The sequence below is a fragment of the Saccopteryx leptura genome, chromosome 1 (genome assembly GCF_036850995.1).
Source record: "Saccopteryx leptura isolate mSacLep1 chromosome 1, mSacLep1_pri_phased_curated, whole genome shotgun sequence".
Taxonomy (NCBI): Eukaryota; Metazoa; Chordata; class Mammalia; order Chiroptera; family Emballonuridae; genus Saccopteryx; species Saccopteryx leptura.
In genome coordinates, this window is record NC_089503.1 from 268,269,133 (window position 1) to 268,549,014 (window position 279,882).

Genomic DNA, 279,882 nt, shown 5'->3' on the forward strand with positions numbered 1-279,882 from the left:
CAGCATAGGTAGAAGCCTATCCCACCCGGACTCAAAAGGCCAGAGAAGTAACAAGGCACTGCTCAGAGAAGTCATTCCAAGGTTTGGACTGCTATTTCAGATAGGCTCTGACATTGGCCCTGCTTTTGTGGCTAAGGTGGCACAAGAAACAGCACAAGCCTTAGGCATCACCTAGAAGCTTCATGTGGCACACAGACCACAGAGTTCAGGAAAGGTGGAACGCATGCATAGGACTCTAAAGTTAGGGCTTAGCAAGTTATGTCAGGAGACCAGTCTTAAATGGGTGCAAGCTTTACCTTTAATACTGTTTAAAATTCGGTGTACCCCATCCAAGAACATTAGGTACTCACCTGATGAGATATTATATGAGAGGCCTCCTCCAACATTATGCTGTTTGGCAGGTACCCCTCGAAATCTAGGAGAAACAGAACTACACACACAACTAGAGACTTTAAGTAAGGTAGTCTGTACCATATCCAAGTGGGTGTTGGATAGGGCTCCAATCCGTCTGTTTGCTCCTGTTCATTCTTTTTCCTCAGGTAACGAGGTGTGGGTCAAAGATCGGAATCCAGCACCTCTCCATCACAAATGGAGAGGACACTACACTGTGACCACTCCAACAGCTGCTAAAGTAGACGGAATACCTGCCTGGGTTCGTCACAGTTGACTAAAGCCAGAAGCTCCCGCAGAGACCCCTTGTGGATGGTGCAGATGGATCCCACCAAACCCTGTAAGTTGACCCTAAGAAAGACAACATGCCCTACTCCAGCCACAAACCAGAAGCTGGCTGGTTCACTCACGACTGAAGCCTGAGGAAACTCACCATGGAGCTCCTTATAATTGGACTCTGGGGCAAGAGGGGAGCTAGGGCAGAGGACTGTCAACTATACTGCTCACAAAAATTAGGGATATTTCAAAATGAATCTGAAGTGATAAAAAAAGAAGTATTTAATTTTTTTATTAAACAATAACATTAGAAAAGCAAATGACAAGTCAAAGAAAGTTGTTTGACTATGCAAATGAGATGCAAAACCAACTTTTATTTCATTGGTGAAAATGCACTATACAAAAGGCTGAAAGTACTGGAGTATCTGCACATTCCCTGATCCTCTGATTTTTGTGACCAGTATATGTATCCATATCACCAAGGAAGGTCAAAAAGTCTCGACCACCTTGCTTTTCTATAGTTTCTATGAATGCCAGGGAACCCAGAAAGGAACTTGTACCTATAATCAGACTCAATATTCAATATATGACCCAGGAAATGATCAACCTTATATCTGTTATAACCCCACAGACCCTCCCACTAAAGTAGTGTTCAAGGTAAAAGTAGCAAAAGGAGGAGGAGTTTGGGGATGAAAGGATGGGCCAACCATGGCACAAACTAGGGTCAAAGGAAGCTCAGAACAAGTCAGCTTAAGGATTGATGCATGTGCCACCTTAAGTCATGTGGAAAGGGGGTGTAGATCCTTTGGCTGGAAGAAAAGCTACAGGGTAAATGAAAAGTATATATGTGCTCATAGCTACCCCTGTGGAATAACCTGTGAATATTGGTCACGTGCCCAATGGGCTACTTGTAAAAGGACACCTCTAAAAAGAAAGAAGTATATTTTGAAAAAGGGGCAGCTCTGTCAAACTGTACCACCCATGGTTACAATCCCTTAGAGCTGATCATAACCAACCCCCTAAACCCCCATTGGAAGGCTGGGGAAGTGCTAACACTTGGCATTGACGGGAAAAGGCTAGATTCCATTGTTCCAATCCTTATCAGAAGTCAGGTACTAGACCACCCTGCTCAAGCCTTCCAAGTATATTAATCCTTTTATGAGGAATGAACTGAACTCCTACCCCCAACACCACAGTCAACTAAGAACTTATTCCTCAGGATGGCTGAAGGAATAGCTCATTCCCTGAATGTCACCTCCTGCTATGTATGTGGGGGAACTCTAAAATGTGATAGATGGCCATGAGAAGCCAAAGAATTGGTTCCCACCGGGGCTATGTCAAATATAATAGCTCCCCACACTTCTGATGACAGCCAATGGATTTTAAAATATACTATTATAGGACAATACTGCTTGGCCAGAGGTGGAGGAAATTTCATTGAATCAGTTGGGGATTTAACTTTCCTTGGCCAATGGTATTATAATACTACCTCCAAACAAAGTGTGTGGTGGGGAAATCAGGAAGAGAAATCCATTGACCAGGTTCCCAGAGTTAGCTGGAGCCCGGCAGGACCCAGGCAGGGCCAGAGACTGGATAGCACCATGTGGACTTTACTGGATCTGTGGAAACAGCGCCTATATCCACCTTCCCAGGAATTGGGAAGGGAGCTGTATAATTGGTATGATAAAGCCATCTTTCTTCCTCTTGCCTCTGAAAACAGGGGAACTGCTTGGCTACCCGGCCCCACAGTCCTTACAAAGGGGGAAAAGAGAACTCCAGATATGAGATTGGAAAGATGATGAGTGGCCCCCAGAATGGATAATCCCATAGTATGGACCTGCCACCTGGGCAGAAAATGGCTCGTGGGGATACCGTACCTCCATTTACATGTTAAACCAGATTATCTGACTGTAGGCAGTCTTAGAAATAATTACCAATGAGACTGGGAGAGCCCTAACCATCCTTGCATATCAACAGACTCAGGTAAGAAATGCCATCTATCAAGACAGGTTGGCGCTAGCAGAAGTATGTGAAAAATTCAATCTCGGCCCTGGCCGGTTGGCTCAGTGGTGGAGCGTCGGCCTGGTGTGCAGAAGTCCCGGGTTTGATTCCCGGCCAAGGCACACAGGGGAGGCACCCATCTGCTTCTCCACCCCTCCCCCTCTCCTTCCTCTCTGTCTCTCTCTTCCCCTCCCGCAGCGAGGCTCCATTGGAACAGGGATGGCCCGGGCGCTGGGGATGGCTCCTTGGCCTCTGCCCCAGGCGCTAGAGTGGCTCTGGTCGCAGCGGAGCGACGCCCCGGAGGGGCAGAGCATCACCCCCTGGTGGGCAGAGCGTCGCCCCCTGGTGGGCGTGCCGGGTGGATCCCGGTCGGGCGCATGCGGGAGTCTGTCTGACTGTCTCTCCCCCTTTCCAGCTTCAGAAAAATACAAAAAAAAAAAAAATTCAATCTCACCAATTGTTGCCTGCAGATAGATGACCAGGGCCAGGCAGTTGAAGACTTTGTCAAAAAAATGACAAGACTGACACATGTGCCCATGCAAATTTGGCACAGCTGGAACCCTGATAGCCTTTTGAGGGAATGGTTCTCAGCCTTCAGTGGGTTTAAAACTTTAATAGGAGCAGTTTTAGCACTCCTAGGAGTCTTCCTGTTAGGACCATGTTTGCTGCCTCTGTGAATGAACAACTTAAAGAGCATGGAGAAGCCACCATACAGCAATAAACTACGGCCCAGGTGTACTTTATGCACCACTATCGGAAATCCCCCGGAGTTAGACGAAGAATGTGAGACTCCAGCATTAAAAAAAAAAAAAGGAATTTCTAGAGTCTCAAAGGAAGGAATGAGAGAGGAGAAACCAGAAGAATGCAGGTGAAGGGACCTGCAGGAATGACTGGCTCAGCCAGTTAAAGATTATCCACATCTTTAACTCTAACAGATCTCTAACCGATCTCCTGGAGACTCTTACAATACTTACAAGAGAAACAGGATCTGTAAATAGATAGGGCCAGGTCTGGAAACCCCTACCCCTTGCTGCCCCGCCAAAACTCCTCCACTCCACCTTCAGCCACAAGGTGCATGTAGGACCTCAGACAAAGGGATCACACCCCCCTTGCATGGACACTGTAAAAGGTAAATAAGATGTAAGGAATCTAATCCAGGGAGCTCATGCTTTGGTGCTACTAGCCCCACGTTCTCTGCCAGCTACTAATAAATTCTTCTTCCTCCATTAAGTTGTCTGGGTGCCTATTATCCTCCATTTGCATGCCATTTCTTGCTACACTGCCTCACATAGAGCAGCTGCCGGTGGAGCCACTGCACCATATCACCTATAAGCACCATCTCAACCATCACACCCTTGCCAACGTATCTGCCTCATCATTCCCAGGATAGGCTAGAGGGGCATGCCCCGTGACATGATATACTGTCACCTGCTTATGGTGTCCTATTTCCCATAAATCCTGCCACATGGCCTGACCCCATAGTGATCAGTGCATTACCATCCACTGGTTAATGTGCCAAGTAGCAATCCAAAGGGTCAGTCCATAATAGACAGCCCAGCTGTCAGAGCAAATCACCAGAGGTTAAGGTTTATTATGGGCAACTAGCCAAGCAGCTCTTAGTTCTGCCAATTGGCTGCTTTGGCCTGTACCCGTGTCCATCCAAATAGTCTCAGTGGCCAGATGGAAGGCTATAGCCATCCATTTGGCAGGTTGGCCCCTGCTGGAACCATCAGTATACCAGGCATGCTCGGGGATGGGTGTCCGCCCCTCCTGGTAGGGACTGACTTCGGGTTCTGCCTCCTGAGCCCCAGCTGCACCTGACTCTAAGGTCGCATAGGTGACTGAACCCAAGACTTCCTGCAGTTCTGCTCTCAACAGGCTGGTGCTAAGAGCACAGCGTTGTTGCAGGTAGGCACCCCACGTGGCCAGGGTAGACATTTGGGCCATACCACTATGTCGTTTGGTCTACCAATCTCCCACCCATCTTGCAATAGGGTATGTTGTCTTGACTATACCTGGAGTTGTGGTTGTAATACTCTCAGTGGCCAGGAGGGCAGCATACACAACTGCCAACTGCTTCTCCACTAACGAGTAACAGACTTCAGCGCCTTGCAACAATTGGGACCAAAACCCAATAGGTTGCCGTAAGTGCTCTGTCTGTTGCCACAAACCCCATCCAAACCCCTCTGAGGTTACATGGACATCAAGCTCACAGGGCCTGGCAGGATCAAACACATTCAAGGCCTGTGCCACCTTGACAGCTCTCTTAGCTGCTGCAAATGAACCTTGCGCCTGCTCAGTCCAATCCCAATGAACTCCCTTCCGAATAAGGTTGTACAAGGGGCATAGCAACTGAGCAAAATGGGGTATAAATGCTCGCCAATACCCCAACAAACCTAAGAATTCCTGTAACTGTTTTACCATAGTGGGCACGAGGTATGCTTGGATCTTATCTATAACTGCGTCAGGGATAACTTTTGTCTTACCCGACCAGACAACTTCAAGAACTTAACCGGTAATCCAGGTCCTTGTAATAAACCCTCGTTGGCTGCCCAGCCACACACTTTCAAATGGGATAGCAGGGTAGGGACTGCTTGCTCCAATTCTGGAAGAGAGTCACTGGTTAGCATATCATCAATATAATGGTACATGTGAACTGCCTCTGGCTGTTTCCATTTAGCCAGGTCAGCAGCCACCAGCCCATGGCACAAGGTGGGGATATGTAAATAGCGCTGGGGTAACACTGTAAAGGTCCATTGTCTCCCTTCCCAACTGAAGGCAAATTGGTCTTGACTCTCTGCAGCTATATCAATAGAGAAAAACGCACTGGTCAAGTCTGCCACAAAGTGGTATGTCCCCAACTCATGGCTTAGCCAATCCATCATGTTAGCTATCGAGGGAACAGCAGTGTGCAAAGGGGGAACAACTTAATTAAGTTCTCTGTAATCTACTGTCATTCTCCAGGTTCCATCTGGTTTGCGCACAGCCCATACCGGGGAGTTGTAAGGACTGTGTGCTGACTGGATGATTCCCACCTTTTCTTGTTCGAGGATTGTCCCTGTGACTTCTTCATAACCACCTGGCAGGCGGTACTGCTTGGTGTTAGTCACATGCTGAGGGATGGGTAATTGCAAAGGGGAATGTGATGCGTGTCCTGCAACACTGCCTTCACGACCCAGATCTGCAGCCAGAACTCCCCAGCTATAGTTTCCAACCACAGTCCTTCTAAGACATCTACCCCCAAAATATATTCAGGAATAGGAGATACATACACCTTATATAGCTTAGGAGGCAGTCTTCCTATCCCCAATGAAATAGTTATTGGCTTCACTCAAACAGTTTGGCCCCCATAACCATCAATGGCCACTGGGGTCCCAGCAAACTGCTCTGGGTTCCAATAGAGGGAACATTCTGCACCTTATCCACCAAGGCCAACACCCTTTGTATCTTGGGAGGGGAGCAGTGGATAGCCAGTTCCATGTGTGTCCTTCGGTCCCTGCCCATCCCTATCAGACGGGTCCCTCAGCCTTTTTCCTATTTGAACTGGTATAATGGGTCTTGGGGGTCCTCCTCTTCCTCAACTGTCTCCATCATATAATCTTGTAACCGAGCTGCCAGCGCACCAAACATTTTATTGGTAGCTGCCGGGGCCTTTTGTCTCAGCAGCTGGAACCTCTGTTCTGGTTTAAGCTGTCCCCAAAGCTCCAAAAGAACTTTATAGTACTTACCATCTAATTTCTCCCCATCTGATCCAGCCGCAATCAAATCTACCCACATCTGTTTGTACACACATCTTTATAGGTCCGTTTCCCTTGTTAGTTGGGAGGGCAGCACAAGCAGCAGCCCTCACTTCTTTATGATCCCAAGCAGCCTCCTGCTCTCCCAAATCTGCCACCATCTGCATAACCATGTTGATGGGCTGGCCCACACAGGGGCCCAATATAGCCACTAGTGACCCAAAACGGTCTGATGGGGTGCTACCAAGGATAAAGTCCCCCATTTTTGCTGTAAACACTTCTTCATCAGGCCCATGGGACCAAGAGTTTAAAGTAGCATTATTCATACCTAGTTCCCAAAGGACCTTCACTAGCGCTTATAGTGCTGCCATCAACTCACTGCCCCCGGCAATTCTCTAGCATTCCGCCAGACCGTACAAATGGCAGCCATCACCCATTCTAATAAGGCAGTGATTCTCAAACTTTTTGAAGTCAGGGTGCATTTAAAATCCTACAAATAATTGTAGGCACACTATATACAAATTTATGAGAAATATGTTATAATAATTAAGTCAAATATTAAAGAAAAAAATACAAAGTCCAAGTGTGCTTTTATGGTAATTAAAAAAATAAATATGATAAAATTAAATTTATTCTGACATTAAAAAACATTTTTATGTTACATTTTTTTGTTATGCTTTTTAGAATTTGTAAAAAAGAGGTTAAAATTTTTAAAAATGACAAAAAAGTTATCTTTTATATATATAGATACATTCTTTTTTTTATCTTAAAGATTTTTTATTTATTCATTATAGAGAGGGGAGACAGAGAGAGAGAGAAGGGGGGAGGAGCAGGAAGCATCAACTCCCATATGTGCCTTGACCAGGCAAACCCAGGGTTTTGAACCGGCAATCTCAGAGTTTCCAGGTTGACACTTTATCCACTGCGCCACCACAGGCCAGGCTATAGATACATTCTTAGTAAGATTTAGTAAATTTGGCAGGTCCCAGCATGAATGTGTTAAGTTTTTTCATTCTTGTGTTTATGAGAAACATGAGCCTGATGTGTCTTAGCGATTTCTTCAATGTTTTGGCATATATTTGAAAGGCAAACTCTCATTTCCTCGTCAATACATTGAAGAATTCCTCTCTTTTTACTCTTAATTGTGTCGAGTGCAGAAAACCCCCACCATACATCTCATCTTAACTTTACACCAAACAAAGGATAGAAGAAACTTGCCTCTAGTCTTTCCGGGGAACATGGGGGGTAGTGTAAACAATCCAGCACCACAGCTTAACAGCCTTTTGCAACCTAATCAGGCAAGTGAGGTGGGGGGTTGAGCAGACTGTCATCTTACAGCCAATTCCCCACACCTCTGTCCCCCAAAAATCTAAACTCCAAAAACCCTGTTGGTTTTTTGGTCCCCAACAGGCACATATTTCTCTGGAATACCATAGGGCACACCTGGAAATCTTCTAGGGTGCACCAGTACGCCTCAGTGCACACTTTGAAAACCACTGTAATAAGGTATGGTTTCCTGGTTTGTCATAGCAGTTCTGAAGACGCTGCCTCAAGGAGGAGTGTATGGTAATGGCGGCCAACTTCTCCATCTCTGTTTCGGAGAGCAGAAAAGTATAGAAGATATATAGAAATAATTAGGACATAATATTAAAAGCAATTAAGGAAAGTAAAGAAGGCTATGCCATCTGGATAGGAATGAATCTAGTGTGCACAGATATGATAGGCAGACTCTGCCTTTCATGCAGGGCCCAGTTAGTGTGTGTGTGAAGTTATACATAGATAAGAAGTGGCTTGATGTCATAACTCTGTAGGTTAACATAAATAAGAAGTTTCCCTAGAAACACCTTAAAAGTGACTTGATGTGACATTCAGTAGATTAACATAAAAAGGGCTACCTGCTAGGAACTCCCCAAAAGGTGGTTTGAGGTGATAATCCTGTAGACTGACACCTGTTAGAAGGCGTAGGCCAGAAAAAGTACTAAAGCTAAGGGCCCCCCTGCTGCAGTAGTCACCCAGACTCCAACATTGAACATGGACTGTCTCTACGCTGCTCTGACCTAGGACAGCTGAGAGGAGCATGCCAATGGGGCCCCCTTAAGCTGTACTCAGGCACGCCAAAAGGATTTGTGAGTAACAAACTGTGTGATTCTTGCAACTAACTTGTATGTCAGTCACGTCTTTCCTCCAGTGGCAGGTGGTCTCGGCACTGAGAAGTAGAATCCTCATAGCTTCCTCAAGAGTAGTCTTGAAGAGGCTACCAGCCCTGTTAAGCAGGAGTGTCCCACTGTGTGGGGAAGTCGAATCAGGGGTGCCTGATCGACATAGAGCTGGGGCTCTACTGGGACAGATCATCATTATTGGCAGATCCCATAACTGCAAACTTGCTAACTCCGAAATCAACAGTCACTCACAGACACACGCAGAGGGTGTTGAGGTGCCTGTTCCCAGCTGAGATCAGTATGGCTGCCTTCTTCAGCTCTGGTACCAACAACCTGTGTCCCTTCTACAGTCTTACAGTGTCACACTTTCACATTTCATGGTTGCCAACGGCCCCAAGCACAGTGCTGAAGCTCTGTCCAGCATTCCTGACCATAGGAAGGCTTGGGGGCACGTGTGTCAGTCTTAGGCCTCAGTTAACCTACTGTTGGCCACTAATTCAGTGACTGAGAGGAGTCTGCCACCCAAAACACACATGTAACACATGGTGATGTATTGATTAGCCAATAAACGTGCTGTGACCAGAGACTTGCAGGAACCCACACCTGGATTCCTTCTAGGAGCAATGACTCAGTATTCACCAATTCAGGGTTTGCAGTGACTTCATAGGTGAGGACCTTGAATAACAAGAATCACTTACGTGTGTATTAAAATATAAAGGGGTGCCTGACCAGGCAGGTAGTGGCGCAATAGATAGCACATCGGCCTGGGATGCAGAGGACCCAGGTTCAGAACCCTGAGGTTGCCAACTTGAGCACGAACTCATCCGGCTTGAGCATGGGATCATAGACATGACCTCATGGTTGCTGGCTTGTGTCCAAGGGTTGCTGGCTTGAGCAAGGGGTCACTGGCTCGGCTGGAGCCCCCCTCTCCAGTCAAGGAACATGAGAAAGCAATCAATGAACAACTAAGATGTCACAATGAAGAATTGATGCTTCTCATCTCTCTCCCTTCCTGTCTGTCTGTACCTATCCGTCCCTCTCTCTCGCTCTCTCTCTAAAAAAATAAAATAAGGGAACATATCTAGTCCAGAAGCCAAAGGCACCAGATAAGCCACCAGGCATATGGCCTCAAATTTAGCCATGTAGGAGGCCGGAGCACAGGGAGGTGGCAGGCTGGGCAGGCTAGCCAGAAGGGGGACACACAGGCCAAGGACTATTCAAACACATAGTTCTATTCAAACACATGGGTGTGTCCAGCTTGAGCAGGAAGGCCCACTCAGCTGCCCACATGCTATGTCACACACTATGTGTGATCTTGCACAGTGCAGTAACCTATCTGAGCCTCTGGTTCCCCATCTGCTAACAGCTGTTGTCAGGAGAGCCATTAGGGTAGAATTTATTTATTTATTTTTTTTATCTTATTTTTTTGGTGACAGAGACAGAGAGAGGGACAGACAGACAGGAAGGGAGAGGGATGAGAAGCATCAATTTTTCATTCAGACACCTTAGTTGTTCATTGACTGCTTTCTCATATGTGCCTTGACTGGGGGGGGGGCTACAGCAGATCAAGTGACCCCTTGACTGGGGGGGACTACAGCAGATCAAGTGACCCCTTGCTCAAGCCAGCAACCTTAGACTCAAGCTGGTGAGCCTTGCTCAAACCAGATGAGCCTGTGCTCAAGCTGGCGGCCTGAGGCCTCAAACCTGGGTCCTTTGCATCATAGTCTGATGCTCTATCCACTGCACCACCACCTGATCAGGCAGAATTTAAAACTTTCACTGAGGCTGGTCTCAACCCAGAGCTTTCCAGCCATGGAGCCCTTTCCTTCATTCGAGCCAGACTATCTCTCTGGCTGCCCCCATCTTAAAGAGAGGCTGTTTCAGGGAAAAAAATTAAAAGTTGGGATACTGAAAGAAATAATATCTCAGGCTGAGAGGGACACAACTCATTCCAGTAGATACCAGTGTGGACAGAAAATGACCTGGGAGAGATTAGTGGTTCTCACCCAGTCAGTTCTGCCTCCACCTCATGGGACACTGGACAGTGTCTGCAGATGTTTGTAGTTCACAGAATTGGGGGATGCTGCTGGCATCTGGTGGGTAGAGCCTAGAGATGCTACTCAACTCCCTCAAATGCAACAGACAGCCCCCCACTACTGAGAATGAGCCAGTCCATAATGTCAGTGGCGCTAAGGTTGAGAAACCCTGACCCAGTTACCCACCACACCGGAAACTGTGTGGTCCACCCCAGGCATCTCCACTGCCATCACCATCATGCCCACGATCATCATCATCCTCACATTCATCGATTACCTTTATTGTGCACTTTCTGGGTACCAGGCCCTGTTTTAAGTGCTTGACATACATGGACAATTTATCCTTATAAGTCCCTTTGTAAAGAGGTTACTACTATTTTCCCTGTTTTCAGAAAGGTGAAGTCACTGGCCCAAGGTTACACAGCTGGTAAATGGCAAAGCTAGATCCCAACCCAGGCTGCCTGGGTGCTGATCCTTCTTTCTTCTCTAAACCCACTTCCAGGGTGGGTGGGTGGGTAGGGGGCCTGAATCCACTGGGATTATGGTTTCCCCCAACCCCCGCAGCTGAATGAGGGCTTGGAATAGAGGTTAAGACGAGTCAAATTCTGTTTCTAGCATGATCCATGAGCCTCCTCCCTAGGCTAAGGGAGTGTCCAGCCTTAGCCTAGGCGCTTACAGGGCATTTGCCACCATGGGTGAGCTGTGCATTGTCTACACTGGTGTCAGAGGTGATTCCACTGGGCTGAGGGGCGGTTGGCACTGGGTGGGGTTTGTCAAACATGTGCTGCTTATTCCAGGGTTTTGAAATCAGGGGACAGTGCAGCAGGAGACACATACTACCACCATCAGCCCTGTCACAATGACAACCGTCTACATTAATTGAACACTTATATGAGCCAGATCCTATCCTAAATCCCTTACGTTCTTAACTCAATCCTCTCAAGAGCCATTTGTCATTGATACTGTCACCCCCGTTTTGCAGATGAGGAAACTGAGGCTTAGCAAGGTCAAGCTACCTGCCCCAACTAGGAATAGGGGGTATGACTCTGAGCCTGTACTCTACAGGGTTTGTCTACCTCCACATAGTTTGCATTTGAGGCCAGAACATTCTTCAGAATGAGGACAGTCCTGTGCAGTGTAGAATGTTGAGCAGCATCCATGGCCTCTGTCCACTAGATGCCAGTAGTACCTTCCCACAGTTGTTACAACCCAAAATGTCTTCAGACAGTACCAGAGGTCCTCTGGTGGGGAGAACTGCCGCAGTTGAGAACCACTGCCTTAATCCTACACTTTGGGATGGAATAGGAAGTGATCAGTGTGGAGATTTTTGGCAGCTGCAGCCCCCAAAACAGTCTGGAACCTAAGCTGTGAGCCAATAATAATCATCAGTGGTATGCAATATGGCTGTCCAGTGCCTACTATGTGCCAGGCACCCCGGGGCTACTCCTTCATTTTATACGAACAAGGACTCCATGACAAGAAGAGTGTGATCAAAATCACTTGCAGATGCAGAACCAGAAGCACAAAGAGGTGGAGTGACTCGCCCAAGGTCACTGACCCAGTCACCCACCACACCGGAAACTGTGTGGTCCACCCCAGGCACCTCCACTGCCATCACCAGCAGGTAAGTGGCAGCGCCCAGGCTGCCTGACCTCGGAGTCCACACTTAGACACCACATGAGCCTGCCTGGCCAGTAGCCCTGCCAGGGCCACACGGGTGGGGCTGTCAGACAGGTGAAAAGTGGAGAAAGAAGCTCGAGATTTGCAGAAAAGCCTTCACAGATAGCAACGAAGGATGCTCCATCCCAGGAGTCTCAGACCTTAATGGATAGGCCAGGTTTCATTAAGTACCTTCTGCAGGCTCAGTTTATTGGCCCAGAAGAAGGTAATGAAGCAGATCTAGAGCCGCCAGCCTTCCTGCAAAGACTGCCTAAGATATTCCCAGCCTCTTACCCCAGACAAGAGCTGAGCACTTATTGTCAGTATTGGTATCTGCATTTCACAGACACACAAAATAAGGCTCAGAGAGGCCAAGCACCTTTCCAGGGGCACACAGCAGTTAAGCAAGAGCCAAGAGGTTTTCCCTCCACTTCTCCAGGTCCCCTTTAACCTCTGGAACCTGCACCACAGTGCCCCTTCTGGGGAATCATCTGCATTTTGTCTTCCAAGTTCACAGTCCCACTGAACCATTCCTATATGCACAGTCTAAGGACCAGAGCACACATTTGTTTTCTCTAAAAGTTTCTCTGCTCCCTGGGGCCAAGGACACAGCCCTGATGGGGCCCAGAAAAAGGCCAGGGACTGGGTGTCCACTAGGGTCACTGCCTCTTAGCTGATCCTCTGGAGTGGGAGCTACATTCATCGGAGTGTTCACATAAGGTTCCCACTCAAGCTGGACTGCCACCCCGGACCCCCTTGTCTCTCCTGGTCTTCCCCAGCAGCCCCTGGCTCCCAGTTATCACTCTGCCCCCTTAGTGAGACCAGCGCCCCCTTGGAGAAGGTAACACATCTGCAGGAGAGCCTTATCTGGACACAACATCCCCTGGGGTGGTGAGGCTGTGGCCCAGGCAAACAGGCCACCTGGGGCATCTGATCCCCAAAGCCAATGTACAACTGGCTAAAGATGAGGAGGCGGAACCCGAGGCCAACTTGACCTTGCTGAAGCTCGGCCCCCAGCTTGACAGCTCCTGCTCACTCACCTCCACCATACACACACACACACACACACACACAGGCAAGTGTAAAGAGGCCAGAGCACACTGGGCTCACTCATTCAGGCTGGAGGGGGGATTTTATTCACGCTCTGCCAAGTGCCTGGGCACCTCTAGGGTGGCTCTGGGGAGAGACTGGAGCAGAAAGCCCAAGAACCAACACTCACCTGAGTGTGATGGGGACAGCATAGAAGTCCAGGAGAGGCAGGACAAGAAAGGAAGCCAAGTTTGAAGTTTAGATCAAGGTCATAGATTATTGAGCCCCAGAATAACTGCCGGCCACACACACTGGGGGTGGCACAGGGGCTACAGAGCCACATCTCTCCCAGCAGTGAAGGGAAACTGAGGCCAGCCCTCAGATTATCACTCTGAGATTGAGCGATGCTCCGAACAGCAGGCCTCAAAGCTGGGGAGGGGGAGAGAAGGGGCCTGAGAGTGCCAGGATGGGGGTGTAAGTGGAGTAGGAGGGGGAATTCAGGGTTCACGGGAAACTGAAGGGGCAGGTGGAAGGGTTGTGTTGAATTTGCCAGGCAGAGTGTTACTTTATTGTGTTTTCTTTTGCCCTAGCATTAATAGAATATGACTGGCATCTAACATTGTGTAAGTTTAAGGTATACAATGTAGTGATTTAATACATGTATATATTGTGAAAGGATCATCCCTGTAGCATCAGCTAAGACCTCCATCACCTCACATAATTACCAGATCTACTCTCTTAGTAACTTTCAAGTACACAATACAGTATTATTAAGTATAATCACCATACTGTACATTAGGTCCCCAGGACTTATTCATCTCATAAGTGAAAGTTTGTACCCTTTGACCAACATCTCCCCATTTCCCCTTCCCCCAGCCCCTGGCAACCACCAATCTACTCAGATTCCACAGATAAGTGAGATCATACAATATTTGTCTTTCTCTGCCTGACTTGCCAGCAGGGCGGAGTTTGAGTCAATATTCACTCCAGACATAGGAGGAATCCCAAAGGAAACTAACTGCATGCCTTTCACTCCCCCCACCCCTGGGCTCTGACTACACTGTGCTCCCAGCCCAAAACTCCCTTTCTCACCTCTTTAACTGCCCAACTCCTATTCATCCTTCAGATCCCCTATTAAATGTGACTTCTTCTAGGAAGCCTTCCCTGATTCCTAAACTGGGAGAGGTAGGACTTTTTGTCAGTGTCACTTGACCTTAAGCAGGTGTGAATCATCTCAACATTTAAGGAGGCACCAACACCACAGTTAGGGAAAACCATCTGACAGGTGGGCTAGAGATGGGGGCTCCAGCTTCTGAGAAAGCCCCCACCCTCAGTGCCATGACCCCAGGACCCCTAGAGGGATTCCCTCACACCCTGGTGGGGGGGGGCAGTCTTCAGCCTCCAAGCTCACCTTGCTTTCCCCTGTTAGTCAAATAACCTGTGACTTTCATTTTGGTTCTTCTTTATGGATCCTGCCGGCAACCTTGAACAACTGACTCAGCCTATGCCTCAGTTTTCTCATTTAAGAGATAGGTATGATGCCTACTTCATAGGGCTGATGTAAATTTAAAACAGGATGCAAAGCAAGTGCTCCATCATCTTCCTTATCCTTAAAGTCTCTCTTCTTCCCCCAGTTCCCACAGTCCAAGGGGAACAATGGTATTCCATTGCACTCTCCTGGGGCACTACCCAGTACTGCAGCCCTCCAGGCACAACTCATTACATCACTCAGAATGGAAAGGTCATGCAAGTCAGTGCAAATTGGTTTAAGTCAAAAGAGAACCTACTGGCCACAGTAGGCTTTGAACTTGCAGTGCCCCCATCCCTGCTGTGTCCTTGACATTCAAACCCCAATGTCAATGCCACCTCCAAAGGGAGCCTTTCCCTGGTTCTCTATTTATTAAGTACTAAGCATCATGTGCCAGACCCTGTTCTAGGCACTAGGGATACTGCTGTGGACCACACAGGTGAAGACCTCTTACCTCAGAGCTGACATTCTGATGAGGGAGATAGAAAATTTACAAACATAAGTATTCCACAGAGCATGCCAGGCAGTGACTCGTGCTAAGATGAAAGTAAACCAGGGGATGAAATAGGCTTGTGGGGTATAATCTTGAAGTGTGGGGTGGGTGGGAAGGCCTCATTGAGGAGCTGATGTTTGAGTCCAAACTTGAAGAATGAGATGGAGTTGGCCATAGAATATCTGAGGGAAGAGCATTCCAGGCAGAGGGAACAGCAAGTATAAAGGCTCAAAGGCAGGGCCATAACCTTTGGGGTGGGGGAGAGTATTGTTGTTCCTGGCTGTGTCCTCAGAACCTAAACCAGTATATGGCATCAAATAATGTTCAATAAAGATTGCATGAACAGAGTGACGTCAGAGAAATGGCACTGGGAGGGATAATCCTGATATCTCCCCTTAAAATTTCAACAAATTCAACAACTAGAGACAGAAAAAAAAAATCTCAGGAGCACCTGAAATATACATACACCAGACAAAGGTATGATTGGGCGAAAAGGTGGCTGAATATATAATCCACTCTGAAGGAAATAAGACAAAGAACAGGGTATTTCGCTTTCCTCACTGATCTGAGGAAGGGGTGCTTTTGTTTGCAGCCAAGCGAGGTAGAGAGTCTGAGTTAGAGGGGAAGGAGCTGAGTTAGGGTAGGTGCTCAAACAGAAGAAAGAACACACCAGCTCTGCCTGAGATCGTGGACACAGGGTGCGTGCACAGGTGGCAGGCTCCACCTAAAATTACCAGTGCAGGGTGCCTGCATGGGCTGTTGCCAGCATCTTTGTGCATTCCCAGCTCCATGAGCACCAGTGCGGGACATGCACACAGGCTAAAATCCTTGGCCTGATGTTGTGAGCCAGCCACGACTAGTATATTCAGGTCCCGAGTGAAAACAGTACAGAATTAAAGAAAATAGACTTAAAGAATTAAAGAATAAAAGATGGGTTCGGGAGGGCTAGCAGAAACACCGCCCTAGCAGAGAAAACATGGCTGCCACCAGAAACCACATCTTCCTTTATTTTTAGGGCAAAGTGGGCCATTAGCAAATCAATGACTTTTCTGATTACAGTTTCCAAGGCAACCCAAGAATTCCACCAAGTGCAAAAAAAAACCCCACCAATACTTAATATCCTAACTTTACATAAAGAGGAAACTTGCTTCCAGTCTTTTCCAGAAAACATGGGAGGCAGGATGAGCATCACAGCTAACATGGAGGGGTGAGGAAGGTCTTAGCTTTTTGCAAGCAAGGTGGGGGGTTGGGCAGCAGCCAGTTCCCCACACCTCTGCCCCCAGAAATAACTCTAAAAACCCTGTTGATTTTTTGAGCCCCAACTGCTTGAGACTGCTGGGGCTGGGCACCTCCATGGGCCGATGCAGGCTTCTGAGTGCATTCCGGGCTCTGACTGAGATCACAGGCGCTGGGCGCCTGAGTGGGCGGGTGCAGGCCTCTGTGTGCATTGCTGGAGTTGTGGGAGCTGGGCACACACCTGGCTTACTGCAGGCTACCAAACAGTGCATGAGGGAAAGAAGCCTGTGGAGATTAGACCCGCAGCACGCTGAGGTGTGCTAGACCTGCCCATAGGCCCATAGAAAGGCATTTGATCTGCAATCGGCTCCCAACCCTGCCGCCTCTCACTGGCGGCTCTGGTTGGCACAGTCTTACCCAGAACTGTGCTTTGAGTGTTGCTGGAGGAAGGGCCAGGCTGCTCTTAGAACCTCTTGCTTTGCAGACAGTGGCTAGGGCAAACCTCACAGCTAAGTCCCCAGGCTGCTAGCTCAGGTGGGAAGGATGTGGGAAGAGGCACCTGGAAAACTTAGACTGCCACTGTTAGAGCCTTAAAGCGCTAGCAAGCCCCGCCTAGCAACGGCACTGAGGCCCAGCCTACGTCGTTGCCACAGCAACAAACCAGCAGACCTCTGCCCAAGAGCCCCACAGGGGCAAAATTTGTGGTACAGTGCCACCTGATGGAAAAAAAGAAAAGGAAGATGTTACCTCTCAAAACCAGGAAAAAATTACATTTTTAAATTTTTTATTTTCATTTTGGTCATTTTATCTTTTTTCCTTTTCTTTTTTCTTTTTCTTTTTCCTTTTGAACTTCATTATCCATAGTTGTTACATTTTTCATTCTTTTTTGTGAGGGTTTCATTTCAGAAACCTTTACTTCTTTTTTGTTGTTGTTTTTATTCCTTTTTTCTCTCTCTTGCTTCCTGTTTCTTCTCCTTTCTCTTTTGTTTTCTTCTTTTTTTCCCTTTTCTTTCATTTGATCATCATTTATCATCAAATTATTATATTTTGGACACATATTTTTCTTTGTGGCATTTTGCTTATTTTTTACTTCATTTTTTTTCTCTCTTTTGTCATTTTTCCTCAGTTCCTATTCCTTGTTCTCTGTAGTTTTTGTTTCACTTATCATTATAGAATTTTCATTTTTTCACTGATATTTTTTCAATTTTTATTTTAGTTTTTAATTATCTCTTATTAGTGTTATTAACAATACCACTATCAAATGCCATTAAGGAAAAAGAAATCAAATATTATGATACAAAAGACAGAGATATAGCTCAGATAGATGATGAAAAATCTTTAGAAAAAATTTTCAATTACTTGGAAACCTTGGAGTTCAATGACAGAATTCAAAATTGAAGTCCTAAAAATACTCAGTGAAATACAAAAAAGCTTGAAAAGGCAATTTGGAGAGCTCAGAAAACAAATGAATGAACAAAAAGAGTACTTCACCAAGGAAACTGAAACTATAAAAAGGAACCAAACAGCCTGACCAGGCGGTGGCACAGTGGATGGAGCATCGGACTGGGATGCGGAGGACCCAGGCTTGAGACCCCCGAGGTCGCTGGCTTGAGCAAGGGGATACTCAGTCTGCTGAAGGCCCACAGTCAAGGCACATATGAAAGGGCAATGTTCCATTCTCTCTTTTCTCCATTGTGTGTTTTTGGCCCTTTATCAAAAATTATTTGACCATATATATGTGGTTTTATTTCTGGACTTTCTATTCTGTTCCATTGGTCTGAGTGTCTATTTTTCTGCCAATACCATGCTGTTTTAATTGTCGTGGCTCTATAATATATTTTGAAATCAGGTATTGTAATGTCCCCAGCTTCATTCTTTTTCTTTAGGATTGCTTTGGCTATTTGGGGTTTTTTATAGTTCCATATAAATCTGATAATTTTTTGTTCCATTTCTTTAAAAAATGTCATTAGAATTTTGATGGGACTTGCATTAAATTTGTATATTGCTTTGGGTAATATGGTCATTTTAACTATATTTATTCTTTCTATCCAAGAACAAGGAATATTTTTCTATTTTATTGTGTCTTTTTTTATTTCCTTTAATAATGCTTTGTAGTTTTCATTATATGGGTCCTTTACATTCTTTGTTATGTTTATTCCTAGCAACTGTAAAAGGGATTATTTTTTTGAGTTTATTTTCTGATTTCATTGTTGGCATATAAGAAAGCAATAGACTTCTGTATATTAATTTTATATACTGAGACCTTACTGTATTGGTTTATTGTTTCTAATAGTCTTTCTGTGGAGTCTTTGGGGGTTTTGATGTACAGGATCATATCATCTGCAAAAAGTGAAACCTTTACTTCTTCTTTCCCAATATAAACGCCTTTTATTTCTCTTGTCTGATTGCTCTGGCTAGAACTTCTAGCACTACGTTGAACAGGAGTGGAGAGAGTGGGCAGCCTAGTCTTGTTCCTGATTTTAGAGGAAAAGTTTTCAGTTTTTGCCATTTACTATGATGTTAGCTGATGGTTTGTCATAAATGACCTTTATTATGTTGAGGTATTTTCCTTCTATACCCATTTTTGTTGTGTGTGTGTTTTCAACATAAAATGATCTTGTATTTTATCGAATGCCTTTTCTGCATCTATTGATAGGATCATATGGTTTTTGTTCTTTGTTTTGTTGATATGGTGTATTACATTATTTGTTTAATGTATGTTGAACCATCCTTGTGACTCTGGGATGAATCCCACTTGATCATGGTGAATTATTTTTTTAATATGTTGTTGTATTTGGTTTGCTAGTATTTGTTTAGGATTTTTGCATCTGTATTCATTAGAGGTATTGATCTGTAGTTTTTGTGTTTGTGTGTTATCCTCGCCAAGTTTTGGTATGAGAATTATGTTGGCCTCATAAAATGTGTTTGGAAAAGTATCGCTTCTTCTTCAATTTATGGAAATTTTTGAGTAGAACAGGAACCAAATCTTCTTTGAATATTTAATAGAATTCAGTAGTATAGCTGTCTGACCCTGGACTTTTATTTTTGGGGAGGTTTTTGATAGTTGTCTCTATTTCCTCTCTGCTTATGGGTCTGTTTAGGTTATCTACTTCTTCATGACTCAGTCTAGGAAGATTATATTGTTAGGAATTTATCCATTTCTTGTAGATTGTTAAATTTGGTGGCATATAGTTTTTTATAGTATTCTATGATAATTCTTTGTATATCTATGATATCTGTGGTGATTTCTCCTCTTTCATTTTGCATTTTGTTTATATGAGTCCTTTCTCTTTTTTCCTTAGTGAGTCTTGCCAAGGGTTTGTCAATTTTGTTGATCTTTTCAAAGAACCAGCTCCTTGTTTTATTGATTTTTTTTATAGTTTTTCTATTCTCTATTTCATGGATTTCTGCTCTGATTTTTATTATTTTCTGGTTTGGGGTTGCCTTTGTTCTTCTTTTTCTAGTTCCTTAAGATGTGATGTTAGATTGTTTACTTGGGCTAGCTCTTGTTTGTTCATATAAACCTGTAGGGATATGAACTTCCCTCTTATTACTGCTTTTGCTGCATCCCATAGATATATATCATTTGTCTATATATATCTTTTGATCTCTGCTTTTATTTATTTTTTTTACCCACTCATTTTTTAGAAGTATGTTGTTTAATTTCCACATTTTTGTGGTTTTGTTTACTTCTTTTTTGCAGTTGAATTCTAGTTTCAAAGCTTTATAGTCAGAGAATATGCTTGGTATAATTTCTATCTTTCTGAGTTTGTTGCTGTTAGTTTTATGGCCCAATATATGGTCAATTCTTGAGAATGTTCCATGTATATTGGAGAAAAATGTATTTTTGATGTTTTAGAATGAAATGTCCTGTAGATGTCTATCATATCCAATTGTTCTAGTGTTTCGTTTAAGGTCAGTATTTCTTTATTGATTTTCTGTTTGGAAGAACAATCTAGAGCCATCAGCGGTGTATTGAGGTCTCCAAGTGTGATTGTATTTTTAGATCAGTTAGTAGATGTCTTATATACTTGGTGTTCCTTGGTTTGGTGCATATATACTGATATATTAAGAAGTCTTATGTCTTTCTTCTTTTTTTTTCAGTGACAGAGAGAGAGTCAGAGAGAGGGACAGACAGACAGGAAAGGAGAGGGATGAGAAGCATCAATCATCAGTTTTTCGTTGCAACGCCTTAATTGTTCATTGACTGCTTTCTTATATGTGCCTTGACCGCAGGCCTTCAGCAGACCGAGTAACCTCTTGCTTGAACCAGCGACCTTGGGTCCAAGCTGGTGAGCTTTTTGCTCAAGCCAGATGAGCCCACGCTCAAGCTGGCAACCTTGGGGTCTCGAACCTGGGTTCTTCCACATCCCAGCCCGATGCTCTATCCACTGCGCCACTGCCTGGTCAGGCTATATATTGCTTTCTGATAGCTCTGTTTCTTGTTTGGTTCTTCTCTTTTGTTTTTCTGTCATTTGCTTTTGTTTGGTTGTATTCCATACTTCTTTCCTCCGTTTCTTCTTTTTTTAAGCCATGTGTTTCTGTAGTGGTTTTTTTCAGGGGTGGTTAGGTAATTAAAGAATATATATCATATTCATTGTAGTACATTATCTTATGAGTACTTCTACACTCCATCCTCCTTTGCTACTGCTAACCTTTGTCCTCTCCCCTTTTTTGTTTTTGTTGTCACAGATTGTTCTTGTTTTTTATTGTGATCTTGTTGGAGCTTTTATTTGTAATTTTCTTTTCTTTTGTTCTTTGTATCTGGTCGGATAACCCCTTTAGTATTTCCTGAAGTGGGGGTTTTCTAGTGATAAATTTCCTCATCTTCTCTATGTCTGTGAATGTTTTTATTTCCCCTTCATATTTGAAGGATAACTTTGATGGATATAATATTCTTGGCTGGAAGTTCCTCTCTTTCTGTACTTTAAATATTTGGGTCCACTCCCTTCTGGCTTGCAGAGTTTCTGCTGAGAAATCTGATGGTAGCCTAATGGGCCTTCCTTTATATGTTGTAGTCTTCTTTTCTCTGGCTGCCTTGAGGATTTTTTCTTTGTCATTGGTTTGTGATTATTTTATTATGATGTGCCTTGGAGTAGGTCTGTTTGGGTTGTCACTCAGTGTTCTGTTTGCTTCTTGGATTCGAAGCTCTAATTCTTTCCACAGGCTTAAGAAGTTCTCATTGATTATTTGTTTGAATATGTTCTCCATTCCTTTTTCTCTCTCTTCTCCTTCTGATATTCCCATTGTTCTTATGTTGCTCTTTCTGATGGAGTCAGACAGTTCCTGTAGGGCTATCTCATTATTTTAAATTCATTAGTCTCTCTCCTCTTTTCTCTGTGGTATCTCTAGGTACCTTTCTTCTATGTCACTAGTTATCTCCATGCTCATCTTCATTAGTTATTAGAGAAATGCAAATCAAAACAGCAATGAGATACCACCTCACACCTGTTAGATTAGCTATTATTAACAAGACAGATAATAGCAAATGTTGGAGAGGCTGTGGAGAAAAAGGAATCCTCATTCACTGTTGGTGGGAATGTAAAGTAGTACAACCATTATGGAAGAAAGTATGGTGGTTCCTCAAAAAACTGAAAATGGAACTACCTTATGACCCAGCAATCTCTCTACGGGGTATATACCCCAAAAACTCAGAAACATTGATACGTAAAGACATGCAGCCACATGTTCATTGCAGCATTGTTCACAGTGGCCAAGACATGGAAACAACCAAAAAGCCCTTCAATAGATGACTAGATAAAGAAGATGTGGTACATATATACTATGGAATACTACTCAGCCATAAGAAATTATGACATTGGATCATTTATAACAAAATGGTGGGATCTTGATTACATTATATGGAATGAAATAAGTAAATCAGAAAAAAACAAGAACTGCATTATTCCATACATAGGTGGGGGGGGGGGGTGCACAAAGAAAATTAGATAGAAGGTGACAAAGGACAATCTGACTTTGGGTGATGGGTATGCAACATAATTGATTGACAAGATAACCTGGACATTTTTTTTGAACATATATACCCTGATTTATTGATGTCACCCCATTAAAATTAATAAAAATTAAAAAAAAATTCCAATGTCATTTTTTAAAGAAATGGAACAAAAAATCTTCAGGTTTATATGGAACTATAAAAAACCCCGAATAGCCAAAGTAATCCTAAGGGAAAAAAACGAAGTTGGGTGCATTACAATACCTGACTTCAAATTATACTAGACTTTTCCAGTCTACCTGAATCATTACCAGCTAGAAGCAGCAGTCATTAGGACTTGGACGTGAGCTGCAAAGTATAGAATTGTGACAACAATTACAGTGCCATGCGGACTTTTCCTGGATGTGGACTTTTCCTGGACCCCTGCTCCTTGTGACAGCTCCTAACAGACTGAACTGGGGTTGGGTTGTATTTTTCAGGGATTTGGCATAGTGTTGGGGCCAACTTGGACTTGGTGAACATGTTAAGGACACTACTCTTTTACTTTTATGGATTCTTGCTGTATTGGCCAAGAGTTTGCTTAAAGGCTTTAATCACTGTAAAAAAAAATAGAAGACTAGATAAAGAATATGGGGCACATATACACCATGGTATACTATTCAGCCATAAGAAATGATGACATCGGATCACTTACAACAAAATGGTGGGATCTTGATAACATTATACAGAGTGAAATAAGTAAATCAGAAAAAAACAAGAACTGCAGGATTCCATACATTGGTGGGACATAAAAATGAGACTAAGAGACATGGACAAGAGTGTGGTGGTTACGGGGGGCGGGGGGAGGGAAGGAGAGAGAGCGGGAGGGGGAGGGGCACAACGAAAACTAGATAGAAGGTGACGGAGGACAATCTCTCTTTGGGTGAAGGGTATGCAACAGAATTGAATGACAAGATAACCTGGACATGTTTTCTCTGAATATATGTACCCTGATTTATTGATGTCACCCCATTAAAATAAAAATTTATTTATAAAAAAAAAAATTATACTAGAGCCACGATAATCAAAACAGCATGGGCCTGACCAGGCGGTGGCACAGTGGATAGAGTGTTGAACTGGGACTCAGAGGACCCAAGTTCGAGACCCCAAGGTCGCCAGCTTGAGCGCAAGCTCATCTGGTTTGAGCAAAGCTCACCAGCTTGGACCCAAGGTTGTTGGCTCAAGCAAGGAGTTACTCGGTCTGGTGAAGGCCCGTGGTCAAGGCACATATGAGAAAGCATTCAATGAACAACTAAGGTGTCGCAACAAAAAACTAATGATTGATGCTTTTCATCTCTCTCTGTTCCTGTCTGTCTGTCCCTATCTATCCCTCTCTCTGACTCTCTGTCTCTGTAAAAAAACAAAACAAAAAAAAACCTGGGGCTTGCTTGGTCAAGGCACATATGAGAAGCAATTACTGAGTCAATGCTTCCTGCTTCTCCTCTCCTCTTTCTTTCTTTCTTCTCTCAAAAAAACCCAAAAACAGCATGGTATTGGCAGAAAAATAGACACTCAGACCAATGGAACAGAATTGAGATCCCAGAAATAAAACCACATATAAATGGTCAAATCATCTTTGATAAAGGAGCCAAAAACACACAATGGAGAAAAGAAAGCCTCTTCAACAAATGGTGCTGGGAAAACTGGAAAGCCACATGCAAAAGAATGAAACTCGACTACAGTTTGTCCCCTTGTACCAAAATTAATTCAAAATGGATCAAAGACCTAAATATAAGATCTGAAACAATAAATTACATAGAAGAAAACATAGTTACTAAATTCATGGCCTTGGCCATAAAGAACATTTTATGAATTTGACTCCAAAGGCAAGGAAAGTGAAGGCAAAGATAAATGAATGGGACTACATCAGACTACTAAGTTTTTGCACAGCAAAAGAAACTGACAACAAAACAAACAGCCAACTAAATGGGAGGTGCTATTTTCAAACAACAGCTTAGATAAGGGTCTAATATTCAAAATATACAAAGAACTCATAAAACTCAACAACAAACAAGCAAACAATCAAATTAAAAAATGGGAAGAGGACATGAATAGACACTTCTCCCAAGAAGAAATACAAATGGCCAACAGATATATGAAAAAATGCTCATCTTCACTATTAGAGAAATGCAAATAAAAACTTCAAGAAACACATCTAAGCTACAAGGATAAAAACAGATTCATAGTGAAAGGTTGGAAAATTATTCTCCAAGCAAATAATATCCAAAGAAAAGCAGGTGTAGCCATACTCATTTCTAACAATGCTGACTACAAGACAGCAAAGGTAATCAGAGACAAAGATAGTCATTCCATAATGATAAAGGGGACATTGAATTAAGAAGACATAACACTTCTTAATATATATGCACCAAACCAAGAAGCACCAAGTATATAAGACATCTACTAACTGACCAGGCGGTGGCACAGTGGATAGAGCGTCGGACTGGGATGCGGAAGGACCCAGGTTCGAGACTCCGAGGTCGCTAGCTTGAGCACGGGCTCATCTGGATTGAGAAAAAAAAAAAAAAAAAAAAAAAAAAAGCTCACCAGCTTGGACCCAAGGTCGCTGGCTCTAGCAAGGGGTTTACTTGGTCTGCTGAAGGCCTGCGGTCAAGGCACATATGAGAAAGCAATCAATGAACTAAGGTGTTGCAACAAAAAACTGATGATTGATGCTTCTCATCCCTCTCCGTTCCTGTCTGTCTGTCCCTATCTATCCCTCTCTCTGACTCTCTCTCTGTCTCTGTAAAAAAAAAACCTATGAGATACCACCTCACAACTGTTAGAGTAGCTTGTATCAACAAGACAGGTAATAACAAGTGTTGGAGAGGCTGTGGAGACAAAGGAACCCTCATCCACTGTTGGTGGGAATGTAAAGTAGTACAACCATTATGAAAAAAAGTATGGTGGTTCCTCAAAAATTTAAGAATAGAACTACCATATGACCCAGCAATCCCTCTACTGGGTACATACCCCTAAAACTCAAAACATTGGTACGTAAAGACACATGCAGCCCCATGTTCATTGCAGCATTGTTCACAGTGGCCAAGACATGGAAACAACCAAAAAGCCCTTCAATAGAAGATTGGATAAAGAAGATGTGGTACATATATACTATGGAATACTACTCAGCCATAAGAAATGATGACATAGGATCATTTACGACAACATGGATGGACCTTGATAACATACTGAGTAAAATAAGTAAATCAGAAAAAACTAAGAACTATATGATTCCATACATAGGTGGGACACAAATTGAGTGCAGTGGTTACCAGGGGGAGGGGAATGAAGGAGAGGGAGGGGGTAGGGGAAGGAAGGGGCATAAAGAAAACCAAATTAAAGGTGACGAAGGACAATCTGACTTTAGGTGATGAGTATACAACATAATCAAATGTCATAATGATCTGTAGATGTTTTCACTAAATCTATGTACTCTAGCCTGACCAGGCAGTAGTGCAGTGGATAGAGCGTCGAACTGGGATGCGGAAGGACTCAGGTTCGAGACCCCAAGGTTGCCAGCTTGAGCACGAGCTCATCTGGTTTGAGCAAAGATCACCAGCTTGAACCCAAAATTGCTGGCTCAAGCAAGGGGTTACTTGGTCTGCTGAAGGCCCATGGTCAAGGCACATATGAGAAAACAATCAATGAACAACTAAAGTGTCGCAACAAAAAACTGATGATTGATGGCTCTCATCTCTCCCCATTCCTGTCTGTCTGTCCCTATCTATCCCTCTCTCTGACTCTCTGTGTCTGTAAAAATAAATAAATAAATAAATAAATCTATGTGCTCTAGTTGATAAATGTCATCCCATTAAAATTACTTGTCTAAATGAAATTATTTTTAAAAAAAGATTGCATGTACAAAAGCCCAGCTATGGGCTTCAGGAATAGCTTGCTCAGGGCTGAAATGATGCTCTTGAGACCTTGGGACCATTAGCCTCCTCCACCTAGTGGCTTCGTTCTTACAAGAGGTTGTCTAAGATGCGGACTCAGCTTCAAATTCTACTCAAGATTCAAAAGTCTGTTTCCCAGAATTTCCTGGAAAAAACCTGACAAGCTCATTCCCCATCAATGATGACCCAAGACATGGAAGGTAGGAGTGGCTTAGGCCAAGTTCCATGCCCTACCCAGACCAAACCCAGAGGGGAGAGGGAGAACCCATGGGACCTCTAGGGCTGTGGCATGGGGGTGGGGGGACAGCTTAGAAGAGATTTACAATTAGTAAGTGACAAAGCCCAGAGTTCCTGACTCAAAGCAGCCCTGAAATTCCCAGGGCTATCACCAGACTAAGGGCTAGGGGCCAGAGCAGCCACTGGGTTGAAGGTGGGAGTTTCTAGCATTAGAGCAAACAGAATGCAAAGGCAGCCACCTCTTCCATGGGGAAAGAGGTTCATGGAAGGCAGCTCAGGGCAGGCTGCCAGTAGGCCTCAGGCAGAGACCAGAGATGGTTTACTGAGCCTGTTGTTCCTCTTGGAGGTTCAAGAGACCTAGGGAGCAATGGGTAGAGAATACCCTGCCCCTATGGTCTTCTGGGGTAAGGATGGGGGTGAGGTGGTGCTACAACCTAGAGTGAGCTCCAGGAAAAGACTGGTAGTACGTTGTATATGCTGTATGCAGAACCCTGACCTGTCATTCCATGTTCAGAACAAACAAAACAAATGTTTGCTCTTAAATGAACCCCAACCCCAGCAGCCCTGCAAAGGCTATTTATTATCCCTCCTCACCACCACCACCATCAAGGATGAGGCAAGGACATTCAGGGAACACCAAGGGCAAGGCTAGGCTCTGCCCAGCTCCCTGGGGGTCAGGCCTGGAAAATGCCTGGAATTGCAAAGTCTGGAATCACCTCTCCTACCCCCTCCTGGAGAACCAGCCCCTGACCAGACATGTAGAAGCCTGTAGGGCACCTAACCACGTGGGGTTCCAATCTCACTTCTTCTGACTGCCCAGGCCACCCCCCACTCACGCATTAGCTCCGTATCTTTTAGCACTGACCCAGGGTTTCCCTCATACTCACCCTCACCCCCAGCTTTCTCTGTCCCCCTTTCTGTCCTCAGTTTTATCTTCTGCAAAATGGGTCCAGCCTGGCCCAGGGTAGGTCCAACCCCCTAGGGAAAGTCTGGGAGAGCAGGGCAAGTTGAGATGGATTCAGCCACGCTGGGCATCGTGCCTGGCACAAGGGAGGCGCCCGATAAGTGCTTGTTTGAGAGAGGACTAGCTCTCAATAAATAACAGCTGTTGTCTACGCTGTTGATGCTGGCCAGGCAGCCGGCTCTCCCCTCCCCCACCCCGCCTCCCATTCTTTCTCACCCCATTCCTTTCCCTGATCCCCGACCTGATTTGCCTCCTCCTCCAAACCCCCACCTCCTCCTCTTTTTCCATTCAACCGTTCCCCTCCCCCCACTACCCAGTTCTCTTCCTCCAAATTCCCTTACCCCTACCCAATTCTTCCTCCCTCCTCATTCCCACTCTAGTCTTTTCCCCCTCCCCCACTTCTGCTCCCTCCCACCTCCGCCCATCACCCCGCCCATTTCACCCCTCCCTGCCCATCCTGTCCCTCCCGCATCCTCACCCCCACCGCAAGGAGCCAGGCCAGGCGGGGCGCGGGAGCTCCCGGGTCTCTGGCCGGGGTCCAGCCTGCGGCGCAGGACGGGCGGCGGCGACGGCGGCGGCGGCAGCGGCAGAGGAGGAGGAGGCGGCGGCGGCGGCGGCGGGCGGGGTTCTGGCGGCGCGCGGTTTGGGGGTTTTTTATAACCCTGGCCGGCGGCTCAGGAAGTGCAGTCCCCGCGCCCCCTCCTCCGGCCACGCCGAGCGCTCCCTCCTCCCTGCGCCGGGCCGGCGAGACGGCGGCGGAGACGCGACTGAGGCCCCGGCGGGCGAGCGGCCGGCCGCGGGTAAAGGCGCGGGGCTCGCGGGCTAGCGGGCCGGGCGGGGGTCCATGGCATCGGGGGACTTTGTGTGTCTGCGTCGGATGGGAACGGCATGGCCACCGTTCCGCAGTGGGGGTTGTGTTGGTGTGCGATGTCCCCAAGCGTGTGCGACACTGAGTTCCAGTGAGCTCCTGGTTGTGGTGTGTGTGTGTGTGTGCACGTGTGATGTGTACGTGTGGATATTCACGTATGTGTAAATGCGTGTATTTCTGCATGTATGAGCCTGCATGAAAATGTGTGTGTGATTATGTGGGGTTGTTGTGTGCCTAAGTGTGATGTCAGCGTGTGTGCATACAGTCTCTGCTGTGTGTGTCCATGTCTAGATGAGTGTGTTTGTCTCCGGGTGTGTCTGAGTAGTGTGTGTGTAAATGTCTGTATATAAGTGAGTCAGGGATGTGTGTCAGGGTTTATGGGACTTGGTGACTTTGTCCCTGGTCTGGTTTGTGTGTTCATGTCTGTGTGCTTAAAAGCCCTGGTGTGTGTTTGTGTCTGTGTTTGTCTCTGGGTTGTCTGTGTAAGTGTGCACATAAGGCAGAGGACTGTGTAGTTGTGTCACTGGATGTGTAAGTATGTACTGAATGTGTGCATGGGTGGAGAGCTTTTGTGGGTCTGTGGTATCGGGTTGTTGGTCCCTAGCTATGCAGGTATGGTTGCCTGTGTGTGTGTCAGTGCCAATGTGCATTTGTGTGTTTGGATGTGAGAGTGGCACCACCCACTTCCCTGGAGTTGGTCAGAGAGGCCACAGCCTCTCTCTCAGGGTGTCTCCAGGCCTTTAATTAGTGGCTGTTTAGGGGGGACCCACTAGGCTGCCTGGAGGGTGGGGTGGGCAGCCAGCCTTTGTCTGCTGGCGTTGCGGGGTCTGCCCAGCCAGATGTGCAGCGCCCGGAGGTAGCTGGCAGACTGGGTTGGCGAGGCCTCTGCCTGGGCAGCCAAGGTCTTTGCCTCCACTGGGAAGCCCAGCAGCCCTGTTGGCCTAGCTGGCCCAGGAGGTCTGGGTGTGGAGCCACAGGTCCCTCCAGGATCCCGGGGAGGGGATGGAGTCTCTGTTTCCGGGCCTTTTCCACCAGCATTTCCTCCTTCAGCTGCTGGCACTCTCCCCCAGGCTGGCTGCCTCCCTCCTATCTTCTGGGAGGAGAGGCTGGGGGTTTGGCCCAGCCTGGGTACACACACACACACACACACACACACACACACACGGCCTCACATGGATCACATGGGCATACACACCACACACACAGTCACATAGGAGTTACACCCATACACAGTCATGCATGCTCCTGTAGACACACACACCACAGTAGATCCCCTGCTGACATCTGTTGTGCCCAACCAGGCTCAGGCCCTGGAGTCCCCAGTCCAGGTACAGCCTCATATTACCCCTTCAGACCCAGGGACCCTCTCTGGCCCCAGGGCAGGTCACACTTCCCAGCCACCTCATGGCTGGGCTACTGCCCCAGGTGATCTACACTGCCTTGCTCTACAGACATTTGTGTGCCCTCCCCCTCCAGACTTCTTCCTCCCGTTCCCACTCCCCCTGCCTCCATCCACTGATGCTGGGTCTGTCAGCACAGTCCTCCACCCCCACCTGAACTTGGAAGTACAGAGGTGTGAGGGCGGTAGGAGGAGAGGTCCAGCCTCAGAACAGGGATGAGGATTTGGGGTGGGGGCAACAGGAGAGGCAAAAAGATAAGACGGCCAAGAGAAGAGCCACGCCACCGAGGTACTGAGGTACCGAGGGAGGAAGCTTCTGCACCCCTGGGAAAAGGGGGTGGGGGTTTCCAGCCTCACTTGCAGTGTAAATGCTGCCTGCCACCTTGGCAAGGGGAAGGGGCCTTTAAGGCAGGAAGGAGGCCCGGGGGACCCCACCCAAGAAGGGCTTTGATCCCAGAGCTGGTCAAGGCCTTTCAGGATGGAATAGGGGAGAGGAGGCAATAGGAAATGATGAGGGAGGAGAAAGAGGGGAGGAGGAAGCTTTAGGGGGTCATGTGCTGGGAAAGAGAAAGGATGACATCCAAGAGGAGGTTCACCAGCGCCAGCCAAGTTTTCTCAGTGACCCCTGAACTCCAGCCCCAAGCCAGCTCCTCCTCACTGCCCTTTCCCTATGCAGGCTCTGAAGAAGAATCAGAGGCCCAGAAAGGCTCACACACAGGGACCCGACACTGTAGCACTAACTGAAGCCCCCAGAAGGTAAAAAAAAAAAAAAAAAAAAAAAAAGCCAGGGTAAACATCAGGCTGCTGAAGGGAGCTGCTGAGTCACAGAGTGCCAGAGAGTGAGCTCCCCATCATTGGAAGTGTCCAAGCAGAAGTGGGAAACATTGACTTCTAAGTCATATCTTAGGGAAAATCTGGCTTCATTCCTCTGGAGCTGAACTGCCCTGTTTGGGAACTGGCTCCCAGACTTGGCCAGGCTGCAAAGAAAACAAGACTGTGTGATTAAGGGGGAGGAGGATAGAGACAGGAGGGGCAAGAGGGTTTGGCACAGAGTGGTGACCCAAAGTGGTATCTGTGTCAGGCTGGCCAGGGGCAGATTCCAGAGGAAGCCTGGAGCTCCCAAGAAGAATATGAAGGGAAAGGAAGCAGGACTAAGGACCTAGTTGAAAATGCAGGGTAAGGGAGGTCACAGGGACCAAGGCCATGATGTGTGGCGTTGCAATTCTGCTGGCCAGGTGAACAGTGTTACCCATGGCAGAGCATCCAGAGGCATAGCCCCCGAAATGGTGGGATGGCGAGGGGAGCCAAGCTCTGGCCTCAGGTTTAATCTGAGTTGAAACATCACGCTGACCTGTGTGTCCAGTGCCAGCCTCCCCTTGCTGGCCGCCTACTCCCCTCCCTTGAGTCTGTGATGTTCAGAAAGCTCCTCCCTGCCCCTAGGCCTTTGACCCTGCTGTTCTCTGCCTAGTGCACCATCTCCTTCCCTCATGCCTCTACTTCTGAGCCTCCCCATTATTTCTTCTAGAGAACATGTCACAGAACTACTCTCGTTTGTTCATCTTTTTACTTGTCTGTCATCTGTAACTCCCAGGAGACTGAGCCCAAAAAGGGGAGGTTAGGATTGTGTCCCTTTCATTCAGAGTCATTTACCCAATGAATGGGTCCTCTTAGGGTTATTGAAGAAATGAAGTGAAATAGTATGAAATTGCTCAGGCTGGTAATGGGCACACAGTAGGTGATCATGAAGCCAAGGTCCCTGCAAGTCCTAAGAGTGCAGGGAGGATGGGCAGTAGGGACGGGGCTACTGGGTGCGTTTGGAATCTTCCAACCATGGGAAATGCCTTGGGCATCCTCTAGGCTGGAGTGAGGAGCTGCAGGTCCACCTGTCAGTCAGCTTGGTGAGGACCCTTGGTAGTGTTTTTGCTGGGCAGCAGGATCAGGCTTCCTGTGAACCCAGCTCCTCCCTCCCAGGCGCCCAGTGATGCTGCCCAGGCTGTGAAGAGGAAAGGTGGTGCTGTAGGGGCTGCCGGCAGCCGGGGCTGGGGAGAGACATGTGGACACGTAGCCTCTATGGCTCCCGCCTGCCAGATCCTCCGCTGGGCCCTCGCCCTGGGGCTGGGCCTTGCATTCGAGGTCACTCACACATTCCATTCTCAAGGTAGGAGTGGTTCCAGGAGTGGTGGTGGGGAGGGAGCAAGGGGCAAAGGAGGGAACAGTGAGACAGGGACTCTAGTTGTGGAGGGTAAGGAAGGCCCTGGGGTCCGTAAGTCCAGAGTCTTGTATCTGGTAATTTACATTCACAAGCCAGTGAGGCTAGACTCACCAGCCCTGTGGCCAAGAAGCCAGGACACAGGGGTTCTTCCAGGGCCCACTCTAGACCTCTCACCCTTACCCACAGATGAGTTCCTGTCCAGTCTGGAGAACTATGAAATTGCCTTCCCCACCCGAGTGGATGACAACGGGGCACTATTGGCCTTCTCACCCCCTGCCCCCAGGAGGCAGCGTAGGAGCTCAGGGCCTGCTGCAGAGTCCCGCCTCTTCTACAAAGTGGCCGCACCCAGCACCCACTTCCTGCTGAACCTGACCCGCAGCTCCCGCCTTCTGGCAGGACACATCTCTGTGGAGTACTGGACACGGGAGGGCCTGGCTTGGCAGAGAGCTGCCCGGTCCCACTGCCTCTACGCTGGCCACTTGCAGGGCCAGGCTGGCAGCTCTCATGTGGCCATCAGCACCTGTGGGGGCCTGGTGAGCAGAGGATTCTGGGAGGCAGGGAGGAAGTGCCCACTTGTTTGTGAGTTAAGAAAAACACTTCTAAATATAAGTCAGAGAGGGAATCTTAGTAGAAATATTTAAAGCATTTTGAGCTAATCAGAAGGATTAGCTAATTTAGGATGTAGCTAATGCAGTACTTAAAGGAAAATATATAGCCTTAAGTTGGGCTGAAATGTAATGAGCTGAACATCACTTTTAGGACGTTAAAAAAGGAAGAACAGCCCTGGCCGGCTGGCTCAGTGGTAGAGCGTTGGCCTGGTGTGCGGAGGACCCGGGTTCGATTCCTGGCCAGGGCACATAGGGGAAGCACCCATTTGCTTCTCCACCCCCTCCCCCTCTTTCCTCTCTGTCTCTCTCTTCCCCTCCCACAGCCAAGGCTCCATTGGAGCAAAGATGGCCCGGGCGCTGGGGATGGCTCCTTGGCCTCTGCCCCAGGCGCTAGAGTGGCTCTGGTTGCCGCAGAGCAACGCCCCAGAGGGGCAGAGCATCGCCCCCTGGTGGACAGAGCATCGCCCCTGGTGGGCGTGCCGGGTGGATCCCGGTCGGGCGCATGCGGGAGTCTGTCTGACTGTCTCTCCCCGTTTCCAGCTTCAGAAAAATACAAAAAAAAAAAAAAAGCAAAATAAATAAAAAAAAAGTTTAAAAAAAAAAAAGAAGAACAACCTAAACCCAGGAAGGTAGAACAAAATAAAGAGATAAGGCCCCAGGAGTCCTGGGGACCAGGACCTGATCCAAGCTCTCTGTCCCACTCCTCCTGCCCCTAGCATGGCCTGATTGTGGCAGATGAGGAAGAATACTTGATTGAGCCCCTGCAAAGTGGACCTAAGAGAGGCCGGGGACCAGAGGAGAGTGGCCCCCATGTGGTATACAAGCGTTCCTCTCTGCGTCACCCCCATCTGGACACAGCCTGTGGAGTGAGAGGTATATCTGTCTCTCAGGGGATGGGCAAAGGGGCTGCACAACATCTTTATCTTTAAGCAGAGGTAGGCTGCAGTGTCTCTATCCAGAAAATCAGCCAGCAGCTACATGAGGGGAGGGGCAAGGAAACAGGCCATCCATTGCTCTCATAGTCTAATGATCCAGCAGTGAGACGTGCTGCCTGACAGCCAGACAGGTACTCGGGTGTATGATCATCCATATCCAGGGTTACTGTCTAATCTAGACAGTTGAGCAGCAGGGTATTTGTAGCAGATACTCGAGCAGTTGTACAATTAAAACACCAGGCATAAGGGGCTCGCCCACCATTCAGAAGGTCAAATTCACAACCAGACTTGCAGGATGACAGCTGTACCATCAGACATTTAGGAGATTGGAGAGTAAGAAAGCTAAACAATAACAAAATATTTACCAGAACAGCCATATGGAAACTAGAAAATGTGGTGGTCCCGGGGGAAGATGCAGAGTAAGATACTACAGTTATACAGACAAAAGTAGATGGTGTCACAGTCAGGTAGGTTGGTCGGTGAACAGTTAGGCTACAGTATAGTTGGGCATTAAGACCATCAAAGGTGGTTGGTTCTACAGCCACAGAGTTGTACAGTATGTGGCTTAGAAAGTTCCATATTTGGAAAGCCAAGAAGACATGCAGTCATATGGTTCCTGGCAATGAGTCGAGCTGCCGCGCGCGCACACACACACACACACACACACACACACACGCAGGTCGTGAGGTTATTAGCAAGTTGTATGGTCATATTGGTTGACATAGAGTACTGGGCAGCTGTTCAACCAGCCAGTTTGGCAGTAAAGCAGCCACATCGTTGTAGAACCAGGCATGGTACAACCAGAGTACCCGGTAGCAAAAGGACAAGATATTTGACAGCCTTTTGGGCAGGTGGACAAGGAGTTGGACCAAAAGAGCAAGCAGCATAATGACCAGAAATTCTCCATCCAGACGAGAAGCCATGGAAGGGGCGGCCATGGTGGCTGCGCACCCTGAAGCCACCGCCTGCCAGGCCCCAGGCCAACGAAACAGAGCGTAGCCAGCTGGGCCTGAAGCGCTCTGTAAGCCGAGAACGCTACGTGGAGACCCTGGTGGTGGCTGACAAGATGATGGTGGCTTACCATGGACGCCGAGATGTGGAACAGTATGTGCTGGCCATCATGAACATTGTAAGTGCCTCCCTCTCCCTGGAAATGAAGCCCCGAGAACCTGGAGCCAGCCTCCAGAGGTCAGGGGAAGGGGTGTCATCATCCCACCTCCGATTCCTGACCTAACGCTACAGAAACGGGATGGAACGGGGACAGGGTGAAAAAGGGCTGCGTAGCACAGTGCTTTCTATGAACTCAGGACCCGAGCAGCCTGAGCTAAAACTTCATCCCAGTTGTATGCCTTTGAACAAACAACTTCACTTCTGCCTTGGTTTCCTCATATGTAAAATGAGTATAATAATAGCACCCACTTCATAAGGCGAAGGAGGATTCAGTGAATTGATAAGGCCCCTTAGAACAGCGATTGGTACAGAGTACCGGTTGCATTATTGTCCTCTGTATAAAAAATCAGCATGCAGCTTGTAGGTACTTGCTGAGGTTACCAGTGCACACATGGGCACACATCTGTACACAAGGCAGAATTCTCACTCAAGCACCTACCTATGAATTCACACAGCTGATCTCACTGACCAACATTGAGATATACTCAGTGCCCATATTAGGTCTCAAGACTGGAGCTCTCTGAGCCTCTGTTTCCCTCTCTGTAAAATGGAGTTATAATAGTATTGTTCTGGCTGGATGGCTCGGTGGGTTGGGGCTTCGTCCCAGAAGCACAGAGGTTGCTGGTTTGATCCCTGGTCAGGGCACATACAGGAAGAGATTGATGTTCCTGTCCCTCGCTCTTCCTCTCTCTCTAAAGTCAATAACATAAGCATTTAAAAAAAAATAATAGTATCTATAGCAGAGTGTAAGAGTTAGTGGGAGAGAAACCAGATAGAGCACTTGGCACATGAGGGCTTGATGAGTGGTGGTCTTATTCCACTGAAGCAAAAAAGAAAGGAAAATTTTAGCGGACAGATGGCCAAGTATGTTGACATGGCATCATATCTGATTCAACATTTTCTGCCCCAACTCTGCCTCCTTCCCTTGGATTTTCTAAGTTTCCTAAAACCTGCCAGGGTTTCCATGGGTTTCCCCATGGGGCAGTGATGTCCTAGGGCTCCAAGGTCACTGCATGGTGTGGCCTGCATCATTTGTGCCCACTCATTCCTGGGCCACTTCCTCCTTTCCTCTGACCACTGTCTCTAGAGCTTCCTGCCCCCACACTTACAACTTTCTGTGATGATGCTCAAATGGGTACCTTTAGAGAGCCATGGGATGAGGCACATGCCTCAGGCCACCTCTGGGAAGAGACGATCTGGCAGCCACAGGGTTGGCAAGGGAGGGATGAAGGACAAAAAAAACTGACTAGCTGAGCAAGGGTGAGTCAGAAAGAAATGTACTGGCAAGCAACCAGTGCTTTGCAGGCAGGCTCACTGGACTTGAATCCCACTTGTGATTGGGATTCCTACCAGCTATGTTTTCTAACCTCTCCATGCATCAATTTACTCATCTGCAATATGGGAATGTTAATAGTATCTACTCATGTGAAGATAAATGCACAGGCTTAGCCTGAGGCCAGGCATACAGTAGGTACTTGATTAAAGTGAGCTACTGTCACTGTTTTTCTGTTTGTTACTCTGGACCCCTCTTAAGACTCCGTTTCTCTTGTTTCTTGGAGGTCAGGTTGCCAAACTTTTCCAAGACTCAAGTCTGGGAAACATCGTTAACATCTTGGTAACACGACTCATCCTGCTCACAGAGGACCAGGTGCGAGGACCCCACCCCTTCTCCTGCACACCAGTGCTGCCAACCCTCTCCAGGGTGGCTGGCACCCATGCAACTCATTGTCCATCCTCAGCCCACTTTGGATATCACCCACCATGCTGGGAAGTCACTGGACAGCTTTTGTAAGTGGCAGAAATCCATCGTGAACCGCAGCGGCCATGGCAACGCCATTCCTGAGAACGGTGTGGCCAACCATGACACAGCAGTGCTCATCACGCGGTGAGGGGTGGGGAGGGCACTAAGACTTGGGCCAAGGGAACAAGTGTTCAGGGGACCATCTGGGTCCTCACAAGGATAAACTGCTAGATGGAGAGGCTGGGACTATTCAGCTGCCCCTTGGGGTGCCAGAGATGGGAGGGACAGCTAGGAGTCTTAAGAATATGGGAAGGTGGGTATTGGGCCATTTGAGTGCAGATACACTCCACTCCTCAGTCAGTCAGTCATGCACCCCACCATCCCCAAGGCCAGCAGGAGGCAGAGCAGGAGGCTTCAGTGAAAGGCCTCCCAAGCAGAATTTAACCTCCAGAAACAGGCATGGAGGCATCATCAGGGCTGAGGGAGGCAGCCCAGCCTCCTCATTGCCCCCTTCTCCTTCCACAGCTATGACATCTGCATCTACAAAAACAAACCCTGCGGCACACTAGGTACACACCCCGGAGGTTTCAGGCACCTATGAAGGCAGTGGGCTGGGTGGCTCTGACCCTGGTTTGCGTGGGGACCTGGCAGGGTGGACAGGGCCAGCCAACACAACCCTGAGCCCCAGTCACGCCCCCCTTTCATGTGCCCATTCCCCAGGCCTGGCCCCTGTGGGTGGGATGTGTGAGCGAGAGAGGAGTTGCAGCATCAATGAGGACATTGGTCTGGCCACCGCGTTCACCATCGCCCATGAGATTGGACACACGTGAGGCCAGGGACACAGGAGGGGAGGACAGGAGGGCCCAGGAAGGTTTCTTGGCACCCAGCAGAACCAACACTCCTCACTCTAGATTTGGCATGAACCACGACGGCGTGGGGAACAGCTGTGGGGCCCGGGGCCAGGACCCAGCGAAGCTCATGGCTGCCCACATTACCATGAAGACCAACCCATTTGTGTGGTCATCCTGCAGCCGCGACTACATCACCAGCTTTCTGGAGTGAGAATGGACCCACCTGTTCTCCCCAGAGGCTCACACTCATGTTTTGAGGCGGGGTCCTCTGCATATCAGTGCTGCCTCTCGGAAGGGTTGAGTTGCCTGCAGGGCTGTTCCCTGGGACCCCCACCCAGTCAGACCCCCTGATCTTTTGGCCTGCAGCCCCTTAGCATGACAGCTGCTTTCCTCTTGCCACAGCTCGGGCCTGGGGCTCTGCCTGAACAACCGGCCCCCCCGACAAGACTTCATGTACCCAACTGTGGCACCCGGCCAAGCCTATGATGCAGATGAGCAGTGCCGTTTCCAGCATGGAGTCAAATCGCGTCAGTGTAAATACGGGGTAGAGAGAGCCTTCCTGCTTTCCTTCCTTGGAGGGGAGGGGGCCACAGGGGTGGGCAACTCTATGTGGGCACCCTCGGGGCAGTGGGGTTGGGTTGGCAGAATGGGAAGGGAAGTAAGCCCCATGGGGCCTGGAGGCACAGAGCAGCCTGGGGCTATACAGATGTCACAATGAGACAAGCTTGGGGACAAGAATGGGCTCTCCTGGCTCTCCAGACCCCTGATTTGGAGGCTGGGCTGGGAAGTGCCTGGGAGGCCACCTTGACAGCGTATCAGGCTGCAGCAGGACTAAAGTCCCAAGAGCCCTAACTGGGCCATTTTTAACCAAACTTTCAGTTGTAGAAATAGTTTCACTGGGGAAGAACCATTTTCCCCATTTGGCAAAAGCTGGACAGAGCCAGACAGGGATACCCTGTCTGTACTCCCCACATCCCCTACCAACTGGTACACATATTTGCTAGCCCAAATCCTTGGCTGGACAAGTTCTGAGCCTCCTGACCACCCTTCAACTCTCCCGAGATTCAGATTCGACTCCCAAAGCCCCATCTGTGCATAGAGAAGTGAGCTAGGAGTCCAGATCCCAGTTTCCTCCAGTAAGTTGGAGGCCTGCTGGCTTCCTGCTTCAGCCATCAGAGCCACAAGCTCAGCTGGAGTCTGCCCCTACTGCCCAGCTCCCCTAATTCCCAAAACACACTCCCCACTTCCTCAAAGCTTCGGCCCTAGTAGCCTGACCCAGTCCCAATACTTCACATCTCCAGACCCAAAAGATCAAAGTTTTTCAAAGCCCTCTCCAAGCTAAGACCGTGTTAACTCCAAGAGTAGGCACTCGCTTTGTTCCAGTGCAAAACAAGAAGATAAACCCTGGGTCAATTTATACATAATTGACATTCCTCTCTCGCCCTCACACCTAACTTGACTGGTCATTACAGCATTCTCTAATGACTTCTAAAAGAATTCTGAAACTACCTTGAGAGTCTGCTGTGCTCCAGATATCCTAACAATGATGACAGTGGTTGACATTTACTGAGCATTTGCTATATGCTAAGTGTGATATGTATTAACTCTTTTAAACTGTTGATCCTATTATTCCCACATTACAGATGAAGAGACTGAGGCATAGGGAGGGTGCCTTTCCCAAAGTCACAATTGGAGAACATGGCAGAGCTGGGATTTGAATCCAAGTTTCTGTATGACTCCAAATTTTATAAAGGGGTGGAGGAGGGGAGGAAGTGCCAGAATAGCAAGATGGACTAGTGCTAGCTGTATGTTAAATTGATTCTCCCTTTTATTTTTCCAAGGAACACGTTGCTGGCCACCATGGCAAAAGGGGAATTATTGACTACATGTAAATTGGTTAATGTGTGTAAGGAGCAGGACTTACCTAGTGTCTAGTCCAGAAATAGCTGTGGTCATTTTTAATAACAGGACGTTTGTGCCAGCCCTTTAATATCTACTCTGTTATACGCGTCTGTCTTTTATGTAGGCAAGGCCCATCTTGTAGACAAGGATACTGTAGCCCAGAGAGGGCAAATGTGTTGCAAGCGACTGACTTGTTGAAGCACCCATATATTCCACAGTGTGTCCTTGTGGGGAGGAGGCAAGGTGGGACTGGGATAGGAATTCTTTTTAAGAGGTGTCAGAAGTGGGATTGGATCATGTGATATTTTTACAAAATGGCCAGGAGGACACAAGCCAGGCAAAGCCAGAAGACCAGGCTGAGATTTTAGCAAGAAGTACTCTCTGAAGGGGCAGAAGGCAGGGACTTGAGGATGTTTGAGAGAGCAGGTCTCAGGACAGCCCTCCAAACTTCTTGAGTGTGTGTGTGCAGGTATCTCACAGAAGCTGACCCACGAAGGTTCTTTCCTGTAGCCATTGGTGATCCAATTCCAAATCTTTAAAGCTTGGAAGGATGATGTTTAAAGAAGAGATTACATGTGATTGTAAAGAGACAAGGATTCCATTTCACAGGGGGAAGGCCGAGTGGTAGGGCAGTATGTAAGCTTAGAGAGTCTGAGATTTGATCACACCTAAACATAGTACGGCTTGTCCAGGGACATTAACCTAGACCTAAAGGGTCAGAATGACTTCCAGAGACTGGTATAGGCCTTACTGCTAGGTCCTAGGCAGGCCATTTTTCACTGTTTGATGCAGAGGAACGTCCCATACAGATCCAGTCTGGTCTTGTCCTTTCCCAAGCCTCCATAGATTAAAACCATTGGGAACTTCCCCGGTTTAGGTGAAGGAAACAAGAACCACCCACTGGAAAAAGGTTAGAGATGGGGCCCTTGACCTGAGCCATCTTCCAGGCCTGATCTTTCAGAACCACTGCTCCTCCGTGGGCTGCTTCACCTGTCCCCAAAAAGAACCCACAAACCTTCCTCATCGTTCCACAGCAAATCCCACATTTCCTTCTAGGAACTCAGTAGATGCCAGGGGCTGAACTGAAAATGGGCTACATCATAGACCCTTTAGTTCAAGGTCTGGGTTTGTAACCAGGCTGCCCTTTTTAATAACTGTGTTATATTAAGCAAGTGACCTTACCTCTCTGAGCTTTGGTTTTCTCACTGTAATGGGATAATGATGCCTAAGGGAATTTATGACACACATAGGTGTTCAATAAGTGCAGCACAGACATAGAGAGGAGATCCCAGGCCATGCCCTGCTAAAGTGGCCAAGATTTCTTAAGACCCAAGAAAGGAGTGTTGGGGCCCCACTGCCCAGCCAACAGTGAACAAGTCGCCTGGGTCCTCCTGAGGGAGGAGGGTGAGCTTGAGCGGGCATCTTGACCCGCAGGAGGTCTGCAGTGAGCTGTGGTGTCTGAGCAAGAGCAACCGGTGCATCACCAACAGCATCCCAGCCGCAGAGGGCACGCTGTGCCAGACGCACACTATCGACAAAGGGGTGAGCGCAGACTAAGGCCCCCCCCTCCTGTCTGGCCACGCCCACCCATGCCTCGCCTCTACTTTCACATGGGTTCTGGCCACGCCTGCTTCCTGCAGGCTCCACCCCTCACCTGAGACCACACCCTCACACTATTTCAAACCTCGCCTGCACGAGTGCCCCACTAGCTTCACACCCTTTCCTTGTCTATGGCCACACCCCTATACCAAGCCGGGTACCCCCCCAGCCCTCGGACCCTACCTCTGTCATCCCACCTCATCCCCATCCCAGGGGATCTGAGACCTCTGGCTGTGTGGAAGAGGGAATGCAGGAATGAGCACCAAGTCCCTGAGGATCCCCCGAGCTGGACTCACTTCTGCCTATCCCACCCACAGTGGTGCTACAAACGGGTGTGCGTCCCCTTTGGGTCACGACCTGAGGGTGTGGATGGGGCCTGGGGCCCGTGGACCCCATGGGGCGACTGCAGCCGGACGTGCGGCGGTGGCGTGTCCTCTTCCAGCCGTCACTGCGACAGCCCCAGGTAGGTCCGCAGGATCCCCTGCACAAGATGAGGGAACTGTTCCCTACTCCCACTACCCCATCTTTCTCCTACCCCCTGACCCTTTCCAGGCCCACCATCGGGGGCAAGTACTGCCTGGGCGAGAGACGACGACACCGCTCTTGCAACACGGACGTGAGTTTCCCCTAAGCCCAGTCCCTCAGAAAAAAAAGAGGCATTAGTCAACTTTCAAGGAGCTCTGCTGCAGTTCCTCTACACATGCCCCTAGCCCAGCCCAGTTGCCCCCTTGTACCTCCCCAGGGAATCTGGCTCCTTCTAACTTAACAGTGAATGAGTCTCCCACCTAGAAATAATTGTTGCCCACCACCCACCCCCATTCCTAGCTCAGTTTCCCCAGAGAGCCCTGCCCTAAGACTGTCACAGATGTACCTGTCACCAGACCCAGTAGCCACGTTTTCAGTCTGCTTGCATCCTCTTCTGACCAGGGACCACGGCCTCCTGTCTTATCTGTATCACCAAAGCCCTGTGTTCCCAGCCTGCCTAGGCTGTGCTTTCTGTCTCCTTTTCTCAGCTTCTCTGCTGCCCCTTTTTTAATGCTGGGGCTCCCCATGGCTGTGTCCTGGGTGTCAGTGCATCTTACATGTACGCACCCAATAAGCATGAGACTTACTTCAGCAGAGAGTGCTAAGGGAATGGGGAATGCTTTTGAGTGAGGGGTGGGCTTATGTCTCCGAGGAGTCCACTTGTCTCCCACAAAGAGCTGAGTACCTTCCTCAGTTTGCCTTGCTCCTTTCTTGGTCCACTTTCTCAAGAAAGGCCCCAGGGTCTGAAACTAGCAACCCAGGCATCTAGCTTGCACCTGACATCTAATGAGCCACCTAGTCCTATCTCAGATGCACCTAACCTCCAGCCCTCCTGCCAGGCCAGATCACCCCGTCCTTCACAGCCTCCTCCCTGGCCTCCTGGCCTTCCTGCCTCCCTGCCTCCAACTTCACCCCTCCAACCCATCTCTGCTCTGAACACTGGTTCTTGGCCCCAGGCTCTGCACTAACTCTGTTCCTGGACACCTGGTCTCCCTCCCTCTCCTATCTCATGCTTCCAGGACTGTCCCCCTGGCTCCCAGGACTTCAGGGAAATGCAGTGCTCTGAATTTGACAGTGTTCCCTTCCGTGGAAAATTCTACACGTGGAAAACATACCGAGGAGGTGATTGGGGGTTCAGAAGGCCATGGGAGCATCCAACAGCAGGTGGATAGAGCGCCATGGGGTCTGTCCTGAGTCCCTTCTTCACCCGAGGTGCCAGGGTACCAGACTGGATGCTGGGAGTCCCCATTCCTTCTACCTAGCCTGCCCAGTCTTCTTGAATCTGGGGTCTTCCCTTCTTGGCCTCACCTCCCCCTGGGGAACAAGAAGGGAGCCCCACAGCCTCTAGGCCCTTGGTCTGATGGGGCCATAACCTCCAGGGGGTGTGAAGGCCTGCTCGCTCACCTGTCTAGCAGAAGGTTTCAACTTCTACACGGAGAGAGCAGCGGCCGTGGTGGATGGAACACCCTGCCGCCCAGACACAGTGGACATTTGTGTCAGCGGCGAGTGCAAGGTAGAGGACACTCCCAGAGGGAGGGATGGGGAGGGATGGGGAGATGACCACCTCACTGACACCCTCACCACCACTGCCCTCCCCAGCACGTGGGCTGCGACCGGGTCCTGGGGTCCGACCTACGGGAGGACAAGTGCCGAGTGTGTGGGGGAGATGGCAGTACCTGCGAAACCATTGAGGGGGTCTTCGGCCCGGCCCTGCCCGGGGCTGGTAAGATACCTGCACTCCCGTTACACTCCCCATTGGGCTGGTGGCAAAACTGGCCCCACCATAATAGTCAAGATTAACAAAATGCTCAGACCCAGGCGCCCAGCGGAATGTTGAGACCCCACAAAGACTTGGGGGCCCAGTGTTGCTCTAGAACAGGAGCCTAAAGCCCAGCAATTAAAATGTCTAAGAGGGTGGGAACCCAAACCTCTTCCTTCAACAGGCCAGGGGCCTCCTGTCCAAGTGTGGTTCAGGAGACAGTGTGGGAGTCCAGGCAGATAAACCAGGATTTGGGACATGGGTGGGACCTGCTGCTTGTTGGTGGGAAGGTGGTAGGGCAGATCATTTTTGGTGGTTAGAGAGGCAGGAAAGTTTGGTTCAAATCTTAGCACTGCTACTTTCTAGCTGTCAAATCTGGGCTAGTGGCTGTGCTTTTCTGAGCCTCAGTTTTGTCATCTGAATTAAGCATGATGACACATCTACATCCTACGGCTGGAGCTTGGGACACAGTGTGGTGTCCTTGTAAGCGCTTACTGCTGTAATGGTTAGCTGCTTTCATCCAGGGCTAAAGGAGGCAGGTGGGTGTAGGGAATGGGCCACGTAGGTGATGCCAGCTTTACTGTGCAGGGTATGAGGAGGTCGTCTGGATTCCCAAAGGCTCCGTCCACATTTTCATCCAGGATCTGAACCTCTCCCTTAGTCACCTGGGTGAGCTGGAGGTAAGGGGATGAAGACTGGGGATAAGCCTGGCTGGGATTCTGACCCCTGTTCTATCCCCCAGCCCTGAAGGGAGACCAGGAATCCCTGCTATTGGAGGGGATGCCCGGGACCCCTCAGCCCCACCGACTGGCCCTGGCTGGGACCACCTTTCAGCTGCGACCAGGGCCGAATCAGACTCAGAGCCTAGAAGCCCTGGGACCCATTAATGCATCTCTCATCATCATGGTAATGGTGGGAGCACAGCACAGGGGACATTAGCACCCTTGTAGGAACTCCAAGCTTGACTTCCCTTTGATGCATATCCCCCACCCCCACCCCCAGGTGCTGGCCAGGACAGAGCTGTCTGCCTTCCGTTACCGATTCAATGCACCCATCACCCACGACGCACTGCCCCCCTACTCCTGGCAGTATGCACCTTGGACTAAGTGCTCTGCCCAGTGTGCTGGCGGTGAGGCTGGGGTGGGGCCAAAGGGGGGGTCACTAGTCACCTGACCTGGATTGAGCAGGGCTGAGTGGGCCTCTCCCCCGCCCCTAGGCAGCCAGGTGCAGGTTGTGGAATGCCGCAATCAGCTGGACAGCTCAGCCGTGGCTCCCCACCATTGCAGTGCTCACAGCAAGCTCCCCAAGAGGCAGCGGGCCTGCAATACCGAGCCCTGCCCGCCTGAGTGAGTACCCACCAGGGTGCAGCAATGAGTGACAAAAACTGTTGTGATAGCACTGCTGAGACCAGAGAAGGGAGTGGTCCCAGGATTGGGGTGACCGTGTTCCCCAAGGTGGTTACAGGGCTTCTGTCTGCTCCCTGCAGGATCCATAGTCCCAGTGCCAGTTGCCATAGCCATGCTGGCTACTGGGTATCTGGAGGCTATGCTAGTACTTCAGGGTCAGGGTGCCCTGCCTGCACACTCTCAGACCATTATGTCCCCACAGCTGGGTTGTGGGGAACTGGTCTCGCTGCAGCCGCAGTTGTGATGCGGGTGTGCGCAGCCGCTCTGTCGTGTGTCAGCGCCGAATGTCAGCTGCCGAGGAGAAGACACTAGATGACAACTCGTGCCCACAGCCACGCCCACCTGTCCTGGAAGCCTGCCATGGCCCTGCCTGCCCACCGGAGTGGGCCGCCCTCAACTGGTCAGAGGTCAGCTGCCCCTTCCCACCTTCACCCAACCCACTCGCTGTGCAGCACAGGGTTGGACCTGGGTGCTGGGTGCCCACTGAGGTACCCTTCCCACAAGCCCTAGTGGACTAATCTTGACTAGTCCAAAGTTACTCAGCCCCTCCCTAACACCCACTGGACCAGCAGCCTCTTCCCAACTCCCTGTGCAAGAAAGGGTGGGGGGCTTGAGGGGGGACGGGAGGGTGGATGGTCCCCTGAGCCTGAAATGCCTCTATAACTGCAGTGTACCCCGAGCTGCGGCCCGGGCCTCCGCCACCGTATAGTCCTTTGTAAGAGCGCAGACCACCGTGCCACGCTGCCGCCTGCACACTGCCCTCCTGCGGGCAAGCCACCAGCCACCATGCGCTGCAACTTGCGCCGCTGCCCTCCTGCCCGCTGGGTGGCCGGCGAGTGGGGTGAGGTAGGTGGGCACCCTGGGAGACGGAGGCCAGGGCTGGGCGGCAGGGCGGCAGCTCATCCCAGATGCCCCACAGTGCTCCGTGCAGTGCGGCCTCGGGCAGCAACAGCGCCCCGTGCGCTGCTCCAGCCACACCGGCCAGCCATCCTGGGAATGCACTGAGGCCCTGCGGCCACCTGCCACGCAGCAGTGTGAAGCCAAGTGTGACAGCATGCCCCCTGGGGACGGCCCCGAAGGTATGTGGAGCAAGAGGCCAAGGGGCACCAGGTGGGCCCTATCCTGAGGAAGCCACAGGAGAGCAGTAGTCCTGACCATTGGCCGAACACCCTTCCCCAACCACGGAAATGCCTTTTGTCTCCTCCAGGCCAGCCTCACTATCCCTTCCCTGCAGACATTTAGTAAGTGCTACTGTGTGCCAAGCAAGCATTTTAGGCACCTGATCCTTTTGGGGGCCCAAACTTGGGTCACTTCCCCAGCCACCCCATGACCTTTGACTTACTCATCCCCCCCAGTAGCATTATTTGCCTAATATTCTCTCTTTAAGTCAGACTTTCTTAACCTCGGGTAGTATTGATGTTTTGGGCCACGTGATTCTTTGTGCATTTTAGGATATTTAGCAGCATCCCTGACCTTTACCAGCCTTGTACCAGTAGGACCCCTCCCCCCTGTGGTGACAGCCAAAAAATGTCTCCAGACGTCATCAGATGTCCCCTGGGGTTGAGGGGGGCAAAGTCACATCCCCTTGAGAACCACTGCTTTAAAAATACCCATTTATTTTTCTACCTAAGCAAAATTTTTCATAGTAATAGATTACTTATTCTAGACACAGGAACCAAACTGCCTGGGTTCACCTTCCACCTCTTGCTTTCTTTTTCTCATCTGTCAAGGGGTAAAAATTAATTCACTTGAGAGGATGCCATATTTGAGGGGTGGAATGAAATAATCCACATGAAGCCCAAGGGCCACGAGACCTGATTTCCACCCCGCTCCCACCCTCCACAGAGTGCAAAGATGTGAACAAGGTCGCCTACTGCCCCCTAGTGCTCAAATTTCAGTTCTGCAGCCGAGCCTACTTCCGCCAGATGTGCTGCAAAACCTGCCACGGCCGCTAGGGGACACGCAGCCCCCTGAGCTACAACTGAATGGGCTTGGGGTGGGTCCAGCCACAGCTAGCCAGCCTGAAGGATCCCGTGAGGGCAAGAGCAGGGAGTAGAGGGTGAGATGAAGCCGGAAGTTATTTATTGGGAACCCCTGAAGGGCCCCTGGCTGGGAGATGGAGAGGGGCTGACCATCCCCAGGGCCTCTCCGCAGCCCCTCTACCAGTTCACAGTGAGACCCTCTCCAGGGTGGGTTGGAGAAGGGAACAACTGTTTGACTTAGCGTCCTTTACACCTACCCCTAGGGAGCCCCCCAGACTCCCCCCACCTTTGATCGGAATACATACTGTGAAGATTGGGGGTGGGGAAGGGGGTCAGCCAGTGCCTGACCCCCAGCACTGCCCTATTCCTCCACTCTGGGCTGGAGGGGGTCTATGTCCTTCATGAGGTTAAGGGGATTAGCACCACTTCCCTGACACCTCCTGACTACAGCAGCTGGGGGGTGGGGGGGTTAGAGAAGGGAAGATCCACCCTAACCTCTGCCCAGCCTGCTGCAGGGGAATCCCAACATCCCAGCCACACCCATCATGGTGCTACTGGCCCTGCCCTGGGGCCTACACACCCCTTGCCAGAAAGTGCTACATCAATAAAGTTCTGTCTTGTGTAGATTTCTGCACGTGGTGTGTGTGTCCCTACCCAGACTGGAAGCAGCCCCAGCAGTCTGGAAGGCAGCTTTTACAAACACAGACTAGAGCCCAGTGAGCTCAGGACAAGTATACAGCTTCTCACGGAGGCTCCTGAAGCCTCAGGATCTGGTGCCTGCCTTTGCTTGAGCAGTTTCCAGCCAGGTGTACCACCCCTTCCCTCTTCACCTAGTTCAATTCAGGTTACCTTGCAGTCTCAGCACAAGGTTACCTTTTCCCAAAAGCCTTCCCTTACAAAGTGGGAGTGTTCTCCTGCCTGCTTATTCACTCTTAGTGTCTGGAGGCATTTGCTGAGCTCTGCTGGCACCAAACCAATCCCATGAGGAAACGTGCACAGGAGACTCAGAGGGAAAAGGGTGCCTCCTTGTATGTGGCCACAAGGGGGTGACACGTTTGGTAGGTGATATGCTGTGCAACCCTGGACCACAAGGATATCCCAGTCCTGCCTCCCTGCTAGACTTTCCCCGCATCCAGGCTTCTGCCTCTGCCACCTCCTTGCTGTGTGGCATGGGAGGTGGCAGCCTCACAGAACTGCTGCTTCCTCAACTCTCAAGAAGAGATTAGTGAGCCTGCTGATCTTTCCAAGATCAGGCCATGGGTCCACACTTGATGGATCCAGTGTGTGCCAGAAGTTGCTGAGTGGTCCCAAGACCCTGTTTGATGATGAGAACATGGGAGACCCCGGAAATAGCAGAACTTGGGGTCCTTAAATCCAGATCTGACTCCAAAGACTGGGATCTGGCTGCTGGTACCTTCCACTCCCGTTGCCCTTCCCCTGACATCCGTGCATGCATGCATGTGCTTCCAAAGACTGTTCTAAAGGAAGGACCATCTGAGGCCACTCTGAAAGCAGGTTCACGTTCAGAGATGCCTGGAGAACACAGATGTCTGAAATGGTTTTGTAGAGACCCGGACAGCCCAAATGCTTACAGGAGGCTTACCCTGATTAGAGTGGTCAGTCCTGCAGCCAACTGACCTGTGTGTTCCTTGCTGCAGCCCCTGTCCCCAAGGAGTTGGAGAAAAGGCCTCTGGGGTCTGGCAGCAGCTACCATCAATCCTTGGCCTCTCCCTTCAGGCTCAACCCCAGACCCCCAAACAGCCAGCTCCCTCAGCCCAGCCAGCAGCTGGAGCAATCTCCCCACCCCCTGGGCCCAGTTTCCCTCCCCTGTAGCCATGGGCCCCTCCCGCCAAAGGAAGTGGAGGGGGCTGTTGTAAGAGGAACTAGGGCTGAGAGTCTGCTGAAGGAGAAGGAGCAAGGCCATGCCCCAGTCACCCCCCGGAGCCTCCTGAGCCTGCACCCCTGCCACACCCATTCAGGACACCCCTCCCCCAGAAACCCAGACACCATCTCCCATCATGGTAAGTCCTTTGAGGGGACGGGCCCTGAAATGCAGGGGTGAGGGGTACCAGCCAGGTGGAGTGCCCTGGAAGCCATCATCAGAAAGTAGAACAATGGGGAGGGGCACACAGGCCCTTTAGGGGCCCTTCCATGCAGCTCAGGTGTCCCTAACATTTTTCACCGGGATCAAACTCCCATCTAATAGACAGGATGACAGAATAATGATGGGGCGGGGCTGAGAACTGGAAGGCCGATGGGGGCTCTGAGGGATCGCAGTGTCTGCAAGGACAGGGACATGCCCCTTTTGGGGGGCTTAGGAAACCTGGTTTCCAGTTCAGCTTGGTACCTTATCTCCCCATGTGGCCTTGGGCAAGGCACTTCCCCTCTCTGCACCTCAGTTCCCACATATGTCATATTTGGAAGTTGATCAAGATGTGGAAGCTGTCTTGGAGACCTCTCGGTTGGAACTCAGAGGGTCTGTGGGTTCAGCCATCAGAGTCCCAGCCTGGGAGGGGAAGCTGTGTCATATGGGTGGTGGGGTGTAATGACAGTATAGTGTCAGCATGCCTGTCTGGATGATGGGTGGTCTGGCTGTAGCGACCACAGAAACAGATGGTAAGACACAGCGTGTCCACACCACCCCTGGTATCCTTCCATGTGAGGATGGCAGGCAGGACGTTGCAGGCAAAAGTGTCGCTGCCTGGTGAGATAGAGGTCTAATAATGACTGTGATGGCAGGATGGGGAGCCTGTCACGGTCATGTGCTTAGACCCAAAGGCAGCATAGCACACACATCGAGAGCGAGCCTGGGCTGCTGCTAAGTCACCTCGCCAGCTCCATGCATCTGCAACCACTTCAGCTTTCTTTTTTTGTCAATCTGTCAATGACAGCATGTGGCCGGAACAGTCACAGAGGCAATGGTGACAGCTGCGGGGTTTCTGGCAGTGGCTGCAAGCAGCTGACCAAAGGTGGAGGCAGGGACGTAGAACAAGAGGCAGGATGGTGTTAGTCTGAGAGAACATCTTAACTTCCGAAAGCTGATGACAAACTGGATGTCATTGGCCAAGGGTCCATCTGGGTAATTCACAACTAAGCCATCAGCTCGAGTTCTGGGCTTGGGACAGGAACTCTTCCAAGAAAGAGCTAAGCTAGGAAGACTCAGGAGCTTACATGGGCAGGCTTTGACCAAAAGAACATAGGAAATGATTTGCTACTTGAGAGAAAATCAACCCCTCCCAAGGAAGCTGTGTGAAAAATGCTTAGTTAACGTTTGCTTGGCTGATAGGGTCTGGGAAGGGAGAAACTCACCCCAGAGGACCTCGGCAGAAAAAGAGTCAACCCATCCATAAAACCAATACGTCTGACATCTGCCTGGAGGGGTGATGAGTGCCAGGAAGACTGTGGAAAGATTCAGTGAGACAATGTTTACAAAGTGCTTTCCAGAGCAGAAAGCATATGCTCAATACACAGTAACCACCACCGACAGTAATGCTCATTCATGGCTGGAGTTAATGATGGTGGTGGGTGGAGGTGACTCATTCCTGGTTGTTGGAGAGGAATTGCTGTTGAAAGATAGCTGTTGGGTTGTTGTTTTCACTGGAGGTGATCATGTTGCTGTTGGCTGTGCGTGTTGGTGATCACAATGGTTCTGTGGGTGAGTTGACTGTGGTGTGGTTGCTTTTGGTGCCAGCTAGTGCTGAACATCGGTGGATGGAGGTTGGTTGCTTTCACCTGGAGGGTGGATCTATGGAATGATGGCAGTTGGTGGTCACTGTTAGAGTTGGGGGTGATGTTGGTAGTGTTCACTTGCTGTCGGTCGTTCGTTTTTTATTTTTAATGACAATCTTGGGAGTAGTGGGTGATGCACTGCTGGTTTTTGAAAGGGGTACTGGTGATTCCTGCTCCAACGGTAATTGACTTTGTGCAGCTGCTGATCGCTAGTATTGTGATTGTGATGGTGGCTATTGATGGTGATTAGTTATTATGGGTTGCTAGTGCTAGGGAGGCTAGGTGGTGATGGTGATGGGTGATGGTAGGGACATTGATGGTGGAATCAATTGTTTTTGTTTGATGTTGGCTGACGGTGCTGCCATTGAGGTTATCAGCAGTTTTCTTTTTTTTACTTTGGTGGTGGTTAGGGGTGGGGTGGGGTAAAGGATGCAATCTGTTGTCGTTGAGTGGTGATGGTGGCGATATGAGTTAATGGTTGTTTTTAGAGCACATGAAGTAGAAAGACCAGTGATGGGACTGCTTGATCCAGGGGCAGTGGCCGTGGAATCACTGGGTGCCAGAGAGAATTGAGAGGAAATAGTTTGGAAGGACAAGGGTCCCCACATGTTGGAGAATGACCTCTGGCTAGGATAAACAGAAACTGCAGTCCTCCCCAAAGGGAGGGAGAGACCCTGGAAGCCTTTGGAGGTGAGAATGTTGTTTGCACAATGTAGGAATGTAGGGTGTGGCCCCAAGCCCCACTGAGTTGCCCCAGGACCAAGGCACCAGGCTCACTCGAGGCCAAGGCAGGGCCACAGGCTGGGCTGTCTCCAGCAGCCACAGAAGCTATGCCCCTCCTTCCGGCTGGCAACCACAGCTTGCAGGACCCCAGCAGGGAAGGAAGTGGCTGTTTTGTTGCTCTCTCCAGGCTGGGGCTCTGCTCATCACCTCCTGGAGTAGTTGGGGCAAATTGCAAAAGCTCCCTCATTCAGCCCTTCCTCCTGGCCCCGCGCCCTGTGCCTGTTGGACAGGCCAACTTACTGCAACTGCTGCTGTTACTGGTGATGGCTAGCATTTCCTCTTTGCACACTTTGCCCCACTGAATCTGCACAGCTGCCCTGGAAAGTCTGTGGCCCTCAATGGTCCCATTTCCATGTGAGGAAACTGAGGCTGGGAGGTTAGGCAAGCTGTTGTATAACCCAAAAGTGCAGAGGATTTCAACTCAGTGACTCCCAAGGTCACACTTTTAATAGCCACCCTGACATTATAACCTCCTTCTACAAATAAGAGGACACCCAGGGGGGTGCTGCTCTCACCACATGCCTGGGCCACTCATCCCTGCCTCATTTGGGTCTGGACTTTCTTTTCCAATGAAACTAGGATCCTCGTGTCTCACACACACCCAAGGCCTTCCTGGTCCACGGCTCTTTGCTGCCACCACCAACTCTGCCTGGGAAGTTCATGTTGCCAGAACTACAGGAAGCCCTCACTGATCACTCCATCTCTCCTTGGTACCAACTAATGTGGACCCACAGTCTCCCCTGGGAAACTCACTTTACCTGCTTGGGATATACTGAGTTCTGCTAAGCCTGGTGCCACCGACATCCATGCACAGTAGGGGCTCAAGAAGTGTGTTCACTACAGGGCTCCAATGCCCCAGCCCTACAGGAGCCATCACATTTGTCACAAACAGCCACATCCTCCTCTGGTACCAGGAAAGCCCCACCTCCCATGCCCTCTGTCATTGGTTGAGGAGACCTTTCTGAAGAGCTGAAGTTAGAAATAATCTTCCCCTTCCCACCCCAGCCACTTTGAGCCCCTGACTCTTTCATAAGAGCCAAAGCAGATTGAGTCATAATTGGCTTGTGGTCAACTGTGACCACAACCTCTTCATTGCACCCCACATCCCAAGGAAGGGACTTAGGAACAAACAGTTTCAACTTGACCCATGGAGACCTGAGGGTCACAGAGACGGGAATACCCATTACATAAGGCATGGGTCAGGCTCATTCCTGTGGTGCTTCTAAGCTGACCAGTTTCTATATGTTTTCAAAGACTGATCATTTGCACTTGATGTTATTGGGACCGCCAGCTGCCCTTCCTAAGGCACCCAGTGCATTTGTTCTCTGTGTTAGCTCATTTAGTCATCTCAGAAAACCCATGCAGAAAGTTTATTATGGAATTCATTTTACACGTGGGGAAACTGAGGCTTTGAGAAGTAAAGTGGCCTCTTGGGGTCATATAGTCAGTCAACTGTCAACCCAGGCCTCACACCCAGTCCACCCCATGCCATAAGTCTTGAGTGTCCTCCTAGACTCTATACCTCCTTGAGCAAAATCCTCTCTCCCTCTCCTGCTAACAACCTACAGGTTTTCTGATTACATGGATCTAGGAGTGGGTCTGGGGATCCGGGTGCCTGGGGCAGGACACAGGGAGAGATGGAAGGGGCTAAAAGAGGCAGAGAGCCACTCAGCCAAGTGGAGGAAGTGGGGAGGGACAGGAAGAGGAACCAAGTCCTCAGCACCAAGAGAGCCAGTCAGACAGAGCCAGACTCTGTGCAGACTCTGACCTCAGAGAAAGGAAGTGGTCTTGAGTGTCAGCTCTGCCTGAGGGGCCCAAGAGCATGGAGACCAGGATGGCCCCACAGGGGAAACCCTGGATAGGACCAGTTTTGTGCCCGCCCCATCCTCATGTGACCCAATCACCACTGACTCAGCCCAGGCTAGGGGACAAACAGCCTTGCTAATGCCCCCCCCCCCACAGGTCCTCTCTTCCTGCTGTATGAACTTGGGGAGGACACCTAACCTCTCTGTGACAGTTTTCTCTTCTGTAAAGTGGACCTAATCATAGTACTGACTTCTGAATATATTGAGAGAATTAAATGAGGTAATTCACGGATAAGCTTAGACCAGAGTCTGGCACAGAATAAGTACCCTATGGGGTGTTTACTACTTTTGCTATTGTTGCAGTCAGTTACCATAGTTACCACCCAAGGCCCCACCTGTTGAGGTCTTCACAGAGAGAATCTATTTCCTGTCCTTCCCAGTAGCTTCCACCCATCCACATCCCCGCCTGCTGCCTCTCCTGCCCCACCAGAACCAGCCCACTCTGGTCTGCTCATCTTGAAAACAAGACACATGATCCTCTGACACGATCTGTCCCTGCAGCCTCTTACCCTCTTCCTCTTCTCAGCCAGACTGCCTCAAAGCATCCTTGATCTTTATCTACACCTCCTGACTTCCCAATCTGACATCTGACCCCGAGGTCACCAACACTCTCAATGGAGTCCCTCTCAGTCTCCAGTGAGCAAAAATGCTCGTCAGTAGCTTGGAGTGCAGTCAACGCTCCCTGCTTCTCCCAACTGGCCCTGTCACCTGCAGGCCACCCTCAATCCTGACAGGCCCCCTCGAAGCCCTGAAATGAAATTCAGTGAAACACTTCAAAAATAATCAATGTGATCCCCCTAGAATATGAAGGAAAAAGTCATTGACAATGAAATGCATGCATAAAGGTGAAGGTGCTCAGGACAGTAGGCAACTGTTGGACAGTGCTCACACCTGGACATAGGCATGCCTTGATATGCCAACAGACTTACCACGAATAGCAGGAGCTTCCAAAGACCGAACAGTTCTTAGGAAAGTCTGAACAAAGTCTGAAAAACAATTCAGCTGAACAAAACAAATCTGAAAAAAACAAAATATCCTGAAGACATTTCTAAAAAATGCAATGTGTACCAACCATGTAAAAATAGATGCCCTCTGATCAATAAAAACAAATGTGCTTCTAGGTTCCAATAATTGGTTATATAAACAGATTTGTCACTTACACGAACACCTGCCAGGCGAGGAGGGGAGCTACAGAAGGATAAGTATTTAATGTAAATCTGGCCCCCTTGATGAGTATTTAATGTAAATCTGGCCCCCTTGGCCCCTTAAACTGTCAGGCTTGTCTCCATCCCTGTGACACCAGAAATGCTCCCACAGTTCCCAAAGTGTCCTCAGAGGTGATATGGCCCTGCTGAGAACTCCTCAAGCCTCAGGCATTCAAGCCCAAATTCTTCTGATGGGCATTCAAGGCTCTTCAGGATATCGCTTCCCTCCATTCATCCCTTCACTCATTCATTCAAATGAGCCTGCTGCTTTGTTAAGCTAGGCATGGCATGAGCCCCTTACCTCAGGAGTTCACACACCAGAAGTTTAGGCTAATAGATGGGATGTCCAAAGCGTGGATGGAGCTATGGTAAGGGAAGCTATGGTAAGGGAAGCCCAGTGGGCTGAGCGGGTCCTGACCTGGTCTGGGTTCAGGGAAGCCTTCTCAGAGGAGGCATCCCCTGAGCCAAGTCTTACAGGATGGATTGGTATTCACTAGACAGGAAGGGTGTTCTGAGCAGAGGGCTCAGCATCTGCAAAGGCTTAGAGGCAACTCAGTAAAGAACTGAAAAAGTTCCCAAAGGCTTCAATTACTAGCACATAGTAGGTGCTCAGGAGTGCTTTGTAGAATGAATGAGTAGGACGGTGCAGGGAAGTCACAGACAGGAGAAGAGCCACAGAGAGGAGAGACCAGATTTGCCATTTGAGAAACCCATTCTGACTACTCAGACTGGAAGCAGTTGGAGAAGTTCAAGCCCTGACTTCCCCCCCCACCCACTCCTTTGCAGTCTGTCCCTGCCTCAGTCACACCTCCTCACCTTTGCCTGGTGGTTCACTCTGATGCACCTTCTTCCTGCTCATAATCAAAACCCTTCTCAACATTCAAGTCCTAGTCCAAACAGTCTCTGGAAACCAGCCACTTGCAGGCGTAGATGCAAGAACTTAGCCTTTGCAGGTGGACTCAGACTCGAACCCTACACCCTTGGAAACAACTGAGTTGTGTCCTGAGCCAAGTGGCTGCGTTTCCTCCCTATCTACACCCCACTGAGTTGTTATAAAGATTGCTGGTAATCTTGGCAAATTGCCCTGCCCAGTGTCAGGTCAGGCCCATCATAGGAGCTTAATGCATGTTAATTCTGTCACGTGCCCCTGTGCCCAGGCCCGTCCTCACAACCACTCAGGCTGGGGATGAGCGTCAGCTGCCCGCCCCACTCTGCTCCCCAGAGCAGCTCATCTTCACATCAACCCTGGGAAGTGAGCTGTTTCTCCCACTTGATAGATGAGGCCGTGTAGGCTCACAGCAGTGTCAGGTAACCCAGCCAGGGTCAGAACCGAGATCTATCCAGTGTGTCCAGATTCTGGCTATGCACCTCCCCTGCTCAGGAAGCTTCTGTGGCTCCCCAGTGCTGCCAGGAGAGGCTGGCTTCTCGTTCTCATTCACTTCTGCCCTACAGTTGCCCACAGTCACCATCCAGTCAGAGTCCCCCCTGCCATGCGTACCTGTTTCTGTTCCCTGGGATCTGCTGGCAATCGCTGGTCCTTTCTGAAGAACTGACTCTGATTTTCGGCATCCCTTGTGGTCTTGGGTCTTTGCTGAAGTCAGTTTCTCTCTTCGCCCCGTCCCTTGTTCGTTCTGTAGGTCCTCCTTGCTGGGGCTGAGAAAGGACTCGGTCCCAGTTTCAGCATCCCAGAAGCTCCTGGCCTGGGAGTAAGGGGCTTCATGGGGGAGGGACATGCTATCTGAGCATTACTGCACCAGACAGGGGAGCCCCAGGCCATAATCACTCTTTTGTCTCCCAGACTTTTGGGTGTACTGTACAGAGGCAGAGTGGGCCTGAGAAAGCCAGCGTGTTTAAGTGTTTAAGGTACTGGATGAGTTCAGTTGGGCTAAAAGCAGAATATATTGAAGGAAGGCTTCCTAGAGAAGAGTTTTATGGGGGGGTGGGAGCTTGTGTCTGAGTCTCCTCCTTGGACCCTAAGGAAGGTGTCAACTGTTGAAAACCTGAAGGAGAAAATGAGAACGGAAAGTGGGAGCCTGGGAAGATGCTGAAGCCGGCACAGGGCAGAGCAAAGGCTCTGAAGATGGAGAAAATGGGGGCAGGGGCAGCATGGCTGTAGGGTTGGCCCTGGCTGGTTTGCTCAGTGGATAGTGTCAGCCCGGTATATGGATGTCCCAGGTTTGATTCCTGGTCAGGGCACACAGGAAAGTAAGTGATCATCTGCTTCTCTTCCCCTCCCTCTCCCCATTCTCTCCCTCTTCTCCTGCTGCCAGTGACTCATTTGGTTCGAACATTGGCCTCAGGCACTGAGGATTGCTCAGTTGATTCGAACACCAGTCCCAAACACGGATTGTGGGGTTGAACCTGGTTGGGGCACATGCAGGAATTTGTCTATCTCCCCTCCTCTCACTTAAAAAAAGAAGAAGAAAGCTATGGGAGCTAAGGAGTAGGGTCACAGCTTAGCACAGAGAGCAGAGGTCACAACTGAGCATGTGATTCTGAGAGGCTCTCAAGAGAAATGAGCTGCTACACATGACCAGGAGAGTGATGAGGGGAGTGGAAGGAAGGAGGCCATGTCCAGCTGGGAGGGGTGGGTAGCAGATCCCATGCCAGGGACTAGCCCTGGGCTTGAGCACGGAGAAGGGGGTTGGGGAAGTGAGGACCAGGGAGGCTGAAAGGGAAGTGGGAAGGAGAAACTGTCACTCTGTCTGGCCTGCTTCTAGGAGGCAGGGAGCCTAGACTGGACCTTGCCCCCCTTTCTCTCCTGGTATCTCCAAGATGAGGAAGCAGGTGAGGCACAGTCAGAAGCTGGGGATGCAGGTGAGCCAGGCGGGGCACTGAAGCCCCAGCCCCACCTTCCAGGGGCCCTTTGCCAGGGCTCACACCCACCCCACTGCCCCTACCCTACCCCCAGGGCAGTAAGGAGCGCTTCTACTGGCAGAGCCACAATGTGAAGCAAAGCGGCGTGGATGACATGGTGCTGCTGCCTCAGATCACTGAAGATGCCATCGTGGGCAACCTTCGAAAACGCTTCATGGATGACTATATCTTTGTATCCTGGGCCGTGGGTGGAGCAGGCAAATGAAGGGCAGAGGGACAGGAGGATGACCAGCCAAAAGATGGGGTGGTGGGTAGGTGAACACAAGAAAGGATGGCAGAGGGACTTCAGCACAAAAGGACATACAGATACCTGAGCAGATGAATGGAGGAAGGGTTGGGCAGTGAGAGCACCGGGTGACAGGATAGGGGACAAATGAGTGACAGCAGAACTCTGCTTGGGAGTGGCTGTTTCTCCCACTTCTTCCTCTGCCCTGGGGTAGCTCAGCCACAATAGACCCGTTTCTCCCATTCTGCACCCATCCCTGTTTTTTCCTAAGAGACCCAGGACACACCTGAGAATCTCCATCCCCCCCACCACCACCACCGTGAGCAGCTGGGCTCTAGGAGGCCCTGGGGGAGCAGGATGAGGGGACAGGGCCCTTGAGAGACAAAGCATGTCAGGACACTGCATGGCTCTTAACCACCCTCCAGACCTACATTGGCTCGGTGCTCATCTCCGTGAACCCCTTCAAGCAGATGCCTTACTTCACCGACCGAGAGATCGAAATTTACCAGGGCGCGGTGAGACCGGGGCTGGGTGGAAGGCACAGTTCCCAGGACCCCTGGCCCCTAGCCCTGGGCTGAGACTTGCCTTCCCCGGCAGGCCCAGTATGAGAACCCCCCCCACATCTATGCCCTCACTGACAACATGTACCGGAACATGCTCATCGACTGTGAGAACCAGTGTGTCATCATCAGGTGTGGAAGAGTCCCCAGACCCTCTTGCCCAGGTCCTGCCCAAAGAGCATCACCACCTGAGGGAGAGCTACTCGGAACCCTGATTCAAACAGAGCATTGCCATCTCTCTCTGTCCTCAGCCAGCTCTCCTTTCCTTGTCACCCTCTGACATTGTCCCTCTGTTATTGTCCATCTGTCCTCTCTAAAGGTCAGCTCCAGCAGGGCAGGGATGTGTACCTGTCTTGTTCACTGTTGTATCCCCAGTGCCTGGAATAGTCCCTCGCACACAGTAGCTAATGAATGAATGAATGAATGAATGAACGAACGGCCAACACTAAAAAGGGCATTTCCCCAACCCCTCCCCGGCACCCCTGGCCAACTGATCATTCCTTGCCTGCCCTGTCCCCAGTGGAGAAAGTGGAGCTGGGAAGACGGTGGCAGCCAAATACATCATGGGCTACATCTCCAAAGTGTCCGGCGGGGGCGAGAAGGTGCAGGTAAGGCAGAAACAGAAAGCAGCGCCAGCTTTCTTCCCACTCCTGCTGTTTTATCTCTCCACAACTGCCTCAGCCTGACCTCTCCCCATGCCACCGTCCTCTGCCCCCAGCACGTGAAGGATATCATCCTGCAGTCCAACCCGCTGCTCGAGGCCTTCGGCAACGCCAAGACCGTGCGCAACAACAATTCCAGTCGTTTTGTGAGTTGCAGCCTTGCTTCTGGAGCAACCACACCCTCCTCTGTCTCTGTCTCTGCTCTGTCACCTGTCTTTCTCTCTCTTTCTCTCTCTCTCTCTCTCTCTCTCTCTCTCTCCTCTACTTGTATTCCCCAGGTCACAGGAAACACATGCTCCTAGATGGAACACTCACTACCTGTTTATTGTTCACTGAAAAAGTGTTCCCTGTTGGAGGAATGTGATGTGTCTGTGTCACATTCTTAATTACTCTGCTGGCTGCAACCATGCCATGTCTGTTCCTAGTCACATTTCAGGTCCTTTATGGTCCAGGTTCTGTCACTATGTAGATACATGGCTTGGACAAAAAAATACAATGTAATTTCCTGAGTCTCTGTTTTCTCATCCATAATATGAAGATGATATTAAAATCCATCTCATAGCCTGACCAGGCAGTGGTGCAGTGGATAGAACGTCGGACTGGGATGTGGAGGACCTAGGTTTGAGACCTCGAGGTCGCCAGCTTGAGCACAGGCTTATCTGGTTTGAGCAAGGCTCACCAGCTTGAGCCCAAGGCTGCTGGCTTGAGCAAGGGGTCACTCGGTCTACTGTGGCCCCCCAGTCAAGGCACATATGAGAAAACAATCAATGAACAACTAAGGAGCCGCAACAAAGAATTGATGTTTCTCATCTCTCTCCCTTCCTGCCTGTCTGTCCCTATCTGTCCCTCTCTCTTCTGTCTCTGCAACAACAACAACAAAAATCCATCTCATAGACCTCAACAATTTCAATACAATGCCTGCACATGGAAATGACTTAATAAAGTTCATACACTAATGAGATTTTTATTTCCCAAAATATTATTAGTTATATTTGTTTTCTAATATACATTTATAATATAATTATATTTTAAGTATTTCCCCAATATTTTGTTATTCAAATTTCAAGTACACAGCAAAGTTGGAAGAATAATAAAATGAACATTTTACTAGACTTGCTTTATTGCATCTCCATCCATCTTATTTTTTTGATGCACTACAAAGCAAGCTGCTGACACCATCCATGCCTTTCCCCCAAAAAAATACCTTCAGCATACAGAGCATTAATTATAGTCATTATAAATTTACAGTTTTTAAAATTTTTCTTTTAAAGTAAAATTTACAGACAGCAGCTGCCCTGGCCTGGTGGGTCAGTGGATAAAGCATCGTCCCAGCACAACGAGGTTGTGGGTTTGATCTCCTGTCAGGGCACTTATGAGACGTGATCAACAAGCACACAACTAAATGGAACAACTAAGTAGAACAATGAGTTGATGCTTCTCTCTCAATCAATAGGAAAAACAAAACAACAACAACAACAACAAAATACCTAAATCTAAAGTGGACCGTTCACTGAGCTTGGGAAAATGCATACTCTGTGCAACCCAAACCCCTGTCAATATACAGAACATTACTGTTGCTCCAGAAAGTTCCCTTTTGTCCCTTTCTCATCAATTTCTACCCCCACTACTCCTCAAGCAACTACTCCTCTGAATTTTTCACCATAGATTAGTCTCAGTTGTTCTAGAACTCCTTATAAATGGAATTACACAGTGTGTGTTTTCAAATTCCTGATACACCCAAAAAACATGGATAAACCGCAAAATATATAATTACATTTTATTTTCTATGGTCTCATTGTACAATAGAATAAGTATATGTCACATACAACAGCTGTTAGTATAGTGTGATAATATAATTTGTATTTCTGTTGCATGGAGGAGACAGAAAGGAAATGAATGGAACTTGTCAGCTCTCCAACCTCTGGCCAGAGAAGAACCCAGATGGTGTCAGAAACCAAAGGAGGGGCTTTGTGAGGCCTTTGCTCCAGGCTCAGGGACACGTGGGAGACAGTCAGGATCACTGGAACCAGTAGTGTCCCATAGAGACATGGAGGCCTCTGTGTTGTGGCAGAGGTCTGGGAAATTGGTCAATAAAATGTCATACTTCTGTATGCCAGGCACAGGGCAAGCGCCCTGAGTGAGGGCTTGAATCAGCAGAGAGGGGTTAAAGAAAAAGCTTAAGCAAAGGCAAGAGAGAAGGAGCTGGTGGGAAAGACAAGCATATGTGGGAGGCAGGGAAAGGAAGGAAAGCAAGCTGAAGTCACATGGATAAGAGGAGGAAAGAGGCCAAGCCCCTAAGACCCATCCCAGTCCTTCTCCAACCTGTACCCCCAGACCCCTTGGGAGCTGACATGGTTCTCTCGAATTCAGGGCAAGTACTTTGAAATCCAGTTCAGCCGTGGCGGGGAGCCAGATGGGGGCAAGATCTCTAACTTCCTGCTGGAGAAATCCCGCGTGGTCATGCAGAATGAAAATGAGAGGAACTTCCACATCTACTACCAGGTATGAGGAAGAGGGAGTCCCACCTGGAGGTAACATGGGAGGGTCAGTGAGGACTGGGGGACAAGGCCTGCACTGGTCCACTGCTTGAGCATTGCTCACCCTCCAGCTGCTGGAAGGGGCCTCCCAGGAGCAGCGGCAGAACCTGGGGCTCATGACCCCTGACTACTATTACTACCTCAATCAGTCGGACACCTACAAGGTGGACAGTACCGATGACAGGAGCAACTTCAGTGAGACTCTGGTGAGCATCAACCTCCAGCCCAGTGTTACAAATCAGGAAACTGAGACCCAGAGACATGTAGGGGCTTGCCCAAGGTCATGCAGAGAGTGGTGAAAAGAGGCAAAACGGGGACCCAAGTGTGCTGGCTCTGAGCCTGTGCTGTGACCCCAGAAGCCAATCCTAAGGGACAGGGTGGAAGTGGGGAATGGTGGCCCAAGCTCTGCGTCTGTTGTGCCCACAGAGCGCAATGCAGGTCATCGGAATCCCACCCAATGTCCAGCAGCTGGTCCTGCAGCTCGTGGCAGGGATCTTGCACTTGGGAAATATAAGCTTCTGTGAAGATGGGAATTATGCCCGGGTGGAGAATGTGGACCGTGAGTTTGGGTGCTGGGGAGGGCGGGCAGCAGGCATGTGTGGGTGTGTGAACACTTCCTCCTAGTTTGGCCCCCAAAGGGTGAGAAATCCTAAGGACAATTTCAGTGTCACTGGGAAAAACAAGGAGAGACAGAGCACTGAGGAACAAGAGCCTGACCAGCTGTCCTCTTCCCCCCCTGCATGGCAGTCCTGGCCTTTCCCGCCTACCTGCTGGGCATCGACAGCGGGCGGCTACAGGAGAAGCTGACCAGCCGCAAGATGGACAGCCGCTGGGGTGGGCGCAGTGAGTCCATCGACGTGACCCTGAATGTGGAGCAGGCAACTTATACCCGCGATGCCCTAGCCAAGGGACTCTACTCCCGTCTCTTCGACTTCCTCGTGGAGGCAAGAGTGGCAGGGGCCAGGGGTGGGACAGGCGCTCGGGGATCAGCCAAATGGGGAAGGCAGCCTGGACTATCACAACCTCACCTATTCCCCGCCTTGAGACGCATCAGGCAGGGGCAGGTGGTGGTCATGTGGAAGGCTCAGGGCTCCCTCTGGCTGTGGCATGGAACTCAGGCCTGGACTGGGACAGGGGCAGTGGTGATGGAGATGGGTGAGTGCATTTGAGAGCCAAGAGGAGGACTGGACTGTCTGGAGGACAAGGTGGTGGACTGGATGGGGCAGATGGGGATGGAATATGTCAAGGTAACAAACGGCAGCAGTGTGTGCCCTTCACTGTTGTAACTGTTTTACATGCATCAGTTTACTTAATTCCTGGGAAAAGCCCTATGAACAGTTGCAATTTTTCACCCATTTTAAAGATAAGAAAATAGAAGGGTAGAGTTGTTAAAGGGCAGAGCCAGCTCCCAAGGCAGAAACTCGAGGATGCTCTGGGTTCCTCATATGGGTGACTAATGGGGGCATGCACAAAGCTGGAGAAAAGAGGAAAATGACTGGTGTGAGGGGACATAGCCTACAATGTACTAAGAGCATAACGAGAGTGGCAGGCTGGCACCCACCTCCTGTCCCTTCCCACATCACAGGCCATCAACCGTGCTATGCAGAAGCCCCAGGAAGAATACAGTATTGGCGTGCTTGACATCTATGGCTTTGAGATCTTCCAGGTTTGGTCTCTGCTCCCAGGCCCACACCCTCTCCCAGTGGCCCAGGAGTCTCCAAGCGTTAGCCCACTGAAGGAAGCACTCTTTTCTTCCTTTGGCAGAAAAACGGCTTTGAGCAATTCTGCATCAACTTTGTCAACGAGAAGCTACAACAGATCTTTATTGAACTTACCCTGAAGGCCGAGCAGGTGGGCAGGAACAGTCAAGTGGCCAGGGACCCGGGACACTGGATTGGGGGCAGGACCATGAAGGTGGCAGAGCCACCAGGGGATACCTCAGTCCCCTATTTCCATCTCTCTCTGCTGACCTAGCCAGCCTCTACTGTGAGATTTCCTATAGAAGAGGTTTTCCACCCCTAAAGCTTTGACAAGGGCTCGGGAGTAACCTCTTCACTCCTTCAACAATGATTTATTGAGCACCTACTGTGTGCCAAGCACTGTCTACAGTACTGGGGAGGCACCATGAAAGGACAGATAAAAATCCCTGATGTTTTCCTTCTACCTGTCCCACAGAAGCAGAGCCTCAGAAAAGGATCCAGGGCAGAGACCAGGAGAGGAGTGAGGCAGTGAGGCAGAGATTTTTTAAAGCCCCAATGGGGTACGTTAATAAGCAGGTTACACTAAGGCACCCAGGGCTCAGTTCTGCTGGACCCCAGAGTAACTTTGCAGAACAGATGTCAGGGTTGGCTCACCGAGGAGAAAGGCCACGAGGCTGTGTCTCCCCAAGCTCCTGTCTGTCTGTGGTTGAGGGCTGCCAGGGGTGGCACTTCCAGCCTGCCCCACTCAGAGGGTATGGGCTTTGTTCCAGGAAACAGTCCTAATTGGTGAGATTTGGGGGGAGCGCCCACCCCATTTTCTTTCTTTTTCTTAACAAAAATGAAACTTCATGGAGGCCCCCGGGCCACAGAGTTCAGGCAAGAGGTCACCCTGTGTCAAGGACATGATAGAGGAGTCTTATTTGACTTTCCTGTGGCAAAGGTTGTTGAGGGCCACACTTCTTGCAGCAGTTGACAGCACAGGGTACAGGCAGGCATAACACTTGCGGCAGATCATGTCACAGTTGTACTTCCAGGCAAGCTGGCAGAAGGAGGGCTTGATGATGCAGCTCACCTCCCCACACACATCCCCAGACGAAGCACCAGGGGCCGGGTGGACTCTGTCTGAATATCATAGTCTGAGAGAGGGCCACATCCTCCCGATGTTTGCCCATAGAAATCAGGCACTGCTGGTCAGGCAGGATGCCCTCCCTGTCCTGGATTTTAGCTTTGGCATTCTCAGTGGTGTCACTGGGCTGACCTCGAGGGTATGGTCTTGCCAGCCAGGGTCTTCACAAAGACCTGCATCTCCGTGTCTGCTGGGGAGGCGGCCCACTGCCTTGTTGAAGAGAAAGAAGGCAGTGGCCCACCCCACTCTCATCACCCATCCTTAAGCATACATTCTAGAAATACATACATCCCTGCCCCCTTTGTCACCCCCCAGGAGGAGTATGTCCAGGAGGGTATCCGCTGGACTCCCATCCAGTACTTCAACAACAAAATCGTCTGTGACCTCATTGAAAACAAGCTGGTGAGGGCAAGGCCAGCTTTAGGGGGGTCTCAATGGGCCCCAGCACTGAGCCTGAGACCTGGGAGAGCTGGGAGGGGTAAGGTTCCCATAGCCCCTGGCTACCCAGGAGCACAGCTGACACCTCCCATCAGGCACCGCACCCATTCATTCTGCCCACCTGCTCATCTTTTACTTGTTCACTCAACATTCCCCCAGGCAACCTGCTCAGGGATAGGTCCCCCACCAGACATCCCAGTCTGGGAAAGGGGAAGAAACATGGATCTCTTATAGGGTCCCTCATCCCATCCTGCACCCCAGGGAGCTTCCACAGCTGCCCTCACACACACATTTGGGACCTCCACCACCTTTTGTTCTTATATTTGGAAGTCCCCCACCACCACTCCCACCCTAGGGAAGGTCTCTGTGCTGAGATTCAGGCGAAGTAAGGCCAGGCTGAGTGACTGACACCTCCCACAACCACAGAGCCCCCCAGGCATCATGAGTGTCCTGGACGACGTGTGTGCCACCATGCACGCCACAGGTGGTGGTGCCGACCAAACACTGCTACAGAAGCTGCAGGTGGCTGTGGGTACCCACGAGCACTTCAACAGCTGGAGCTCCGGCTTCGTCATCCACCACTATGCCGGCAAGGTGCGTTGTGCCTGTCTCCCGTCTCCCCCCACAGCCCAAATGGCCCCAGTGGCACCTCCTCACAGACCCCAGGATCTCCAGGCTGCAGCCTCCCAACCTCCTAATGAAAGGACCCCCTAGGGACTCCCAGCCAAGGCTGTAGAACTCTACCCACCTTCTCCAGCCCTTCCAAACTGACCAGAAACACAGATCCCCCCATTCGCTGACCCCCAGAAACTGGCCTGGGCCCCCTACCATGCCTTCAGCCAGAGCTGCAGAAACCCACAGCTCCTCCTACAAATGGGACACTTTCCTCTTAAAGTACAGATACTCCCTCCAAATGACCCCAAATTGGGCAGCAGACTCCCCAAACCCACTAACCTCTGATGCAGGACATAGCCCACCAACTTCTGATCCCAATCTGTAGACCCCAAGCCCATGCTGCAGGCCAGCACCCTCCAAAATGGGCCAGAGCCCTCTGTAGACCCCTCCCCAAGTCTATAGAAATCCACTGGCCTCCCACCCTGGTCATGGTCCCGCTCTCCAATTGACGGGACTGCAGACTTTCCCACTGACCTTAACATGAATGGCAGACAGCCCCAGGGGGACCCTTGGCTTGCTACATCCCACCTGTCCCTAAACTGGGCTGGAGCTCCTGTGTCCCTGGGCCAGGGAATACCCACAGCCAGCACTACAGAGAGCCTCCACCTTGGATGGCAGACCCATCTCACAAGCCTGGCTGAAGTCCTCCAGGGTCTCCAGCCATTGCTGTCACCTTCTCCAGACACAGCTTCCCATTCCTTCAATTGGCCCTGACACAGATGCTCTGACCTTTAACTTCAAATTAAGTGGCAGAACCCCTACCCCAGGAACCACCCAAGCTGCAGTCCACCCCCCAAATATGGGCTATAACCATCAGCCCCCTGCCTCTAACCCAGTCTACCTGGACTGTAACACCAGCTCCCCTCAACTCTGATCCTGATCCACCCTGGCCTCAGTCCCTCACTTCCCCCATGCCACATCTCTCCAGGTCTCCTATGATGTCAGCGGCTTTTGCGAGAGGAACCGAGATGTTCTTTTCTCCGACCTCATTGAGCTGATGCAGACCAGTGAGCAGTGAGTGGTTCTGGGCATGGAACACTGGGGCAGAACCCATCCCTGGGGATGGGAGAGGACCGGGGACCACCTCATCTTCCCCAGAGCTCCCTCATGCCATAGACTGTGTGGCCAGGACAGTATTTCTAGTGACTGATTCTGACTCAACACTAACACTTCAAGCCTCCCTTAATCCAGGCATTGGTTGCAGCTAGCTTCCCCTTCCACGCAGTGAGGACACATCGCACCTCACATTTCCTGTACTAACACATGTGACTGTTTCCCTGACCATGGCCAGGTACCATCTTTTGGCTTTTTTTTTTTTTTTTTAATGGGGTGACATTGATTAATTAGAGTACATAGATTCAGAGAAAACATCTCCAGGTTATTTTGACATTTGATTATGTTGTATATCCATCACCCAAAGACATATAGTCTTCCATCACCTTCTATTTGGTTTTCTTTATGCCCCTCCCCTCCCCCCATTCCCTCCCTCTCCTCCCTTCCCCTCCCTCTGGTAACTACCACACTCTTGTCCATGTCCCTGAGTCTCATTTTTGTGTCCCACCTATGTATGGAATCATATACTCCTTAGTTTTTTCTGATTTACTTATTTCACTCAGTATAATGTTATCAAGGTCCATCCATGTTGTTGTAAATGATCCTATGTCATCATTTCCTATGGCTGAGTAGTATTCCATAGTGTGTGTGTGTGTGTGTGTGTGTGTGTGTGTTTATAGAGACAGAGAGAGAGTCAGAGAGAGGGATAGATAGGGACAGACAGACAGGAACGGAGAGAGATGAGAAGCATCAATCATCAGTTTTTCGTTGCGACACCTTAGTTGTTCATTGATTGCTTTCTCATATGTGCCTTGACCGTGGGCCTTCAGCAGACCGAGTAACCCCTTGCTTGAGCCAGCGACCTTGGGTCCAAGCTGGTGAGCTTTTTGCTCAAGCCAGATGAGCCGCACTCAAGCTGGTGACCTCAGGGGTCTCGAACCTGGGTCCTTCACATCCCAGTCCGACACTCTATCCACTGCACCACCACCTGGTCAGGTATTCCATAGTGTATATGTATCACATCTTCTTTATCCAATATTCTACTGAAGGGCTTTTTGATCGTTTCCATGTCTTGGCCACCGTGAACAATGCTGCGATGAACATGGGGCTGTATGTGTCTTTATGTACCAGTGTTTTTGAGTTTTGGGGGTATATATCCAGTAGAGGGATTGCTGGGTCACATGGTAGTTCTATTCTTAATTTTTTGAGGAACCACCATACTTTCTTCCATAATGGTTGTACTACTTTACATTCCCACCAACAGTGGATGACGGTTCCTTTTTCTCCACAGACTCTCCAACACTTGCTATTACCTGTCTTGTTGACAATAGCTAATCTAACAGGTGTGAGGTGGTATCTCATTGTAGTTTTGATTTGCATTTCTCTAAATAGCTAGTGAAGATGAGCATCTTTTCATATATCTGTTGGCCATTTGTATTTCTTCCTGGGAGAAGTGTCTGTTCATGTCCTCTTCCCATTTTTTTATTAGATTGTTTGCTTGTTTGTTGTTGAGTTTTATGAGTTCTTTGTACATTTTAAATATTAGGCCCTTATCTGTGCTGTTCAAAAATATCATCTCCTATTTAGTTGGCTGTCTGTTTGTTTTGTTGTCAGTTTCTCTTGCTGTGCAAAAGCTTCATAGTCTGATGTAGTTCCATTTATTTATCTTTGCCTTCACTTCTCTTGCCTTTGGAGTCAAATTCATAAAGTGCTCTTTATGGCCAAGGTCCATGAGTTTAGTGCCTATATTTTCTTCTATGTAATTTATTGTTTCAGGTCTATATTTAGGTCTTTGATCCATTTTGAATTAATTTTAGTACAAGGGGACAAACTGTAGTCGAGTTTCATTCTTCTGCATGTGGCTTTCCAGTTTTCCCAGCACCATTTATTGAAGAGGCTTTCTTTTCTCCATTGTGTGTTGTTGGCCCCTTTATCAAAGATTATTTGACCATATATATGTGGTTTTATTTCTGGGCTCTCTATTCTGTTCCATTGGTCTGAGTGTCTATTTTTCTGCCAATACCATGCTGTTTTGATTGTTGTAGCTCTATAATATAATTTGAAGTCAGGTATTGTAATGCTCCCAGCTTCGTTCTTTTTCCTTAGGATTGCTTTGGCTATTCAGGGTATTTTATAGTTCCATATAAACATGATGATTTTTGTTTCGTTTCTTTAAAAAGTGACATTGGAATTTTAATGGGAACTGCATTAAATTTGTATATCGCTTTGGGTAATATAGTGATTTTGACTATATTTATTCTTCCTATCCAAGAACAAGGAACATTTTTCTATTTCTTTGTATCTTTTTTTATTTCCCTTAACAATGCTTTGTAGTTTTTATTATATAGGTCCTTTACATTTTGTTATGTTTATTCCTAGGTATTTTGTTGTTGTTGTTGTTGTTGCAACCATGAAGGGGATTATTTTTTTTAGTTCGTTTTCTGATGTTCCATTGTTGGTATATAGGAACCCTAAAGACTCCATAAAAAGACTACTTTTGGCTTTTTATACCTCAAAATTTTGTTCAAGCTCTGCTGTGGACCAAGTACCATTTTCAACCCTTTTCACCTCATGGCACATATAAATTACTAAAATCCTGCAGCACACCAAAAAATATATTCTTTTGCGAATCTGACAAAAGAAATCAGTATACTTTTGATTCATTCACACCAGATGGCTACTGTTGTCATTTTTTTATTTGACACTCTAAGGCAGGGGTCTCAAACTCAACTCAGCATGTGGGCCGCAGAGCAAGATCACAGCTGTTCGGCCGGCCGCACTAGGTCTACAAAAGGCAACTGTTATGCAACACTTTTCTCACTGCAGTTGAAAACAAAAAAAAATCAGTACAACAAGCACAATCGTACATGCAGTTTACTCAGTGTCACAAAACGACCAGAAACTGTAGTTCGCATCACAACTGCTGTTAACTAAGCTAATATCTAGCTAGGATGCTAGAGAAATGAAAAATACAAGTAGGCCCCTAGGCTTACTTAATTTTATCCAAAATATTTTGAACTTCGTGGATTAGTCTGCGGGCCGCACAAAATTGTTCGGCGGGCCGCGAGTTTGAGACCCCTGCTCTAAGGGGAAAGAAGTCAGTGCCCTGATTTAAACAGCCACATATTGCATGTTTTAAATTTTCTTGCAGCATACCGATTAAAAATTGCTGGTCTAGAGTAGTACTGTTCAATACAGTCCACATCTAGCAGAATTCAAGCTACACAGATAATTATTCAGGTATAATTGGCATACCATGAAATGCACCCAGTTTAAGAATGATATTTTTGCCTGACCAGTCAGTGGTACAGTGGATAGAGCATTGGCCTAGGATTCTGAGGACCCAGGTTCAAAACCCTAAGGTCGCCAGCTTGAGTGTGGGCTCATCCTGCTTGAGCATCAGATCACTGGCTTGAGCACTGGATCATAGACATGACCCCATGGTCACTGGTTTGAGTGTGGGATCATAGACATGAGCCCATGGTCACTGGCTTAAGCCCAAAGGTCACTGGCTTGAAGCCCAAGGTCACTGGCTGAGCAAGGGGTCATTGGCTCGGCTGGAGCCCCTTGTTAAGGCACACATGAGAAAGCAATCAATGAACAATAAGTGCCACAATTAGGAGTTGATGCTTCTCATCTCTTTCCCTTACTGCCTGTCTGTCCCTGTCTCTGTCACTCTCTCTCTCTGACCTAAAAAAAAAAGAAAAAAAGAAAAAAGAAAGAAAGAGCCTGACCAGGCAGTAGAACAGTGGATAGAGCATTGAACTGGGATGCAGAGGACCCAGGTTCAAAACCCTGAGGTCGCTGGCTTGAGCGTGGGCTCACCAGCTTGAGCACAGGGTCGCTGGCTTGAGTGTAGGATCATAGAAATGATCCCATGGTTGCTGGCTTGAGCCTAAAGGTCACTGGCTTGAGCACAGGGTCTCTCACTCTGAGAAAGCAATCAATGAACAACTAAGGTGCTGCAATGAAGAACTGATGCTTCTCATCTCTCTCCCTTCTTGTCTGTATTGTCCCTATCTGTCCCTCTCTCTGCCTCTCTGTCTCTGTCACACACACACACAAAGTGATTTTTACTTCAGACTTGGGACAACCACCACCACAATCCAATTTGGAATATTTGTATCATCCCAGAAAGATCCTTTGTGATGAAACGCAGTCAATCACCATCCCCACCAACCGTGTAATTTTAAATTTTCCAGTAAGCTCACTTAAAAAGTAAAAAGACAAATGGCTTGATTGGTTTGAGAGCATTGGCCCCAGGTGAGGATGGCTCCATGGAGCCTCCACCTCAGGCACTAAAAAAAAAAAAAAATAGCTAGGTTGCCCGGTGGATTCCAGTCTGGGCACATGCAGGAAGTCTATCTTCCCTCCTCTCACTTGAAAAAGAAGGGGGAATAAAGGTAAAAAAGCAAACAGTTGAAATTTTCAAATGTTTTCTTTAATGCACAACACTCAAAATGTTATCTCAACATGCAATCAATTATTTTTAAAAATATTTTAAATTTATTTTTATTTTTTTTAATTTTTTTTTTTTTTTTTTCATTTTTCTGAAGCTGGAAACAGGGAGAGACAGTCAGACAGACTCCCGCATGCGCCCGACCGGGATCCACCCGGCACGCCCACCAGGGGCGACGCTCTGCCCACCAGGGGGCGACGCTCTGCCCATCCTGGGCGTCGCCATATTGCGACCAGAGCCACTCCAGCGCCTGAGGCAGAGGCCACAGAGCCATCCCCAGCGCCCGGGCCATCCTTGCTCCAATGGAGCCTCGGCTGCGGGAGGGGAAGAGAGAGACAGAGAGGAAAGCGCGGCGGAGGGGTGGAGAGCAAATGGGCGCTTCTCCTGTGTGCCCTGGCCGGGAATCGAACCCGGGTCCTCCGCACGCTAGGCCGACGCTCTACCGCTGAGCCAACCAGCCAGGGCTTTTTTTAAATTTTTTAAAGACTTTATTCATTTTAGAGAAGAGAGAGAGAGAGAGAGAATGAGAGAGAGAAGGGGAGGAGGAGAAGGAAGCATCAACTCCCATATGTGCCTTGACCAGGCAAGCTCAGGGTTTCGAACCAGTGACCTCAGTGTTCCAGGTCGATGGTTTATCCACTGCACCACCACAGGTCAGGCTTATTTTTATTGATTTTAGAGAGGAGAGGGTAGAGAGAAAGAGAAACACTGATTTGTTGTTCCACTTATTTATATATTTATTGGTTGATTCTTGCACGTGCCCTAACCAGGGATCGAACACACAACCTTGGTATATTGGGACAACGCTCTAAACCAACATAGCTAACCAACCAGGGAAATACTTAAAAATTATTAATGATACATTTTGCAATTGCTTTTTCCATACTGCTTATTTTTTGAAACCCAGTGTGTATTTTAACATGTATAGTACATCCCGATTCAGACAGGCTGAGTTTCAAGGTTCTCAACAACTACATGGGAAGGCACATAGGTGGCCACCATATTGGAAGGCACATAGTTGTGGTTCTCAAAGTGGGGTCCCTGGACCAGCAGCATCAGCATCCCCTGGGGATGTGTTAGAAATTATTAGGCCCCAGCCCAGACCTGTGAATGAGAAACCCAAGGGGTGGGGCAAGGCAATGTGTGTTTATCTAACTTTCCTGGTGATTCTGGTGCCCACTGAAGTCTGAGAACCACTGGGACTAGTGTAAAAAAAAAACTAAGTTGATAAAGAGATGGAGAGTTGAGAGGGCACTATTCCTTTTTACTTTAATCTTTTAACTGTGATAAAATATACATAATATAAAATTTATCTTTTCACCATTTTATTTTTTTAATGTTTATTTTTTATTGATTTTAGAGAGAGAAAGGGAGAGAGAGAGACAGGAACATTGATTCGTTCCTGTATGTGCCCTGACCTGAGATTGAACCAGCGACCTCTGCACTTAGGATGACACTCTAACCCAGGGGTAGTCAACCTTTTTATTCCTACCGCCCATTTTTGTATCTCTGTTAGTAGCAGAATTTTCTAACTGCCCACTGGTTCCACAGTAATGGTGATTTATAAAGTAGGAAAGTAACTTTACTTTATAAAATTTATAAAGCAGAGTTACAGCAAGTTAAAGTATATAATAATAATTACTTACCAAGTACTTTATGTCGGATTTTCGCTAAGTTTGGCAGAATATATCTTTACAAATCAACTTACTATAGTTAAATCTATCTTTTTATTTATCTTATTTTTATTAATTTTAATGCAGTGACATTGATAAATCAGGGTACATATGTTCCAAGAAAACCTCTCCAGATTGACATTTGATTATGCTGCATACCCCTCACCCAAAGTCAAATTGTCTTCTGTCACCTTCTATCTGGTTTTCTTTATGCCCCTCCCCTCCCCCCTAAATCTGTCTTTTTATTTATACTTTGGTTGCTCCACCACTACCCACCATGAAAGTTGGAAAGCCCACTAGTAGGCGGTAGGGACCAGGTTGACTACTACTGCTCTAACCAACTGAGCTATCTGGCCAGGGCTGTTTACCATTACTTTTTTTAAAATCTTTTATTATATTTTATTTTATTTATTCATTTTAGAGAGGAGAGGGAGAGACAGAGGGACAGAGAGAAAGGAGAGACAGAGAGAGAGAAGGGGGGAAGGAGCTGGAAGCATCAACTCCCATATGTACCTTGACCAGGCAAGCCCAGGGTTTCGAACCGGCAACCTCAGCATTTCCAGGTCAATGCTTTATCCACTGCGCCACCACAGGTCAGGCCAAAGGGAAATAAAGAGACAGACTCTCACATGTACCCTGACCGAGATCCACCCAGCAACCCCCATCTTGGGCCAATGGTCAAATCAACTGAACTATTCTCAGCACCTGAGGTCAACACTCAGCCCAACCAAGCTGTCCTCAGTGCCCAGGCCCAACACTCAAACCAGCTGAGCCACTGGCTGCAAGAGAGGAAGGGAGAGAGAAGGGAGAGAGGGAGGGGAAAAGAAGCAGATGGTCACTTCTCATGCGTGTCCTGACTGGGGGGTTGAATCCGGAATGTCTGCATGCAGAGCCAATGCTCTATCCACTAAGCCTACTGGCCAGGGCCCTTTTTACCATTTAAAAGTATACAATTCAGTTGCATTAAGTACATTCACAGTATTATGCAACTATCACCATTATCTATTCCAGAACTCTTTAATTCCCCCAAATGGATACTCCATATATCTATTACACAGTCTGCTCATCCCTGAAGAGATGAGAGAGGGAGCCATGATGTACAAAGTGTATTTAACTGACCTCCTGTTGATAAGACACTTAGGTTGTACCCATCTCTGATCATTATAAACAGGGATGCAGCAGCAGGCATCCGTGTCCTACATGCAAGCCTGTGTGTATAGGATATAGGATAGTGCCTACAAGGGGACCTGCCCCTGCTGCTCAAGGTGCTACACAACTGGATATATTTTCCTACTTCATTTAATTTTTTACTACTTTACTTGCTACCCAAGTCATGTGTGATCATGGAAGAAGTAACAGATCAAATACTCAAGGAACCAAAAGGATGAAACCAACCCTCTGTTCTTCAACATCTCACCCTCCACATTCAGAAAGAACTATACTTTTCAGCATGCCCTCTGAGTCTCAGGAACCTAGACACCCCACTTCTGAAAGAGGGCAACCCAAGGTCCAGCTGCACCTCAAACCCCTTCTCTCTCCTTGCTCAGAGCCTTCCTCCGGATGCTCTTCCCCGAGAAGCTGGATATAGAAAAGAAGGGACGCCCCAGCACTGCTGGTTCCAAGATCAAGGTGAGCCTTAGGGCAGGCAAGGAGGAGACGGGTGTGTGGAGGTCTCTGTCTGTCTTTCCCCCATTCCAGGTCTTCTGTCCCTGTCTCTGGGACCCCCTGTCCAGCAGAGTCTGCTTCCAGCTCCGGGATTAGGAGTCTTGAACCAGCTTCCTCGATAACCCCCTAACTCCCTAAATCCAGAAGTGAACCCCCATCTTTAAAAATGTTTTTTCCATTGATGAGAGAAAAGAAAAGGGGGGGAGGAATATATAAAGAGAAGCATCAACTCATTGTTCCACTTTGTTGTGCGCTGATTGGTTGCTTCTTCTATGTGCCCTGACTGGGAATCAAATCTGTCACCTCAGTGCACTGGGCCAACTGGCCCACCCACAGCCAAGTCCTGAACCATCATCTTAATAATTTTTTTTGGCCTTTTGGCCATTTTCCACCTTTTAAAAATTGTGATAAAACATACATTTAAAAAAATTACCATTTTAACCATTCAGTGTACAATTCAGTGGCATTAAGTACACTAACATTGTTGTACAACCATCCCATCACCTGTCTCCAGAACATTTTCATCCTGTTAAACTGAAACTGTCCCCACTAAACACTAACTCCCCATCCCCCTCCCCCGGCCCCTGGGCACGTGCCATCTACTTTCTCTGTCTCTATGAATCTGACTCATCTAGAGATACTCTACGAGTGGAATCGTACAGTATTTGTCCTTTTGTGTCTGGTTTATTTCACTGAGCACAATGTCTTTAAGGTTCATCTGTGTTGTACCATGTGTCAGAATTCTTTCCTTTTTAAAGCTGCGTAATATTTCATTGTATGAATATACTGCTTTTTCTTATCCATTCTTCTGTTGATGGACACGTGGGTTGTTTCTACCTTTGAGCTATTCTGAACAGTGCTACTATGGACATGGGTGTGCCATCCTACCGCTGGTAGCAAATACAGGGCTCTTTATACACGTGGGACTAGTCCTACCTGGCAGATAGGGGAAACCAAGGGTCAGGGAAGTACAGATCACACAGTAGAGCCACTATCAACACCAGAGTCTCCTGCTGATCTCCCTGAACCTCCACCAGGAACGCTTTCCTTTCTAGTATCTACAAATTTTTTTGTGTGTCAGAGACAGAGAGAGGGACAGATAGGGATAGACAGACAGGAAGGGAGATAGATGAGAAGTATTAATTCTTCACTGCAGCACCCTAGCTGTTCATTGATTGCTTTCTCATAAGTGCCTTGACTGTGGTGCTACAGCAGACCGAGTAACCCGTTGCTCAAGCCAGCGACCTTGGGTAAAAACTGGTGAGCGCCCTGGCCGGTTGGCTCAGCGGTAGAGCGTTGGCCTAGCGTGCAGAGGACCCGGGTTCGATTCCCGGCCAGGGCACACAGGAGAAGCGCCCATTTGCTTCTCCACCCCTCTGCCGCGCTTTCCTCTCTGTCTCTCTCTTCCCCTCCCGCAGCCAAGGCTCCATTGGAGCAAAGATGGCCCGGGCGCTGGGGGTGGCTCTGTGGCCTCTGCCTCAGGCGCTAGAGTGGCTCTGGTCGCAACATGGTGACGCCCAGGATGGGCAGAGCATTGCCCCTTGGTGGGCAGAGCGTCGCCCCTGGTGGGCGTGCCGGGTGGATCCCGGTCGGGCACATGCAGAAGTCTGTCTGACTGTCTCTCCCCGTTTCCAGCTTCAGAAAAATGAAAAAAATAAAAATAAAATAATAATAATAATAAAAAAACTGGCGAGCTTTGCTCAAACCAGATGAGCCCATGCTCAAGCCGGTGACCTCAGGGTCTCGAACCTGGGCCCTCTGCATCCCAGTCTGACAGTCTATCCACTGCACCACCGCCTGGTCAGGCCTAAATCAATTTTTAAAATTCAAAGTATTGGTACTTGAAAGACAGGCAGAAATGTTCTGGGGAACTTGTTTTCCTGTGGGCTCAGTTACTCCATCACCAAATATTTGCAACCCCCCCCCCCCCCAGTGTGTGGGAGGAGAAAGGGGCCAGAGGGTTCCTTCTGTGCACCACCCCCTTGCCTCCTCCTCCACCTCAGAAACAAGCCAACGACTTGGTAGCCACACTGAAGAAGTGCACACCCCACTATATCCGCTGCATCAAACCCAACGAGACCAAGAGGCCCCGTGACTGGGAAGAGAGCAGGTGACCCCCCCCCCCAGCCTGATCTGGCTACTGGCTTGAGCAATCCACACTGCCTGTCCACCAGACTGCCCCCCTCTCTGGAACTCTCCAAGGGTTGTGGGACATCATCGCAGGACTAATCCAGACTGACCCCTAGGACCAGTACAAAACCCCTTGAATTGACCAACACCCCCCACCCAGACCTCAGGGATGGCTGCAGATTGACAGAAAAATGATCTAAAGATTAGCACAGTTCCCAGACCCCAGGACCCACCCTAGAAGTGGCTGGCCACAGAACACAGACCCTTCTGTCCAAACCCAGGTTTCCACCCCACAGAACTGACTCTCAAGGACCAGTGCTGAAACCTCTCCCCTTACCTTAGCCCCCAGACTGCCTCCAATAGAGTGCCCCCCACTCCTAGGGCTAGCTAAGCCCCACCATGGAACTCAGGCTGCCTTCCCCCCAGGGTAAAGCACCAGGTAGAGTACCTGGGTCTGAAGGAGAACATCAGGGTACGCCGGGCAGGCTTTGCCTACCGCCGCCAGTTTGCCAAGTTTTTACAGAGGTGAGGTGCCCTGCCGCTCCCAACCCCAGATGCTATCTACAGAATAACCACCACCTGAGCCACCTTCTCAAACCCTTCCATTCTGCCACCAGGTATGCCATTCTGACCCCCCAGACATGGCCACAGTGGCACGGGGACAAGCGTCAAGGGGTCCAGCACCTGCTGTGTGCAGTCAACATGGAGCAGGACCAGTACCAGATGGGGAGCACCAAGGTCTTCGTCAAGAACCCTGAGTCAGTAAGTGTGTGTGTGAAAGTGACAGACAAGAAATCTGGATCACCTGCAAGGGCTCAGGACTTACTCTTCAGGCTACTGTGTGACTTTGGACATGTTTCCTCACCCCTCTGTGCCTCAGTTTCTCCATTTGGAAAGTGGGGAGAGTAACAGCACCCTGTAGGACTGGGGTGAAGATTAGACAGAACAGGAAGTCCACTGCACAGTGCCTGGCACATAGTAGGGGATTAGAAATACCTAAATTAGCAGGACAGTCCTTGGTGGCCAGGAAGAAGGTAGAGAAACACATGGCCACCTGTGGTGACAAACCCATTGGAAAGGATAAGGATGTATGACTTATCCAGAATGCCCTTTTGTCCCTTGTGTCTTTTCTTCTTTCTTTCTTCTCTTCCTTCTTCGTGTCCTTCCTTCTCTCCTTTCTCCTACCCTGTTCTCTTTTCTTCCTTCACACCATTCAAGAACACATTGAGTCCCTGAGCCTGAAACTCATGTCAAAGTGGCTATTTTCTTTTCCAAGACCAGCCTCAGGCTCTGATATATCAAAGACAGACCTCCTTGCACATTCTCCAACATAGGAACAATTCCTCCAGTGAGCCATCATCAGCCATTAGCCTATTATCAGAAGACTGGAAGCAGCACCCACATTATGCTGCCCCTGCTCTCATGGAAAAGAACAAACAAAGCAATAATGAGGAATATGTCGTAGGGACCTCCTGTACAGCAGTGACAATAGCCAACAGTGCTGTACTATATACTGAATAGTTGCTAAGAGAGTAGCTCTTTAATGTTCTTACCACACAAAAAAAATGTTAACTGCCTGACCGGGAGGTGGCGCAGTGGATAGAGCATCGGACTGGGATGCGGAAGACCCAGGTTCGAGACCCCGAGGTCGCCAGCTTGAGCACGGGCTCATCTGGTTTGAGCAAAAGCTCACCAGCTTGAGCCCAGGGTCGCTGGCTCCAGCAAGGGGTTACTCAGTCTGCTGAAGGCCCACGGTCAAGGCACGTATGAGAAAGCAATCAATGAACAATTAAGGTGTTGCAATGCGCAATGAAAAACTAGTGATTGATGCTTCTCATCTCTCCATTCCTGTCTGTCTGTCCCTGTCTATCCCTCTCTCTGACTCTCTCTCTCTGTCTCTGTAAAAAACAAAAACAAAAAGAAAAAGAAATGTTAACTATGGGAGGTGAGGAAGGTGTTAGCTGACCCACAGTGATCACTGTTTTGCAATATATACATGTATCAAATCAACTCGTGTAAACTTTAAACTTCTAGTGTTCTATGTCAATTATATCTCAATAAAGCTGGGGACATTTTTAAAAACAACAACAACACTGACATCAGCAAAAACCAGGGCAAGGAGTCCCCTAAGGGTTTGCTGGCCCCCTGCTTCTGTGTGAAGTTGGAAAGCAAACAGAAAGATGACCATTTCAATAAGCTGAATTAGTTCACCATACTCTATAGTTAAGCTAGGTCCCCCCATCATGGACAAGCTGGAACAGCAAGGAAAGGTGAGATGGGGACAGGGCCAGGGCAGGGCCAGCTGGGTGCCTCAGCACCTGCATGATCATAGCACCTGTTCTGCAGGATCCTTGGGTCTTGAGGCAGACAACCAAATTGTTGAGATGACTGCTTTGACGTTACCGTACTTACAGGCAACTGTTCTCTCACCAATCCAGAAACAACAGAGAGGGGTAGACACTCTAAAGATTTCACAGCTACACGCCTGACCAGGCGGTGGCGCAGTCGATAGAGCGTCGGACTGGGATGCGGAAGGACCCAGGTTCAAGACCCCGAGGTTACCAGCTTGAGCACGGGCTCACCTGGTTTGAGCAAAAAGCTCACCAGCTTGGACCCAAGGTCACTGGCGCCAGCAAAGGGTTACTCGCTCTCCTGAAGGTCTACGGTCAAGGCACATATGAGAAAGCAATCAATGAACAACTAAGGTGTCGCAACGTGCAACGAAAAACTGATGATTGATGCTTCTCATCTCTCTCCTTTCCTGTCTGTCTGTCCCTGTCTATCCCTCTCTCTGACTCTCTCTCTGTCTCTGTAAAGATTTCACAGCTACAAAGGAAGGTTAGGAGGTTGGGAATCTGTCCCCAAGTTTTATCCTCTTCTACCCCCTAGAGTGTTTCCCTATGGATGCACTTTGCTTCAAAAACTGAAGACATTCTGGAATCACATTCAAAGTAGATACTGTTACTGCCAGGCGTGGTGGCCCGTGCCTGTAGTCCCAGCTACTCGGGGGGCTGAGGCTGGAGGATCGCTTGAGCCCAGGAGTTCTGGGCTGTAGTGCGCTATACCAATCAGGTGTCCGCACTAAGTTCGGCATCAATATCAATATGGTGACCTCCCGGGAGCGGGGGACCACCAGGTTGCCTAAGGAGGGGTGAACCGGCCCAGGTCGGAAACGGAGCAGGTCAAAACTCCCATGCTGATCAAAGTAGATACTGTTACTAATAGAATCTGATCACAAACCAAAAATATCCATGGCTAAAACTTCACTTACAACAATTCAATTTGTAACAGAAAAGAAAAAATGGAAAGAGGGAGGGGAAGAAAAATAGAATGAACAGGAGAGACTCCATCTTGCTGGTTACTGGTGGACTAAAATCTGACTCTGAAAGAGATAATCATGACACTGGAAAAAAATAGACAAAATAAAGCTAGCACTGGCTAAGACTAGAGGTTAAAATCAAATTTAGACAAGAATTGCAGTCTGTACATTTTGAGACTGTAGTTTGAATGATGAAATTCACAAAGGTAAATTTTGGTAGGAAATTTGTATAATAAAAAAAAGAACTGAGAATTTGCACAGGAAATAAAAGTGATCCCAATGAAAATAATAAAATAAAAACAGGAAAAGTGTAACTGTGCTATAATATGCAAAAAGTATCAAGGAAATAAATGAACCTAATGAAGTTGGAGCCTCTCTCAACCACAAATGCACTTATGTTGAGATGATTCTGAATTGGATTGCTTCTTGTAAACATGGACACAATATATCCTCGGACATGTTATACATCTGTTGGCCTTTACTGCCCATCATCCCAGGTGTATTCCCATGGCTGCTGTAACTAAACACCACAACCTGGGTGGTTTAACCCAACAGGAACTTATTTGCTCACATATTAGAGGCTAGAAATCCAAAATCAAGGTGTCACAGGGCCATGCTTCTTCTAAGGATCCCAGGAAAGAATTCTTCCTTACCTCTCCCTAACTTTTAGTGGTTGACAGCCATCCTTGGCGTGCCTAGGTTTAGAGGTGCATCACTGCAATCTCTGCCTGTTATCACATGGCCTTGTCTGTGCCCCCATCCCCCTTTTTAAAAATGTGTGATTTGAGAGAGAAACATTAATTTTTTTATCCATTTATTTATTCACTCATTGGTTGATTATTTCTTTTTTCTTCTTTTTCCAAGTGAGAGGAGGGGAGATAAAGAGACAGACTCCTGCATGTACCCTGACTGGGATTCACCTGGCAACCCCAACCTGGGGCTGATACTCTGCCCATCTGGGCCCATGCTCACCACTGAGCTATTTTTAGCACCTGAGGTAGAGGCTCCACAGAGCCATCCTTAGCACCAGAGCCAATGTGTTAGAACCACTCGAGCCATGGTTGCTGGAGGGGAAGAGAGAGACAGAGACAGAGACAGAGACAGAGAGAGAAGGGGGAGGAGAGGTGGAAAAGCAGATGGTCGCTTCTCCTTGTGTTCCCTGACCAGGAATCAAACCTGAGACATCCACACCAGGCAGACACTCTACCACTGGGCCAAATAGCCAGGGCCCATAGGTGGATTTTTTTTTTTTTTTTTTTTTTTACAGAGACAGAGTGAGCCTGACCTGTGGTGGTGCAGTGGATAAAGCATCAACCTGGAAATGCTGAGGTTGCCGGTTCAAAACCCTGGGCTTGCCTGGTCAAGGCATATATGGGAGTTGATGCTTCCAGCTCCTCCCCCTTTCTCTCTCTCTGCCTCTCCTCTCTCTCTCTCTCTCTCTCTCTCTCTCTCTCTCTGTCTCTCCCTCTCCTCTCTAAAATGAATAAATAAATTAAAAAAAAAGAATTTAAAATAAATAAATAAATAAATAAAAAGACAGAGTGAGAGTCAGAGAGAGGGACAGACAGACTGGAACGGAGAGAGATGAGAAGCATCATTAGTTTTTCGTTGCAACACCTTAGTTGTTCATTGATTGCTTTTTCATATGTGCCTTGACCAGAGGGCTACAGCAGACCGAGTGACTCCTTTCTCAAGCCAGCGACCTTGGGTCCAAGCTGGTGAGTTTTGCTCAAACCAGATGAGCCCGCGCTTAAGCCGGCGACCTCGGGGGTCTCAAACCTGGGTCCTCCGCATCCCAGTCTGACACTCTATCCACTGCACCACAGCCTGGTTAGGCACATTGGTTGATTCTTGTATGTGCCTTGACTGGGAATCAAACCTGCAACCTTGGTGTATTGGGACAACACTCTAACCAACTGAGCTACCTGGCCAGGGCCCAAATTCCCCTCTTCTTATAAGGACACCAGTCATATTGGATTTAGAATGATTCTCATCTCTCTCCCTTCCTGTCTGTCCCACCCCACCCCCACTAAAAAAAGGGGAAAAAAGGTCCTTCTCTCAAATTGAAAAAAATTCTCTTTACTGAGCAGAAATCATGAGGTTAGGGACACTTGTCCCATATTCCCTGAACAACTAAGGGGAAGAGCGTTCCTGTTTGACTGGCTTACTCCCAGTTTTACAGGCTGGTCTCCCCTTATTCATACCTTTCCCCCTTAGAAACCACAGAACGCACTTACATGCTATCTAGACAATCTATATGAGGCATTACTCAAACACACTTTGCCCACAGACCCAACCATAGGGTATTAGAGGAACAAAAGAATACATTTGTAAATCACTTGATTGCCTGCAACATATGAAACTGCAATGTTGTTTTTTTTCTTCCTGGTGCAAAGACTCCCTACCTTTTATAAATAGTTACAAACAGCCAGAGCTATAAAAATCCTTCAAGATATAGCTCTGTGTGTGTGAGTGAGTGTGTGTGTGTGTGTCAGAGACAGACAGCGAGAGGGACAGATAGACAGGGAGGGAGATGAGAAGCATCAATTCTTCATTGCAGCTCCTTAGTTGTTCATTGACTGCTTTCTCATATGTGCCTTGACTGGGGGGCTCCAGCAGAGTGACCCCTTGCTCAAGCCAGCGACCATGGGGTCATGTCTATGACCCCGTGCTCAAGCCAGCAACCTTGGGATTTCAAACCTGGCTCCTCTGCGTCCAAGTTCACCACTCTATCCACTGCGCCACTGCTTAGTCAGGCCAAGATATAGCTTTTTTTTTTTCTTCTGAAGTTAGAAGCAGGGAGGCAGTCAGACTCCCGCATGTACCTGACCAGGATCTACCCAGCATGCCCACCAGGGGCGATGTTCCTAGGGCATTGCTCCGTTGCAGATGGAGCCACTCTAACACCTGAGGTGGAGGCCATGGAGCCATCCTCAGCACCTGGGCCAACTTTGCTCCAATGGAGCCTTGGCTGCGGGAGAGGAAGAGAGAGAGAGAAAGGAGAGGGGGAAGGGTGGAGAAGCAGATGGGCGCTTCTCCTGTGTGCCCTGACCGGGAATTGAACCCTGGACTTCCACACACCGGGCCAACGCTCTTCCAGAGCCAACCTGCCAGGGCCAAGATATAGCTTTTTAAAGTGCCTTTGAACTACGTATCTGTAGAATTCTTTTAATGCTTGCAGGAAACCCTAGGGTTTCTGGGAGACATCAACCATCTTGGTCAGCAAAGTGGGCAACCAGGCTTTGAGCACTGATGGATATCTGTGAATTTGAGAAATCTCTCTGAGTAAAGAGTTAACTATTTTTCCAAATAAAGTCCCCTTTTATTTTCAATATTTTCCATCTTTACTGATGGACAATACTGTCCCTTTTATCACTAAATATGTTTGAATTAGGATGCTTCCAAGCCATCTGTCCTATTCCAATTGCTTGTCCAATTGCTGTCCTTGACCAGCAGTCTATTTTTTTTTAATTTATTTATTGAGGCCCTGGCCGGTTGGCTCAGTGGTAGAGCATCAGCCTGGAGTGCAGGAGTCCCAGGTTCGATTCCCGGCCAGGGCACACAGGAGAAGTGCCCATCTGCTTCTCCACCCCTCCCCCTCTCCTTCCTCTCTGTCTCTCTCTTCCCCTCCCGCAGCCAAGGCTCCATTGGAGCAAAGTTGGCCCAGGCGCTGAGGATGGCTCTGTGGCCTCTGCCTCTGGTGCTGGAATGACTCTGGTTGCAGCAGAGCAACACCCCAGATGGGCAGAGCATCGCCCCCTGGTGGGCATACCGGGTGGATCCCGGTCGGGCGCATGTGGGAGTCTGATGGCCTCCCCGTTTCAAACTTCAGAAAAATACACACACACAAAAAAAATTATTTATTGATTTTAGAGGAAGGAAGAGAGGGAGAGACAGAAACATCACACTGTTTCTGTATGTGCCCTGACCAGCCCCATACATCAGACATTCATGTTTACAGTTTCTAGTTGTTTTTGTAAAATCCACATTGATTCACATTTCCAACATCTCTGAAGCAGGGGTACACCTCACATGAAAGACATGGCACAGCTTCATGAGCAGTGTGAGAAACTGATGTTATACCGTTTCTGGCAGGACCACACAGCTACAATAGGGAAAGCTGGGATTTGAACCCACTAGACCAGGGGTCGGGAACCTATGACTCGCGAGCCAGATGTGGCTCTTTTGATGGCTGCATCTGGCTCGCAAGACAAATCTTTAATTAAAAAAATAGTAACGTTAAAAATATAAAACATTCTCATGTATTACAATCCATTCATTTCCTACCACTCATGTTCATGGTTGCAGGTGGCTGGAGCCAATCACAGCTGTCCTCTAGGACACCACCAAATTTTTATTGGATAATGCATAACGTACACGGGTCATTGTATGGCTCTCACGGTATTACATTTTAAAATATGTGGCGTTCACGGCTCTCTCAGCCAAAAAGTTTCCCGACCCCTGCACTAGACAATCCAGTTGTAATGCAGGATTGTGCCACATATTTGGAGGGAATCATGGGTCATGTCAGTTGAAGAAAGAAATTTTTGACCATAGTGTGACAGCACAGGTGCAGGTACCTCTGAGCAAGAGTATGTGGGTGGGGTGGGGTGGGCTTGGGAAAAAATGTAAACTGTGGCTCTGGGAAGACACCAGGACCCACCACCAGTCCCTCTCTCTCAGCTCTTCCTTCTGGAGGAGATGCGAGAGCGCAAGTTTGATGGCTTTGCCCGCACCATCCAGAAGGCCTGGCGGCGTCACGTGGCAATCCGGAAGTACGAGGAGATGCGGGAGGAAGGTGAGAGGCTGCAGGCAGGAGGCTCAGGGTTGAGACAGATGGACCTGGAAAAGCCAGGCAACAACCTCTGCCCATGACCCTGTTTTACCACAGCTTCCAACATACTGCTGAACAAGAAGGAGCGGAGACGAAATAGCATCAATCGGAACTTTGTTGGGGACTACCTGGGACTGGAGGAGCGGCCAGAACTGCGTCAGTTCCTGGGCAAGAGGGAGCGCGTGGACTTTGCTGACTTGGTCACCAAGTACGACCGCCGCTTCAAGGTGAGACACTGGCAAGTGGATATGTCCAGAACCCTGGCTCCAGCCTGGCACCCTTATCAGAGGTACACCCTCACCTGGCCACAGGTATATATTCACCTCCTAGACTAGATACACCTGTCCATCACAGGTATGCCCTCATCTGTCCATAGGTATTGCTCAACTAATGTAGATACATCTATCTATTAAATATACCCTTATGTAATCAAAATACACCTGTCCATCAGATGTATCATCACCAGGCCAGACATATCTTTCCACAATTACACACTCATTTCATTCAGAAAGCCCTGACTACAGGGCCACCCTCACTTATCTTGGACACATCTATCCATTAGGTACACACACCCTCACCCAGTCTAGACAGACCTGTCAATTACACACTTCTATCCGGCCCAGGTACACACCTGGCCTGGACACCCATGTCCAGCAGGTATACCTTCACCTATCCTGTACCTGTCACTGGCCCAGACACCTCCTTCTAGTTAATATACCCTTACTTAACTGCTTATTTCGTACATAATATAACCACTCATATGCCTTCACATGGAGGGACACCCTCCCCTGACTTGCCAGCACAACCCCTCTGCCTGGAATTGACCCCCATGCCCAGGGCCCCTGCCATCAGCCTCTCTGGTACTGTATCCTCACAGCCCATCAAGAGGGACTTGATCCTGACGCCCAGATGTGTTTATATGATTGGGCGGGAGAAGGTGAAGAAGGGACCAGAGAAGGGCCAGGTGCGTGAAGTCCTAAAGAAGAAGCTGGAGATCCAGGCCCTGCAGGGAGTTTCCCTCAGGTGAGACCAGGTGCCCACCTGCCCCACAGTCACCCTCATCTGCTCCCTTGTCATCCTCAGCTGTCCTCATACTTGTTACCTCATCTGTAACCCTGATCATCTTACCTGCTGTTATACATCTAACTCGCTCTTGGTCTTCTTACCTGTTACCTTCATTTGCCCCCACACTCATGATCCTTATTTGCCAACAACACCATCACCTGCCTCCTTACCTGGCCCTTTCCTGTTACCACCTTCTCCAGCTCTTTGCCGCTTCCCCAATTCTCCCCACCTGTGTAACTCACTTGCCACTTATCTTACCCTCCCCGGTTGCCATCTGCCATGTCAGTCCTTCTGACACCTTCACCTGTCACTATCACCTGCCTTTTCCCCTGCCTCTCACCCAGCACGCGGCAGGACGACTTCTTCATCCTCCAAGAAGCCGCAGCAGACAGCTTCCTAGAAAGCATCTTCAAGACCGAGTTCGTCAGCCTCCTGTGCAAGCGCTTCGAGGAGACAGCGCGGAGGCCCCTGCCCCTCACCTTCAGCGACACGTACGCCCCTCCCCACTCCACCACCATCCTCGAGCTAGTCTAGGCACAGCACCCCCACTCCCACCCCACGTGCCTGCCTAACTGCTTCGCCACCCACCGGTGTCCGGCCAGGCAAGGACAGGGTAGGGAGGCAACCTCCTGCTTAGGAGGCTACACCTGCACAGCTTCCTCCTCTTCCCGCAGACTACAGTTCCGGGTGAAGAAGGAGGGCTGGGGTGGAGGTAGCACCCGTAGCGTCACTTTCTCACGTGGATCCGGTGACACGGCGGTTCTCAAGCCTGGCGGCCGGTCCCTCACAGTCAGCGTGGGTGACGGGCTGCCCAAGAGCTCCAGTGAGTCTGCGTAGAAGCGGGGAAGGGGGAGGGGCGGAGCCAAAGTGGCTGCAAGGGACCAATAAAGACTGAAAGGGCGGAGCCAGTGAGGCTGGTCGAGAGTGGGTGAGGGCCATGGAGGGAGGGTCTAGAAAGACTTAGAGAAAGGCGACCAATACGGGGGAGAGAAATGCAGAGAAGGCGCGGCTAGAGAGGCAACCTGTGAGTGGGCTAGGATGGGGGAGAGGCCTGGGTGGGCGGGCCCAAGGAGCCAGGGAGAGGTGGGTCCTGGAAGAGAGGGGTCAATCCTGGGCAGAGCCAGTGAGCCTAGGGCGGGACTTGAGGCGGAGTCAGAATGGACAGGACTTGTGGAGGGGGCCAAGAGCCTGGCCTCCGCTAGCCACCACTCAATACCTTATATCCTTCCCCCTTTCCTTTTCAGAGCCTACACGGAAAGGAATGGCCCAGGGAACATCTCGAAGGTCGGCCCAGGCCCCTTCCCGGGCAGCCTTTCGGCCCCCCGGCGGTAAGGAGACGCCTCCCATTAAGTGTCTTTCCTTGCCTTTTGTGGGCTTGTGACCTAAGCCAGACTTCCTGTGAGCAAGATCTAACAAGCAAAGTTGACAACTCTCTTCTTCCTTGTCCAGAACTCTCCACAGCTCCCCATCTGCCAAATAATAAAGGCTAAGCTGAGTTTGGTATTCAAAGCCCTCCAGAATCTGACCCCTGCTCTAATCACTGACCTCTTTTCTTACATTCCTGTCATGCAAGCCATCTCTTATTTTGACAATTTACCAAATTTGTTATTTTTTTTTAAATTGAGTTGAGAGAGAAACATCGATTTGTTGTTTTATTTGTTATACATTCATTGTTTGATTCTTTTATGTGCCCTGAATGGGGATTGAACCTGCAACTTGGTGTCTTGCAATGAGGCTCTAACCAACTGAAACTACCCTGCCAGGACCCAGATTTGCTCTTACCTCTAGGCCTTTGCTGAGGCTGTTTGGTCTACCTGTCTCCCAAATTCCTATCACATTTGAGCTCCTATTCATCCTCCATGACCCAACCACAAAAGGGGGTGGGAAGAAATCTTACCCCTGCAGAACCCTTCTAGCCCCTGGGTCCCTCCTTCTGACTCAGTCACCATACTGGATTGAGAGTGTGGCTGCCTCTTCCCTCAGACTGGGAACTTGGAGTCAAATCCTCCCCAGATACTCCTTGCAGCACCCTAATAAATGCCTCTATCCTTGCTCCCACCACAGGTCTGGACCGCAATGGGGTGCCCCCCTCTGCCAGAGGGGGCCCCTTTTCCCTGGATATCACATCTGGAGGAGGCTCTCAGCGGCCTCCTCGAGGCCCTCCAGCCTCAGCCCTGAGGGCCAGCAGATGCCATCGAGCACGGCCCCCATCAGAGCACAATACAGAATTCCTCAACGTGCCTGACCAGGGCATGGCTGGGTAGGTGGGGTAGGAGGGCAAACCCAGGAGGTGAGTAGGCAGTGGGGGAGTTATCTAGGGCTGTGATGAATGCTCCCTGTGCCCACAGCATGCAGAGGAAGCGCAGTGTGGGGCAGCGGCCAGTGCCCGGTGTGGGACGACCCAAGCCCCAGCCACGGGCACACGGCCCGCGGTGCCGGGCACTGTACCAGTACGTGGGCCAAGATGTGGATGAGCTGAGCTTCAATGTGAATGAGGTCATTGAGATCCTCACAGAAGGTGTGTATGCAGGGACAAAGGTGGGAGGAGTCAGAACCCTGATACAGCCAGGCAGCCCCCATTAACACATAGCAGAAGTGTCCATCTAGCTCCCACACTCAGCCAGATACCCTCTTCAGTGCCAGTGGTTGCATAAAGTAGAGGCCTTAGCTAAGCTATTTGGGAACCTGGCCTCACTGCAACACACCTAGAACCCCAGCCCCATTTTTGTTACCTGTCAAACAGGGCTGATACAGTAGCAGAACCTCAGAGACCCTTTGTAAGTAGGAAATGGACCATGTCTGGATGGCCCAGGCCACCTCCTACCGTAGTCCCCTGGGCTTCCCCAAGAGGGGCCTGGGACTCAACAGCACCCTCTGCAAGTGAGTGGGGAAGCCCCATGAAGGTCATTCTGGGTCCACCATGGGGACTGAGAGGAGGGCATGTGGGAGGAGATGATGAGAGAAGAGTACAAGCAAAAGGTCTAGAAAATGACATGTAAGCCAGTGATAAGGAAAGACCATGTGTGCATCCCTCCCTCCCTTCCATCTGTCACTCTTTTCAAACTCTGCCTTATGCCAGGCCAGTGGAAATGAGTAAGACAGAGTCAGCATGAAGGTTTTCTCTGGGGAGGGCTGGGCCATGCCTCACACGCTCTCTTCTCTCCCACAGATCCCTCTGGCTGGTGGAAAGGCCGGCTGCATGGCCAGGAGGGTCTCTTCCCCGGAAACTATGTGGAGAAGATCTGAGCAGGGGACCCAGGACTCTGTCCCGCCAGCCAGGGAACCAGACCCTGCTGGCAAGGGTCTCATTTCCCTTGGCCACATTAGCCAGAAGGTCCAGTCCTGTGGCCTCCAGCCCAGCCCAGGCCGTGGGTGGGTCTGAGGGTTACCACTGCAGCCACTCCTAAGCCCTGACCTCCTCTGTGTCACACCCATTTCCTCCTGTGTCACACAGGGCTTACAGCAAAGCCTACCTTCCAGCTGCCTTGTGAGTATGAAATGAGTCCTATTCTATCAGCAGAGCACAGGGCAAAGTTGGGAGGCCTTGACTAGGGTGAGCTCCCTCCTTCAGTGAGGCAATAAATATTTGCCAGGTAGAAGTATGAACTGACTGAGTGCCAAACTTCTCAGAACCCTCAGCAAATGCACCATTTTACGATGGAAAAAATGAAGGCCAGAGGTTGAGGTGCTTGCCCAAGATTTCATAGAGCCAAGCCTTAAAAAGCTTGTTTGTCCAATTGCCAGCTTCCAGAAGCTGCATCCCAGATTTCCTGTAGAAAATGGTCCAGTTGATCTTGTTAGATTTGAATCTGCAGCCCCCAAACCCATCTGGGACCTGACTGGACCCTGAGGAAGGACGCAGGTCCCACATGGCCCCCCACAATCCACCTGGGCCGCCCATGGACCCTGCTCCCCACCTCATATCTGTGCCTTCTTAGCCATCACTCACCTGGGGTCCAGACCAGTTCTGACATTCGAGGGCCCTGGTTTTCTGCATTTATGGTCACAGGTAAAGGGGTCAGTCTGGCTATTGCTCCCCCCAGCTGTTTCCAAACCCATGCTGAAGTCTGAGCCTTTGAGAACTCCATGCAGGTGCAGCTGGAACCACCTGGGAGTCTTGTCATGGTCTGAGCCTAAGGATCCCGGCTTTTCAGTTGACACTTCCTCTGTGCTTAGCCCCTCAAAGAGCAGCCAGTGTGGGAAACTGGTGGGGTCAAGACTGAGCCAGACAAGGGACAGGGACTGACTGGCCAGCTGAGCCTTTTGCTGGATCCATATCCTCTCTCTTCTGTACCTACCTGAGGAAACTGAGTGTGGCAGGTGTAGTGGAATAACCCACTGCATGACCTTGGGTGGGAACACAGTTAACAAGAAAAGAATGTTTTGCCAAGAGAATTGTTTTGTGATTCGAAGGTGAGTCACTGAAACAAGTCTATGTGACCGAAAGAGGGTGCTAGACTCTCTTCTCAGTAAAACATTCTCATAAGATTTTACTGCTCCCTTCATGGCCATTCCTTGAGATAAAGAAAGGACTGTTGTGGGGACCATAGAAGCAATAGCAGATAATGCCTTTTGATATTGTATTGTTATTATATCATGCAGATGTATTCCATGTATCTTTAAGTAAAGGTTATGCTTGATGCTATGCCAATTTCTAAGTAAACAAGCTTTTTGAAATCTTGTGAATAAAAATAGGACACAGAGCGAACTCAGCGCCATTTGCCTAAGCAAGCAGTGGTCCTTTGCTAGTTCACTGACATTTCATCTGCTGATCTCTCTCTCTGCACCCCCAACTCACAACAACAGGCAGGGGAAAAGAAATCCCAAGGTTGCAACTGGATCTCAACTGCCTTTTATTAGTCAATTGTTATACAAAAGCATTTAGCCAGTCCCTTGATATCCCTGGTTCCTTTCATCTCTGATTTTCTCACTCTGCCCACCACCATTGTGTACATCTCTCATTGTAAGACTTAGACGAGACAGACAAGGAGGGGAGGACAACCCACATGAGCCACTGACTTCAGCTGGGCATTTCCTGGTGCTGAAGAGGAAACCAGCGCTTTGTCTCACTGGATTCACCCTGCAGATGTCCCCCACCGCCACTCCCAGCACTTTGGTGTACAGCCACGTACCACGTACCCCATTACCACTGTGGCAGGCACCACATATGCAGGAAATAGGGTCTTCTGGATGGGATAGACGAATGCGGTTTGGGTGGGGTGCTGGGTATGGAGAAGGGAGTGGGTTTAACATATTCTAATAGCTTCTCACATCTAGGTTACAGCATCTGCAAACCTGTCATCTTGGCCCCACCCATGCAGCCCACATCCTGTTGACTTACAAAATTTCTTAAGTCCAGTCCCTCCTTTAACTTCTTTAGGTCTCTGTCCTTTCTGAGGCCTCACCCTTTCCCAGGCTGCATCAATCTCCCCTGCACACATACACATACAGCTTTCCAAGCTGCATGAAAACAAGCTGTTTTTTAAGTTTTTAACTCATTAAAGATAATCAAAAGAAAAAATTTTAAATTCAAATTGCACAAGCATGAAAAACCTGTCTCTCCCTCCCTGAGAAATCCCTATCCCCTCCCCAATTTTTTTGTAATTTTCTAAATTTAGAAATTAAGTTGCCTGACCAGATGGTGGCGCAGTGGATAGAGCGTCAGCCTGGGAAGTTGAGGACCCAGATTTGAAGCCCCAAGGTCACTGGCTTGAGCCCAAAGGTAGCCGCTGGCTTGAGCAAGGGGTCACTGGCTAGGCTGCAGCCTTTCTCATCAAGGCACATATGAGAAAGCAATCAATGAACAACTAAGGTGCTGCAACTGTGAGCTGATGCTTTTCATCTCCCTCCCTTCCTGTCTGTCCCTATCTGTCCATCCATCTCTCTTGCTAAAAAGAAAAATAAAGAAAAATTAACTTTAATGGGGTGACATTGATTAATAAGAGTATATAGGTTTCAGGTAAACATTTCCATAGCATTTAAACTGTTTATTGCATTCTGTGCCTATCACCCAAGGTTAAATCATTTTCTATCACTGTATATTTGTCTCTCTTTACTTTAACTTCCCTTCCATCATTTGCCAGAGTCCCACTCCAGCTGGTCCAGGGGTCCCCAAAGGAATGGATGGCATCGGCGAGAAATGAGTGAGAGAGCCAAACTCTTCAGTTCATCTGCCAGGCATCTCTGCCAATGACTAGTATAGCTTTATTTTTATACACTAAGTTATAATCAAATGGTATGTAGAATACATTGATTAATAGTTATTTTTGCTTTAATATGGATAAATATTCCAGGAAGAGGTTAGTACATTTCTTTAAGCTATAAATCAGGTGGTAAGCCATTCTAAGTATACAATATCTTGAGCAACAACAATATTGGCATCAGCCCTACACAGGCTTCTAAAGGGTCACTATTGATTAATAACTCTGCTTTACTTAATGGCCTATTGTCTAGTAAAATTATGTTTGTCTACTATTTTCATCTGACTAGTTAAGTTCTAACTTTAGCCTGCCCAGGCGGTGGCGCAGTGGACTGGGATGTGGAGGACCCAGGTTCGAGATCCCGAGGTAGCCAGCTTGAGCACGGGCTCAGCTGGTTTGAGCAAAGCTCACCATGTTGGACCCAAGGTCGCTGGCTCGAGCAAAGGGTTACTTGGTCTGCTGAAGGCCCACAGTCAAGGCACATATGAGAAAGCAATCAATGAACAACTAAAGTGCCACAATGAAAAACTGATGATTGATGCTTCTTATCATCTCTCTCTGTTCTTGTCTGTCTGTCCCTATCTCTCTCTCTCTCTGTCTCTTTAAAAAAAAAAAAAAAAGTAAGCACCCTCTGAGGCCAGGGATGTTAGTTACTTGGTACTGTTCATCTCTGAGTCCCCAGAATCCAGCACAATAGGTCAGTGTTTTTCTTTTTTTTTTTTTAAGACTTTATTAATTTTAGAGAGAAGAGAGAGAGAGAGGGGGGGAGAGAGAGAGAGAGAGAGAGAGAAAGAGAGAAGTGGAAGAGGAGCAGGAAGCATCAACTCCCATATGTGTCTTGACCAGGCAAGCCCAGGGTTTCGAACCGGCGACCTCAGTGTTCCAGGTTGACACTAGGTGTTCCTAGCCACCACAGGTCAGGCTAGGTCAGTGTTTTTCAACCACTGGTCCACCAGAAATTTTGTGCTGGTCCACGAAAAGTAACCATCCTGTTGTATGACTATTATAAACCCAATGATCTTAGTTTACTATATGAATATTATTGTATGAATATTATTAACCCAATGATCTAGTCAAGAGGTCTAGTTGAATTAGCTTATGCTAAGGGTAATTTCTGCTTTTGTGGTCCCTGAAATAATTCTATTTTCACCGGTCCCCACGTGCAAAAAGGTTGAAAACCACTGCGATAGGTCACTCATTCCACTCTGGTACATCCAGTGCCATGCTCCTAGAAACACCTCTCCTGACAACTTGCTTCCCCGCCCTTAGTTATTATCACAATGGACCCACTCCAACTCAGTGTACTGAAATTTTTAACCACTAGTGACAATTTCCTTCCAAAAAGGATACCTACTAAACACCTCTTCAAAAAGGAGAAGCCTGTTTATAGCCTTTCGAGGGCTGGTGACGGGACGGAAGGGGATAAAGATGCCCATTCGTAGACTCCGCTCTCAGCGCACAAACTGTTAAAACTGGCCTTGGCTTGCAAGACTGCCCCATGAGTCGGTCGAGGACCCCAGATTTCAGGCCCCACCCCCGCACGGAGCGCCGTGCGCAGGTCCCGCCCGTGCTCTCGCGAGAGCCGGGTGGCAGAAAATGGCGCCGATGTGAGTGTGATCCTGCAGCCACCCAGGGAGTCGCTGCAGCCTCAGCCGGAGCCGCAGGAGCTGTGGAAACAAGAGGCCTAGCTGAGCCGAGGATGGTGAGCGCGGCGCCGGGGATGCGGGCACGGCGAGCCAGCGGGGACTGGCGGGGAGCGGTCCTGTCGCGTACACATCCTCCGACCAACCCCGCCCTAACATCCGGACACTCGCCCCGCCGCTAATGGTCACTCCGCGAGCGTCCTACTCCCTACTTCCGGGCCTGACTTTACCTGGACCACGCCCACAAGTCTCGGGCTCCGCCCCTGATCTCTATATTACGGGGCCCCCAACACCTCCAAGTTCGCTGCACAGCTCCAGCCCGGAGGGCATATATATCGACGTCCTTAATCCACTTGGCCACCTCCGGCTCCACCTGCATCTTTCTAGCCCCGCCCTGCTGAGAGGCCCACCTTCATAGCCTTTGTCCCTCCCACTCCCTTTAGGCCACGCCCCTGCCGGGTAAGGCACCTCCCACCTACCCAAGTTGGGGAGGAAGGGATGCTGCTTTGATAAGAGCAATTTCTGACTGATGTCGCCTTCTGCTTTTGGAACACTTCCCAGCTAGCCCCCTGCCTGGGGATGGAGACGAGACAGGAACTCAGTCTGCCCTCATCCCCTGCCCTCCCTTGATGGTAACGCCTTAGGGTGGGAGCTGACTGGGTATTGTCTGGGGAGCATTAGCTGCTTCTGCAATGTACAACGGTCTTGTGGGGGTGGGTCCCCTGGCTGGCCCCAGCAGACCGTGGGCCTAGAGGGGTTCTCCCCACCTCTTTCTTCCACCAGGAGGAGGAACCCTCTGGGCCCACCCCAGCCATGCTGGCCGCTGCAGAGCCCAGCTCCAGTGAGACCCACAAGGAAGTGTCCCAGGGTGTGGCTGCTGCAGCCACCTCCTTCTCCATGGGAGAGGAATCAAGTCCTCACCAGGCAGCCACACCCCTGGTGAGGGAACGTGGAGGGCCTGGAGGGGCCCAGCAGGGTGCCTCCTCAGCCCCAGACAGTGGCCAGCCTGGCCCTGGACCCAACCTTGGCCCAAGCAGCACAGTCTCCAGGACCAGTGAGGACCTGCGGCCTCCCAGGCGACGCCCACCACCAGGTGACCTGTGATAGGGCCTTCAGTGGGGTCACAGGCCCTGTAATAATAGAAGTGAAGAGTATCTCCATACTTGGGGGTATCTAGAGAGAATCCCCATTTACTGAGTACCACACAAGTACCAGGCTGTGGCTACAGTGATGAGCCAGACCAACTCAGCTCCTGCCCTCTGGCAGCTTGGTCTGATAGAGGAGGCAGATGGTAAAAACCCTAGTAGGAAACCATAGGGGCCTCTCTGGGGCATAGCCCTGGACAGCACAGTTGGGGGAGGAATGAATGACCGCTGTGTACATCCTACAGGAAAGCGGATACCCTGCTCCAGCCCTGGCTGCTGCCTCAGTTTCCCAAGCGTTCGTGATTTGGCACAACATCTGCGTACCCACTGCCCACCCACACAGTCCCTGGAAGGTAGGACCAGGGTAGGTGGTGGGAGGCAGGCAGAGTTCCCAGGCTGACCCATGGCCACCCCATCCCACCATCCTCCATCTCTGCCCTGCCAGGCAAGCTCTTCCGCTGTTCCGCCCTGAGCTGCACCGAGACCTTTCCCAGCATGCAGGAACTGGTAGCCCATGGCAAGCTGCACTACAAACCCAATCGCTACTTCAAGTGAGACCTTGACCACCCTAAACTCCTTTGGTCCTCGGTCACTAGGCCCCAGTCAGTTCCTCCTGCTCCTGGTTTTGGTAGTCATTACCTGGAGTAAAGGGCTTTCCACTTCCTAGTCGGGGGGCGAGGGTGGGGTTGGGGTTCTGGAAGTGGGTGTAGCCTCGGGCAAGTCCTGCCCTTGCCTGCCTTAGAGACACTGTTTCAAGGAGCGAATCCCGGGGACCTGGAAGAGATAGGGCCAAGTAGGTATGTCTCCATCCGGTCTCTCCTTGCTTTCCTAGAGGAAAGGTGGTCACCTAAGTCAAAATTGAGACCTCTTCCGCGTTTTCCCAGGGCTTTGACCCGGAGAGATCTGGAAGGGTCGCGGCCGCAGTAGGGGGGCGCTTAGAGCTAGCTTCTACCCCCGCAGGTGGGGGATCTGTGATTTGGAAACGAGCTCCCTTAACAAGCTCTCGATAGGCCTCTCCCTAGTGCCCCAGGAGACCCAGCCCAGCCCTGTGCCTGCCCCCAGGTGTGAGAACTGCCTCCTGCGCTTCCGCACGCACCGCTCGCTCTTCAAGCATCTGCATGTTTGCGCCGAGCATGCGCAGAGCCCAGCCCCGCCGCCACCCAGTGCCCTCGACAAGGAGCCGTCGGTGCCCGAGCGCCCCTTGGAGTCCGACCCTGCGTCGGTGCCAGGCCTGCAGTTCCCGCTGCTCGAGCCCTTCACGACCCCTGCCCCTTCCCCCACCGGGCCTTTTCTACCCTACCTGAACCCCGCGCCCTTTGGCCTAAGCCCCCCACGCCTGCGCCCCTTCCTGGCCGCCGCGCCTGGGCTGCCGGCCTCCAGCGCCGCTGTCTGGAAAAAGAGCCAAGGTGAGTGTAGTGGCAGGACCGTCATAACGGTGGGCTGGGCTTGCTCCCATTTCTGACCTTGACCCGCTCGTTTACCGCAGGTACAGGCGGCAGTCCTAGAAGACCCCAGGGCGGCTCTGACGCGCCCTCAGGTGCGTGCAGGTGACCACCAGGGCAGGCTGGAGGGGTTTCTGTTCTACGCCCTGTAGGGCCCAGGAGATGGTGGGAGGCAGCAGTGCCAGCCCCGAAATACAGGATTTTGCCTTAAAAATTACTGACCCCCGCGCCTTCATCTGCACCGGCGTTACCGTGTAAAGCTCGCGCTCCTCTGGGGTTCCGGGGATGGAAAGTTCAGTGCCCCCAATTCCAGGGGGAACACCCGCGGGAAGGGAATCAACCAGGCCAGACCCTCAGCGCCCGCGAGCTGATGGGAAGTGGGGAAAGGTCTGAAACTCCCTCGTCCACGAACACCGTCCTCGGGGGTGGACGAGACCTCTGGTCTGGTGCCGGGACTGACAGGGTCCCCGCCTGCCCGCAGGGCACGCGGCCCCAAGCCGCATCGTGTGGGAGCACACGCGTGGCCGCTACTCCTGCATGCAGTGCGCCTTCTCTACGGCCTCGCGGCCCGCCATGACCCTACACTTGGAGGACCACCGCCCCATCGCCCCCGCGACCCCGGCGCCTGGGCAGCCGCGCCCTGACGCCGGGGCGGGTAAGGCCCACGGGAGCGCGGGGGTGGGTAAGACGGGTTCCCCGATGCAAGGGGCGTGGCCAAGACTCAGCTGCTTCCTCCTTTGCCCCACCCAGACCCGGGCCCGCTTGCACCCACGGTGTCGCTGCTGCTATCAAAGGGGGAGTGTCCAGTTTTCTCGCCGCTCTGAACCCTGCTGCATAGTGGGTGGGACATGAGGTGTGGGTAATTTTGTAATTTTAGGCGGGCCTGATATGGATGGGATGGGGGGAAAATAAAATAGGCGCGATGAACTGGCCTGTGCTGTGTCTAGGTCCCTGGCCCTTTATGCACAGTGGCCTCTTTAGCAGTTTTGGGCACTCCCCCCTGTATAGCCTGCCTCCCCTGTCACCTGAACACTGGGACCCAATCTCCAGCCCAGTACTTCCGCTGTCCACTGTCTTGTCCCACCACTTCCAGAAACCAGGTGTGGTGGAAGTTAATGGTTTTATTTACTTAAGTCTTGGGAGTCAGTGGGGAGGACAGGCAGAGAGGCTGGTGCAGAGGCCGTTATTAATTAACTCACAGAGAGCTGATAGGATAGCCGGCAGTGCCAGAGCCCCAGAGCTGGGCACTCAGTGGAAGGCTGGTACTCAGGCCTCATCCTTGTCCTCGATTCTCCACCTGCCCCAGCTCTGAGCAGAGTTCACCAAGATCACCTTTGGAAAGACCCCTCTTTACCCCTCCCCATTCTGGTCCTCCTCTTCCCTTCCTTCATGGGAAGTCGGGCCTGGACCAGGGTTCAAACTCTGGTACCACATTGCTATCTCAGCACTGCTGTCACCAAAACTTTATGGGTCAAGCCTCCTGCGAATGGAAGTCCCATAAGTTATTGGCATCTGCCTTTCAGGCTGGTTTTATCTTCTACATCTTGTTCCCTTCCAGTCCCGCTTCAATCCTCTACTCTTGTATTTTTCCAAAGTGAGGAGCAAGGGGGAGGCAGACAGACAGACTCCAGCATGCGGCTGACCAGGATCCACCCCGCATGCCCACCAGGGGGTGATGCTTGGCCCATCTGGGGCGTTGCTCCACTGCAGTTGGAGCCATTCTAGCACCTGAGGCGGAGGCCATGGAGCCATCCTCAGCACCTGGGCCAACTTTGCTCCAATGGAGCCTTGGCTGTGGGAGGGGAAGAGAGAAACAGAGAGGAAGGAAAGGGGGAAGGGTGGAGAAGCAGATGGGTGCTTCTCCTGTGTACCTTGACCATGAATCGAACCCGGGACTTCCACACGCTGGGCTGACGCTCTGCTGCTGAGCCAACCGGCCAGGGCCAACACTCGACTCTTAATGGAGTACCCAAACCACTTCCTCCCACCCTTTCCCCCAGTCTGAACAGCCCTGAAAACAGGTCTCTTCTGGTTGTGTCCCTCCCCTTCCTGTACCCTTCAGTGGCTCCTCATAGCTCCCTTGGGAAAACAAAGATCCTATTCTCCTAGTAGCCCTATCTTGAACCTCCTCATTTCCAGGGCCACACAAGCCATCTCCTCCCTTCTCCTCCTTGGAAACACAAGACATCCTGTGAGCGAGCATCTCATGGAGAACCTCCGTGCCCCTGCTGTGGTGGTTGTGGATTAGCACCAGCTGTGGAGTTAGATAGGCGGTCAGGCAATGGGGCTCCAGGGCCCCCTAAGCTCCCCACTTCTCAGCTAGAAGCCTTGGAACCCTACTGATCCTGAGGAGGACTCAGCCTTCTTACTGCATAGTCCTTAAAATGGTATGATATTCACCCCTGGAGTCCTTGTGAGGATTTAAAGAAACTGGGAGAGAGGGAGGGGGCTTGGGAAATGTTTGCAAATGATTCACATCCCTCTGTCCACCAAACCAATGGCTACCTGGACCTTTTCAAGAACCTGGGTAGGTGGGGCAGGGACAGGAGGCCCATTTTACACATAGAGAAGGTAAGGCTAGGAAGATAAGCTGACCAAACCCTGATTCACTCTAGCCAGGCCTAGTTCCAAACCACTCACTGGTTCTGTGCCACCCTAGAAGCTGGGCAGTTAGGAGCGATGAGAAAACCCAGGTAGCAGGGCCCCAAAGGCATTCTTCCCTATTCCCACATTCCCTAGGCCCCCTGAGAAATCTGGCCCTAGTGCCAGGCTTTCCTGCATCTCCAGGGACAGAATTTAGTGGTCTTGGTTCCCCAGGCCCCCAACCCATCTCCAGGGTCCACCACCGCCCAGTATTTTTCCTTCCTCATCAAGTCCCTCATTCAGCCACCCCGAAACCCAGGGGATGATGCCACTTCCCAGTCTGTCAGGACCTTTCCAAAGAGACCCCTACTCTCCCCCATCATCCATATAGATACAGCCACCCCTCCCATGAGTTCAAAGGGTACACAACTCCTCTGGAGCCAATGGGAACTGCCCTGAAACTTAGGCAGCTGGGTCACCACCTGACCTGGGTACCCTGCCCACTCCAGAAACAATCTCTTCTGTCACCCTCTCCTGACTCATATCCAACCTTTTGTCTGCTCGCCTAAGAAGCATTGCTGTCTTAGTGTTCCTTCTAGGCTTCCACAGCCCCTGCCCTTCCTCTGGCCAACCTATTACTCCACCGAGGGTCCCACTGACCCCACCCCAATTCCCATATGCCCAAACCAATGAGTCCTCTTAGGGTCCCAGCTCGTCCAGCAGAGGGCGCCCAGGAGTGTCAGTCTGAGGGAGAATGAGGAACCCGCCAATCCAGGTTAGCACCCACCTTGTACAGCTGCCCGGTGTAGGTTCATGTTAAACTGGCTGAGCACCCCAAGCAGCCAGCCAGGTGCTGGTCCACAGCTCGGCAGTTGTCCGACACCAGCTCTGTCACTGGCTGGCATGGGCCGGTTCGGTCACCCTCATACAGCACCGGGAGAGGGGGAGGTGAAGACTCCTGACACAGGCCTGAGCAACCCCCTCCTGGGCCCCTGACGCTTCCTTGGGGGGGGGGGCTGTGGCAGCCCATGTTGGCAGTCCTCCAGACCCAGTGTGCTTAGACCGTGCGTGGCTGCACCAAGCTGCCGCCTCCATACACCCCACCCCCACATTAGGGTAGCCAGTGCCTTGCCGGTGGCTCTTGTGCAGGGACCACGCACCCCAGCATCCAGCTTAGGCTGTGCCCACACGCGAACGGAACCCCATCGCTCCCCTCCCTAGCCCTCAGAATTCCACACACTTGCCCCAAGGAGCCCCCACCAACACCCTCAACTCCCCATGCAAACCCTAGACCACGCTTATTTCTCCCAGCTTCTGGTTCTGCAGCTCCAAGTGCAGCAGCAGGTCCATGGTCATGGTTTCATGCCTCCAGCAAGGTACCAAGCACAAAGAGGCATGGCAGTCATGTGTCCGCTGGGGACTGTGCCAGGAGCCTGCATGCTCTTCCCCAAATGGGCTCAGCCAGGGAGGGACCTTCCAAACTCCCGAGTTCTGCACTGGAGGAGTCCATAGCCAATAGTCTAAGAGCCTGGGAAGTCACGGGCTGTCATTCATGTCCTTTAGCTTATCTATGCTCTTGGCCAATCATCCCTTACTCACCAAACACTGGGTCAGTCAGTCTGTAACCAGCCTGTGGTGGCTGGTTGTGGAGACCCAGAGAGGACCTACCCCTCATCATCCCTGGCTTCCCCAGACCCCGCTCAGAGGGGCACACTCACGTCTAGAAATGTGACTGAGGGTGCATGTCCATATGCAAGCGCAGGCACAGAGGTTCCAGAACCCTCAGGTTGTGCTCTTAAAGTTGACACTCAAACAGGCAGTCATTTCCAACTGTTGCCTGTGGTCCTATGGACAGGGCAGTCGCCAGAAGGGTTCCTGCTGGGAATGCATCTCCAAGACAAAAAGCCTCCTTCCCTGTCTCAATGTGTCTTTCTGGATCCTTCTGGAAACTTTTTTTTTTTTTAATTTTTAAAATTACTTTTAGAGAGAAGAAAAAAACATTGATGTGTTGCTCCACTCACTCATGCATTCATTAGTTGATTCCTTTATCTGTCCTGATTGGGGGGGTGAGAATGTTGAGCCTGCAACCTTGGCAAATGAGGACCACACTTCAACCAAATGGAGCTACCTGGCCAGGGGGCCTTTTTGGAAATTTTTATGTGCTTGCTACTCCAGGTGTGATCCTAGAGCAGCAGCATGGGCATCACCTGGCATGTAGAATCTAAGGCCCCACCACTCACTGGAAGCAGACACTGCATTTGAACAATGAGGACTGCAGGTGACTGACCGATGGGCACAGGTGCTTCTCAGCTGCACATTAGAGTCACCTAGCAAGTGTGTAGAGGTGGCAACACCCAGACCAATTAAGTCAGAATCTCCAGGAGCTTTTGTCTGGAAATTCCTCAAGCAATGCCAATGCATGGCCAAACTCAGAACCAGAGCTTTGTACTCTCCCAGTGAACTGAGCGCCCGGGGATCTTACCTGGCTGGGCCTTACATCCTGCCTGTGCTGGTTTTGCCCACAACCTTCATCCCCTCTCTTCGTTGGCCTCCCAGCTGTCTTGACTTTCCTCCCACCCTCGTCTACTGCGAATCTGGGGTGTCCTCCAACTCTCTCACTCCCCAGGCCAAGGTCTTGGATATTACTACCCACCTACCCACCCCCATATCTGCCATCCAGGTGGGCTATTCATGGCCCCATGTGCTACCTGCCCCTGCAACAATGAAGTTCTGCTCAGAGCTGGGAGGTGGACCACAAGGAACCGTTAAAATAAGGAAGGCAGATGAGGTAACGGAACAAAAGGGCCTCCTCACCCATCACACTCACAGGACTCCTGGGTCTCCCACCTAGAGCAGAGCAGACTATGCCTCTTCTCCACTGAGAACTCCCACCTCCCATGGAGAGTCTGGCTGAAGTTGGCCTTTGCAGGCCTCTGCAGGACGTCATCAGGGTCTAGCACCAGGGTCTAGCTCTCTGGAGCCTGGAGGTTAGCAGGGCACGTGATGGCCTGAGGTGAGGGAGAGAGCAGAACCAAGAGACTAGTGACTGTGTTGAGAATGTGCTGACCTCCAATGCATGAAATGCAGGGACAGTAGCCGACAGGTCGGGAACTCAAGAAGTGCCAGACAGGAGCTGGGGACAAGCCAGGGCTGTCCCCGCCTCCTTTCCTTCCTCCTCTGCTCTCTCTACCCATGGGGCCTGTGGAGCAGAAGCCACAGTCACTTCCTGAAAGCAGCAGCCCCAGCTCAGTTCCCACTCTCACCAAGACCCATCACCTGCCTGCCACCATGGTGAGTGAGTCTCCAAGCCCTGGGAGAGCTGGCTGGGTAGAAATTGGGGGGCATATTCCAAGAGTACAATGGCAGAGAAAACCCACCTGGGAAATAGGAATGACTAACATGACGAAGTCCCAGAGGTAGAAGCAGCCAGGATACATCTCTAGGACTGTCCAAGCTCCAAGGGGCCAGTGGCCCAGGCTGAAGCTGCAACTCTAACAGGGATGGTGGGATTGCTCAGACGACTCCCTACCCGCCCGCCCCCACCCCCACCCCCACCCCCCGCCCCTCAGTCAGCATGAAGAGCAACCTGGTAACAGACAGCCAGGGTGAGCACAAGGTCTTCCTGTGGGTGACAGAGTGGGTCCGGCAGCCGCTGCCAGCCCCCATGCCAGCCAGTCACCCCAGGCATAACCTTCTGGCCCTATGGGTCACCTTGCAGCCCTTGTGCCAACCCAGTGGGTATGGGGGACTTTCACAGAGGCATTTGAAGCAGGAGTTGCAATCCTTTCTCACCTTCTCTGGAAAGGAAAACATAAACTGGGGGAGAAGACATGCATCTCTGACCTTTCCCTCCCTTAATGTCCTTGATCCCGTGAAGCCAGGCTTTGGGGGCCTGTGGCAAGGCCACTTCTGGCAAACTTGTCATCAGAGCAGGCCTGGCCTAGTTTTTGCATCTTCCTGTCTGACCAGTGGTGCGGGATGGTCGGCACTGTACCCGGGACAGACTGCGCATACTATATAGATGGCACTGTGCCTGACTGTGCCGGTGCTTGGGAGCCTGCCTACCAGTTTTCATGGGCACTGTTGATGTGAATGTCCCTGTCAGCATGGGACTGTGAGAGACCCTGCACCCACGTTTGCCTTCAGGTCTCTGAGTGTCTGCACCTATCTATGAGTCTGTAGCCATAAGATTGGATTTGGCTGAGTATATGCCTAACTTGTGCCCTCTATGTTCTTTATTTCAACAAATATTTACTGAGCAACTACTGTGTGCCAGGCACTGGAATGACAACAGTGACTGAGCCAAGTCACTGCCCACACATTTAAAAAACAATATAAGTGACAAATATGATACATGGTGGCAGGTGCTAAAAGAAAAACTATGCAGGTTGGGGACTCTGGGTTAACAGGCTTCCTCTGGCTGCTGTGGGGGTGGCTAATCAGAGATGGAGGGTTGGCAGGAGTCCAGGAGTCCAAGGTTGCCTCTGGTCGTTAACAATGCTATACACAGTAAGAAGTAGTTGGATTCCGGATGTATTTTGCAATTAGAAGAGAAGAGACTGGAGACATGGGGGGAGGGGAGGAGGAGTGAAAGAATAAGAGGGTGTGTGTCTGTTGACCATGTCCATGTGTCTCCATGGCATCTCTCCACAACTCTTGTATGTGCCAGTCCCTGCCTGACTGTGTCCCCTAGGAGAGCCATCAGGACTTCCGAAGTCTTCAAGCAAAGTTCCAGGCCTCTCAGTCTGAGACCAGCAACCTTCCTCTAAAATCCCTGAAGCTTGAGTTCAAGAAACCCCTCAAGAAGCCTCCGCAGCCTGAGTTCACTGATCTCCCAAAGAGGCCCCCACAGCCCGAGTTCACTGATCTGCCAAAGAAGATCCCGCAGCCCGAGTTCAGTACAGTGCCCAGGAAGCCCCCACAGCCCGAGTTCAGTGCAGTGCCCAGGAAGCCCCCACAGCCTGAGTTCAGTGCAGTGCCCAGGAAGCCCTCAGAGCCCGAGTTCAGTGCAGTGCCCAGGAAGCCCCCACAGCCTGAGTTCAGTGCAGTGCCCAGGAAGCCCTCAGAGCCCGAGTTCAGTGCAGTGCCCAGGAAGCCCTCAGAGCCCGAGTTCAGTGCAGTGCCCAGGAAGCCCTCAGAGCCCGAGTTCAGTGCAGTGCCCAGGAAGCCCCCACAGCCTGAGTTCAGTGCAGTGCCCAGGAAGCCCTCAGAGCCCGAGTTCAGTGCAGTGCCCAGGAAGCCCCCACAGCCTGAGTTCAGTGCAGTGCCCAGGAAGCCCCCACAGCCTGAGTTCAGTGCAGTGCCCAGGAAGCCCTCACAGCCCGAGTCTAGTGAAATGCCCAGGAAGCCCCCGCAGCCTGAGTTCACTGATCTCCCAAAGAAGATCCCGCAGCCCGAGTTCAGTGCAGTGCCCAGGAAGCCCTCACAGCCCGAGTCCAGTGAAATGCCCAGGAAGCCCCCACAGCCTGAGTTCACTGATCTGCCCAAGAAGCTCCCCCAATCTGAATTCAGTGAATTCCACAAAAAGTTCCCACAGTTTGAGGCCACTGTGTTCCCTAAGAAGCCCCTGCAACCTGAGGTCAGTGAGGCCCCTCATAAGGCCTTACAGTCAGAGCCCAGGGCACTTGCCCAGAAGCCCTTGCAGCCTGACCTCAGCAACCCCACCAGGCCCCCCACAGAACCCAAATTCAGTACATCCCCTAGGAAGTGTTGGCAGCCTGAGTCCAATGAGGCCACCCCAAAGCTCTCACAGCCTGAATTCAGTACCTTTCCAAAGAAGCCCCCACACACTGAGTTCAGTGTGCTTCCAAAAAAGCCCCAGCAGCCTCAGGCACCCTCCTGGAAGCCTGAACCCAGTAAGCCCCACCCCAGCTTCTCACAACCTGATGTCAGTGCCGTTCCAAAAACAACCCCACCATTTTTGCCTCAGCCAAGTAACCTCCCCAAGAAGCCCCTACAGCCTGAGTTTGGTGACCTCACCAGGACATCCTCAGAGCCTGAGGTTTGTCAGTTTCCCAAGAGGCCAAGGCAGTCTGAATTTAAAGCACTCTCCAAGTGCCCACAGCCCAAGTTGGGCAGCCTCCCCAGGACATCCTCAGAGCCTGAGGTCAGTCTGCACCCCAGGAAGTTTGCACAACGTGAAGGCCAGGGACCCTCCCGCAAGTTCTCACAGCCAGAGCCCAGTGCTCTGTCCAAGAAGTTCCTTGGAGATCCCTCTAGAAAGCCCCCACTACCTGGCTCTGCTTCAGAGAGCTCACTGCCCATGGCTGTCGCAGGCTCCAGCCCAAGATCCCCACTCACCCCAGGATTTGGAGCAAGGCAGCAGAGGTCAAGAGCTCTCACTCACGGTGGAGCATCAAGGCTGGGCCTCAAACCTGGCCACCCACCCCAGCGGAGGCCTCTCCCTCCAGTCAGCAGCCTGGGACCCCCTCCAGCCAAACCCCCACTGCCCCCAGGCCTCAAGGATGTCCAGAGCTTTGAGAGACCCTCAGCAGCAGATACAGGTGGGTCAGTACACCCCAGTCCAGGAAGGGGGCAGAGGCTCCCTGACTGTGTGTGCCTACCTCCCTCTGGCTTCTCTTTCCACAGCTCTGTGGAGGGCCCACTCTTCTGGAATCCACTTCCAGGCCCGACTGCCCAAAGATATCCTGAAGTGAGTGTGTGGGGGGGGGGGGGGAGGGGTTAAGGTGAGGATCATGGGTCAGGAAGGGGCCCTTATCTCAGGTATCTTTGCAGGGACCCGGAGGAGATCTACGAACTGTATGATGATGTGGGGCTGACAGATTCCAGCCCCAGCCCTAAGGGCAAAGGTTTGTTGGCAGTGGGGCTGGACCTGGCCAGCCTGGGCACCTGGGACACATATTGCAAGGGTATTTTCTGCTACATTGCTGGTATAAGGCTAAGTACCAATCCAGCTCCTTGACAGTGCAGAGGAGAAAGCAGAGGGGAGGAGGGGCCTTTTAGAAAGGTCACACCAGTTCTTGGTGGGCAGAACAGTGTGTGGTGAATGTCAGAATAGAGGCCAAGAGCCAGTCAGCATGATGTAGCCAGGGCAGCAGGGCGACCCAGGATGGTGAGAGTGAAAGAGTCAGGTAAAAAGTGGCAAGAAGATTTGGCGGTGTGTACACAGGGGCGAAAAGGCACAAGCAAGCTTGGCATGGACAAGGCCCAAATTTGGAGCCTACGCCTGGGTGCAGAGTGGGGACAAAGAAGGTGTCAGGTTCCCTCATAGACCTATTATGTTGGAAGTACCTAAAGACTTGAGCTTAGAACTCAAAAGATTAGGATGGACACAGGATGTGGCCCTGGCACTTTCTCTAAGTGTCTGGGGTTCCAAAGGACCCTTTTCTCTCTCTTCTTCCAATTCTCTACTCCTGGATGCTAGGCTAGCAGGCCCAAGCAGGGGTAATGCCTTTGCCAACCTCGATTGAAAACAAAAATGGCTTCCACACAAGCACTGCATCTGCACAAGACAATGTCATGCTCATTTTACAGGTATGGAGGCTTGAGGACCTGAGAAGTGACTTACCCCAGCTCACACAGCCATTACACAGAGGCTAGGTCCCTCTACTTCCAGTTTGCTTCCCTACCCTGGCTTTAGAAGGGCCTCCTGTGGGGGATCATTCTATCAGATGTGTCTTTCGGATCCTACCTCTTTCTACCCACTAGCACCCCTGACCCAGGTCAGCTGCCTCTGTCTGTGGCTGCTTCTCCTGGGCTTTCCCCCCAGGGAGCTGCTTGCAACAGCCTTCCCTCAGCAGTTAGCACAGAGCTTCCTGACATGGCCCCTCCTACTTCCACTCCAGTGAGGCCGTGGATCGGCTCTGGGGGATCATTGTTGGGGACTTGGACATACGAAGGGAATGCCAGTGGCCACTCCACTTCCAGCAGCTTTGTAGGCATGGCCCTCGCCTCTTCTTTCCCCAACCAGACCAGGCCCATCCCCACCTCTGCTCACAGTCCCTAGATTTTTCCCTTCTTGAGACAGTGTGGGATTCACTATAAGTATGGGTTGTCCCAAAGGCCGCTTTGTCCTTTCCATGTCTGTCCTCCTACTCTCTGCTTCACACAGAACAGTAGCTGCTCCATTCCAGAGGTTTCCTGCATAGTTGGAGGCCAGGCCCATCTCTGTCCCAGAACCTAAGCAGGCTATCCACAGGAGAATTGCCTTCCCCATGAGGTCTGCTCAGGATCACACTGCCAGGAAGTTTGGGCCAAGGGTGTACCAAGTCCACCCCAAAGTACAGTGCCCAGCTGTGTGCTCTGTGCTGCAGTGGGTTTGTAGGGACTCTGAAGACTGTTCCCAGCTGGGTGCCCACCCCTAGTCTGGGTGGGACTACAATGGCACCATCGTCTGAGCATTACACCAAGGCTGGATGCAAGGCTCAGGGTCTGAAGGGGTGAGAACACCATGCAAATACCCTTCAGTGAGCTCCTTGATAGACCTGCAGGTCTGAAATGTCTAGACTCTCTGAGTCATTCGGAGAGGACAGCAGAGAGCTGGGGCTGCAGGTTCTGGAGCCTTCACTCACCTGTTCAAGAGGCTCTCACTGAAAGCAACCCCATGACCAGCAGCCTTCTCCATAGAAGGCTGTCTCACTCCCAGACCCTCACAGTCCAGGTTCATCGTCAACCAGGCTTGTCTAAGAACCCCACCCCATTAGCCCCTTCTCATAGGGGGCTCATAGGCTGACTTCCTTTGCCTCCAGGAAATGCTTTTGCCTCATTTTTGGACCCAAATCTTATTATAATTTCCATTGCCCACCCTGCTCTGGGCACCAGACATGAAATGGCCTCAGGCCTGATTAGCAGGCAGTATCACAATGGATAGATCATCATCAAACTGGGACGCAGAGGACCCAGGTTCGAAACCCTGAGGTTGCCCGCTTGAGTGTGGGCTCACCAGCTTGAACATGGGGTCACTGGATTGAGCATGAGATCATAGACATGACCCCATGGTCGCTGGCTTGAGCAAGGGGTCACTCGCTCTGCTGTAGCCCCCCAGTCAAGGCACATATGAGAAAGCAAGCAACAACTAAGGAGATGCAACAAAGAATTGATTCTTGTCATCTCTCCCCCTTCCTGTCTGTCCCTTACTGTCCCTCTCTCTCTCTGCCTCTGTCACACACACAAAAAAGTGGCCTCAGAAGCGTCCTAATAAATCCTGCCTCTACCACTTATGACCTGGGTGACCTTGAGTGGGTTACTTGCATTTTCAGGGCCTTGATTTCCTCATCAGCAAGTTGAGGGTTGAAATGAATTAACTGTAAATTTCCACCATGCCTAACGTGTGGTAAGAGTTAAGAAAATGGAAGGCAATCTACTAGAACTCACAGCCCAGGACAAGGGCCTGGGGAGAGGTTGGACAGGGGTAGGGCAGGCAAGGGTTGGGAGGGGATGTGGTTGGAATGGGAGAATGTACTGAAAACTGACAGAGGGAAGGCTCACTCAAGATCAAGCCCCCAGGGTCGAGAGAGGCTGGACACTCCCTGCCCTAATTTGGTGTTCTGACTGCTCCCAGATGAAGTGCTGCTACCTATCCAGCAACCCCTCAGGAAGCCACAAGAACCTGAGCTCAGGTACAACAGGGCAAAGCAGGGAGGGGCAAGCTCTGAGACCACAGTGGAAAGGAACCCCTGAGGAGTACATTTTTGCTCATAAGCATCCACTTCCTTGAGGAGCTTAGGAAGGAGAGGACCCCTCACCCACAGCAGTTGCTGCCTGCAGACCCTAAGACCCTGAAGCAGATCCGGAAGGCTGAGAAAGCTGAGAGGGAGTTCCGGAAGAAGTTCAAGGTGTGGACACAAAACTAATCAAGAGCCCTGGGTGGACCAAGACCCCTAGGGTGGGTAGGGGGTAGGCACAGCCAAAGCCTCTAACGTGTCCCTCTCCAGTTTGAGGGGGAGATAGTAATTCAGACGAAGATGATGATCGACCCCAATGCCAAGACACGTCGTGGGGGTGGCAAGCATCTGGGGATCCGGCGTGGGGAGATCCTGGAGGTTATCGAATTCACCAACAAGGATGAGATGCTATGCCGGGACACCAAGGGCAAGTGTGAGTGAGCTGGGCCAGCAGCCCTGGGGAGACAGGCTCTGCACTGTTGGCCAAGAACTCACCATCCCTATTCTTTTTGCAGATGGCTACGTGCCCAGAATTGCACTGCTGCCCCTGTGAGTACTGCTGTGATTTGGGGGTGAGGGGGTGGTTAAAGGGCCCAGGGATGACTTCTGGTGACCCAACTCTGCTCTCCACCAGGGAAACAGAGGTGTATGATGACGTTGGCTTCTGGGGTATGTAGATGTTCTGGGCAGTTTGGTGGGAACCAGTGTCTCCCCATCCTACTCCCCTGGGGGCTGCTTGCCGTTTATGAGAGGGATCACTGAAAGTCACCCATCCTCCTCTGCAGACCCTCTAGAAAGCCAACCATTTCCCAAAGGACAATAAGGCCTGCAGGTGTGGGGACCCAGGACAACTTGCCAGCCCAACCACTAACCCAGGAATCCTGGATCCCAGCTTGGAGGTCACAGAACTGCCAAGGCTCACACCTGAGCACATACTTGGATCATATAAAGCCCCTCTTTAAAGTGATCACTGCTGCTTGTCTTTTCTTCACCTCCTGACTGGCACATTCTTTGGCGTCTATTCCCTCCTCGTTCTCACCCTTCAGGGATAAAGGCCAGGAAGGAAAACAGTGTGGCAGGGAGGTGACAAGGAAACTGGTAACCTGTTAGACTTCTAGATTTGAGTCACTGCGATTGGATCCCTGTCAGCTGCTAGCTCTGTAGAGGGAAACAACACACCCAAAACTGTGACCCCAACCCACACAAGCAAAAAGGACAAGTAGCAACTGCTGCTCCCTCCCTATAGGACGCAAACAGCTATCTAACTCAAGTGGACCTATGTATGAGGTCATTTTGGTGACAGTGATGGTGGTGGGACAACCCAGTTCTGACGGAGCCCAGGTTATCAAGTTTAGCCTGAACTTCCACAGGACTAAACATGCTCAGAAACACACACTGCTTAGTCTGTCTCAGCAAAGAAAAGCTGCTATGGATGGAGTATTTTCCCCACCCCCATACAAATCCCTAATGCCCAAATTAGGAAGCAATGAGGTCTATTAGGGCCCTTATAAAAGAAGCTCAAGAAAGCTCTTTGGGCTCAACCAGATGGTGGTGCAGTGAGTAGAGCATCAGACTGGGATGCAGAGGACCCAGGTTTGAAACCCTGAGGTTGCTGGCTTGAGGTCGGGATCACAGACACGACCTGATGGTTGCTGGTTTGAGCAAGGGGTCACTGGCTCAGCTGTAGCCCCCTGGTCAAGGCACATGAGAAAGCAATCAATGAATAGCCAAGTTGCTGCAATGAGTTGATGCTTATCTCTCCTTCCTGTCTGTCTGTCTGTCTGTCCATGTCTCTCGCTAAAAACAAAAACAAAAGAAAGCTCTTGGGGCCCCAGCCAGTTAACTCGGTTGAGAATGTCATCCTGAAATGACAAGGTAGTGTGTTCAATCCCAGGTCAGGGCACATATGGAAAACAATCAAAGAATGAGTAAAACAACTAATGAAGGCATCCTTTCCCCCTTCCTCTCTAAATAAATAAATAAATAAATGAATGAATAAATAAAATAAGAAAGCTCTGACCCTTCTACTATGTGAGGTTACAGCTAGAAGGCATTGTCTATGAATCAGGATCTGGCCCTCACCAGCAGACACTGAATCTGCCAGCATCTTGATTTTGAACTTCCCAGACTCCAGGACAGCTAACAGCCAAGTTCTCCATCACCAGCACAGAGAATTCAATTCCACTCAGGCCTGACCAGGTGGTGGCGCACTGGATAAAGTGTAAACCTGAGACACTGAGGACCCAGGTTCGAAAGCCCAAGGTTGCTGGCTTGAGTGTGGGCTTATCCAGCTTGAGTGCAGGGTAGCCAGCTGGAGTGTGGGGTCATAGATATGACCCCACAGTTACTGGCTTGAAGCCCAAGGTCGCTGGCTCAAGCAAGGGGTAACTGGCTTGGCTGGAGCCCCCCACCCCATCAATGCACATATGAGAAAGCAATCAACGAAAAACCAAAGTGCTGCAACTACGAATTGATACTTCTCATCTTTCTCCCTTCTTGTCTGTCCCTCTTGCAAACAAAGAACAAAACAAACACACTCAGGATAAAGTTTCCATAAATAATTAGTTCCTAAAGTGCAGGGTCCATGGAGAAAAACGGGGATGACCACTTCTCAGCCTGTTGTCTAAGACCATGTGAAGAATGGGGATAAAACTCCTGGTGTTCAGTTTCAAAGGAATAAAGGAGACTGAGTGGATCCTGCTCTCCAAACCTTGGGTGGTGCCCCCACAACACACACAAAAAGACAAGCAGCTTTCAGGAACTGGTATTTATTATCAAAGTCATATTTGATGTCAACAAGATGCCACAACTACAAAAAAAATTGCGCACATTGCAATCTCAATGCAAACAGTCAAATGGAACCCCAGTCATTTAAAAAAGTAATTCAAATTACCCCAAAAAGCAACTGAATTTTTTAAACATCTTTATATATCAGCCAACAAATTAAAATGGTTAACAAGAAAAAATACAAATTCAGAGGTCTGGTATCGATGTTTTAAAAAAGGCAACTGCTTAAGCATTTCTATCGATTCGAACATCAATCTCTCGGCCACTCAGCTTCATCCCATTCATCATCCGGCAGGCTCTCTCTGCCACCTCTGGTGACTCAAACTTAACCACACCGCACCCCTTGGACTTCCCATTCTCCATCTTGATGTCTGCATACAGCACGTGGCCTGGGTACAGGGAGGGAAGAAGAGACCACAACTCATCAGGTAAATCAGAGCTCAGCCTAAGGATTGGCTCCCGTCAGTCCAAACCACTTGTGAATTTCAGCTGTCTAAATCAGAAGGGATAGTGGCCTCACACCTGGCGCATGAGTGCCCAGACGACAGCCACTGGGATCTGACTACCATACCCCTCCTGCCTAACTGCCATTCTCCTGCCAACAGGACAATGCTCTGACCAGCTGGCCCCATAAGCTGGCAGCTTCCAATGTGGGCCTTTATACTCAGAACAGTTAACAGAAAAAAGGGGCTACATGAAGCCAACTTTATTGGCAATTTTACAGAGGCTGTTTTCCATATACCACACCACGTTTATAAGGCCTTCACCAATATGATGAATGATGCTTCGCACTGTCCAAATATAAGTTGTATAAGAATTAGCAAGTGGTTTTCACATATTCATTCAAGTACTGATTAAGCATCCAGGTTATGTGTCAGGCACCATGGAAACAAGTGCACAGGAGAAGAGCCATAGACAAGGTTCCACACCTCGGTGACTGACTGCCAAGGACACGACAGTGTAGCCAGTACTAGGGGATTACAACTCTAGAGTCATAAAATCTGAGAAAGGGTTATCATCATAGAGGGCTTCTCATGGGAATGTTTTGAAATAGAGTTAAGTTCACCAGAGGAAGACTTGCTGATAAAGCTGTTATCTGGAGAGGAGCACTTACAACTCAAGGGTTCAGAGATAGAAAGGAGATGAAAGAGGAAGGGACACATTGTACAGGGGCTTATGAGTTTGGCCTTGTCAGCTGAGGGTCATCTCCAGGTATCTGGAGGCAGGGGAGTTGCATGCCAATCTGACTTTTCAAAATATCCACTACAATGTGGAAACTGAGTAGTAGAGACAGAGGGCAAGAAGGCAGGCAATGGCTCAAGCACTTGTGAAATCTGAGCCATTACTGAAACAGGAAATGAGAACACTGAGGAAGTTTCAATCCAGCAAGCCACCCAAACTCTGGCTTAGGGCCAGGTCTCCACCTGACACGGTTAAAAGAACAGAAGTGTGGCCTGACCTGTGGTGGCACAGTGGATAAAGCGTCGACCTGGAAATGCTGAGGTCGCCGGTTTGAAACCCTGGGCTTGCCTGGTCAAGGCACATATGGGAGTTGATGCTTCCAGCTCCTCCCCCCCTTCTCTCTCTGTCTCTCTCTCTCCTCTCTCTCTTTCCTCTCTAAAATGAATAAATAAAATAAATTAAAATTAAAAAAAAAAAAAAAAGAACAGAAGTGGTGGGGGTGAGAGATGGGGGTTCACCCAGAAACACCTACCTTTGGGCCACAAGTGAGATTTCCAAAATGGTTGTCTGGTGTGCCAGAAAACCATAATCACAGACCCTCAGCTTTGTCTACACATGAGCTACTGCGTAGCCAGAGCCTTCAAAGCCACCTCTCCCTGCCATGGGACCTGCTGGACAAATGCTCTTTGAGGCACAACCCAAGTAGGTTCCTGTGGTGGAAAGCAATCTTGTCCTCAGGTCTGTTACTTAGAAGCCTTATGACCTTGGGAACATGACTTTAACTGACTCATCTGTAAAATGGAATAACGCTACCCCCTTTCAAAAACTGTTTAAAAGGAGAAAAAAGATTAAGGATGAAATGAACACACAGGTGAAAGTGTTTGACACGTAACAGGAAACTCAACAAAATCTACTTAAATATTTGCATAGGCAGAAAAATGGCAAGTCCTATCAGCCCCCTAGAGTAATAGAAAGTGGCTAAGACTAGGAGGGAGGGCCCTGGCTGGTTTGCTCAGTGGATAGAATATCGGCCCAAAGTGAGTATGTCTCAGGTCTGATCCCTGATCTGTGTCTCAGGGCACACATGAGAAGCAACCATCTGCTTCTCTTTCCCTCTTGCAACCAGTGGTTCGGTTGATTCGAGCATGGGCCCCAGATGGAGGTTGCCAGGTGGATCCCAGATGGGGCACATGTAGGAGTCTATCTCCCCACCTCTCACTAAACAAACAAACAAGCAAACAAACACACATCTATTTTAAAAGACTAGGGTGGAAAATTCACTAATCAATTCAAATGCATCCCCAACCAGCTAAGATTTCTGATGTCACGACATACGGAAGCATGTATAAAGCTTTCCTCAAACACTTACCACATTCATTGAATTTGTCCTTTAGCATCTTCCATGTAAAATCAAATGGGAGCTGCGGGTGGAAAAAAAGAACAGACTGGTGAGTGACTCAACCAAATCAAACACATAAACATCTCCAGTCTCAGAGAGTGGCTTAAAAGATTTCCTGCCCTGGCTGGTTGGCTCAGTGGTAGAGTGTCGGCCTGGCGTGCGGAAGTCCCGGGTTCAATTCCCGGCCAGGGCACACAGGAGAGGTGCCCATCTGCTTCTACACCCCTCTCCCTCTCCTTCCTCTCTGTCTCTCTCTTCCCCTCCTGCAGCCGAGGCTCCATTGGAGCAAAAGATGGCCCGGGCGCTGGGGATGGCTCCTTGACCTCTGCCCCAGGCACTAGAGTGGCTCTGGTCGCGACAGAGCGACGCCCCGGATGGGCAGAGCATTGCCCCCTGGTGGGCGTGCCGGGTGGATCCCGGTCGGGCGCATGCGGGAGTCTATCTGACTGCCTATTGCAGCCCTGGCTGGTTGGTTCAGTGGTAGAGCATCAGCCCCGCATGTGGCAGTCATGGCTTTAATTCCCAGTCAGGGCACACAGGAGAAGTGACCATCTGCTTCTCCACCCCTTCCCCTTCTCTCTCTCTGTTCTCCCACAGACAGGGCTCAATTGGCTGGAGTGAGTTGGCCTCGGGCACTGAAGATGGCTCCATGGGCTCGCCTTAGGTGCTAAAAAATGGCTCTGGGTGCAACTGAGCAGGAGCCCCAGATGGGCAGAGGATCGCCCCCTACTATGCTTGTCAGGTGGATCCCAGTTGGGGCACATGTGAGAGTCTGTCTCTGCTTCTCCTCTCACTAAATTAAAAAAAACAAAAAACGACTTCCTATTACATACTATAGAAAAACTGGTTGACCTTCAAACATGATTAACAAAGAACAAAACAAGTTGGTCAGGAATGAGGTTCTAAACTAACACACCAAGTTCACTGCCTTGTGGCTTTCTCTGTCTGTGGGAACACCATACAGAGAAAGCAGGATGCACAGCTGCCTATGCTTCAGGCCACAGAACCACTTAACAGTAACTAAAGGCAGTCACTTTGGTACAGATGCTTCAGACACAGCCATTTTTTCTTTTGTATTGTCACGCCAATGTTTAGTGGCTTTTCAAGCCAAGGAATCAGGAAAATTACAGAGTTCTTTAGACCACTGTTCCAACTAGTAGTCAAAGAAGCCCAGTGTGCTCACAACACTCACTATTCATTCTTGCTGCACCGTGTTGTAAGCTCTCACATCCCTTCCTCATCCCACCGGCACCAAATTCTGAGACAGTGACAAAGTGGCCTTTCATGCTACTCAGCTTCCTTTATGAGGACAAGACTTCTGACTTCAACCTGCCATGATTCAGTCCTGCCAACTTCCTCTACCCCCACCCCTCCCTCTGAGTATCACTGAAGTTCCTCAAGATCCACTTACATTTCTCACAAATATCTGGCAAGCCTTCCGGGCCACCCCAGGAGCATGGCCTCCAGCTCCACCAAAAGAACCAGTGAAGGTTCCTCCAAAGTTGCCACGCTCCATCTCGATGGCACGGTCAAAGCTGGCACCGCCGCCGCCACCCATGGCCAAGCCCATGCGCTCAATTCCAGCGCCCAGGGCCGGGCCCATGGCAGGACCCATGCGTTCCAGGCTGTTGGCGCCCATGCGCTCTAGGCCCATGCGCTCGAGACTGTTGGCGCCCATTCGCTCCAGGCCCATGCGCTCCAGGTTGTTTGCGCCCATGCGCTCCAGGCCACTGGCCATACGATCCATCACGGGGCCCATGCGCTCCAGGCCAGCCCCCATGCCTGCGGGCACCATGCGCTCCATGCTCAAGCCCATGCGGTCAATGGCAGGGCCCATACGCTCCACACCAGAGCCCATGCGCTCGATGGTCTGGCCCACACGGTCTATGGGTGCGGCCATGCGCTCAAGGCCAAAGCCCATGCCGGCACCCATGCGCTCCACGCCAGACCCAATGCGCTCCATGGTCTGGCCCATCCGTTCAATGCTGGAGGCCATGTGGTCGAGGCCCAGTGGGCCCATGCGCTCGATGCCGGAGCCCATGCGCTCAACGGAGCCCATGCGGTCCATGACCAGGCCCATGCGCTCAATCTCGGAGCCCACACGATCCATGCCATGGCCCAGGCCTGCGCCCATGCGCTCCATGCCAGCACCCCCTATGCGGTCAATGCCGGGGCCCATCCTCTCGATCCCAGGGACACTGCCTCCACCTCCACCTGTAAGAGAAACACAAAACACAGGCAGATGTGAAGGACTGTGCCAGGGAGGTGATCTGGGTGCAAAGGCCAGGGCACTTCACAAGCTCACCCACAATTCAGAAACTAAGTCCCACAATAATTTATCATTTAGACACCCTTCAAATGTTGGCAACTGTTAAAGACAGGTAGTAAGTAAGTACATCATTCTTCTGACTTCTATGGTAGTTAAAATTTCCATAATAAAATTTAAAAAAGGAAAAACCCACCCTTTTGTGGGTTTGGAGGACTTGTGTTGACACTGTTGTCCATGTTACTTTGGAAGTGCTAGTACTATGACATGCTTTGTGAGATACTGCTGTCAATTCCTGAAAACTGCAGTTTTCCCACCACCAGAGTTTGAGACATACTCTCAAAGAGGAGGCTCAGAAATCCCACCCTTAAATGGTCACCGGTGCAATGGACTACATGGTGACAATTCAAGAACACTCACCATCTTTATTCTCTCCCAACTTGTCCCTCTAAGATGCCCTGCTGGTGGCTAATCTGGCTGCATTTCCTTAGCATTTCCAAGGCATAGAGAAGCTATTATACAGCCATATAAGCAAGAGGTAAAGAAAACAAACACCAACATAGATCTCTGTGTATAAATGAACCTAGACAACCACTTCCAGGGAACCTTACTCTGTCAGGGAAACTACTAATCAACTTGTGTGTAACTTTGCTGGCTTGGAGGAAAAGAGGTGGAAGGCACCAGAGTGGACTCTGGAAAAGGTCTAGGATCTGTCCCTCACAGCCACAGTTCAGGTGGATACATGCTGTCAAGTCAGCAGTGCAGAGTGACCCTGTGACACCTGCAACTCTGGACAAGGGGAGTCTGGCTCTACCACCAAGGCCACTGCCCACTGCTTTTCTACATGCTGAGCCTGTGGGGCCCTCTCACTCAAGCTTCATCACCATCACCACCTGCTTCTGAAAATGGGCAGTTGAGCTGACAGCTCAGTCCAAGATGCAAATTAAAAAGAGGACTCTTACCAGTATCTATAACTGATTCTCTCTAACTGACCAGTACACTGTGACCTGGCATGAGTCATTCCCCTTCACTGTATATATTTTCTTAGGTGAATAACAGAACACTAAGTGGCAAAATATATGCACAATTTTAAGAATATTAGACTTTCAGGGCAGAAATGTCTCAGAACTACAAAAAAGGTAAGTAGGGGAGGTTGTATGCCTGATGGGTCAGATGAGGCTGACTGCCACCCAGACACCAACAGCAGCAGAGATCTAGGAAGAAATGGTGCCTGCAGTTCACAATCAGCCCACCACAGAAAGTGCCAGCAAGTAGAGTCACCAAGGAAATGCCAAGATGCTCAGAGCCATGAGGACAAATTGGGCTGAAAAAAGTACATTTAGTTTTAAGTACCCATTTTTAAAAGTGTTTTAATGGAAGGATATATTCCAATATGTTTACAGCATTCATCACTGGGCAGTGAAATTTCAGATACTCTTTTTTTATAATTTTCTGAGTTTTTTATGTGTACATGCATATATTTTAAATAAGCATTTTTCTATGTATTAGGTGGCATATTTTTATAATCAGGTAAAATATTTACTTCTAGGAATTTACAATTTTATAGAAATGGAAAGAAGAAAGCCCCCAAATTATATGAACATTTTATGACGATAGCTAACATAGTTCACATAGCACTTAGGCATATACTCTTTTCTATGTATTAATTCATTTACTTTTCATAACAATCCTATGAGGTAGTAGGTACTATTACATCCTCATTTTACAGTATAAAATCAGAGAGGTTCAGTAAGTTGCCAAATGTCACACAGCTATGCAGAAGCTGGCTCCCACCCCAGGCAGTCTATTTTAGAGCCCACACTTTTCACTACTACATGACTTTACTACCCCTTGGTAATACAGCCTAGTCTAAAAATCAAAACAGCAAAACTAAGTGTTTCCTACCTCCTCCCTGCTTTGCAATGATCTCTCCTCTCTTCAGTGCATTACTTAGGATTTCTAAGAAAATCAGGAAGAAAAAAAAAATTAGCCAAATTTCTCTATGGTAATAAAAGTTTATTACAAATTTCAGAGGAATACTACTAATTAAGAAAGGTAAAAAGGAAAGGAGGGGAAGAAATACACACACAGACAAAACCATTTTACTGGAAAATTGCAGAATCCTTGACGATGGGTCACGATGCAAGGAGCCCATGTTATCTCCAGAGTAAGGCCCAGTTGGTAGGGCCACCTGGGAATGTACCCAGCAGACATAGGAGCCAGTGCACACCATGAACTGAATTTGTAAAGTCAAACCAAGAATGGGGCCGGTGGCAGTTTTTCTAAAAGCTGGTCCCAGACCCTCAGTACCCATAGACTAAAGCTTGCACTCACCCACCAGATCCATCAACATTTCAGTGTTGTACCAAAGCAAACTAAAGCTGTAGCTGCATTTACAGCCCCCAAACCCCTGCACACCAGCAGCAACTGCATGCAGTGCTGGAAACTATGACCTACTTAACAAGCTGTGCATTGAAGAACTTCAGCAAGCTGAGTCCACCAGCCCTGCTTGGAAAGAGCTGTTGTGATGGTGCTAGGTGACAGATAAAGCCTCAGGGAAATAAAAACCCCAATACACTCAGCTGTTCAAGACATAAAGTACAGTTGCTTATTTGCTGACAGTTCCTCCAAACCTCTTTAGTTTGTCAAATGCTATCATTAGTGATTACTTTTAAGAGTTTCTTCTTAGTCTTTCATTATGTAGAAGAAACTTGTACCATCCCACTCTCCACCTAGTCTTGAAGTGTGCTCAGTAATGGACAACAGCCACAGATCACATCAAAATAGCACAGAGATTAAAGCCTACCCCATGACAGTTTCTAGTACTGCAACTCCCCACTAAAGGAATAAGGTGAGAAAGTATACCAAGGAATTAAGACCTCCATCCAACCTGCAAGCCAGTACAGGACTTATTCATTTGTAAAGATCCTGCTTAGCAGGCCCAGACCTAGTCTCATTTTCCTAAAACAGAGCTTAGATCAAACCATTCCCATCAAAAGTCTTCACAAAGGCTCCACCACTGATTTAAAGAGAAAGGCCTCATTCTTTTCATGGGCTTTCATTCACAGGCCACCCTGCTCTGACTCCCAACTTGAATCTGTTCCCATCACAGGCAGACCCTCACCTCCAAGCCTCTGCATCTGATGCTGTCCAACCCTCTATCTGCTAGGACACCCTCTACCTATGCACCTATGCTGAACCTCTTGCACACCAACCCCTCCAGCTTAAACCACATCTTCTGTTCAGATCCAGGGCTCTCTGAGCAGCATGCTTCTATAAGCTGTCTAGGGCACTGCTTTTCCCAATCTGAACACAGAGAAAACCATTACGTTTGTATGTGACTTACATGGCTGCTGAGAGCCTGGGAATCAACAACTTCCCTAAGTCCCTTAACAGGCCACTCTGATGTACCAACCTCCAGTGCTAACTTGAACCACTTTCAGCACTGTCCCCTTAGCTACACTTACAGCCCCGGGTCCTTCAGGTCAAGGACCACGTATCTATCGACATCCCTGTAGCACCAAGTACAGTTGTTTGCACAAACAAGGGCAAAGACCTACTGCCTTGACAGGAGAAAAGGGACACTGAGTATGAAAGACACTACAAAAAAAAGCACCAAAATGATTAAACCGTCAAATCAACAACACAGAAAATAAAATCAAGAACTGATTCTGGGCCCCGGCCAGCTAGCTCAGTTGGTTAAGAGCATTGTCCCAAAACAACAGCCCCAGTTGTAGGTTCAAGCCCCAGTCAGGGCACACACAAGAAGCAGCCAATAAATGCACAGCTGAGTGGAATAACAAATGAATATTTCCTTTCCCCCACCCCTCTCTCCCCTTTCCTCTAGCTCTTAAAAAATAAGAGTGGGGTGGGCCCTGACCTGTGGTGGCGCAGTGGATAAAGCCTTGACCTGGAATGCTGAGGTCACTGGTTTGAAACTCCAGGCTTGCCTGGTCAAGGCACATATGGGATTTGATGCTTCCTGCTCCTCCCCCCTTATTACTCTCACCCCCCACCTCTAAAATAAATAAAACTAAATCTTAAAAAAAAAAAAAAAAAAAAAAAGGTCCTGGCCAGATAACTCAGTTGGTTGGAACAGGGGTAGCTCAATGTTACTGTTGCTCTCTAAAAACAAACAAACAAAAAGATTCTGGAAAACTAATCCAGGTAACTACTTTAAAAACCTAACAAATTATTTTATTTGATAGGAAGACCTTTTTACTAATTGGGTATGATGACAAGTAGTAGCAAGGAATTCCAGAACAAACCCCTTGCTCTTCTTGTCCATGGTCACTTTGGGAGGTTTCTGGAGAAGACGACAACAGGCTCAATCAGAGAGAAGGTACCAAAGCAGCAGGAGAACAGCCCTGCAGATGATGTTTTTATACAGATCAGGACAGGACAAGTTTCCTGTTGCCTTAGCAGATCGACAGCGCAACTACAGAAACCAGAAGGAGGCTGACAGCATCACAGAGACGTACCAATGAGCAGCAAAAAATTAAGGGCTCAGGAGCAGAAAAAAGTGCCCATGGGAGCCAAGTCGTGTGCCACCTTGTTCTTTTCACCATAGCTTGCCACAAATTGATATTTGTAGCTATATGACAATAAATTTCAAAACACTTTTTAAAATGCTCATTCATTAACACATAAAAAAATCTAGTCACGGCAATAAGATACTTTTAACTGATCTAGTCACATACAGATTATGAACTCACTCCTAAATTCTAAAGCTCTGGAACAATCTAGAATAAATCCAGTTATATCAAGCAAGTACAGGAAAAGAAAAAAACCTTTACTACCAGCCTAGTAAAATCCAAGGAAGTCACATAAGTTACCTAATCATAGTCAAGAAAAGGTAAAACCAAAGTCTCTAACAAGTGTCTACTCCAAGGGAAAGTTGCCAGTAGTTTCTGATCTTCATGAAGAACATAAAGACGACAGGGGTCGTAGAGATAATGTCTTACCAATAACATCATAATTTGTGTGTGTGTGTGTGTGACAGAGACTGACAGACAGAGAGAGTGACAGACAGACAGGAAGGGAGAGAGATAAAAAGCATCAATTCTTGGTTGCGGCACCTTAGTTGTTCATTGATTGCTTTCTCAAATGTGCCTTGACCAGGGGGCTACAACCAACTGAGTGACCCCTTGCTCAAGCCAGTGACCGTGGGCTCAAGCTGGTGAGCTCGGGGTTTCGAATCTGGGTCTTCAGCGTCCCAGTCTGACGCTCTATCCACTGTGCTACCATCTGGTTAAGCATGTCTCACCAATTAACTGAATGGTAATTCCTACGGCCTCCATAAATTCTAATACAACTCAGCTCACACAAACTGGACCCAGCCTGACTGGTGGTGGTGCAGTGGACTAAGCGTAGGCCCAGGACACTGAGGGTTGTGGTTCGAAACCTCGAGGTCAAGAGCTAGATTACAGGTTTGCCATCTTAAGCACAGGTTTATCAGCTTGGGTGCAGGATCATCAATATGATCCTAATGTCACTAGCTTGAAGTTCAAGGTCACTGGCTTGAGCAAGGGGCCATTGACTCGGATTGAGACCCCAGGTCAAGGCACATATGAGAAGCAATCAATCAATAAATAAAGTGAAGCAACTATGAATTGATGGTTCTCATCTCTCTCCTCTCCCCCCTCCCTGTCTATCTCAAACAACAACAAGCCTAGAACCAAAAAGCTTAAAATCCTCACATCTACCCCATGATGTCCCATAAAAATAGAGGCTGAGCACGCTCTGGGGCTGTAATCTAGCAGGCTTTTATCTGCATAGGTGAGAAGCAGGTGAAGATGCATGACAGGACACAGAGCTGGAGGAAATCCAAAATCACCTTTCAGAAAAACGAACCTTTGAGCCCAAGAAAGGATACTCTCCTTGCAAACACACTAATGAAGGAGAATTAAGTTGAAATGTAAAAGTAAAGAAACTGCTTTGCAATCTAACTAAAACTAAAAAGAGTTTCTCCTGCATTTAGACAGACCCAATACTCAAAGACTTCCAACGCTATAACACTTCTCTAGTTCATCAAGCTCTCTTTCAAAGGCATCAAAAAAGTACACCATGCCATCCTTGCTTACTGGAGAGGCATCCTGGACCAAGGAGACCCAAGCCTCCATTTGGCAGGTCAGTCCTTGACAACACCTACCAGGACTAAAGAGCCAGAGTTACGAAAGTGCAGCAGTTTTAACTCCCACAGCCAAGCAAACATCTCATACCAACATGGAGAAAGAAACCACCTGAAAAGACTGAAAATAGTGCTATGTATGGATAGCAATAAAAAATTCAAGGACCAAAAGTTTTTATCTAGGTCTAAAAAACATACAATTTTTTAAAAGACTAAAGAAAACCTGAAGACTTCGCCTAAGAAAGAACCTCCAATACCAGGGTGCACCTGTACCCACAGGGGCAGACCCTACTAGCACAGGGCCCATGAGGCCTTCTTACCCATTCCTCTGCCAAGCGGCTCTCCAAAGCTTCGAGACATTCCCATCTCGTTTCTGGCAAAGTCTCTCTCAAATCCTCCACCCATGCCACGTTCCATCTCTGTGAAAAAAAATATTACCCTAGGCCTTTCCAGGAATACTAATATTTCAGACATTAACAAAACAAAAATCTCTTATTGACACATGGCAGCCACCACCAAGTCAACACACTTAGTTTTCCTATAGGAAACCAACATTCACCCTTTATTCCTTAAAAAAGGGAAGAAAGGAAGGGGAAGTGGAAGGGGAAGGTCATCTCAAATGAATCCCTGAAAACAACCTACCTTAGTCCGTGAAGGAGGACTAATTTACAACTTCTATCACAGCCACACACACGGGCACATCAAGCACCTGCTACTGCAGTAACTGGCGGGGGGCGGCAGAGCACGCTGAGTCAAAGATCAGCTGCAGGAGCAGCAACAGGCATCATCTCTGAGGCACTGGCCACATCCCTTGCCCTGGCAAGGGCTTTATGTGTGCTACTATTTCATGGAATCCTCACAACCAGCACACACATGCGTGCACACACATACATTACCCTCCACCATCAATATTCCTTTACAAAGAAGCTGAGGCTCAAATGACTTCATAACTTGACGAAGGTCACATGCCTGGTAAGGGACAAGGTCTAAGCTAAAATCTAACCCTAACATAAAAGTCTGTGATCTAATACAGAAGCACAAGCCATTGGAATATACGCAGAAATACACCTGCTTATAACCAGACTGCTAAACCAACAACTGGAGTGCTTCCATCTACATAATGGAGTTGGGGTAACTTTGTTATTTTTTTTTCCTATGCTAACAACAGGAGTTTTTGTAATATTTTATAATAGTTTATAAAAACAAAGGTCTTGCCCTGGCCAGATTGCTTGGTTTGGTTACAGTGTCACTGGGAGGCACAGTTTGTGGTTCTGTTCCCGATCCCTGGTCAGGTCACATACAGAAATAGATCCATGTTCCTGTCTCTCTCTCTCATCATCCCCTTTCTAAAATCCATAAAAACCAAACCAAACAAAACTCAAAGATTTTATGCCTCAAATTCCACCCACTGGGACAAGAAACTAATGTCCCTGGTAACTGCTGTCAGTATAGATACTGAGCTAGTAATATATTCTAAAGAAGAGCACAGTTTTCTGAGATAAGGCCCTTGTCTCTGCAGGAGGAGCAGTGGCCTTACTTCTAGATGGTCTTCAACAAAGTAAACAAAGTCTATTAGAGCTGTGGAAGGAGGCTGGCTTAGAAAGGAATGAAGCTTAATTTAATAAGGAAATGCAGCAGATTTTGGCAATGGTGGATGTCATAGTTTGAATCAACCCAACTGAATCCCATAGATTGGTGGCATACTATCTGCTGGAAATGTATGTAACTTGTAAGAGCCTGTTTCTGGTAGGCAGGACAGAAATCCCAGAGTGGCACTGTAACAAATGGAGCTCTGCTGCATTTCTTTAATCCTTATCATAAGCCAGTCAAGAAAGCAGCACCCAACCCTCTTCAGATAAGGGGTCATATACATGCTTTAATGAACTAGCAAAGGCCTCAGAACTCATCTTCCCAACTGTCAGCAGGCCATCGCGTTCAGGAAACCATGTGAACTCCACTGTACTTGACAGATTTTTTTCCACTGTCAAATAGTGCATCAAATCAGTCATAATTTGATATGTGATCTTTTTACATCCATTCTATCAAGATTTGACATCCACTGGTTGACTGATTGGCCCCAAGAATATGATTAATTTCTAATCAGTCTAATGCTATCAGCACCCATGACCATAATACATGTATTATGGTCATCAACTAAACATTAAATTAAATCTGAAACATCTTTAATTTTTTTCCAGTGATTAAAACTTTCCTTGGACTCAGCACCCAAGCACTCTAGTAGATCCCAGTCAGAACACAGTTCAAATTTAAGAATGTCCCTGTTCTCTACTGTAGAAAATGGAGGAGGTCTCTGAGTAGCTACATTTCAGAACATCTAGGAACACAACCTAACAACACATCCTCCACTGTGACTCTCCAAAAGAATCAGCACTCTAAACCTCTAATTAATTATCAGGCTCAAAAATGCAAATACTGCATTTCAGCTGCCAGGTCACAAAGGATTTTGTCCACATGGCTCAGCACAGCCCTCACCCTGTATCCATCTACATCTAAATCACACCAAGTCCACTTAGAATAACAACCCAAATCATCTTTCTAAGGACTAATCTGTTCTGAGTAAACACTTTATCAAGCTAAATTTCTCCATTTCTCATTTACCTTGAAAATCCCATGCACACACAAGTCACAAGCAACACAGACCTTTGTCCCTTTACTAACTCACGGGCAGGACCTTCCTACATCTTTCCCCATCATCTGGAACAAGGCACCCCATGAGTAACAGTTTATTCATCAGAAATATTTTATCACGCCTATTCTAGTAAGGTAAACTTGTTCTATACAATCTCCACATTATCCATGACTACAGACCAGCAAAGAAAGGTTTAACCCCAAATCCTTAATGACTTTCCATTACAAGGAAGTTTATATGTATAAAGTAAGCACTACTTCCACATGTGGGGTCAAAGAGTTCACCAACACCCAGAGGATTTTAGAAAGACGGCAGGTTTCTCATGGCACACTCAATAGCCCTGCTGCTGATGGAGGAGGTAATGCCAGTGCTGGGGGCAATTCTAACAGGCAAGATTGCAGCACATTAAGAGTCAAACAGCCTGTGTCCAATGTGACTGACCTTAGGCAAGTCACTCTCTGGGCCTCAGTTTCTGATGAAATACATCATGTGGTTCTTAAAAGGACTAAATGAAATAACACATTGCCATTATAATTAATATTATATTTAAGGAAGGCCTGTAGATTTGAACAGTACACAAAAATTTGCATCATGTAAAAACTAAATTAATGCCTCTGCTCACAACTCAAGAGTCATCAGAGCAGATAATCAAAAACTTATCAATCCAGCACTTCAAGGAAGACATGAACTTCATCAAAAAAAAAAAAAAACCCAAAAAAACCAATCCCTTAAACTTAAGAGACCATTTTAATGTGTAAAACATAAGCACAGGTGTCTGCTAGTGCTGTAGGCAAAAGGGAAGCTTTAAAATTTTATTGGATGACTACTGGGGAAGATTCAGAACATAGGACATCTCAAGAGTTTAGTGACTAAGAAAATAAACACCTAACATTAAGTCTAACTTCTGAAATACAAACTTAAGACTTTCTGATATTTAAGGCAATTTAAAGACATTCAGTAGAAAAGTAGGAGAGAATCATTAATTAAAAATGGTTCTGCTGCCTAAAGGTCACCCAAGAATCAACAGCCAGCAAAGGGTAAGAGCAAGCAGGAAAGGAACACTTGTCTTACCGTTTATTCTGCCCATGTTCATCCCAGATCCAAATCGACCCATGTTTTCCATACCACCACCAAAGGGTCCTTCCATGCCTGAAAGAGAATTCATGTTTCAGCACCATCCCTAGAAGACTGCTTAGACTGATCAGGAAAAGAAAACTCTTCTCACAAATTTTCATCTTTGGACATTTTCTGCAAGGAACTTACCAAGTTTATGGACTTTCAGGAAAAAAAAAACTAGTGCCCTTGCTTAAAAATCAGCACCCTCAAAAAGCTGATCTGATCCACCCCCTCCATGAATAGACAAGCAAAGAGATGCCCAAAGAGATGAAGTTTTTTGCCCAAGGTCACAGAGCCAGTAAGTGAGAAAACCAGAACCAAAAGCCAAGATACCCATTGGAAAGGTTGACAGGTGAAAGTAATTATGTAATTTTGAGACTCAACCTTTTTGGAAACAGAAGTGAGAATTTCATGCAAGGCCCAAGAGAAAGAGAGAGGAAAAAAGAGAGAAAACCATCCCTAAAATCAATTACATTTGCACTTCATTTTAAATTTCTTACCTCCCATTTTATTTATTCCAAATCCTATGCCTTCCATTCCCATTCCTTAAAAAGAAAAAGTCAATGCAAACTAAAATTATATAAAAGCAGTAACATTTGAACCTAAAAAAAAACCACAGAAAATTCTAAACTAGCAAATTTATAAATATTCCTGATTACAGATATATTTTAATTGTCAAGGAAAGGGGGGAGGGGTGCTCTACCATTTCTACTGTCAAACCATAACATTCCAAGAACACTATGTAAGCCTGTAACAAATATTGCTATGTGACTCAAAATTCTGTAGGGTCCACATATCTTAAATTACCAAGGTAGACAGTTTTAAACATGAAATCTAATTATAAGGAACAGACTAGGGAACATTCACTAGAAGATTATTTCAGAAAGCAGAAGTCTATCTTAAAAATCCCTTTAAGGCCTGACCAGGCAGTGGTGCAGTGGATAGAGTGTCAGACTGGGACGCAGAGGACCCAGGTTCGAGACTCCGAGATCGCCAGCTTGAGCGCAGGCTCATCTGGTTTGAGCAAGGCTCACCAGCTTTAACCCAAAGTTGCTGACTTGAACAAGGGGTCACTCGGTCTGCTGTAGCCCCCGGGTCAAGGTACACACGAGAAAGCAATCAATGAACAACTAAGTTGCCGCAACAAAGAATTGATGCTTCTCATCTCTCTCCCTTCCTGTCTGTCTGTCCCTATACATCCCTCTCTCTGACTTTGTCTTTGTCTCTGTCTCCCCCCACCCCCTGGCAAATAAAATCCCTTTGAGACCAGGCAGTGATGCAGTAGATAGAGCATCAGCCTGGGACTCAGAGGACCCAGGTTCAAAACCCCAAGGCTTAAGTGTGGGATCAGAGATGGATAAAATATCCCTTTGAAGGTAAAATTCTCTAAAAGCAATTCCTAAAAACACGGAGACTTCCCTTCCCTGACCCCAACCTTTCTTCTTAAATATCAGGCAGGAGGGTGTGGTGGTCAGATTAGTACAGCCATTTGAGGTGATGGCCCAGGCTGTTGAGGTCAGCCCAGGGTTCAAGCTGAGCAGAACACAGGGACATATAGAACTAATAGTAGCAAGATAGAGGAGCACCCACCTTGCAATTCAAAAGAATCTCAAGAAAAACAGACCTAGGTCTGAAGTTATAAAAATACAGTATTTTTAAATAGTATTTATATATAAATGTCTTATTGCACAGAAATGCTAAACAGCAAAGTTTAAAGCTTATTCTACATAACCAAGCTTTCATTTATTAGCTATTTCCTATCTTCTGGAATAAAAACAAGACTGTGCGTCACATGTCCTGTGGTCTGCAACAGCTACGCTGTCCTGCAAGGAGGCACCCTCCATGCTTTTTTTGCATCCATCAACGCCCCTACCTCAGAATCTGTGTCAACTCCAAGGCCTAAGGGGGTCTAGGTAATAGACTGTGGCAGTGCTATAGTCCCATGGTCAGGAGACCTACAATCTCTGTCACTAACTGATGGTGTGACCTTGAACAAGACCAACTCTCTGGCTTGCCTTTTACTGAATGGCTTAACTATCTCAGCTCCAAAGGTCATACAAGGATAAAATTCTAAGGTATGATGACTTTAGAAAAAAAGGACTCAACTCAGGAAAAATACAAAATACAGCCTTTAATCAAAATGAATCAGAGATAAGAAGGTAATTTTGCCTCAATTAAATCTTTTTCCCTGGCTGGTCAGCTCTGTTGGTTAAGAGCACTGTCCCGAAACAACAAGGTTGTGGGTTCAATCCCTGGGGTTCAGGGCACACAAGGGAAGCAACCAAAAAGTGCATGACTGAGTGAAACAAAAGCTTCCTTCCCCCTCCCCTCCCCTCTCTTCCTTTCTCTCTGCCTCTTTAAAAATCAATAAAAATTAAGCCCTGGTCAAACAGCTCAGTTGGTTGGAGCATCAACCTGGAGTGTGAAGACTGCCAGTTTGATTGCCCAGTCAGGGCACACACAGGAGCAGCTCAATATTATTGTCTCTCTCTCTCCCTGCCTCTCAAAAATCTGTATTCTTTATGAACTACTCAACATCCAATTATCCCAATGATTAATAAATTTAACCTTCAACTTCCCCATAAACCCCAATCAATGCACACTATAATTCTCACCTGCGGGTCCGATGTTCCCCATACCAATGCCTTTACTCAGGTGATTGGCATCAATAGGCTGTCCTCCTGGTCCTAACCCCATGCCAATACCACCAAGTCCATCTGTAAGAAAAAGAGAAAATCAGAAATGTAGATTTCACTTAAAATAAAGCATGACCTCCCAAAGGCAAAAAAGAGTCATAGCACCTGACTAGGTGGTGGTGCAGAGGATAGAGTGTCGGACTGGGATGCAGAGGACCTAGGTTTGAGACCCCAAGGTTGCCTGCTTGAGCGTGGGCTCATCTGGTTTGAGCAGAGGGTCATTCGGTCTGCTGTAGCACCCCCCCCCCATCAAAGCACATAGGAGAAAGTAATCAATTAACAACTAAGGTGTCGCAACGAAGAACTGATGCTTCTTATCTCTTTCCCTTTCTGTCTGTCTGTCCCTATCTGTCTCTCTCTGTCTCTTAAAAAAAAAAGTCATATCTGTCACGCTCCATCCCCACCAATAAACCCAGGTCTAACTCATAACATAACACTACTGGTACATTTGGAAGCTCTCCTTTCTAAGGCATAACCTTGTGCATGCAATTATAGATTAGAGTTTGTAATATTTATAAGAAAGGCAACTAAAATTTAGTTCACTTGAAAGTTACAGAGAACTATAAACAACTCAAAAAAAAAAAATCATGACCACGTATATATGTCCCTAAATGGTAAACTGAGAAATGTTTTATTATTTTTCCATTGGTTCAAGGGACAGGAAGGAAGGGAAGGGAGAAGAGGGAAAAGGAAGAAAGAAAGGCAGAGAGGGAGAGGGAGAGAGAGAATGGGGAAGAGAGGGAGAGAGGAGGAGAGAGAGGGAGAGTGGAGGAGAGAGGGGGAGAGAGGAGGAAGAAGGGGAGAGAGAGGAGAAGGGGAGAGTGAGATGCATCAACTTGTTCACTCAGTTGTTTCATTTAGTTGTGTACTCACTGCTTCATGTATGTGCCCTGATTTGGGGGGGGGGGGGTAGGGGAGTGTCAAACTTGTCACCTCTGGTATGCTGGGTTAATGCTTTATCCACTGAGTTACCTGGCCAGGGCTGAGCAATGTTTGATCAAAAAAGGCAACTCAAGACATCGCATCGCAAGCATGGCAAACACGACAAACATACCTACCTCCACCTCCCGACCTAGTAGCTCAAAGGATTTTCCTCATGAAAAAACAATATTGTGGCCCTGGCCGGTTGGCTCAGTGGTAGAGCGTCGGCCTGGCGTGCAGGAGTCCCGGGTTCGATTCCCGGCCAGGGCACACAGGAGAAGCGCCCATCTGCTTCTCCACCCCTCCCCCTCTCCTTCCTCTCTGTATCTCTCTTCCCCTCCCGCAGCCAAGGCTCCATTGGAGCAAAGTTTGCCCGGGCGCTGAGGATGGCTCTATGGCCTCTGCCTCAGGCGCTAGAATGGCTCTGGGTGCAGCAGAGCATCGCCCCCTGGTTGGCATGCCAGGTGGATCCTGGTCAGGCGCATGTGGGAGTGTCTGACTGCCTCCCTGTTTCCAACTTCAGAAAAATACAAAAACAAAACAAAAACCAATGTTGTAAACCAGCCAATTAACCACTGGGCATACACTATTCTCTGGCTCTGCTGCAGGTGGTTTTAATAACAATGAAGTTAGTGTATTCAGAGAAAGTATCCTCTACCCAAAAAGTTTCCTAACCCACAGATACCCAGCCCACTTTCAGTTCCATGATCCACAAATAGGGACCCAAGAATACAAACTGGTCTCAAAATAGCCAACAAAGCCTGAGATAGTCTAAGACACTTACAACGCTCTAGTTGACCATGATCTGATGTTTAAATCAAGACCAGGCAAGCCCTGGCAGGAAAGCTCAGTTAATAAGAGATTCTTTGCTCCGAAGCATAGCAGTTGCCAATTCGATCCTCAGTCAGGGAAAACCAGTGTTCCTGTCTCACTCTCCCTTCCTCTTTCTCAAATCAATAAATACAATTAAAAAGCAAATACAAAACAAAAAACCAGACAAGCCTGGCCTGGTGGTGGCACAGTGGATAGAGCACTGATCTGAATGCTGAGGTTGCTGGTTCAAAACCCTGGGTTTTCCCAGTCAAGGCACATACCTCAAGCAAGGAACAACTAAAGTGAAGCAACTACGAGTTACTTTTTGCTCCCCCACCTGTGAAATTGGTAAATTTAAAAAATCTTAAAAAGAGCAGGCAACATTTTTAAATGAAAAAAAAAAAAAGTTCATTAGTAAGGGGGGTGGGAGATGTAGAAGAGGATAAAGGGGGAAATAAATAGTGATGGAAGGAGACTTGACCTGGAGTGGTGAACACAAAATACAATATACAAATTATGTATTAGAATTGTATAACCGAAACCTGTAATTAACATATATCACCCCAATAAATTCAACAAAATATAACCTGACAGTTCCCAAGTATTTAAACAGGATTAACATCTCTGTTTCTATTTTTTACAAATATTTCTATTTTTCATTTATTTGTATTATTGAGGAAGGGCGAAGGGGGAGAAAGAAACATCGAATTGTTGTTCCACTAATTTATGCACTCACTGGTTGATTCTTTTATGTGCCCTGACTGAGGATCAAACCCACAACCTTGGCATATTGGGATGATGCTCTACCCAACTAAGCTACCCAGACAGGGCCCTGTTTTTAAATTGAAACAGCAGCAAGAAATCACCAAGGGTACTTATTCCCTCAAGTACTGAAAACTTTCAAGTCAACCCTCTAAAATGTGCTCAGAGACCAACACTATGGATAATAGGCTCCCTGGATAATAGGCTACCTGCCAAAGTTGTCAAGCAACTCTCCAACCCTTGCAGATAATCTACAAGAGCCATTACCCTGAACCTGGATGATCACTGCAAATGATCACACTGATTATGACAAAGAAATGTGGTCCTTCAATAAATATTAACTTTCAACAGTTAAGACATCTTCTATTTTGAAGCCACTGACCTCCCCCTTCAATATCTGCCTCTTATATGCATACTTCTATAATTCTAAACTGCAAAGGCACTCAAGAGTTTAGTCTATCCAGCCTCGGAGGGCTGGACCCCAAAGGTAAGTCAGGGCTCCAGAGTGGAGGCACTTTTTGGTCCTTCAAATAGCCTGGCCCCAACTGCCTTACCTGCTGGAAAGTACTCCCTAGCAAAGCACAAGCAGATCCCCACCTCCTACCTTCCCCATTCACTAGGCTGGTCTGCATTGCTGATTCCCCAACCCTCACTCGCAGTCCCACTGCAGTCTGTGCTCAGGCTCAGCTCACCCCTGTGGGCTTGCTAGATGGCAGTGCCTAGGACTTCACTACAGGGTGCCATTTCCATCTAGGTGGTAATTTTATCAACTAGCCTTCCCCATTGCAGATTTTCACCTGGATGCTACAATTAAGCCTATATAAAAATTTTGATTGCTGCACTTGACACACCATAAGATTCACCCATTAAAAGTATACAGTTCAGTCTGACACCAGGCAGTGGTGCAGTGGATAGAGCATTGGACTGAGGTGCAGAGGACCCAGGTTTGAAGCCCTGAGGTCGCTGGCTTGAGTGCAGGCTCACCAGCTTTGAGTGTGAGATCATACGCATGATCCCATGGTCACTGGCTTGAGCAAGGGGTCATTTGCTCTGCTGGAGCCCCCAGTCAAGGCACATATGAGAAAGCAATCAACGAATTAAGGAGACTAAGGAACCAAAATGAAGAATTGATGCTCATCTCTCTTCCTTCCTGTCTGTCCCTATCTGTCCCTCACTCTGTCACAAAATAAATAAAGTGTATTTAGTTCAGTGATTTTTAGCATATTCAGAGTTATACAATCACCACCATCACCTAAGTCCAGAACATTTTCATCACTCTTCACTTATCCTCTCTCCCCAGCCTCTGGCAACCATTAATCTACTTTCTACCTACAGATTCACCTGTTCTGGACTCTTCCTAAAGATGGATTCAAGGTTCATCCATGCTGTAGCATGTATCAACACTTTATTTCTTTTTATGCCTGAATAAGGTTCAATTCTGTAAATTTACCATACTGCATTTACCTACTTATCAGCTAGAATCACACTGCTGTGAACATCTGTGTATGTCTCTCTGTATGGATGGAAGTTTTTAGTTCTCTCAGAGTGTGCCTAGGAGTGACACTGCTAGGCTGTATGGTAATAACCAATCTCTTCTGGACTGGAGTACAGCCTAGCCCTACAGTTTTGGCTTCTTCCTTCCCCACTATACTTTTCAAAATGCCCAACACTACATTCTCTACATCCGGGCAGGTGGCCTGCCTCACCACAAAGTAATCCTACTAATCCTTGCTAAATTGTAAATCTCTGCTCATTTTTCACTCTGAAAAATACCTATAGAAAAAAACTCAAAAATGTCTGACCAGGTGGAAGCACAATGGATGAAGTGTCAGCCTGGGATGCTAGAGGACCCAGGTTTGAAACCCCGAGGTCACTGGCTTGAGCACAGGCTCATCGGCTTGAGCGTGGGATCATAGACATGACCTCATTGTTGCTGGCTTGAGCCAAAGTTCACTGGCTTCAGCAAGGGGTCATTGGCTAAGCTGGAGCCCCCCGGTCAAGGCACATGAGAAAGCAATCAATGAACAACTAAGGTGCCACAACTAGGAGTTGATGCTTCTCATCTCTGTCCCCTTCTCTCAAAACAAAAACAAAAAAAAAAACTTTTTGAACTTTTCCCTCAAGAATGGTCAAGAACACTGTAGGAAAACATCACACAAGTTCAACAGTAACTGTAGTTTTCTGGTTAGTATAAATAAAATTCAAAATCTCAGCCATAATAATTTAGACACTTACGGGGAAGTTGTTGTGGACGCTCAGGAGGAAAAAAATCTCCCTTTGGTAAGGCTCTCTCATCCTGAAAGGGAAGTAAATAAATCTCAGTATTCATGAAAGACTATTTGCAGCAGCAAAAGACAGAAAACAACAACAATAGAGGACTAATCTGGTAAATTATGATAGACCCTCACCACAGAATACCATGCAAGTATTAAAAAGTACAAGATATTTCTTGTTACCTTTTGTGTAAAGAGGGAAGGATTAAAATATATATACATATGTATATACTGTGTGGGACAGACAAAACCTGGGCATGAACCAAAAGCAACACTCACACTATCTTTTCCATGCTTTTTGCCTTCTGAATCATGTGAGCAAATTATCTAGTTTTTTAAAAACTATGCTGAATAGGCCTGACCTGTGGTGGCGCAGTGGATAAAGTGTCAACCTGAAATGCTGAGGTCACTAGTTCAAAACCCTGGGCTTGCCTGGTCAAAGCACACATGAAAGTTGATGCTTGCTACTCCTCCCCCAGCCCCTCCCCCACCTCTCTAAAATGAATAAATAAAAATTAAAAACAAAAAAACCTAAATTGAATGTTTCAAGTAATTAGAAAATTCAATTTTAGGGCACTGGATGATTGGGTCAGTGGACAGAGCATCGGCCAGGCATGCAGGCGTTTGGGGTTCAATCCCTGGTCAGGGCACCCGAGAAGCAACCATCTGTTTCTCTCCCCCTCCCTCTCCACTGGTTTTAGCAACAGCCCCAGGTGCTAAGGATAGCTCGTTTGGTCCAAGCATAGACATCAGACTGGGACTGTCGGGTAGATCACAGGGTGCATACGGGAGTCTATCTCCTTTCCTCTCACTTAAGAATAAAAATAAAATGAGACAAAAATAGTAATAATTCTTTTCTAGTTCCTTTTATTTTTTCCTGAATGTGAGTGTTAACTCCATACATTGCCCGTATCACATTCCAGTCATTCTTGTATTAACTCTTATCTTTGACACAGCCATAGCAGGCTTCATGTTTATACTGAAGCACTTCAATAACACTTTAAGGGCTTTTTGAACCAAAGACTTACTGTATTTCCCCATGTGTAAGACGCTCCCATGTATAAGACACACTTTAATTTTGGGTCCCGAAATTCGGGGGGGAAAATTACATAGTTATTAAACTCAGGTTTTATTCATTATAAAATTCATACAACTCAAGTGGGAAGGGCAAGTAAAAAAATCTACAACCATTTTAGCCTGACCAGGTGGTGGTGCAGTGGATAGAGTATCGGACTGGGACGCTGAGGATCCAGGTTCAAAACCCCAAGGTTGCCAGCTTGAACGCGGGCTCGTTTGGTGTGAGCAAGGCTCACCAGCTTGAGTCCAAGGTCATTGGCTTAAGCAAGGGTCACTTAGTCTGCTGTAGCCCCCCGGTCAAGGCACATGTGAGAAAGCAATCAATGAATAACTAGGGAGCCACAACGAAGAACTGATGCTTCTCATCTCTCTCCCTTCCTGTCTGTCCATCCCTATCTGTCCCTCTCTCTGACTCTGTCTCTGCCACAAAAATATCCCACAAAAAAACCTACCACCACTCTATAAGACACACCCAGTTTTTAGACCCCAAATTTTTTGAAAAAGGGTGCATCTCTATACATGGGGAAATATAGTAATTAGGTTCATTAAAGACATGTTGCTAACTAAACATACTGAAAATTGGAAACCTAGGTATAGAACTATTCTTTGAAACAGATCACTTGCTCAAGAAGTATACTCAACTGGCCACTTGACCAGCCAATCAGTCAACAGTGCAAAGAAAAATATATCTGAAGTGAGAGCTGCATGAGCAAAGAACTTAAGACCAGTGATTTTCAACTTTTTTCATCTCATGGCATACATAAGCTAATTACTAAAACTGCAACACAACAAAAAATATTTTTATCAATCTGACAAAAAAAGTGTTAATTTTGATTAACACCAGACGGCTATTGTTGTGTTGGCTGTTGTCATTTTTTTTTTAATTTGACAATCTAAGAGAAAAAAAGGTAAGTGCCCCTGCTTAGTCAAATATTAGATGTTAAAATATTAGATGTTATAAAACTGTACACCTGAAACATCATTTTATTAACCAATGTCACCCCAATAAATTCAATAAAACAAGTAAAATAAACAAATAACAGCAAAGCATGTGCACTCTTAACAATCCCACATTTTGCCAGACTTAAATTTGAGTATAAAGAGCTCCTATTAACTTACCATTTTCACGTGCATTGGTCTATCAAAGAGCAGCTGGCCGTTAAACATAGCTGATGTTACAATTAAGGCAATTTCTTTCAATTCTATAAACACTTACAGCAGCAGGGATGGTGAATTCACAATACAGGGTACAGGTGATGTGTTGTAAATAGTGAACCCTAAAACTGGTTTAATTTGTTAGCCAGTATCACTCCAATAAATAAAAAGGAAAAAATAATAAAAGTATGCACAGCTGGAGGGGAATAGGTAAGAGAACAAGAAATAGAGCTCCAGGGGGAAAGAAAGAAGTAATCCTCAGCTTGTACCTTAGGTGTAGAGCTACATTCACATAACCTTACACCTCTCACCAAACCATCCTCTAGCCATATTTTCCGATGGCTTTAGGCGACCCTTGTGTTTTGGTCGTTTGACCCCCGCCGGGGTCGTGACCCACAGGTTGAGAACCGCTGCTCTAAGCACAAGCTCACTGCGGCTACAAAAATTTAACTGTAGGGGTAGACAGCTTCGGGTAAGAGACAAGTGCTTCTTCCAAAGTGTTGTCAATACACTGGAAAGATAGGGCCCTGCAAAGGTTTATATATGAAATAACTGAATTTCTCTCTACTGACACATTCTTTGAACTCCCACCTTCAAATCAGACCTCTCTAAAAAGAAATCACTAGCCTGACCTGTGGTGGCGCAGTGGATAAAGCGTCGACCTGGAAATGCTGAGGTCGCCGGTTCAAAACCCTGGGCTTGCCTGGTCAAGGCACATATGGGAGTTGATGCTTCCAGCTCCTCCCCCTGTCTCTCTCTCTCCACTCTAAAAAAAATGAATAAATAAAATAAAAAGAAATCACTAGAAAAGACTATTCATGGGAACATGCCTACTTTCATTCCTTTTTTCCTTCAAAAAATCTCAGTGGTGGAATTATTAAGTTAAGGCTTTTATTTTTTTTTTTAGATTTTATTTATTGCTTTTTGGAGAGAGAAAGGGGGGCCAGGAACCATCTACTCATAATAGTTGTTTTGTGCATGTGCCTTAACTAGGCAAAACCCAGGGATTCGAACCGGCCACCTCAGCATTCCATGTTGATGCTTTATCCACTGTGCCACCACAGGTCAGGCTGGAACTGCCTACTTTCTAACCAGCCCTTCCATTACACAGAACTAAATCAATTCCATCCCAGAGAATTTTCAAAGCCTGCAGCAAGGCATTCCCTCTAGTCACTCAGGAAATAGTGATACACAAGATTACCACTTCTCCACACAAACCTCTATTATTACTAAGACATTGAGACAAATCAACAAGAGGTGAATTCCATTAAAAGGATACATATCGCTTGCACAGCTTCAATGGACTGTTCAAAAGTAACAGTGCCTATTCCACGACTTTTTCCATCTTTATCCTCAAGAATGTCTGCCCGGACCACCACACCAGCCATACTAAAAACTTCCTTCAGTTTCTTCCAGCCAACTTTATAATCCAGCTAATCAAGAGAACAGGGAAGAAAAGCTCAATGTAGAAATCTTAAGGAAAACATTTTTATTACATGCACATAACATGCTTTGTTTAGAAACAAACATTAGAAGAATATTTCACCAGCACCCCCTCCAGAAACAAAACAAAAAAATCATTTATGGACTGTAGTGGAACTTTTCAAGAGAGAAAGGAAGGGAGAAGAGGGAGAGGAGGGGGGGAGAGGAAGAGAGATTTGCTATTTCATTTATTTATGCATACATTGGTTAATTACTTTATGTGCCCTGACAGGACTGAACCTGCAACCTCAGTGTATTGGGTATGACACTTTAACCAAATAAGCCACCTGGCCAGGGCCAAAAAGAACTATATAAAGTCTAGTCTTAACTGCCATTTACTGTCTCTTTTCCTTTTCTCTGGGGGAAAAAAAAAACCCAGCTTAAGTCACTTCATACATTGCAAAGTAATGCTTATATTTGAACATTTTAAAAAAAGAGAGAAAAAGGTTCCCCAGCCCTGGCCAGATCGCTCAGTTGGTTAAGAGCATCATCTGGAAGCACAGTGGTTGTCAGTTCAATTCCCAGTCAGGGAAAATACAGGAATTGCTTGATATTCCTGTCTCTCTCTCTCCCTAAAATCAATCAATCAATCAATCAAAAAAAAAAAAAGGTTCCCCAAAGCTTTGCCCTGGCCAGATAGCTCAGTTTGTTAGCAGTGTCCCAAAGAGCAGAGGCTGCCAGTTCGATCTCCAGTCAGGACACATACAGGAAGAGCTTGATGTTCCTGTCTCTCTCTTTCTCTCTCCCTAAAATCAATAAATAAAAATTAAATATAGAAATTATTCCCCCAAATTTATCATTATCCTCCCTTACTCACTTTCTTTAAAAATACTTCCTTTTGCGGCCCTGGCCGGTTGGCTCAGTGGTAGAGCGTCGGCCTGGCGTGCAGGAGTCCTGGGTTCGATTCCCGGCCAGGGCACACAGGAGAAGTGCCCATCTGCTTCTTCACCCCTCCCCCTCTCCTTCCTCTCTGTCTCTCTCTTCCCCTCCCGCAGCCAAGGCTCCATTGGAGCAGGGTTGGCCCAGGCGCTGGGGATGGCTCTATGGCCTTTGCCTCAGGCGCTAAAATGGCTCTGGGTGCAGCAGAGCAACACCCCAGATGGGCAGAGCATCGCCCCCTGGTGGGCATGCCCGGTGGATCCCGGTCGGGCGCAGGTGGTTGTCTGTCTGTCTGACTGCCTCCTCGTTTCCAACTTCAGAAAAAGAAAAAAAAACAAAACCAAAAAAAAAAAAACTTCCTTCTGCAAACAACAAAGATATCCCAGACACAAGACAGTATGTCAGTATTTAATCTTTGCTCAGGAACTTTTTTAGCCTGAACGGGCAGTGGCGCAGTGGAGAGTCGGACTGGGATGCGGAGGACTCAGGTTTGAGACCCTGAGGTTGCCAACTTGAGCGTGGGCTCATCTGGTTTGAGCAAGGCTCACCAGCTTGGACCCAAGGCCACCGGCTCGAGCAAGGGGTTACTCGGTCTGCTGTAGCCCCACGGTCAAGGCACATATGAGAAAGCAATCAATGAACTAAGGTGTCACAATGAAAAACTAATGATTGATGCTTCTCATCTCTCTCCGTTCCTGTCTGTCCCTCTCTCTGTCTCTGTAAAACACACACACACACACAAAAACAACTTTTTACCCTCCACTTAAATAAACTACTAGAGGAATGCAGACTCAGTTACCACTTTTGTAAACTGTAAACACCATTATACTCAATAAACACAGACCCCACTATGTGACCAGTCAAACCAAATGACTGCAGGGGTCATTAAAGAATAAAGCCCACCCCAAGGCTGATTTTTTAAAACAGATCAATAAGAAGACATAACCCCCTGCAGTTTTTTCTTCTCAAACAACAAACCTACTTTTATAACACATTGACAAGATTGTTTCATAAACTTCTGACTTTTTCTACTTGAGACAGGTGTCATTTACTTACATTTGCTACAAATACTGTGCTTCCAAGTCTTCCAGCCTGTAATGCATGGATAATCTCATTTGGGATGTTAGGATTATTTAGGATACTGGGTGGGATATTAATCATTCCTGGGCCACCTGGTCCCATACCCATCCCACCAGTCGTAGCCATCACCTTTTGCATTGCTCTCCTGGCATGTTCACCATCAGGATCCTAAAACGAGCACAAAAGTGTTAAATTTAACTGACCCAGCGACAAATAAAATCATGCTCGCACAGTAAGTGATACTCCCAAAATTTCAGAAACTGAAAGGTTGGAAAGCTTTTCTCAAAATCTTTAACAAAAAATTCAGGCCAGGAAGAATCCCAACCAAAGGAACAAAGAAGAAAGGGTGTAAAATTCAGCTCTCAAATGAACTAAGTAAAAAATAAAATAAAAGGCTTTATTTTTTTAAAAACATAATTAGTTGACATAATATAGAACTTTCAGGTTGAAATAAGACATTTATGGGCTTGGCATAGTTGAATTTTACTAATTCAATGAAGTTTTGTAATTCCTGCAAATCCCATCAGTAATTTTTCCAAAAAGTTTGAAAACCGTCTGGATCACCAAGGTACTCCATCCTTCACATTATTCAGGCGTCTGGCTCCTATGTAACATCTGGACAGGTCTGTGAAGCTCTGGTATTGACACTATTCTTGAAGTCTGCCCTTTTGTGTATTACCTTCAACACACAAGAGAACTTAAACCCTACCTTAAAACCTTACCACACTTTCCTCCCTGAGTGCTGAATATACTGAAATTTTCCAAGAACAGATTTAAAAAAAAAAGTCAAGGGAGAGCTAAATTAAGAAAAAAATCTTCCTCCTCCTTCAAGGGGGAGAAGGTATTTGATGAAAGATGATTGAAGTCATGACAAACTCAATTAAAAAAAAAAAAAAATGAGACCTGGCTGTTTGGCTCAGTGATAGCGTGTCGGCCCAGAGTGTGGAAGTCCCAGGTTCCATTCCCAGTCAGGGCACACAGAAGTGAACATCTGCTTCTCCACCCCTTTCCCCTTTCTCTCTCTCTCTTCCTCTCCCACAGCCATGGCTTGAATGGTTAGAGCAAGTTCGCCCCAGGTGCTAAGGATGGCTCCATGGCCTCACCTCCCACGCTAAAAAAGTGGATCCGGTTGCAACAGAGCAGTGGCCCCAGATAGGCAGTGCATTGCCCTCTCGTGGGCTTGCTAGGTGGATCCTGGTCGGGGCACATGTGGGCGTCTGTCTCTCTGCCTCCCCCTCCTCACTGAAGAAAAAAGAAAAGTGTGGGCCAAGAACAGGGGTCAAACTGGGTAAAACAATAGGAATAGAATCCTTTAAAAATAGGAAACCACACACTCAGTTTGAACGCCTCTGAAAAAACAAGGCAGGCTAGTCTAATATCCAGACATTTGGAAGACAGGCAGCAGTCGCTCAGGATGTCCTCAGCCACTAATTCAAAGTTCTTACAGGAATAAGCCAGTGACTAATCCTCTTCATTAGAAATGACAGGTTGGCCTAACCAGGCGGTGGCGCAGTGGATAGAGTGTCGGACTGGGACGTGGAGGACCCAAATTCAAGACCCCAAGGTCGCCAGCTTGAGCCCAAGGTCGCTGGCTTGAGCAAGGGATCACTTAGTCTGCTGTAGCCCCTGGTTAAGGCACATATGAGAAAGCCATCAATGAACAACTAAGGTGCCACAATGAGGAATTGATGCTTCTCCTCTCTCCTTTCCTGTCGGTCCTCTCTGTCTCTGTCATTCACACTCACATGTGCACGCACGCACAAAACGACAGGTTGATCTGCTCCATAAAACAGTCGTTTCCAAACTCCAAATAGGACAATTTGACAATTACAAGTGACATCCAGTGTTTCAAGAGCTTACTTCTTTGACTTTCAGTGGTCTTCCACTCAGACTATGCTTGTTTAGAACTTCAGCAGCTTTTTTCATGCTCTCTTCCATCTTGAATTCAACAACGCTATGAAGAGTCAAAAGGAAATGAGTGAAACCAGTCCTGCAACTTAGAAGGCTCAATTGCCAATAAGTAACTAGACAATACTTACGCACATCCCTTTGGAAGAAGCCACAGACCAATCAGAAGAGCAAGGAAAGGGGGGAAAAAGAAAAAAAAAGTAGTAAATATCAATGAGTTATGAAAATGTTTTTTGTAACAAAGTTTTTTTGTTGTTTCTTTTTTAAAAATCAACCCTTCTAAGAGGAAGCTGACAGAGTGTCTTGCCTAGCCTTCCTTATTAAAAGCTGGGCGCCTTATTATCTCCTTTTCCTGCACATTACCAGCACTGCTCTATAGTTGCTGAAGTTATAATAAGCAGACCTAAATTCAGGTTCTCCAAGAAATCACACAAACTTTAGATCTGCTTCCCTCTGTATTCAATCAATTCCTTATCACACTCCTCCTAAATCCATCCCTTCCATAAACTGAGCTCATCCTTTTGGTTATTCTAAGCCATTCTATCACACGACAGAAAATAGTTTATTTTCTCTTTAAACTAGGCCAATTTTAAACGTTCAGGTTTTTAAGTATTTGTTTTACAATTTACTGGCACAAAGGCAACTTTTCAGAATCTTTGGGTCACACAACTTTCAAATGCAGCAAACAACCAAGAGTAACGTTTTCTAGACAAGAACACACGTTTTACATTAACATACCACCGCTAAAGTTCCATGCATAATTCACACACAGCCAATTCCTCTGTTAACAAAGAGACAATGCTACGATTGGTCCCCAGTTATCAAAATTGGGCATCCAAACAGAATACCAAAAAGCTCTTTGGCCAGCCATTTGGAAAAGTGGGACTCCCATTTGCAAACCCCTTCCCACCCCATTCCAATGTTTGGCAAAATCAAACATGGCTACTATAACATGAGCACTCACTGCCTTCCTGATTTCATTCGATTCCACGCCACCATACAGTTACATTTTTCATGTAGTAATCCACAGAAGAAATTCTCTCAGACACTTACCCTTGACTTTCCTTCAGCGTCCATTAAGAGCTCCACGTATGTTACCTCACCAACTACAAATCAGTTTCCAGACGACACATAAACCAAGGGAGAAAAGCCAAGAAAACAATGGGAATTTAGAACAATCATCAGCAACCTTGTATGGAGCCTCTGCCTTATAAGAAAGCCCAGAAACACTCCATATTCTCTAAACCACAGAACTAGGCATTACAGGTGTGCAGTAAAGGTAGGTGAAACTCATTAACAATATGTCCTTGATATTCCTCCCACCACAAACAAGCTATTTCCACCGATTTCCACATCAATTTCCCTGTCTGGACTCTCTCATTCAAGACTAGAGGCAATCCAAATCTACAGAAAAAAAGTCTGCATAATTTATTTTTGTGGGGAAGGGAGGAAGAGTTTTACACATACACTCCTACTGGTGAAATCAGGTTAACAGCACACAAATTGCAATGTCACTAAGCTGAGCTCAAATGCTAACATCAGGAGGTGTATATGCTCAAAGGCGTACACACGGTGTGGCAGGCTACAGGGTGGACAGTATGGACAGTATGTATAGTCACCAGGGCTTTGTGCTCAGAAGAGCCATGTGCTTGGTTTAATACTATTGTTTGTGACTTGAAATTCCTAATTTTTAAACAGGAGGCCCTGCATTTTCATTTTGCACTATGCCTGCCCCACAAATTCTGTAGCTGGTCCTGCACACAGCACTGGGCCCAGAAACTGTCAAAAGTAGGAAGTTTGGATGAATATCCAATCACAAAACCAGAGCAGCATCTAGATTCTCTTCAGTGAATTAAGCCAGACTTTATTCTTGCTGCTTTCTCAACCTCCCCATTATAAGACACAGATAAATGCAAATTTGGAACTCAGTTTACATCTAAACAATTAAACAAACTCACTTGATTCCAATATACATAAAGGGGGAGAAAACAAAGCATTTCAAAAGATTCTGCAGATTTTTCTCAAGATTTGGATCGCCAATTCATGACCAACATGACCAGATTTTAAAATCCATCAAGTCAACCACTAAAATGGCTGCTGAGCCCTGACCGGTTGGCTCAGTGGTATAGCATCAGCCTGGCGTGCAGGAGTCCCAGGTTCGATTCTCGGCCAGGGCACACAGGAGAAGCGCCCATCTGCTTCTCTACCACTCCCCCTCTCCTTCCTCTCTGTCTCTCTCTTCCCCTCCTCCCACAGCCAAGGCTCCATTGGAGCAAAGTTTACCCGGGCGCTGAGGATGGCTCTGTGGCCTCTGCCTCAGGTGCTAAAATGGCTCTGATTGTGGCAGAGCAACACCCCAAGATAGGCAGAGCATCGCCCCCTGGTGGGCACGCCGGGTGGATCCCGGTCGGGCGCATGCAGGAGTCTAACTGTCTCCCTGTTCCCAACTTCGGAAAAATACAAAAAATAATAAATAAATAAATAAATAAATAAATAAATAAATAAAATGGCTGCTGAACTTGAAGATGGCACACAGAAAACAAATTTAAAACATTAACTTGGAGAAAATAATTAAGCAGGCTCTTTTTTAAAGGATTATTTTTATGATGGTAAAGCTTTCTCCAACTCAGTTTTCAAGTGGATTCTTAAAGGCCTCAACAAATCCTGCTTATTCTAACTCATTTTTTCTAAGGATATTAAAATTACTATAGAATTCTAAAATTAATATTGCAAAGAGAACCTTAAATGTAAAATAATGATTTTAAATAAAATCAACAATTTGAAAAGCACATTTATTATTATACTTGCATGGCAACTGAAAGAAAGGAGGCCAAGTGTTCAAAGTTTAAGTTACAACCTTGTCTTGCCTTCCCTGTCCTTTCCTAAAATGTTAACCAAATCAGCACTTTACACAAAACAGGAAGGAGAATCAGTGCAGAAATGAAATGAAAATAGGAGCGACTGGTAAGTTTAATGTGTGGAGTATGTACTCCTGAGGGACAACCTGAAAAATGATTACAGACAAGGGACAGTCATACAAATAGGCTTTTTAAAAAACCCATACAAAAGTACATAATGTAATTTCAAAAAAGTTGTGACCATTTCTGAAACCATGTTAAGAGCCATTTATTTCAACAGCAGCAGCCATTTGAGGATGCCAAGTAGTGTTAAGACAGTGAGGAGAGACCCCACATTTATGTCCTATGAGCTGTGACTGTGACTACTACCTAATAACGTTAAAAATAAATAAAAGAATCACAATATCTTACTCAAGAACAGCTGCAACTATGTTGTCAAAAATCAAATACTGTTGCCTTTGGACAGTTTCTATTCTGTGCCCATAAAAACATGTATCAAAAAAATGTCACTGCGACCATAGAAACCAAGCAAGTCCCAACCAATCTCTTTATTTTATGGTTATTTTAACAAAAGCCAGGTTTAGAAATTAGGACTTTTCACACTTAACATTCGAGTGATGGAACGAAACCAAACTTCAATCCTTTGAAACCAAAAATTTGCTGAAAATGTTACCTCCCTCTTTTTCCCCCAAATGGTAGTTTAGTAAAAACAAAACAAAACCAAACAAAATTACATTAAGCTAATCCTCCCTCCCTCCTCTCACTTTAGCCATAAGTGAGGCAGTTACTGTAGCTTTAGCATGAATAAGTAAGTAGTGCTATTCCTAAGGATCATCTCCAAGCTCCTCATAAATCCTGATCTTGACCCTGAGGAACCTCACCAATTCAAAGATGTGAGTGCCTGGCCAGGCAGTGGTGCAGTGGATCGAGCAAAGGATTGGGGTGCAGAGGACCCAGGTTTGGGACCCCGGGGTTGCCGGCTTGGGCACAGGCTCATCTGGTTTGAGCAAGGCTCACCAGCTTGGGCCCAAGGTCACTGGCTTGGGGGGGGGGGGCGCAGGGGGTACACTTGGTCTGTTGTACCCCCCCCCGTCAAGGCACATGTGAGAGCAATCAATGAACAGCTAGGGTGCCGCAGCAGAGCTGATGCTTCTCATCTCTCTCCCTTTCTGTCTGTCCCTGTCTGTCTCTGTCACACACACACAAAAAAAGTGAGCAAATCCATGTCACAGGCTCTGCAATAGTTGCTAATTCATACTTCCCTATAGGAAGATAATAATAAAGCCTGTAAAAGATTACATCTCTTTTAGCTCTAAATAATAAATAAAGCAAGACCTGTTTTAGTAAAGTCAATACAACTATGAACAAAACTGAAGGCAAAATTTGCCAACTATCAATCCGGTCCTATTCAATGAAATAAAGTTTAAAAGAGCCAATCAACCAGAGAAGATCACAGGGCTGAAAGAGGCAGAGTTTATAAATTGGCAGTAGCAACAGTGTCAACAGAAATGAAATTCATAGGTAATAATGAAAATTACTGCTGCACCTCTCTCCCCATTGAATGTGGATAGAATTCCAAAAGGAGGCTGCTGAGACAAATTCTACTGCAGTTTAAACGTCAAAATGTCTACAGGAAAAAACTATGAAAAGTCCAATGATGTAAATAGTATCACCTACTGTTATTTTTAAATACCCCAAGAAATCATTCTTAATCAAAATTTAAGCAATTAAAAACATTGCCTCATGGGAAAATATTTTTCTTTTTTTTTCTTTTTTAAATTCATTTTTAGAGAGGAGAGAGAGGGAGAGAGAGGAGAGAGAGACAGAGAGAGAGAAGGGGGGAGGAGCTGGAAGCATCAACTCCCATATGTGCCTTGACCAGGCAAGCCCAGGGTTTCAAACCGGCGACCTCAGCATTTCCAGGTCGACGCTTTATCCATTGCGCCACCACAGGTCAGGCGAGAAAATATTTTTAAGTGACAAAAAAACCCAAATACAATTTTTTATATATATATATATTGCTTCAAGAAAAAAAATAAAAGGCACTAGGAGATTAAGCGGATGAGCAATCCAAAAAGAAATCAAGCAGTCCTTGGAGCTACTCTGATTGACTAATAGATTGAATTATTTTTTGTTTCTGTGTTCTCATTTACTGCTCAAGTTTGAAATGGAAAGGAAAAAGAGGGAGTACAGAGGCCCAAGTCACTGAAGAGAGAACTAATGCAAAAAAGTCCATAGGCCTGACCAGGTGGTGGCGCAAGTGGATAGAGCGTCAGACTGGGATGCGGAGGACCCAGGTTCGAGACCCCGAGGTCACCAGCTTGAGCACGGGCTCATCTGGTTTGAGCAAAAGTCCACTAGCGTGAACCCAAGGTCGCTGGCTCCAGCAAGGGGTTACTCAGTCTGCTGAAGGCCCGCGGTCAAGGCACATATGAGAAAGCAATCAATGAACAACTAAGGTGTTGCAACGTGCAATGAAAAACTAATAATTGATGCTTCTCATCTCTCTCCATTCCTGTCTGTCCCTGTCTATCCCTCTCACTCACTCTCTGTCTCTGTAAAAAAATAAAAATTTTTTTTAAAAAGTCCATAAATTAAGGGGGTTGGGGAGAAATGCATGCAAAAGTAGGGCATGTTATCATTTTCAACTCATAGTAAGGTAGCCACTCTAATTGAGGGTTGCCCAGAATAAATATGTATTTGAATTTGGAAAGCTTGTTTATTATATAGGCACATATCTAGCTTGTCTCTTTAATATATATGGCAAAATAATTATTCTACAGTGATTATTCAATCTATAGACAAGTTAGAAAATGACTGAGCCCATTCATTGCCCCCAACTGTGGTGACAGCAGAGGAGCACTACCTCACTAACCCTTAGGGTATTATAACCCAAGTACCTCATATACATGAATGCTTTAGCTAGCATAACAGGCCTTTCCAAAACACAGGCTGAATTTCCAACAAGGGAAAAATCTAAAGAAGGCAAATAGGGTAGGAATTTTTCCGAAATTAAAGTAAATTCTGCTCCACAGACCCCCATCAAGATTATCTTGAAGAGCTACCAGAGAACTTCTACTGGATTAAATATGCCCTCTGGGCCTTGGTTTTCTGTCACCAGGAAGTGATGCATTAAATAAAAGCAGAATGTTTAAGTGTTTAAAGAAATCTTTGCTTACATAGTTAAGTTACACTGACTGCTGCCAAACTTGGGACTGACTGAGAGTAAACTACACAATACATTACTGACTTTCCTTTCTACTTTCACACTGTGCTGCATGCTGTCAACTCCCAGGTTAGGCCAGGAGACCAAGCAGCCCTCTGCCACACAGGACTTCCCAGTAATATAGCACAACATTATTTAAGTTTAAAAATACCTAAGGCCAACTTTTGCTCACAGAAATCTTACTTTTTTGCCTAATCCTTATGGACAAACACTTTAAGATGTGTATTCCAACAGCTGTTGTAAGTGATAAAAAGTATATAGGTAGCATTAAGTCACTCCCAAAATCTTGGTTTGGCTCTCAATACTTTTCCAATCCAGCAACAATTTGGTCTTCAGAGCTGCCATTTTTTCCATGCAATATATCCATTGAAAAATTTGGCCCTGGCCTGACCTGTGGTGGCTCAGTGGATAAAGCGTCGATCTGGAACACTGAGGTCGCCGGTTCGAAACCCTGGGCTTGCCCAGTCAAGGCATATATATGGGAGTTGATGCTTCCTGCTCCCCCCCCTCCCCCTTCTCTAAAATGAATAAATAAAATCTTTAAAAAAAGGAAAAAAAAAGAAAAATTTGGCCCTGGCCAGTTTGCTCAGTGGATAGTGTTAGCCTGATGTGTGGAAGTCCTGGGTTTGATCCCCAGTAAATGCACCATCTACTTCTCTTCACCACCCTAACCCCCATCTCTCTCTCTTCCTCTCTAGTAGCCAGTGGCTCCATTAGTTCTAGCATTGCCCCTGGGCACTGAGGATAGTGGACTCTGTTGGTCCATTAGTTTAAGCATCTGCCTCAGGCACCCAGGATAGCTGGGCTGATTTGGCCATCAGCCCCAAACAGGGGTTGCCAGGTGGACCCCGGGTGGGGTTCATGTGGGAGTCTATCTCCCCTCCTCTCTCTCTCTCTCAAAAAAAAAAAAAAAAAAAAAAAAAAAAGGTAGTCAAAAGAAGGACAATAGAAACCTATCCCTTACCCTTATCAGGACACTTAGAGCAGGAAGGAAAATGCTCAGGAGAAGAGGGTATTCAATTCTAAGAACCCTGAAACTCTAATTCATGTCTCTAAACTGATATTATGGGGGTGAGCAAAAAGGCAGGCTGGCTCAGAACATAACAAAGCTCTGGTTACCTATTTTCTCTTTAAAAAATTAGCAATGTTGATTTCATGATAGTGCCACCAAAGAAATGTAGGCACCAAACAAGCTTTGTGATCCCATCCAGGGTTTTGGAAAAGCCAGGAGAAAAATGACCAATTAACACAATATGTGAATTATTAGTAGGTTCTCCCAGAATGCTATTAAATGCCAAAATTAGACAGAAACTATAAAATACACTTGGTGTCCAAGTATGGGGAAAGACAGGGAATTAGCGATGCAAGAGGCAAACTCAGACATGATTAATGATTAGCCTTAGAAAAGTTCCTGTCCTGCCATCTCAAAGCTTCTACCTTAATTCTGAGAGGTGTGTCAGTTACACAATGCTGCAACGATAACACTATTCAGAATCTTTAGGTTGAGGACAAATAATTCTAGCTTAATTCCACCAGTTTTCTGAAACAGGACAAGTTCATCAGGGATACACCCTTAAACAGGACAATTTCATCAGGGATACACTCTTAAAATGTAGACTGATAAAGAGCAGTTGGGTTATGACAGCCCAAATCTCTGCTTTGTCCATTCTAGAGATTATTTTGAGACTAATGTGTTTAGGATGTTATTGCCTCTGTGATTTTTATCCCTGTGCAATAACAAGTCTTCAAAAACCTTAAAACTTATTTGTAACAATTTCAAATAAATATTTCAAGTTTCAAATAACCATTTAAACTTATTTTGAATACCAAGACACAAGTAAAAACATATTTTGAAAACTTCATAATAAAAAGACTAAGAATTTTTCTTAAAGAATCACACATATGTAAACAGTAAAATTTTTAGACTTCCCATACTGAATATAAACACTATCATAAAAAAATTAAAAAGATTACCTTTCTCTTAAAAATTCCTTTACCCACAATCCAACATGGCTAGTAATTTAATTAAACAGAAAAGTAATTTAACCTATACAGGGGAGTTCTAAGCAAGAACATTTTAAGGTTTGTTAAAAATAAAACTGATTTACTGCACACCTGTAATTCTAAATTACACCACCAAAAATACACTGAAAGGGCTGAGCCAGGGCATTCATAGCAGTATGCCAGGGGAATATGAGAACCAGTTTGGAAGTATCCGAATAAACCACCAGACTGGCTCCAGACTTAATACAGTTCAAAATAGAAAATTGAGGTGAACTGCTTCTACATCCAGAAACGTCATGGCTGCTGCTGCTACCAGCTTTAAGGCTTCCAAAACTGAATTACTGAATGGTAAAGCAGTAAAAATGTCACCTACTTTATCCATCATGTCCCAAAACTGGTTCACACACTCCTAAAAATGAAAAAGTAATTTGGCCGGCAATCTCTTACAAAATTCTGCATTTTCAAAGCCACATTCCTGGTTCTTGGAACTACTATACCTTATTATCAATGGAAATATCAATTAAGTGGTTCAACCAAATCACAAGAACACAAATTTGGGGGTTATTCCAAAAACTAATTCGAATGAGATCCAACTTTACTGTACAGAAATTCTAAGCTGGTATTGAAACAGCAGTCCCAAAAACCAAGAACACTGTATCTGGGATGCCACATGACACGCCCTTCAGACAGAAAGAAACTTCACTCTTGCCCTAGGAGCATTGGCAGGAATGATTTGCCTGATCAAGGCAGGAAAACAAATCTCACACCAAAACATTTTCCATCCCTGTTATCTGGAGAAATACTACATGGGAACAGCATACATAACTGTACAGAGAAGTTCACGGTGCCTAGTACCTCTGGCACGTCATGGTCATCAAGAGATGGGACAATGATGGCAGTGGACCATTTGTATTTTCAAAACCCAATGCTGGAAGCACCAGCACACATACCAAAATGGCCTATCCAAGTGGCATCTCTGTCTGTCTCTGAAATGTTAATCATTTAACAAATCAAACTCAAATCTCTTTTCATTATGAATGCTCCAAAAACCAATACCTTTCAGCCCTTCAAAAAGATTCCGTTTAAGAGTAATTTGAGTCTAAATTTCCCTTGGGGGTAGGTGTTAAGGGGAGACGTTGAGGCATTAGACAAACTGTTCTCTATCAAGAGTTTTGTCTAAATCAGGGTGGAGGAATTTCTTTAGCCCTGAGTGCCACCTGCAGGGCCAATACTCAGGAAAGAAAGACAGAAGAAACAGAACAAGAGTGTGGAAAAGAGAAGACACATCTGATGTGCACAGGGAAGTAAGGCAGAGGAACATGGAGGCAACCGACCTCCTTGGACCTCCTAGTGGCAGCAGAGCTTCTTCTGTTGCTTCCCTTGCCCTAGGCTGGAATTTGGACGCCTAGGCTGTGACTACTATAAGCCTAAAGGCACTACATTACACAGCACAGGTCTTATTTTGAGCTCTCCAATCGCCAATCCAAGTGTTTTTTCCCAGGGGGGAAAAGCCTAACAATTTGAACACAAACTAATGTTTTATAATTTAGAATCTGAACAGCACAAGTTCCAGCTACCAGATTTTGATCCCAGGAACACATCCACAAAATTTAAACAAACTACGTTCCCACAGGAATTTTAAAAACTGAGAGAGAGAGGTAGAAAGCAAGAGAAAAGGAAAAAACCTCTCCTCACCTAATAAATATTCAAAAAATTTCCTTAACACAAAAAGGCTCCCCTCAACTTTAACTGAAGCTCTATTAACCATATTAAGCCAGGAAAATCATTTATAGGCCAAGGGACCATCCAACTACTCTGTTTGACACACAGGTGCATGACCACAAGAAAAAAGTAGGATGGGTAGAGGAGCTTAACTCTCAAGCCTGGACAGAACACATGCTCTCTACCCAGAACAGCTTCCACTGACAAAAAATAACCAAGGAATTAGCCACAGAAGAGATGACACACGAACCTTCTTACCCTACTGAACCACCAGTACCATTACCTTTTTCTTTAACCAGGTCTTTAAGTGACTGCCATTTCACATCAAAAGGTATGTTTGTAATGAAGGCTCTGTATCTTTTGGTGGGATTGGCATATGGCTCAAAGCGATTGCCTCCTCTTTTTATGTTTTTCTCCTTCCTCTTCTCATTCTGAGTAGGTCGCTCTCCTTCACTGAATATAAGAGGAAAATAAGGAGTCCATATGTTAGCACAACATGAAAGACAGTATTTCATTTGACAAGTTTGCAATTCTACAGTTACATATAGCACAAGACTAACACTGATTTTGATGAGACTTGCAAACTAAAGTGTTCCGTCAAGCAGAAAGCTGCAGTACTGCACTTCTCAAACCCACCTCTCAAGAAACTGATCCCAAGAAAATTATGCTCTCCTAGGCCTTCACACAATCCTATGGGGCATAATAGAGAAGAGTGAGAGGCCAACTCCCTATTTGAGGTGCTTTAATTCCAAGACAGAAACAGAAAAAAGATTTGCAGGATTTCATGGAAGAGAAATGAGGTGGTGCATGTAGGCCCAACTAATTTGAGCTTCACAGATAAACTTGCCTATTGTTGTATTTTAAAAAAATTGTTTTAAATGGGAATGTGGCCCTGGCCAGTGGCTCAGTGGATAAAGCATTGTCCTGAAGCCCAGAGGTGGTCAAGACATGTAGGAGAAGCAATCGAGTACACAACTAAATGAAACTGAGTGGAATAACAAGTTGATGCTTTCTCTCTCCCTCTAGATCAGTAGAAAAGTTGAAAAATAAAAAAGGAGGGGGAATGTAAAATGGTGCAGCTGCTACATCAAAGTCTGGCAGTTACTCAAAAAGTTAAAACATATAATCATTATATAACCCAAACAACTGAAAGCAGAGACTCAGGTACTTATACACCAATAGCAACATTATTCATAACGGCCAAAAGGTGGAAACAGCCTAACTGTCCACCAACAAATGAATGAACAAAATGAGATATATACATATAATAGACTTGTTATTCAACTATAAAAACAAATAAAGTTCTTGCCCTGGCCAGTTGGCTCAGTGGTAGAGCATCAGCCCAGCATGTGGAAGTCCCAGTTCCATTCCCGGTCAAGGCACACAGGAAAGGCTACCATCTGCTTCTCCTCCCACAGCCATGGCTCGAATGGTTCAAGCAAGTTGACCCTGGAAGCTGAGGATGGCTCTAGGGCAGGGGTCCCCAAACTTTTTACACAGGGGGCCAGTTCACTGTCCCTCAGACCGTTGGAGGGCTGGACTATAAAAAAAAACTATGAACAAATCCCTATGCACACTGCACATATCTTATTTTAAAGTAAAAAAACAAAACGGGAACAAATACAATATTTAAAATAAAGAACAAGTAAATTTAAATCAACAAACTGACCAGTATTTCAATGGGAACTATGGGCCTGCTTTTGGCTAATGAGATGGTCAATGTGCTCCTCTCACTGACCACCAATGAAAGAGGTGCCCCTTCCGGAAGTGCGGCGGGGCCGTAGTTTGGGGACCCCTGCTCTAGGGCCTCACCTCAGGTGCTAAAATAAAATAGCCCAACTGCTGAGCAGTGGAGCAGCTGCCTCAGATGTACAGAGCATCGCCTGGTAGGAGGCTTGCATAGTGGACCCTGGTCGAGGCACATGCAGGAGTCTGTCTCTGCCTCCCTATCTCTCACTTAAAAATAAATAATAAGGAACTAAATGCTGATACATTCTGTAACACAGATGAACTCTGAAAACACGTTAAGTGAAACAAGCCAGAGCTTCTGTTTGCAATTGATAAAAGCTCTGGAAATGGAAAATGGGTCATGGTATAATGTACAGCACTACCTAATGCCACTAAATTGTACACTTAAAACAGCAACCTAAATATACTATACTGCAAAAAAAAAAAATTTTTTTTTAAGGGACAGAAACCATTCTCTATACAACCCTACTCTGAGGTGAGGAAAGCAAAAGTCTGAGCAACCCTGGCAGGTAAAAAGGCAGCACACAAACAGTCCCACTTTGGCAAAGAAGGATGCACTGCATGCTTTTTTGGCACAGTTTTTCCTGTAACCCTGGTGTTAGGTGCTTCCATGCAGTAACATTTCATAAGATCTATACGTATAAATTCAGCTTAGACTGGGACTCCCACATGTGCCCCAACACATTTATACAATATAAATTCAGCTTAGACATGGGATCCACCTGGCAACCCCCGTCAGGGCCAGGCCAATGCTCTGCCCATCTGGGGCCACACTCACAACCAAGCTATTTTTAGCACCTGAGGAAGAGGCTCCAGGAGCCATCCTCAGCACCAGAGCTGATGCACTTGAACCAATCAAGCAATGGCTATGGGGGAGGGGGTGAAGTAAACGGTTGCTTCTCCTGTGTGCCCTGACCAGGAATCGAACCCAAGACTTACACATGCTGGGCCAACACTCTACTGCTGAGTCAAACCCCATCCCAGTTTTTTTTTTTTTAAGTGAGAGGAGGGGAGATAGTGGGGCAGACTCCCACCTGTGCTCCCAACCGGGAACAACCCCGCAGCCCCAGCCTGTCTGGGCAACCCCCGTCTGGGAGAATCAATGAAGCTATTCTTAGTGTTTGAGACTGATGCCCCAGGGGATGCTGGAACCAACAGAGCCACTGGCTACTGAGAAGAGATGAGAGAGGGAAGAGGGAAAAGGAGGGGGGTAGAAGCAGATAGTCACTTCTCCTGTGTGCCCTGACCAGGAACTGAACAAGGTGGATATGCCGAGCTGACACTCTATCCACTAAGCCAGTGGTCCCCAACCCCCGGGGCCACAGACCAGTACCGGTCCGTGGGACATTTGGTACCAGTCCACAGAGAAAGAATAAATAACTTACATTATTTCCGTTTTATTTATATTTAAGTCTGAACGATGTTTTATTTTTTTTTAAATGACCAGATTCCCTGTTACATTTGTCTAAGACTCACTCGATGCTTGTCTCAGTCACATGATACATTTATCTGTCCCACCCTAAATGCCGGTCCGTGAAAATATTTTCTGACATTAAACCGGTCCGTGGTCCAAAAAAGGTTGGGGACCAATGCACTAAGCCACTGGTCAGGGCTGAAACGCAGACTTCTAAAGCACAGAATCAGACATCAGGCTGAACAGGCAATAGCCTAGGGACAAAAGGTCAGTGTCTGTGCAGCCAAAGCAGTGCCCAACCACTGGCCAAGTGAGGTTGTTCCCTGAGCTGCCTGCTCAGTTTAGCCCCCTTTGATCACAGGCAGATACGTATAAGCACTGACCAGGAACTAGGGAGGCAGCAGCCAAAGAAGTTTCTCCCAGAGCATTGAGTACTGTCCTTTCTGATTCACTCGCCCTGTTCTTTCACCCAGTGAGAATCCTGTGACTTCCAAATCACAGGATCCAGCAGAGGTTTTGTGATCCATGACACAAGTGAAAAAAAACAAAAAGCCAAGTCTACGGGTTGTTTTCTTTTTTTTTGACAGAGACAGAGAGAGAGAGTCAGAGGGACAGAAAGACAGGAAGGGAGACAAATGAGAAGCATCAATTCTTCTTTGTGGCACCTTAGTTGTTCACTGATTGCTTTCTCTTATGTGCCTTGACTTGGGGGGGGGGGCACGCTACAGCAAAACAAGTGACCCCTTGCTCAAGCCAGCAACCTTGGTCTCAAGCTAGGGACCATGGAGTCACGTCTTGATCCCATGCTCAAGCCAGCAACCCTGCGCTCAAGCTAGTGAGCCCATGCTCAAGCTGGATGAGCCGGCGCTCAAGCTGGATAAGCCTGAGCTCAAGCCAGCGACCTCGGGGTTTCAAACCTGGCTCCTCTGCGTCCCAGTCCAGAACACTCTATCCACTGCGCCACTGCCTGGTCAGGCAAGACTACCGTATTGATGATTTACAAAACTACACTTAATTAAAGGGCTGATCTTTATTCTAGGATTCTTCCTTGTGTGGGAGAGGAGTAGTATCCAAACACTGAATGGTAGCTGGAGGGCTTTAACATTACTTCCATGGACATATTAGAAAGCTAGCAACTTTTTGTGGTCCTCAAAGTTTTTTTTTAAACTGGTCCCTCATATCCAAACACAAAGGTGCCAAGTGGTATCTCAATGACAGTACCATCCTAAACAAAACTAAAGAAAGCAGCTTCCTCCATGATCTGAACTACAGCAACATGCAATAAACTTCCAGCTTGCGGATGTTAAAGATATTGCCACTTGAGTACTCAGATTTCTAGAACTCTTTGCCCACCCAGGTTCACAACAGACCCTCCCCAGGCTGGCTGCACACTGCAAACACCTCAGAAGGAACCTGTCTATTCCACATTAAAAGTCCTGCACCAAAATATGCCAAACTGTGTATCTGCCTACTGCTTGCCTTTAGCAGATGAGGAGGAAAATGTTAGCATAAATGCATAAAATGTATATCTAATCTACATTTCATGGATGTACAAAGCGTTTGGATAGAAATGTATTTTTAATATAACTAGTTTCTTTTGTAACCCAAGTATTCTATAATTTATGTTAAAATAACAACCAAAAAAGCACCATTCTGACACAGGGCCCATGACAGTAATAGTTCCAGTCTGTGTTTTCAAAGACTGCTCAACTCACCTATTAATTATAAAATGTATAAAAAACTAATTACAGCCAAAGCAGGTAACAAAGTATCTAGGCCATGTTCTGCCTATGCATTATCAAGGCTAAGAATAAACTACCCAGTTTAACTACAGAAGCTGCATATTTGGTTTGGGGTTAATCCACATCACGTGGCTCACCACCGAAAAAGCAGCTCATATGGATTATGTCCAAGGTGTAAGCACAGCACTACTATAGCCAAATCCTTCAGTAGCCAATCTTTCTCTCTCTGAAAATTTTCCTTATAAGTGGAAGGCATAGATTATCTCTGCCACTTCCAGCTTAAGAAATTGAATTTTTCCTAAACCTAATGATCACCATGAACTCTATTCTCAACAGAACTAGGAGAGAACCACCCTCAAAGAATTCTCACTCAAGAACCACATAGATGATATGATAGTTTAAGAGTGGTACCCTGAAAAGTCCATTTAATAAAGATGTCTGCTCCAAAGACCTGGTCAAATAGCTTGCCAGTTCAATCCCTGGTCAGGGCACATACACAACAGATCAATGTTCCTGACCCTTCTCTTCCTTCTTCTCTCTCGAAAATCAATTAAAAACAATTAAAAATTCTAAAAAATAAATAAAATGCCTGACCCAATTTTCTCCCTTCTTCAGGATAATCTTCTGTAGTCCTAAAATATATGCAACACTCAACTCTAAAAGCCTTTTAAAAAGTAGTTTCCAGCCTGACCAGGCGGTGGTGCAGTGGATAAAGCGTCAGACTGGACACAGAGAACCCAAGTTTGAAGCCCTGAGGTTGCTGGCTTGAGCGTGGGATCACAGGCCTGACCCCATAGTTGCTGGCTTGAGCCCAAAGGTCGCTGCCTTGAGCAAGGGGTCACTGGCTCTGCTATAGCCCCCCAGTCAAGTCACATATGAGAAAGCAATCAATGAACAACTAAGGAGCTGCAATGAAGAATTGATGCTTCTCATCTCTCTCCCTTCCTGTCTGTCCCTATCTGTCTCTGTCACACACAAAAACTACATTTCCATAAGCATAATAAAATTAGATAGCATTGATAAGCACCCCAAACTTAGAATATTACAGACATTAAACATGTTAAGCTAAATACACACCTACCATATGATACTTACCCAAGAGAAAACAAATCATATAACCATACAAAAACATGTCCCTGAATATTCATAGCAACATTATTCATAGTAGTACAAAACTGGAAATCTCAATGTCTACTAACAGGTATATGAATAAACAAATTGTACTGTATTGATACATGGAAATACTGTTCAAAAAAAGTATACACACAGCATAAATGAATCTCAAAATATTTCTACTCATGGCCCTGGCCGGTTGGCTCAGTGGTAGAGCGTTGGCCTGGCGTGCAGGAGTCCCGGGTTCGATTCCCGGCCAGGGCACACAGGAGAAGCGCCCATCTGCTTCTTCACTCCTCCCCCTCTCCTTCCTCTCTGTATCTCTCTTCCCCTCCCGCAGCCAAGGCTCCATTGGAGCAAAGTTGGCCTGGGCACTGAGGATGGCTCTATGGCCTCTGCCTCAGGCACTAGAATGCTCTGGTTGCAACAGAGCTACGCCCCAGATGGGCAGAGCATCGCCCCCTGGTGGGCATTGCCGGATCCCGGTTGGGCATATGCGGGAGTCTGACTGCCTCCCCATTTACAACCTCAGAAAAATACCCCCCAAAAAATTCTACTCAAGAAAAACCAGACATAAAAGGAATATACAGTATGGTTCCATCATATAAAACTCTGTATTTGAGAAAATCTACTCCAGCAAAATAATCTACAGCATACTTTCTCAAGCTCAGCCCTAGTGACATCCCCAGCCAGAGATAATCCTGTGTTGCAAAGAGGCTGCCCTGTGCACTACAGGATGTTCAACAACATTCTCTGACCTCTATTCAAAGATGCCAATATCAACCCCAACCCTCAATCTTGAAGCTGATGATCAAAAATGTCTCCAAGACACTTCCAAAAGTCCCCTGAAGGGAAGAAATCACCCAACTGAGAACCAGTGATGTATAATAATGGAAAACAGACCCACAGTTGCCTAAGGGTGGGGGGTAGAGGGGTTCAGAGGATTACAGTGTGAGAAAAAGCTTCTGGGAATCGTAGATATATTTACTATATTGATTTAATAAGCATTCTATATATTGACACTTACCAAACTGTACATTTCCAATATAAGCAATCTACTGTGTCAATTATACAACACTGTTTTTTTTAAGTTTCTTCTCACATTTACTAAATTTCAAATCTAACTCAAATAACTGGACTTGTAACTCCAACATAAAGTAACAAGTTTGTAATTTTTCAAAGCCACAATAAGAGATCTACCTATGCCAGCTAAATGTCTTACCAATTAATATTCTCCTGCTAATTGTTCTCAATTCCCAATGATTCTGACTCCATCTGATTCTGACACATAATCATCCAACTAAGTTCTAAACAGAACCAATATAACCAAGACGTTTTCTGAAATTCTGTAAACTTATTTCATAATATATTGATAAGGACAAGCCTAAAATATCTGAAAGAAACTTTCAAATTATTAAAATAAGATTAATTATAAGATTAATTATGTTTACTATGGTTTTGAAATTTTCACTGACTGCATTCTTTGAAAATTGATAATTTGTCGTGTAGATGCTCCACAACACTAGAATTATACTATACATAAAGATCACAACTAAAAAATAATTTAGAAAGTACCTACTACAAAAAAGGACTACTACATTCACAGTTTAAAACTGTGAATCCGCCTGACCTGGCGGTGGTGCAGTGGATAGAGCGTCGGACTGGGATGCGAAGGACCCAGGTTCGAGACCCCGAGGTCACCAGCGTGAGCGCAGGCTCATCTGGTTTGAGCAAAGCTCACCAGCTTGGACCCAAGGTCACTGGTTCAAGCAAGGGGTTACTCGGTCTGCTGTAGCCCCACGGTCAAGGCACATCTGAGAAAGCAATCAATGAACAACTAAGGTGTCGCAAGAAAAAACAAATAATTGATGCTTCTCATCTCTCCGTTACTGTCTGTCTGTCCCTGTCTATCCCTCTCTCTGACTCTCTGTCTGTAAAAAAAACAAACAAACAAACAAAAAAAAACCTAAAAACAAAACAAAACAAAAAAAAAACTGAATCCTACCTGACCAGGCGGTGGCACAGTGGGTACAGTGTCAGACTGGGACGCGGAGAACCCAGGTTCAAGACACTGAGGTGGCTGGCTTGACCGCAGGCTCATCTGGTTTGAGCAAGGCTCACCAGCTTGAGCCCAAGGTCAATGGCCTGAAGAGCAAGGGGTCATGGGCTCAGCTGAAGCACCCTCAGACAAGGCACATTTGAGAAGCAATCAATGAACTACTCAAGTGCAACAACTATGAGTTGATGCCTCTCATCTCTTTCCCTTCCTGTCTCTCTTCAAAACCAAAACAAACAACAAAAAATGTGAACCCCTATCCTCTCATGCTTTCATGGCATTCTCATGTATAATACGATTACTAGAGTTTTTCAATCAAGAACTAGTCTGAAATGGCAAGCCCACTACCTCAAACACATTTGAAAGAAAAGACTCTCTCCATGCTCCTTATCACCTTGAGAGCCATTTCTTATGCAAACAGAAACCATTTCAATCCTGAGCTCCTCTAATGCATTTATTTAAGATGTGGGGAGCATGGTTCATAGCACTATTCATACTCAGGGTCCAGCACTTAACCATCCATAAGATTCAAGCTCTTTTCCTCTCTGGTACTTTACCAACAAAACCAGCATAACCTGTATCCACCTTAGCTCACAGGGATGCTGTGAGAATCAACAAATAGCAGCTTACTTGATGGTAAGCACCACATTTAAGGGAGCAGTATTACAGGTGACAAAGAGGTAGGGTCCCATACCAAGACCTAAACCCCAAGGTCACCTATGCTAAGCTTCAGTTCTTTCATCTGTAAAAGGCTACTATCCACACTTACAAGTTTAAAGGAGAGACTTGGCACATAGTGACTGTAGCAGTGATGTATTTTCCTACCAATAATTTTCCTGAGGGCAGCAGGGAGGACTGATTCACTCACTCCTAGCTTTCTACCGCATGTACCCATTAGGCTTTAAAACAAGCTCACTACGCAAATGACTAAGGAAACCTAGGCATTGTACTTATTACAGACCATTGAAGGAGCAATTCAGTTTTCAAGTCTATGATTGCAGAACACTGTAATGAGAGAACCCTGAATAGAAACAAGCAACCTAATGTTTGCAGACTGTTATCTCTTGCATAACTGTGAATAAAACAGAGCAAAATGAAAGTAAAGAGCTGGCTGCATGCATTCAAACAATCTACAGCAAAAATTATTTTTACCAAGTATAGAAACACTTTTTAAAGTACAGTGCAAAAACAAACAAACAAACAACAACAACAACAACAAAACAAAAAAAACCCTCCAGTTTGAGCATTATCCTCAAATGCCAGGTTTGTTGGTTACAAGAATCAACCAGCCTGACCTGTGGTGGCACAGTGGATAAAGCATCGACCTGGAAATGCTGAGGACTCTGGTTCGAAACCCTGGGCTTGCCTAGTCAAGGCACATATGGGAGTTGATGCTTCCAGCTCCTCCCCCCTTCTCTCTCTCTGTGTCTCTCTTTCATCTCTCTCTCTGTCTCTCTCTCTCTCCTCTCTAAAAATGAATAAATAAAATAAAAATATTTAAAAAAAAAAAAAGAATCAACCAGCCTGACCTGTGGTGGCACAGTGGACAGCGCATCGACCTGGAATGCTGAGGTCACTGGTTCAAAACCCTGGGCTTGCCCGGTCAAGGCACATACGACAAGCAACTGCTAAGAGTGGATTCTTCCTCCTCCTCCCCCCATTTCTTTCTCTGTCTCTCTCTCCCTCTCTCCCCCTCTCTAAAATCAATAAATAAAATTAAAAAAAAAAAAAAAAGAATCAACCAATGGCCGGACCTGTGGTGACGCAGTGGATAAATACCTGAAATGCCGAGGTAGGGCTAACCCTTAGCCCTGTCAAGACACATAGAAGCAATAACTATGAACTGATGCTTCCTACTCCTCTTTCTACTGCTCCTCACCTGCCTTCCTCTCTCTCTAAAATAAATAAAATCTTAAAAAGTCAACCAATATGCATGAATATATGTAACAACAAATCAATTTTTCATTCTCTAAAATCAATAAATGAATTTTTTTAAAAGCACTCAAATCATTCCAAAGCACCAAAAATTAGATTTAAATAAACTTCAAATGACTGCATTCAGTGAGAGGTTACCAGGGTAGTGTTGCGGAAGCATCAAGAGCCTTGAAGTCAAGATGAGCTCTGCTACCCTCTTTTTATCAATTACTTTATCCTGAGTTTCCTCAATTGTTTAAAAAAAAAAAATTTTTTTTTGAGGGCCCTGACTAGGTAGCTCACTTGGTGGTTTAGAGCAGGGGTCGAGAACCTATGGCTCCCAAACGAGCTGTGGCTCTTTTGATGGCTGCATCTGGCTTGCAGACAAATCTTTAATAAAAAAAAATGTTAAAAATATAAAACATTCTCATGTATTACAATCCATTCATTTCCTACCGCTCATGTTCATGGATGTGGGTGGCTGGAGCCTCCGGACAACCCCAAATTTTTATTGGATAATGCATAACATACAGGCGTCGTTGTATGGCTCTCATGGAATTACATTTTAAAAATGTGGCGTTCATGGCTCTCAGCCAAAAAAGGTTCCTGACCCCTGGTTTAAAGCGTTGGTCCCATATACCACAGTTGGGGGTTCAATCACCCATCAGGACACATAGAAGAATCAACCAATGAATGCATAAGTGGAACAACAAGTCCTTTTTTTCTCTCTCTCCCCTTTCCTCTTTCTCTAGAAATAAGAAAGTTTTAAGTTTGGGGGGGGGGGGGGCCAAATTCATAACAGACAGAATGTATGATTGAAGTTAACAAGGAGCTTGAGAGAATGTGAAGTTATTGATTAATGGCTACAGTTTGGGATGATGTGAAAGTTCTGGACATGGATGGTGATGATGGTTGCATAACACTGAATGCATTTAATGACGCTGAATCACACGCTTAAAACTGTTGAAACTGTAAATTCTATACTATGTATATGTTACCATAATTTTTTAAAAACTTGTGGGAAACCAAACGCGTGCCCAGCCTCCCCCACACACACCCACAGGCTCTGATCGGAACCAGGTGACCGTAATCAGAATGAGTGGGTTTCACAGGGACACAAGTTCATGCTTTAGTTTAAGGGAAATTTAAAAACCGCCCTGGCCGAATAGCTTGGTTGGTTAGACTAGAGCATCAGCCTGAAGCACAGAGGTTGCCAGTTTGATCTCTGGTCAGGGCACCTACAGGAACAGATCGATGTTCTGGTCTTTCTCCCCTCCTCTCTGGCTGAAATCAATGAATAAATTTAAAAATAATAATAAAATCTGTTACAAGTAAATAAAATTAAAAATAATTAAGAATAATAAAAACCAAGGACCCAAGACAGAGCCCCAAGCAGAACTCCAAAAGGTGACGTAGTTTGGTAGTGAGTGGCCAGCCAAAAGATAGAAAATCCTCTCCTAGATCAAAGGACGTTTTCTGTCTTTTAATCCTACTGTTTTGTTTCTAAGGGTGAACACGGAGTCAGCAGGCCCGATCGCCCCATGAATACTGCACACCTGGAGAGGAAGTAGGGGTTACGTGGGCGACCGACATGAGCGGGACCGTGGGGAGAGAGGCAGTTCCGAACGAGTTACTTGGCGCAGGCGGGGGAGGGGCACGGCGGAGCGAAGACGAGTCCGCGGCCCCAGCCGATACCCACCCGCCTCCGCCACCGTTTACCGAGGCCGACCGCGTAGCAAGTCCTGCATGGTAACTCCTTTCTCAGACTTGACCGATCGGGAAACTGAGACTCCAGGAAAGGGAGTGGTGCTTAGGAGGAAATGTAAAACCCCGCGCCCAAGGTCAGCGGACAAGAGAACAGGCCGCACCCGACTCCGGGACTCGCCGACTCCGAGGTCAGCGCCATCATCCCCGCGCGCAGAGGCCTGGCCTGAGGCCTTTGGGTCGGACCCGGCCTGAAGAACCGGGAGAGTGGAGGCTCGAGGCCTGCACCGAAAGAGCAATCTTTGAGGCGCGCTCCCAGGGCCGCCTGGCTTCACCCCTCATAGCCTTGGTGGCCCCCACCCTAAGCAAGCTCCATGGGGAAGGCCTGGGCCGAGGCAGCGCCAGCGGGAGGCCGACAGACCTAACAGAGCTGCCGCCGACGACGCGAAATGCTCGGCCCGGACAAGAAGCCGTGAAATACTCACCCTTTTGGGCCCGGGACTCCATTGCCGCTCGGCGCGCCAGGCGCACCGCTTTCTCCCTCCATTTTGGGCTCTGTCGCCGCCACCTCTGCCGCCGCTTCAACCCCTGCCGCCATTTCCTCCGCGTCTGGGCTTTGTGTGAGGGAACAGACTAAACGGCGTTGCGCCTGCGCGCTCACGTGACCAGGCGCGACCAGTAACGCTTGAGCACGCCATGGCCTGCTCCCGCCCAGTACCCTCCCGCCCCGCACCACGCCCCTGCTCCAGGCCACGCCCCCTCCGCGCACAGGCCCGGGCCAGCAGCTATTTTTTTCATTCATTCCTGCAACCGGCTCAAGTTAGCACCTGCTGGATTATCCACTCACGCTCTTGACACCTAGTAGGGGCAAGCATCTCCCCACCCTCCACCGGACCCAATCACGTCCAGCTTTGTGTAGCCATCTAGAGCAGTGGTCCCCGCAGAGAAAGAATAAATAACTTACATTATTTCCGTTTTATTTATATTTGTCTGAATGATGTTTTATTTTTAAAAAATGACCAGATTCCCTCTGTTACATCCATCTAAGACTCACTCTTGACGCTTGTCTTGTAAATTCAACAATTATATTTAAAAATACCACAGTTTTGCCCTGGCCGGTTGGCTCAGTGGTAGAGCGTTGGCCTGGCGTGCAGAAGTCCAGGGTTCGATTCCCGGCCAGGGCACACAGGAGAAGCGCCCATCTGCTTCTCCACCCCTCCCCCTCTCCTTCCTCTCTGTCTCTCTCTTACCCTCCCGCAGCTAGGCTCCATTGGAGCAAAGATGGCCCCGGCGCTGGGGATGGCTCCTTGGCCTCTGCCCCAGGTCCTAGAGTGGCTCTGGTCGCAGGGCAGAGCGACGCCCTGGAGGGGCAGAGCATCGCCCCCTGGTGGGCGTGCCCGGTGGATCCCGGTTGGGCGCATGCGGGAGTCTGTCTATCTCTCCCTGTTTCCAGCTTCAGAAAAATACAAAAAAATTGGGCCTGACCTGTGGTGGCGCAGTGGATAAAGCGTTGACCTGGAATGTTGAGGTCGCCGGTTCAAAACCCTGGGCTTGCCTGGTCAAGGCACATATGGGAGTTGATGCTTCCAGCTCCTCCCCCTGTTCTCTCTCTCTCTCTCTCCTTCTCTCTCTCGCCCCTCTCTCTCTAATAAAAGTGAATAAAAAATATTAAAAAAAAATTAAAAAAATAAAAATAAATAAAAATACCACAGTTTTTACGCAGGTCACATAATTTTATTTTGTGCATTTATCCGTCCCACCCTAAAGGCCGGTCTGTGAAAATATTTTCTGATATTAAACCAGCCTATGGCCCAAAAAAGGTTGGGGACCACTGATCTAGAGCAGAAGGGTAGTGAAAGTTTTAGTTACCGGAAGTTAGCCAGGCTAGGGCAGAACAAGAACAGACCAGACTGTAGGACTGGTGCGCAAAAATACTGTCTCCAAGCAGATATCATCCTGCACCAAGAATATCTAGGCTCTGTCTGGTTTTCTCTCCACGACGCTGGGAGTGCCTGAATGCAGAGCTAGTAGCCTGAGTCTTTTTCACTGAACCTATTAACCAACAGCCAAAACACATAGCTGGGGACTTGGAATGTGCTCATGGATGATGTTTCTTGAATGAATGAACAAGCAAGAAGCCAAACATGATGGGAAAAATAAATGAGCTGCAGGCCAAGAGAGCCCATAAACTTTAACTGGGACTCCTTCCTGCCTGACCCTGGGTCCCTCTGCCCTAAGGGCTTGTCCCTCTCCCCATACCGGTTTTCAGGGCTGTTACAGGCTGTCTTGGGGCAGAACCCAGGGAAGAGGCCAGAGTTGAGGGGAGTGTTCAGAGTTTAGTGCCTCCTTCCCCAGTAGCTCCCCATCTCTCTGGTATCTCTGGAACTTTGAAATGCTTCACTGAATCTTGCAGAAGTTTCTATCTAACTACCAAACTCTCTAGGTTCACAAAGGTAAAGAGGTTTGGGGGTTTTTTTCCACCTCTCTCACAGAACAAATGCATTCCATTAGGCTCTGGGGGAATATCTCACCTGTCATACCCTCCCAGCTGCTTAATTCTGCCTGGTGATTCTGACCCAGGTTGAGAATTCTGGGCCCAGAGAATAAATTCATTTAGTAGCCCAGTATTGGGAAAACAGCTGTGTTAAGCTTGTTCGCTTGCATTTTGCACAATTAGTGCGTGAGCACATGGCAAACGTGTGTGCAGTCAATGTATGGCTATGGGTGGTTTGACTCAGAGCGGATTGAGGATTGCTTGCCCACCACTGCGATGGACCATTTTGCTGTTTGTTCGTCTGCTGCTGTGAGAACTAGTTTTCCCCTGCCTGTTTGCTTGCCCACCATTGCAAGACTTTAATAAACAGGAATGGCTCAGCGCTTCCGGCTCCAGAGTTCCTCTACTGTATGCCTGAATATAGTGTAAACCTGCCTGGCCTCGGCCACTGGCATTACACCCAGCCTGACAGGAAGGTATGCCCCACCATCCCTTTCCTACATACTTCCCAAACTCACCTATCTCACAGAATTCCTTTCTCCCACACCTGCTCCTAAAATCTCTACTAAAATCCACTGGGCACAGCACCCCCTCTTCCACAGCCTTGCTGGGATCTGTCTTGCTTTACCTTCCTCCCCCTTAGACTTCTCCCACACTGGAGGGGCCCTGGAGCAGAAGCAGCCTCACAAACCTCTGAATTCCCTTGCCTGACAGGGCTCAGAGATGGCAGAAGAGACCACACAGTCTGTCAAAATCAGGGAGAAGAATCCAAATACAAAGCATTAGGGACAATAAGCCACCTCTCTGATCCTTTCTCCTGCAGTGGGTGTGACTGGAGGTTAAGGACAAGCCAGGCCCTGGCTGAGGAGACAAACTCTTTCCAGGCTGGGGGCTCCTACCAGCCAGTGATTTGACCCAACACTGCTCAGATTCCTGGGTTTTGCCATCTTCTGAACTCTTATTTCCTTCACACTTTTATTTAATTGACATACTTTCTTTTCATTTGAAAGCATGTTTTAGGCCCTGGCCCATTCCCTCAGTGGAAGAGTGTTGGCCTGGAGTGTAGATGTCCCATGTTCAATTCCTGGTCAGGGCACACAGGAGAAGTGCCCATCTGCTTCTCCTCCCCTCCCCCTCTCGCTTCTTTCTCTCTCTCTCTTTCTCTCTCTCCTCCTCCCCTCCTGCAGCCATGGCTTGATTACAGTGAGTTGGCCCTGGGCACTGAGAATGGCTCCATGGCCTCTACCTCAGGTGCTAAAAAATGGCTCCAGTTGCAAGGGAGCACGGACGGGCCCCAGATGGGCAGATCATCGCCCCCTAGTGGGCTTGCCAGCTGGATCCTGGTCAGGGTACGTGCAGGAGTCTGTCTCTGCCTCCTACCTCTCACTGAATAAAAATAAACAAGGTATATGTTTTAAAATTGTATCTTACAGCGGTTGGGGAGCTGGGTGAAAAAGGTAAAGGGATTAAACAAAAACAAAAAACAAACAAACAAAAAAAACTCAGGCACACTCTCCCTCTCAGGAGCACACTCACACCTATCCAGTTCCCCTCCCCCTCCCCCCAGGCTCATTATCTTTGCCCTTCTCTCTCCTAAGCTCCAAGGTACCTTCTTCTGCCTCTGTAAGGTGTTTCTTACACAGCCCAGCTGGCTCATTTCTACTACCTCTGTAACTTTCTAAAAAACTTTCTCTCAAAATTTAAATTTAAGAAAAAAAAACCCTCATAAACACAATCAACAGTATGGTGATTACCAGGGAGAAGAGGGATAAAGGGGGGATAAACGGTGACAAAAGGAGATGTGACTTTGGATGGTGAACACACACTACAATGTACAGACCAGTGGTGGGATTCAGCCAGTTTGCACCAGTTCAGCAGAACCGATACCTAATTTTTTCTTGAGCTTGGTGAACCGGTTGTTAAAATGACACTGTAATCAGGGTTCTCTCTAGGGTGGGTGCCCAATGTGGAAATCACAAATTGACATTCCTTACACTTGTTTAATGTCTATCTGCGCAACAGCATATTCTAAGTGCCAATAGTAATGTTCATTCCATCCATAGGTGAAAAAAAAATAAGTGAGGATGTCAATCAAGAAGCAATATGGAGCCTAACCAGGGGTGGAGCAGAGGATAGTGTCAGACTGGGACACAGAGGACCCAGGTTCAAGGCCCTGAGGTAGCCAGCTTGAGCGAGGGCTCACCTGGTTTGAGCAAAGCTCACCAGCTTGAGCCCAAGGTCACTGGCTTGAGCAAGGGGTTACTCGGTCTGCTTGAGCAAGGGGTTACTCGGTCTGCTGTAGCCCCGCGGTCAAGGCATATATGAGAAAGCAATCAATGAACAACCAAGATGCCACAACGAAGAATTGATGCTTCCCATATCTCTCCCTTCCTGTCTGTCCCTCTCTCTGTCTCTCTCTGTCTCTGTCACACACACAAAAAAAGAAAGAAGCAATATGAAGATATCTTCAATAACAGTTTTATTGTTTTTTGTCCGGTATTATTTAATATTTTTTCATTAATATTTTAAAACTTTTAACATCATCTAGTTTTGTGTACCTCTTTTATTGTTCTTATTTAAGTATTAAGTGCATGAAATAATAAACTACCTTTTGGTACATAGTTTTTTATACTTAAAACTGTCATTAGGGCAGAAAACTAGTTACTAAATTATCTGAATCCCACTCCTGATACAGATGATGCATTATAGAATTGTACACTTGAAACCACTGTAATTTTATTAACTGTCACCCAAGTGAATTCAATTTTAAAAATTGTGCTTTTACATCACAGCCCATATTGTAAACAAATAAGAGGGTGGGCTCCCTCTGAAGCAAGCCCATGCTGTTTTTCCCTATTTATTTATTTATTTTTTACAGAGACAGAGAGAGAGACAGGATAGGTAAAGACAGGAAGGGAGAGAGATGAGAAGCATAAATTCTTCATTGTGGCACCTTAGTTGCTCATTGTTTTCTCATATATGCCTTGACTGGGGGGTCTCCAGCAGAGCGAGTGACCCCTTGTTCAGGCCAGCGACCTTAGACTCAAGACAACCACCTTGGGCTTCCAGCCAGCAACCTTTGGGCTCAAGCCAGCAAACATGGGGATATATCTATGGTCCCAAGCTCAAGCTAGTGACCCTGCACTCAAGCAGATGAGTCTGTGCTCAAGCCACAACCTCAGGGTTTCAAACCTGGGTCTTCCACATCCCAGTCCGATGCTCTATCCACTGCACCACCACCTGGTCAGGCTGTTTTTTCCCATTTCTTTCTCAGGCATGTTTTTTCTCCCTAAGTTCCAAGGATTCCCATAAGACTAGCCAACAGGGAAGCAATGGGTAGCAGCAGCTAATCCCAGGCTAACCCTTAAACCTGTCTCCAAGCCCCCCTTTACTCTGACTTTTCAGTGAATCAACAGCAGCCTGGCCTTATCCCAGCCCAGCCTCGGCTCACTGCTGTCACTGTGATTTACTTCCCAGTGAACCATGAGCAGCCCTGCCTTGGCTCACCTTGTAACATATCTAGACAGCCAAAGAAGCCCTGCCTAGGCTCTCTCCTGTTGCTTCTTCTATCCTAAGTCTCTGCTTGTTTCACTGTCCCCAGCTTTAATAAATATATTCTCAAAATAAAAATATATAAATAAGTAAATAAATAAATAAGAGGATGATGCTATTAAAGTATAAATTCTGGCCCTGGCCAATGGCTCAGTGGTAGAGTGTTGGTCCAGTGTGTGGATGTGCTGGGTTGGATTCCTGGTCAGGGCACAAAGAAGTACCCATCTACTTCTCCATCCCTCTCCCCTCACTTCTCTCTCTCTCTCTCCCTCTTCCTGAAGCCATGGCTTGATTGGAGCAAGTTGGCCCTGGGCACTGAAGGTGGCTCCATGGCCTCTGCCTCAGGCACTAAGAAGAGCTCGGTTGCTGAGCAATGGAGCAACAGCCCAGATGGGCAGAGCATCACCCCCTAGTGGGCTTGCCAGATGGATCCTGTTCGGGGCACCTGTGGAGTCTGTCTCTCTGCCTCCCCTTCTCACTGAATTTAGAAAAAAAGAAGTATAAATTCTGTCATGCATGCTGCCAAAGGCTCTATCTAGCCTAACATTTACTTCCTCTTTGCTAGGGTTAGGGGTCATTAAAGACAGCAGATTTACAACTTTCTCCTGGACGTAAAGTATTAGACGAGATTTGCAAAGGAAACAGCCTTCTCTTTTCATGATGGCATATCCTGGGGCCCCTTTGCATCATCTCCAGGGGTACTGCACTCCAAAAATGGCCTGGAGAGGTGGGTGCTAGGCCTGGACAGAGACAGGAGCAGCTTCAAAGACAAGAAGGGCCCTGGCCGGTTGGCTCAGTGGTAGAGCATCGGCCTGGCGTACAGGAGTCCCAGGTTCGATTCCCAGCCAGGGCACACAGGAGAAGCGCCCATCTGCTTCTCCACCCCTCCTCCTCTCCTTCCTCTCTGTCTCTCTCTTCCCCTCCTGCAGCCAAGGCTCCATTGGAGCAAACTTGGCCAGGGCGCTGAGGATGGCTCTATGGCCTCTGCCTCAGGCACTAGAATGGCTCTGGTTGCAACAGAGCAACGCCCCCTGGTGGGCATGCCGGGTGGATCCCGGTTGGGGGCATGTGTGAGTCTGTCTGACTGCCTCCTGTTTCCAACTTCAGAAAAATACAAAAAAAAAAAAAAAAAGATAAGAGGGGTATAATCCTGTGTTTCTGCAGACTACCAGATGCCTACAAAGCTCTGCTTGTCTAACTGCCTCTCTCCTACCCCTCTGCCCCTCACACATTGCCCCCAACACCATCATCTGCCTTGCTACTCCTTCTACAGGTTACGCAGGCTCCAGTCCTCAGGCCTTTGCTCTTTGCTGTTCCCTCCACTCCACAGCCAGGCTGGCCTCCCCTTGCCATTCTGGTCCAGGGTAGAAAGGGTTTTCTTCCTCTGTGGAAGAGCTACAGACCAGACAGAGATTCGTGCAGAAAACAATAGAATTGTGCTAGGCCCATCAGGAATGAATGACCTTGGGCAAGCGACCCACTGCTCTGAGCCCCTTTGCTCACCTGCCAATGAGATTAATAAGAGAACCCCAGAACCTACCTTTCAGTGCTGCTCTGAGTATTAAATGTGGCCTGATGCAGAGAGCCCACAAATATAAAATGCTAAGGAAGTGCTCCAGAGTGGGTGCTACTATTAGCATGACCATCTTCTGCTTCTTTCCTGAGTCCTCCTTGAAGAGAAAGCACAAAGCTCAGGCCTGGAACCATGTAAACCTATGGTCAATCCCAACTCTGCTTCCTAGACCTATGGGACTTTAGACAGAGGCTTCCTGGCTCTGGGCCTTAGTCTTCACATCTGTGAAGTAGAGGTAACAGCCATTCCTCCTGCCAAGGATGCTAGTGAGAGTTGGAGGAAGCCAATGAAGGTTCTGAACCGAGCCTTAGCCAAGGTGATCCTCAATAAAGTGTGGACAGTAGTTATTAATGAGTGTAAAGGGCTCAGCATGGCATCCAGTCCACAGTAGATGCAAAGTAAGTGGAAACTGTTCTTCTTATGTATATTTATTTTAAATAATTTATTATAGAACCCTGATACAAGCTCTTCACTTAAAAACTCAGACTTGGCTCCTTCTGCTGTGTTTCACAACAGATCCCTCAAACCAGCCCAGTGCATTATATTTTAACCTCTGTGTGGTCCCTGACACCCCTTGGTCCTATGTCCCTCACTTAGAGGCCTTAGTTAGTTCTGAAATATAATTGACAAGTCCATTTTATACAGCAAGGGCTCCTTTTATTCATTCAAGGTGGGTTTTTGAAACTTGGTGCAACTTTATAAAGTTGAGGGTGCCAGGAAAGTGAGCCTGCCAGGTGCAGAGAAGCGCAAGAAGCTTGCAGAACCTCCCACCCCGTGGGCGCCTCAACTAGCCTAAGGTCACAGCTGCAGGTCCACAAGGGGCCAACTGGACTTCAGAATGAGATCAGGGTGCCTGCTTGGTGTGAAGCTTGGGACCACTTCTGTCTGTCCTCATATACAACAGTGTGCAAAACAACCTGAAAATATTTTCACACGGGACCACAGAATTGGCTGTACTTGGCGTCTCTTAGCCTAAAAAGCACTCTTGCCGTGCAGGAAAGGTCTGGCAGTTTCCATCCTTCCAAAGCCAGGGTATCGTCAGCTGCTTCTGGCCTTGCCAGCCCAGCCTTCACACAGGTGTCTCTTCTGCCACCTTCTTCAGGAACCCAGCTACCAGCAGAGGGTCATCCGTGTCCTGGATCTTCAGCTGTACTTTCTGGTTGGTCCTTCTCCACTCAGTGTATAGCTGGCAATGATAGCGGAAGGAGACCTGCGGGGCAGTGTAGGGACGGATGGGAAGGCCAGCCAGCAGGCCTCCACCCCCAAGGGAGGAAAACTGGGCTCCTGAGGCACTGGCCTTGGCCCAAACCAGAGTCATGCTTCCAAAAGCAGAGACAACTGCCAGGCATTTTTCATACAGACTGTGCACACAAATTCATTCACTCTCCTGGGGAAAGTCACCACCAGTGTTCAGAGATGCAAAGGGAAGGCTCTCTCAGAGGGTGGGAATGAAGTGGAAGGAATTAAATGTCAGTGGCTCATAAAAAAGAAAAATAGTCAATTGGCCATATAATTGCCAAAACTGGGCCCTCGACAGTTGGCTCAGTGGTAGAGCATCGACCCAGTGAGTAGAAGTCCCAGGTTCGATTCCCAGTCAGGATACACAGGACAAGTGACCATCTGCTTTTCCTCCCCTATCCTTCCCCCTTCTCTTTCTCTTTCTCTTTCTCTCTCTCTCTCTCTTCTCCCACAGCCATGGCTCGATTGATTCAAGAGCATTGGCCCTGGGCACTGAGGATGGCTCCATGGAGCCTCAGCCTCAGGCACTAAAAATAGCTTAGTTGTGAGCATGGCCCCAGATGGGCAGAGCATCAGCCCCAGATGGGGGTCATCAGGTGGATCCCAGTCAGCGTGCATGCAGGAGTCTGTCTCTCTATCACCCCTCCTCTCACTTAAATTTTAAAAAAATTGCCCAATATTGGAAGCTACAAAGATGTCCCTCAGTTGGTAAATAAACAGTGGGACATCAGACCATGAAATATTATTCAGCACTGAAAAGAAATGAGCTATCCAGCTGTGAAAAGACATGGAGGAACCTGAAATGTATGTTTCTAAGTGCAAGAAGCCAATCTGAAAAGGCTACAAACTGCATAATTCCAACTCTATGACATTCTGGAAAAGGCCAAACTATGGAGATAGTAAAAGGATCAGTGGTTGTAAGGAGCTGAGGGTGGAAAAGGAGGGATAAATAGGTGAGGCACAGAGGATCTTTAGGGCAGTAAAACAACACTGTATGAGACTGTAATGGTGGGTACATGTCATGGTACATGTCCAAACCCACAGAATGTACAATACCAAGATGAACCCTAATGTAATCTGTGGACTTGGAGTAATAATAATATATCAAGGGAGGTTCATTAATTGTAAGAAATGTACCCTCTGGTGCCATGTGGATAGTGGATGGAGGGGGCAGCTGTGTGTATGTGCGAGAATATATGAGAACTCTGTACTTTCTGATTAATTTTGTGGTGAACCTTAAAATGTTCTAATAAATAAAGACTATATAAAATTACTTTTAAATAAATGCTAATGGTTCATACCCTTTGACCAAGCAAGTTCAAGAAACACTTGCACAGGTGGTGCCCAAAGCCTGTTCATAACAGCATTTAAAAAAAGGAAGAAAAATCAACATTAAAATGCACCCAGACCCTATCAAAAGGGATTAGTTAAATCAATGTTATACACCCATACAATGAATGAGTGCTGGATGGCTGCCTTTTTTTTTCTCTTAAAGACATCAGCAAAGTGAAAACAAGCAGACTGTAAAGTAGTACCATGTCATCCAATTTGTGTTGTTTAAAAAATATGCTGATAGATGCAATAAAAAATAATTTTTAAGGAGGCAGTGATCCCACAGGCAGACAACAGTGGTTATATCTACAGAATGAGATTTGGGGGGGCCTTTTTCTCTCTAAGCAAGGCTTCTAATGCCTGCCAGGGCCTGGGATAATCCCTCTACCCCAGTCCCATTCTCTCTTCCCATTACTTTTTCTCTCAGTCTCTTAATTTACCCCTCTCTCAGTCTCTCTCATTCTCCTGCCTTTTCTGTCTTTTGGTCTTAGTCTCTCTCTCTCTCTCTCTCTCTCTCTCTCTCTCTCTCTCCTCCCTCCCCCCCACTCTTCCCCCAGCCCAGTTCAGTCTTGGTGGGTTCATGGATGGCAAGGCCTGCACTCAACACTGGGGGTCAGGTGCCCTGGCCTCCTTGGAGCAGAAGGCTCACACCCAGCTCAGGCTTCCCTAAACTTTGGTTGGGCATGGAATCTGGAGCTCTACTCAGGGCTATATGGAGAGACAGACAGTCCAAGCCAGTGAACCCCTTCCCAAGCTAGTGAACAAACCCCTGGCCCAGATGCTCTGAGCAGAGACCTCAAGACATCTGCCCTCTGCTGACTGTCACTCACCAGCGTCCAGAGGACGTAGATGGTGAAGAGGGCGATGGTGAGGGCAATGAGCCCCACAGCCTCAAGCTGGCTCTGGAGCCGGAGGTGGTCCTGGGCCCCGCGCAGGCATAGCCAGCCTGAGATGGCGGCCAGTGGTGTGATGAACAGGAAACACACCATGTCACAGCACAGCGTCCGCTTCTCTGTCCGAGGCCCTGGGTCCTTCAGCCACTGCCAAGGGTAAGGAAAAGGGGGAATCTGCTGAGAGGGGCTACACATCACCCTACAGCTATCCCCAACCTAGGTGCAAGACCTCCAGACCCTGCACATCCTTCTACTGACAAGCCCTCGTGACCACTAGGCCCTGCAGGACCAGCCTCCTACCTGGCGCTCCTTTCCTTCTTACGGATAGTGATTAGCCCTGTGAAAAGCCAGGCCCTGCTGGACATCTCTGCCCCATTTTACAGAGGGGGAAACTGAGAGGCACGGGGTGGGGGGGATGACTCACCTGTGCAAAGTCACACAGCTAAATGCTCCCACAGCCAGGACTGGAAGCTGGGAAGACTTGCCCGGGGGCCTGTGTGCCCTTCACAGCTGTACTACACTACCTGCCACAGATGACTGTCCAAGAGAAATGGGCTTCACTCAAGAAATTCTGGTGAGGACAGAAAGAGTTCCTGCCCTCTGGAGCTCCTGTGTTAGTGGGACGAGGTATAAAGTGGAGCAGATACTCAGAGGGGAAGGCCTTGCCGAGGAGGTGACATTGAGGACCAGGTGCGCAGGAGCCATGTGAAGAATGGGGGAAATGGCACTCCAGGCAACAGAAACAGCAGATGCAAAGACCCTGAGCTGGGAGCGTGTGACGTGGAAAAAGCACGGTAGGGAGGAGGCCCATGTGGTTGGAGCATTAGGGAGAAGAGGGCTACAGAAAGGGCAAGCTCTCCTTCTCACTGTTCTCCTAAGAGCCCAACTCCCAGGTGCACAAGGGACCTTTCCAGAAGCCCAGTGTCATTGCCTCAGCCCAGTGTCATCACCCTGTATCTTTTAGCTGCTCCTGCCTGAAGGGCATCCAGGTGACTAGCAGGGCTCTAGGGAGCAGGGAGACTCCCACCGTACCTGGGAATGCCCTGTCTCAGCCCTGACACCTCTCCTTAGGCTAAAGTCTAACCTCCCAGACACGATCCACAAAGTCCAGAGTGGCTGCTCCCACCTCCTTCTGTGCTGCTCTCCTTCTGCTTTAACTCGCTGCACTCTAACCACTTGGACCAGGGGTCCCCAAACTATGGCCCTCGGGCCGCATGCAGCCCCCTGAGGCCATTTATCCGGCCACCACCACAGTTCCAGAAGGGGCATCTCTTTCATTGGTGGTCAGTGAGAGGAGCATAGTTCCCATTGAAATACTGGTCAGTTTGCTGATTTGAATTTACTTGTTCTTTATTTTAAATATTGTATTTGTTCCCGTTTTGTTTTTTTACTTTAAAATAAGACATGTGCAGTGTGCATAGGGATTTGTTCATAGTTTTTTTTATAGTCTGGCCCTCCAATGGTCTGAGGGACAGTGAACTGGCCCCTGTGTAAACAGTTTGGGAACCCCTGACTTGGGCTTTGTCAAAAATACTAAGCTCCTCCTGGTGTCAGGGCCTTTGCACTTGCTGTGCCCTCGGTCAGGACTGCCCTTCCCCAGGTTCTTGGCATTGCTGGCTCCTTTTCATTCCTCAGGTCTCAGGTTCAGAGGTCACCTAAAGTGACCAAATCAGGGAGGGTACACAGGGTTTGTCAGATCTGGAACCTTGGGCCTAGTTCTTTACCCCTTCTGGGGTGGGGGGAGGAAAGTCCATTCTATAGAGAAGTTGCTTCCTCAGCCCACCAGGATCCTTCAGAGTAGTTCCCTCCTCTGGATCCATGCCTGCCTTCCACCCCTTTGCCCACTCCAACCTCAGGCTCCTAAGCGTACCTCTGTGAGGGGCCGCGGCCGCTTCTCCACTGCAAACTCCGTGTGGCACAGCTCACAGTAACTGGTGTTGGATGAGGATAGCCACTTCTCCAGGCAGCTTTTGTGCACAGCACCCAGGGTGCCAGTGCAGCCACACGGAGACAGCAAGCTTTCTCCATTAGCTCCCTCATGGCAGATCCGGCAGAAAGGACCATCACTGGACATAGAGATGAGACACATGAGCAATGATCAGGCTTCCTAACTATGCCTGCTTCACTACCCACTGGGTTGCAAGCCACCTGGCAAACTTCTATTCACCCTTCAACACCCAGCTCTAAATGTCCTTTCCTTTGGGAAGCTTTCCCAGAGTCCCACAGTTGGAATAATGTGCCCTTACCCCAGTGTTATTGCAGCACCTTTATAGGTACACCATGAGCATGTGTGATACCTGTCTGCCCAGAGTCTATTCCTTTTCCTACAATACCACCCTGACTGTCCTGGGCAACCACCCCACTCTTAACTCTTGGTCTTCAAGAACTAAGGCAGAGCTGATGATGCCCCTAATGACCTCAGGTCTGAACAATCAAAACACCAACACCACTGGCCCTGGGACAGCTTAGATCATGTGTGATGCAATCAGAGCCACGAGGAATTAATTCCTGAAATTCTCCCCACCCCCCATAACCTCCAGAACTACAGGCAGCATGGTTGATGTCAGTCTGGAGCTTCTGATGGCAGCCTGGTCTCCACATGGAGTCTGTGAATGATGCCAAACACACAGAAAAAAAAAACAGAGTAAAGCAGAGTCAAGAGTCAGAGAAAGAGATTCCCTGATCAATCAGAGGCACTGGATCTAGCCACACCTGAACACCATGCTACTTGAAAAACCTGCGTGTCCGGGGAGAAGAGCTCCCCTGTTCCTCTGCTTCTGTGAGGCTCAGAAAACAGACCTATCAAGCAGCACAGAGAGCCCCTTCAGGGAACTCTCAACCCTAGCCTGGTCTCTGGGAATGCTGGTCCTTCCTAAAACAGCTCAGGAGGCTGGGTTCATGGCCTTGGTGGGTCTGGAGGCTGTGCAGCAAGTGAGTCCTTGTTTCCCAGACATTTCTGCCCTGAGAGAATTGTGGAACGTGTGAAGGAGGTAGAACAAGAGAGCAGTTTTCCAGAAAACACCAGTTTCCCCTTGGAAACTGTTTCCCTTTTTTTGTGACAGAGAGATAGAGAGAAGGACAGATAGGGACAGAGAGACAGGATAGACAGGTAGGGAGATGAGAAGCATCAATTCTTTACCTTAGTTGTTCATTGATTGCTTTCTCTCGTGCCTTGATGGGGGGGTGGTTGCTACAGCAGAGTGAGTGAGCCCTTGCTCAACCCAGAGACCCTGGGCTCAAGTCAACAACCTTTGGGCTCAAGCCAGAGACCATGGATGGGGTCATGTCTATGATCCCCTGCTCAAGTCAGCGACCTCAGGGCTTTGAACCTGGGTCCTCCGCATCCCAGTCCAAGGCTCTATCCACTGTGCCACCGCTTGGTCAAGCTGTTTTCCATTCTTTACACAGCAGCTCCTGCTGGGGAGCAGGGCTCAGGGCAGGCCACTGGGGTCTGGCTGTTTTGGTACCCAAGAGCTGAGTTGACCCCTCATGTCTGCTTTTTGTTACCAGTTCTGCACAGGGTGCTGCTTTCTCACATGGGGTCAAAAGGGCACTCCTGGCTATACTCTCACCCCCCCCAACCCCCCCCCCCCCCGCCCCATGACATACAAAGTTCACAGGAAAGGAACCTCAGCCCCAGGACCCAACCTTGGGAAGTAAAATGATGAGTGAGGAAGAGCCATGTCAGTTTGGGGTTTGTCCTGGGAAACCCTACTTTGGAGGAGCAGGTTCAGAGAGAAGAACAAAACAAAACAAAAAAGAATGTATAATTGTGCATTTATGTACTGACTGCTGTTTGAAGTTCAACATCGTGGATTCATCTGTCTCATTCACAGGGAGCCTAGGAGAAAAGCGTCCCATTTTAGAGATGGGGAAACTGGGGCATCAAGGGGTAAATCCAATTATGTAAACTGTCTCACAGCAAGTCATCTGCAAAGCTGGGATCAATGTAAACCTAGAAAATCTCACTCTAGACCTGTGTGCCCTTGGCTGCTATGCCATGTATGATACCTGTGCCACTGATACTGAGGCAAGAGAAATGGGCTTCACTCAGGAAATTCTGACAATGGAAAGGAAATGGGTGGGGAAGTGAGTGAGACAATGTGAAGATCCCAGTGGCCTGCCCCGGGACGGCTTCAAGAGGAGATAGGAGAGTGTGACCACAAAAGGAAACGAAAGCTGTGGGGAAGAGGCAGTAGGGAAAGCCAGGCAGAAGGGCTAGGGTGCAGAAATGCTCTAGGAATTCCAGAAGGGCCTGAATCCATTCATGGCCTGGTGGGCAAAGCACCAAAGGCTCAGGAACCAGAGGGGCCCCAGATGCTGGTCCCAAGTCTAAGCCTTTGTGGATTATCTTGGGCCCTAGAGACACCACCTGGGCCTTTCTCTTTGGCCTCTGCAAGTTTAAGGGTCCAGAACTAGTCTAGTCTCTACCATGGGTCCCTAGGAATCAGGGTCTCCTTTAAAGCAAAATGGAGGCTTGATTATTATGAAGAAACTGGGTTTTGTTTTGTTTTTTTAACTTTTTAAATTCTCTTTTAGAGACCAGAGAGAGAGAAAAAGAGAGAACGAAGGGGGGAGGAACAGGAAGCATCAACTCCATATGTGTCTTGACCAGGAAAGCCACGGGTTTCAAACAGGCAACCTCAGCATTCCAGGTCGACGCTCCATCCAGTGTGTCACCACAGGTCAGGCGGCACTGGGTATTATATCTTTGAGCCCCACCCTGCTTCTCTCAGATGGCAGAGGCTGGCTAGGAAGAAGAGTTACATACAGGGGGGGAGAAGAGAGCAGGCAAATGATGACACGCTTGCATGGCTTCCACCAATACCCAGAACCTGCTGGCAGTAGTGAGAGGATCCCTATTTACTCCTGGGGAGACTGGCCAGGAGGCTGGAGGGAAGTCCACATCTCTGGATGACGACAGCTCATTCGAGAAACAGCAACTGTCCCTCTAAAAAAGTCAGATTTACCTTGGCCTTCAGCCTAAACAGGAGCCCTGGCTGGATAGCTCAGTTGATTAGAGCATCGTCTGGAAGCACATAGGTAGTCAGTTCAATCCCCAGTCAGGGCACATACAGGAACAGATCAATGTACCATACCTGTCTGTCTGTCTCTCTCTTCCTCTCTCACTAAAATCAATTAAAAAACAAAAGAGAGAGAGAGAGGCAAAGGGAAGGCTCTGGCCGGGTAGCTCAGTTGTTTAGAGTCATCCCCAATGTACCAGGGTTGTGGGTTTGATCCTGTCAAGGCACATACACGAATCAACCAATGCGCCTTGTCTGTGGTGGCACAATGGATAGAATATTGACCTGGAATACTGAGGTCTCTGGTTCAAAACCTTGGGCTTGCCTTGGTCAAGGCACATACTACAAGCAAGCAATTAACAACTAAAGTGAAACAAGTATAGGTTGCTACTTCTTGCTTCTCCCGTCCTCTCTCTGTTAAAATCAATAAATTTTAAAGATATAAAAAAATAAATCAACCAGTGCATGATGTTTTTCTCTGTCTTCCTTCCTCTCTCTAAAAAGGATAAATAAATAAATAGACAGAAGGGAGAAGTTTCCAGCAAAGAGGCCGAGGGGCAGATCAGGAGGGCAAGGTAGTCTCAGAGTGTGGCTGCCTGGCCACCAGCCTGAGAGCAGAGGGGCTTCTCTGCTCTCCACCATTTACCTGGGTCTCCTGAGCCCTGTAGGAGAGGCTGGTGGGACTCACGAGCTTCTTCCCTGCTTTTCCCCCACCCCAGCTGGAGCCCTGGGTTCAAACCTCAGTTCTGCTCAGTAACATTGGCAGGTGTCTGTCCCTGACTGGGCCTCAGTTTCTCCATGTATCAAGATGGAGGGTGGGGCAAAGTAGGATCAACTCACTCAGTGTCCTTCATGAACCCCATGTAGGGAAACCCCAACTTCATTCAGCCTCTGCCCCATCCCCCTGGCTCAGGCATCTCTGGCTAGGAGGTCCCTGGGCTTACCAAGTGGCCCCTCACTCCCAGACTGGCTTGACCAGAACACTGTCTTGCCTTCAGGGATCTTAAAAACCAACACCCTGTGCCTGGCCTGTGGTGGCGCAGTGGATAAATCTTCAGCCTGGGATGCCAAGGTTGTGGGTTTGAAACCCTGGGCTTCTCTGGTCAAGGCACATACAGCAATCAAGCAATGAACAACAAGCATGAAGCAACTATTAGTTGTTACTTCCCATTCCACGCTCCCCTTTCTCTCCTGTCTCTGTAAAATCAATAAAGTATAAAATTAAAAAAAAAATCCAACACCCTGTAAACTGGTGCAGCCACTAAGAAAAACATCCTTAAAAAATTAAAAATAGGCCTGACCTGTGGTGGCGCAGTGGATAAAGTGTCGACCTGGAACACTGAGGTCGCCGGTTCAAAAACCCTGGGCTTGCCTGGTCAAGGCACATATGGGAGTTGATGCTTCCTGCTCCTCCCCCCTTCTCTCTCTCTCTCTCTCTCCCCTCTCTATAATGAATAAATAAAATCTTTATAAAAAATTAAAAATAGAGCTGCCATATGATGAGCAATTCCACTTCTGGGCATTTATCTGATGAAAACAAAAACACTAATTCAAAAATACATATGCACCCCTACGTTCACTGCAGCATTATATACAACAGCCAAGGCATGGAAGCAACCTAGGTGTCCATCAATAGACAAATGGATAAAGAAGATGTGGTACATATATACAAATGGAATATTACTCAGCCATAAAAAATGAAATCTTACCATTTGCAAAACATGGATGGATTAGTGGGTATTATGTTAAGTAAAGTAAGTCAGACAGAAAAAGATAAATACCATTTGACTTCACTTATATGTGAAATCTAAAGAACAAAATAAATGAGCAAACAAAACAAAAGAGAAACAAACTCATACATACAGAGAATAAACTGATGGTTGCCAGAGGGGACTGGGGTAAGGGAATAGGTGGAAAAGGATAAGGGGATTAAGAAGTACAAAATTCCAGTTATAAAATAAGTCATGGGGATATATTGTACAGCATAGGGAATAGAGTCAATAATGCTGGGACGACTATGTTACTAGACTTGTTGTGATCATTTTGTGTAAGATATACTGCCCACAAAAATTAGGGGATATTTCAAAATGAACACGAAGTGATAAGATATCCCCTAATTTTTGTGAGTAGAATTGAATCACATGTTGAATCACAATGCTATACACCTGAAACTAATATAATACTGTCTGTCAACTATAATTAAAAATAAACTTTAGGCCCTAGCCGGGCAGTTCAGTTGGTTACAGCACTGTCCTGATACACCAAGGTTGCAGGTTCCATCCTCCATCAGGGCACATACAAGAATCAACCAGTGACATCATGAGTGGGTAGAGCAACAAACTGATGTTTCTCTCTCTCTCTCTCTCTATTCTTCTCCCTTCCCGTCTCTCTAAAAATCAATAAATAAAAATTAAAACAAAGAATCAACCAATTAATGTATGATAAGGGGAACAACAAATCGATGTCTCTCTCTCTTTCTCTATCTCTACCTTCTCTCTAAAGTCAATAAATTAAAAATAACAATAAAAAAAACAATAGTGCACTCTTCCTCCCAGGAGCCCGCTCATGCTTTTCCTCCCTCACAGGAGTGCATCTCCTAAACTCTAAGGGTCCCCATGAGGCTTGTAGCTGGGGGATTAAATAGGCAGAGGCACCTCATCCTGGGCTAACCCCAGGAACCTGTCTCCAAGGCTCTCCTCGCACTGACCTCCAGAGAGCCAAAGCAGTCGCCTAAGCTCACTGCTGTTGCTGCTTCTATCCTAAGCCCTTCTTTGTTTCACTGTTCCCAGCTTTAATAAATGTACTCTCATGGCCCTGGCCGGTTGGCTCAGCGGTAGAGCGTCAGCCTGGCGTGCGGGGGACCCGGGTTTTCCCGGCCAGGGCACATAGGAGAGGCGCCCATTTGCTTCTCCACCCCTCCCCCTCTCCTTCCTCTCTGTCTCTCTCTTCCCCTCCCGCAGCCAAGGCTCCATTGGAGCAAAGATGGCCCGGGCGCTGGGGATGGCTCCTTGGCCTCTGCCCCAGGCGCTAGAGTGGCTCTGGTCGGCAGAGCGACGCCCAGGAGGGGCAGAGCATCGCCCCTGGTGGGCGTGCCGGGTGGATCCCGGTCGGGCGCATGCGGGAGTCTGTCTGACTGTCTCTCCCCGTTTCTAGCTTCAGAAAAAATAAATAAATAAATAAATAAAAAATAAATGTACTCTCAAAATAAAAAAATTAGTCAATTATTTTAAAAGACAACATAAAAAAAGTTAACTAAATAAATAAATAAGTCAAAGCACAAGGAAAAATAAACTGGCTTGAAGAAGGCCAGAAGGAAAACTCCCAGTCTCATCTGGGCTCAGGCAAGGCTTCCTGGAGGAGGTGATGCCAGACAAAGACTTAGAGTGGCAAAGCTTCCATCTGCTACTTTTTATGTTTCAATGAAATAAGTATGAATTAATTCTGGTACGTGCTACAACATGCATGAACCTTGGAGACAGTATACTCAGTGAGATAAGCCATAGAGAAAAGGACAAATGCTGTGTGGTTCCACTCATATGAGGTCGTAGAGAAGTCAGATCCATAGAGACAGAAAGTAGACAGTGAGAGCCAGGGGCTGTGGGAGGGGGTGGAGAATTGTTTAATGGGGACAGAGTTTCAGATTTACGAGATAAAAAGGGTTATAGGGATGGATGGTAGTGATGGCTGCACAACAGTGTGAATGTACTTAATGCCACTGAACTGTACACTTAAAATGATTATGATGGCAAACATTATGTGTATTTTTAACACAACAAAAAAATTGGGGGCTCTGGCTGGGTAGCTCAGTTGGTTAGAGCAGTGGTCCCCAACCCCCGGGCCACGGACCGATAGCGGTCCGTGGGCCATTTGGTACCAGTCCACAGAGAAAGAATAAATAACTTACATTATTTCCGTTTTATTTATATTTAAGTCTGAACGATGTTTTATTTTTTTTAAATGACCAGATTCCCTCTGTTACATTCGTCTAAGACTCACTCGACGCTTGTCTTGGTCACATGATACATTTATCCGTCCCACCCTAAAGGCCAGTCTGTGAAAATATTTTCTGACATTAAACCGGTCCATGGCCCAAAAAAGGTTGGGGACCACTGGGTTAAAGCATTGTCCCAATATGCCAAGATTATAGGTTTGATCCCTAATTAGGTAGAACAAGAAACTGCTATTCCCCCCCATCTCAAAAATCAATCAATAAAACAAAAAGAAAAATTAGCTCTGCCTGACCTGTCATAGTGCAGTGGATAGAGTGTCGACCTAGAATGCTGATGTCACCAGTTCAAAACCCTGGGCTTGCCCGGTCAAGGCACATATAAGAAGCAACTACTATGAGTTGATGCTTCCTGCTCCCCCATGACTGCCCCACATTCTCTCTCTCTTTCTCCTCTCCCTAAAAAAAAAAAAAATTAGCTTTGGCCAGATAGCTCAGTTGGTTAGAGCATCATCATGAAGTACAGAGATAGTCAGTTCTATCTCCAGTCAGGGGATATGCAGGAACAGGCTGATGTTCCTGTCTGTCTCTCTCTCCCTTCCTCACTCTCAAAAATCAATGAAATAAACATTTAAAAATTGAGCACGGCTCACCAGCTTGAGTAACAGGTTGCTGGCTTGAACACAGGATCATAGACATGACCCCATGGTCGCTGGCTTGAGCCCAAAGATTGCTGGCTTGAAGCTCAAGGTCACTAACTTGAGCCCAAGGTCACTGGCTTGAGCAAGGGATCATTAGTTCAACTGGAGCCTCCTGGTCAAGGCACATACGAGAAAGCAATCAATGAACAACTAAGTTGCCGCAACTATGAGTTGATGCTTCTGATTTCTTTCCCTTCCTGTCTGTCTGTCCCTGTCTGTCCCCCCCCCCCACCTAAGAAGAAAGAAAAATTAAAAGACTTAAAAAACTGGTGGCTATTCTAAATTTTAATGAATTAAGATGGATTTAAATTTGTGTGGGGTTTCCTTAAAATTCTTTTCCTTGAAACTGATGACAAATTTGTAAACCAGGTAGATTTAGTTTACAGATGGGTTTGTAAGTCTAGCACCGAGATTTAAATATATTTATCGGCCCTGGCCGGTTGGCTCAGCGGTAGAGCATCGGCCTGGCGTGCGGGGGACCCAGGTTCGATTCCCGGCCAGGGCACATAGGAGAAGCGCCCATTTGCTTCTCCACCCCCACCCCCTCCTTCCTCTCTGTCTCTCTCTTCCCCTCCCGCAGCAGAGGCTCCATTGGAGCAAAGATGGCCCGGGCGCTGGGGATGGCTCCTTGGCCTCTGCCCCAGGCGCTGGAGTGGCTCTGGTCGCAACAGAGCGACGCCTCGGAGGGGCAGAGCATCGCCCCCTGGTGGGCAGTGTCGCCCCTGGTGGGCGTGCCAGGTGGATCCCGGTCGGGTGCATGCGGGACTCTGTCTGACTGTCTCTCCCCGTTTCCAGCTTCAGAAAAATACAAAAATAAAAATAAAAAAATACAAAAATAAAAATAAATATATTTATCAAATGCCAACGAGGTAGCAAATCCACTTGTAGGTACTCTGTATGGACCATGGCAAAGTACTCTCAGCACACCCCAGAGAAGAAGGGATATGCGGATAAAGCAAACTGTCCCAGTTCATACAGGGACGGAAAGCTCCCTTCAGTATCTCAGCCCAGGCTCTGTGAGTCACCCTTTTACTTCTAACCACTTTCTCACATACCTTTCCAAAATATGAGCTACTTGCCACATTTCTTCTTCTCATTTCACATAATAATCTGGAGTTTTGGCTTTACCTAAAGAATCAGACCTGCCCAGCTGGGCTCTTTTCTCTGACTCATCCAGATGGTTGCCTTTGTGACCCTAGACTGGGAGGAAATCACTGGGCCCACAGAGTGAAGTGTGTAGAGGTAAATACACCTGCTCTGTCACCACTCACCTTGGAGTGTCCAGGGCCCGGATGACAGTTGAGAGGAGGCGGCCATCCTTTGAAGTCACCTGTGCCACATACTGGGGTGGCCCAAGGCCTGTGGCCTCCACAACCTTGGAGAAGGCGGTGCTGCTGGAGCAGTCACACAGGGAGCCAGGGAGGTGGCAGCAATCACCTGTCATCATGGCCAGAGGGAGCGCTGGGTCCTCAGGGCCCGAGGCCCATTGTCCCAGGAGCCTGGGGAGAGTCCAGCAGGGAGGTAAAGAGCAAGGTTAGTGACCTGGATACAGACCAGAGTTTAAATCCAGCTCTCTCAGTTTCAGTTGCCTAGTCACTAAGACAGGGCTTTGTAGGGGCTGTGAACATTCAAAGAGATCATACATACAACTCTGTCCAGGTCTAGCACACAACAGGGATATGGTTATATTACTTCTAACTCTCCTAAGAAAAGCCAGCCTGGTCCAGCCTTCAAAAGTTACAGGCTACCCCCAAATTCACCTTTCCAGATACGGTAACAGCACCTAACAACTACTGAGCACCTGCTGTGTGGCAGGCCCTCTGCTTGGCACTTTCCAATGTCAGAACCATGCCCACCAGACATTCAGAGGCTGGTTTTCCATGGACTAAATTCTCAGGGCTGGGCTCAGAACAGATAAGCCTGCTTCTGAGTGGAGCAGAACAGATCTAGCAATTTGGACAAGGATGATGAGTCACTGACCTGTCCTTCATGGTCTATTTTTTAATTTTTATTTTTATTGATTTTCGAGAGAAAGGACAGCAGAGAGATAGAGAACCATCAATTTGTTGTTCCACTTATTTATACATTCATTGGTTGTTTCTTATATGTGTTCTGACCAGAGATTGAACCTGCAACCTTGACATATTGGGACAACGCTCTAACCAACTGAGCTACTCTGCCAGGACCTGGTTCATGGCCTCTTGTATAGCTCTGAACTCCTTGACCCTTTAGGACATCAAGGAAGTGGCCCAGGCTAGAGAGGACTTTAGCAGCCTCTATCCCCACCAGAGCAGCTAGCTGTCTCACCCTTTATGTCAGGAGCTTTGCACCAGAGATCCCAGAAATACTGACTTACCTGCCAGTTAAAACATGAGACCCAAAGAGATAGTCACGGGAAAAGCAACATAGTTATTGACTAACTTTTTGTACCAGGACAGTCTGCCAACAGATCAGTGACCTCTGAACAACTTGAACAGCAGTATCCTAGCCCAATGTACCCTTCTGAGCCTCCACAGCAAGGCCAGATAAGTATCAGCCAGAGGCTGGAAGAGTCAGGAGGAAGGGTGCCTGACCAAGATAACACCTGAGGGGCAGCGACCAGCCTGCCATGTTGTGTATGCTGCAGTCCCTCCTATGTCCCTGCAACCAGAACTTCCAGCTGAGGTCAGTAGGAAAGCCAATGCCCTATCCAAGGGAATGTTCCTGCCCCTTCAAGGATTGGCCTTAACATTCCTGCAAGGAATTGGGCTAATATTACATGAATCATCACAGCTCCTGTATATTAGTTCTATCATTGGTTTTACTATCAGGGGGTAAAAACTCAATGGTAGATCTGCTAATTTAAGGTCTGAAAATGGCCAAAATAATAACAGCAGTTACTCTTTATAAAGGACTTACTGCATACCAGCACTAAGATAGGCTCACTGAACTCTAAACAGTTAAGTGTCCCCTTCAAATGTTACCTCCCCAGAGAAGCCTTCCCTGACCATCCTGGCTAAGTGCCATTGCTGTCCACATTATTGCCCTCACGAATGTGTCCCCCTCCAAAATGCTCTTATTTCTTCATCTACTATTGTAACCACATCTATCTTCCACATTTCAGTGAGCTCTGTGAAGGAGGGACCAAGTTAAACTTGCTTACTGCTGTCCCCAGCACCTGGCCCTCAGTCTGGCACAGAGTGGCTACATTAATTTCTCATCCCCTTTGTGTAAGAGCAGACCTGTATTATTAAGAGCAAGATCCCCTTGCCTGATCAGTGGTGGCACAGTGGATACAGCATCAACCTGGGATGCTGAGGTCCTTGGTTTGAAACTTCAGGGTCATCAGTTTGAGCACAGGCTCGCCAGCTCAAGCACGAGGTCGCCAGCTCAAGCACGAGGTCGCCAGCTTGAGCATGGGATCATCGACATGATCCTGTGGTTGCTGGCTTGAGCCCAAAGATCACTGGTTTGAAGCCCAAGGTTGCTGGCTTGAGCAAGGGATCACTGGCTCAGCTGGAGCCTCCTGGTCAACGCATGTATGAGATGCAATCAATAACTAAAGTGCCGCAACTATGGGTTGATGCTTCTCATCTCTCTATCCATTCCTCTCTCTCTCTTACAAAATAATAATAATAATAATAATAATAATAATAGAACAAGGTTGGTTGGTCTGCCAGTGCCCATGGTGAGACTCAGATGTTTAGAGGCTAGAGGTCCAAGGTCACACAGCTGAAAAGGAACAGTGACAGGATTTAAGGTTAGTCCAGTGAATGGGTCTGGACTCAAAAGGCCTGTTTTGTTTTGTTTTTTAAGTCCTGATTCTGTCATTGATGCTGTGTGTCCTTGGACTAGTCATTTTGCTTTTCTGGGCCGCATTCTTCTCTGTCAAATAAGTTGATGGAGCTGGTACACTGTGTCTGCTGAGGGGCTTCCTGAGAAGGAAACTGCAGGCTCAATTTCTCTAGCGAAGCTCGTCCTTAGCTAGGCCTGTCTGGGTGGCACTATGGCACCACAACCTTTCCACACCTGCCCCAGTCTCCTTTTACTGAAAGCAGGAAAGTGAGAGAAGTCAGAGGGCTCAAACTCTCCAGTGTGATCTCAGGCCAGCTGCTTCAGTCTCTGTCCTTGGTTTTCTCATCTATAAAATAGTATTCAAATGATTCCCAGCTCAAAATTCCATCAAAATTAAAAAGTCAATAAATATTACCTCTTACTATAATTGCCATCATCCACTTACAGGGGCTGTTGGGAGGGTTGGATGAGACAAGGCGCAGTCAGTGCCTGGCACACAGTAAGTGCTCAATAAATACTCACCATTTGTTGTTGCTGTCTGTTTTTGATAAATGTAAAGCCTGTAAAATGCATTCATCCCTCTTCACTCACCATAGAGAGGCTCCCGTGTGTCCTTCAGTAATTCCCTGGCGCTGCATTGGAGGCCAGGTTTGAATCCCAGCTCTGCTCTTATTTACTGTGTACCCCTGGGCAAAAACTTGACCTCTCTGAGCCTCAATTTTCTCATCTGTATAACAGGGAACGTTTCTAATACTAGCACCTATTATGGTCCCTAGAGAACTAAATGAGCCAATCATATAAATTCTGTTTTTGAGCACCCACTAACAGCGAGGCTCTCTACTAAACAAGTCCTTCCTATACGGAGCCTGGTTCACTATAATACTTACTATTTTCCAGGCAGAACCCCTTTAAAGAGGTTGAGGAAGGGCAATGGCCACTTACTGACCGCCTACTGTGTGCCTGGAAACTCTCCTCATCAGCCACCTCCTGAATCACCCCATGAGGTTGGCGCTGGGATGACCCAATTACACAGACAAGGAAACCGAGGCTCGGAGACCTCCCGCCGCCCTCGAGACGGGAAATGCGATCCCCTCGTCCCAGGGAAGATTGAGGCCAAGGGTCGGAACCCGGCCGTCCAGCCGGGGTACAGGCTCGGGCCTCGAACGCGGGGCCAGACTGCGGACCGTAGTCCTCCAGTCCCACCTGGCCATACGTGCCCACCTGATACGCGGCCGGGCCGGGAGGCCGCGCAGGCCCCTCCGCTCGCCCCGGCCCTAGTCCCGGCCCGGCCGATCCGTCAACGATGCTCGTTCTGTTTAGGACCGGCACCTGCGTCCGAACACCGCCCGCCGAGCCGACAGAGCCGCGGGCCAATGGTGACCGCCTCTCGACCACACTGGCCAATAGCCGTGCGCATCCCGCCATGGGAGGCGGGTCCGGAGGCCACAGGGAAATCTTAGGCCGCACAGACTCCTCAACGCCACAGCTGCTCGCTCCGCCCCTGACGCGTACTGGCTCCGCCCACTGGCTCCGCCCCCAGCCTTGGCCCCGCCGCAACCCGTCACCAGGTTTGAGCCGGGCTGCTAGCGCCACCTGCCGAGGACCAATGCTTGTTAATAAATAAAAGGGTTACAGAATTTGACACCTGGCAGAGCGATTTAACTGTTCATTACCTCCCTTATTCCCATCAATCCCGGCGGCGGGAGAGGAGACACCTATGGTCACATTTTACAAAGGGAAAACAGAAATTTAGAGAGGTTAGGAGGCCGCGGAAGAGCCGAAAACCATCACCATTCATTCATGCAATAGATTCATTCACTATATGTAATATAAACATCAATAAGAGAGCCTATTATGGCCAGGCAGGTGGTTCAGTGGATAGAGCGTCGGCTCCGCGTATGGATGTCCAGGGTTCAATCCTGGTCGAAGCCACCATCTGCTTCTCCCCCTCCCCTTCTCCCACAATTGATTAGTTCAGGCATAGCCCAGAGTGCTGAGGATAGTGCAGTTGGTCCCAGCACATCAGCCTCAGGAACTAAAAATAGTTCAGTTGATTCAAGCATGGGCCAGACACTGGATGTCCAGTAGATCCCCCGTTCAGGTGCATGCGGAGTCTGTCTCACTACCTCCCCTCCTCTCACTTAAAAAAAAAAAAAAAAAAAGGCATTTCAATGGCGTTCACCTAGATGCATAGAAATAAAGGACAAGGCAAAGATAAACCCTTGGCTAAAAAGTTATATGCCTGAGATGTGACTACTCACCATGACTTGCCCTGTCAGAAAGTTATGATCAGATCACTCTATGAAGTTACTTTTCACAGAATCCTTTCATTTTTTACTTATTAATTTCAGCAAGAGAGGAAGGGAAAGAGATAGACAGGAAATCAAGCTGTTTCTATATGTGCCCAGATTGGGGATTGAACTGACAACCTCTGAACAACTGAGCTATTCGGCCAGGGTATCATAGAATACTCCCTTTAAAAAAAAAAAAAAAAAGGCAGCCCTGGCCGGTTGGCTCAGCAGTAGAGCGTCGGCCTAGCGTGCGGAGGACCCGGGTTCGATTCCCGGCTAGGGCACACAGGAGAAGCGCCCATTTGCTTCTCCACCCCTCCGCCGCGCTTTCCTCTCTGTCTCTCTCTTCCCCTCCCGCAGCCAAGGCTCCATTGGAGCAAAGATGGCCCGGGCGCTGGGGATGGCTCTGTGGCCTCTGCCTCAGGCGCTAGAGTGGCTCTGGTCGCAACATGGCGACCCCCAGGATGGGCAGAGCGTCGCCCCATGGTGGGCGTGCCGGGTGGATCCCCATCGGGCGCATGCGGGAGTCTGTCTGACTGTCTCTCCCTGTTTCCAGCTTCAGAAAAATGAAAAAAAAAAAAGACTTTTATTTATTGATTTTAGAGAGAGGAGGGAGAGAGATGGGGGGGAGAACAGAAAGCATCAATTTGTAGTAGCTGCTTCTCTTATGTGCCTTGATCAGACAAGCCCATGGTTTTGAACTTTGAACTGGAGACCTCAGCGTTCCAGGTTAATGCTTTATCCACTGTGCCACCACAGGTCAGGCAGAATTCCTTTTTTTATTCTATAGATTAGGTTAGTTTTTCTGTTTTATGTGTCTAAAATTTTCCATAAGAAAAATATTTTAGCCTGACCAGGCAGTGGCACAGTGGATAGAGCATCAGACTGGGACTCAGAGGAGCCAGGTTCGAAACCCCTAGGTCGCCAGCCTGAGTGCAGGCTCATCGGCTTGAGTGTGGGGTCGCTGGCTTGAGCCCAAAGGTTGCTGGCCTGAGCAAGGGGTCGCTAGCTCTGCAGACCCCCCACCTCCCGTCAAAGGCACATATGAGAAAGCAATCAATAAACAACTAAGGAGCTGCAACAAAGAATTGATGTTTCTCATCTCTCCCTTCCTGTCTATCTGTTCCTATCTGTCCCTCTCTCTATCTCTGTCACAGAAAAAAATAATTTAATGAAAAAAAATTTAATGTTGGTATACTTCTTCCCAGTCTTTTATCTGGGCATTTTCTTCAATTGTTAGGGCTTTGTGGCACTCAGTAATTGCTCAATAAACACTGGGAGAAACCTTATAACTTAGTGGTTACAAACACTTCTCTGGGGTGGAATCTGCTTGCTTCTTGTTAACTGTGGGATCCTGGAGAGTCACTGATTTCTGTTCCCTCCCTATAAATCAGGGCTGGTAACTTATGCCCACCTCCTAGATAACATGGTAATTCTATTTAATTTTTTGAGGAACTGTTAACCTAAATTATGATATGTAGAAGACTTTTTATATGTGTGCAACTATGTTCTTTTATGTAATAATTTACTTAAAATAAGTTCCTCAAAAATATTAAACAGCGTTAACATATGATCCAACAGTTCTATCCAAAAGAATTAAAAGCAGGGACACAGCATAACCTGTGGTGGCACAGTGGATAAAGCATTGATCTGGAATCCTGAAGTCACCGGTTTGAAACCTTGGGCTTGCCTGGTCAAGGCACATATGGGAGTTAATACTTCCTGCTCCTCCCCTGTCTCTCTCTCTCCTCTCTAAAATGAATACAAATAAAAATATCTTTAAAAAAAACCAGGGACACAAACATATCTGCACACCATTCATAGCAGCGTGATTCCCAATGGCCAAAAGGGGCAAGCAACCCAAGTGTTCCTACAGATGATGGATAAACACAGTGGTCCATCCATACAATGGAATACTATTCAGTCTTAAAAGGAAAGCCATCATGACACCTACTACAACATGGATCAACCCTGAGGACATTGTGCTCGGTGAAATAAACCAGACACAAAAAGACAAATATGGTATGATTCCACTCATACGAGGTCCCTAACAGAATCAAATTTGTGGATAAAAAAATAAATAAAATTAAAGGGATTCTACGGAAAGTAACTTCAAAGGATGGTCAGTCATAAAATGTTAATTGGGCAGGTCATGGTGAGTAGCCACGCAGCCAGAGAGGCCTTCTTTACTAAAGGCTTCTCTGCCTTAAGCAAGGCCTGGCCATTGACTCTGTGCATCTAGGTTAACACAACTTTGAAATGAACTCTTTCAGACCCCTCCTTCTAAAGTGTGCAAGAAAGCACATAATCTTCACTATTTTATAATTCGATCACCACCTTGCTTTCCTCCACTTTTATGTAATCTTCCTTATGTTTGCTCCTTAATCTCAAGTGCATAAAAAAAAACTGCAAACTGTTCTCCAAAAACATTTTTCTCAGTCTGCTGAGATCTTGTTTCCAGGTGTATCCTCTGGTAATTTATCCTCAGATAAATTTTTATAAAAATTCTCTGCAAGTTTAGACATTCTTACGTTGACAAATTCATAGAGACAAAAATTTAAATGGTGGGTGCCAGGAACTGGGGGACAGACATGGCAAGTTAGCATCTAATGGGGACCGAGTTTCTGGAGATTGATGATGTTGATTGTACAACAATGTGAATGTACTTAATGCCACTGAACTGTACCGTTAAAAATGGTTGAGATGGTAAATTTTGTAATGTATATTTTACCATAAAACAAAACAAAAAACCCCAAAGAACAGTGCTTGGCACAAAGCCAGCATGCTGTGCTTATTAAAGCACTGGAATTAGAGTAACTGAAATAGCATCACTGGACTACCACCCTCAAGGCAGCAGAGTCACATCAGTTTTGTTCCCTGGTATATGTCCAGGGTCTGGCCAATGAGGAGGCTCCAGAAAGATTTGCTCTTTGACTGCTTGAAATCCTTCTGGATGCCTCAGTGCTTCACCTGCCACTTCTGAAGCCCCATTCACCCTCTGCCCTCTCCACAGCCTGCCCTAACCAAACCCAAGGGACCTGGTATCTGTATAAATGGCCCCTGATTTGTGCACCCCACCAGATCCCCAGCCCAGGGTGCTTCTCAGCCTGGAGCATAGGCCCTGGCTCACCCCAACTCCCATCAGAACAGCCTCGATGACTCAACTCTTTTGGAGGGATGTCTGGGTCTACCTATCCCTCTAAGCAGGGCAGCCAGAGCCTGGATTCCCCCTCTAGTGGGTCTTCTATAGGTCAAGGGCACAAGGGGTTTTAGTCACAGGCTGAAGCTTTCAGAACAGTTGCTGGCGCTCAGGTGAGAGAGAACATACACTGGGCCATGTGGTCAATGCAGGGAAAGGGGCTGGTCATGCCTTCTCCTCTTCCACTTTGGGAACTGGTCCTGAGGACAGTTCTGCCCACGTGGACAAAGGAGAAATGAAAGAGCGGAGGAACCCCAGGTCATCCACCTCCTTTCCGTCATCAGCATCCCATTCAGCCCTCATCAGAGGTGAGTCTAGGATGGAGAGAGCTGGGGTAGGACTGGTACCACCAACACCTGGGCTAAACCCTCTTGGCAATCTTTGCCATGACCCCAGGTGGTAGCCAGGTGGGGAGCAGATGGAAGCACTAAGCAGCCCAAACCCCCGAGCTGGGAGTTAAAAGCAGTCAGCACAGCCCATTCCCTCCTGAAGGGATACCCCCACCACCCAGCTTTCCCTCCCCTTTCCTGCCACAGGTGCAGGTTGGAGAGGGTCCACCCCACCCTTATCCACTCTAGAACCTCTGTGGTCAGCTCAGGAGGCCTCTGCACAGTACTGGGCAGGGGATCAGGCCAGGTCTTCTAGCTTGCTGTAAGTCTGAATCATGCAATGCAGCCCACTGCAGGGTTTGTACAGCAAGGGCCTGGCTCAGGGGTGGCCACCTGGCAGAGAGAAAGAAGACAAAGAGGCGCAGCAGCAGGTTTTTGTCCAGGAAGTCGGATTAGACATTTAGTAACGGCCAGAGACAACAATGCAAGGGCCAGAGGGAGAATAAGAGATCTGAGAGCTAGGGTTTGGCGTCAATCTTACAAAGTGTATAAAGAATCTGTTTCTCTACAATAACAAAAAACCAAAGGCTACAAGAGCTGTTGTATATACAAAACACTGAGATATTGCTTCACTTGCAAACAAGTTCCTGACCAGACAGGGAGACAGACTGAAAGAAGGGCGTAAGGAGGGGTAGGGAGTATGCTGCGTGCAGAAAGGATTGGGGAGGGGGGGGCTCTTCTCCCGGCATAAATCTACAGGCAAGAGCTGGATTAACTCACGCATGAGAGGCAGAGGTCAAAGGCATGTGCCGGTGCTGGCTGTGCATGGGAAATATGGTGCCAGGAGGCCGTGTCTGCCTGCACCAGTTCCCCTGCCTGGTCACTTGCTCTTCAGGCTTCAGCCCAGACGTGGGTTCTGGTGGGGATCATGGCCAGCTGGGACAACTGGACAGAGAAAGAGGGAGGAATTCACTCCCTTGAGTCTGCTGTGGAAAACTGAAGAAGCCTGCTCGGTGTACCCATCCTCTTGCCTCTGGCTGGCCCTGTCCATCCTGCCACCTTCCCTACCCTGCTCAGACTCCCTGGGACCCAAAAAGAACAGGTGCAGCAGCCGGGCTTCAAGCTTTCCTAGGGGAAAGGGGAAGCGGGGGAGACAGGAGGTGCTGCTTGACTCCTATTCTTCCTAAGGCCCAGCTGACTGTGCAGAGCTCAATGGGAGGGTGGCAGCCAGTCACAGAGGGACAGAGAGGATCAGGTCCGGGAAAACATCATGGTGAGGGATGGCGAAGAATGAGGATGTGCACGCACACTTGGACGAGGCATGGGGTGTCACAGGTTCTGGCAGCACTGTAGCTTATTTGGTTTCTGTCCATCGGTGGTGGGCGGCACGCTGATGTCCACCACGTTGTTGCCAGGGGACTCGTCATGGGCTGCACGATCTGCAATCTGCTTCTGTGACACGATGCGGTAGATCTCTGCAACGGGGGGGATGTGAAGTGAGTGCCCCTGTGTGCCTCTGCCTGTGGTGACTGCCCCACTGCAGGCCTCATCTGGATGTCAGCTACTCCAGGGAGTGCCCCTAAAGGCTGTGACCCTCCCAAAGGCCCGCACTGTGGCCCTCCTGAACCCCATGACATCGGGTTCTTCCCTGTGCATTCCTCATGTGGTCACAGAGGTACCCTCCCCAGGCCTTCTCTTCTTTATTTTATTTAAAAAAATTTTTTTAGTTATTAATTTTAGAGGGAGAGGAAAGAGGGGAAGAGAGGAAGAGAAAGAGAAAGAGAGAGAGTGAGAGAGAGAGATGTTGATTTGTTCTACTTATTTATGCATCCATCAGTTGATTCTTGTATGTACCCTGACCAGGGATCAAGCCCCACAACCTTGGCATATCAGGACGATGCTCCAACCAATTAAACTACCAGGCCAGGGTAGGCCTCTTCTTAAAGATTAGACCCAACTCCTCAGAGTAAACTCCTGAAGGACCAGGAGCTCTGGGCCCAAGGCCACCTGCCTTCCCCCCTGGCTGTTCTCTTGTGCAGCCATGGCACCAGGTTCCAAAGCCTACCCAGGGAGCTGAGTCCAGGGAGTCTGACAGTCAGGGGGGAATCTGGCCTGCCTTCATGAAGCATACCATGTCTGTACTCCGATCTGGATTGACTGGCAAATTTAAAGAATGAAGTTTCAGGGGCTGCATTTTGGAGCATGCAACCAGTGTGGCTGGTGCCCTTCCCCTTGAGCCTGCTGGGATTCCCATGGCCCCCACCAAGACCTGGGGCCACCTGTGAGAATCTTCTTGAAAGCTTCCTCTACGTTGGTGGAGTCCAAGGCTGAGGTCTCAATGAAGGACAAGTTGTTCTTCTCTGGAACAGAGAGAATATTCCCCAAGTGAGCAGAAGGCTCCCCTGTACCCTCTAGGTATCCCTGTATGTATGCCCACTCACCTGGCCCAGGAAATGAAGGGCAGAAGCCAAGGGGATAGGATCAAGATGCCCACTCCTTAAAGTGGGGAGGCTGGCATGTGGTCATGCCAACTTCCAGGGAAAATGAAAAGAACCTGGAGGGGACTCCCTGCTTTCAAGAAACTTGCCCAATGCCTTAGTCAGTCCTGCTCTCAGGAGCTGGCCCCTACAGAAAGATATGACCCTAAATGAAACCTCTCTCTGACCGGTAGGCACTCACCTGCAAAGGCACGGGCCTCATCAGTGGGCACAGCCCGCAAGTGGCGCAGGTCACTCTTGTTGCCCACTAGCATGATGACAATGTTGCTGTCAGCATGGTCCCGCAGCTCCTTCAGCCAGCGCTCCACATTCTCATATGTCAGGTGCTTGGCGATGTCATACACTAGTAGTGCACCCACTGCACCACGGTAGTACCTGTGGGGACAGGGAGCCAGGCCCAGGAATGAGCTATCTGCCAGCCCCTATGGGGGCCCCAAGGTTCTGTAGGCAGCAGCTCCTGGGCCCACACAGAGCCCAACTGAGAGGGGTGCTGTGCCCCCAAATCAGCTCAGGACTGTGGGGGCCTGAGAAGGGAGTTTAGGGCCTCAGGTTACAAGACACCCATTCAAAGAGGAGAAGAAAACAGTGCAGGGAAAGGGCTGCTGCTGGGCAAAAACTCCAACCCTTCCAGGGGCCTGGCCCACCAAGGCCACTAATGGACTAACACCCACCCTGTGGGATCAAGGAGATGGGGAGGTGACCAGGCTTCAGTGGAGGGCATTCAGATGACAGCGAGTACCTAACTGGGAAATGGCCAGGGTGTTGGAAGGGCTCTGGAAGGAGGCAACTCAAGTAGGTCCTGATAGCTGAGGGAAGAAGACTGGTGTTGGGAAAATGAGTTTGTAAAATTTGTGGTTTTTGAGTTTACTCACTTTTATTGTTAGAAAATGGTGCTGGGTAGCGCCAGGTATATGTCTGTGAAATTGCAAATTACCTTCCTGCTCAGGAAGGGCCATTGGCTTGCTAATGTTTGCTGGAGGAGAGGTTTTCATGCCAGGAAGTTTAGAAAAGGAGAGGAGAAGAGGGGGAGAGAAGCTATGTAAGGAGTGCAAGAGAGAGAAGCCATGTTTGCAGAGAAAAGCAGAGAGAATGCAGAGTGCTGAGAGAGAAGCCAAGATGGCAGGGAAAGAGAAGGTGTGCAGATGGGGAACCAGGGGTGAGGGGTTTTTATGAGCTTCGCTGAGACTGGTGAGGCCTTTGATTCTGAAAGAAACCAGAGAAGACTCTCCTGGTTGTGGAACCAGAGAATGTGTCAGTGGCTTTGGGAGCCCTGTGTGTTTGCTCATCAGCCAGTGCGAGACTTTAATAACAGAATGGCCCGCCAGTTTTTGGCTCCACTGTTTCTTTCCCGTTTGACCGAATCCAATGTGAACCTACACTTGCATGTGAGTGGCCATGATGGCGGCGGCCACTGGCCTTACAACTGGGAACACAGGGCAGGCCAAGCAGGCAGGACTGTGGGGTGGGCAGAATGGAACGGCCCACTCCAGGCCCAGATAGTAGCCCTTTCTGTATAGCCAGCACCCAGCAATATGGCAGTGACTCAGAGGGACTCTAGGGGACAGAGGAGCCACATTCATGCCCACATTGAAATATAGAAAAAAAAGCTTTTAGCAATAGATAACTTTAGAAAGGCTCTTAACATAAATAACTTCATTTAGCTTCTCTTCCACCTTAAACTCTAAGTAACACCATAAGGTACTTAGGTCGAAACTCCCCACCCCTGGCCTTGAAGTTAGTTTCAGTAAATTGCAGAGGTGTCAGGGGTGGGTCGTATATCCTAGAATGTTTAGAAATGCTTTTGTTAAGCATGTGAAACATTTATCACTATGTTATCATCTTCAGAGCTTATGGTCTTAGTGTGTAAAACTATTTTTTTCTTGCCTGACCAGGTGGTGGCCCAGTGGACAGAGCGTCGGACTGGGATGTGGAGGACCCAGGTTCGAAACCCCGAGGTCGCCAGCTTGAGTGCAAGCTCATCTAGTTTGAACAAGGCTCATCAGCTTGAACCCAAGGTCACTGGCTTGAGCAAGGGGTCACTCGGTCTGCTATAGCTCCCCTGGTCAAGGCACATATGAGAAATCAATCAGTGAACAACTAAGGAACCGCAATGAAGAATTGATGTTTCTCATCTCTCTCCCTTCCTGTCTGTCCCTATCTGTCCCTCTCTCTGACTCTCTGTCTCTCCCACAAGGAAAAAACAAGGAAACAAATTTTTTTTCTTTAAATTGATTTTATAAACACTGCAACAAGACATTTAATGAGCATGTTAGTGAGATTAATAAATATGTTTTATTGCTTTTGACCATGCTTTGCTGAGCTCCCTCTCCTTCCCATACCCCAACTAGTATGTGATTTAGTCTTTAAAAGCTAGCCCCAAACTGTGTTTGGGGCCACATGATTTGAATGACTTAGGTCTCCGTGTGGTTGTCGGCTTTAAAATAAAGACTTCTTAATTTGGCTACTTAATTGTGTGGCAAAGCATCTGTTTCTCACTGTTCCAATATAACAACATGAGGTCACAGTGTGATCAAGAGTAGGCACTAGTCCTCTTGAGGGTCCCACAACTCCTGGGGGTCTTGTGCTTCTACCATGGGCCAACTGTTCTCAGGACTATGCTCTCCCCATCCCCTCCTGTCCAACCCTTACTCATCCTTCGGGGCCCCCTGGCCCTGTGTCTACAGCCTCCTGCATCTCCCCATCCCAGATACTCACGCAGAGGTGATGGCGCGGTAGCGCTCTTGGCCAGCGGTGTCCCAGATCTGTGCCTTGATTGTCTTGCCGTCCACCTGGATGCTGCGGGTGGCAAACTCCACACCAATGGTGCTCTTGCTCTCCAGGTTGAACTCGTTGCGGGTAAAGCGGGACAGCAAGTTACTCTTCCCCACACCTGAGTCTCCAATGAGTACCACTGTAGGGGCAGGAAGGGATATAGATGAGGTTCCATGGACCAGAGCAGGGCAGCTCCCCAAACCAAGAGCCACATGCCACCTATGTCACGGGCAGAGCCTTCACAGTAGAGCCCAGGGTTCTTTGGAAATGTGACAGCCAACAACAGGGTGGAGTCAGAACTATCCTAGAGTGGCTTGCCCGAGGCACCACATTTCTTGGTGCAGAAGCAAACAGTGGCTCCAGGCTTCCAGAAATAGCCACTGTGGACAGCACATCTCCACCTGTGTCTGGTTACTCAGAGAAGGGCTGCCCCAGCAAAGGCACAGAGAGCCAAGCAACCCAGCAGGCAGGTGGCCTGGGGACCCGTAAACACTTAAACTTCCACTGCAGCCTGGTGGTCCAAGTAAGCTCTAGGGGTGGGTAGCCTTGAGCAAGTCACTTAACCTCTCTGGGCTATCTTTTCCACAGGTATGAAAAAAAAAAAAATCAACCAGAAACAAGAGGTGCTTGAGGAAGGGGACAAAAGAGCTTGAAGATCAGAACTCAGCCAGCATTCAGCCTACTAAGACAAGTAGGAAAACAATCATTATTATTGTTCTACCAGGTTCCTACAGACAAGGATATGGCTCTGGAGTTTTAAGTAACAGGAAATAAGAAGCCTCACATCCAATGCACACCCTACTGCTTCCTCATGGAAAGCAGCTGAGAGCAAATAAACATTCAACCCAATACTGCCAGCCTGCCCATTCAAAACAGAAATGTGACCTCTGGATGTAGCTGAGAGGGGACAGAATCTGCTACCCCTCCCATCACCCCACCCCCAGGGTGCTACAGGGAAATCCAGGACAACAGTTCTCCTGAGCAGGGCTGAGCAGGCCTGGGAGGTCTCCCCCATTGGGAGTGGGGCCCCTAGAGAGATTCAGGAAGATCCTGGGCCCAAGAGGGCTGTCCTCAGTTCCAAGGCATACTGGAGGACAACTGTGAATGTGTGTGCACATATGCATGGGTGTACGTGTAATATAGAAGAAATACCACATGGCAGTCTGACCAGACATCCCAGCTGGAAATCACATGGACCCCCAAGTGTGGGCCTTGCGCTCTGGCACCTGAGGGTGGATCTGCCCAGTAGCGAGCTGTGGGTGCTGCAGGCTTGGTCACCCTCAGCCTTGATGAAAAATTTCTTCTCAGTGAAAAATGTTGTATGTGCATGTCCAGATTCCCCCCACTTCTTACCACCATCACTGCCCTGACCCTAGCTAATCCAGGCAAACTCCATCTCTCCTTGGGTTGCTGCGCCAGCCTCCTCCCTGAAACTCAGGTATCCCTGAATTTACTCTCCTCCCCAGCCAACAAGCTGTTCTCCCTGCTGTAGCCACCAGGGGGTACCCGTGAGCAGCTGAGTCAGGTCCTGCCCTCCTCTCCCACATCCTGCTTGGGCCCCTGCCTCTCCTGGGGTAAAACCGAAGGGGTAAAAGTCCAAGTCTTCCCCTGGACCCACAAAGCCCAGCACGACCTGTCCCACCCCCTGCCTGCCCTCATCTCCTCTCTACCCTGCTTGTTCATTCTGCTCCTGCCACATGGACCTCCACGAGGGGCTCAGATGTGCAGGTACATACTGCCTTTTTTTTTTTTTTTTTTTTTTTTTTTAAGATTTTATTTATTCATTATAGAGAGGAGAGAAAGAGAGAGAGAGAGAGAGAAGAGGGGAGGAGCAGAAAGCATCAACTCCCATATGTGCCTTGACCAGGCAAGCCCAGGGTTTTGAACCGGCAACCTCAGCGTTTCCAGGTTGACACTTTATCCACTGCGCCACCACAGGTCAGGCTTGCCTTTTTTTTTTTACATTTTTAAAAAATTTATTCATTTTTTTAGAGAGAGGAGACACAGAGAGAGAAAGAGACAGAGAGAGGAAAGAGATAGAAAGAACAAAGGGAGGAGCAGGAAGCATCAACTCCCATATGTACCTTGACCAGGCAAGCCTGGGGTTTCAAACCAGCGACCTCAGAGTTCCAGGTCGACGCTTTTACCCACTATGCCACCACAAGTCAGGCGGTACATACTGCCTTTTGCCTGAAATGTTCTTCCCCAGGTACCCACCTGGTTCCCACCTTCATCTCCTGTGTGGTACTTCAGATAACACTTGATCAAGAAGGCTCTACCTGTAGTCCTCTTAAAACCTTCCTCCCCACAACACTCCCCACTCCTCTCCTTTGCCTTTCCTCTATAGTTCTCACCACCTTCCCACACTTGCCAGGTTTCATTTTTCACTACTCTTACTCAAGGGCAAGATTTCATTCCCTGCTATATCCCAGGACCTGGCCCAGAGCCGCTCACGCAGGACAGAGTGAACAAACAAACCATAAAGTGGCTGTAGAGCCTCCAGGCCACCATCCTCAGTCAACAGGGGCAGAGGGAGGCAACAATCCAGCCCCCAGGACCCAGCACTTTCTCTGGGCTGGCTGCTTCAGAGCCAAGAATAAGAACAAGATGATTTAATGAGTCTGTGTTGAGAGAGCCTTGGATGTGCATCATCTCAGAGAAGTCTCACGTAACCCATTTTATAGAAAACTGAGGTGCAGACATGGAATGACAAGTCCAAGGGACACAGAGAAAGGAAGGCTGGATGGCCACAGAGCAAGGGTCTGAGCAGGCTTATTACCACTTCCCAACCATACTCACTTAGGCCACCTGCTGTAAAGTGATCTGGCAAAATTTGAATCCAGGTTTTCTGGGTCCAGGGCTGAGCTCAGGGATCTATATTCTCCCACCACCTGGGGCATCCTGACCCCCTGAAGTAGCCCACAACTCTTGACCATCCTTCAAAACCTCTCAATTCAGGCCTCTTTTCTTCCCCCAAACCACCACACGGCCTGGCCCATAAGACCTATGATGACAGGGTCAGTGTCCTCTCCTGACACTCTGGGTACCCAACAGAACACTTCCAAGTTGACTTCAGAAAAAGGTGGAAAACAGGTGAAGATGGAAATGGCCTGCAGCCAGGGTTGAGGGCTCGGAACCATGCTGGTGGTGCCCCAAACTGGCTCCCAGATCATGTGGGGCCATGCTTGATGGACTGTGGGCCCCCATCACCCACAACCCCAGCCCCTCACCTCTTTCCCACAGCAGCCACACGAACCTGGCCAAGGCTGGGGAGGTTTGTTCAGAGCTTTCATGTCATCAGGAACAGAACAGGAAATGAGGAAGAGAGTTCCCCTTAAGTCCTGCCCTGTATCCCTCCAGGCCCTCATTAGTCCCAGTGTTGGGGTCCCCTTAGCCCAGTTCTGCCCCAGCCAAGCCAACACTCTCAATTCCACAGCCCAGCACAGCTATAAAGCCTTTATTATCAAGTTCTTGGGGCCATCCCAGAAACAAATGTCATATTGTCATTCCCGTTGTATATTTGGGCACACTCACCCCAGAGTGATCAAGTCCTCCAGTCTAAGGTCACCAGTGAGAATAGTGGAAGAAAGAACAGGACAAGGGCCACCAGCCATTGCCCAGATAAACAGCAGAAAGGCCAGGATGCCCGGCACTCCTCAGCACAGGTGCCAACGCAGAGAGATAGCCAGCAGGGCAGTGGGCACTGGCTCTAGGTATACCGTGGGGATGAAAACGGCATTGTCAAAGGCACAAGAAATCTACTGTGCTGGGGAAATAATGAGCCCTTGAGGACACGACCCCCAGCATTTCCACAGAAGTTGGTGGCAATGCTGGACAGGAAATGGCCTCCCTAGACACGCCACTTGGCTAGCAGTGCAGGCAAGCCCAGTTGGCAAAAACAAACAGCTATCACCTCCTAAAGGATCCTCTGGACTGCCCCATGACAGCATAGCACCCCTGGGGCCCACACTCAGATATTCAGGCAGATTGAGTGGCCATTCTGGTGTGTGTGTGTGGGGGGGGAGAGCAGTATACTCCTCTACGTCAGACAGAGCAGGGCCCCACCTCTCCTCCAGGAAGCAGACCCTGATTACCCCAGGGACACACACTTGGGGGCAATCTTGTCAGAGCTATTTCCTGGGAAATCAGAGAGCAAAGAAGAGGTGTCTGAAGCTGGGGCACGGGCAGGGCCACCATTTGCAATGGAAGAAGATGATGTGCTTAGGTCCCAGACCAGCAGGACTGGAGGGGTCCCACCCAAGTTGCAGAGCCAGGAGGCTGCCTGGGGAGCACTTGGCAGAGAGAGGTGAGCACCAGCGCTGGTTGCCAATCTCCTTGCCCCCTTCCCCAAAGGACTCATAGATGAGGCAGGGGTAAACACAAGCCAGAGGACAAGGCCCTGGGCCACTGTGGAAGCTTACCACATCAACCGCATTCTTATGGGCCAGTGAGTGGCCGGAGGTTCTGGAAAGGCCTTGGTGGCCCTTGGGGACACCACTGCTCTCACTGTAGAACCCACAACCTGGTCTATCAGAGAAGTCAGGAGAGCCCCTAGGGACTGATTGGCAGGCTGGGAAAACAGTCTACAACTGACAGGATAAAGTATTAGCAGGAAAAATGTGAGAATCTATAATTAGGTACAAATAAACAACTCCAATTCTGGGGAAGGGGGGAATGTGCAGCAAGGAAAATAAATACCATGTGAGGAAAACACCCAGGAGGATGTGTTGGCCTTGGTGGTGGAGGTCAGGGAGCCAACATGTGATGTGGCTGCCAAAACAAACAAGAGTGGTAGGACGGCTAAACAGAGGGCAGCCAGTGTCCCAAAGTGAGAGGGGTAACCCTCTATGCCCACGACAGGGCCAGGGGAAAGTGACCAAAGCCTGGGGGGAGGTTGGGCACAAGGTGTGGGGTCAGGAAGGTAAAAAGCTGGCCATGGTCAACTCTTCTGGTGCAGTCATGTCTTGGATGCCTCTCTAATGCCCAGGTCCACCCTCTGCAGGCCACAGGATTTCAGGAGGAGCTCAGGTAGGGTGCAGAATATTCATATTTCTGTCTACCTGCTGTATTTATAGTAAGTTATGTGACGGCTACAGCTTGCCTGCAGGCTTCCTCCCTCCCTTCTTTATTTGCTAGAGCCAACTAGAGTTTCCTTTTTCCATTTGAGGGAATAAAAACCTGAGTAAATTTAAACACAAACATTAAAGGATAATGGAGAATGGGTCCTCCAACAAGGTTAAGTGTGAAGGGAAGTTCTCAGATGACCACAGTTTGGGGAACCCTGACGTTCTGGGTTAGATTTTCACTTCCAACCAAGCTTGAGAAGGTCAGCAGGGTACCTGCTGAACTCAGAAAAAGAGGCCAGTGGCGGAGAGCCGGCAGGCATCCTTCCCCATGCCAGTTGCTGCAGAAGTCAGACAAGTGTTTCCAGGAAGTGAACTAGAGACGAATCCTGGGAAGTACATAGCCGCTCCACTGCCCCTGACCCAGTAACTGCACTTCTGGGAATACAGTTCAAGGAAATAACCCAAAGAGCAAAAGATAACTCATGCTAACACTTGGAGCTGGGTTACTTATAACAGCACACAGTTAAAAATAACAAGCCAATGACCACCGAAACCCGGAGAGGGCAATGGGGGAGGAATGCCCCTTGCCCTGGCAATGCCATGCCCAGTGCTGATCCAGGAGCAGCTGCCTAAAGGCAGGCTGAGTAAAGACGGGCAGCAGCTGCATCAGGATTGGAGTCCAGGCCACCTGTCACCAGTCCCCAAAGCTCTGGCAAAGGTTCCCTTGCTCCTATGGTGAGACCAACTACAAGGCTCAGTCAGCACCAGGGCCTTGGCCTGATGCCTGCTGATCACACAGCCTCACAAGCTAGTGACATACCAGACTGCAGGTAGCTCCTATAGTCATGGTGCTGTGTGAGGACTCTGGGCCTCTGCATGGGGTACTCTGAAGCCAGTGGCCCCAAAATCAGCTGAGCTAAGAAAAAAGGACTCCAGTGACATGCAGCAAGTCTGCTCAGCTTTGGACAGGGTTAAGGAGCTCCCCAACTGACCCCAGGCCAGCTATGGCTGCCTGACCTACCTAGCCCACACTCGAGGCTCACAGAACCCCTGTCACTCTAGCTGGGAAAATCCCCCAGCAGGTTGGCCTAGACCTGAGCCATGAACGTGCATGTGTTAAAGAAGGTGGTCTGACACTTCAGTCCCAGATCTTGGCTGCTAGCTCCCCAGATACATACACTCCCTAAGTGGTAAAGCCCACAACTGGCCTGGGTTCAAATCTTGCTCTAACACTTATTCATTGTGTCTTTTGTCTCCCTGGGCCCCAGTTTCCAGGTCCATAAAAGAAGAGGCTGGATAATATTGACCTCACAGGGTTATGGTGAGGATTTCAATGAATTCACATGTATAAAGAGTTTAGAAAAGTGCAGGTACTTGGGTAGTGCTATTAAGAGTGCTAAGTGTGAAAAGAAAAAATAATAATAGAGCTTTGGACTGGGACGCAGAGGACCCACGTTCAAGCCCCGAGGTCACTGGCTTGAGCATGGGCTCCCTCACTCTGCTGTAGCACTCGCCCCTACCACAACGCCCTGTTAAAGCACAGATGAGAAAGCAGTCAATGAACAACTAAGGAGCCGCAATGAAGAATTGATGCTTCTCACCTCTCTCCCTTCCTGTCTGTCTGTCCCTATCTGTCCCTCTTTCTATCTCTCTCTGTCTCTGTCACACAAAAAATTGAAAGAGTTCTAAGTGTGTGTTCCCTTCAGCAGCACATGGTCCCTGAACAAGGATGACACGTGAAGTCTTCCATATTTTTATGGTACCAGATAAATTATAGATGGGAATGAAGCCTGTGTATCATCCTTTATCATGTGTAATCAATAAACAATTTAATATCCTCTTGAAAAAAAAAGTTCTAAAAGTTAAGAGATATAACTGCTGCTGTTAACCACCAGCCTGGGTCCAACATACCAGTCCCCCAGCCCCTCCACGGAATCTGGTGTACCCAAGCCCACACCACAACTTGCAATGTCCAACCATTCCTTCCTGGGATCCGCCCATAAACAGGCAGCCACCAACCAAGTCTTGCCACGCCCACTCTGTGAAGAGGATCACCCCCATCCGCCCAGCCCTCGTCTTGAACACGCCTACCACATCCTAGCCCCGCCTCCAGGGGCCCGACCCATCCCCAAGGGAGCTTTCCACCCAGCCCGACCCGCAAATACTGGGGCGATCCCGCCCCCTTTCAGAGGCCCCGCCCCCAATGGCCTCTCCCTCCGCCCCAGGCCCCACCCCCTCGGGGCTCCGCCGGGCCTGGGCTCATCAAAGGAACCTCAGGCCCTTTTGGGCCGCTAGGTCTGCGCAGTGGCACGCCCTGGCCCCCAAGCTGATCGACACCAGCCTTCCCCGGCCTTCTCGACGGCCTGCCCCGCCAGGCCCCAAGCCCCGGGCTCTGGCCTGGGCCCAGCGGCATGGACGCAACTTCGGCCCGCCTTCCTGCCGCCGTCCCCTCGCCTGTTTGTCCCCCATCGGCCGTACCTTTGAATAGATAGTCGTACTCGTCGTCCCGGGTCCCCATTGTCCTGGCGCTTCCGGCGGGATCCGAGACTCCGCAGCGCCACCACAAACACTCGACAGGGGCGGGGCCGACACCGCGCAGAGTGGCGGTCGGAGAGCCAGTCAACGCCGGGTAGCTTAGCGACAGGCACCCTGAGAAGCCAATCAGAAGCAGAAGCAGAGCCCTGGGGGTGGGCACTTCTTGGGATCCGCCTTTCTTGCCCTCGGTCTCCTGGAGAAAGGCGGAAGAAATGCGGTCCTTTCTGAAGTGAAGGCCGCGTTAGCCTATCAAAGACGGGCTCAGGAAGGCGGGGCGGGAAAACTAGACTAATTAAATGGATTGATGGAGCGAATTGCCAATGAGAGGTTTGATTCAGACCGTGCCTGACTAACAGAGGACCTGTCGGGGAAGGAAAAGAGGGCTAAGACCAGGTGCTGTTACGCAATCTAACGTCTCGATGACGTCATAGATCAATGCGTGCAGCTCTGGGCCTCCTTGCTCTGCTCCCGTTAATGACCGTTTCACAGGTGTTCTGCACGAGGGCTTTCCCACCATTGCAGTTTTCTTCTTTATATTAATCCTTTGCCTCAGTTTTCCTCCTCTTTATAACAGGAAAGGAACCCACCTCATGATTGGGATATTTAGATCATTTCCCTGAACACATACTGCCCACAAAAATTAGTGGATATTTTATCGTTTTATATTTATTTTGAAATCTCCCCCAATTTTTGTAAACAGTATATGTCAATATCCATTTTCTATCATTAAGTCTTTAACAAGTATTTATAAATCCTTACTGGGCATCATACTGTCCAACATAATTCTTCTGTTCCATACCCTGTTTTATTCCATACACAACCCAGCCCAGGATTGATCACTACCTAACTTTAAAGTATTTCCTGCCCTGGCCAGATAGCTTATTTGGTTAGAGCATCCTCCTGATAGGCAGAGGTTATGGGTTTGATCCCCGGGAACATACAGAAACAGATCAATGTTTGTCTCTCTCTCCCTCCTCTTTCTAAAAATCAATTTTAAAGTATGTATATCTTTCTTGATCCATTAATCTGTTTAGTTTCTGTCCCATGTCAAAAGACTTATCAGCCTCATGAAGGCAGAAACTGTGTCTGATGCCATCACTGTTGCATTCTCAGTTCTCAATAAATATTTGATATGTGATGAATAACTAAAGGATAAGCTCTTGTGCTAGTTATAACTATAATTGTTTTTATATAATTGTAATTATTGCCTCCTGGACCGCATCCTAGACACTAATTTGGCCTCTTTTCTCCTCCTCCTCCTGTATCTTCATCCCCCCTCCCATCATCAAAGCCACAGATCATGTACTCCTCTCTCCTTCTCATTCTTTACTTCCCTGCCCCTGCCTCCCTCCCCCTCCCTCAGTTGCCCTTTTTTTTTTTTGTATTTTTCTGAAGCTGGAAACAGGGAGAGACAGTCAGACAGACTCCCGCATGTGCCCGACCGGGTGATGCTCTGCCCACCAGGGGGCGATGCTCTGCCCCTCCAGGGCGTCGCTCTGTTGTGACCAGAGCCACTCTAGCGCCTGGGGCAGAGGCCAAGGAGCCATCCCCAGCGCCCGGGCCATCTTTGCTCCAATGGAGCCTCGCTGCGGGAGGGTAAGAGAGAGACAGAGAGGAAGGAGAGGGGGAGGGGTGGAGAAGCAGATGGGCGCTTCTCCTGTGTGCCCTGGCCGGGAATCGAACCCGGGACTTCTGCACGCCAGGCCGATGCTCTACCACTGAGCCAACCGGCCAGGGACCTCAGTTGCCTTTTTATGTCCCTCCTTCCTCCTAAATTCTGACCATTTCTCCACTGCCCCTTCACTGCCACCACCTTGATTCTTGCTCCATCATCACTCACTGGACCTCCCAGGTCTCCCCGATCTGCCCATACACGCACACGCTGTTCTTTCCAGAGCAGTCAGAGGGAGTCTTTTAACCCTTTGAGTAGTGAGTTTTTTTTCATGCTCGCTGACCCCCGGGAGTGAGGTTTTTTTTCAAAAAATGAAATTAGTTCCAGTTACAGTTTTATTAACTTAAAATCATGTTTGATAACCAGTTTATGGAAACAAGAAGAACATACATTTACCTTTTTTAAATATTGCCTTACACATTTTTAAAATAAATAGATCATACTCTGGATAGTCAAAAGGCATGAGGACATACATGAACATTTGTATTACTTAAAAGGTTAAAACATGAATCAGGTCTTTTTGCTCTCCTGTTTAAAAAATCCTTCCCTTAATAAGCATTTACTTAGTACCTACTAAGTACCAGGCAGCGCTCTAGGTGCTGGGAGGCACCATTAAGACAAAATCCCATCCTCAAAAGGACTGACAGTTTAGTGGGGACAGGCAGACAAGAAGTAAGTAAACCTTGCCTCCTGAACACACAAGATAGTTTCAGAATGGAAGGCATGCAACAAGGGGAATAGTCTGAGTTATGTGATGCTGGAGCCCCTTTCCTAGAGACGTAAGGAAGGCATTCTGAGGGAAGTGGCATTTGCACTGAATCTTCAGGTGAGGGACGAGAAGGTGGGAATAATGTTTTGGGTAAATGAAACAGCAAGTGAGAGAGAGAGAGAGAGAGCTTGATGAGTCTGAATAGCCAGGAGGCCATGGTGGCTAGAGAGTGGGTCCCAGGAGCCAGAGATAGATTAAATGAAAAATCTTACCAGTGGTGGCACAGTGGGTAAAGCATTGACCCAGAGCGCTGAAATTCTGGGTTTGAAACCCCTGAGGTCACCAGCTTGAGCATGGGCTCAAGTTGGCTTGAGTGCAGGATCATCAACATGATCCCAAGGTCAGTGGCTTGAGTCCAAAGGTCTCTGTCTTATTTTTTTTTCATTCATTTTTAGATAGAGAGAAAGGGAGAGAGAGAGAGAGAGAGAGAGAGAGAGAGAGAGAGAAGGTGGGGAGGAGCTGGAAGCATCAACTCCCATATGTGCCTTGACCAGGCAAGCCCAGGGTTTTGAACTGGCGACCTCAGCATTTCCAGGTCGACGCTTTATCCACTGCACCACCACAGGTCAGGCCCAAAGGTCTCTGTCTTAAAACCTATGGTTGCTGGCTTGAGCAAGGGGTCACTGGCTTGGCTTGAGCCTGCTGGTCAAGGCACATATGAGAAACAATCAATAAACAACTAAAGTGAACCAACTATGAGTTGATGCTGATCTCTCTCCGTTTCTCTCTCTTTTAAAACAAACAAACAAAACAGAAAAGGCCCTGGCTGAAAAGTCAGCTGAAGGAGGACACCTGAGTTCAGGTTAAGGAAAGTTTATTAGAGGGTCATCTGCCGGGCTGACTCCTAAAGTGAGGTCAGCAACCAGTTCTCTAACAGGTAGGGTTAAATAGAGGATTTTAGGGTGGGGGTTGGTAGTCATTTTGGGAATAAAGGATTAACTGTCAGTAAGCTAGGGGACCTTCTACACCTGGGTGAGTCAATCCAGATGCCTGTGGGGAGGTGACCTGGATGTCCAGTTTTTTTTACTGTCTCTTTGTCCACTTGAGAAGGGAGTCATGGCCCTCACCTGCAACCCTGTTACTGGCCAGATAGGTCAGTTGGTTAGAGCATTGTCCAGCACAGAGATTGCCAGTTCGATCCTTGGTCAAGGCACATATAGGAACAGATTGAAGTCCCTGTCTCTCTCTCACTCTATCCCTTCGTCTCTCTAAAATCAATAAAAATAAGTACTTTTAAAAAAACCAAAAACAGCACTGCTTCAAAACCCTTGGCTTGCCTGGTCAAGGCACATATGGGAATTGATGCTTCCTGCTCCTCCCTCCTTCTCTCTCTCTCTCTCTCTCTCTCTCTCTCTGTCTCTCTCTCTCTCTCTCTCCTCTCCTCTCTAAAACAAATAAATAAAAATCTAAGAGAAAGAAAAAGAAAAATACAAAAACAAAGAACAGCCTGACCAGGTGGTGGTGCAGTGGATATAGTGTCAGCTTGGAATGCTGAGGACCCAGGTTCAAAACCCTGAGATAACCAGCTTGAACGTGGGCTCCTCTGGCTTGAGTGTGAGCTCACCAGCTTGAGTGCGGATTTGCCCGCTTGAGCATGGGATCATAGACATGACCCCATTGTCACTGGCTTGAACCCAAAAGTCGCTGGCTTGAGCAAGGGGTCACTGGCTCAGCTGGAGCCCTCCACCCCCTGCCCCCAGTCAAGGCACATATGAGAAAACAATCAAAGAACACTAAGGTGCTGCAACCATGACTTGATGCTTCTCATTTCTTTCCCTTCCTGTCTGTCCCTCTTTCTCTGTTTCTCTCTCTCTCTTTTTTTTTTTTTTTTTGCCTTTTAAAGATTTTATTTATTCATTATAGAAAGGGGAGAGAGAGAGAGAGAAGGGGGGAGGAGCTGGAAGCATCAACTCCCATATGTGCCTTGACCAGGCAAGCCCAGGGTTTTGAACCGGCAACCTCAGGGCTTCCAGGTCGACGCTCTATCCACTGTGCCACCACAGGTCAGGCTTTCTCTGTTTCTCTCTTGCAAGCAAAACAAAACAAACAAACAAAAAACACAGAAAATAAAATTATCTATTTAAAGTAAAGAGATTAGCCTGACCGGGCAGTGGAGCAGTGGATAGAGCGTCAAACTGGGATGCGGAGGATCCAGGTTCGAGACCCCGAGGTCACCAGTTTGAGTGCAGGCTCATCTGGTTTGAGCGCAGGCTCATCTGGTTTGAGCAAAGCTCACCAGCTTGGACCCAAGGTCGCTGGCTCGAGCTAGGAGTGGCTTGAGCAAGGAGTTACTCGGTCTGCTGAAGGCCCACGGTCAAGGCACATATGAGAGAGCAATCAATGAACAATTAAGGTTTCGCAATGAAAAACTAATGATTGATGCTTCTCATCTCTCTTTGTTCCTGCCTGTCTGTCCCTATCTGTCCCTCTCTCTGACTCTCTCTCTGTCTCTGTAAAAAAAAATAAATAAATAAAGTAAAGAGATTAGAAGAAAAGACAAGGCTGGATGCCAGACCAGCGTGGACCCTCTGGCCTTTGTCAGCAAGCTCCTGGGCAGCTGGCTTTACCCTAAACATTCCAGCCAAACCCCCTCCTTAACCTACCCCAGTATACTACCAAGCTTCTTGCTCGACACTGCAGCCAGGTGGGGCCGTGCACTTCCCACCTAGGTCACTAGGTTTTTGCTCTCACAGTGCCCTCTTCCTGGCATGCCACACCCCCATCTTTGTAGAATTTTTCATTTTTTGACACTAAAGCCATGTTCACCTCATGAAGCCAGGTCATACGCCATCCCTAGAATGACTCCTAGTAACAATAGTATTAGTGAGGATGGCTAATGTTTATATGGGGCGCTCAATATAAGCGAGACACTCACTGCTCCAAGTGCTTTTCACATAATGCTTACATGAAATCCTGAGATCTTCATAGCATCAGGAGAACAGGAAGGGGTGGTTGGGGTGAGAAAATGGGGTATCATAACCATCCCCATTTTCCAGATGCAAAAACTGCAGCACAGAGCTTTAGGGCCTGTCCTCAGTCACCCAGGAGATAGATGTGATTAAGCACTCCAGTTTTGGAGCTGGACAGGTGTAGATTCACACCCTGGCTCTAGTTTGGTTCTTCACTATGGTGGTTATTTTTTGTGTGTTGTTCCTGGGGGTGGAGGGGCAGAAAATTCTGTGTTGGAGGAGGTGGTAATGGTGTTGCTGGTGTAAATGGGGCCCTTTCACAGGTCACAAAGGAAGCACTGTGGAGGATCCATGTATGGGAGATTGAGGCTCTGTGGCAAGATTTATTGGGGTTGAAATGGAAGGCTGTGCCCCAGTTCCCAGTGCCTCATCTTCATTTCTGCCACTGTAGAAAAGTCCAATTTGTCTTCATCAGGCCCAGAACAAAGGCCAGAGTCCACAAATTCTGTGCCATTTAGTCCATATCAAAGCTTAGTCCAGTTCAGTTTTTGTTCCTGTCCAGTCAGCACAGTCTCTATTCACAGCTGTGCTCTGGCTGGCTCTGCACATGTTAGAGAGGGGATGGGGAAGAGAGAGAGAAAGAGAGATTACTCTGGTTTGAGAAGGACCAGGTGCTTCTTCAACTAATTTCTCAATCTTTCCCAGGCCTGCATTGCGTCCTTCCCCTAACCAATCCATTTCCTAGATCTTCCCGGGTTCTGTGTCCCTTATCCAATCTGATCCTTTCCTTTTAGGCTCCACCCCTTCAGGGTGTGACTATTTTAGTTCCTACTGAGCATACCTCAAAGTGGAAGTACCTCCCATTGTGCCATTTTGAGGTCTACTGCACAAGCTCCCAGCAGAGGAATGTCTCCTGCTGTTTTTGTTTCTCCCTGGGTAATGAATGATAATGATTCTTCCTGTCCCCTTCCTCTCTGCTTTGGGGCTAGGTCCTGAGAGCGTAGACTGCAGATGTCCCCTGGGGATCCTATGAAGCCATAGCTTCCTAATGAAGCAGGCTTATTATCTGATTCAGCTCCCAAGTTTATTAAGTTTAATAATGTCTGATTCCCTTTGCTTCCTTCTTTTATTAATATCTAACTACCTATCCTAACAATAGCAGGAACTGGGGAGGTGAGCCCTCTTGAAAGAGCTTGAGAATTAAGAGGGCAGAGCTGGGGGACCCCCACAACCACCTGCACAGGTGGAACTTCCTACCATTTCATCCACAGTAGGCTCAGGGAGACTCCCCAAGCCTTCCTGGTACATCCCCAAACAAGGAACCTGGAGAGGGTCTGGCCTATAGTGCTGAGGACTTCATGTCCCATATTCAACCAGGGCCCCAGGGAAGCTACTGTGTCCCCAACATATTCCAGGAAAAGGCAGCTGGGACTTAGCACACAGGCAGAAGATGTTTTTCTCAAACATGTGTCCCAGAGACAAGAGGTCACATTATTCTAGGCCATATGATCTGCGTGATAATTTTAGGTGGTGCATTAAATAACATTGAACCACATACTGAGACAGTCCTACTTTTTCCAATTTCTTTTCTTTTTTCAATTTTCAAAATCTTCTATTACCTATTTAAGAGAAAGGCATACTCTCTCTGACTCATATCTCTTGAGCAATTTTCTAACCCTCATCTCTCTCATTTTAAACAGAGCTGGGACACAGACTGAGAGTCTACAGAAGGCAACAGGATCTGGCTAGGATTTTCTTCCTTATATTTTATTGGGAAATTGTTAAACATTTAGAAAAATGGAAAGAATTTTACAGAAAATATCTCTATACTCATATTCCTACCACCTGGATTCTACTATTAATTCAGTATTTTGCTTTATCAAATATCCATCTCTCTATCCACCCATCCATCATCTTTTTTTCCCCTCAATGATCTGAGGGGGAGAGGAAAAGAGAGAGAGAGAAACATTAATTCGTTGTTTGACTTAGTTCCGTTTTCGTTGTGCACTCACTGGTTGATTCTCCCCCCCCCCCTTTTCTTTTTCAGCCTGAGCCATTCTAGCGCCTGAGGCAGAGGCCATGGAGCCATCCTCAGTGCCCAGGCCAACCTTGCTCCAATGGAGCCTTGGCTGTGGGAGGGGAAGAGAGAGATAGAGAGGAAGTAGAGAGGGAAGGGTAGAGAATCATATGGGCACTTCTCCTGTGTGCCCTGACTGGGAATTGAACCCGGGATCTCTGCACACTGGGCTGACACTGTACTGCTGAGCCCACCGGACAGGGCCGGTTAATTCTTGTATATATGCCCTCACTAGGGATTGAACCATGGTGGGACTACGCTCTATCCACTGAACCATCTTGCCAGGGCCCATCATCACATCTTTTGGTGCATTTCTAAGAAAGCTGAAGATTTTGAGTATCTAATGTATAGCACAGTGATTATAGTTAATAATATTGTACCATACACTTAAAAGTTGCTAAGAAAGTAGATCTTTTTTTTTTCTTCTTCTTCTTTTTTTAATTTATTTATTTTTTACAGAGACTGAGAGTGAGTCAGAGAGAGGGATAGACAGGGACAGACAGACAGGAATGGAGAGAGATGAGAAGCATCAATCATTAGTTTTTCATTGCGTGTTGCAACACCTTAGTTGTTCATTGATTGCTTTCTCATATGTGCCTTGACCGCGGGCCTTCAGCAGACCAAGTAACCCCTTGATGGAGCCAGAGACCTTGGGTTCAAGCTGGTGGGCTTTTGCTCAAACCAGATGAGCCCGCGCTCAAGCCAGCGACCTCAGGGTCTCGAACCTGGGTCCTCTGCATCCCAGTCCGATGCTCTATCCACTGCGCCACCGCCTGGTCAGGTTTCTTCTTCTTTTTCAAATGAGAGGCGGAGAGATAGAGAGTCAGACTCCCACATGTGCCCTGACCAGGATCCACCCAGTAACCCCTGTCTGGGGCCCATGCTCTGCCCATTTGGGGCCATGCTCAAATGGAGCTATTTTTAGTGCCTCAGGCTGAGGCTCCGGGGAGCCATCCTCAGTGCCCAGGGCCAATGCACTCCAATCGAGCCATGGCTGGGGGAGAGGAGGAGAGTAAGAGAAAGAAAGGGAAGGGGGAGGGGTGGAGAAGCAAGTGGCTGTGTCTCCTGTGTGCCATGCCCAGGAATTGAACCTGAGACATCCACATGCTGAGCTGACGTTCTACCACTGAGCCAACTGGCCAAGACCAAGAAAGTAGATCTTAAATGTTCTCACCACAAAAAAGAAATGGTGGCTAAAATCTGCCGCTGCCACAGCCATGGTGTCAGTAATTAATCCTGTGGATTCCTCCAATGAGGACATGAATTACGATGCCCAGATGGACTACTATGGCACCTGGCTGGCAACCTGCTCATCAGACAGGTCTGTCAAAATCTTTGATGTACGCAATGGAGGGCAGATCCTCATTGCAGACCTCAGAGGTCATGAGGGACCTGTGTGGCAAGTGGCCTGGGCCCACCCCATGTATGGCCATATCCTGGCATCCTGCTCCTACAACTGGAAAGTCATCATCTGGAAAGAGGAACACAGCACCTGGGAGAAGACGCATGAACACACAGGACATGACTCCTCAGTAAACTCTGTATGCTGGCCCCCCCATGACTATGGCCTAATCCTGGCCTGTGGGAGCTCAGATGGGGCCATCTCCCTGCTAACCTACACCGGGGAAGGCCAGTGGGAAGTGAAGAAGATCAACAATGCTCACACTATTGGCTGCAATGCTGTCAGCTGGGCCCCTGCTGTTGTACCTGGAAGCCTCATAGACTAGCCTTCAGGGCAGAAGCCCAACTACATCAAGAAATTTGCTTCTGGTGGCTGTGACAACCTCATCAAGCTGTGGAAGGAGGAGGAAGACGGCCAGTGGAAGGAGGAGCAGAAGCTGGAAGCACAGAGTGACTGGGTTCGAGACATGGCCTGGGCCCCATCCATTGGTCTGCCCACCAGCACCATTGCCAGCTGTTCCCAGGATGGTGGTGTGTTCATTTGGACCTGTGATGATGCCTTAAGCAATACATGGACCATCAAACTTCTGCACAAGTTCAGTGATGTTGTGTGGCACTTGAGCTGGTCCATCACAGCTAACATCCTGGCCTTCTCAGGTGGAGATAATAAGGTAACCCTGTGAAAGGAATCAGTCGACGGGCAGTGAGTGTGCATCAGTGATGTCAATAAGAGCCAGGGTTCCATGTCTGCTTCAGTCACAGAGGGCCAGCAGAACGGGCAGTAACAAGACAGGCGGGACCCAGCTCCCCCACCTGCCAGTTTCCGGACTGCCCCTTCCTCAACCAACTGACCAAACAGCTGGAAGAAGAGCTCAAACTCCAACAGGATTACTTTCCCAGGAATAGTTAAAACTACAACCAGATTGATCATCTGCCTTAATATGATTTGATATGATTTGTAATTTACTGTCTGGCTGAAAACATTCATATTATAAGGAAAAAACTATATACAAATGATCTTCAAATCTGTAATTTAAAAATATTTTTTGGCCATTTTAATGCATTATTTGGAAAGTTTTATTTCCAAAGTAATTAAACATGTTGTTTATAAAAAAAAAAAAGAAAGAAATGGCAATGAAAGAAATGATATGATGAAGGAGTTAACTAATGCTATGTTGGTGGTCATCATTTCAGAGATATATAAATGTATCAAATTAACACATTGTATAATTTAAAGTTACACAATTTTATATGTCAATTATATCTCAATAAAGCTGGAAAAATTAAAAGTAAGGCAAATTTGAAGGAATCAGTATTCTTCACCTCTAAACACTTCAGCATGTGTATTATTGACTACACTTATAGTATTTGTTCATGGCTGTTTTAGTAAATTTTTTAGGTAAAATTTACATAGAATGAAATGCACAAATCTTTTTTTTCCCTTTTTCTGAGAGAGAAAGAGAGAGAGAAAAGGACCGATAGGGACAGAGAGACAGGAAGGGAGAGAGATAAGAAGCATCAAGTCTTCATTGTGGCTCCTTAGTTGTTCATTGATTGCTTTCTCATATGTGCCTTGATGGGGGGGGGGGCTACTGTAGAGCAAGTGACCCCTTGCTCAAGCCAGCAACCCTGGGTGCAAACCAGCGACTTTGGGCTTCAAGCCAGAGACATTTGGGCCCAATCTAGCGACCCTGCGCTTAAGCTGATGAGGTCACACTGAAGTCAGCAACCTTGGGGTTTCGAACGTGGGTCCTCTGCATCACAGTCTGATGCTCTATCCACTGTGCCACTGCCTGGTCAGGCAAAATGCACAAACCGTAAACATACATTTGCTGAGACAAAGGCATACACTAGAGTAACCCCTCTATTAAGGTTCAGGACATCATCATAATGTGGTAAGGTACCAGAGAATTGCAAGAATTTATATTAATATTTTAGGCGAAAAAGTCAGGCTTCTTGCCCCATTCTTTCTTCAGAGAATGGAGGGAGAAGGAAGTGGGAGTTTACTGGCTTACAAGTGTTGTAAGGTACCAAAAGCTACAGAATTAATATTAATATTTTAGAAAGCTTAAAGAACATTTTATTAATTTGGGTGAGGCGTGCAGAGAGATTTTGAAAATGATCTTTGTACTTGTGTGACTAGCATCAAAACCAGGATGGCCAAGGAGAAGGAGAGTTGGATTCTCTGACCTCCCCCCACACCTGTAAGAAAGTGAGTGAATAGCTAGCCAGGTGCAGGAAGAGAAAGATTAAATTAAACCTTTTCTTATATTGATGGCCCATTTACAGGCATTTTGTCCTCATGGAAACTACCCCTTCCCTCCTGAAAGTGTGTAGTTAATGAATATATCTCCTAACAAAGGAATGGCAGGTGAACACTAGAAAATATAGAAATATCTTTTAATATGTAGAGTGACATTTTTACTATGTGTTACCTTGTAAGTTTTAATGTGTAGAAACGTTTTTTATGAATCCTATAGACAAATGTTATAAACTTGCTAATGAATTGTGTCCCATCCCCCTCCTTCATCCTTTTCCCAAACCTGTGTAAGTGAAAACAAAGGTTATAAGCTTATGCCATGATGTCAGGCTTTTCCCCCTCCCATGTATAATTAAGGGTATATAACCAGCCCCTAGAATATTAATCAGACATACAGTTTGGGACTGCTGCGCCCTGTAAGCTATATGCAGCCAGCACATTTAATAAATTTCCTCCTTTAATAAAACTCTTCAAAACTCATCTGGACTTGGTGTCTCTACGAAAACCCACAGAATTGTGGATTGGGTACTTTATAACACAAGGACATATTATGTACTGAGATAAGAAACCCCCTTTTACTAAGAAGCTTAAAAGGCATTTTATAATTTAGGCCAAGCATTCAGAGAGATTTTGTAAATATGATTTTTATACTTGTGTGTGTGATTTACACCAGCGCAAGATGCTTAGGAAGGGCTATTATATTGTAAATAGAAAGGTTTTTGTACTGAGTTTTGAATGAAAAGAGGAAGGAGACTTGGACCCTCTCCCTTCCCCACACTTGTGAGGAAGGAGGTAAATAGCCAGCCAGATGCATAGAAGGAGGAAAGATTTAAGTAGTCCTTTTCTCTTCCCTTTTCTTTCTCCATAATGAGCGATTTACAAACACTTATCCTCTGACATCATGTAAGCCCCCTCTCATCCTAAAGTCATATCATTGATGTATGTGCTTCTAGACAAAGGGATGGCAGATGGACACTAAAAGATTTAGGGATGTCTTTTGATATGTAAAACGACATTTTTCGCTATTGTGTTACCTTGTAAGTTTTAATATGTAGAAATGTTTTTTATAGATCCTATAGATGAATGTTATAAGCTTGTTAATGATTGTGTCATGCTCTGCTCCTCCTCCTTTTTCCCCCACCCTGTATGTGATCAAGTGTATATAACTAGCCTCAGACCTATATCGAACACTGCATGATTTGGGTCAGCTATACCCCGTGTTAGTCATATACAGCCGGCTTAATCAATAACTCTCCTTAAAAATTCTTCTGTATCCTTCCTTGGTGTCTCTACGTAAACCCGGCAGAATGGTACTTTACAACAATAACTCATGAAAGTTTCCCTCACGCCCCTGCTCAGTCAGTTCTCACTCTACCCTTCCAGGGGCAGCCACTATGTGTATGTGTGTGTGTGTGTGTGTGTGTGTGTGTGTGTGTGTGTGTGTGTGTGTGTGTCACAGAATAGTTTTCTAGATGAAATTTTAAAAAATTTATTGATTGATTTTAGAGACAGAGCAAGGGAGAGAAAGACAATGATTTGTTGTTCTACCTATTTATGCATTCATTGGTTGATTCTTGTATGTGCACTGACTGGGGATAGAACTCACAACCTTAGTGTATCAGGACGACACTCTAACCAACTGAGCTACCCAGCCAGGACTCTAGCTGAAATTTTATTGTATTTTAAAATTTTTATTTTATTGGCCCTGGCAGGTTTGCACAGTAGATAGACTGTTGGCCTGGCATGCAGAAGTCCTGGGTTTGATCCCCGGGCAAGGCATACATGAGAAGCAACCATCTGCTGCTCTTCCTTCCCCTTTCCCCCTCTTCTCTCTCTTCCCCTCTCACAGTCAGTGGCTTGATTGGTTCAAGCGTCAGTCCTGGGCATTGAGGATAGCTCAATTGGTCCAAGTATTGGCCCCAGACGGGGGGTGCCGGGTGGATCCCCATTGAGGAGCATACGGAAATCTGTCTCTTTCTCCCCTCTTCTCACTTGAAAACCTTTTATTTTATTTTATTGAGTTTAGAGAGAGGAAGAGAGGGAGACAGAAACATTTATCTGTTATTGTATGTTGTCATGAACCTACGCAACTAGTATCTTCAGGTCCCAAGTGAGAACGGTGTGGAATTAAGAAAAATACACTTAAGGAATTAAAGAATAAAAGATGGGGTCAGGAGGGCTCTGCAATTACTGCTAGCAGAAACAGGCCGCCCTAGCAGAAAACATGGCCGCCCTAAAAAACCACATCTTCTTTTATTAACAGGGCATACTGGGACATTAGCAAATCAATGATTTTACTGATTACAGTTTCCAAGGCAAACCAAGAATTCTACCAAGTGCAGAAAACCCCCACCAATACATAAACATCCTAACTTTACACAAAGAAGCCAGTCTTTCCTTCCGGGGAACATGGGGGCCAGGACGAGCATCACAGCTAACATGGAGGTGTGGGGAAGGTCTTAGCTTTTTGCAAGCGAGGTGGGGAGGTGGGCAGACTGTCAGCTTAAGCCAGTTCCCCACACCTTTGTCCCCCAGAAATTCAAACTCTAAAAACCCTGTTGATTTTTCAGTCCCCAACAGTATGTATCCTGACTGGGGATCAAACTGGTAACCTTTGCATATCTGGACAATGCTCTAACCCAGCGGTTCTCAACCCCTGTGTTTTGGTCGTTCGACCCCCACCGGGGTCGCGACCCACAGGTTGAGAATGCTGCTCTAACCAATCAAGATATCTGGCCAGGACTCTAGCTGGAATTTTAAAGCATTGACATTATTTTATTTTCATTGACTTTAGTTTTACTAATCTATTTATGGCAGGAGATATTGTTTTCCATATGTGGCAGAGATATGTGTTTACACTTAAAAAAACTGAGTCAAGCCTGACCAGTGGTAGCACAGTGAATAGAGTGTTAAGCTGGGATGCTGAGGTCCCACGTTTGAAACCCGGAGGTGGTTGGTTTCATCGCAGGGTCTCCAGCTTGAGTGTGGGATCATCAACATGATCCTATAGGGTCACTGGCTAGAGCCCATGAGTCACTGGCTTGAGCGAGGGGTCATTGGCTTGGCCTGAGCCCCCTGGTCAAGGCACATATGAGAGGCAATCAATGAACAACTATGAGTTGATGCTTCTTATCTCTCTCCCTTCCTGAATGCCTCTCTTGCTTAAATAAATAAATAAATAAATAATAAAAAGCTGAGTCAATCAAGTCCTGATATGCTTGTGAGAGAGCGGCTTTATGTCTGTCATCCTACTTAATTATTAACAGCATACCCTTTCACTTTCACAAAGTATCTCAGTTTGGGCATCAAGTATAGGTCACCCTATCTGTAATGGGAAGGGCTTGGTGCCAGCAGGGTATCTTCTTGCACTGCAGTATCCCAGTACAGGGCTTAGCATGTAACAGGTGCTTTATTAATATTAGTTGAAATTGTATACATATTTTTAAAAGCCAATTTAAAGGAAAACATGTAGATGTGGCAAAAAAAAAGTGAATTTATCCCAAATAGTTTATTAATGTACATATTAAAATGTTTGGTCCAAATTCAGACGTGCCATAAGCATAAAATGCACACTGGATTCCAAAGATGTAGTACAAAAAAAAGCAATGTCTAATATCTCATTAATAGCCTTTATGTTGATCACATGTAGAAATGGTAGCACTTTTGATACACTGAACTGAATAAAATACATTTCTAAAATTAATTTCACCTGTTTCCTTTTATATTTTTTTGTTTCTTTTTAAATATATTTTTGATTTTTTGGTTTTTAATTTTTTTTTACTTTTAAAAAACTGTTGCCTGGCCTGACCAGGCAGTGGTGTAGTGAATAGAGCATCAGCCTTGGACGCTGAGGACCCAAGTTCCAAACCCCAAAATTGCCGGCTCAAATGCTGGCTCATCTGGCTTGAGCATAGGCTTGCCAGCTTGAGTGTGGGTTCACTAGCTTGAGTGTGGGGTCGCCGTCTTGAGTGACCCCACGCTCATAGATCATAGACATGGCTCCATCGTCTCTGGCTTGATCCCCAGGTTGCTGGCTTGAACAAGGGGACACTGAGTCAGCTGGAGAACCACAGTCAAGACACATATGAGAAAGCAGTCGATGAACAACTGAGGTGCCACAACTATGAGTTGATATTTCTCATCTGTCTCCCTTCCTGCCTGTCTCTCTCTCTCTCTCTCTCTCTGGAAAAAAAAATGTTTCCTGACCTGTGGTGGTGCAGTGGATAAAGTGTTGACCTGAAAGCTGAGGTCATGGGTTCAAAACCCTGGGCTTGCTCTGTCAAGGCACATGCAAGAAGCAACTAATACGAATTAATGCTTCCCACTTCTCTCTCTCTAAAATAAATATTCTTAAAATGTGACTGCTAGAAAAAATAAAATTAAACACGAGACTTACATATTTTTGTCAGTTGGTGGGACAGTGAGAGGTTACTATTCCAATGTTCTCTATTATCTGCTTCCAGAAGGAACGAATGAGGTCTTTGTTTTGTAATTTTGAAAATAAAAATGACATGCACATCATGAAATAATAAATGAAAGAAATTAAAATCAACTGACAGAGATGGTAGGAATAACCAGTGTTGACCTTAACAGACCAGGGAGTCTTCCCCTCCACCCAGAGAACATGTTGATGTTGATTCTGAAACTATCCACTTTTTAAAACAAACCTAAGGACAAAAAAGAACGAAATGTCCTGAGGTTGCTTTTATTCCAAGAATTCTGCAAGCTCCACCCAGATACCATTGGCACGGTATCGTCCCACAGCATCCACATACAACAGCACCATGAGGGCTCCCTGGTCCTCTGGCCTGTCAACATGACTGAGTCCACCACTGAGGGCTGGCCTGGTTGCCCCTGAGTGGTCCCTCTGCATCCCCCACCTCTTGGGTAGGCAAGGAGCAGGCCTCAATGCCCATTGGTCCCACACTAATGTGGTCTGTGCCCTGCAGCCCTGCAGTTCTGTCCTTTTCAGAGGGTATTGCCTGCAGCCTCCCATTAAGAAAGGGAGTCTTTCCAGTCATAGGCTTCTTCTCTGTCCGCAAGGCTCCTGATGGCCCTGCCCACAGCCCCTGCCCAGGCAGGGAGTGGCCACATACTGGACCAGAGTCAGTCACTGTCCTCTAGGAGCCTGGGAACAGGCCCCTGCAAGGAGGTTAGGAGGCTGCTTGAGTCACTGTGGGCTGGATCAGCATGGTGGTGGCCTGCAGTGGGTAGTAGCGACCCCGCCAAGTCTTCCAGAAGATGCCCTTCTTACGCTGCTGCCGCTGCTGAGGGATTGAGTGAAAGTACTGGCCGTTAAGGTTGGAGTGGACACAGGTACCAAACCACCAGCCACCTTCAGGAATCAGAAAAAAGAGAACATGGTTAGGCAGGGTCCTTGGGTCTCCACTGGGGCTGTCACCGAGATGAGGCCAGGTGTTGGGACTTTATATGCTTTATTTCTTTTTAATTTTTTTAAATTTTATTTATTTATTCATTTTAAAGAGGAGAGAGAGAGAGAAAGAGAGAGAGAGAGAGAGAGAGAAGGGAGGAGCAGAAAGCATCAACTCCCATATGTGCCTTGACCAGGCAAGCCCAGGGTTTTGATTTTATTTTTTCTTTTTTTCTTTTTTTTTTTTGTATTTTTCTGAAGCTGGAAACAGGGAGAGACAGTCAGACAGACTCCCGCATGCGCCCGACCGGGATCCACCCGGCACGCCCACCAGGGGCGACGCTCTGCCCACCAGGGGGCGATGCTCTGCCTCTCCGGGGCCTCCCTCTGCCACGACCAGAGCCACTCTAGCGCCTGGGGCAGAGGCCAAGGAGCCATCCCCAGCGCCCGGGCCATCTTTGCTCCAATGGAGCCTCGGCTGCGGGAGGGGAAGAGAGAGACAGAGAGGAAGGAGGGGAGGGGGTGAAGAAGCAAATGGGCGCTTCTCCTATGTGCCCTGGCCGGGAATCGAACCCGGGTCCCCCGCACGCCAGGCCGATGCTCTACCGCTGAGCCAACCGGCCAGTCACAAGCCCAGGGTTTTGAACCAGCGACCACAGCGTTCCAGGTCGAAGCTTTATCCACTGCGCCACCACAGGTCAGGCATTTTATATGCTTTAGATGGAAGGGCTTTGGCAGTGTTTGTGAAATTGTATTCCAAAGAACCCCAGGTTGTGACAAAAGAGCCTCAGGGACACTGGGTCCACTGACCCAATAACCATAGCTTTCATATCTGTAACCGTGGCAAGTCATTTCTCTGTGCCTGGCACAGGGGGAACAATTATTCAAGACTCATCGATTTATATTAGGTTGAACCATATGAAATTACCAGTATTCTCTCATTTTTGACCCACCAAAAGCCAGTTTGAGATGTTTCACTTTATAGGGCCTGGGATCTTTCTTCAACTTCATTAGAACAAAAGGCAGTTTGTCTTGGTGGCTTTGCCACATGCCAGCCACTATCCCACAAATGTCATCTCATTGAATTTTCATAATCCTATGGAATGGGCACTGTGGTTCTACTCATTTTAAAGATGGAGCAACTGAAAATGGGAGAGGTTGAGTCAGTCACACAAGGGCACACAGCAAATAGTGAAAGGAAGGGAATGGATGAAATTGAGGTTGAAGGCTGGGCAGGGTAGCAGAAAGACAGGGAGGGGAGGCCCCGTAGGCAAGACCAGAGAGACAGAGCTAACTCACCAGAGAGGTTCTTGGCACAGTTCTTGTCCCTGCGGAGGTCATGGTCCTGGTCCCAAGTGGAGAAGGCTAGAGAGAAGCCACTGGGTGTCACAGTGGTAGCACCCAGCTTGCTGGCCACGGGTGCTGTTAGCTGCAGGCTGTAGGCTGTGTCCTCACCACCCAGGTGGACAGGAAACTGCAACGACTCAGCATTGCCCTCCCAGTCCTGCAGCTGCACGACCAGGTGGCTGCCACGATCTCCCAAGATCAGGTGCACCTTCTCTAGACCCAGCCAGAACTCTCCTGCAGTGGGAAAGGCCATTGGTGAGACCAGGACCCCACTTCTGGAACACCCTCCTTCCTCTGTGCCTCTGGCCACTGGAAACACCCACCTTGAGGATCTCCAAAGCCAGTCTTGTAGGCTTCCCAGGACTGATTGAAGTCCACAGAGCCATCTTGGCGTCTCTGAATTATAGTCCAGCCTCCATCTGCTCAGACAGGCACAAGATCAACAGGAAGACCCTTCTCACAGGGAGTTCCAACTCCTCCATCTGGCTCCCAAACCCAATGCCACCTCCAAACTCAGCGAGGGCAATGCTCCCCTCATTCATCCCAGCAGGACTGGAGGAAGGTGATCAAAGGAAGGAATATGGTGGCCTAGCCAGCAGGCCAGAGGCTTAGCCTAGATGTTTGTCCCCAGGCCAGGTAGGGAAGGTGGGAATGGAAGTAAGGGGGGGTAGGCTGCATTTGACAGAAAGACAACAGGGTCCTAGTGCACCAGTATATCCTACCTGAGGTCATCCTGCAGTTAGCCAGGAAAGGCAGGGATCCCTGAGGCTGGATCTGGAAAAGTCCACTTTGCCGTTCTCCCTCTTCAAACAGCTCTTGGCAGTCCCTGGGCAGCCCTACATGGCATAAAGAGGGGCAGGATGATTCAACCAGACAGCACTCCTGAGGGTCTCAGGAAACGGCATTTCTAGAGTCTGGGTAGTGGGCAACAGGGATATGAGGGGGCAATCCTGAGTTCATGATGCACCACCCTACTTGCCTAAAGTCTTCTGTGGCTCCCTCTGACCTTCCTCAACACTGCCTACAAGGTGCTGTTGGACTGGCCTCCGCACTCAGCCTCCCTCTTCCCACACTGCATGCTTACCCCCTGGCCACATAGCCTTCCTTGGACCACACATCCTCCTGTCACAGGAGGGTGGTCCTTCTGCTTAGGACGCTCATCCCTCATGCCTTTTCTACCTCAGTCTAAAGATCCCAGGTTCTGGAACAAATCCTAGACCACCCCAAACAAGGCCAGACTCCCAGAGAGGGGCATCAAGGACTTTTCACTCTCAATACTTGGATCATCTTGTGGTCTCTCCTCCACTCCGTCCACTGAATGAGGCCTCAATGAGGCCAGGGACATGGAGTGTTCTTGGTAAGGTTGGCACCATTGCTCAGGCTGATCCTAGTCCACAGCAGGTGTTTAATAAAGACACCAGGAATGAATGAATGACAAATGAATGACTGCAGGAAGTAGATGGGGATGGCGGGGAGGGAGTCAGTCGGCCAGAGCTGAGCTGAGCTGGACAGGCTCTGCTTTGTCTAGTGGAGGATTAAGATCAGGCCTGGATGAGACTTAGGGGGAGATGCCCTGCCTGGGATCTCAGGTATCAGCGGGGGAGCTGAATGATTGAGGAGTAATGGAGGGAGGGAGGGAGGGAAGAAGAAAGGGAGGGACAAAGGAGGTGAGTAAGGATGGATGGCTACTGCTAGTAGGAAGTCCCACCCCCAGTTTAGCAAAGAAAGTAGAGGAAAGGTCACCTGTGGGGGAGGGGTAGGCCCAGGCCAAGGGGTGAGTGTGTCCTAACCACAGGGGTGGGGGCCAGCCCAGAGTGACTGAAGACACTTTCCGGCCCCTGGGGCAGCTCCCCTTTCCCCTACTTTCCTTTCTTCCAATCAGGACAGGCACAGGGCCAAACTACCAATGTGGCTTCCATTAGCACCAGCTGTTTCTCTCTCCAGCTCTGAACTTTCACCTACTTGGCGGGACTGAGCCAGAGTCTGGGAGTCCCCAAACCCACCAGTTTCCCCTTCTAATCCCCTCCACACCCTAGCCTGGACCTGCTGGCCCATCCAGAAGCCCCTGACCCAGGACAGTAGTTTGGGAGGGTGTACTGGACCCTTCCTGGTGGGAGCCAGTAGGAGCAGTGGGATGCAGGAAGCCCTTAAAACTAGAGGGCTGGAAGCCAGCAACCAACCTAAAGGTGTGAAGAGGGGAAGCTGACCTTTTCACCCAATGGCTGCTGCAGACAGCCTGAGATACCAGGTTGGGTGGGTAACAGAGGTAGGAGGACCAAAGGAAGTCAGCTGGATATGGGGCCATGAACTTAGGGTGGGGCAGAGACATGGGAAGCTGGGAGCCTGTGTTGACATAAACAGATATGCAGTTGGAAATTTGGGGCAATTTCAGGCATACACCCAAGAAGGACCCAATCTTCAGATAGTGGCGATGGCCAGCTCTTTGTGGAAGTGGGGAGATGGGAAGTGGGGGTGATCAGACACTTTAAGGCCAAGAGAGGGGTGAAAGACCAGGTACTTCGGGCAGCAGCCCTGGATTTGTCAGAGATGCAAGGGTGAATGTGTCTGGCCAGGGAGATAGGGGTCCCCTGCCTTTGCTCCACCTCCTAGATCCACACTCCAAGCCTCAGAATCCCTCTCCCAGACAAGTATTTACTATTCACCTAATAAGGACTCCAGACTCCCTAGCTGGCACCCTCTTGTCCACCATCGTGCCCTCCTAGAAAGTTCCAACCTAAATGGAGTTGTCCTTGAGCTGCACCACCCTGTACCACACACTCCTGCAGCTCAATTCCATTTTAGACCCTCTTTCCCAAACCCCCTGTTCTATTAGTGGCCTGCAAGACTTTGGGGGAAAACCACTGGCCCACCGGGGGAAAAGGTGGGGTGGTTAGAGTAGAGCTGAGCAGGGAGATGCTTCCATCAGCTCTTCACCAGAGCCCACAGGAACCCGGGGCTAGGTCCTCTCTCCTTCTGAAGTAAGTTGACCATGACAAGGAGGGGTACAGGAATGGCAAAGTGTATGTGTGCAGGGGGGAGCTGCCAGAGGACAGCAAACGACTGGACACTCACTGCGCAGGTGGCTTATATTGTGAACGGGGCCAACAAGCTGGGACATCTTGGGTAGCCTCTTCCTCCTGGCAGGTCTGCCCACCCCATGGTCCAGGTGCATGGGAGCCAGGAGGCCCACCTGGGAAAGGACAGGAAGGAGAGGGTCGGGTATAATTAGCTCACATCCAGACCCGCAGGTCCAGCTTCCACACCCCTCCCCAGCTAGGGCAAGAATCTGACACCTGGCTCTGCAGGTTCTGGATTTTCAGATGCTGCTTCTCCAGGTGCCGCTGCTGCTGGGCTACCTTCTGGAAGAGCTGCTCGATCCTGCTGTTCTGAGCCTTGAGCTGAGTCTGAGAAGAGTGTGAAAACCCCGGTGAGGACCCGGCCTAATACCGTCAACCTTTCCATTCATCCACCCTCTGTCCTTCCAAGTCTTTTCTCTCTGACGCTTGGGCAGGAGAGCTCAGGAAGCCCTGGACGTGTCTCCCTTCCGTCCCCACCCTTCCAGACTCGCAAGAGAGCAGCAGCAGCGCGGACAGCCACTCCCGCTAGCTCGCACGTACCTGCAGGCTGCGGAGGGTCTCGGAGGCGGCCTCGCTACGGGAAACTAGACTCGTGGGGTCGTGCGGGGGCGCGGCGGGTGCCCCAGGCTCCTCGCAGGCGGCCCCGCACGCCCCCAGACGCCGCTCCAATGCTCCCAGCTGTCCCCGGGTGCGCTCCACGTGTTCGCGCAGCCCGTGGCCGAGCTGCAGGAGCCCGTGCGCCAGCACGTTCACCTCCTCCCAGGACGCGAAGCGCGACGGTGGTTTTGCTGGCGTGGGGTGACCCTGCGCGCTCAACAGCCCAGCGGTGGCAGCGCACAGCACTAGGGCTACTCCGGCCGTCGGCGCACAGCGCATCTTTCCCGGTGGCCTGGGCGCGGTGATGCCGGGACTCAGACACTAGAGCGCCGGGGCGCAAGGTCGCGGGAACTAAAGACGCGGGGACCCTGAAGGAGGCTCGCGCGGGTGCGGAAGCCACAGGGAACAGGTCTCGGATTCAGTCCTTCGTCCTCTGTTTAGCGGGTCCCTGCAACGCCCATTTTATAAGGGAGGTGCGAGAGAGGACAGGCTGCTTCGAGGGGGAAGTGCGGGGCGTGCCGAGGGCGGGGCGTGAGGCCGAGGCCGGGGGCGGGATTCTGTGCGTTTGAGGCCTAGTAGTTAATAGGCGGGGTGCAGGGCGCCCTAGAGACTCCTCCTCAGCTGGCCCTGGCGTGCCTTCTCTGCTGCCCATTGGATATGTGACTGTCCCTCTCTCCGTGATCCTCTTTCCGAGGCCGGAATACCGAGCCCCCAATCCCACCCCGCCGTTCTCAAGTGGGAAAAGGAGCTGGCCTACGCGAAGACTGGGTGCGCGGGCTGCATTTTTATGCCCTTCTTGAGTCAAATGCTGGGGAGAGGGCAGGAGACGTATGAGAAAGGGTCCTGGTGCGCTGAGTGCTGCAGGGCCAGGCGGGGAGCCCAGGATGTTTCCAAGAGAACCTCCAAAGACGGCAGCCCCCCTACCCCCGGAGACGTCTCCAGGCTCCTACACTTCTTTCTGCTCAAGGATTCATCGTGGCAGATGTGTCTTTAACGTGTGTGGATTCTTTAACGTCTCTAGTCCCGCTTACTTACAACCTAGTGCCCGGTGGCAGGACCCGTGTCTGTCCTGTTAAGTCTCTAGCTCAGGGCCTCAGTTTCCACTGACACTCTCTGTTCCCAGGGTTTGCAGTGTCAGAGTTTGCCTGCATCAAAAGCAGGAACCTCCAAACAGAAAGAGAAGATACAAGGAAGGAAGGCCAGTCCATTCATTCATTCATTCATTCATTCACTCATTCATTCATTGGGCAGTCGTCTGCTTTCCTATAAAGAGTTCCCAGGCTAGGGAGGAGACCCCCAACACTCTGAGACAAAGAACTGAGTGTAGCTGTGGGACTGGACCACGTCCATTCCCCAAGGGTAAGCATTTATTCAACAATCTTTCACGAAAGTCCTCCCCCTCTATCCACACCAACTCCCCTATACCCTGTCAGGAAAAAGGTGCTGGCACAGAAAAATCTGCCTGCCAGGAAGAACCCCAGACTGGTTGGTCCCAAGCTCTGGCAGGAACAGAGTTGACTCAGCAGGGCTTGGAGCCAGCTCAGTCTCTGGAATCTGAAACTGCGTGCTCTGACTCGATGTGCAGATCACCACTCATACATCTAGCCAGGTCAGATGCCAGGTATGTGGATCCCAGCAGCAGTGACAGGCAGATGGGAAGGACGAGGAGGAAAACCTCAACAAGGAGTAGACCTGGACAGTCACTGTGGGGCAGCAGTGTGAGGCTTGCTTGCTGGTGTACAAGTTGCAAGCACTTTGCTTGATTAGTGCGTGAGCACATGGCAGAGGCAAGTGTGCATAGCTTATATAGGCTATGGATGCTTGTACTCGGAGAGATTGAGGATAACAGATGCGCGGATTGCCTGCCTACCACTGTGAGGGGCCATTTTGCTGTTTGTTTGCCTGAGAGGCAGTTTCCCCTGCCTGTGTGCTTGTCTGCCATTGTGAAATTTTATTAAATGGAATGGCCCAATGCTTCCTGGCTCCGCAGTTTCTCTACTGTCTGCCTGAATCCAGTGTAGACCTGCCTGCCTCTGCCTCTGGTATTACAGTCACCATTTGCCCTGGCAGCCAGGCCGTCCACCCTGAAACCCCCGACTGTCTGAGCGGGGGACATTGCTATCCCTGAGTGTATTCTTTCCTCCCTCATTTTCCTCCCTGATATAAATAACCAATTTCTTTCCCAACCCTATGGCATTTCCCTGATTCATTTCTCAGGGGCTTTTTCCTTGGTGCCAAGTTTCAGAGGGCACAAAACACCAAAGGCTCTCTTTTAGAGCCACATGCTGTGAGAAAGCTAGGAAAGAATTTCTCCAGGGGCCTGGCTCTTGTTTTCATCCTAAAAAATGCTCTGTGAATGTGCCCTATGCCCCAGCAATGACATCAGTTGTTTCTTAAGTTCACTAGATACTGTGCTGGGAACATAATGATGGGCGAGACACCCCAGCCCCCACATAGGCTACTCTGGTCAAGGTAAATGGCATAGAAATATGACCTGTGGGCTGGAATCTCTCAGCAAAAAGTGAAGCAGCGAAATTGACTTTGTTTTTGCTTGTCTGTGGGCAGCAAAATTAAGTTCCTGCCTGTGGAAGTTTTCAATCTGGGCAAGACAAGATATCATGAACAGTGTCTTTCTATCTGTATCTCCAAGACAGGTGACTGGGGGCCCCTCCACCCCTCTTTACTGATCTCCAGTCCTTGGGGCTTCTGGTGGGTGGGACAAGAAGAGCTGATCTGTCAGTGGAGGAGATGCTCATAATAAAAATAGTGGTAAACACCTACTGTGCACTAAATATATGCCAGGTATTGTTCTAAAGCAATTCTGTATTTACTGAATTCTAATAACAACTCCAAATTAGGTAGGTATTTATTGTTACAGATGACAGTGAGGTTACACATTTGTCCAAGATCTCACAGTTACCTGGGCGGAGCTAGGGTTTGAAACCAGATTGGCTAACACAGAACAGTGCTTTTAGCAGCCATGATATGCTACCTTTATTCAAAATAGCCCAGTGAGCCTTGCTTCCTGATATTCATGCCCATCGTTTATTTCCTCCCTATCATTTAGTCAAGGGCATATTGTGAAAATGATAGTGTGTGTGAATTCTGAGGTTAGGTCATAAAATCCGTGGGGCTTTTGCCTTGTTCCTGATTAGATTGGATGGTCTGGGAGAAACCAACTACCATATTGTAAGGACATTCAAGCAAACCTTTGGAGAGATCCACACAGTGAGGAACTGAGCCCCCGCCCCCAAACCAACATCAGCTTGTCAGCCATGCCAGAGAGAGTTCTACTGAAAGCACATCCTCCAGTCTCAGTCAAGCTTTTAGATGACACAGCTGACATGTTATTAACCTCATGAGACCCCATGCCAGAACCATCCAGCTGAGCCACTCTCAGACTTTTGACCATTAAAACTATGAACAAAGAAAACCAGTTAGAAGGTGACAGAAGACAATTGGACTTTGGGTAATGGGAATGCAACATAATCAAATGTCAAAATAACCTAGAGATGTTTTCTCTGAACATATGTACCCTGATTTATCAATGTCACCCCATTAAAATTAATTTAAAAAAGAATGTAAAAAAAACTATGAAAACTGAAATAATAAATGTGCATTGTTCTAAGCCTCTGGTTATGTAGCTAACATAATAGATAGCTAATGTAATAGCCAAAACTTCAATAATGCCCACTCTGTGTCTGACACTTATTTTGAGGAAAATACTGCTTTCTTTTCTTTCTTCACTTTTTTTTCTCTCTCTCTCTCTCTTTTTGAAAGACAGAGAGACAGGCAAGAAGGAATAGAGAGATGGTGGAGAGGGAAGGACGAGAAGCATCAATTTGTAGTTGCGCCATCTTAGTTGTTCATTAATTGCTTCCTTTTTTTTTTTTTTTTTTTTTTGACAGAGACAGAGAGAGTCAGAGAAAGGGATAGATAGGGACAGACAGACAGGAAGGGAGAGAGAGAAGCATCAATTTTTTTTTCCATTGTGGCACTTTAGTTGTTCATTGATTGCTTTCTCATATGTGCCTTGACCATGGGGTCTACAGCAGACCTAGTAACCCCTTGCTCAAGCCAGCAACCTTGGGTTCAAGATAGTGAGCTTTGCTCAAACCAGATGAGCCCGCGCTCAAGCTGGCAACCTCGGGGTCTCAAACCTGGGTCCTCCACATCCCAGTTCGCTCTATCTACTGCGCCACTGCCTGGTCAGGCCATTGATTGCTTCTTATATGTGCCTTGTCCAGAGAACTCAAGCTGAGCCAGTGACCCCTTGCTCAAGCTAGGGACCTTGGGCTTCAAGCAAACGACCTTTGGGTTCAAGCCAGAGACCCCGGGATCATGTTAATGATCCCATGTTACCCTGCACTCCAGCTGGCGAACATGCACTCAAGCCAGCAACCTTAGGGTTTCAAACCTGGGTACTCACCATCTCAGATCAATGCTCTATCCATTTGTGCCACCACTGGTCAGGCTTTTCTTCATCTCTTTCTCCTCCTCCTCCTCCTCCTCCTCCTTCTTCTTTGAGAGTGAGAGAAAGAGGCAAGAAGGGGAAGAGAGTGTGAGAAGCATCAACTAGTAGTTGCAGCAATTTAGTTGTGCACTAATTGCTTCTCATATGTGTCTTGATGGGGGGGGGCTCCAATCGAGCCAGTGACCCCTGGCTCAAGCCAGTGACCTTGAGCTCAAGTCAGCGACCTTTGGGTTCAAGCCAGTGACCTTTGGGCTCAAGCCAGAGACCCCACTGAAGCTGGGACATGATCTCATACTCAAGCTGGCGACCCCAACCTTAAGCTGGTGAGTTCCAATCATGCCAGCAACTTCGCGGTTTTGAACCAGGGATGCTCTATCTACTGTACCACCACTGGTCAGGCTATAGCAGGAGATTTCTAATGAAAATCTAGATTTTTGGCTTCCTTTGTACAATTGAAAGTTTTGGCGAGGGTGATCTTCAGTCCTATTGATTTTCAATGGGCCAGAACTGAGGGGGAGCTGTCTCCTTGACTAAGGCGAGTCTTCCCACCCTGTCAATGCAGTGTGACACAGTCCCTTTCAAGCTCTTTTGGCAGATAGCATAAGACTCTGTTTGTTGTATTTGGGCTGGTATTTTTCTATTGTTAATGCCAGCCTCAGACTGGAGCAAGAGAGTTTTGTATTACAATACTGCACTTTTTGTAATACAAAAAACCTCACACACATACCAGGTAAACCTCACACACATACCAGGTCAGGAGTTGAGAGAATAAGGGATGTGTTTATTGGAGTCCACAAATTCCCTTCTAGACCATGGCACAGAGTTTTCATTTGGAGTGAATAAAATGTTCTGGAACTAGTAATGGTGAAGGGTGTACAACATCATGAATATACTTAATGTCACTGAATTGTATACAGATAGGGATAATATATATTACATGCATACATATAGAAAGGTATATCAATATAATATACACAGAAATTTATAGGCACACATGTATCTAAAACATACACACAAATATACTGATATATATCAAACATTTTGAGAGAGGCATATGTATAATGCATACATTTATATATAAATACATGTATAATATACACAGAAGGACATGAACACATGTATATATAGAAATATATAATATACACACATGTAAAGACATATCACTACACTCACAGACATATGTAATATCCACATGCATTTATAGAGAGAACCACATTCATATAGAGACATACATATATGTATAATATAAACACACATATATAATACACACTCACCTATGTATGATACACACATATATATAAAATACACAGAGAGAGAAAGTTAACACACACATTTTTTCTAAACTGTATGTCACAGATCTGGTGTATGACTGCCTTTATTTATTTTATTATTATTATTTTTTATGACTGCCTTTATTAAGAGCAAGGACATTCTCTTACATAAACACAGTACAGTTAGCAACTTCAAGAAATTTGACCCTGACATAATACAGTTATCTAATCTGCAGTCCATATCCCAGTTCCCTCAGCTGTGCCCATCACGCTCTTTGCAGCCATGTTTTTTCTTGAGAAGTCCTATTCAGGGCCACACATTTCCTTGCATCGTTGTGTCCCTCTCAGTCTGAAACAGCTCTGTGCTCCTGCTTTGTTCTTCGTGACATCAGCATTTTTAAGTGTACATACAGTTTCCTGTAGAATGTCCCTCATTTTGCATTTATCTGATGTTTCTTCCCAATTATGGATGCTTGATAGTGCTGCTGCACCCTTCTCTGGGCGTGACAGCAGAAGGCACACTGGATCTGCCTGCCCCTCATTAACACTGTCAACTGGAATGTTTACATTTTATTTCTTATTGTAGTATAATAGACACATAACATATTAGTCTCAGGTGTACAATGTAACATTTAATATTTTCATACATTGTGAAATGTTTGCTTCAGTAAATTCAGTTAACATTTATCACCTCACATAGCCACAACTTTTTTCTTGCAATGAGCACCTTTAAGATCTACTTTCCTAGCAACTATCAAATAAGCAATACAGTATTGTTATGATTATTTTAAAATAGCACGCACTTTTTAAAAAAAAAAGACTTTATTTATTCATTTTAGAGAGGAGAGAAGGAGAGAGAGAGAGAGAGAGAGAGAGAGAGAGAGAGAGAGGAGGGGAGGAGCAGGAAGCACCAACTCCCATATGTGCCTTGACCAGGTAATCCCAGGGTTTTGAACCGGCGACCTCAGCATTCCAGGCCGACGCTTTATCCACTGCGCCACCACAGGTCAGGCACGCATGCACTTTATTTAAAACCAGCGAAGCACTGATAAAAAGACATATCATGCCCTGGCCAGATAACTTGGTTGGTTGCAGCATCATCCTGAAGTGCAGAGAGTGCCAGTTAAATTCCCAGTTGGGGCACATACAGGAACCTGTCTCATTCCTGCTTACTCCCTTCCTCTCTCTAAACTCAATTAAAAAAAAAAAAAAAAATATATATATATATATATATATATATATATATATATATATTTCACTGAAGCTGTGATTCCACATCAAACTTTAACTGGGCAACAATATAGCATCATTATATAACAATACGTATATAGTTACCTTTACATTACATCCTCAGGACTTACTTATTTTATAAATGGAAGTTTGTACCTTTTGACCTAACTGTGATTCTTTCGACTACTTAACTTGAATACTGGGTGATCAGTGCTCTCACAGGAGCTAGAAGAGCCCATCAGGTAAGGCTTCCTGGATCAGAGGCCCTGAGGCTGAGAGGTACCAAGATTATCCAGACAAAGATAGTAAGGAATGGGTGACCCAGATTGGGGCAGGAGCCTAAAAATGCACTGTAGCCTGGGACACGTGCCTAATGCTCTCTAGATGAGTCCAGAGGGACATTGGGGGTATGTATGTGGACAATGCAAGAAAGACTGCTGGGCCTCTGACCGGGAAAAGACCCCACCACCCTGGCAGGTGATTATGACCCTTCCTGCTTGCCTCTGGACACATTCAGATCTCCAGGAAAGGTCAGCCATTGGGGAGGAGCCTAAGAGGCTCAGGGTAGAGATGACTCAGATTCTGGACTGAGGCTTCAGCAAGGAACCAAGCGGCCACTGCTGAGGGCCCTCTCCATCTGCACCTTGCCTCACAGTCTTCCCAGCCTGGGTGTTTGTGTGTGGGTAAACCTGCCAGCCTTTGCTCCCAAGGCAAACAGCCCTCAATTCTCTAAAGAAAGAATACATCCAAGTGCACATTTACTTAGCACTCACCTTTATACCATCAGGCATGCGCGTGCTCCATCTCACGTCAACCTCCAATCAGCCTTGGATAGAACACTCCTTTCTCTTTGGAACTGGGGAAACGGAGGTTCTAAAATGTTCAGACACTTGGCCAAAGTTGTACAGTTTTCAAGGGCCAAGATTTTTAAAAAATTTTTTATTTAGTGAGAGGAGGGGAGGCCAAGACAGACTCCCACATGCGCCCCAACCAGGATCCACCAGCAAACCCACTAGGGGGCGATGCTTTGCCCAACTGCTCCATTGCAACCAGAGCCAATTTTTTTTTAGCACCTGAGGTGGAGGCCATGGAACCATCCTCAGTCCCTGGGACCAACTTGCTCTATTGGAGCCATGGCAGGAGGGGAGGAGGGGGAGGGGGAGGAAGAGGAGGAGGAGAAGGAAGAAGAAGACGAAGAAGAAGAAGGAGAAGGAGAAGGAGAAGGGCACTTCTCCTGTGTGCCCTGATCAGGAATTGAACCCAGGACATCCACATGCCAGGCAGACACTTTACCACTGAGCCAACCAGCCAGGGCCCTCAAGGGCTGCGATTTGAATCTAGTACTCTCTAGTTCCAAACCACTGAATCTTTTTTCTTTCTTTTTTTTTTTAGCGAGAGAGAGAGAGAGAGAGAGAGAGAGAGAGAGAGGGAATTTTAAAATAACAATAAGAAAAGGGACAATTCCTTCACAGGTGTCCCCGACAAGCGCAGCTCCTGGATTTAGCAGGAGGAGAATTACCCCCTCGTGGCGGATCTGAGAACCGCTCTTGCGCATTCCTTTCCAAAGGGCCTGAGCTCCTGGAAGTGAAAGAAGATGCTCCTGAAGCTGTGCGCCCTCTTGCGGGACTCCTGAGCGCGGCGGGGCACTGGAAGTGGCCTGAAGGTCTTATTCTAGAACAGGGGTAGTCAACCTTTTTATACCTACTGCCCATTTTTGTATCTCTGTTAGTAGTAAAATTTTCTAACCGCCCACCAGTTCCACAGTAATGGTGATTTATAAAGTAGGGAAGTAACTTTACTTTATAAAATTTATAAAGCAGAGTTACAGCAAGTTAAAGCACATAATAATAATTACTTACCAAGTGCTTTATGTAGAATTTTCGCTTAGTTTGGCAGAATAAATATTTATAAAACAACTTACTATAGTTAAATCTATCTTTTTATTTATACTTTGGTTGCTTCGCTACCACCCACCATGAAAGCTGGAACGCCCACTAGTGGGCAGTAGGGACCAGGTTGACTGCCTCTGGTCTAGAAGATGAGAGATTCAGAGGAGAACTTGAAGGGGAGATGTAGAGATGAATAGTAACAACTTTCCTCTTCCTCCTCCCCCTCCTCTCTCCTCTTTTTATAAATCCATCTCATTTAACTGCAATTCATTCATTCATTCCTCCATCAAACATTTATTGTACCAGACCCTATTCCAAACACTGGGGATAAAGTCCTTGCCACGATGGAACTGACATAATTACTGTGTGAGGGAGCCATAAAAATAAGTAAAGAAAATATACAGCATGCTATATGGTGGTAAGTACTAGGGAGGAAAATAAACTCAACAAGGGAGATACTGAATGAGGGGATGATGCATTTTTAAATAGAGTGGTTAGAAATGGTCTCATTAAGAAAAGGGAGTTTGAAGAGTATTTGAGATCTTGTTTCCTGGCATATATTATCAGTTTAGGCCAAATAAACTCATATAAAAATTCTCAAGAAAAGAAGGACGAGGAGGAGGAGGAAAGTTTGGCCAGGGAAATGAAGGATGTGAAGCAGTAAAAGTAAGTCAGGCAGATATCTGAGAAAAGAACACGCCAGTCAGAGAGAATAGCAAGTGCAAAGGTGCTGAGGCAGGAACATGCCTAATGTGTTTGAGGAACATTAAGAATTCCCAGGGAAAGCCTGACCAGGCGGTGGCACAGTGGATAGAGTGTCAGACTGGGATGCAGAGGACCCAGGTTTGAGACCCCGAGGTCGCCAGCTTGAGCGCGGGCTCATCTGATTTGAGCAAAGCTCACCAGCTTGGACCCAAGGTCGCTGGCTTGAGCAAGGGGTACTCGGTCTGCTGAAGGCCCACGGTCAAGGCACATATGAGAAAGCAATCAATGAACAACTAAGGTGTCACAACAAAAAACTAATGATTGATGCTTCTCATCTCTCTCTGTTCCTGTCTGTCTGTCCCTCTCTCTGACTCTCTCTGTCTCTGTAAAAAAAAAAAAAAAAAGAAAGAAAAAAAGTGAATTCCCATGGAGAGAGAGAGAGAATAATGAGCAAATGTGGCAACATGTTAGGACTTTGGAAATTGAGGTGAGGAAGACACATGGAGATAGGTGTATGTGTGTGTGTATGGAGAGAGAGAGTGGAGAGAAGTGTAAAATAGATATGTATTATTTTTTTGAGCTTTTTGAGAACAAATACCATGACTCCTTTATATTCCTAAATAATTAAATTTATATTTTCTGAGAGAGAGAAAGGAAGATATATATATAGAGAAGCATCAAGTCATTGCCTCACCTACTCTAGCACCCACTGATAGCTTCTCATACATGCCCTGACTGGGGCTTGAACTGACGACCTTGGGATTGAGCTGGTACCCTCCAGATCAAATTGGTAACCCTGGGATTGAGCCAGTGACCTTGACCCACCAGGGCAATGCTCTAACCACTGTGCCACTGGCCAGGACAGAATCAGGAATTTTGTGAAATATAGAAGAAGTAGACAGTAGAAGTATTAATATTAGTTTCCTATGGCTGCTGTAACAAATTACTACAATCTTAGTGGCTTAAAACAACATAAACTAATTTTCTTACCTTTCTGAGTTCAGAAGTACAAGATGTCTTCAGGGCTGTGATTGTTCTGGATGATTCAGGGAAAGAATCCATTTCCTTGTCTTTTCCAGCTTCTAGAGGCATATCCATTCTTGGGTTGGTGGTACCCTTCCAGCTGTCACAACACTCCTGCCTCTGCTTCTGTTGTCACATCTCCTTCTCTGACTCTGACTCCCCTGCCAACTCTTATTCTATCTATCTATCTATCTATCTATCTATCTATCTATCTATCTATCTATCTATTTTTAATTTAGTGAGAGGAGGGGAGGCAGAGACAGGCTCCCACATGTGCCCCAACCAGGATTCACCCAGCAAACTTGGCAAACTCACTAGGGGCAATGATCTGCCCATCTGAGGCTTGCTCAGTTGCTCAGCAACTGAGCTCTACTCCTGCTAACTCTGTGTGTGTGTGTGTGTGTGTGTGTGTGTGTGTGAGAGAGAGAGAGAGAGAGAGAGAGAGAGAGAGAGAGGGAGAGAGAGAGAGAAACAGATAGAGACAGACAGACAGGAAGGGAGAGAGATGAGAAGCATCAATTCTTCATTGCAGCTCCTTAGTTGTTCATTGGTTGCTTTCTTATATGTGCCTTGACCTAGGGGGGGGGGAAGTGTGTGCTACAGTAGACCAAGTGAACCCTTGCTCAAGGCAGCGACCTTGGGTCAAGCTGGTGAGCTTTGCTCAAACCAGATGAGCCTGCGCTCAAGCCAGTGACCTCGAACCTGGGTCCTCTGCGTCCCAGGCTCTATCCACTGTGCCACCACCTGGTCAGGCACCTGCCAACTCTTATAAGGACCTTTATGATAACATTGGGCCCACCCAAGTAAGCCAGGATCACCTCCCCATCCCAAGATCCTTAACATCATCACAACTGCAAGTCCCTTTTGCCGTGTAAGGTAACATATTCATAGGTTCCAGAGATTGGCATGTGGACATCTTTTTTTTTTTTTTTTTTTTTGTATTTTTCTGAAGCCAGAAACGGGGAGAGACAGTCAGACAGACTCCTGCATGCGCCCGACCGGGATCCACCTGGCACGCCCACCAGGGGCGATGCTCTGCCCACCAGGGGCGACGCTCTGCCCACCAGGGGGCGATGCTCTGCCCCTCTGGGGCGTCGCTCTGCCGCGACCAGAGCCACTCTAGCGCCTGGGGCAGAGGCCAAGGAGCCATCCCCAGCGCCCGGGCCATCTTTGCTCCAATGGAGCCTTGGCTGCAGGAGGGGAGAGAGAGACAGAGAGGAAGGAGAGGGGGAGGGGTGGAGAAGCAGATGGGCGCCTCTCCTGTGTGCCCTGGCCGGGAATTGAACCTGGGACTTCTGCACGCCAGGCCGACGCTCTACCGCTGAGCCAACCGGCCAGGGCCTGTGGACATCTTTGTTGGGATGTTTTCTTATCTACAACCAAGAGGCTGAATAGCAATCAATGATGTAGTCCTAAAATTGAATTGTAAATATAAAAAAGAACTCATAAGGCATTTTATATTATATAAAATGCATCTATATATATAAATATCATCATGGTATATGTCATAATAATAAATTATGTAATATAATATATATGTATATATCTCCCCTACTTAGCTCTGCTCACTAAAAAAGTCCAGACACAATAGCAAATGAGCATTCCTAACACCCAAACTGCTGTATTTCCCATTAACAGAAACCAGAGTTTCTTGAAGTTTCTGTCTAATGCCAAGTGTGGGACAGAATATTTTCAAGATAAACCTGGAATATCTGATCCCACAAGAGAGCAAAAAAAAAACCGATCAAAGATTACCGGAGTCACTACTAAAAGTTCCAACCTGCAAAGGCTCCCCCAGCCAGGTGGGCCCAGCAGTGAAGATAAATGCCAGGACTGAAGCACGATGTGTTTCAATCCATGAGCTCATAACAACTCAACAACAAAGCCTAATTCATCATGTTGGAGAACCGTGGGAATCATTCTTTATTTTGAACATGGGTATATAAAGTGAAAAAAGCCAGCCAGCCCTTCTCTTGCTTTTTCTGTATGAATGTTCACAGGGCAACCATATAGGAAGGAAGGTCAGAGAAGCATTTGGTAAAGAAAGAATCTTAGCTAATAAACAGGAAAGAAATGCTGGAGGAAGGTCATTAGTTTGCAACCCTCAGTGGCTGCTGGCTTCATGCAAAGAGAGGGAGTCAAAGAATATGAGCTTCCTGGTGAAAGGATACAGCACCACCTGTGGTTGTGTCAAAGGAATCAAACCCGAGTCTAACCCCAGTTCTAGAACAAACCACCAACTTGCCAGGCATAGGGAGGACAGAACACCGACTGGAATGCGTTATGAGTGTGCAATCGCTGACACTGGGAAACATTTCAGGATAAATAGCCTGCATTTGATTTATTGTGAGGGAAGGAAGGAGATGGAGGGAGGCTGTGAATTAACAGACATTGGAAAAACGTACAGGCCCTGACCGGTTAGCTCAGTCAGTTAGAGTGTCACCTGACATGACAAGGTTGTGGGTTCCATATGGTCAGGGCCCACATAGGAAGCAAACAGTGAGTGTATGACTGAGTGGAAGCATTCTATCTAAATGAATGCTTCCTTTATCCGCCCCCCGCCGGTCTCCCTCTTTTCCTCTCTCTGTCTCTTTAAAAAATAAATCAACCAACCAATCAAAAAAAAATTAAGCCTGACCAGGTGGTGGCGCAGTGGATAGAGCATTGGACTGGGATGCTGAGGACCCAGGTTCAAGACCCCGAGGTCGCCAGCTTGAGCGCAGGCTCATCTGGTTTGAGCAAAAAGCTCACCAGTTTGGACTCAAGGTCGCTGGCTCAGGCAAGGGGTTACTCCGTCTGCTGAAGGCCTGCGGTCAAGGCACATATGAGAAAGCAATCAATGAACAACTAGGGTGTCGCAATACGCAACGAAAAACTAATGATTGATGCTTCTCATCTCTCTCCCTTTCTGTCCGTCTGTCCCTGTCTATCCCTCTCTCTGACTCTATAAAAAAAAAAAAAAATAATAAAAAAATTAAGTCCTGGCTGGATATTTGGTTGGAGCATTGTCTAGAAGCACAGAGGTTGCCAGTTCGATCCCCAATCAGGGCACATACAGGAATGGATTGATGTTTCTGTCGTCTTTCTCTCCCTGCCTCTTTCTTAAAAAGACTTAGCATTTTCACTTGGAATGGGCAAGACTAAAACTACAATGTTTAGCCTGACCTGTGGTGTTGCAATGGATAGAGCATCAACCAGGAATGGTAAGGTTGCTGGTTCAAAACCCAGGGCTTGCCCAGTCAGGGCACATACGAGAAACATGAGTTGATGCTTCTCTCTCTCTAAAATCAATAAATCAAATATAAAAAAATTAATAAAATACAATGTCTAGAGATTCATATTCAGGTGATAAACTCTTCAGTAAAGCAAGGCAGTGATTACTACCAAAATCACAACAGTGGTTACTTTGCCAAGTCAGGAGGCAGCTATGATGGGGACGGGGCACGTGGAGGGCCTTCTGAGGTAGCTGGCGACATGTTGACCAGGGTGGGGTTATAATTGTGCTCACTTCCTAGCTGGGTTTCTCAAATTCAGCACTAGTGATGTTGAGTCCAGAAAATCCTTTGCTGTGGGGGGCTGTTCTGCGCACTATGGTGTTTAGCAGTGTCGGTTAGATCCCTTCCTCCTCTCCATCATGACAATCAAAATGTCTCCAGATGTTGCCATGTGTCTCCCAAGTGGCAAAATCACCCTGTTCCCCTGTTCGGGAACCTCCCTGCAGTACTCGGTAAGTTATACATTTATTTTATGTGGTTTCTTGAGTTTGACTCTGTGTGTGTACATTTTATTTTGCAATAAAAATACAATTAAAATTCCAATGGAGTTTTTATGGGGGCAACTCCACAGAATTCTACATACAGTTTATCTGCAAGAAAATAAAGACAATGGAACCTGACCAGGCGGTGGTGCAGTGGAAAGAGTGTCGACCTGGGATGCTGAGGAATGGAGCCTGACCAGGCAGTGGCACAGTGGGATGCTGAGGACCCAGGTTTGAAACCCCGAGGTCGCCAGCTTGAGCACAGGCTCATCTGACTTGAGTGCAGGGGTCACGGGCTTGATGCCCTTGTGATTTTGTCCCTCAAGAAATACTCCACCGATTTTATATCTCCAAAAGACAAAGTATTTGTCAAATCAGGAAAAAAAATATTTGAAATCATAATGCTGTTTTGCCACTCACAAACTCATTGAGGCACATTCAACAGACATATACCTTTCATGATAGTTTTCTATCAAGGCCTGATTTTAAAATCGCAAATGCCAGTGACTTAGAAGAGAATACATTTTCCCTAAGAAATCAAGCAACTAGAACGTCTAAAACTTTTGTGAAGATTTTTTTTTCTCTTTTGGTTATCATTACCCCTAAACTTAAGTCAAAACACTCCCAAAAGAATTAAACCTTTTTTTTTTAGCAAGATAGAGAGAGAGAAAGAGGGAGGGACAGACAGGGACTGTCAGACAGGGAGAGATGAGAAACATTAATTCTTTGTTGTGGCACCTTAGTTGTCCATTGATTGCTTTCTCGTATGTACCTTAACTGGAGCACTCCAGCTGAGCCAGTGACCCCTTGCTCAAGCCAGCAACCTTGGGCTCAAGCCAGTGACCTTGGCCTTTAAGCCAGTGACCTTTGAGCTCAAGGCAGCAACTATGGGGTCCTGTCTATGATCCCATGCTCAAGCCAGCGACTCCCGTGCTCAAGCTGGTGAGCCTGCGCTCAAGCCAGATAAGCCCACACTCAAGCTGGTGACCTCGGGGTTTCAGACAGGGGTTCTCAGCATCCCAGGTGAACACTCTATCCACTGTGCCACTGTCTGGTCAGGCAAAAAACTATTAATCTTTTTTTTTTTTTAAAAAAAAGATCAATAGTCTTAGAAACATGCTTGGAGTTTTTTTTCTGTCCTTTTCTTCCTCCCAAAAAGAATCTAACCTTTGAGATGTAAGTGTTATTATCCAGATATTAAGTTACCACTTTCCTATATAAAAACATACTTGTTTTTTCCTTATGCAGTCAGTTTGTTTATTTTTCTGTTGTCATTTAAGATTAGAATAGAAACGTTTCTCTTATAATTCTACTCAAAGAGAATCCAAGTCAATTTCCAAAAAAGAAAAGAAAGTTATATGTTATTTACTCCAAATTATCTCCATTAATTTTAATGGTTTTATAATTTATCTTAATTTTAGTAAAAGGAGGCTAAAATCTTTTATTAAATTAACTGAAATTTGTGTGATCACGGGCTTGAAGTACAAGGTCACTGGCTTGAGCAAAGGGTCACGGACTTATCTGCAGCTCCCCTCTCCTGGTCAACACACATATGAGAAAGCAATTAATGAACAACTAAGGTGCTGCAGCTATGAGTTGATGCTTCTGATTTCTCTCCCTTCCTGTCTGTCCCTGTCTATCTCTCCATCTCTCTCTCTCTCTCTCTCTCTCTCAAAAAAGAAAGAAAAAAAGAAAGGAAGGAAGGGAGGGAGGGAGGGAGAGAGAGAAAGAGAGAAAGAGAGAAAGAAAGAAAGAAAGAGAAAGAAACAAAGAAAGAAATAAAGAAAGAAACAAAGAAAGAAAAGACAAGAGAATGAAAATAGCCTGGGGATTTTTATAAAAGGGGGAGTAGCAGATATTGAAATATGTTCTAAAGCTACAATAGTTAACTCAGAGTGGCACTGGGACGACATGGAGGAATCTGGAATAAATACCTTGCCTCTGGATGGGCTCCATTGGTCAGATAAAGTCTGAGAGCTTCAGATATGCCTTTCTGCTTGTCCTTTCAATTCCCCTCCCACCAACACTTTGATCTAGTCAAAGTCCCCCATATAGGGAACTTCCTTCTTTGCCTTTTCATGTGCACTTTCTCTTATTTGGAGTTACTGCTTATTTGCAGTAACCCCTTCAGTTACCCTGAAGGATGCCTCACCGGACCCTCCAGGCCAGGGATTTGCCCCTCTTTTCTCCCATAGACTCCAGCTTCCACTGGTCATCCCCTTACCATAAACTTTAGCTTGAAAATCTGTCTCTGCCCTGTCTGGATAGCTCAGTTGGTTAAGCATTGTTCTGATGTGCAGAGGTTTCCAGTTCTATCCCCAATTAGGCACATATAGGAAAAGATAGTTGTTCCTGTATCTCTCTTTCTCTCTTTCTCCCCCTCCCCTTCCTCTCTCTCTCAAACCAATAAATAAAAGTTGGGGGAAAAAAGATAAAACAAAATCTGCCTCTGCCTCTCAGCTTTGTACAGCATAGCAGGGATTGTGTCCCCTTATGGACCTACACAGTGCCAGGTACACAACTGGTGTTCAATAATGTTAAAATAATCAAGCCCCCCCCAACCTGTACAGTCACTTTAGATCATAATATATTTCAAATGGGATAAAAATGTTAAATGTAGCATGTAGCCCTGGCCAGTTGGTTCAGCAGTAGAGTGTTGGCCTGGCGTGTGAAGGTCCCAGGTTTGATTCCCGGTCAGGGCACACAGGAGAAGCACCCATCTGCTTCTCCATCCTTCTCCCTCTCCTTCCTCTCTATCACTCTCTTTCCCTCCAGCAGCCAGGGCTCCATTGGAGCAAGGTTGGCCCGGGCGCTGAGGACGGCTCCACGGCCACCCCCTCAGGTGCTAGAATGGCTCCGGCATCATGGGAGCTACACCCCAGATGGGCAGAGCATCGCCCCCAGACAGGGCAGAGACAGATTTTCAAGCTAAAGTTTATGGTAAGGGGATGACCAGTGGAAGCTGGAGTCTATGGGAGAAAAGAGGGGCAAATCCCTGACCTGGAGGGTCTGGTGAGGCATCCTTCAGGGATAACTGAAGGGGTTACTGCAAATAAGCAGTAACTCCAAATAAGAGAAAGTGCACATGGGCATGCAGGTGGATCCTGATCGGGGGCATGCGGGAGTCTGACTGCCTCCCCGTTTCTAACTTTGGAAAAATACAAAAAAAGTTAAATGTAATTTTTTAGAAATAATTTATTAACTTCATTTTATTTAGTGATGTTTTTTGAGAGAGAGAGAGAAACCTTGATTTGTTGTTCCACCTACTTATGCACTCATTGGTTAATTCTTGTAAGTGCCCTGACCAGGGATCGAACCCACAACTTTGGCATATCGGCACAACAATCAAACCAGCTGAGCTACCCAAACATGGCTTTCTAAATGTAATTTTAAATCATTAGTTCAACAAACAATTATTGAGCATCTACCATGTGCCAGGGGCACTGGATAAAGCAGTGCAACCAAAATAAGTTCCCTGTCCTTACAGTGCTGACATTAGTGAGAGAGACATGTACAAGAAAGACAGTTCAGGAAGATGAAACAGCATGTGCAAAGACCCTGCAGTGGGGCCTGACCAGGCGGTGGTACAGTGGATGGAGCGTCGGACTGGGATGCAGAGGACCCAGGTTCGAGACCCCGAGGTTGCCAGCTTGAGCACGGGCTCATCTGGTTTGAGCAAAGTTCACCAGCTTGGACCCAAGGTCGCTGGCTTGAGAAAGGGGTCACTGGGTCTGCTGTAGCCGCCCCCCCCCCCAAGGCACATTTGAGAAATCCATCAATGAACAACTAAGGTGCTGCAAGGAAGAATTGATGCTTCTCATCTCTCTCCCTTCCTGTCTGTCCCTCTCTTTGACTCTCTCTGTCACAAAATAAATAAATAAAGTTAAAATGCTTAAAATTCTGGGTCCTTGTACTTCATCCAGACACTGGGACCTGAGCATCAGTCCTTCCAACTTACTCCCAAAAGATCTTCCAAACATACACACCCCCACAGTGAGCCTCCTGTTCAGAGCCATCCATGGCTCTCTAATATGTGGTGGATCAAACCCAGGGTCTTTAGTGCTCCCTGCACTGGGTAGCACTAGACCCCCGCGCTCCGCGCTGCTTGCTGTCGGGGACCGTCACTTTAGGGCCCGCCCCCAGACGCTCTCCCATTCGAGGCGCCAACCCACTCCGCCTCACTATTGGATAGTTCGGAAAGTGTCGGGCGTTGGTTGGCTGGAGTGACCGTCAATTAAGACTAAGCAATTGATAACTCAATCTCAAACTTCGAGGGGGCGGGCTCGGGTGCTGGCGAGGCTCGAGCTGCAGCATCAGGTAAATCGCCTGCTTGCGGGACTCCGATGCGGATCTTGGGGAGGTTAGGGGCGCCCCGGGAAGGGGCGAAGTGCCTCTTCAGGCCCAGCGTACTGCGACGGGGTGGGCGCCATGTCCTCTGCCTGGGACCCCTTCCCACACTGAGAGCCGCAAGTGGGCAGCGAGCAGAGTGGGAAGCTCTAGATGCGTGAGATCTCCCTCCTCCCGCCCTTTTAGAGCCAACTGGGGGGCTTGTTTGCTCCCTTGCTCCCCAACCGACTCCGATACCCTTTACCCTCATCCCTCCGGGACAGTTTGGGGACCAGGTCGAGCCCCTCGCGCTGGACCTGGGTGTTTGTGGGGAGGTGATACGGAAACGGTGTTGGGGGAGGAACGGACGGCCACTGGGCCGGCAGACAATGGGCAGCGGATGGAACCGCCTCGCGGAGTTTCCTGTAGGAAACTGCTCCGTCCCTGCGAGGCCGTCCTGGGAGGGGGGGGGGCGGCGGGGACGGTGGGTGCTGACCTGAGTGCTCCCCCACACACCATCATCAGCCTTCACCCCCAACTCAGGGGTGTGAGTTCTGCCCCAAAGTTAGGGGGTGCCACCGTCAAGCCAGGAAGAAGTCCCCTCCTCAGGATTGGGAATCGCACTGCCCAAGGCATCTCACACCCCTCATATTTTGTGATCACAGCTCCCAGTCCCGAATAGTCCCTGGGGCTGGAATGGGGCGTCTAGCGTCGTCTTGACAGCCTAATGAAGTGGCCTCAGGCAGAGGATCCGGATCTAGCTGTGACAACTAGGGCTAGGGAGTGGAGGAGAGAGGGGGGCAGCTGCACGGCCCACTCTGGTGAGGCTTCAGCTGTCAGAGCCACTGGGGTGTAAACCCACTCTGCCATCAGGGACACACTGGGCGACACGCATGAGTGCAGGCTGGGAAGGTCGGGGAGGGGACGGCTGTTTCTAGAAGACCATCAAATGGAGTAGTCAATGCAGAAACAGTGGCAAAGCTGCCCAGGTTCGAATTCTGCCTTTGCTTGTGTGTGACCTTGGGCAGATTGCTTAATCTGTCTGTGTCTGTTTCCCCATCTGTATAATGGAAGAAAGGAGAATGGCAGTAAGGAAACCTACCTCACAGGGTTTAGCTAGGATTTTTTTAAAAGTTAATTAATACCCACAGATTGCTTAGAATTGAAGCTGGTCCATAGAAAATGGAAAAAGTGTTGTTTTTTATTATTTATCATTCTTAGAGCATTTACCCATTTCTCAGCCCTACCACTGGGTCTAGCTGTTGCAGCTAGTTTGGGTCTTGGGGATGGTCCTTAGCTGTTTTTTTTGTTTGTTTGTTTGTTTGTTTGTTTTTGAGTTCCCAGCATCTCAGGTTTGGATGTTACCAGGTCACCGGAGGAGGGGGCTGACCCCAACTGAGTAACACAGTGAGCTGTGTGTGAGATAGGCCTAGACTTCTAATCCCCCACCCAGGCCTGTTCCATGGCTCAGCCACTCTGTGCCAGTTTCCTAAAAACAAGTCCTGAGAGGCACTGGATGTCTTCTGTGATGAGCAGCTGCCCCATTGGCCTGCCCCTTGCAGCTGGTGTAAGGGTACAGGAAACAGCTGCTTCAGGACTAGAAGGGCCCCTGCCTGGCCTTGAATGGGTAGAAAAGGTCAAGGACCCAGGCTGGACAAAGGTGGGAAGTGGAAAGGTGGTTAGTTTAGCACAGATGAGCAGTAGATTAGGGAGAGTACAGATTGGGTCTGGTAGGCAAAGGTCACCAGAAGACGAGCAGAGCCCAATCTGGGGGTTTCCCACAGGCAATCAACCTAATTGCTTTGGGCCTCAGTCTCCTCATCTGGAAAATGTGAATAATATCTGCCTTGAAGGATTGCTTGGGGTTACATTTAATCAAGCAGGGCACAAGCCCTGGCCGGTTGGCTCAGCGGTAGAGCGTCTGCCTAGCGTGCGGAGGACCCGGGTTCGATTCCCGGCCAGGGCACATAGGAGAAGCGCCCATTTGCTTCTCCACCCCTCCGCCGCGCCTTCCTCTCTGTCCCTCTCTTCCCCTCCCGCAGCCAAGGCTCCATTGGAGCAAAGATGGCCTGGGCGCTGGGGATGGCTCTGTGGCCTCTGCCCCAGGCGCTAGAGTGGTTCTGGTCGCAACATGGCGACGCCCAGGGGCAGAGCTTCGCCCCCTGGTGGGCAGAGCGTTGCCCCATGGTGGGCGTGCCGGGTGGATCCCGGTCGGGCGCATGCGGGAGTCTGTCTGACTGTCTCTCCCTGTTTCCAGCTTCAGAAAAATGCGAAGAAAAAAAAAAAATCAAGCAGGGCATATAGTAGGCACTTGATACTCTCCCTGTTTCCAGCTTCAGAAAAATGCGAAAAAAAAAATCAAATCAAGCAGGGCATATAGTAGGCACTTGATACTTACAGGCAGCTTGTGCTCCCCTAAAGCTTTTTCATGTGAGGGCTTCAAAGCCCCATCTTTCTCTCTTTTTATTTTTATTTATTTTTTAAAATACTTTTTAAAATTTTTATATTATTTTTATTTATTCATTTTAGAGAGGGGAAAGAGACACAGAGAGAGAGAGAGAGAGAGAGAGAGAGAGAGAGAGAGAGAAGGAGGGAGGAGCAGGAAGCATCAACTCCCATATGTTCCTTGGCCAGGCAAGCAAGGGGTTTCGAACTGGCGACCTCAGCATTTCAGGTCGACACTTTATCCATTGTCCCATCACAGGTCAGGCTTGCTCTCTCTCTCTAAAAATGCTTATTTTATTGATTTTAGAGAGAGGAGAGAGAAAGGTGTGTGTGGGGAGGGGAGTGGGAAGCATTAACTCATAGTTGCTTCTCATATGTGCCTTGACCAGGCAAACCCCAGGTTTCGAACCAGCAACCTCAGCATTCCAAGTCGATTCTATAGCCACTGCACCACCATAGGTCAGGCAAGCTTCCAATTCTTGCCTTCTCTTTCAGAAGGTTCACATTCTACCCCTTTGACCATTAGTTTCTGGTTTTCTTCAGGGAATGACACCCATCCTCACATCCACCCCCAGCTACTCTTATTTTCTTGATCACTTTCCTCTCTCTTTTGATGCCCTTTTGCCTCCTCCTGCCCAGCAGGCTGAAGCCTAGCACCTGGCTGGCACCTGGCTGTCCCCACATTTACTCACTTCAAAGTTTCAAGGCCTCTTGAGGGAGGAGGGAAGAAAGAGCGGTGTGTGTGTGTGTGGGGGGGGGGTTGGAGGAGCTCTTGGGTCTGTTTATTCACTCAGAATCAAGGCTGACCCCAGAGGCCCGGCCAGAAGGACAGGGACTAACTCTGCTTTCACCCCCTCTGGGATCCTTTTTCAGGGTGTCTGGTGGCTACTCCAGGAAACATGGCCAAGTTTGCCCTGAATCAGAATCCATCTGGTGAGTGTACAAAATGGGATACGTGTATGTGCACAGATCCACACTTCGTGCTAGTGTGGGACACAGCCTTGCAATTCCTTCTGCATAGTGGCCAGAGGGCCCTTTCTTTCTTTTTCTTTTTTTTAACATTATTTATTTTAGAAGAGAGAGAGAGAGAGAGAAAGGGGGGGGGGAGGAGTAGGAAGCATCAACTCCCATGTGCGCCTTGACTAGGCAAGCCTAGGGTTTATTGAACCGGCAACCTCAGTGTTCCAGATTGACACTTTATCCACTGTGCCACTTCAGGTCAGGCCAGAGGGCCCTTTCTAACCAACCATTGGATAATGTCTTGGCCTTGTTTAAAAACCTGTGTTGACTTCTCACGTGTGGAATACAACCCAACTACTCATGATGGCTGGGGAGATCTCTCTATCTGGCCACACCTCACTTCTCCTACTTCTTTCCCTCCTCTCTTCCATTACTCTACTCTGGACACCCTCACCTTCCAACTCTGTTACAATGACTCACCCTGCTCACTCCAACCCAGAGCCTTTGCATGGGCTGTTTTCTTTTTTTTTTTTTTTAATTTATTTTTATTTTTATTTATTCATTTTAGAGAGGCGAGGGAGAGAGAGAGAGAGAGAGAGAGAGAGAGAGAAGAGACAGAGAGAGAGAAGGGGGGGGAGGAGCTGGAAGCATCAACTCCCATATGTGCCTTGACCAGGCTAGCCCAGGGTTTCAAACCGGCGACCTCAGCATTTCCAGGTCGATGCTTTATCCACTGCGCCACCACAGGTCAGGCTTCTTTTATTTATTTATTTATTTATTTATTTTTATTTTTATGCATGGGCTGTTTTCTTTCAGAACCTTCTGTCCACAGCTGGTTCCTCCTTATCACTTAGGGCTCAACTTATAAGTCCCCTTAGCAGGAAACCTGACCTGACAACCAAAGTAATGCCTCCTCTACTTATTCTCTACTTCATCTTATTCTTGCTCTAAGTACCATTTGTAATGACTGTGTTTGTTTCCTACAAGAGAACAGGGATGCTTCTTGTTCGCTGCTGTCCCCAGCGTCTAGAAAAATGGTTGGCATATATAGTAGGAGCTCAATAAACGCGTCTTTCTTTGCATGACTGTCTGGGTGCAGACAGGCATTTGAGACTCTGGCGTGCAATGGCAGGTGTGCAGAGTTTGGTACACGTGGAGCCCTGCCAGCCTGTCGTGGTGGGGTGGGGTGGGGGGCGCTCCGTTTGTCCTGTCGTTCTGGGGACACCGTGGCCTGACACCACTCACACCCCTTCATGCCGGCAGACCTGGGCGTACCTTGCCTGTGCCCCAGCCCGATCGCAGGCGCCCGCAGCCCGAGCTCGCCCTACGCAGTGGAGACGCCCTATGGCTTTCACTTGGACCTGGATTTCCTTAAATACGTGGAGGAACTAGAGCAGGGCCCCGTCGCCCGCCGCGTCTCGGGAACCCAGCCAGCACGCCGTTTCCGCGCGCCCCAGGCTGGCCTCGCAGGTGCGCGTAGCCCAGAGGCCTGGACATCCAGCGAGTCCCTGAACAGTGACGACGGGGGAGCGTCCGACGCACTCTCCCCGGGCCCGCCGTCGCGGTTCCCGCTGTCGCCGCGCGCGCCGGTGCGCAACCCGCACGTCGAGGACACGCTCCTGGAAACGAGCCGACGGCTGGAGCTGGCGCAGGCGCAGGAACGTGAACGCAGCTCGCGTGGTTCAGGTCGCAGTAGCCCAGCCCTAGGCTCCACCCCCACTCCCGCTTCGCCAGGCCCAGTGCAACTGCAGCTAGTGCGTGAGCAAATGGCCGCGGCGCTGCGGCGTCTGCGCGAGCTCGAGGACCAGGCACGCGCGCTGCCCGAGCTGCAGAAACAGGTGCGCGTGCTGCGCGCAGAGAAGGTAAGGCTGCTGGCTGCGCGCCGGAAGCTGGAACCCGACGTGGAGGCCGAGGCGCTCCCATACAAGCTTGCACAGCTGCGGCGGCTCACCGAACGCCTGGCTATCTCTGAGCGCGGCCTTCACGCCAGGGCCAGCTCCCGGGTGGATGACCCCGTCGCGGGGGTTCCGAGGCGCAGCGAGGGCGCACTCCAGGCTCTTGACGGGGCTGCGGGGACCCCCGACGGGACGTCCCAGACGCGGGAGCCTGGAATCCAAGCCGTGTTGGGCACCCAAGAGGTGGGAGCCCAGGCAGTGGCAGAGACCCGAGAGGCCAGCGTGGAGGCGGCTCCCAAGACCCTTGAGGTGGACGTGTGGGTGACCGAGGCGCTGCTGGGGCTACCTGCGGCCGCCGAGCGCGAGCTGGAGCTGCTGCGCACCAGCCTGGAGCACCAGTGCGGGGTGAGCGAACTCCTGAGGAGCCGGCTGCGAGAGCTGGAGAAGGCCCGCGAGGCAGAGGAGGAGGAGGCAGCAGCCCGGTCTCACCCACGTGAGGCTGCCACTCAGACCCCGTGGGGTTGTGCTGAGAAGGCCACACAGACAGAGCCTCGCTTGGAGGCCCCTTCCCTGACGCAGAAGCCCCCTGGAATCATAGATGGGGACGGGGCCATGGCGCCCGCCGGTGAGTCCCGACCCCTCGCGGAGTCCTGGCTTGCTGGGCTTATGACTCGAACTCAGTACCCTTATGTGATCCCTGACAGGCATCCTCAAATCCATCATGAAGAGGAGGGATGGTACACCTGGTGCCCAAACCACTTCTGGACCCAAGAGCCTGCAGTTTGTTGGAGTCCCTAAGGGAGAGTGAGCATTTTCCCCATCCCCATGGCAGCATCTGCGGGAACAGAGACGGGGGTTTGAATCCAGCTCTACCCCACTCTCGCAGCACGTTCTTGGCAAACCTCAGTTTCCTAATCTGGGAAGTGGGGTCAGTCACTCCTACCTCGCAGAACTCCAAAACGAGCCCAGAGAAGAGTCTCAGCTAACGCCTCTCAACCTGCCCCCAGGTACGAGAGCTCATCCAGTGAGGAAGACAGTGATAGCGAGGATGGTGCTGACGAGCCCTCTAGGAGCAGCTCCTCTGGCTCCGAGGACGACAGCGACCAGAGATCCCACTCGGGCACCCCCGGCCCTCCCAGCGGCGAGGTCCCCCGGGACCCCGAACCAGAGGCAGAGGTTCAGCCGGGTGCTCAAGAGAGGTGAGCAGCGCCAGAACACCTGGGTGGGGGCAGTTGTTCTCTTTGCAGTTTCCATGCCCCCATCCCCACCACTCCTGAGCCTCTCCCGACCTCTCAGTAGGTGCGAACTGAGCCCGCGATTGAGGGAGGCGTGCGCGGCGCTGAAGCTGCAGCTGAGCCAGCCCCGTGCAGTCGCTCGCGATGGCGTGAGTGCGAGATGGAGTCGTGGGCATGCCAGGGACCTCTGACGTTCTTAGGGAAGTGCCTCCTTTGTCTAGGGTTGGGGGAGGATCCCGAGTTCCGTCTCCCAGCTCCGGGGACCTTCACTAATCCCAGGCTCTTCAAAGGAATCCGCGCCCCACGACAGTGCTGATTCCAAGTCCAGGCCCTCTCCTGAACACTCCAAAGACAAGCGCTCACCGCCTTTCTTCACTCCGTTTTCCCACAGAATCTTCCCCAGAAGGGGAGGATAGGATGCCTGTTACTGTGAGCGGGACCCACATTGATGATATTCCCTTCTGGGTCCCCACATCCCTCCTCAATCAATGACCATCCTCCAATGCCTGGACATCAGTCCTGCCATCGCTGATGCATTTCCCTTTCTCGGCAGGGCGCGGCGCGCCTAGTGGCTCTGGAGTGGTTTCGAGTATCGAGCCAGCGAGGTTCGCGGGCAGAGCCGGTAGCCGGGATTCTAGGCGCGGTGGCGCGCCTAGGACAGGAGCTGCTGGCGCATGTGGTGAACCTGGCGGATGGCAACGGGAACACAGCCTTGCACTACAGCGTGTCCCATGGGAACCTGTCCATCTCCAGCTTACTGCTGGATACTGGTCAGCATGGAGGACGGGTGGGCAGGGTACCAGGGAATGAGGGGGATGCCACAGAAAGTAGGGCCTGGGCTGGCCCCAGGTGGGAAACATGCAGAGAAGGGCTGACCAGGCAGATGGCACCACCCGCCCTTCATTGGCAGTTTCAGGATCCATCATATATTGACTTTGAGCTCTGCCTTGACTTCATTTTCCTGGGGGTGGGAAATCCAGGCTTTTGGATTATGTCGACCTAAATTTAGGGGAATTTAATCTCACAGGCTTTAGCTTCCTCAGCTAACATGTATAGTGTCAGACATGCAGGGGTCCCCAAACTTTTTACACAGGGGGCCAGTTCACTGTCCCTCAGACCATTGGAGGGCTCCCACATACAGTGCTCCTCTCACTGACCACCAATGAGAGAGGTGCCCCTTCTGGAAGTGCGGTGGGAGCTGGGTAAATGGCCTTAGGGGGCCAAATTGCGGCCCGCGGGCCGTAGTTTGGGGGACGCCTGCCAGCGGCCACCACTCCTTTCCTTAAAGCCCGCCCATATCCAGCCATCCGCCTCTCCAGTCTTGAGGGAAGGTCCTCACTGGTCAGGGTTGTACCCTCTTGGGCTGGGATTGTGTCTTCTCCTCCACTAGTTCCATTTCACACATTTTAAAGAAATTCTATTGGATTTTAGAGAAACATCAATTTATTGTTCCACTTTTTTATGCATTTATTGGTTAATTTCTTATATGTGCCCTGACCAGGGATCAAACCTGCAACCTTGGCCTGTCTGGTTTACACTAACAAACTAAGCTATACAGCTAGGGTTCCATTTCACACATTTCTTTGTTTTAGTTTGTTTTTTTTTAAGTGAGAGGAGGGGAGGCAGGGAGACAGAGATCCATCCAGCAAGCCCCCTACTAGGGATGCTCTGCCTATCTTGCAACTGAGCTATTTTCAGTGCCTGAGGTGGAGGATCCATGGGGTCATCCTCAGTGCCTCAGGCCAACTCACTGGAACCATTCAAGCCATGGCTGCAGAAGAGGGGAGGGGAAAGGGTGGAGAAGCAGATGGTTGCTTATGTGTGCCCTGACTGGGAATCAATCTCAGGACATCCACATACCAGGCTGACGCTCTACCACTGAGCCAACCGGCCAGGGCCACATTTCACATATTTCTATCACCTGCCCCTTACTAGCTCATCTCCTGCCTCTGGAGCAGATACATGGCCCCAGGTGTTGCAGAGCCTACATACATGTAATGAGATCCTACTAGGTACAGTGCTGGGGTCAGTCATCTACATACAACCGCTTTCCCCATGGGACTCACAGCAGAGAGGACAATGGACAGTAGACAGACTGGCCACCAAGAGCCCATCCTTCAGGTCCAGTAATCTCTGGGGCCTGCCTTTGGGAGGCCTGTCTCACTGCAGGTGAGGCAGGGTCCTTGTCTCCTCCACCCCACAGATCCCACCCATCCCTGCAGATCCTGCTGACCAGGGAAGGGTACAGCTGCTTTGGGCTGGCCAGGGAGCAGGGACTTGGAAGGGGAAGATGCATGAATTTGAGTTATTTCCTGAGCATCCCCTGACTTAAAGGGTACTGTGGCTGTGGCAGATGGCAAGACAGGCTTGACAGTCACTCACAAAAGGCCCAAGGCTCCTTGGACCCTTTTACTTCCTCTATTGAATCCCATTCAACCAATTCTTCAGATCTTGCTTTGGGTCTTTTGGTTCTGTTATCACCAATATCCCTTATGCCCAAACCTGCTTGGCATCATGTAACCTGGTCCTCCCTCCCCGAGGACCCTGAGCCTTCAGTGCACCCGATGTAGGAAAAGTTTCTTCTTTCATCCCTCCAACCTCCTGGCTTCTCAGTTCCTTGACTTGCTCTTTTCCCTTTACCCTGACCTCTATACCAACCTTATACTTGGAAGGTCACCTTAAAACCCTGATGTCATCGATAACCATACCTCCTCCATAACCTCATTCCCCAGTAGCCCTCTTCTCAACCTTCTCCTCGATATCTCAGCTTGCTGTTTCCCATTCCCCAACTCCAACAGTTCCCAGTGTTATGGGACCATTATCCATTGCCCCCACCTCATTCCCCTGGACACCAGTCATACAGGATTAGGGACTACCATAGTGACCTCATCTTGACTACTGCAAATACCATATTTCCAAATAAGGTCATATTTAAAGTACTAGGGGTTTGGAATTCAACATAAATCTTGGGGACATATTCAGTATGTAACACAGGCTTGGGGTGGGGGAGGATTCCAGAGGAACAGCAGTTAACATTGCCAAGCCTCAGAGGCCATGGTGAATCACGGCCTGTATTCCAGGAGCAATGGGGAAGACAGGAAAGTTTTAAATAGATTGGGCCAAATTTCTTTTGATCTGCTTCTGGCTGCTGTATGGAATGGAGGGTATTTAGATCAAGGTAGACCAGTTGGCACACTTCTCTGGGGGAAACAATCCAGGTGGCTTGGTGAGTAGTAGTTATGAAAATCCCTTATTGAGCACCTACTATGTGCCAGGCATTGTTCTAAGGCAGTGGTCAGCAAACTCATTAGTCAATAGAGCCAAATATCAATAGTATGGCAATTGAAATTTCTTTTGAGAGCCAAAAATTTGAAACTTATATAGGTAGGTACATTCCTTATTGAGGTAGCACCCGCACATGGTATTTTGTGTAAGAGCCATGCTCAAGGGGCCAAAGTGCCACATGTGGCTTGAGAGCTGCAGTTTGCTGACCAGGGTTCTAGGGGGACATAGCAGCAAATAAAACCAAGTCCCTAAACCAGTTTGATGTAGGGAGTGGAGAGGGCTTCAGTGAGGCAAGATTTGAGCATAGCACTGAAGGGAGGAGCCACGTGGCTCTTGGTGGAAGAGCCCTGTAGGCAAGGGTGACCAGGTTACACAGATGTACCTGACACAGGTCGGGCTAGGGATGTGGGCTCCTCTCAGTTGATTGATTCTCCTTTCTCCCAGGGGTCTGCAACGTAGACTGCCAGAATCGAGCGGGCTACTCAGCCCTCATGTTGGCTGCACTCACCTCTGTGGGGCATGAGGACATGGCTGTGGTTCAGAGACTCTTCTGCATGGGCAATGTCAATGCCAAGGCCAGCCAGGTGCGTGATACCTTCCCTGGCTCCAAGCCCAGAGGTCACTTCCACTTCAGGAGCCAATCCTGTCTTCCTCATCCTTCAGACAGGACAGACAGCCCTCATGCTGGCTATCACTCATGGTCAACAAGACATGGTGGCAGCCCTGCTGGCATGTGGGGCAGATGTCAACATTCAAGATGCAGATGGGGCCACAGCCCTGATGTGTGCCAGCGAGTACGGGCGCCTGGAAACTGTTCAGTTGTTGCTAGCCCAGCCTGCCTGTGACCCTGCCCTCCTGGATAATGTGAGCTTCTGTGGGGCTGGTAGGGTACCTATGCCTTGGTTCAGGAACATAACTATTCCCATTATCCTTCAGGAGGGTACCAGTGCCTTGGCCATGGCCCTGGAGGCTGAGCAGGATGAGGTGGCCGCTCTGCTGCATGCTCACCTGAGCTCGGGCCAGCCTGGTCTCCCGGTGAGTACAGCTGCACATCTCTGGAGTCCACCAAGTGTGCTCTAGGAAGGTCTTCCTTCTTGCTCTTCCAGGGGAGTAGTGGAGTGGGGAACTGGGGTCTGAAGTTCTCGGGTGGCTGGGACACTCCTCCACTTTACAGGTCATGAGTCTGAGGCTTACAGAGGGAAAATGACCTACGATCAGAGGGCTGTTAGAGCTTGTCAGTGAACTGTTACTGCTCCCAAGGAGGCTCACAGCCAAGGAATTATGAATTAGGCCTGGTGGGGGAAGAGGATACAGACCCCTGCTAATAAAGGCTGGAACTGGAAACGGGATGAATTTGCTAACAGCATGCAGGGAGGGCAAACACTCAGTTTGTCTCAAAGAGAGACTTATACTCAAAAGGCAAGTGCCAGGCTGTTCTCAGATTTGTATAATTAAACTCAATCAGCCTGCCCATCCTGCACTTTCTTATAGAGATATGGGAAAAGAGGCATATAGGTGAAGCACTTTTTCCAGGTCAGATGGGGGCAACAGTGGGATTCAAACCCAGGCAGCCTGGCTCCACTGAAGGGTAGAGTTCTTCCTCAGATGACCACAATGGAGAGGAACAAGACCTCCCCCTCTTCTCATCAGTCTTCCTCTGATTCTTCCCTGGGTATGCTGGGTCAAAGCAGCAGCAATGACAAGGAAGATGACCCCCAGTGTCAGTGAGTGGCATCACACATTGGACATGGTCGTGGGGAGGTGAAGATATCTTTCCCTTCCCCACCTTAACCTCTGGGGCAAAGCAGGGACCAGGGTCTGCTGTTCAGTTGCCAAACCCTGGTCTATCTTATTCCCTAATAAAATATTGCTAGCTGAACTTGTATCATGTTTTAGGAGCACATACAGACATACATTTCCCATTTCTCAAAAAAAAAAAGCTTGTTGGGGAAGAACACATCACCCTAGGTTTCCAGAATGCAAAAAAGGGTCAGTGACTACCTGCGTACCCCAAAGGAAGGTTTTATAGGCCTAGTGACCCCAGACAAGAACCTGAATTTAGCAGGCAGTGGCGCAGTAGATAGAGCATCAACCTGGGCTGCAGAGAACCCAGGTTCAGAACCCCAAGGTCGCTGGCCTTAAGCCCAAGGACCCTGGCTCAGCTGCATCCACCCCCCCCCCCATCATGGTACATGAGAAAGCTATCAATGAACTAAAATGCCAAGAAAGAATTGATGCTTCTCATCTCTCTCCATTCCTGTCTCTCTCTCAAAAACAAACAACCCCCCCGAATTTATATAAACATTTTATTAACAGTTGAACATCATGCCCATAGGCCGAGGGGTTCACCCGCATCCAGGACCCTGTAAACAAACACATGCAAGAGATGATGACAGGCCTCCCAGCAACTAGCAAACTCCCTCCTCCACCTTGCCAATTTTAGCAGCCAATTTCTACACCCCCCCAACCCTCCACCCCCTCCAAGGGTTCCTCGTCCATGGGTTTAGCAAAGCCTCCCTACCACCAACCAAGAGTCTCAAACAGAGGCAGGCAGGCTCTCAGTTCCCCCACTCCAGCAACGCACTCACCAGACACAAATTCAGCGCAGCCTCCGAGCCTCTCGCTCTGACTCCAATAGGGTGAGCACGTCGCCCTCGCGCACAGGGCCTTTCACGTTGCGGATGATGGAGCGGCTCGTATCGTCCATGAATTCCACTCGCACCTACGGAGCCCAGCAAAATGGGGGGTGGTGGTGGTGAAGAAAAGGAGTGTAGGCCAGGCACAGATAGGCGTCGCTGATTGACTAGCAAATCTGGATTTAGAGGGCACGAAGGGGCCGGCCCAGGGATACTTAAAAAGGGAACTGAGGCTCGCTAGCAGGTAGAACTGGACAGGGAGAAAAGCCGAAAAGGACGGAGACATGACGAACAAAGCTCTCGAGCGCCAGAAGCAGCCACCACGGGGAAAGACTGCAGCTCTAGGCCCATTAGGGACGGGAGCGTTCTCGACAGGGCGTGGAGCCACAAAGTGATCGTTGGGACCACCCGAACCAAGAAAAAGGGGTTCATCGCAGATCAGGCCCGGCTGGTAGGGCTTTGGCAAGGATTCGGAACCTCCGGGAACCCTGGGATAAAAGGGACATTGGTTCTCAGATTCCAAGTGGCACAGTTCAGACGCCGGGGCATCCCCCCCCCCCCCAACCCACTCACCTGTGTGCATTGTCCCTGTGAACCGGTCCTGCCAAGCACCTTGGTGACCTGGAGGAAAAAAGCTGGGGTCAGAACTGGCCCGTCCGGTTCTCCCTACCACCTCCTCCCTAATTCCGGCCCTCAAGACTGGGCCCCCTCTCACCCTGGCCAGCTTTATAGGTTGCACACGACTAGTATCCATGATGGCGGTGGCAGCAGGGCGAAAGAAGTCACGTGCTTTGGGGGGGAACTTTTATACGACGTCCTGGCTCCGCCCCCCCTTTGCTCTCGCGAGACCATACATGCACTTCCCAGCAGGCCTCGGGGTAGCGACGTTGCCGGCGCCCTTCAGCGCAGACGGAAGATGGCGTCCGCTACCCGGTTCATCCAGAAGCTACGGAACTGGGCCTCTGGGGTGCGCGGGGCAGGAGGGGCCGCGCTGGGGGGGGGGTGCTGCGAGCTCCTTGGCCCGGGGGCTGCTCCTTCACTCCCTGTTACACTCTGGGTCTGAGGGCCTTAGTGCCGAGATCCCTTTGGGCAAGGATCCCCTCGCTTAGCCGGGAAACCCCAACTCTTGATTTTTTCAGTCCCTGCACCCCAGCTTTTGACCGGAGACCTGGCATCAGACCTCGCATCTGCCCAGTTCTTGACCTTGTATGCCTTGGATCTAGTGGCCCTGGCCCCCGCCTTTCCTCTTCACACGCCCATATCCCTGTCTCCAACTACCTATCTCTCGTCTTCCCTTCATTTATCTATACCTGTCTCTTTTCTCTTCTCTCCTGGGTACCCTGCTGGCTGACCTTCCTTTCCTCCTCCCACAGCAAGACTTGCAGGCGAAGCTGCAACTGCGTTACCAGGAGATCGCCAAGCGGTGAGCAGGCCCCACTCGCTGCTCAAACCCTTGTCCTGTTCTGTCCTCCTTCCACCAAATACAAAACTCGTGTTCCTTTAGACCCCTAAAGCCAAAATCCTGCCGCCGGCTTCTTGGCAGGCTGGCAAAGCAAGTTTGCCTTTAATCTGGCTGGACTTCGCGGTAGACTTCTGCTGTTGGTCACAGCCACATAGGGCGTGAATTCTGATCGGGAATCCTCATATGATTTGCAGTGCTCAGTGTGGACTTGCCAGTTAGTGTTATCCCCAAACTCCAAATGAAAAATATTTGAGGCGTGGAGAGACTAAATCATTTGCATAAAGCCACTTGGAAGCTAGAAAGTGACCGCTGGGACTTGAACCCGGAAGTGTCTTGATTCCAAATTCATGTCCAAACATACTTGATATTTACAAGCCTTGGCCATGTCTTCAGCCTTGGGGATACCAGTGCAAGTAAGAAAAGGTTCCATTCCTTCATATCCTAGGGAGACAGAAACATAGTATGAAAATAAACACAGCAAGTAAAAATCGTTGTTCTGGAATGATACAAAGACAAAAGAATGAGGAGGCCAGTTACCTCAGATCCTGTGGGCAGGAAAAGTCTTCAGGGATTGACATTAAAATTTTTTTTCCCCATTGATAGAAGGATCAACTCCTTGTTCTACTTAGTTGCATTTAGTTCTGCACTATGATTCCTTCTCTATCTGCCCTGAGCCAGGATGAAACCCCATGACCTTTTTTTAAAATTAAATGAGAGGAAGGGAGGCAGAGACTTACTCCGGCATGTGCCAAGATAGGATCCACCTGGCCAGCCCACCAGGGGTGATGCTCTGTGAGCAACCGAGCTCTTACTAGCACCTGAGGCAGAGGCCATGGAACCATACTTAGCACTGGGAACAACTCGCTCTAATCAAGCCATGGCTGCAGTAGGGATGGAGAGAGAGAGACAGAAATGAGAGGGGGAGGGTTGAAGCAGATGGGCCCTTCTCCTGTGTGCCCTGACCAGAATCAAACCCAGGACATTCACACGTCTGGCTGGTGCTCTACCACTGAGTAAACCGGCCAGGGCCTGAACCCCTGACCTTGTTGCTCCAGGTGGACGCTTTATCCAATGAGCTACCTGGCTAGGGCTTCAGGAATTGACATCTGATTCACCTGAATTAGAAGCCAAAGGATAATTACTAAAAAAAAATCATTTTGGGCAGAGTGAACAGTAAGCACCAAAGCTGTGAGGCCTGGCAGAGCCAGAAGTAGGAAGGAGGCCAGTGTGGTTGAAACACAGTAAGGAAGGGGGGATAGCAGTATGCATGAAGTCAATGGCAGGCAAAGGTAAGGCAGCCTTGGAGGGTTGGCAGGAAAGGAACAAAAATAGCATTAAACTGACCAAATTTATGTGAATGCATACATGGTGTGACTAATTCCTGATATAAAATGTTTTAAATTGCTTTTGCATCCAGGTTTTGGGCCAGTTGACAGTTTTGTAAAATTTTCAGTTTAGGATAATGGTGCTTCCCTAGTGATTGTTCTGGACCTTTCTGTTTGGCACTGGTTCTTTATTTTTGTCTGTATTTAAAAAAAACAACAACCATATATAAACAATGGCTATCACTTGTTTTAAGAAAAATGTAAATCCTGGCAAAATGATTATCAGACAAAAATTTGTTTAAAAACATGGTTGAATGGAAACCCAATCTTTTTTTTTTATTTTTTATTTTTATTTTTATTTTTTATTTTTTTTGTATTTTTCCGAAGCTGGAAACGGGGAGAGACAGTCAGACAGACTCCCGCATGCGCCCGACCGGGATCCACCCGGCACGCCCACCAGGGGCGAAGCTCTGCCCACCAGGGGGCGATGCTCTGCTCCTCCCGGGCGTCGCTCTGCCGCGACCAGAGCCACTCCAGCGCCTGGGGCAGAGGCCAAGGAGCCATCCCCAGCGCCCGGGCCATCTTTGCTCCAATGGAGCCTTGGCTGCAGGAGGGGAAGAGAGAGACAGAGAGGAAGGAGGGGGGGGTGGAGAAGCAAATGGGCGCTTCTCCTATGTGCCCTGGCCGGGAATCAAACCTGGGTCCCCCGCACGCCAGGCCGACGCTCTACCGCTGAGCCAACCGGCCAGGGCCGAAACCCAATCTTTTAAAGATTTTATTGTCTTTTCTGCCATGTTTTCCAGGGAATCTCCTTGTTTTGAGGTTACGGTTTCCTTTTCAGGCTTCTAGCTTCTTTCTAAATTCAACCCAGAGTTTAACCCAAGCCAGGACAGAGCTCTGTTCATAGCTCCCCTCTAGTTGCAGCCACCTTGAAGTGGTAGGAAATGCAGAATCCTGAGAGGTTTGGGGTACAAGGTGCTCTTTGAATAATAAGCCTTGATCCCAGCAGGGTTCTCCAGGAGTTCCTGAGGTAGCAGGAAACCCAGGACTTCTGTAGTCGGATTTTTGGGGAGGAAGCTGCTTGGAATGAGCTATGTTTAGATATTTTTGTCCAACTGTTTACTGACTCACTACTGGATAGGGGGTAGGCATAGTCTCACAACCCGGCTTCTTCATTTCCTGAGCATCTGCAAGTGGAAGAGAGGCCAGCTGTTAGGCCCTGGCTCAGTGGGCTGAGAACAGGCCCAGATGTTGTCTGGGTCTGCCCTTTTTGGGTTTCATAAAAGGTTGTCCATCCATACCCACATTTGGGGAAGGTGAGAGATCTGCAGTGGGGCAAACCTAGGCCTCACCTTTTGGCACTTTCACATCCAAAGCCTGGGCTTCTGCCAGCTTCTAGGCTCTGGACCTTCTTTAGACATGTCCCCTCATGACTGTTCCAAGGGATACCCCTGGCCTGCAACCTGTCCCAATGACTGAGGTGACCAGCCCTCCCCAGCCAGGCACTTAGTAATAGCACTTAAGCCTTTGCTTTAATGTAGATGTCCTTTTTCCTCAGAACTCAGCCTCCTCCCAGGCTTCCTGTGGGCCCCAGCCACAAGCTCTCCAACAATTACTATTGCACTCGTGATGGCCGCCGAGAAGCCACGCCACCCTCAATTGTCATGTCCTCACAGAAGGCGCTGGTATCGGGCAGGCCATCAGAAAGGTGAGGACATTACACACCCTGCCTGCCACCAGCCTTTTCTCTTGCTTCTGCTTTTCAAAGTCAAATTTATTGAGCACCAGCTGTGTTGGGAACTGCTTCCGGGGCTTTTTTTTTTTTTTTTTTTTGTATTTTTCTGAAGCTGGAAACGGGGAGAGACAGTCAGACAGACTCCCGCATGCGCCCGACCGGGATCCACCCGGCACGCCCACCAGGGGTGAAGCTCTGCCCACCAGGGGGCGATGCTCTGCCCCTCCGGGGCGTCGCTCTGCCACGACCAGAGCCACTCCAGCGCCTGGGGCAGAGGCCAAGGAGCCATCCCCAGCGCCCGGGCCATCTTTGCTCCAATGGAGCCTTGGCTGTGGGAGGGGAAGAGAGAGACAGAGAGGAAGGAGGGGGTGGGGGTGGAGAAGCAAATGGGCGCTTCTCCTATGTGCCCTGGCTGGGAATCGAACCCGGGTCCCCCGCACGCCAGGCCAACGCTCTACCACTGAGCCAACCGGCCAGGGCCGCTTCAAGGGCTTTTCATCTGCAAACTCATTTCAATCTCTACCTAGCCCTGTGTAGGGGTTAGGGCTTTAGCCGGGTATGGGTGTCCTATAAATCAGATGAAGTTCCAGGGTCCCTTCAAAGGCCCTGGGAGAAACCCAGGCATTGTTTCGTAATTTTCTTATATTATAGCTTTGTATTCTTTTTTTAAAAAATTGAGGTCTGCCTGACCAGGCGGTGGCGCAATGGGTAGAGCATTGGACTGTGATGTGGAGGACCCAGGTTTGAGACCCTGAGGTCACCAATTGAGCGTGGGCTCATCTGGTTTGGGCAAGGCTCACCAGCTTGAGCCCAAGCTCGCTGGCTGGAGCAAGGGTCACTCAGTCTGCTGTAGCATCCCAGTCAAGGCACATATGAGAAATCAATCAATGAACAACTAAGGAACTGCAACGAAGAATTGATTTTTCTCATCTCTCTCCCTTCCTGTCTGTCCCTATCTGTCCCTCTCTCTGACTCTCTGTGCCACAAAAAAAAATAATTGAGGTCTATTTGACATAAAATTTTATATTAGTTTCAGGTGTGCAACATGATGATTTGATGTCTGTATAACGAAATGATCACAATAAGTGTATAGATGTTCATCACATAGTTAAACATTTTTTTATAATGGGAACTTTTGACATCTACTTTGTTAGCAACTTTCAGCTACACAATACAGTATTTCTTTTAACCCTTTGAGTAATGATTTTTTTTCATAATTGCTGACCCCAGGGAGTGAGGTTTTTTTTTCCAAAAAATGAAATTAGGCCCTGGCCGGTTGGCTCAGCGGTAGAGCATTGGCACAGCATTCGGAAGTCCCAGGTTTGATTCCTGGTCACACACAGGAGGAGCACCCATCTGCTTCTCCACCCCTCCCCCTCTCCTTCCTCTCTATCTCTCTCTTCCCCTCCTGCAGCCAAAGCTCCATTGGAGCAAAGTTGGCCTGGGAGCTGAGGACAGCTCCGTGGCCTCTACCTCAGGTGCTAGAATGGCTCCGGCTGCAATGGAGCAACACCTCAGATGGGCAGAGCGGGCATGCCGGGTGGATCTTGGTTGGGCGCATGTAGGAGTCTGTGTGACTGCCTCCCCACTTCTAACTTTGGAAAAAATACAAAAAAAAAAAAAAGAAAGAAAAAGAAATTAGTTCCAGTTTTACTAACTTAAAATCATGTTTGTTTGATAACCAATTTATGGAAACAAGAAGAACATACATTTACCTTTTTTTAATGTTGCCTTACACATTTTTAAAATAAATCAATCATACTCTGGATGATCAGGAGGCATGAGGACATACATGAATGTTTGTACTACTCAAAGGTGAGAGGTGGGGAGGTAGTGAGACAGTCTCCTGCATCCGCCCCAACTGGGATCCACCTGGCAACCCTGTTTGGGACCAGTGCTTGAGTACTGAGCTATTTTTAGCACCAAGGCTGATGCGCCGGGACAGACTAAGCCATCCTCAGCACCCGGAGCTCAAATCAATTGAGCCACTGGCTACAGGAGAGGGAGAGGGAGAGAAGCAAATGGTTGCTTCTGTGTGTCCTGACTAGGAATTGAACACAGGACATCCATACACCAGGGCTGACGCTCTAGCCACTGAGCCAAAGAGCAGAGCCATGATACAGTATTATTAACTATAGTTACCATGCTGTACATTATATCCCCAGGACTTACTTATTTGATATATAGAGGTTTGTACCTTTTAATCCCCTTTGCCCACCCACCACACTGTACTCCTGGCAACCACTAATTTGTTCTCTGTATCTGTGAGCTTATTGTTGTTTTTTTAAGATTCCACATATAATTGAGATTATATGGTACTCGTCTTTCTCTGACTTGTTTCACTGAGCATTATACCTCTAGATCCATCCATGTTGTTGCAAATGGTAAGATTTCATTCCTTTTCCAGCTCGGCTGTGGCGGCCACTGAGAAGAAGGCGGTGACACCAGCTCTTCCCATACAGAGGTGGGAGCTGTCCCAGGACCAGCCTTATCTGTGACACTGTTTTGGGCCACCTGGCTGTGTGCCCTCAGGTCTACTCGAGTGCTCCCCTTCTTGGATTCGCACCTGGGAGAATGTGACCTAACTTATTACAAATAGATTGTGCTCTCCAATATCACTTCCATTTTTCTTCTTTTTTTTTTTTTTTTTCATTTTTCTGAAGCTGGAAACAGGTAGAGACTGTCAGACAGACTCCCGCATGCGCCCGACCGGGATCCACCTGGCACGCCCACCAGGGGCGAGGCTCTGCCCACCAGGGGGCGATGCTCTGCCCATCCTGGGCGTCGCCATGTTGCGACCAGAGCCACTCTAGCGCCTGAGGCAGAGGCCACAGAGCCATCCCCAGCGCCCGGGCCATCTTTGCTCCAATGGAGCCTTGGCTGCGGGAGGGGAAGAGAGAGACAGAGAGGAAAGCGCGGCGGAGGGGTGGAGAAGCAAATGGGCGCTTCTCCTGTGTGCCCTGGCCGGGAATCGAACCCGGGTCCTCCGCACGCTAGGCCGACGCTCTACCGCTGAGCCAACCGGCCAGGGCTATCACTTCCATTTTTAATTTTAAAGCAACAGTGGGTTTACTTGGATTTTGGGATGAAGTTGGTGTTAAATCTTTTAACTCTATCAGCACTCCAGGAATGGAGAAGGATAGTGGTTCTTGGGCTCCAGAGTGACATGTGTCACAGAGATGTATGACATGGTGCAGGAGGCCCAGAGATGTCCCTGTCCCTTCCCCAATGCTCTAGCTCTATTCCTGAGAGTGGTGGGCTTGGTCCCAGGACTGCTGGGGGTTTGGGAGGCTCAGACTGTGAAAGACAACAGGGCTGAACACACACTGCTCACTTAACTCTCAGGAGCTTCTCCAGCCATTGCTCATGTGGACATTGGCCAGTGCCCTCCCACTGTGGGCCCTGGCTGACTGACCACCCTGCAGTTCAGCAGGGCAAGCAGAGGACAGCAAGGTGGCTCCCAGGGAAGGCTCATCTGTGGCAGATGAAAGGCCTCCCTAAGCCCGAAACCTTTCTGCTTGGGGCCTTGGGGGATGGATGTGGTGAGGCAGAGTCAGCCAAGGAGAGGAGAGGGGCTGGCTCCTGTGGAGAAGGAATGAGTAGGAGAGGGAAAGCCAAAAAGAAGTGACCCCATTCTGGATGCAGGAGCAATGGGGAGCCACACAGTCACCTCAAGTGGTGCAGTGTCATGGCTGCTCCATGTAAGAACTGCATAGCCCCTCAGGAGGTTAAGATAAGCTGTGTGCCAGGAGAGTGGAAGTGGAGAGCAAGGCAGGAAAGGCTCATAATCCCAGGCAGGAGCTATAAGTGTCTCAGAGTGGGCATCTCAAATGCACAAAGCTCATCAGAGGGAGGGAGCCCCACATGCTGAAGTCTCTGGGAAGACTTCCTGGAAGAGGTGGGGTTCTGGTTGGGGCAAATGATGAATCAGATTCAGGAAGATTAGGAAGGAGGGAAAGGCTGAGCAGGGTGTGTGGAAGCCACAAGGAGGCCAACCCTGGAGGGCTTCAGAAGACCCATGGTAAGATGTGCCATTGAATGTTTCAGAATAGTTTTATGTCCCAAACTTGAAATTTGCTAAGGGAGTAGAATAGGAAAGAGGTCTGATACCTGATCTGTGCACCAGGTACTGTTCTGAATGTTTCCTTTACATGATCTCAGCTCCTTCAATCCTGGAGCTGTTGTCAAGCCTCCTTAACAGAAGAACTGAAGTGTGGAGAGTTCAAGAATGGCTTTAACCTGACCAGGCCATGGTGTAGTAAATAGAGCGTCAGACTGGGATGTGGAGGACCCAGGTTCGAGAACCTGAGGTCACCAGCTTGAGCACAGGCTCACCAGCTTGAGCCCAAGTTCGCTGGCTCAAACAAGGGGTCACTTGGTCTGCTGTACCCCAGTCCAAAAGCAATCTGAACAACTAAGGTGCCGCAACAAAGAATTGATGCTTCTCATCTCCCTTCCTATCTGTCCCTCTCTCTGATTCTCTGTCTCTGTCAGAAAAAAAAAAAAAAAAAAATGGCTTCAGCTTTTCTCCCTGGACCCGAGCTGTCTCTGTGAGCAAGATGCTGAACCACTGAGGCTGTTCTCTCCACCCCTACCCCACAGTTCTGTATGCCACTCTTTCCACCTGCCTCTGTACCCTTGCACCTTTGCTTCTTACCTCATTTCCACTGGGAATAGATTATTATCAGAAAATATAACTACTCCAGCCTGACCAGGAGGTGGTGCAGTGGATAGAGCGTCGTACTGGGATGCGGAGGACCCAGGTTCAAGACTCTGAGGTCACCAGCTTGAGCATGGGCTCATCTGGTTTGAGCAAAGTTCACCAGCTTGGATCCAAGGACACTGGCTCAAGCAAGGGGTCACTCGGTCTGCTGTATGTAGCCCCCCAGTCAAGGCACATATGAGAATGCAATCAATGAAAAACTAAGGTGTTGCAACAAAAAACTAATGATTGATGCTTCTCATCTCTCAGTTTCTGTCTATCTGTCCCTATCTATCCCTCTCTCTGACTCGCTGTCTCTGAAAAAAAAAAAAATATATATATATATGTATATATATATATATATATATATATATATATATATATATATATATATATATAAAACTACTCCAAAAGAAGCTATAACGTCCAATATTTTCAAATAGTGAAGTGTACCATCAACTTGTAAATAGAGTCCCTTCTGTGAAAATCTGTTTTAGTGTGACCTCACAGGATACTTGGGGGGTGATATATACTAGTATGCCTCTCTTAACGCTGAGGAACAGTGACTTGTCTGGGTGGAGTCTTGCTGGCTATAGGATGTGCTGCTTCTGAAGGCAGAGCTGTAGATAATATTTTCAAAAAGTAAATGCAAAAAAATAAAAAAAAGCAAATGCATTAGATTGGCTAGGAAACCTGCAGAAACTATTTTCTGTGCTTCTTGGGTGAGTGTGAGAGGTGAAAACCCAAGGGTTAACCTTGGCATATCTTGTTTCCAAAGTGAAGAATAACACTTCTCTGTTGGGTGCATGACTAAATGAAATGAGTCAGTGTGGGAGAGCATATCCAGGTGCCAGGCATAGGACCTAGGATGGAAGGCAAGAACTGGACGTTTATGTTTAAGAGCCTTCTAGGTAGGAAGCAGTGTCCTAGGCACTGGGGACACAAAAATATTTCTGATCTCCTAGGCCTATCATTTCAGTGGGGAATCAGACATTAGGCCAAAATAAATAAAAATATATAATACATTGAGCTCTGGCCAGATAGCTCGGTTGGTTAGAGCATTGTACCTAAACACAGGTTGCTGGTTGGATCTCCGGTCAGGGCACATACAGAAGCAGCTCGATGTTCCTGTCCCTCTCCATCTCGCTAAAATGAATAAATAAAAAAATTAAAATATATAATACCTTGGATGCAAGAATGAAGTAGTTGGAAAGCGGGTAAGGGGTATTCCTGAGGGGAGTGAGTGCCATATTAAATAAGATAATTAGGCAGTACATTTGCTGCAGGACATGTAGAGAACGCTAAGTACTGCAAGTAGACACCGACAGGTTCATTTACATCCCTACCCCTTACCTTTTGCTATTGGGAAAAATGAGGAAGCGCTTAAAATCGAGAGTCACCTCATATTCGGACTTATACGGTAGGCAAGGACCCCACCGTCTGCCTTGGGCCCCGCCCAGGACTGCATGCGCATGTGCGCTGGGATCTGGGAAGGTTAGGCTGGTAGCCGGCCTGCGATGGGTGAGGGTGGCATGTTGAGTAGCTAGATGGCACCGCGAGGAGCGCTGCAGACTGCGGCTCTGGGCCTGGCGCTGCGGCTGCTGCTTGGGTTCGGGCTGGGTCTGGAGGCTGCCCTGACCCAATCTCCGACCCAGGCTATAGGTGAGTGAGCTCCGCGAGGCCGACCTGCTGGTGCTTACCGGCACCGCCTTGCCATTGGCTGCGCCGCACGTCTGTCCTGGACCCTCCTGCGTGTGGCTGTGGACTCCTTAGCCCGGAGGTTTTGTGAACCTCTATCGATGGAGGAATTCACTGCCTACCTTTAACTACCCTGCTGTGGCCCTGCACATACCCGGCGCCTGCTCTGCTTTGTAGTGACCCACTGTCACCTCCAAGCCGCCCTTCAGCCGAGCGTGGGCTGGAAGGCTTGCTGCACACTCTGGTTGTCCGACCTCTAACACTGCAGAGCGGGTCACCTGGTACCTAGTACCTACCGCAGCAGCTGCACCTTCCAAACCCCCATACCTGAGCTGAGGCCATGTGGCTGATTCTTCTGCCGTCATCCACCCCACCCCCTTTCCAGTCGCTGCACTTTCCTCCTCCATCCTTAGAGAACACGTTCTCCCTCCCTATGACCCCTGGCCACTGTGATGTTGGTGGCTGTCTCAGGTTCCCAGAGGCAGCTGGGAGGGTTAGAGTGGCCTCTGCACAGGTGCCCTGACTTTAAGCTGTGAGCTCAGGTTCACACACATACCCCATTCCTCCGTAGGTTCCCTCTTATCTGTCTGCTGCCTTTTCAAGTTTAATGTTCCTTCAAGGAAGGTGGGACTCATGTTAACCTAGTACCAAACCCTTTACACACAGTTTCCTCAGGACACTGAGGTAGGGGCTCCTAACTTCCCCATTTACAGGTGAGAAAACAGGCTGGGAGGGGAAGTCACTGGTCTGGCACCCCAACTTATGAGGCATGGTCAACTCTACTCTGCTATTCAGTTTACATAGGAACACACACTCCAGCAAGCAAGGGAGAGAAGTCATTAGTTGTCTGGGCCAAGACTGGTTAGGTCTGGTGAGGAAGCCAAGTCAAGAGATCGCCAGTCTCCCATGGGCAGGGAAGGAATCTGGCTCCAGGTTGTCTACAGCTCTTCTGAACTCCACCCAGCTCGGGGACTTCTGTGGCCTACAGCTGCGGTTGGTCCTGGTGGTCTGCAGAGGGGCCAGCTCTGAAGAGTGCGGTGTTTGGAGGTTGAGGCCCCTGTGAGTAAAGGTGGAAGAGGCAAGCAGACCAGCATCAAATGGAGTGAGTGGGTCTAGGCCGGGGGTAGTCAACCTTTTTATACCTACTGCCCACTTTTGTATCTCTGTTAGTAGTAAAATTTTCTAACCACCCACTGGTTCCACAATAATGGTGATTTATAAAGTAGGGAAGTAACTTTACTTTATAAAATTTATAAAGCATAGTTACAGCAAGTTAAAGCATATAATAATAATTACTTATAGGCCTGACCTGTGGTGGTGCAGTGGATAAAACGTCGACCTGGAAATGCTGAGGTCGCCGGCAACCCTGGGCTTGCCTGGTCAAGGCACATATGGGAGTTGATGCTTCCAGCTCCTCCCCGCTTCTCTCTCTCTCTCTGTCCCTCTCTCTCTCTCCCTCTCTCTGTCCTCTCTAAAAATGAATAAATAAATAAAATAATTAAAAAAAACAAAAACAAACAAACAAAAAATAATTACTTACCAAGTACTTTATGTCGGATTTTCGCTAAGTTTGGCAGAATAAATCTTTATAAAACAACTTACTATAGTTAAATCTATTTTTTTATTTATACTTTGGTTGCTCCGCTACTGACCACCATGAAAGCTAGAACGCCCACTAGTGGGCAGTAGGGACCAGGTTGACTGCCACTGGTCTAGGCTGTGGCCAAACCAGATATTTGCCACCTGTCAGGCTACACCTAGGAGGAAGCCCTAAAGGTTCCTCCCCTGCTCTGTCCCTTAAACTCCTGCTTGCTGGCTCTGGTTCCAGTTCTTCTGTGCTCCTCCAGATCAGCATATAGCCCTAGCTTCACTGTTGGGGGTCAAGGAAGGCTCAGTTCTCATCTGAGTATGACCTGTGTCTACTTATTGTCAGGTACAGTCCTGGGCTTTTGATCACAAGGTCATGGTTCTGACACAATGAGTGTCTAGTCTATTCCATATCAGTTTAAGGACCATTGTTATAAATGGGAAGCAGAGACTCAGGAATCTCAGAGGGGCATCAGACCCCTCCCAGTAAACAGACTGAGAGCTGAAGGCTGAGGAGGAAAGAACCAGGCACAGAGTAGAGGGAGGAAAGGGTGCACTGGGCCAGGGAGCAGCCCAGACAAAGGCTCTGAGGTGGAAATAAGCCAGGCCTCTTAGAAAAGCAGTGAGGAGGCTGGGAAGAGGAAAATATGGAAGGAAGTGAGGTTCCAGGAAGGGTTCAGGGCTGCGCTAGGCCTTATGGGTCACATGGAGCAGGTAGGATTTGGTTGTGAGAATGTTGGGGCATTGGGATGGCTTTGAGCAGAGGACAGGTGAAGGTGGGTGACCAAATGATGTGACTCAGAGGTCCCCAGTGTCCAAATGAAGATTGGGGCGGGGGCCTAGTGAAAAGGTTAGTACATTCAGGATGTGGAAAATGGTCAGATCTGGGAGAGATTTAGAAGCTGAGTTGACAAATCTTGGTGACTACCCAGGTCCTTTATCCAGGGCCTCAGTCCCCTTTGTTAAATAGGTGGAATGTCATGAGCCCTGCTGACCCTGACCATGAGCCTGATCCAGGGCAGGATAGGTTGAGGCATGGCCCCTACCTGAATAATTTTTTTTTTTTTTCAAGATTTATCAGTACAGAGAGGAGAGAGAGATGGGAAACATCTACTCATAGTTGCTTCACTTTAGCTGTTCATTGATTGCTTGTCCTATGTGCCTTGACTGGGCAAGCCCAGGTTTTCAAACTGGCAACCTCATTGTTCCAGGTCGATACTCTATCCACTGTGCCACTACAGGCCAGGCTCCCCAAGTCTTTTTATTTTATTATTTTAGGATGTTACTGGCCCTGGTCAGTTGGCTCAGTGGTAAAGCATCGGGCCAACATGTGTATGTCCTGGGTTTGATTCTTGGTCAGAGCACACAGAAGAAGTGCCCATCTGCTTTTCCACCCCTCTCTTTCTCGCTTCTCTTTCTCGCTTCTCTCTCTCTCTCTCTCTCTCTCTCCTCCCCTTCCTGCAGCCATGACTCGATTGGAACGAATTGGCCCTGGACATTGAGGATGGCTCCATGGCCTCTGCCTCAGGTGCTAAGAAGAGCTTGGTAGCTGAGAAATGGAGCACCGCCCCAGAGGGGCAGAGATTGCTCCCTCGTGGGCTTGCTGGGTGGATCCTGGTCTGGGCACGTGCGGGAGTCTGTCTCTGCCTCCCCTCCTCTCACTGAATTAAAATTTTTTTTAATTAATTTAAAAAAATCTGATTTTAGAGAGAGGAGAGAGAGAAAGAGAAAGGCAGCGGGGGAGGAGTGGGATGTATCAACTCATAGTAGTTGCTTCTTGTTTGTGTTTTGACCGGGCAAGCCAGGAGTTTTGAACTGGCGACCTCAGCATTCCAGGTGGACACTTTATCCACTGCGTCACCACAGGTCAGGCTCCCCAAGTCTTTTTAACCATGAAGCTTGGCGAGACTCCTGGGGAGACCATCTAGCCATTTGAAGCCTGGTAATGACTCTGGGATCAGTGAGATCTGGGCTCAAACTTTTTCTCTGCCGTGCGTCCTGCCGCCTTTCTTCTCCTCAGTGTTTTCTGTAGAATGGGGATCGCAGTAGAACCTGCCAGTAGGCCTCATGGTGAGGCTGTGAACTCTTTGGCTTCAACCCCACAAATAGTAGGTCCTCTGCAAAGGGAAGCCACCAGTGTAGTTCCAGTGTCCTGGAACCTGGCCTATCTCCCAGTGGTTGCTGCCTGTGACCACTGGATTTCTGGAGAGGGTCTGGACCTGGGCCTCCCAGGCCTCACTTGTGTTCATCTTGCAGGCCCCAGCCCAGGCTCATGCCCGCCCTCCGATTTCCAGTGCCGCATCAGAGGCTACTGTGTGCCCCTTATATGGCGTTGCGATGGTGACCAGGACTGCCCTGATGGCAGTGATGAGGAGGAGTGCAGTGAGTGGCCACGCCTGGGGCAGGGCTTGCAAGGGGGGTGGGACCACAGGAGACAGTGCTTGTAGAAGAGATGTGGCTTTCAGGGGGCACAGTGGGGTGGAGTCTGAGGATGGCTGAGGCTTCTAAGGAGGGAAGTCTAGTCACAGGCTTGAGAAGAGGTGGGTTTACAGGGAGTTGGGAATTAGTATGGTCTCGGAACCAGAGGCTTGCCAGGGGATGGGATGTGGGGAGTACCTAGGCCTGTTGCAGGAGTGTTTGGGATGTAACTGACCCTGTTCTCCAGAGATGGAGCTGTGTACCCAGGATGGGCAGTGCCCACCACCCACAAGCAGCCCCTGCTCTTGTGACAGCATCAATGACTGCCCCGGTGGCATCAACAAGAACCTTCCCAACTGTAGCAGCCAGCCCTGCCTGGAAGGGGAGCTCCGCTGCCCGCTGGGCACTGCCTGCATCCCACACACATGGCTGTGTGACGGCCATCCAGACTGTCCTCACTCCAGCGATGAGCTTGGCTGTGGTATGTGCCTTAGGACCTCATCGTGACTGTAGCGGTGAGAAGGGCTGGTTGTTAGATAAGGATGTCTTACACCTTCTGGTGGGTGAGCAGGCTGGGGACATGGGCATGTGCATTTGCTCTTGTCTGCATCTCTGTGGGGGCAGTGAAGGTCACTCTTGGTAGCAGTGTTCACCAGTCTCACTCAGTCTGGGATGGAAGATGAGCCTTAAGGTCCCCCTCAGTCGTCTGCAATACCTGTTCATACCCCATGCCATGTGTGCCTCCTCCCCAGCTGATGAATGCCTGGACTTATTGCAGGAACTGAGACCCTCCAGGAAGGCATGTCTGTGGGGACCCCTGTGACACTGGAGACTGTCACCTACCTCAGGAATGCCACAGTCACCTTTGTCAGGGAGCAGGACTCAGTCCAGTCCAGAAATCGAAGTGCCTATGGGGTTATCGCAGCTGCCGGTATGATGAGTAGGCCCTCCTACTCCCACTCCCACTTCCGCTCCCTGGGCCTGGGGCAGTTGCTCCTGGGATCTGGGGCTTGGGGAAGGGGCAGGCTGCAGACCCTAATCCCTATGCATTAGGAGCTTGGTGGGTGTGTGTGGGCTCTTTTCACTCCCTTACCCGCTCCCATCTGTCTGTTCCCACAGTGGTGCTAAGTGCAGGTCTGGTTGCCGCCACTCTGCTGGTGTTGTCCTGGCTCTGTTCTCAGGGGCTGCTGTCAGCGAACAAGGCTCTGAGGATGAACTCTTGTCATCACTTTCCCGGAGCCCTCAGTGTGGTAGCTGTGGAGACACGCGCACAGCTGCTGGCACACCAGCCCTCAGACATGGGTTCTTCTGGCTACACAGCACTGCAGACCTAAGCACCTACAGACTTGACCCTGGAAATTGAAGGTGCTTGACCCTCCTGAATGTCGGGAGCCTGGATGGAGAATATGTCCCAGCTGGAACCAAGGGGTTGGCCCCAGGCCGCTCTGGGGTGATCCGTGCATAGACACTGCGGCTGCCCCACCTGGTCTGAGGGTGGTGATTAAACTTATTTCACATCCTGCCAATGGGTCTCTGTGTCTCTCTGCCCAGGCAGCCTGGGGCCTGGGCTGTAGCCTCCTCTGTGGTGGGGCACCCAGCCCTGGGCGCCTCCTTGGCCATTCTGCATCTGGCTTCCTGGGACTCAGAGCAGTGGCAGTGGGGCAGTCAGCCTTACCCATAGGCTTCTTTAAGGAGAGCAGACCTTGGGCATTGCCTCCTGGGGTCTGAGGGGATCCCATCTGTCATGGCTGCCTTGTCTTTGAGATGGAAGCTAACCTCTGCCCCACCCCATTTTAAAATGTAGGTTTTATTATTCAGGTATGATAAGGCCAACAGAGCAGGGAAGGACTGCCATTGAGAAGATATGTTGTGGACCCTGGCCGGTTAGCGCAGTTGGTTAGAGTGCTGTCCCAGTACACCAAGGCTGCAGGTTCAGTCCCCAGTCCAGGCACACACAAGAAGCAACCAATGAAAGCATTACTAAGTGGAACAACAAATTCTCTCTCTCTCTCTCTCTCCCTTCCTGCCCCTCTCTAAAATCAATTAAAAAAAGACACATTGTAACTCACTAAGAGGAGGGGCTTGCCATTGCAGTCAGGGCCAAACAAGGAAGCACCATGGTCAGTCGGGAGGCAGACGGTGGGCGGAGAAACGTGGGCCAGAGCCTTGACTGTGGTCCCCACCAGAACGGATGGATGAGGCAGGGTAAGCAGGCTTGAACTGCTAGTTTGAATAGTTTCAGCTGGCTCGGCATAGGCACTGTTTACCGTGTACCTGTTAGCCTGGTGACAGTGATGCACTCAGCTAGGAATGCCTGAGACACTCACCTGGGTCCTTATTACTAGTGCTGCCCCCACAGACATTTCTCTGACCGGAGCCCGTGTGGCTGGACCAGCGCTTATTGTTCTTAACATGATTCCAGGATGCACCTCAGCCGCAACCATCAGGGAATTTCGAGGAACAAGACTTATTACTAATGGTCCTGGAGCTTTCATGGCAGGGTCAGGGCCCCAGAGCCTGGTTGGCGGCAGGAAGGTGGACCTATGGCTCTGCCTTTATTAGTGCCCGAGAGTGGTTCATCTAGGATTGCCTGGGGGAGAGAAGCAGATGGTTGCTTCTCTTGTGTGCCCTGACCAGGAATGAAACCCGGGACATCCATATGCCAGACCAACGCTCTATCCACTGAGTCAACTGGCCAGGGCCTAGTTTTTCAATTTTTTCAAATAAATATGAATTAGAGTTGATATTCAATGTTATATTAGTTTCAGCTGAGGAGAATAGTGGTCAGACATTTATATAACTTACAAAGTGATTCCCCTATAAGTCTGGTACCTACCTCACACTGTACATAGTTATTACATTGTTATTGACTATAATCCCCTATGCTGTACTTACATCCCTGTGACTAATTTGTAACTGCAATTTGTACTTCTTAATCTCTCCCTTTTTTCACCTTTTCCCCAACCCACTTCCCACCTGGCAATCCTCATTTTGTTCTCTGTATCTATGAATTTGTTTCTGTTTATTTTTGTTTGTTTGTTTGTTTATTTATTTATTTATTATTTTAGTTTTGTAAGTGAGAGGAGGGGAAAGACAGATTCCCACATGCACCCCAACCAGGATCCACCTAGCAATGCCTGTCTGGGACTGATGCTTGAATCAATTGAGCTATTTTTGGTGCCTGAGGCTGATGCATTTGGCCCACCTGAGCAATCAGTGCTGGGGCCAATGCTTGAACCAATCAAGCCACTGGCTGCAGGAGGGGAAGAACCAGATGGTTGCTTCTCTTGTGTAACCTGACTGGAAATTGAAACCTGGACATCCATATGCTGGGTTGATGCTTTACCCAAGTCAACTAGCCAGGGCTATTTTTTGATTTTAGAAAGAGAGAGAGAGAAGGAGGAGAGAGATGAGAAGCATAAACTCGTAGTTGCTTCACCTTAGTTGTTCATTGATTGCAAGATCAGGATTACAAGTGTTTAAAGAAGGCAAGGAACTAAGGAATTTCAGACTAAAAGATCCGTTCTTCCCTGCTGTTCCCCTAATTTATATTGTGATCAGGCCATGCTGCAATAGAAAATCAAGTGCTTAAGCGTGAGGTCGGTAAGTCTCTTACTGAATGTTGCCCACAGTGAGAATTAGGGAAAAATAGAAGGGTATCTCAGGGATGGGAAAAATCCGAGGGGAGGGAGAGTTTGAGAAGGTGTTTCTACTCAAACAAGACCTATAGATTGATCCTGGCCCAGGCCTCCCCAAGAAACGGGACAGACTGAAACAGGCTATCTGAGAATCAGACATTCCTGAATCTCAAACAAGGCTGAACCCAGAGGGGGAACAGTCGTGGAGTGTCCTTCACAGCCGAATTCTGAAATGAAAATAGCATACCGGACATCAGGTTTTCTTTTCTTTTTTTTGTGTGTGACAGAGACAGAGGGACAGATAGGGACAGACAGGCAGGAAGGGAGAGAGATGAGAAGCATCAATTCCTTGTTGCCCCTCCTTAGTCTCCTTAGTTGTTCATTGATTGCTTTCTCATATGTGCTTTGACTGGGGGGCTACAGCAGAGCAAGTGACCCCTTGTTCAAGCCAGCGACCTTGAGCTCAAGCCAGTGACCATGGGCTCAAGCTGGTGAGCCTTGCTCAAACCAGATGAGCCTATGCTCAAGCTGGCAACCTCGGGGTCTCAAACCTGGGTCCTCTGCGTCCTAGCCTGATGCTCTATCCACTGCACCACTGCCTGGTCAGGATAGTTTCATTTTTTTTGCAGGTATTTCTCCAGTTTCCTCAATGTCATTTATTGAAGGGACTGTCTTTACCCCATTGTATGTTCTTCCCTCCCATGTCATAAATCAATTGACTATACAAGCATGGGTTTATTTCTGGGCTCTCTATTCTGTTTCATTGATCAATATGTCTGCTTTTATGCCAGTATGGCTACCAGCTCTTTTGTTCCATCTGATGGTAGCTGCTGTCCTCTGGGCGATGGGCTAGCTGGATGTTACCACCCTCCAGACTGTCTCTGTCATGTTTGGTGCCTTGGGGTGACAGCTGGGATGATGGGCTCCCCCCTCTCCATGTGGCCTCTCTGGGTAGCCTTTCCACATGGCCACCGGAGCAGGATGGCCACTATCCTTTCTTGGCAACTCAAGGCTCCCCTAAGTGCAGAGCTGAAGCTGCTGGACCTTCTAAAGCTCAGGTGTCCAGGAACTGGGCCAGCATCACTTCTGTCACATTCTGTTGGTTCGATAGAGTTCAGATGTGTGTGGTGAGGTGGAGGGGACATGAACACTGGGAGGGTCCAGTTTGTGGAGCCATCTTTGTAAACCAGCTGCCACAGAAGAACAGACCTGGGTGGGGGTCTCCCTATTCAGTGAGCCAGCTGGTGAACTGTAGGCAGGTAGCTTTGCTCTTTCAGTTGCTGCTTTGTCATTTTGTAATCTGCACACCAGGGCAATCACAGGGTCCATCCATTATGGTCCCCCACTCCCCCACTATACGCTGGATGTCAGCTCTTTGTTTCTTCAAGCAGGACTCATTCTGACTGCCAGCCACCCATCCTGTCCTGTGCAGCCAGCCCGGTGAAAATCACCTCCAGACAGGGTCCAGGGGTAAAAAGGAGGGTGTTTTGGAGTCCCTGAGGGGGGGATGTGGACAAGTGGGTGCAGGTTCCAGTACCTGGTGAGATTTTGGTGGGCTGGAGAAGGTGGCCTGGAGGGCTTGGTGTGGGTGAGACAGGGGCTTTATTATTAAAGATGGGATGGGGGTAGATGGGCCTATGTGTGTCCTGTCCAACTCTCACCATTCTTCCCTTTATTTATTATTTATTTTTAATTAAGTTAGAGGAGGGAAGGGAGAGACAGACTCCCACATGTGTCCTGATCGGGATCCACCTGGCAAGCCCCTTACTGGGTGATGCTTTGCCCATCTGGGGCATTGTTACTTTACTCAGCAACAGAGCTATTCTTAGAGCCTGAGGCAGAGGCCATGGAGCCATCATCAGTGTCCAGGGCCAGCTCACTCTAATAGAGCCATAGCTGCAGGAGGAAAAGAAGGGGGGGAGGGGGGGAGAGAAGTCAGAGGGGAAGGAGTGGAGAAGCAGATGGTTGCTTCTCCTGTGTGCCCTGACCAGGAATCGAACCCAGGACATCTACATGCTGGGCTGACACTTGACCACTGAGCCAAATGGCCAGGGTATCTTCCTTTGTTTTTTTTTTAAATCAAGAAAAATTCACATAAAATTAACTGGCATTTAGTACATTTGCAATGCTTTGCAACCCCCACCTCCATCTATTTCCAAGACATCTTCATCTTCCATAAAGGAAACCACTCCCTATCAGCAGTCACTTCCCGTCTCCCACCGTCCACCCCTGACAACCACTTATCCACATCCTGCCTGCAGATTGGTCTGTTCTGGATAGTTCACGTAAGTGGATAAGTGGAATCACACATGTGTGGCCTTGTGTCTGGCTTCTTAGAGCATTCTGCTTTTTAGGCTCATCCATGTTGTAGCCCTATCTGGTTTCAGTTTGTAGGTTATAAACTGTCCTCTTCAAAGAACTTCGGTGTTCTTCCCCTCTTGTTCCCTTTTTCCTATTCTTGCTGTCAACCTGAATAAAATGGGAATAATTTGCTACTTGAGATACTGATAAAACTTGATTGTTACATCCTAGGTTCTGTCCTTTATTGAGCTGTATATTCCCCCATTCTTTCCATCTCCTTAAGATGGTTTTTACTCAACAATGCTTTTGGTACGTATTCATGTTGATAATAGGAATGTCATTCATAGTGATACATAGCATCGAAACGTGTATTTTATTAGTACATTTCCATATTATTTTCTTTTAGAGTAGTTTTCCCTTTTTTCCCAGTTGGACATGCCTCCACATCCTTAGGCAGTGCTGGTGTGTGGGGTCAGGGTGTTTTCCCTTTTTTCAGTTAGTGCCTAATGTCTTCCAAAACAAGTTGTATCAAGGCCCATGCCACACTTCCCAGGAGAGTAACATTTCCCCCACAATCTCATTAACTTTTGATATTATCAAACTTAAAAATTTTTTTTCCCAATCTCATGGTTGGAGAATATATCTTGTGACTATTTCAGTGAGCATTTTCTTGATTACTAGGGGAGATGTCTTTTTAAAAATATTAAACAGATTTTATATTCTAGAGCAGTTTTAGATTCACAGCAAATTGAGTAGAAAGAACAGAGTTCCTGTGCCCCCCGCTCCCACATGTGCACAGCCTCTCCCATTATCAGCATCCCCCAGCAGAGTGGTACCTTTGTTACAACTGGTGAACCTACATGGGCACATCATAGCCGCCGAACGTCTGTAGATTACTTTAGGGTCACTCTTGGTGTTGTCCATTCTATGGGTTTGCAGAAATGTACCATAACATGTATCCACCATGAGAGTATCATATAGAGTAGTTTCAGTGCCCTAAAATCTCTGCCTCCACCAACTCCTGGAAATCATGGGTCTTTTTCCTGTCTCCATAGTTTGCCTTTTCCAGAATGTCATACAGTTGGGGCCCTCCATTATGTAGGCTTTACCAACTGGCTTATTTCTCTAAGTAATACTCATTTAACTTTTCTCTCTGTTTTCTCATGGCTAGATTTTTTTTGCAATGAGTAATGACATTACATTGTCTGGGTGTATCAGTTTATTTATCCTTTCACTTACTGGACATCTTGGTGGTTCCCAAGTTTTGAAAATTATGAGTAAAGGTGCCATAAACATTCATGT

The 279,882-nt window shown here is 48.2% G+C and overlaps 12 protein-coding genes and 1 pseudogene across 39 annotated transcripts; 8 read left to right on the plus strand and 5 right to left on the minus strand.

Annotated features, from left to right (window-relative positions):
* The first annotated feature begins 28,136 nt into the window (after window positions 1-28,136).
* Window positions 28,137-47,199, plus strand: ADAMTS10 (ADAM metallopeptidase with thrombospondin type 1 motif 10). 2 transcript variants are annotated; one of them, XM_066352156.1, is made up of 26 exons: window positions 28,137-28,433; window positions 30,577-30,656; window positions 31,872-32,058; window positions 32,299-32,645; window positions 33,437-33,593; window positions 34,567-34,784; window positions 36,390-36,473; window positions 36,565-36,710; window positions 37,092-37,135; window positions 37,287-37,392; window positions 37,478-37,624; window positions 37,820-37,961; window positions 40,754-40,861; window positions 41,236-41,381; window positions 41,471-41,534; window positions 42,463-42,565; window positions 42,823-42,956; window positions 43,043-43,166; window positions 43,791-43,871; window positions 43,945-44,108; window positions 44,205-44,331; window positions 44,419-44,548; window positions 44,811-45,015; window positions 45,278-45,454; window positions 45,528-45,687; window positions 46,454-47,199. In XM_066352156.1, the coding sequence occupies exons 3-26, from the start codon at window positions 31,971-31,973 to the stop codon at window positions 46,561-46,563; spliced, it is 3,312 nt and encodes a 1,103-aa protein (XP_066208253.1). In that variant the 5' UTR covers window positions 28,137-28,433; window positions 30,577-30,656; window positions 31,872-31,970; the 3' UTR covers window positions 46,564-47,199. The 2 variants fall into 2 exon arrangements, with proteins under 2 accessions (XP_066208253.1, XP_066208254.1); XM_066352157.1 differs by lacking the exon at window positions 30,577-30,656.
* Window positions 47,200-48,480: 1,281 nt separating this feature from the next.
* Window positions 48,481-88,773, plus strand: MYO1F (myosin IF). Of its 2 annotated transcripts, XM_066352154.1 has the most exons (29): window positions 48,507-48,611; window positions 56,893-56,989; window positions 57,084-57,221; window positions 57,701-57,790; window positions 57,873-57,967; window positions 58,356-58,443; window positions 58,554-58,643; window positions 60,868-60,999; window positions 61,106-61,240; window positions 61,461-61,593; window positions 61,782-61,978; window positions 62,620-62,700; window positions 62,799-62,885; window positions 64,176-64,262; window positions 64,725-64,892; window positions 65,902-65,987; window positions 73,706-73,787; window positions 75,827-75,933; window positions 76,380-76,478; window positions 76,571-76,715; window positions 83,956-84,070; window positions 84,164-84,333; window positions 84,984-85,129; window positions 85,516-85,662; window positions 85,846-85,994; window positions 86,416-86,499; window positions 87,236-87,431; window positions 87,520-87,689; window positions 88,341-88,773. In XM_066352154.1, exons 2-29 carry the CDS (start codon window positions 56,948-56,950, stop codon window positions 88,415-88,417), a joined length of 3,336 nt encoding a protein of 1,111 aa, XP_066208251.1. In that variant the 5' UTR covers window positions 48,507-48,611; window positions 56,893-56,947; the 3' UTR covers window positions 88,418-88,773. The 2 variants fall into 2 exon arrangements, with proteins under 2 accessions (XP_066208252.1, XP_066208251.1); XM_066352155.1 differs by lacking the exon at window positions 56,893-56,989 and having other exon boundaries at window positions 48,481-48,611.
* A 3,533-nt stretch (window positions 88,774-92,306) lies between these two features.
* Window positions 92,307-97,818, plus strand: ZNF414 (zinc finger protein 414). Of its 9 annotated transcripts, XM_066352165.1 has the most exons (11): window positions 92,308-93,073; window positions 93,458-93,473; window positions 93,576-93,646; window positions 93,798-94,107; window positions 94,405-94,512; window positions 94,605-94,710; window positions 95,222-95,565; window positions 95,646-95,696; window positions 96,083-96,256; window positions 96,352-96,454; window positions 97,741-97,789. In XM_066352165.1, the coding sequence occupies exons 1-10, from the start codon at window positions 92,870-92,872 to the stop codon at window positions 96,423-96,425; spliced, it is 1,458 nt and encodes a 485-aa protein (XP_066208262.1). In that variant the 5' UTR covers window positions 92,308-92,869; the 3' UTR covers window positions 96,426-96,454; window positions 97,741-97,789. The 9 variants fall into 9 exon arrangements, with proteins under 9 accessions (XP_066208259.1, XP_066208258.1, XP_066208262.1 ...); XM_066352162.1 differs by having other exon boundaries at window positions 92,307-93,073; window positions 96,083-96,454; window positions 97,741-97,790; XM_066352166.1 differs by lacking the exon at window positions 96,352-96,454 and having other exon boundaries at window positions 97,741-97,818.
* Window positions 97,819-100,222: 2,404 nt separating this feature from the next.
* PRAM1 (PML-RARA regulated adaptor molecule 1) lies at window positions 100,223-108,756 on the plus strand. 3 transcript variants are annotated; one of them, XM_066352160.1, is made up of 10 exons: window positions 100,240-101,475; window positions 102,878-104,687; window positions 104,773-104,836; window positions 104,920-104,993; window positions 107,705-107,762; window positions 107,870-107,978; window positions 108,078-108,240; window positions 108,323-108,356; window positions 108,442-108,476; window positions 108,593-108,756. In XM_066352160.1, exons 1-10 carry the CDS (start codon window positions 101,377-101,379, stop codon window positions 108,628-108,630), a joined length of 2,484 nt encoding a protein of 827 aa, XP_066208257.1. In that variant the 5' UTR covers window positions 100,240-101,376; the 3' UTR covers window positions 108,631-108,756. The 3 variants fall into 3 exon arrangements, 2 of the variants coding, with proteins under 2 accessions (XP_066208257.1, XP_066208255.1); XM_066352158.1 differs by having other exon boundaries at window positions 101,345-101,475; window positions 107,846-107,978; XR_010747349.1 differs by lacking the exons at window positions 108,323-108,356; window positions 108,442-108,476; window positions 108,593-108,756 and having other exon boundaries at window positions 100,223-101,475; window positions 107,865-107,978; window positions 108,078-108,211.
* Window positions 108,757-110,559: 1,803 nt separating this feature from the next.
* HNRNPM (heterogeneous nuclear ribonucleoprotein M) lies at window positions 110,560-162,529 on the minus strand. Of its 6 annotated transcripts, XM_066352293.1 has the most exons (17): window positions 162,371-162,529; window positions 150,477-150,646; window positions 141,437-141,489; window positions 140,515-140,522; window positions 140,336-140,429; window positions 138,605-138,643; window positions 138,452-138,487; window positions 136,314-136,467; window positions 134,999-135,048; window positions 132,765-132,825; window positions 127,953-128,054; window positions 125,838-125,882; window positions 125,293-125,370; window positions 117,347-117,400; window positions 114,587-115,389; window positions 113,146-113,197; window positions 110,560-110,983 (listed from the first exon to the last, which is right to left on the minus strand). In XM_066352293.1, the coding sequence occupies exons 1-17, from the start codon at window positions 162,481-162,483 to the stop codon at window positions 110,820-110,822; spliced, it is 2,076 nt and encodes a 691-aa protein (XP_066208390.1). In that variant the 5' UTR covers window positions 162,484-162,529; the 3' UTR covers window positions 110,560-110,819. The 6 variants fall into 6 exon arrangements, with proteins under 6 accessions (XP_066208390.1, XP_066208388.1, XP_066208366.1 ...); XM_066352291.1 differs by having other exon boundaries at window positions 138,452-138,643; XM_066352269.1 differs by lacking the exons at window positions 140,515-140,522; window positions 141,437-141,489; window positions 150,477-150,646; window positions 162,371-162,529 and adding an exon at window positions 121,892-121,990 and having other exon boundaries at window positions 140,336-140,451.
* A 7,531-nt stretch (window positions 162,530-170,060) lies between these two features.
* MARCHF2 (membrane associated ring-CH-type finger 2) lies at window positions 170,061-187,800 on the minus strand. 5 transcript variants are annotated; one of them, XM_066352232.1, is made up of 6 exons: window positions 187,635-187,800; window positions 186,829-186,863; window positions 183,911-184,138; window positions 174,839-175,034; window positions 172,906-173,115; window positions 170,061-170,714 (listed from the first exon to the last, which is right to left on the minus strand). In XM_066352232.1, the coding sequence occupies exons 3-6, from the start codon at window positions 184,084-184,086 to the stop codon at window positions 170,574-170,576; spliced, it is 723 nt and encodes a 240-aa protein (XP_066208329.1). In that variant the 5' UTR covers window positions 184,087-184,138; window positions 186,829-186,863; window positions 187,635-187,800; the 3' UTR covers window positions 170,061-170,573. The 5 variants fall into 5 exon arrangements, with proteins under 5 accessions (XP_066208329.1, XP_066208319.1, XP_066208300.1 ...); XM_066352222.1 differs by lacking the exon at window positions 186,829-186,863 and having other exon boundaries at window positions 187,635-187,797; XM_066352203.1 differs by lacking the exons at window positions 186,829-186,863; window positions 187,635-187,800 and adding an exon at window positions 187,005-187,622 and having other exon boundaries at window positions 170,061-170,690.
* Window positions 187,801-192,665: 4,865 nt separating this feature from the next.
* On the minus strand, window positions 192,666-205,194 carry RAB11B (RAB11B, member RAS oncogene family). The gene is made up of 5 exons (XM_066352245.1): window positions 205,047-205,194; window positions 197,446-197,641; window positions 194,912-195,105; window positions 194,512-194,592; window positions 192,666-193,707 (listed from the first exon to the last, which is right to left on the minus strand). The coding sequence occupies exons 1-5, from the start codon at window positions 205,084-205,086 to the stop codon at window positions 193,562-193,564; spliced, it is 657 nt and encodes a 218-aa protein (XP_066208342.1). The 5' UTR covers window positions 205,087-205,194; the 3' UTR covers window positions 192,666-193,561.
* Window positions 205,195-213,738: 8,544 nt separating this feature from the next.
* LOC136389294 (protein SEC13 homolog pseudogene) lies at window positions 213,739-214,786 on the plus strand (annotated as a pseudogene).
* Window positions 214,787-219,581: 4,795 nt separating this feature from the next.
* Window positions 219,582-227,056, minus strand: ANGPTL4 (angiopoietin like 4). Of its 2 annotated transcripts, none has more exons than XM_066352302.1 (7): window positions 226,527-227,056; window positions 226,203-226,313; window positions 225,982-226,099; window positions 223,632-223,745; window positions 223,233-223,328; window positions 222,862-222,927; window positions 219,582-221,526 (listed from the first exon to the last, which is right to left on the minus strand). In XM_066352302.1, exons 1-7 carry the CDS (start codon window positions 226,860-226,862, stop codon window positions 221,345-221,347), a joined length of 1,023 nt encoding a protein of 340 aa, XP_066208399.1. In that variant the 5' UTR covers window positions 226,863-227,056; the 3' UTR covers window positions 219,582-221,344. The 2 variants fall into 2 exon arrangements, with proteins under 2 accessions (XP_066208399.1, XP_066208397.1); XM_066352300.1 differs by having other exon boundaries at window positions 222,862-223,143; window positions 226,527-227,055.
* Window positions 227,057-245,214: 18,158 nt separating this feature from the next.
* Window positions 245,215-257,016, plus strand: KANK3 (KN motif and ankyrin repeat domains 3). Of its 5 annotated transcripts, none has more exons than XM_066352313.1 (11): window positions 245,215-245,249; window positions 248,577-248,636; window positions 249,927-251,183; window positions 251,263-251,362; window positions 251,566-251,757; window positions 251,855-251,942; window positions 252,347-252,563; window positions 255,523-255,662; window positions 255,742-255,942; window positions 256,015-256,113; window positions 256,684-257,016. In XM_066352313.1, exons 2-11 carry the CDS (start codon window positions 248,603-248,605, stop codon window positions 256,804-256,806), a joined length of 2,451 nt encoding a protein of 816 aa, XP_066208410.1. In that variant the 5' UTR covers window positions 245,215-245,249; window positions 248,577-248,602; the 3' UTR covers window positions 256,807-257,016. The 5 variants fall into 5 exon arrangements, with proteins under 5 accessions (XP_066208410.1, XP_066208423.1, XP_066208416.1 ...); XM_066352326.1 differs by lacking the exons at window positions 245,215-245,249; window positions 256,684-257,016 and adding exons at window positions 246,173-246,247; window positions 256,253-256,446; XM_066352306.1 differs by lacking the exon at window positions 245,215-245,249 and adding an exon at window positions 246,181-246,247.
* A 354-nt stretch (window positions 257,017-257,370) lies between these two features.
* Window positions 257,371-258,501, minus strand: RPS28 (ribosomal protein S28). The gene is made up of 4 exons (XM_066352348.1): window positions 258,430-258,501; window positions 258,288-258,335; window positions 257,667-257,800; window positions 257,371-257,441 (listed from the first exon to the last, which is right to left on the minus strand). The coding sequence occupies exons 1-3, from the start codon at window positions 258,466-258,468 to the stop codon at window positions 257,678-257,680; spliced, it is 210 nt and encodes a 69-aa protein (XP_066208445.1). The 5' UTR covers window positions 258,469-258,501; the 3' UTR covers window positions 257,371-257,441; window positions 257,667-257,677.
* A 77-nt stretch (window positions 258,502-258,578) lies between these two features.
* Window positions 258,579-264,854, plus strand: NDUFA7 (NADH:ubiquinone oxidoreductase subunit A7). The gene is made up of 4 exons (XM_066352338.1): window positions 258,579-258,681; window positions 259,088-259,137; window positions 262,060-262,209; window positions 264,644-264,854. Exons 1-4 carry the CDS (start codon window positions 258,631-258,633, stop codon window positions 264,732-264,734), a joined length of 342 nt encoding a protein of 113 aa, XP_066208435.1. The 5' UTR covers window positions 258,579-258,630; the 3' UTR covers window positions 264,735-264,854.
* Window positions 264,855-268,399: 3,545 nt separating this feature from the next.
* CD320 (CD320 molecule) lies at window positions 268,400-274,163 on the plus strand. 2 transcript variants are annotated; one of them, XM_066352373.1, is made up of 5 exons: window positions 268,400-268,600; window positions 272,480-272,584; window positions 272,889-273,122; window positions 273,420-273,572; window positions 273,761-274,163. In XM_066352373.1, exons 1-5 carry the CDS (start codon window positions 268,486-268,488, stop codon window positions 273,973-273,975), a joined length of 822 nt encoding a protein of 273 aa, XP_066208470.1. In that variant the 5' UTR covers window positions 268,400-268,485; the 3' UTR covers window positions 273,976-274,163. The 2 variants fall into 2 exon arrangements, with proteins under 2 accessions (XP_066208470.1, XP_066208459.1); XM_066352362.1 differs by having other exon boundaries at window positions 268,402-268,600; window positions 272,480-272,605.
* The last annotated feature ends 5,719 nt before the right edge of the window (window positions 274,164-279,882 follow it).

Coding starts and splice junctions, on each gene's coding strand:
- ADAMTS10 (XM_066352156.1), top strand. CDS start 31,971: ATGGCTCCCGCCTGCCAGATCCTCCGCTGGGCCCTCGCCCTGGGGCTG. Junction 37,136..37,286: donor CAAACCCTGCGGCACACTAG/GTACACACCCCG, acceptor CCCATTCCCCAG/GCCTGGCCCCTGTGGGTGGG. Junction 42,566..42,822: donor GTGGAAAACATACCGAGGAG/GTGATTGGGGGT, acceptor CATAACCTCCAG/GGGGTGTGAAGGCCTGCTCG.
- MYO1F (XM_066352154.1), top strand. CDS start 56,948: ATGAGGAAGCAGGTGAGGCACAGTCAGAAGCTGGGGATGCAG. Junction 61,241..61,460: donor GCAACTTCAGTGAGACTCTG/GTGAGCATCAAC, acceptor TTGTGCCCACAG/AGCGCAATGCAGGTCATCGG. Junction 64,893..65,901: donor TCCACCACTATGCCGGCAAG/GTGCGTTGTGCC, acceptor ACATCTCTCCAG/GTCTCCTATGATGTCAGCGG.
- ZNF414 (XM_066352162.1), top strand. CDS start 92,870: ATGAGTCGGTCGAGGACCCCAGATTTCAGGCCCCACCCCCGCACGGAG. Junction 94,108..94,404: donor CAGGCGACGCCCACCACCAG/GTGACCTGTGAT, acceptor TACATCCTACAG/GAAAGCGGATACCCTGCTCC. Junction 95,566..95,645: donor TGTCTGGAAAAAGAGCCAAG/GTGAGTGTAGTG, acceptor CGTTTACCGCAG/GTACAGGCGGCAGTCCTAGA.
- PRAM1 (XM_066352158.1), top strand. CDS start 101,377: ATGGGGCCTGTGGAGCAGAAGCCACAGTCACTTCCTGAAAGCAGCAGC. Junction 101,476..102,877: donor ATCACCTGCCTGCCACCATG/GTGAGTGAGTCT, acceptor TGTGTCCCCTAG/GAGAGCCATCAGGACTTCCG. Junction 108,477..108,592: donor TGATGACGTTGGCTTCTGGG/GTATGTAGATGT, acceptor CCTCCTCTGCAG/ACCCTCTAGAAAGCCAACCA.
- HNRNPM (XM_066352291.1), bottom strand. CDS start 162,483: ATGGCGGCAGGGGTTGAAGCGGCGGCAGAGGTGGCGGCGACAGAGCCC. Junction 136,468..138,451: donor GCACAGTATTTGTAGCAAAT/GTAAGTAAATGA, acceptor TCTCTTGATTAG/CTGGATTATAAAGTTGGCTG. Junction 117,401..125,292: donor GAACATGGGCAGAATAAACG/GTAAGACAAGTG, acceptor TGATTTTCTTAG/AAATCCTAAGTAATGCACTG.
- MARCHF2 (XM_066352194.1), bottom strand. CDS start 187,210: ATGATTGGCTCATTTAGTTCTCTAGGGACCATAATAGGTGCTAGTATT. Junction 184,139..187,004: donor CACACGGGAGCCTCTCTATG/GTGAGTGAAGAG, acceptor GACTCTCCCCAG/GCTCCTGGGACAATGGGCCT. Junction 175,035..183,910: donor CGGGCCCTGGACACTCCAAG/GTGAGTGGTGAC, acceptor CTCTATGTCCAG/TGATGGTCCTTTCTGCCGGA.
- RAB11B (XM_066352245.1), bottom strand. CDS start 205,086: ATGGGGACCCGGGACGACGAGTACGACTATCTATTCAAAG. Junction 197,642..205,046: donor GTACGACTATCTATTCAAAG/GTACGGCCGATG, acceptor CTGCCCCTACAG/TGGTACTCATTGGAGACTCA. Junction 193,708..194,511: donor TTTCAAGAAGATTCTCACAG/GTGGCCCCAGGT, acceptor CCCCCGTTGCAG/AGATCTACCGCATCGTGTCA.
- ANGPTL4 (XM_066352300.1), bottom strand. CDS start 226,862: ATGCGCTGTGCGCCGACGGCCGGAGTAGCCCTAGTGCTGTGCGCTGCC. Junction 223,329..223,631: donor TAACTGCAGGATGACCTCAG/GTAGGATATACT, acceptor CTGTCTGAGCAG/ATGGAGGCTGGACTATAATT. Junction 221,527..222,861: donor CTGTGCCAAGAACCTCTCTG/GTGAGTTAGCTC, acceptor TGATTCCTGAAG/GTGGCTGGTGGTTTGGTACC.
- KANK3 (XM_066352306.1), top strand. CDS start 246,220: ATGCAGAAACAGTGGCAAAGCTGCCCAG. Junction 246,248..248,576: donor ACAGTGGCAAAGCTGCCCAG/GTTCGAATTCTG, acceptor ATCCTTTTTCAG/GGTGTCTGGTGGCTACTCCA. Junction 251,943..252,346: donor GTGCAGTCGCTCGCGATGGC/GTGAGTGCGAGA, acceptor CTTTCTCGGCAG/GGCGCGGCGCGCCTAGTGGC.
- RPS28 (XM_066352348.1), bottom strand. CDS start 258,468: ATGGATACTAGTCGTGTGCAACCTATAAAGCTGGCCAGG. Junction 258,336..258,429: donor AACCTATAAAGCTGGCCAGG/GTGAGAGGGGGC, acceptor TTTTTCCTCCAG/GTCACCAAGGTGCTTGGCAG. Junction 257,801..258,287: donor CACAGGGACAATGCACACAG/GTGAGTGGGTTG, acceptor TGGGCTCCGTAG/GTGCGAGTGGAATTCATGGA.
- NDUFA7 (XM_066352338.1), top strand. CDS start 258,631: ATGGCGTCCGCTACCCGGTTCATCCAGAAGCTACGGAACTGGGCCTCT. Junction 258,682..259,087: donor TACGGAACTGGGCCTCTGGG/GTGCGCGGGGCA, acceptor CTCCTCCCACAG/CAAGACTTGCAGGCGAAGCT. Junction 262,210..264,643: donor TCGGGCAGGCCATCAGAAAG/GTGAGGACATTA, acceptor TTCCTTTTCCAG/CTCGGCTGTGGCGGCCACTG.
- CD320 (XM_066352362.1), top strand. CDS start 268,486: ATGGCACCGCGAGGAGCGCTGCAGACTGCGGCTCTGGGCCTGGCGCTG. Junction 268,601..272,479: donor ATCTCCGACCCAGGCTATAG/GTGAGTGAGCTC, acceptor TTCATCTTGCAG/GCCCCAGCCCAGGCTCATGC. Junction 272,606..272,888: donor CAGTGATGAGGAGGAGTGCA/GTGAGTGGCCAC, acceptor CCTGTTCTCCAG/AGATGGAGCTGTGTACCCAG.